The 288,358-nt window shown below is 37.1% G+C and overlaps 1 long non-coding RNA gene across 3 annotated transcripts; it reads left to right on the forward strand.

The window, feature by feature from the left end:
* Positions 1–36,228: 36,228 nt before the first annotated feature.
* Positions 36,229–202,610, forward strand: LOC137478965 (uncharacterized). Of its 3 annotated transcripts, none has more exons than XR_011001905.1 (5): positions 36,229–36,356; positions 37,896–38,055; positions 41,143–41,277; positions 163,016–163,124; positions 202,253–202,610. It is a non-coding gene; the product is annotated as an uncharacterized lncRNA (long non-coding RNA). The 3 variants fall into 3 exon arrangements; XR_011001904.1 differs by lacking the exon at positions 202,253–202,610 and adding an exon at positions 181,719–181,896; XR_011001906.1 differs by lacking the exons at positions 163,016–163,124; positions 202,253–202,610 and adding an exon at positions 59,016–59,097.
* Positions 202,611–288,358: the final 85,748 nt, after the last annotated feature.

A 288,358-nucleotide genomic window follows, 5' to 3' on the forward strand; every position in this document is an offset into this window, starting at 1 on the left:
GTGTTCATTGGTCCCAGGTTATGTAGTTCTTAGTATTTGGTTTCCTGTCGGTCACAGATTTCTTTGCCTCCCATGCTAATTAGGTCCTCATTCTTATCTCTTATCAGTCTTTTCCTGACCAGGTGTCTCTGACCATGTCAGAGGTGCTGTTTGGGGTTGGCAGTCATTATCTTTTGTGTATCTTCTGTGCTACGCCCAGTCTGTTGAGATGCTGAGCACATCACACCTTGTGTGACAAAACAGCCCTTTGAAAAGAAACTTAAAATTCCTTTCCCCGTGGCAAAGGCCAAGGAGTCTGACTAAAGTTACAAAAAATTTAAATTTTGTATCGCTTTGCAGCAGTCTGTAGATCTGGGACTCTGGTGTGGCTGTGGGGAGTCCTGTGGGGACCCGTCCCTGTCCCAAGCTGCCACTGCCAGGCACCCTCAGTCAGGGGCTGCATGGTCACACAGGCAAGTTTGTTAGTGTCATAAACACCAAGAAATGGTGTTTAGAAGCTCAGTTACATAGACTAAAATATCTAGTAACAAATTAGAGGAAGCACTGCATAACCCTGCAAAACTGCTCTTTTCCCAGCCATCTTTTGTCTTCCCTGTTCAACTTGTCAGCCATCTTTTTAGGAGTTAAAACTCAGTTTAGACACAGAGGGGTAAAGGAAACAAAGTGTCTGTGAATAAAACAGAAAGAACTTTGAAGGTTCCAAATATTCCCAAAAAAACCAAGATAAAACCCAAATAAGATTATATGTTGATGCCGAAAAATAGACATATTTTTATTTAATACTAAGAGAGGCAAAGAGAAAAAAATAGAGAAAAGTTAGAAAAACCTATGGTTGCTTTAAAAATCATGGCAGAGGTCATCATCACACCTGCTGCAGGAGGCCTCAGGGTGTCCCGCAGCAGGGGATGGTGGTGGAGGAGGGAAGGTAAAGGTCAGGGATTCTGCCCCTCGCTATCCCCTCCATGTTTTGTACCAGGTTTCAGCTTCCTTTTTTGGGGTCTCAAGGTGGGCTGCTCAAAGTCCATCCTGCACGTGATTTTCAGCTATTCAAAAGTGATTCTGGTAAGCAGACGTAATGGTGAAGAACAGAAAGTACTCCCAGATATCTTAGATATTTTATATACATACATGCATATATATACACATATGTATAATATCCTAACTTATCACACAGTTCTGACTGGAAGGGAACCCTCAATGAGCCCTGATTCCAGCTCTGTAGTAAATGTCCTGTAAAAGGATTGAATCCACAAGCTTGGCATTATTAGCACCATGCTCTCCCCAACTGAGATAATCTGAAAAGCATTTAATAGACTGTCTAAAATCCCTTGTATTTGGGACACCCGAGCACAAGGAATTGTGTGAGAAAAATCCTTTAGTTTATACCATGTTTCTGAAAAGGTAATGTACATTGAGGAAGCCCTACTGGAAAACACTGGTGACTTGAGAAATCAGTAGCCTCTTGTGTTTTCATGTCAGGTGTTTTTGCATGAGTGTATGATCTACTGCCTGCTTTGCAATGCATTCAGTATTATGTCCTATGGCACTAGAAATGACAGTGCAGTTATTTGTCATGAGAATTTGAATCATAAGGAAACAATTTTGCAGTCTTCAGTGTGAACAGTATATGGCAGGCAGATGGGTTTTTTTCGCTCTTCTATTTTATCATGTTTAAAGTGTCTATTTCTATTTAAAAATTGAGTATATGTTTGTGGAATGAATTAATAATGTTTGGGGAACTAGAGTTCCATGTGCAATATCATACTCATTGTATTAGCAAATTCATCTAAATATTTGACTTCTTTTTAGGAAAGAAAGTTCTCTGACTTGTCTGACAAATGTCTAAAGCATCCAAGAAGGCTATGCTGTGGTGCTCTCCTAGCAAAAACAAGCAAACAAACCCCAAAAGAACCCAAATAAGCCAAACCCAGAAACCAAATCACATTTTCCCATTTGACTGCTCTGCAGTGTCTTGCTGGGCTGATGCAGAAGTATTGTGTTTCTGAACAGAACATAAAGTCATTGAGGGGCAAGTCATGAGACTACAGAATCTTCACAGGGGATGAAAATGAGAAACCCACTAAGACATTTTGCAAAATAGCCTTTTATTTTTGCTCATGTTCATATTTGGAGGGAAGGTGAGAGTTAGCATTGGCACACAATGTAAGATTTGTTAAAAGGTTGGGCTAGTATGAATTGTAGATGTTCTTCTAACTTTTCTTAAACACTTTTCTTTAACATGTGAAATTTAATAAGTATTTCCTAGAGAAAGAGATTTTAATTTTCTCGTCTTTACCATGAAAATGGATAGGAATAAATTCTAAACCAGGTTAAGCAGAGAAGAAAACAGCTCAGTTACTACTCGTATCTGCAGTTTCTAAAGTTTCATACTGATGATAATTTTGTTCTGTCCTTCAGTCCTGATTTTGATTAAGACTTTCTGTGGAAATAATAGTAATGCTGACAAGGAGTGTGGTCCTAAATGTTTGGTGTAGTTTCTTAACTACATTGTTATAATCCCTGCCTATGAAGGTGCTTCTGCTATTTTTTTTCTTTGATGTGCTTCATGAGGGCTCATAACTTTAGAATTTGTTGTAAAATCTTCTGAGTGTTATTTTCATCTTGAGTCCAGCATGGGTGATGCATGTGCTGGTGCCAAGCCCAGCAGTGAAACGTGCTGGAAGAAGTGTGCTCTATCTGTGCTGCAGTGTTCAATGGCAATTTTTATGGCTGTCACTGAGCTTGCAGAGAATTAAAATGTTCACAGCTTTCAGGAAAACCCTGTGTAGAAACTTGAATTATAACTTTAAGCTAATATATTAATTTTCCTTGATTCTTCTGTTATTCAGAATGGTTCTATTAATTTTGTGATGCTTTTGTTACTATAGCACAACTCCAGGAAACCCTTTTCTTATTGAGCTCTTTAAGTAACTGACGAAACAAGTAAGCCAAACTGAAATAGTTGTGTATAAATAAATCTAATAGTGACTGTAACATCAGTTATGATTTGATAAAAGAAAGGACGGTAGAATAAAGGCAGACTGATTTGTTTTTTTTTTAAGATATATTTTTAAATTATATCCTGTTACAGTGAGGCAGGGGCAAAAATCAGTTATATCACAAAATGATATTGAGGCATAGAAGCTGATTAAAAGGAAACAAAATATGACTCATAATTCATATTGACAAGAGGTTTCAAGGGATCTATCACAGTGTTCTGAGTAAAGCACGTAGTATTTAAATATCACTATGAGAATAGATTGCAGTATTACATCAACAGTTTCTAAAGGTCTGAGTGACAATGAAATTGAGATGTAAGGCAAAACAAAATGTCAGGTTCAACATACAAAGTAACAAGGAGCAACTATAGCACCCCTGAGAAGCAGGTGGTTCAGTGTCAAATGAATAATCTAACTAGTAGAAAACAAACTGGGGGGAAAATACCTAGAAAGTAACAAATTTCATCTTGCCTCAGCAGGTTTCTCTGTGTATTTCTGTGTGCCATTCCAGTGTCCCCCCACACCCGTCTATGTAACCACCCCTTAAAGAAAATCTGCTTTCCATTGACTATGCCATCTTTACAGGAGGATAAGAAATCCTGTAGTTGTTCAGGTTGGTGGATAACTTCCTCTGAGCCAGTGATCTCTGCAAGGCCAGTTGTCACCAGCCTTGTCTTGCTGTTCCTTTAAGAGCAGAGAATTGCATATAACACACAAAATGCTATATGCTTCCAAAGGGTAGAGGGTGTCCTGTAATGCATTATAGTCAAATACTAAATGAAATATGGAGATTTAATTCAAAGAATGAAAAAAAAAAAATTGCTCTGAAGTGTTTTTTAAGCAGAATATTTTTGTTTCTCTCAGCAGAGTTTATTATCAGACAAAATATTTCAAAGAGAGATTTTTCTACTAGATTGCCTATGAAGGAAAAAAATATTTTTTCTGACTGGCTTAGGAAAATAGTTACAAAAGATTTCTTTATGCAACCCAAAGAGTTTGTTTCATTGTATTTTCTGAGTGCCAGATAGTTTGACCTTCACTGGAGTGCACTTAATCCCTTGAAACTGATAAGTAGGAGAGTCAGAGTGATGCCTAAAAACTCAGTATTTCATAATTTGTGTTGTATTCTCAAGCAAATAGATGCAAATCTCTCTGAAATCAACACTTCACAGCTAGGGTTTTCCTCTGGAGTTGAAATTACCAGCATGGCTGTAAAGTATCGGTAGCTTCCTGATGGCAAGGTGCAGTATGATCTCTGTTTTCCTGGGCTTGTGCCTGCCCAAGTCACAGCACCTTGAGAAGCAATTTCAATGGCTTTGAAGAGACCAAGAAATATTCTATCACCAGATGGTTATGGAAGTGTGAACTACTTCAAGCTGAAGCTCCTTCTAGTTGTCTATTTCCCATCTGAAGGGTACTCTGTTCATTTTATTTTTTTTTGTCCAAAGCTCTTTAAACATATATTTAAGTTTGCATCAGTATATTTTTTAGCACTGGCTCCTCTCTTTGTTATTTATTTCAAAAACCACTTTTGATTTAATTTCTCTCTCCCCTTCCATAATAGCATATTTTTTATCACACAAGGTATGAGAGTAAATTCTCACATCTTCAGCTGTGCTCTGGTATTTATCTTAAGGAAAGCAAGCAGAGAGCTCAGGTAATATATGATCCAGAAAATAAATTTTTGTGGCCGTGTTGAGCTTGGAGGATAGGCCAGGTGGATGGGCATAACTGTGGTTTGCACATAAATGTGTCTGACTGGGCCAAGCACGCTGTACGTGCTTTACAGCATGGTACGAAGTGGGGCTAACAAAGCACATCACTGTGGCCAGCACTCACTCTTCAGAATTGTTGCTAACTTCCTGCTAGCTCCTTGATGGCATTTGGAAGGCAACAAGCTTCTCAGCCAGCAAGTATGTTCCTATCTCAGTGCAAGCTGTGCTACTTGCTGAGAGTACAAGGAGAATATCTGCATGTATGAAAAATAAGGTCCTGAGGATTTTGTGTAGTATTTGATCCATAGAATCCATAGGAAACTTAAAAAAAATAAACTTTGTCATAGGAATCATCTACTGTCAAGAAAATATCAATAACCTAAGATAAAATTGGAATCCATAGTGTTTTCTTTTCATTGTAAATGTACTTTAGTAGTGGCTTGAATTTAATAATAATTTCATTATGTTATTTATGTTGATATATCTTTCATTTTCATGCTGGCAATACATGAGACTATATAATAAATATCTAGGATAGAAATGTAATCCCTTTTTGCTTTGTTTTCATTTAATAGAATAGAGCTACATGATTAGAGATATAATATTTTCAAGAAAATTATCTGCAGGTGATTAATTTTGCTACTAGAGCAATCTCTTACTCCCATTGGAGTTCACCTAATGGGAACAGCTTTTATAATGGATTAGGTGACCAGTTGAGTTAATTCTGTGTCTTTACGTGTTCAGAGTATCACAAATCAGATTAAGAAGCAAAAGTATTAAATATTGTATCTGTAAAACCATTGCAAGCTTTATTAAGATCCTAAATAGAAATTCAAAAGAAGTTATAGGTTCAGAAGATAAAAGTTTAATTTTGGCTTATTCTCTTTGAAAACAATGAATTTTGAAGCAATGTATTGAGCCATAAGGTTTTCAAAAGCTGTTCATATTTGCTCCTGAACAATGTTCTGAACACCAGAAACATGTAAATGCTGCTCCAAATGCCTTAAATTTATAAAGTCTTGTAATTTGTTTATGAAGACAGCTTACCTGCATTGATTTGTTGAATATTCAGCATCAGAAAATCCTTTGCCATTTTGTTTCGCCTGCATAATAATGACTTTTGCTTACCTGGTAGGGGCTTTGAAGTAATTATAAAAGGATAAACCTTTATTGGTAATCTATATCTTTGGCAGAGTTCTGTTGATTTTAACTGAAAAACAGTGACAAAAAGGATATTGGCTTCAGTGAACCAAATATTTGCAATTAAATCGGAGGATTGGGGAAAGGTTTAACACTAATGAGGTGAATAGTATGGATTACAGGATCTACATTTTGTCCAATTAACTTCAGAATCTTTGTATTTAGACAAAATAATGCTTAGGGTAGATAATGGCTAATAATTGTCAATCCTAGGTGAAGTATGTTTTGACAGAATACATCAGTGGAAGGTTCATTGGAGCTGTTGGATAAATTAGGGGCTCACGGTGGGTCCTGCAGCCCAGACCTGTGGGAAGCCTTTACACTGACACTGAGGGGTGGCTGCAGCTCAGTCACAGGAATGTGATTGGAAATAACCTCTGCCAGAGCTCAGCCCAGGTCCCACACCCATCATTTCTAACTCTGGCAGCACAAGGCATGCAAGAAACAGTGAAACTTTGGTCCTTTATTTGTTGGACACCAATCTGCTGCATGAAAAGACTGACCTCTTAATTTGAGTCTAACAGTAACAGCCATATGAGAAAACTATTTGTGACAAACTCTTCTCCTTGATAGGTTTCTCCTTAGAGATGCTGATTCTCTTTTTTCATCCTCTGTGCAAAATAATGCTGTGGGGGTTTTTTTTGTTCATTTTTTTGTTTTCTAAAGGGGTAAATTCTCCCAAGTCCAGTGTTCCTTTTAATAATTCAATCTTCTCAAAGCATTAATTTTTATTGTGCACAATAACATATATCTACCTGCAAGAGAAAACTTCTGCTAAACTTTGTGAAGGCAAAATCTGTTGCTGAAACTACATGCATTTTCTTTATCTGAAAACCCTGAAATTTTGCACACATGCTCTCCTAAAATGCCATATGACTAAAATTAGGGAGTGGTTACAAAGAAGGTGAAGAAATGTAAGTAACTAGAATCTTAACCACGGAAAACATTCTTTCCACACCTTCTGATAGTTATTGTAGACTTGAATAATTAGCCAAATTTTGTTCTCTCTTGAGATGCTTTTAGACATCCTTTAAGAATAGTCTTAATTGAATGTGCATTTATGCTGATGGAGGTGGTATGATATGGTGTTTCTCTTACAGTCTTGAGAATACTAATATAAATGAGTATTTTTTTCAGCTGCAAAACTTATGCTCAACAGAATAATTGTTTAAGCAAACCTTTCCTAAATAATAATAATGAAAAAAAAAAAAAAGGCAAAAAAGCCCCTCTCTTTTCTCTATATCTGGAAGATGCTTGAATATTCTAAAATAATAATAAAATAATTATGCATAAAATTAATTTAGGCAGAATGATAGTGATAGAGGGGCAACCTCACCCAGTATTACCTTCTTTGAAGAGCTCACCTAGTCTGCCCAAGATATGAAAGGAAATTTTGAAAACTGTTCTATCCAGTGGAAATCCCTAATTATTTTATGTATAATTATAACAGAACAGCAATTAACAATTAAATAGACTGACATTTCTGTTACTTTACAGTGTTTGGATTGTAGATTCTTAATTTTTTAGAGGAGGGTGTGTGTTAAAATTTCATGCTTAAGATTGATTTTGTTTATAGAAATTGACTTTGTTAGATTGCAAATGATTGCCTGAAGGAAGCTGGATTTGTTTTCAGCCACACACAGAATATAATAATGAAAATAAACCAAGAGTTAATGAATGTTCAATGTATTAAAGAGATCAAAGCATAGTGTGGTGAAATGAATTTTTCAGATAATGTTTTTTTCTGTTTTCTTGGCTGATTACTTGTGAAGGTAGTTAACACACAAAGGATGACCCATTGCATAATTAATTTATAACTGTAATACTGCACATACTCTAAACAAAACTGTAAAATTAGAATATTAATGTATGCAGTGTTGATTATGTCAAATTATTTTTTGCCCAAACCATGTAATTATTTAATGTACTATTTAGCTGTGACTAACTCTAACTCTGAGTGATTTAAAGTGTTTATAAATACTTGTCTGTGATTTATTTTTTTTATAATTGTATTAAGTTGAGATCATTTTAGGGACCCTGTTTAGGTCTTGGTAAATTCCTTATTATTTATTTTATATCATCCCAATGGTAGCATGCCATGAGAGTAAAAAAAAAAAAAAAAAAGTGAATTGTTTTTTCTGTTAAAAATAATGAATTTCAACTTTTCTAGTTTTACATACATATCTTAGGTAAGCTGCAGCAGTATTGGGCTGGTATGTTTCAGTGGTGCTTTTAATAGTTGTCTCAAAACTCGTGCTAAAAGCACCAAATAGTCATGATATTGCTAAATAAACAAATTTGAATCTATACAAATATTAAGCCAAACAAGACTGTTGTGCTTAGGCAGAACATTTTGAACTGCAGCACCTCAGCAAAGTACATTTTAGTGGCTGCTTTTTTCTCCAGTCCCATAAATAATATCTCAACTTTTAAACTTGCAAAGACTTGTTTTGCCAAGGGGTTTCTGTTATGTTCTTCAGGATCCAATTAACCTCATAAAGGTACCCTGAAAGAGGACTCCCAAACTGCTAAGCAAAATTTGAATTAATTATTAAGGCCTCTCAAATTAGATAGCATCATTTCTATTTTGACTTCTCTTTTCTAATGTTTGCAATGTAAATGTTCCAAATTGCTTTCTATACATCACATCATAAATATTCAGATCATCATTTGAGACCTATTCTCAGTTTATTCTCTTCAAAATGATTGCAAAGTACTGAAATATTTTCCTTATCCTGGCAGAAGACAAAACAAAAAATAGCAGGACTTTTTTCAATAAGGTGTGAAGGAAAAGACTCTGAGGATTTTAAACACCATCTAAATAATTCTAGTGCCTGTAATGCTGCAGAATGCACTATGTAAGACTTTCTTTAGCAAATTAGGTTTTATTTTTGATCTGGAAATTGGATGATGCATACAAATTACATCCAATAGTAATTAATTACTTTGGGATGTTCTTAAAATTTCAATATTAAATTATGAAATACCTCAGAGAATAAGGGAATATTCACCATGCTTTTGACTATAGCTCCAGTCTTGTGAGCTTCATTAAAACTATTGTTCAATGTCTACAATGATCATAAATGTGAATGGCAATGCAAATGATATCCTTTTATTGTGGAAAGGACACTGTTCCTGTTGTCAATGGCTTGAAAGCTGGTTAATCTTCACCTTCCCACCCGTGGGAGAAGGCTGAGCCATCATTCTCCAGCTGAGGCTTTTTATGCTGATGAGCTGAGGAAAGTAATCAGAGGACCATCAAAGATCAGGAGTTTTGTTGTGAAGAGAGAGTCCAGCAAAATTCAGACTAGGAAACAGATGTACTGAGCTCAGTGAAATGGGGTATTTTTAATCAAATCCCATTTACTGGTGGCTTCTCTGCTGTGAGGTTTATCTCTGGTTCCTGCTCTTTTCACACTTAGACAGCATTTTCATCTGTTCAGGATTTTGAGGTACATCAAGCTGCTGTTCCAACTGAGTAAATGGGATAACTTATACAAATAGATATTTGCACACTTAAAAATAAACACTCCACACATGTATATTGGTGTCAGGGAGCTGGAGATTGTTGTGATGGGAGCTTTAGGAAACTGACACATTGGGCAAGTGTGAATTTGTTCAAAATCTTTCTAGTGGTCACTTTTTCATATTAAAAAAGTAAACAGATGAATTTCTTCCTTTTAAATGTTGAGATATTCAACAGGATATAAGCCAGCAAGATGCAGAAAATAAAATGAAGTGATTCTAGAGAGAAAAGTTAACCAAATGAGAACTATTGCTCTTGGGTATGATCAAAGTTAATGTTTCGTCATGGCAATATATAACTGAGAAGGCAGTGGCATCTTCCTAACATATACTAAGCGCTATCATATACTGAAATAATTATTAAAAGGATTCCCGCCCACTTCTGTAGGATCTTTTGAAGGTTTAAGTTTGTAAGCACAGGATGGGTCAGAAGCAGAGACATCCTCTTTGGTTTTCTCTCTCTGAAGGGGAAATGACTTCCTCCCATACATTTAGCAAAGTGAGATTAATCAATAGATCACCTTTTGAAGAAAAGGGGGTGGTAAAATAGACAGCAGTAGTTCTAATATTCAGGTTAGCATTCAAGCATATTATAAATGTATATGCATAATTCTGGAATTTAATGATGTATGCAAGCTCACAAAGTTTGTTTATTCTTTTGTGAGAATAAAGAGTTTGGTATTCAATTTTTTAAAACAAAAAATCATTTGTTGATGATGGTGCTCTGTTACATTTATTCTCAAACAGTTGCTTCCTCTCCCTGAAAGGGCACAGAATGGCTTCTTTAACAATTAAAAACTCATTTACTGAACACTTGCATGATGAAATGTGAACCAATTAATGCATTGTACAGAACCCTATCATAAATGTCTGGTTTCTGTAACATTAAGCAGAAGAGGCACTTCATTCTACCTTAGATTTTGCAATATAGCTCTTTTTTTTTTTTTTTTTTGAGTACAAGAAAACTTTGGTTTCTTTATTAACTTTATAAATCTGATTTTGTCCTTATTCATTGTTTGTATCTCAAGATTTTTTTATTTGATATTTGAAGTGCTCGTTCAGTTTTCATAAAAGTCAAGTGAAAATATGACCTGAATTTCAAGAGGGCTGAGAGTCAACTCTTAAACAAGTAAAGCATTAAGCAAATATGTATTTAAAATGCCATACAAATTCCATCTGTTTTACTATTGTGAAGATTTTTTTTTTCCCTGTGGGTAAATATTATTTTATATAACATTAATTTAAGACAATTAAAATACAACTTGAGTGTTCTAGCAGACTTAAAGCAAGAATTTAGATTTCCATATTAAACTAAATCCTAAGAGGTCACCTCAACACTCAGGATTTTTTTTTTCTGTTTTTCAAGCTGCAGTTTTATTTAGTCATGTCTGCACATGTGCATAAAATTTTGTGATAAGGTGCATGTGTTCTTTCAAAGTTAATTTTTATTTTTCTGCCTCAGCCTATCAGGTCTAAACAAAACATTTTTTCCAGCACTTAGAACAACTTTTCAGATCCTCACAACCCTGAAAAGCTCTCTTCAGTTTATAACAGATTCTGGAAATATTTGAGGGGTTTCTTGGTATTAAAAAAAAAAAAAAAAACCGTTATCCATGTATTCTTCTCCATTGTGTATGTGTCTGAGCCAGGCCAGAGATCAGGGAACTCTGTTTGCAGTAGGATTGTGGTGCAGTTAATCCACCTGCCATTTCCTAGGGCTTCAACACCCACTTTTAATGGAGTATGAACCCTAGCAGGTGAATGATTTTCAGATAGGTAGTTTAGTTAGGTCTGGGGGAAAAACATATGGTAGAGGTTGCTCTGGACCCTTCCCTGATGAGTAACTGTGATTCTCACTATTTTTAGAACTAGTTTCACAGGGTGAGTTTGATTGACACATTGTCAGGTCCTGCATATTTCACAGCTACTGAGGAGGAGAAAAATGAGAAAGTACTTGCAGACCTCAAGAACTCTCACTGTGGTCCTTGGCTAATTTTACAGTTCTAAATACCGTGGTCAGCCAGGGTGGGAAGGTGGATTGATTGCCTGCTCCATGCCTGCACAACAGTACATTTGAAAGAGAGACTTTGGTATCTTCCCAAGTGTGCACCACACAGTGCCCCTGAACCCAGGAACTGCACATGGGAGTGTCTGAGGATTCACATTTTGGGGCACATAAATGCAGGTCTGTCATGGGCCCTACTTCCATGTTCATGTCATCCTCCAGCTCTGCTATCAAACCAATTCCCCGATGATCAGAAATTGCTTCTGTTGTAGCTGGAACTCCTATGCTCATGACCAACTTTGAACAGCTCTAAGAGGAAGATGGCTAAAGCTGAATGCTACTGTCTTTATAATACTGCTGCTGGGCATTTGAAATCCTATGGGTGACTGTAGGAATGATCTTCAGTGAGTGTATTTCCTTCCCTTATTCTTATTTTCAGTTTAGTGCTTAGGCTCTTTCCCAGTTTTGTCCCCACTGCACTATCTCACTGTTGGTTGTTAAATGAGCAGCTCTAATTGCCACTGGTCACTAATTACCATAGGTTTAGTTATAAACAGATTGGAGATTTTTTTTTTCTGAAGTATCTTTACAAGTGCTAAAACTAAAATCTCTCTAACATGCATGTTGTGATCAAGAGAAACCATTTTAATGACCAATAAATCTCCTTTCCTTGTTAATAAAATATCTTCCATTACAACACAATGAACCAAGAGTCATACCTCGAAGATATGATCACGTTGTAAAAAGGTGAAGATTTGCAGTGATAGTTGACAGTAAAAGTAGAAGTAGTATTTTTTCTGGCACTTGTTGACCTGTCTTTATTTGCCCTACTGGGACATGCTCCTTCTGCTTTCTTGCAGAAGGAAAGCTCAGACTGTAGAAAATTTCATTGATTAACTCTCTAAGGAAGGGCTGATCAGATTAGGTCACTCCAGTGGCTGGGTTTGTGTTTTCTGGGTGGGTCTGTGCTGGCATTTCAGTTTACACCCAGTACTGCTCTCTGCAGTGGATTTCTTGACTGTTCCCAGTGTAGGGCGGCCCTGGGGCATTCTGGATTTCTTCCCAATGCCATTAGCCCAGAAGGTGAGAGCAGGGATGTGCCAGCAGAGGCAGCCCCTGTCAGCAGCAGATCTGTGGGAGGTGTTGCTGTGTGGGCTCTGGTTACTCAGCAGCAATAATCTGAATCTCCAGGTCAGCTCCCATTACACAGCACTGCTTGGCAATGCACACATGGCTCCATGAAGTTCTATTTTTTTTCCAAGCTGTTGTCAGCTGCAAATGAAGATAGACTGTAAGTCAATTCTACTATCATGTCAGTGAAGATAACTATGAAATAAAGGCTTCCTGGGGGAAGGAGAAGCCCTAACTGTTACTATTATAGACTTTCGTATTTTTATTTATGTTAAGTATTTTCTTTTTTGGAAATTACATGCAAGGATATTTATATGCATCACATGATGCATCCTCCATGCAACTGTGTGACTTCATTTGTAGTCTCTTCTGCCTCATGAATGGTGTGTACACACCATGTGAAATGGGAAATAGAAGTAACAAATGGGCATTTTTATAGAATAGCAGCATAAATAGGCACATAAAACTTTGCAGTGGTTACGGCTGCCTTTCAGCTGTACTGACTCACTAGGGTGCACTTCCAAAGAGAAATTTGGGGTCCAGAAGTAAGCACACAAAATATTTCTATGCTTATAAAATTACCAAGGCATTGTTGTGTTGTTTTGGTGTGGTATTTTTCATTTGTTTTTGTAGTTTGTTCCTTTGGAATGTTTTTGTTCAGTTTTGTTGAGCTTTCTTTCGGGAATTTTGTTTAACTTGCTTCACTGTGAAAGTTCCTTTTTCCTCTCCAGAATAAAAATATTCTTAATTTGCAGACTCTTATTTTCTACCTAATTTAGAGACCTGAGGTTTTCAGTGCCCTTCTTTTTAAATCTCATATTTAACTGGATGCCATAACTAAACAAAACAACAACAACAAAAAAATATCTGAGTCCAGTGTTTGGCAAAATTTTTAATGAAGCTAGAGGTGTAGAGGAAAAATCTTCATTTTCTATTTTTGCAGATTAAATACTCAATACATACATTACCTCAATTTGCAAAGAAAGGGATAGTGTTAAGCACGTTTTCCTTTGGTTCTAGTCCAAGATTGATAGAGAAGGGAATGTTATTAGCAAGAAATATAATGCACAATGGTTAAAAATATTTGCTTAAGAAATTCAATATCCCAAAATGTCATTGTTGTCTCTGCAAATGAGCATGACTCTTTGGATAAAATCTACTGCTGTGCTCTGGGCATGTCCTATGTGCTGTGTCTCCAGAACCACCTGAAGGCATCTGTACAGATAACTTGATCAGAGGATGGATTGCAGTAGAAAAACTAAATGTAAAAGTTGCAGTAGAAATCACTTGGTATGAAAATGCTAACTACTTCTGGGTGCATCATAAGAAAGACATTTTCCATGCCTTTAAGTGCATGATCCAAAAATATCATTTTAAGGCAGTTCTGCTCTTTATAGTGTCTATCACGTAATCCAGTTAAATATTTGAGCCTTTTGAAGGTCTTTGTTCTGTAGTCTATATATTTATATTATTATATTTATATTAGTCCCTGCCCCTATTTTTGATATTTTTTTTTAGTTTTTGGTTTGCCCTTTTCTTTCTGGGTTCCTCTCTGGCTAGTTGTGCTACTGCTTCTAGAACAAAATCTTCTGTATATGTTTGAGATTTTGTTTCAGTAGAAACAAATGAGAAATTCTGGTTTTTACTTATGTTCTTTGGGCAAAAGCTCCATTCAAACAGGTATGGAGTACCACAGAAAAACAGTAAGTGCAGGGTGTATTTTAAAACACCTGTAGACTGAGAAAAAAAAGAGTCAAAGTTCTGTGAATGTATTCCAACTAAATGCTATATAAGAACTGATTTACTTCTAATAAATTCTACACCTTAAACTCAGAAGAAGGAAAAGTTAGAGTGGGACTGTAGAAGGAACATATTAAAATTGAGTGCACTGTGATGTCTGGTATTTTCCAGGAAAAAAAGAAAGTCACACTTAAATAGGATTGAGAGATAAAAGAGAAAAATATTTGAAAATGGAATGTATAGCTGTTTGTATTTTCACTCATTCACTGTCTGTTTTGTTCACTTGTAAGGGGCATATTGCCCTGATAATACTTGAATACTGTTGCTAGTAAAAACTGTTTGCAGCACAACAACAGCACTGACACTGCTTGACCTGCACGTGCTGAATCTGTGCTGCTTGCTCCAAAGCCAGCCACAAGTAGGGAAATAGATCTGCAAGCAGAAGCTGATGTGGTAAAGATGTAGTGTAAAGCTGGGTGTTAATTGAGAGAAAACCAGCCTCTGCTATGGAAGCATTTTAGGTGATCACTCTGGTGCAGCAAATGCAACAAGTGAATAGGACTCGTGCAGTGGCATTTATGCAGGACTGTACATGGTTTCTCACTTTTAAGAAGGAATTACTATTTGTTTGGTTTAGAAACTTTAATTTTTTTTTTTTTGCTAAATTATTTTTTAAGAGTCTGAGATTAACATTTAATAATGATATTTGAGTTTTGCACAAATACAAAACTCACTTGGCTGTACTTACTGTAGTTTACTTATTAGGGACCTTCAGTGTTGGTCTTTGGAATTTGTTTGTTTTGAGTAATGTGGACTAGAAGAAAAAGTATGCCTTACTTGGTACCAGTGTAGCCCATGATGTCTCATCTCTAAACTTTTTACTTTCTCAAGCCTGATGTGAAATTCTGGCGTTTGATGTTGATGTTCCTTTGAAAGGGTTTAACAGTATTCAAAAAAGAACCTAGCTATCCATAACCCACAGATCTTCTTGTAAGGAAAGATCTTGGGTTTTTGTTTTTTTTTTTTTTTTTTTTTTTTTGCCTATAGGCTTTTTCTTTTAATTGCTTGTGGTAATGAGGCATAATACTTACCATCACATTAAGATGGATTCATTTCTGTCAGTGCTAAAAGATCAGCTTTGTGGAAGTTGTTAAAGCTGGGTGTCTTTTGTTTACAGTTTTTAAATTAATAACTACTTGAATATCATGAGTTTTGCTTAGGTGAGTTGATGACAGGAGAAAGCTGCAGAGTTCTAGTGAAGTGCCAATTATAAACATAATTTGACTTCTCATCAATGACAATATCAAATTGTTTCAGAGTTTCCCTTCTGTTCAGTCATTATTTCTCAACCTTGTTTTGAATTCAGACAAACAAATGTTCTGAAAATTTTTCACCTAAAAACAGTAAACACTTCTTGAGACTAAGCTGCTGCCCAGACAAGACTTTTAATTTAGTCAAGGGCTCTGGGTGCAGTCTGCTCCCCATGAAGCAATTATGTAACTCTCCCCTCACCTCCCATACACATCTTGCTGGGTCTGATTGGGGTGTTTTTTGTGTTTGTGCTTTTTGGTTTTGTTTTCTTTTCCTAACCTACCATTTGCACCCCTGGATAATTATAGGACCTGGGTAACTACCACCAAAGGGTATAACTCAATTTAAAGAAAAAAATATGCTTAGGCTCCTACCTTGCAGATGGTCATGCTGGGCTCCTGAAGGCCTCTGTGGCATTATGTGGGCTATTCTAGAATGGGAGCCAAACATTGTTACTGATTTTAGACCTAAATGATTATTTAAATTTAGACTGAGGAAAAGATTAATTTCGCTTTAAAGTATGCTGTCAAAATTAATGCAGGTTCATTCTTTCCTCTGGTGTGCTTTCTTGTTGGAGGAGACCATCTGCTTGTCTAGGGAAGCCACAAAATAATATTCGATGTGAGATTTGCACTGAAACCCTGACATCTAGCAACTGCAGTTAGGAAAATTATCTAAATGTGTCTAATTCATTTATATTTTAATTCCAATCCATCAGTGTCAGATAAAATAAGTTATTTTTTCTGCTATTCCTGGGTGGCATCTATAATAGCTTAATGTTGTCTGAATAGTAAAATGGTAAGTTTTGAAGTCTTGCTGCAAGCCAGGGGCTTTTGACAAGGGCTGCCCAGATTAAAGCTTTTTTTTGAAATTATTAAACTTCTTTATATTTCTGTAGTTAATGATTATATTTCATTTCTTTAAAATGATTTGCCTATCACAGCTGTTGGAAGCCATATGTGAAGAGAATATGAATTAATGATAAAGCAAAAGCAGGTAAAAAGTTCCGGATGTCAGGACAGTGATGAGACTTGAGAAGAAACAGATTCTTTTGGCTGATCTGATTGAGACAGTTTCCTTTTTATGTTGCAAAATTGGAAAAAATACATGGAAAATTAACAGAGCAGTTATGTGCTGTACCAGGTCTTCTAATTTGACTCATCCCATTAAATTGGTGATTGCACCATTCTTTCAAAAAGTACTTAAGTTACTTCTTTCTTTGCAGAGATTGACTATCAACCTTTAGAAATATGTGGTTCAGATACATGGCTTGTACAGCACCCTGAGACTTTATCTTAAGCACTCAAGGATTTATATAATGAAAGCTTTCTGTGATTTTCAGAAAAGACGCTTTGCTAGTCTCAGGGAGGTGCTTTAAGGATGATCTAAGCGGTCTCTTTGTTTTCTGATATTTGAGTCTTGTTAAAATGTCCTTCACATGTTCCCAAGATTAATAACCAGACAAGTTATGACATCATGCTGTTTCCACAGGGGTTTGTATGATGATTTCTTTTAAATAAATTTATTTTTATTTATTTGGTTTCCTTTCTGGCTTCTGTTCCACTAACCTCAGAGGTTTCATATTTTTAACTCCTTTTAGGTGTGGCATTCCTAAACCCATTGGTCATGTGAGTCTGTTGGCCCTGCCAAACAGCAACATAGACATGTGCTCAAAGGCTGTGAGCTGGGATGAAACTCCTGGGTCCGAGGCCAGGTCTCTAGAAACAACAACCTGCAGGGATTATTTTCCTCTTGAAGTAATATCTTCATATCTTCAAACTAATTTTGCCTTGGATACACCAGAGAATATGCTGTGTGTTTCTTCATAGCCTCCCAGCTAAAAAGTGACAAAAATACAAAGTCCATAGTCCATATATTACAAAAGATCACATTTTAAATGTTTTTTTCATGTAACAAAGTGAAAATTGACCCTTTTGTTGCCACATAAATGGCAAACTATTTCTGGATTGTAACCCTTCTTAAAGCTCCCGTTTGAATTCCATTTATTTTTACTAATCAAGGCTTGCCTCCTTAAAAGGACATTGATGTCATTATCAGCCTAAACATGTATGAAGATGTGGGATAGAGTGATTTTATAATTTTCAAAGATGCTTGAACATATTTGAAACAGCCTCACCATTTTGGGCTAAGGTGGGTTATGATTCAGGCCTTCAGCAGTTTTCAAGGAGTCACGAATGAACAGGAACGAAGTAATAAACAAAGGAAGAAAAGAATTCTGCCTTGTTTCATGTCTGCTTTTGATCTGCTATTGACAGAACAAAGGCATGTATTGTAACTATAACCTTTTTTAGACAGGAAATAAAAATATGTCAGCTACATCACATATTAATTCAAGAGCTTTTAATCAGTGAAATATTTTTATTTCTATTGCCTCAGACTCAGGTGTTTTCTTCATAATGCCAAAGGCTTTACACAAATTTATTTTTATAAAATATTCTGTGACAAATCCTTTAATCTGAAAGTTTCATTTCAATTTTTTTAGAGGAAAGTTTATATCACTTCATTAATTTGCACTAAGCAAACCCAGAGGTTCTGACTTCTGTTTTATAAGAGAAAACTGAAGTATATTTTATCTGTTGGTATGCTAAGCTTCTTTTCTTCCTTTGTCTCTTTACTGAAAGTAATACAGCTATTCTTGCTATAAAATATCTTTGTGTTACTGGGGAGCAAGTGTGGCAAGAGGCTTCTGAGGTTCTGAAAATGAGATTGATTTTCAGTAACTGGCTAATTTGCTAGGAGCATACTAAAGCTCTTCAAATAGATACGATTAACCTAGAAAAATGAATATGATGAATTCTCAGAGTTTTGGTTTTAATTTTATGGCTTTTGTGTGCATAAGCAAAGATTTGTTTTCTGTGAATGTAAGCACAGCTGACAGCAAGATTTGAGAGACAGACTTGTAGGTATTGTGTCGTGCCATGGTCTGCTGGTCATCCTGGTCAATGCAGCTGCCTCTTCTTCCTTCTGTGAAAGAGGAGAGATCTGGTGCTCATTTGGGCCTCCCTCTGAGATGAACTTGTGACTGTGTCAGGACACACAGCTGGTTTGGATTTAGAGGGACCAAAAGTTGACTTTGATTTTGTTTGCTATTCCACCAAGGATTAGCAAAATTTGCAGTTTCTTGAATATTCTGACAGCCGCCTCTCAAATGTTTTTCTACACTGTTGTCTCCATGAATGAAAGGAGCTTTTTATAAAAAGCAAGACAGCTGTTACTCTCCTTTAAGACCGCAAAGAAATTCTACAGTGCCGTAGCAGTCTGACAAACAGCACCAGCAGAAACAGAACTTGATTGCTGAGAGAGTGAGTCTGTAGTGTCCATCAGCCATCAGGACTTTTTCCTAGGCTCCACAGAGTAAAGCCCACCCGCTACTTGAATTCTGTTATTCAGTAATATTCATTCTAGCACAAAATACCAAATTCTTCAGAATTTTCCTTTAAAAAAGTCCACCTAATTTTGTCATCAAATTGGAGAATGCCTGTTGTGTGGTTGAACCTAGAGCTGTGACAAAAACAAAGGTATTTTGGAAAATAGACATAGATTGACTGTTCACTGTACATGAGGGATGCTAAATACATATTTTGTCATCTATTTCCCTCTTAATAATAATTTCAATCAGCTGTCCATTTATAGGGGTCATTTTTGCAAGCTAAAAACTCATTTAAAATTTGTTCATTAGAAAATTGGTTTTATTCTTTTAGGTCAGAAAGAAAATATAATCATCCCTTCCAAAATAAATCGTCCAATCCATTTCTTGATCTGCTTTTTACATACTGTTGGCAAAACAAAAGCATCTGAAATTACTTCTGTTAAATATCAAAACATCAGTCTCAGCTATATCATGCATATAAATTGAAGAATAGCTAATTAATCAGTCTCATCTTTTCTCTCTCTGAAAAGAAATACTGTTATTCATTCCATTACCTGCTGCTTGTTTCTACAGTTTCAAAGCCAAACCTCAGAATATGATGGTTCAATTTAATTAGTCCTAGGTTTGTGTCTGGGCTGTTTCTGGGTGTTTTTTGTTAGTTTTCTCCCATTTCAGTTTATGTTTCTTCTCCTGCACTCCATATTATTATAATAAGTTAAGCAATCCAAATTGTAGTAAATTATTACATTTTAAAAGTCAGTAACCTAAGTGGCTTTATTTATACCCACTAAGCTTCTTTTCTTTGTCTAGTTTTGCCGAGAGAAATACCCATATTGTGTCTAGAAAAGCTTTTCAAATGCTGTGCTATTCACCAGATACTTAGGGGCAGTACATTTGGAACTAGAGTGGATAATGTGTATACTTTTCTATTCCTTCAGTCAGCGGTTAAGGCAGGAAGTAGCTTTGATAGGGGAAACCTGGGTTTTGTAAAATGCTCAAAGATGAAGAAAGAAGAATGACACTTCTTTCCTTGCTGTTTCAGAATCCATTAGCTTTTGTATATACAGCAAGGGAGTGAGTTTCCTAAACTGACAAATGTTTTACTCTAGAAGTGAGGCAGCATGAGAATCTGAACTGGTAGATTCAGCTTGTATTATTTACATTTTTCCTGCACTCAGAGGTAAAATCCTAGACCACCCATTAAAAATTGGATGTCTCAAGGGAAGGGGTGTCTAATATACATATCCTGACAACTCAGGAGAGCTTGTTTGCCTCTGTATCTCACTCTGTAACTCTCAATTTGTTTACACTTTCTTGTATTAACCTTTTGTGAATTTCAGAAAATCTTGGTAGGAAACCATTATATGTCATTAATCTTCTTTTCACTCTACTTTTCTCCCAATATATTCTGCTACATCTTATCTAAAGTGAAGCCTAAATCTAAGCTTTATGACAGAGTGTGAGGTTTATGATACCATCATTTTCACAGCATCACAAAGGGTACAATGTAGGAAAAAGTCTCTGCAGAAGTGGCTATCACTTATGTAGATAAAAGGTGGGGATAGTGATGTGTTAAGCACTGTATTTCTTTGAGATAAAATAAAGCAGCCAAGGCCCTGTTGAAAAATTTGGGGAAAATTACATGAGTCAACCTTGATAGCACAAGCCAGTCTGTTGTTTCTACCACTAAGCCTACATATGTAACTAGAGAACTGAATTTTGTACTTTCTGCCTCTATATCAAGTTTAGTAGAATATTCTGCAATGGGATGTGAACTTTGTTTTCTACAGATGATGATTAAAAAACCAGTGCATGTTGACTCTTTCACCTTTGCCTTGGTATCTCACTCCCACTGAGTGCCTAAATACCACCACTTGTTTCTTGCTCTCTGGGAATCAGTGTGTTGCTAAAGAAGTTTTGTGTACTTTCACAATGTCAGATTATTTTTTCAGTACAAGTCAGAGCTCAGAAAGTATCCTTCTCTTCACTTTCCAGGCTAGTTTTTGTGTCCAGTGATGATAATAGTAGAATCTTTTTATTGTTGGGGTTTATCCAGGTTTGGGGCTTTTTTTTTTTTATTTTTTTAACTTCTATCTAAATTGGCCAAAACTGTCAGGTACGCAGGAAGAACCTGCTGCTAAGCAACAAAGCTGCATTACCTGGAGAATAATATTACACTGCACTGAATACTGACAGAATTGGCAAATGGTCTCAGAGGAAGGAGATCAGTCCCCATTCTGTTACAAACCTGCAAATACAGATGGTAACAGGGATTAGTAGTCTAGAGGTTTTCTGGCTTAATAACTTAGAGATTGTGTCTTTTAAAAACATGCATTTCAACTGAAGTCAAGCTCATCATTGCCTATAATCTATTAAGTGTTATGAAATCTACAGATAAGCAATTTTGAGGAACACGGGTACAATCCATCAGGCTGTGAACATCTAATTTTGTCTTTATAGCATTAGGAAAATTCTTTAGAGAAGCCAAACTTGTAAATGTTGCAATTTCCTAAAAGCTGAATTAAAGTTGTTTTAGTTTAGTATCCAGTAATGTCTAAGTCAAAAGTAAAGACCATTTACAATGATAAAATTATCCAGCTACGGATAGCAGGTTATTATTCTGCAATAGATGGAATATCACTGAAGAGGAAACCTGAAAATGTATTTTTCTGAGATTCATTCTGGTAATAGTCCATTTTATGTATTTCAATATATACTACTTTGTAACACATCATATGCATTTTCATCCTTATATATGAGATTTCTTTAACTTTGATGTTGAACTGGATAAACCTCAAATCCATGTCTTTGCTTTCGAGAGTGCCTGTATGATTCTACCTCGCCTTTCTGCAGCCTGATGTGTTGTATTGGTTAATTGTCTATAATATCCCCAAAATAATGATCATAATCTCTCCCTTAGATGTCTTGCTGTGGTCCAAATCTCTCTTTTTGGCCTTTTCATCAAAGACATAGAGACCAGCTGATTTATTTCCCCCAGGAAGACCCATTTAATATGTTGGTTCAGTCAAGATGTGAAAGGAAGATACAGAAAGTTGAAGTGCAATTGCGCATCACGAAACAACTGAGCTGAATATTAAATAAATTAATAAATACTTATCATTACTTTGCTATGTCATTTCATGCATAGTCAATGCTCAGTGAAGGATGCCTCATTACTGTCATGCTGTGTAAGACACAGAAACAACCAGTTCTATACCTACTTGAAAATATATAGTCTTTTCTTCTGAAAAAATAAGCTTAGTGCCTTGCAACTTAGTTCATTTCACTGCTGCAGAACGATCTGTTGAGGCAGCAGGTCCATCAATCTCTCCTGCATTGGGCAGCACTTCACATCTGGCTGCACGGTCAACACGTGGGAATGGGCTCTGCAAACCTGCAGGGCCCAGGGCCACACTCCTCTCAACGCCACAAGCCACCCTAGCTCTCCAGTGCAATCTGCAGAGGGATTCAGAAAATTATAGTTTTCTTCAAATATAGATGAGTGCTGGGAAGCAGCACCCAGATGTGTTGTGTTTTCCCACATTCCTCACTGTTTTCACAAGGCTGAAATGGAGCTTTGTGCAGAAGGTGTCCTGGAAGCATCAGGCATCAGTCCATGCCTCAGTGGTGGCAGTCAAGCTGTAATTTATCTGACATGGCTTGGTGACTTTCCTCTCAATTCCAAAGTAAATGGCTTTCTCACATCATTCAAATGCACAACCAGGTTATCAGTAGCTGCCACTTTTCAGCCTAGCAGCACAAAAAGGACATAAAATGCCACTTGTCCTGAACATTGTTCTTTATGTGCTTCTCTCAGATGCCCAGCAGTGAGCTTCCTGCCTCCCCCTTGGCCCTCTGGTGAATCAAATTCAGAAGTGTTCTGACTAGCTGAAGAGGAGCTGAGGAGGAATAATATTCATTATAAGCAGGTCATATGGCATTTAAACCTCCTCTGATGATGCAGCCAAATCTATCAGTGTACTAATTCTCCCATAGGAGTGGATGCAAATTCTCCTGGTCTAAATGAACCAGCCTTGAAAGCATTGATTTCAATGAATTTTAATATGAAGCTTTTCCAAACAGAACTGATACTGTTTTAGTAAACAAAGTGGGGATTATTAGTCTTCTCCCAAGTCTTCAAAGCATTCTGTAACACTGGGCTCAGCAGTTCATAGGTCTTTACAGACATTTACTGGTCATCTGAACAAAGAATCCTTTTTTTGTATTGTTGGTCTTGCCGAGCTGTATTTGCTCAATGTCACAGCACCTTTGTTCAGTTTGATTAAGGTAGATTTTGCTCACTCTGCACAGATGTGCTGATAAAGTGTATGTATAAAAGGTGATGTGAAGTAAAGCCTCAGTTTATCTGGTTGCAGCCATTGTAGTTTTATTTAATTGATGTCTTTACCCTCTTGAGTTTAGTCTCCTCTTTAAGCAGGGGTTTAGGTCGCAGTTAACTGTTTTTCCTGTCAGCTATTAAATAAGAGTCATTCCCCACCAAAACCTCATTGTTACCATCTTCTTCATGAAAGCACTTCCGAAACTTGTTTTCCAACCATTTTTGCATGTAGAGCATTCTTTCTGTAGAGCGCTATTGGTATTTGAACCAATTTGTTTTCCTCTGTAAGGATTTTTTGCATTTAGTTTTGATTTTTGACCTTTTTTAGGGATGCTAGCTCATGTTGAGATTATGATTCTGATAGATGGTGACATTTTCTAAGTTGGTGGGGTCACTAAAGGGACGTTTTATTGAAACAAGCACCTTTTTTTTTTATTTTATTGGTCCCACAATACACTCTTCAGATGGGCATTACAGGCAGTTGCTTCCAGGTGTGAAGAAACATTTCAAAACTATGAAAATCATTCTACTTTCAAACAAATTAAAATCTCAGCTTTTCAGTGACAAGTTTCTAAAGATGATCGTGTGAACAGTACTGCATCCGGTGATTAAATCAGGCCCTCCAACTTCATCCTTCTCTGTTTTCACTGTTGATTCAATATTGATGGCATGGACAGCTCTAAGCAATAGGCCATCACATAGAAGAATGTTAGTACCATTGTTCTGAGCCCGAGTGCAAAGTTTTCAGTACATTCAAATGAACACAAAACCTATTCAGGACAGCAGCCTTCTGTATCCTTGGAAACGATTATATATGTACATTTGAGAAACAATCAATTTATTACAGCAGTGTCAAATAGTTTTGAAGAGAAAGTGAATTGCCTTGTTTCATTTGTTAAAATGTATTTGTATGACTCATCTGCTGTTGTTATCACTCAAATTATTATTAATAGTAGTAGTACATTTAATGAACACTTCCTTTTTTTGTAGCACTGGAGAACTTCATTGAACAGTGAAGCTCAAAGTCTTGGGAGATTGTGCTCAAAGGCCTGATGGAGACAGGTAAAGTTGTTACTTGCTAAATAGATACTTTTCTGAGTGCTTTGTTTATAGTCAGTGCATGGGACAACTAAAACAGTTTTGAGAAGGCTCAGACAAGTGACTAAATGTAAAGATAAATTGGGAACTTATTTCCCTTTTTTGTTTCAAAACACAAGTATTAATATTGCACAACATTGATTACACTAGTCTAGAGAGCATGCTTTTAATTTTGAACATGGACATTAAGCTTAGCATTTGTTTAAAATGGATGTATGTGGAAAAACACTGGTCTTTTTGAGGACTGCCCTCATCTTTCAGTGTTACTGGTAGTTATGTATATTCAGCAAGACATGATTATTCTATGATAAAACCCCCCAAACCTTTGGCACTCTTTCTTTCTGATTTAAAACAAGAGTGAAATATGTCTAGAGCTTTCCATAGTTGTAATACATGGTGTGCATCAGAGACGGAATGCCATCACACTGCCTGTTAGCACATGTGGAGTCACACTTTTCTAAAATCCCAGCACTGGGGCCTCTCTGTGCTGTGTGACTTAACCTCCACTTCACAGCTACATATGGCTGCTGGCAAGGCACTCAGCTTTGCAGGGAGCAGCAAAAGCAGCTATGTGGGAAGGCTGGGGTCCTTTAAAATATGTTAAGGTTTATTTTATAGAGGTTTTGCAAAGCAAGTGTGAGTCTGCTGAATGCCAGAAGAATGCAGCTGTCGCTAGAGGTACCTTTGAAATGGCACAGTGGGTTTTGCTGTTGGCTCCTTTAGCATCGTGTTTCAGAAGGGGCATTTTGTGCTGTCTACAGCAAAGACAGAGTCGCACAGTAAGTGTGTCTACAAATGCTTTTGACAAATAACTCATGTTTAATTCTTCTTGCACTTTTATTACAAAGTGTCCCTGACACTATCAGTAAACTTTTCTCAGCTTTTTTGGGGTATGCCAGTTCTTCCACACAACAGCTTTGATTTGATCTTTTTTTCACACTGGACTGAAAATAAAGTATTTTGAATATTTTCTTGCAATAGGATTGTGTCAGAACAGATGCTCTCAATTCAGAAGCCTCGATTTTTCTGCAAAAAGTTTCAAAAGATTTTTTTAAACTTTTGGACTGAAAAACATTGTAGGAAAACAAAATGTTTCCATTATAGTTTTGGCCATTATAGAAAGGCCGTAGAACCATCTTCTATGAATCCTGCAAACCATTGAAAAGCTTTGTCTGGAAATAGAGCTTACTTCTTAGAAAGAATTAAATCTTTATGGCAGAAATAGAAGTTCCTCCACTAAAGATAATGTCAAAATTCATATGGAAATGGAAAAAAAAAACCCTATCTCAACAAGTAACAGTAAAATGAGAATAAGTTATCACAAAGTGAGAAGATGGGGCTAGTGATGGGACGTTTTATTTTATAGCTCAGTGTTGCATCAAATATAGTTATCATTACCTAGGTAAGCATCTTATCCCTCCAAGTTTCTGAATATGAAACAGATTTTAGCACTGGGAGTAATATGTGACTCATGTGGAGGGCTGCTTCTGTAGCCAAGTGGAGCCATTCTTTTTGGACTCACATCTTTCAATAATTGCACTATTCATTCCTAGTGCATGTCATGGTAAATAAATGCTTTAAAGTCCATGTGCTGTGTAGAAGAGACAGCAGGAGATATATTTGAAATCTGCCTTTCCATTTTAGTGTCATATGCAATCATTGAAAAAGGCAACACACATGAACAACTTAAGTACTTAATGTTTTCCCCTTAAAGTTGTAGCTTGATGTTAATATGTCCTGAAATATCTTTAATTTTTCATTATACCTGTAATTATGCAAATATTAAGAATACAATTTTTGTGTATAAATAGTCATCTTTATGTATGAGGTATTAAGGTATGTAGAGGTCAGAATCTGTACTGCAGTGAATCACAGCTGAGAAAAACAACGGCGTAGCTCGATGTGTTTTTAACTGGAAATGGGCAGTGAGAGCTGCCGGGCACCGAAAGGACAGCTGGCGTGGCAGCATTTGGACATCCTGTGTGTAATTGATTTTGAATGCTTGACAGGTTTTTATAATGGTGCAGGGGCACTTAGACCAGCAGGTAACTGTTGGGAATAGATTGAGTGGTGGTGAGCCCATTTTCATGTTACTCTTACTTGAGAATCCTTTAGACACACTTGACATCAAAGATATGTTCCCTTTTAAGTTCAAGTGCTTGTCAACTGTTACACCCCTTTTCATCAAAATTCCAGAAAAGCAGAACAACTTAAACCACTGGTGTGATATTTAATTAAGTGTTCATTGTTAAAGATGAAATTTCAAGTACGGTTTATATATCAAGTAGGATTAGGAAATAAAGTATTGGCTGGGCAAACCAGCCTTTTGTTTTCTTGTCCAAGTTATTTTTGTTGGTAAACCCTGAGCAGAAAATCACTTGTGAAATTGATGTCAGAATTAGATCGACCAGCCCGATAATTACAACCAGAGAAAGACAAGCTTCTTTCTGTCTGTTTGAAGTGATGACTTTTTTTTTATATGTGCTAAGTGGACTGGTCAAAATAATGCAACAAATTTTAGAGAGCTACTGGGTTTGTTTTCCTTTTGCATTGCATGACTGCAAAATGTCAATTTAAAGAAAAAAAAAATCACATCTCTAATTAGATTTGATTTTATCTGGGGTTCACCACCTGACCAGGATCTTAGAAAGGCATTAGTGGAACTGAGTGCCTTCGTTTGGGGATTCTGAATTTACTACGTGGTGAAACAGCTTGCATTACAAACAGAGAAACATAATGTAGTGTCTGAAAATTGGGCTGCCTGGAGTCAAGCATGCAGATACTGAAGATTCAAAAATTCAAGTTGTTGTAAAAATCTAGGTCATACACTTCGAGACTATTGGTCTTCAAACTTGTGGCAAAGTATTTTGTTTTTCAAGGATACTATTTAACTCTGTCATCATTTGCTGCTAAAGGTTTGGTGTTTCGTATCCTGTCCATTAATATTGGAATCTGGGTGGATATTTGTATTTGGGACAATAGAATATCTCACATAATACATGGTAAATATCCAAAACAACTGCTATGTTAATTTCAATAGATGGTGCCAAGCAATGTTCATAATATCTTATTAATGCCTGTGGATAGGATCTAGAAAATTTTACAGTGGTTGGACTGACCATTCATCCAAAAGATATAGGCACTTAATTGTGTCTAAGCAACTGTCAATTTTGTATGCCCTTAAGATGTCCCTTTCTCACTTCAGAGGTTTGGAGCCTCTGAAATGTTCAGACTTAGACCAGAAGGGAAAATTTTGCTTGTGACAAAACTGCAATGGCTTAACCATTATGGTGAATGTCTAAATCTTAAAATATCTCTGAAAAAATATTAAGAGCTACAGTAAAGGACAGAGACAGCTGAAGCAAATTTTCATAGAAATCTAAATATCTTTTTGCAGTGGTTTATATACTTGTAATTTGCTTCAGTAATTAAATGAGTTATTTTGGTATATAGGTACAAAATATTTCCAAACTGAAAGGATGCACATTGCTATGCTCATTAAATTAATTTCACCAGGGATTATATTTTTGAACAAAAACCATGAAAAGATAGCCCCCTGAAGACCACAATTTTCAAAGAAAGAGAGGGTAATGGCCTTAGTATTTTAGTTTACAAAGCTGATAAGAAAATTTCAAATCTGGCTATCCAGATCCCTTTAGTTGTACAAGCTGTCCTTCAGTTCCTGCTGTAAAGATGTGTGGTGTTTTATGACCAAGTAAAGCTACAATGTTGTCTGTTAGTGTAATTTGCAATTATTGGAGCAGAGGAGGTAAGAAAAATTAAATCAAGAGACAAAAACTTCCACCAAAGTCTTGGAGTTCCTACAACAATAATTTTTCATGGCAAAGTTGGTAAGTGCTGTGGCTTAACTAATAATTGTAGCAAATATTATAAATAGCTTGAGCAATTAAACATTTTAACCCTTTCATTAGTTTAGAGCTAATAAACGGCCACTTAAGTAAAGCAGTTAATCTCATCAACTCTACCAGTATCATCTTCCTAAGATGATTTGCATACTAGAGGCTTCTTGACTCATTGGAGGAAGATATTTCATTGCCATTAGGTATTTATTAAAAATGTTTGACAGAAAATTGATTTAATATTTCTTTGTTAAAAGAATAATAATTACCATTTTTTTAAAACAGGCTTTTCCCCCCATTATTTAGAAATTAATTTCTTGGTTATTAGTGTTTCCTAAAAGGGACTCTCAGGTAAAACATTTCTATAAAATCCTGAAATCTGAATGAATTGAAGGATATTTTTTAAAGAAAATAACTATTTGAAATGACCACTAATCTTTTGGCTTAATAATTCCATTTGCACACACAAGAAAGTAGCTGTAGACAGCCTTGTGATTCTAGATGAGAAAGGTGTTGCTCTGGTTAGGTCATGGAGACAGTCCACAGAAGGTTAGGAATAACCCATAGAAAATGATCTTAGATTAGCCTACAATAGCATAAAATAGTATTTGTCACTTAAAATGAATCATTAATAAGACTATGCATTTCAAACATACATGTTACAATAAATGCACATAATATGCAGAAGCACTTGAACTGTGTGATGTTGGCCTCAGTGTTAGTTATGTTATACTCTCTTAAAATATACAGGTTGCTGGAACTAGTTTTTTCCTTCTTTTTTTCTTTTTTTTAAAGCAGGAGTATATATGTATTTTCTTCTGTAGGTTTTTTTTTTACTATTTTTTTTTTTTTGTTAAGGTAAAAGAAGTCTTAATCATAAAACCAAAAACTAGGACCTACTGGTCCCCTGCAGTTAAAAACTGGGGAAATCCTGTGAGTGAAGGCCATGTTTCTTGCATTAAAATGTGACACAGTGAGAATTTAAATTATGAAGAAGGGCCAGTTCCCACTGAATGCTACCTAAGCAGAATTTAGCATACCTGTCATAGCCCATTTCGTTTTCAGGAGCATTATAAATTTACTACCTCCCAAAATATAATCTTGGGAAACCAAATTGTATCAATATTTGACTCACATATTCAAAACTTCTATCCTGTCCTAACCACTCCACAAGCTGATATAAATATGTTGGGTTCTACCAATGTTGCACCAGTGTGTTTTGCATAGTAAAAGTAAAGATGGTCTAAATTCATGGCTGCAAAATTTCTCCGAAGCAAAATGTATCCTTCCTCTGCTATATCCTTCCTGTAGTATTTGCTATCACAAAACAAAAAAGATGAGTTTTGAAGAGCAATCATTTTGCTTCCAAGTAACCTCAGTTTCTGTGCTGCAAGACTGTGCCTGTTGCTGGATACAACAGAAATAATGGATAAGATCTTCCATTCTTTCCCCAGAATCTTTTCAGTAATTAAAAGCTAGAGTTTTTCTTCCATTTTTGCCTTTTCTGCAGTAGTGCCAGGGGAGGAAAAACTTGGTGTGAAATGTTCTATTCCAGATTTTCTCCTCTCATTTATGTCAAACTAAACAAATATTCCAAACACAGGCCAGTAGCATCTGTTAATTTTGCTCTTTATTATCTTGCATAGGTTATTTAATTTTTTTAAATATATAATAGACAGGCATTTCTCAGCCCTACACAGGTTTTAGAATTCATACCGTTTGCATGCAAATAGTATTTTTAGCTGTACCCATGAATACAGTTACTTTTAATTTATGTAAATAGTCTTCTGTGTAACTCTTGGTCTTGGTTGGATTCTTTTGTACTTGTTAAACAGAATTTATTGCAATTGCATCATATATCATGGCAATGGTTTCTTTCCCTCTGAAATCCATTAAATGCTCCTTATTAGAATGGTTTTATGCCACTCAGGTTTCAAAATTATTTACTTCACATGATCACAACACAGTTTGAGGAAATATGAGTTTCTGCCATGCCAAAAGATAATGGACATTGATGGCTTTTTCAGTGAAAGAGATAGGAAGCTTCTGAATTTCATTCCTTCCAAAGTCATTCCTTCCCACTTAACCTTATTCCCACCTGCTAGCAAAGACAGATTTTTCAAAAGTGACTCCCTATCTTGCATCCAAAAAATGGCCGTGTTTTAGCAAAAGTTTTGTATAATGGATAGTTCACCTCTGTTCTGTGTCTAAAGAGTTTTAAAATCTCTCTGAATATGTTTGGGCAAAAGCTATTTCCTGGGGAATTTGCTGTTTTTATCATGACCCAAGGAATTCCTATCTGGCTGGTTTGGGATTTCAGTTGTTGTGAAAGGAGGGACTCACAGGAGGGACTGTGTCAGTGGAACTCGTGTGGCAGCAGCTTGGACAGTGTGATTGGCTAAGATATTGTATTTATCCCAAGTGAACCCGGCCTGTTTCTCGGGATAGTGATACTCTTGGTGCTGATTATCAGACTAAAGGACATCTGACCATCCTTGGTTGCAGATCAATTAATGTAACTTACTACTACAACAATATTTAACCTTGAACTTTTGACTTATTATCATGAGTAATAGTTTAACATAAACATCTGTAGGGACTAATCTATATTTTTTAACAATCCACTGTACCACTGTTGTAGGCAAACTTCAAGTGCAGAGCAGCTGTAGAAGAGTTTCTATAATGTAGTTTTCATTCAGAGGGAACAAACAGATTTCTGTGGCTTCCCAGAACAAACTGCATAGGAAAGTGATGCCTATTGAGGTGATAAATTAGATTCTATATACGATGACAAGTGCTCAAAAATCCAAATGTATTTGTAAAAGTAGCTCTAATAATAAAATCTGACTTTTAGGCACTGAAGTCTTCAAACAGTGCATGAGTTTGATGATTTTCTTTAGTGCCCAAATTTAGCCATGTTTCAGATTTTACCAAATGTGCCAAAATCTCACAGTAAAACAAAATCACATAAAAACAAAAAAACAAAGCCCCAATCCAAAGAGGGAGCAATGGGGATGACAGTTATGAGTTTACAAATCACTGGCTTAACCCTATTCAACACAGTCATCTCACAGCCAGTCTTGTCAGCATTTGTTCTTGTGTATCTTTGTCCACAAGCAAAACACAGGGATTAATATATATCCTCTACATTGTAAGAGTGAGCGTGTAATGATGCTTTAGATAAAGTAAAGCATTTGACCAGTGAGCAATAATACTTGGTTTTTTATCTTGTGATTATTCCATTTATTCTAGTCTTAATTTTTTTACTTATTAATTGTTCATAAGTATTTTTTTCAAATAAAGTTGTTAGTGTAAGAAAGCTGGATGTTAACATTGGTTTTCCTATTATTGCACATTCTGTCACAGGTAATACAGCCAGTCAGTTCAAGGCTGTGCTTAATTCATTGGGATGAGGAATTCACTCGGAATGGGTGAGAGTAGCTGAGCAGGTGGCTGTGGTTCACTCTGCATATCTACCACCAAGTAATCCAAGTGCCTGGAAATTTGTGGAAGAGTTGTCTCTGCAGTGAGCTATTGAATGGGCTTCTTGTAATCATATATGACCATGTTACTTTTATAAAAAGCAATGACTGTATGATCTTACTGTGGTTAAGACCTGACTGACCTGACTTTGGGTTTTGCAGCAGTTTGTGTAAGTCCAACTTTCTGTAATGTTGAGAGTGGATGATTTTATTTTAACGCTGAATACAAAAAGAGAGATGCAGATGGGCTTTCAAAATTCTCCCTGATTTTGTGTGTTATTCTACTCAGCTGCAAAGGTGCTACATATACTCTCTAGAACAGTCTCATAATACAAATTTCTGTTTCTCATAGGAATTGAATTTTAATCAGGAAAGAAAAAATCCACTTGGGAATAAAAACTGCCAACATTCATTAGTCCTTGAATTAGGAAGTTACATAAGCCAGCAGTCTTACAACTTGGTGGGCGTATGGTAGTGTGGGTGGAGCTCTGAACTTAGAAAGGAGTGTCACTGGAGTCAGCTGTAGGATCAGAACAACTTTACGAATGCAATCATTCCCACTCTTAAGGGTAGCCCCTTAAAATTATGTAGGATTTCCTTCCCACGTCTTTCAAGTGGTATTTAAGAAGTAATGAATTCTGTCTCAAAAAAAAAAAAAAAAAAGGAACAAAAGTGGTTGGAATTAATTCTTTTTCTGTAGAGAGTTTTAAGTCATGGTATTGTATGGTTATAAACTGCATTGTAGATCCGTCAGAAATGGCTTCTGTATGTATTCCTTACCCATTGCTAACAGATGGCCAAAGATTTAGAATTTACTTTTAATGAATCCATAGCCACATCTCCCAAACTGATGAATTTGCTATCAAATATAGTACCTACTGTGCCTGTTTTCTGAGTACACTGAACTTTTATCTATTTCTGACCCTAAAAACTGCATTGAACGATCCATTGAATTCAGCCAGCTGTTCGCCAGCCTCCTTTGATACCTAAATGACATTAACTAATTTTCCTCTCTTAACTGTTGAAATCTGAGAGACCACAAATCTCTTAACTGAACATGACTCCCAGTGGCCAATATTTTAAATTGTGACCAGCATGAATACCAGCTCTATTTCTTATTCTGTCGAGAGGAACTAGCACTGGTGCAGTTGGCATGACAGAGAATCCAGGAAGAGTGTTGATTCTTCAGGAACACTTGCAGCTTTACATACATGATTAAATTCTTCAATTTCTCCCAAAAGGAAGTCTCTAATTAATTAATTATCATATATCTAGGAAGACCTCCCAATGCAGTTTCTACAAGAATTCCATCCCACAGTAGTCCATTAAATACTTGCTTTAAAAAGATCTTAAAGGACTTGCAGATATAGAAAAAGATGCTTGACCCCCATTTAAACTGGATGGAAGATCTTGGGATTTTGTGTTGTTTGTGTACAGTATCTACTGTGTTTGGAATAAGAGGCTTCTAGGAGTTTGAATATGAGGATTTCTCTGCTTATTGGGGGGGAACCACTCACGGGACATGAGCAAGGAGCTTTTCAACCATGCCTTTGTGCTCTTTTTTTTTTTTTTTCATTACTAAATTAGGACAATTTTGCTTTCACTGCCGTTTTGACAAAATATTTCTCTGCTTGTTTGTAAACTCCTGTGGTCTCCCTTCCCCATTTGCTTTTGTTTTACCTGTGTAACCCTAATTTTACTCTAGTTTTGTTAAACTTAACATAGCTAACTACTTCTTTATTTTCCCATCATACGTCTCTGTGATATCTGGGCAACTTCAAGTTTTCCAGTTTGTTTGTAATAAAAATAAGTTTCATCTAACCTAGGTTTCTCCCTACTGCTCCTATTTCCTGTCTGGTATCATTTCCTTACAGTGGGAAAGGTAAGTTTAAAAAAAAAGGCAATCAAATTTAGTGACAAAAATTAGGGTCACTGTGCTTGCTGTCAGTGTCTGCAGAGCTATTTCTGTAAAGCTTTGGTCAGAGGTGATGCTCTGTTCACACAGCACTGCTTGTGCTGAATACTTCTCTGTAGAATAAGCTCCTAGTTTTTGTCGCAGCAAGCTTTACAGCTGCATTAATTCTTGAAATAACCTTCCATTTGTGTGGATCCATTTCTCTCCCACCTCCAAGTCTACTAAAATTAATTTCTTCCATTATTACCCTTTGTTGCATCTTTCTTGGTTATTAAAGTGGACAAGTGTTGTAGTTAAGGACTCTCTGTTGAGTCAGTCATCAAATCAGTGCTGTTATACCACTAGTGACTGTACTTTCTTCCCTCTAGATCCTGATATCCTAACCCTAGTAAAGGCTGCCATGGGATAATAAAGTTTCTTAGGTTTATTTTTCTAATCACTAAGATTCAGGTGAAGGTATCTTAGTACCTGATGAGCCTTAGACACCTGGAGAGCTTTGAAGACTCCTAGCATCAAAGAAGATCTAGAATGAAATATTAGTAATATGTATTAAAAAACACTAATGAAAAGTTTTCTGTCATCTTCTACATTAAAATTGGTCTCAAGGGCAATTCTGAAAAATAGAGCATGATTTAAAAAAAATGAAATTACTTTGTCCTAAGAATTTCTACTTTTAGGCACGTAATAAAAGCAGAATAGTGTTGTGTGAAAAAGGTAAAAATATGTAGATTTTTTCATGTCTAGGTCATAGTATTATTTCATAAGAAATTATTATAAGCCTTCAAAATTAATATCCTATCCAGCCATTGAAGGCAAATTAAATGCAAATGAAACTCCTCAAATGAACGCATAATGCTTACTACACTGAGGATTCAAAACACATTTGTGATGCTGAGTAGGAAAAAAATCAAACTTACATTGAATGTACTCTGCAAATGCAAATGTCATCATCCATTTCTTTTTATGCTTTTCTGGTTTGTGCTCTTTGTTTTGCAAATATGGTAATTGTAATGCGGTTGTATTAAAATTGGAAGAAGTTATTGAAATTCACCCAGCAAACACTCTTCTTCCAAAGTTATTTGGTTCAAAAGTGTAAAATGGATTTTGAATTTTATGTCAGCAGTTTTAAAGCTTATCATGTTACATTCATATATTCCTCTATGTCACAAATGAGATCAGAAATATTGAAGTGTTAGTATGAAACTACAAAAACCCCAAAAGGCATGTTTTGATCTATGATTTATTTGTTTTTCTTAAATGAAAGGCCATCTGATGACATTTCTTTTGGCAAGACAAATGTTTTAATTCATATGCTGAGTCCTTTACTTAAACTTTGACTGGTGTATTTTCCTTCCAGTATTTTAATTTCAAGAGTTACCTTAACATGTCAATTTCTCTGTACAAGTCCTGTAGGAAATAACTTTTTAAGCCTAAAAGGATTACCCTTTTCTGCCTTCATGCATTTTATACTTCCATTTACTCATATCCAGTGACAATGGTGGGAAGAGCTCTCTCGTGTTTGCTACACAACTGACCACAGTGCTCTGTGATACAAACTCAAGGAGTTGAAGAATCTTTCTCCAATATATTGTTAAGTTTTCTACACTAACTTTTTTCTTAGCTGTCATTATAGATGACTTCCAGCACTGCTAAATCTCTCAGGTACTGGATACCTTCAACTGCAGTGGTCTGCTTTCCTGGGCAGTTGACAAGATCTTCCTTAAATGAACGTCTTGCCCAGCACAGCAAGGCCATCAGTGCCAGGGTAAAGCACAGAGCCACTGGCTGTGTTAGCCTGTTCCCAAACTTGGCAAAGAAGGAGATAAGCACCTCAGCTGCCAACTCCCTGTCCTGCTACCCAATAACTGCTGTAACTGCAGCATGATTAATGTGAAACTGCCATGGTCTCACCCACACTGGGCACCAAAAAGGGCTGTGGTGGGCTGACCTTGGCTGGATGCTAGGCCCTCACCAAGCTGCTCTAGCATGACTCCTTTTCAGCTGATCAGAGGAGAGAAAATTAGATGGGAGACAACTCATAGGTTGAGATACAGCAGGTTACTGAAGCAAAAGGTTATGTGCACAAAAGCAAAGGAAAATAAAACCTCAAAGATTTAACTTTGTGCTTCTCACTAGCAGGTGTTGTCTGGACAGTTCCCAGGAAGCAAGGCTTCAACTTTCATAGCGGTGGCTCCAGAAGGGAAATGTTGTAAACAAAGAATGTCCCCACTTCCAACTCCTTTTAGCTTTTGTGTCTGAGCTGATGATACATGGTCTGGAAAATCCTACTGGTCAATGTGTGTCACTGTCCTGTTAGTGTCCCCTCCTATGATCTTGCCACCTCCCAGCCTACTGCCTCAGGCCACAGCCTCAGGCTGTGCCAGCCCTGCTGAGCAGCAGCCAAAGCTCTGGGTGTTACCGACACCTTTCCAGCTCCTGGTGCAAAGCACAGCACTGGGAGGGCTGCTTGGGGAACATGCACTCCAGCTCAGACCCAATAGAGCTGTTCATCTGGGATTCAAACCATAGAAAGAAGATTAAGACCATTAAGAGAAGGAAAGCTGAATTGCTGTAAATGACTGACACAGGCTTTATTCTGCTGTGGCTGGTGTGGAAGATGCTGGATCAGAATAGTGATGTGTCAGGTATGTGGCCTGTAGTACTGTGCAAACATCTTAACTTTGTCAAATGCAGAAATAAAAAAAAATGGGGAAAAAACTCAAGCCCCACAGTTCTCACAGGTCATTTTAGTAATGAGGCCTGTAGTGTGCAAAGATTGGATAGAAGACATCAGAAAACTGACCAGCAAGAAAGGTGATTATTACACACCTAAACAAGGAGCACAAGGAAAAAAAGCTTTGTTGCATGCACAATATCTGATGAACAAGAAAGGTGGAACAACTTTATGGAACTGATTGTCAGGGAAAAAAGTTAATGCTAAAGCATTTTATGGGAAATTAAAGTTATACCCTGTGGTGAGAGAGACATGCAGTCAAAGATGAATACCCATGTGTTTTCATTTTGCAGCATAGCAGCAAAATCTGTTTTGATCTCATTTGTCTCGTTAAATGTTTCAACTGACTCTGTATGTATTGTCTTTATATCCTGTAGGATACAGGTTAAGATTCTGCACGCTGTTTGTCAAATTTTAAGATGTAAAGCAATGCTCTTGGAGGCTTAGCATCTTTGTTTAAGCACAGCTGTGTTACAGTATGTGTTTGAGAGTCTGATTGAATATTACAAGGCTACATGCAAAGCAGATCTCCACTGATGTGGCCTTTGATTAGTGGGGAAATGGAAAATAAAAATTTTGGCGCTGCAGTGGTTACATATTAATCATCAGAGACTATTAAGGAAGGGAGATTGTCTCCTTGGTGTACACAGGTACTAGCAGCAAGTTTTGGGAGCCATGCAAGCACTATTTGAGGACCTGGAATCTAACTGATTATTTGGAAAGAAAACCAAAATTTTTGAGTTTATGGGAATCTCTTTTATCATTTGGAGAGGATCTTAGAATTACTACCATTCTTGGCTGGAAGGAGGTATTTCTGTGTGTATGTATATCAGCCAGTGTTCATACCTCAGTATAATAAGAAATATAGTTTTGACACTTTCTTGTGATGTTTTAGTTATCTGCTCCACTTTATTCAAAATTTGCTTCAGATACTGGTAATTCCAGGTACTAAATCTTAATTCCTCAGGTGATTGCTTAAAATAAATCTGTAACTCTGATGACATAGGAACACAAATGCCGTTTAATATCTATGATACTGGGGCACATATGCTTTATAAAAAGTAGCTATAGAACAGAGATATTGAATGCCATAGTTGTTATGAGCAGTTTAATCATATCTGACCATGAAGTAAAATGTGAGCAGATGTGACTGGTCTCTCAACTGATACAAAATAGTGTAGTTATCTGAAACAGTAGAGTTATGCTAGCTTGACCCAGAAGGATTTGAGAGGAAATTTGTAAAAGTTGATGTGACTTTTAATCCATATTGGTTATCTATTAATCTATTAAAAATACTTTAAGAAAATTGTTAATGGAGAAGTAGTTGCCCTGTGACATAGACTACAGCAACCACAGAAAGTGTTTATAATGAGGTGGTTCCAGGTGTTACACAGTGGTGCTTAAAAGCTCACAACTACTTTCATAACAAATTCTGTGATCAAGTGTGCAGCTGGACCAGCATCCATGAGTAAATCACTGACAGGCAGGGCCAGGTGATGACTGCAAACCAGGCAAGAGTTGGGCAAGCTCCATGCCCAAGGAGATGAGGACTTGGCATTGGCAAGGGCAGCGTTTGCATGGCCACAGGCTGATGGTTTTCAGAAATGCAAGTAATTCAATTTTTAGAAATTCAAGTTGGCTGTTTGCTTTTGGTAATCTCTTTGCCTCTTGACTCTAAGTTCCTTAGACTCCTATTTATGTACATGTCTCTTTCTTAATGAGGCTGTGCATGTGAGGCCTTTAAAAATACATTCCAGTTATACGAATTCTGGAAACTAAATACAGCCGACCTTTCAGTGTGTATGGGATGGAATCACTGAAATATATAACTACTGCAGGTAGCAGGGGAAGATTTTCTTTGAGTCACTTTGGTAAATCAATTTTCCAGTGGGGTGGGTCATAATCTGTCAATGATTTGCTGTCTCTTGCGGTATTTTCATTCCATTGGGATATAAACATGAGGGCACTTCAGTGAAAGGTTTACTACAAAGCTTTCCTCTGAATCTTTTTTAATGAGTATATGAAGGACTACAGCTGTTTGGAAATAAATTTGTATATAGAGAGAAATAATGAGATTTTTAAAAAATACAGTATCAACAGTGAAGAGTGAAAACCTTTCAGTTTTGTCTATTCTTAACGTTATCATATTGCTCCAAAATCTGGTTTTAAGAACTAAGTGATATAAAATGTTTTAGGTTAAATAGGTAGATGCAATTAACTTCAAAAATATTCTTTTTAAGATCTACCTAAACCAATAATATGTTTTTTCCAGTTAATCAATACTGTATTAATTTTTACCACCCTAAACCAGAAGGTCCAGTAGCATTTAAGATCCCTAAATAGAAAAAAGTGTGGACCTGGCTTTATTTAGAGGTTTCAAGTCCTGTTTTGCAGATATGTTGACATTTATGAAACTGTCAAGCTTTGATCATATTGGTTAATCCAATTTAAAGATGCTTAGAGTTTTTTTTAACCTTCAGCTTGACATAACTGGTGGTGGTGGTTTCAGAGAGAGGGAGCAATAGCATATTCAGGAGAAATACCACAGGCCAGCATTTGCAACTATTACCATTTAAATAGCCTGTGTCAACCTAAACAATACACAAGGGTTTGGATGACATTTTTTGTGGGAATTTGATTCCAAGGATCTTTACGGTATGATAAGTACGTGATCCAAAATGACATATTATGGAGTTATTCTGGGCTGGGGTGAACACAGATCTAAGCAAAGGATGATAGGCAAAACTGCATCCCAAACTGCATCGAAGGAGCAAGAAATTACAAATAGATGGAAAGCACTCTAAACAATTTCCTTCACCATGTACAGGACTGTATTGTGACATTCATCAGCGGAATCTCATCTTCCCAACCTGCTTCCAATTTTCTGCAGCCTATTTGAATAGGTCCACTTCTATTAGGACCAAATTTAAGGGACAAGGTAGGGTTTTTATTCTAGCTACACCAGGACACTGTGTCAGTACTGCCAGGAGAATATCTCTAAAAATCCTGACTTCCAAGTTCCTTGATCTGTAAATATCATACATTTGTTCACAGGTAAACCCCTAAATAACTCATTAAGGATTGTGTTTAGGAAGAATTTTCAGGATTGAAGATTAGGGAAAATTGTAATTTTTGGCTTCATTTCTTTTATTACTTAGAAATCCTCAGTAGATTTTTATGAGAACCTGCAGAAAAATTCATGTTATAAATAAAGAAAAGCCTGAAAAAAAAATAAGGTCCAGGAGCTCTGAGAGTTATAATCTTGCACTTGAAATGTTAGGCAGGGATGAAGAAGGCTTGCAAGCTGCTCCTGCAGTGCTGGGCTGCTGAGAGCACAGGGCTGGAGGAGTGCCAGTGCCCACCAGAGCCAAGCAGAGGCGAGTCGAAAGGGAGAATGCAACTTTGGGTATCAGAATCTGCTGTCTGGGTTGATTTTTAGAATACCAAGTGTGTGATAAATTTTAACTTAACTCTCAATTGTGTAAGTGTGACACTTTCATAATAAACACAGGCTGCTTGGGTTCATCTGAAAACAATCTTATATGTTTGGTTCATTTTATTCATGGGGACAGTTTCTGTGTCATCTGCTGAGTGGGTTTGGTGCTTTTCCCCCTTTTTTCCCAAAACTAGCTCTGAGTGCTTGCAAGGAAAAAAGAAAACAGACACCAAGAGGAACTGAAGTTGTTCATTGTGGGAAGTGTGCCTACAAAATTTGTTTTAAAGCTTTGAATATTTTATTTTTGTTACAAGATGGATTTCAAAGACTGAGGAACAGATCTTTCAGTCTGTATTCTTTATCTGCAAAGTTTTTTTTTTTTTTTAATTATTTGCTTAAAAATATTTGCTCTCTTTTAATAAATGGACAAAAATTGATTGGTCAATACTAACCTTTAAGATACAGTTTTTGTTAGTGAATAGAAATTGTTACTTAGTGCTGCGGTGATATGAAAGATGATGTAACAGTGACCCTGCTTTTGGGATACCATAGGAGAAATACTGTGCATGGCAATATTGGCAATTATGCTGTGTTATTTTTAATGCCCATGGATGTCCTTTGAAGTGACCTATCCTAAGGAGCCTCTCTGGTTTAGTTTTGTGCCAGTGCTTTGTTTAGCAGGGCTACATATCATTGTTTCACTTGGATATCTGTGTAAATGTTCTTTCTTTAGCTGTCAGTACTGCCTGAAAAGTACTCTCTGGAAAAAGATTCCTTACTTTTGCCTTTTTTTTGTTCAATATTATCTGTGAGAGATATGTATATACATTTGTACAGGAATACACACTGTGTCTGCATTTATGTGGCCCATGAGAGCTGTGGAGATGCTTGTTTCCACTTCAGCTACTTCCTATAAACTGATTACAATTTTAAAAGCTCATTGTAATATCAGTCCTGCTTGTGATCATCTTCCAACTGAAAGCTAGTCTGATGTATACTAATATCTTGCTAATATATGTTGTATGACACATGTTCAAAAAAAGAGGTAACATTTAAAAATGACACTCAATATTACTGACAATGTAAATGATGCAACCCCATCAGTTTTGAATCAATTTGGATTTAATCATCATTTATAATTCATTTGATTTCCTCTTAAACTCTGCCTCAAGCATCTCCTAGGTGTTTAGACTGCAGAAAGATAAAATGCATAGATGTATATTGCTGCCTAATAAATCTCTTTCATGTTTTCCACTTGCAGAGACAGGGTAGCCTGACCTTGGAAAAGGGCTGTAATCCAGTCTCTTTATAGAGATGAGGAAGCAGCTTTGACAAGCAAAAGTTAAACCCTAGATGGTCCAGGACTATCTAGCCATTGCTTAATCTTCTTAATATGGTAAGACAAATCCCATTCTTCATCTTTATATTAACATATTTCAATTTTATTACAGTTTTTAACTCTTAAGAAGAACTGTAGAAGCTTGGATAGAAATGCCAGACAAGCATACACATTCAAAAGAAAAAGGACTCCTCAGCTCAGCAAGCTCACAAGTTTCAAAAAGATTATTTTAAATGGCTGTGAGTGAGGAAAAATTAGGGCATTGAGCAAGCCAACATAACTACTGCAGAGATAATAAAATAAGGACTATAAGGTGAAAATTAATTATTATTAATAATAAAATACATTTGTTCTGGGTAGGGCTTGCTGTCAAGACAGGATTTCCAAGTGGCCACAGGGATTGAAATGGCCTCTTCTGATTGTTACGTGCATCATCAGCTAGTTTCCCATTTTTTGGGAGCAGGATATGATTATCCCCAGTTGTTTAAGGGAAGGAACATCTAATGTCAGCCTTAATCTCTGTGAGGTGGCTGCTTGTTATTGCAGTCTGCACAGAGACTGACCAGAAGGATTCCACTTTGAAAATTGTGTCTGGAAATGAAGCTCTCTTCTTTTTCCACGTCTCTTTTTTATTCTTCTCTCCCAAACTAGTATAATGGATATTATTCTGTATTTGCAGAAATTGTCTGCCACTGAGCAGGTTACACCAGCCATTGAAGCAGCCAAAGAGCTGAATAGTGGTTGAAGTTGGCCAGATTAATTTAAGGTAATATTTTCAGCAGTGCATACTTTTTATTTAAGAATAATTAAATTAATTATTAAATATTTTATGGTGAACTAAAAAAAAAAAACAACTCCGTTTGAAAACATAGGGATAGAGTATGTGATGTCTGCTCTGTGTGTAACTTGGATATTAAAATCTGTGATTTGAACCATAGAGTTGTTCTGGTATGTCAGTGGTTTGGTTGCTATAATTAGATTATATGACATTTTCTAGGAAATTTGTTCACTTATGAGTTAATTTATTATAAAATATATTTTTATTTCATAAAAAAACAACAAAATTACTAATAACAAGAAAAATTCAGTATTTGCAAAGATGTTTAAAAATTCACAAAATTAGTAATAAATCATAAACAGCTCAAATCCAAATTGATTCAGCTGGAGTGAGTTGTTCTGAAAACATTTCCCATGTTTCACTAGGTCTCACATTTAAAATCCCATGAAGAATAAAATCTCTAGAAAGTGTGAAACATTTGCAGTCCCAGTCAAGACACCCTAAACCAAGCTTTGTACCTTTGCTGTAAGGGTGTTGCTGATATTTAGAAATCTGAATTTTGAAGAGAGAATAAAAAATCTGGCTTCTCAGATGCTGGTTGTATTCAGCAGGCTTGTAAATAACCTTGGAAAGGGCTGATTAGGTATGAGATACAGGCTGTAGGTTGATTAAATTTGTTTGAATTCTCAAAAGCAAAGCTGATTCTAAACAGGTAAAACATGGTATTTATGAAACTGAATGGCAGATGAAATTCAATTTTGGTAAATGGAAAGGAACTAATGTATTTAAGTATGCATTTTGATTCAGTAGTTACTATTCAGGAGGGAGATATTGGCATTATTGTGATTAGTTCAATAAAACTGTCACCTCAGCACCAGCTAAAGAGGAAAATACAGTTCTATAAAACATCCTGGGAAAAAATAAGATAAAATAATGAATGCAATCCTTTTGAAATCTAGGTTTCATTCTTATCTTGAATATTGAGACAAGAGTGGTAAAAGTTCCCAGAGGAACTAGAAGGGCTACAAAGAACAATAGTAGAGAAGGGTTTCTGTTTGAGGACCAATTAAAGTGCTCTGTAATTTCTCCTTGGAAAGAGAAGACTGGGGTTGTGGTAATGGTCTAGTAACTGACAAATAGTGTAGGAAAGGTAGCATTTTTATTTGTTCTTGTAATGTAAGGATGATGGTGTACTGAAGAAAGCCATGCAACAGTTTTAAAATCAACAAATAGAAATATTTTCTTCACAAATAGGTAAATTGTGGAATTCCCTGTTAGAGGATATAATGGAGCTATGAAATGGGAATAGGCTCAAATAGGATTTGATTACTTTGTGCTGTAATGAATAGGTGTGATTTTGTGTATTTTAAAGAAAATGCAGTCTTCAGATATAATTCCTCCCTCTGCTTTTAGACGATGTGTCCTGCTGAAGGGATATGCCATTCTGTATTTTTCTGGTTTCTTATAGTATTCTCCAATTGTGGATCTTTGTCTAAGCAAAATATATGTCTGTTCTTATGATCTTCAGGTATTTGAAAGCAGGATTAATTTTACCAGTACTGACAGTTTCTCTATGAAGTGATATTAAATGCTTGCATATGTTTACACCTTAATCTTGTGAAGCACACCTGCAAGACATCCCCACTGAAATGTGCTGTGCTTGAACAGAGCTCTCCCACAGCCCCGCTTGCCCAGGGGGCTCCTGCACAGGAGCTCTGCTGCAGTCGTGGGTGATGGTAAGGACAAAAGTGCAGGTGCAAATTTAGGTATATGTGACATTCACATTCTCTGGACAGAGAGACATAATTCTGTCTCTCAGGATTTCTTGGAGAAGCACAGAGAGAAGAGAAAACAATCTTTATCTCTGCTCCTTTGTTTACCCATGTGGAATGTGGTGTGGAGATTGTTTACCTGCAGTGATTGCTGGGTTGGATTCTGGTGAAGGCTGTTTGGGTTCAGTGACCAACTGGATCCAGCTGTGGCTTGGATGCTCAGCAGAGAGTCACGAGCTTGGGTTGGTTAGTTAGGTAAGTAAGAAGTAAGATGTAGAATAGTATAGTATCTCTTTAAATACTATATTAATGTAATATAATATAGTTTAATAAAGCTATCCTTCAGCCTTCTGATCTGGAGCCAGCCATCATCATTTCTTCCCTGGAACCAAGGTCACTGCATTATTACTATAGGGATGGGGATTTCCTGCTCTGTGGCTGCTGTTGGGTTTGGTCAGAAGGTTTATTTCTGATAATAGAGCTGCATCAGCTGGTGTCTTGAACTTAGGGCTAACAATTTTATCTGTATGGTAATCAAACTCAAAGAGACAGGTGCATGGGCCTTCTCTCTTCCTGTTTGGGGTCTTGTACCCTTTTCTGCATTCTGTTACTAAGTCCTCAAACAGGCACTGAAATGAGCCTTTTGTGTTCACCCATGTTTTTTCCTTCCTTTCCTGTGAAGAATCAATGTAAATGAGTCTGCAATACATTTGCTGCTAGCAATTTTGATGTGGTGTGAAACCTGTTTCATACTTTTGCTTATCAATTTCATGACCAAATGATTATTATAAAGTTTTTATTTATCATTCTTTGCTTTTGTGATCCATAATAGAAGTTCTATTTATTTATGGTAAATGATACAACTTTGTGGATGTGTGTCAGGTTTCTCTGTTTGTAGGATTCCTTTTTGTATCAAAAAGTGTCTCAGGGAATGGAAGAAAATGGGCTAAGTAAGAAATAAGGTTAAAAAAAACCACAAATAGAAGGAGGGAAAAAAAATCAAAATTTGAAATGTGAGAAAAGGTATTGTCAGCAAATTCTAGAAAGTTTTTTTGGGTACAGAATGAGCAAGAAATATATTTCAGAAATACAGGTTGCACTCTAATTCCCTTAAGCCTCTCCTTTCTACTTTGGCCTAAATTTGACATTGCTGGCATGTCTTCTTTGCAGCACAGTTCATGGAAAGCCAGAATGGTGCAGCTGGTTCCTGGCTTGTTTGTTGCTAAGGGGAAATCTTAATTAAAGCCTCCTTTGTTATGTGCTACCATGTCCTTGGAAGGGGTGTGATGTTGTGGAGGATATTCCATGTCAGGGACAGCTTCAGAGAACACTGGTCAGGGAATACAAGTTCTTTGGAGAATGAAGTGTTTTTAAAATAGATAATGATATGCAGAGATAAAATTTGGAAAATTTGGCCTTTGCTTTGGGTTTGCAATGCTTTGGGCATTCTGCCTGTAACTATACACACGTATATTCTGGAATTTCTGCCAGTCACCTGCCACTTGGTGTGACATGTAGCATCCAGACATGTTTCTTGCCAAGTCCCACAGGACTCCTCGTTGCTCTGTGCTCAAAGATTTAAACCAGATTAAAAAGAAACCATGTGAACCAGAGCACAAAAAGAGCCCTGAAATATCTGTGAAGCATCACTGGCCTTTCACAGCCATCAGCACTCCTTGTCACCATACCAATGGTCCAGGTGCCAGTGGGTATCAGCAGAGAGCGAGAACAGGATGGTGAGCTGAGCTTCTGGAGGACACTCCAGCTCTGTTGATGTCTTAAACAAAATGCTGCATTCACTCAAAAATACTATTTTGCAATATTGTAATTGCAGTATTTCAAGCTGGGCTAATTCTGCTTGAAATTTAGATACAACTTTAATTTTCCCCATGGGGGGAAAAAAAGTGTTGACTGAACCATTCCCTCCCATAGAATCCTGAAACTGCATTTTTTAGTAATTTGTTTAACAGAAAAATGCTCAACTTAGTATCTGCGAATTTGGGATTAATATCCTTAGCTAAAATTGTCTCTTTATCCAAGCAAAAATTTGACTCTTTAAACATTGACTTAGATATGCCGACATAAATGAAGAAACAGTGCTTTGAGGCCTCTGAATTCACAAGTGATAAAAGAGCAAGAGAACACCCTTTTCGTAACAAAATGATGGAGGTGAAGAGCTTTCAATAAAATCTTTCATATTTTGTTAGAGAAGCCTTAAAAATTATTCACTCCTGAATAGATTTAACTTACAGGATTTGTAGAAGAACAAATGTTTGGCTCATCCATTTCCTTTAGTGGATACATAGCAAACCTACAAAGTCCAGTTATTTCTTTTAATGGAGAACTAGGTGAAGAGATAATTTCATTGTGTACAAAGTCCAGTTATTTCCTGTGAAGGACAATTAGGTGAAGAGATAATTTCATTGTGTACATATATTTTTCCAGAAACAGTTGCCTTATGCTGAGGAACAAGTGAGTATAGCCAAATACGTAAACCAACGATGCTTTTTGTGTGGTGTTTGTTAATGGTACCTGCTGGAATATTTTACTTCTATTTTACAAATAAGAAACGTGCAGTAATTCTCAGAAATATTCCAGTAGCTGTTCTGTAGCTCAGTGAAATGAGACCTGCAGTGGTTTAATCTGTTTTTTAATTAATATGTCTATATCTCCGTAAAAACAAATCCAGTGGGATCTTGCTGACACTGTTAACTCTTATGAGATTATGCTACATATCAGCAAACTCCAACAGAATTGAAAGGAGATAATAGCCAAATTTTTAATTTACTCAGATAATTTTGAATTCTCAAAATTATTTTTTTCAGTTTAGCCATGCATTAAAATAGCTTTCCCTTTTCCTCTTGAAAATATTTGAAAATGTGTGTTTGTTAAGATAACAGTACTCTTGGCTGCATTTAGCTTCTTCTCAGTGTTTCCAAGGTCAGACCAACAGCAACATTCAAGGGCTCAATAATCACATTCTAATTTGGGCCTCAGCAGTGTAAACCTATGCAAAGATATAACATTTCAGTGGTTTCACTTTGATGGTATTTTTGAGAGCAGAATGTGACTTTAATTATTACACAGAACACAGCTTTGTATGTCAAAAAACCCAGAGAAAAATTGACAAGCTCAACCTACTTTAGAACCATCATGTAAGCCAAAATTTATTAAAATGGTATTCCACAGAAGACATCCTATTGGCATTTCAGGTTCAGACAGTAACTGAAAAATGCTTTTATATACAGATTCATACCAACAGCTTTCTGTCCAGCAGGTGACTTTCTGCATTAAAAGGTTTCTAGAAGTGGAGATTTTAATAGGATGAGAAACCTTGATAAAACACTTTGATTCTTATATTTGAAATTTTTTTCCCCATTACATTTGCTTTAGCTGGTGCTGCTGCAGTTAAGGGGATCTCAATGCTCCTATTGTAAACTCCTTTCATGAGGTTTTATGACTTCATGGTAAAAAATAGCTTTTGTCTGAAATACAGCAGATTTTTTTTTACCAATTCTTTTTTCAGTTAAACAGCGAATGTTAACTTGAAAAAAACACATTTGTTGTAAATGAAAGGGCAATCTTCAGCTCAGTAATATCACCTCAGATTAATAAAAATGACAGTATTTTAAAAATCCAATTTTGTTTTCACAGTTAAGGTTGTTTGTTTGATTACCTTTTTTGCATTGCACTTTGTTTAGACAGGGAAATGGATGAAGTTAGTTTCAGTGGGCTTGTAATCATTCTCGCTCTCAGGTCGTTAGTACCACAATATTTAAGATGCAATAGCTGCAAGGTAAGTTTGATGAAAACAACTACACATATTGGAATTTTCCAAAAAGTTCTAATGTTACATCCATCCATTTTTGGTTGCATTTATGTGTCACAACCCAGCAGCATTCACCTGCTCAGCTCTGATTTCTGCCCTTTTGTCTGTCAGTCAGGCTGCAAAGACCCTGGCTGTTGAAGATGCGGTCTGCAGCTCCTCCTTTCCCCTGATTCTGAGAGCACCTTTTCACAAACAGGAGCTGGAAGATGAATGAGCCAGTGCTCAGAGGGCTGAGCTCCCTTCTCTGCCCTCCTTGTCTCATTTCCTTGCAAGGGCCCAGGCTTTGCCCTTCCTTGTTTCTTGACTTGTGACAATGCACCTGACCTGTTTGTTGAGTTCTCCTGGCTTTTGGGTTTATGTTCTAAGCAGTGTCTTTGCTGTCGTGTAGCTTAGCAGAAATATGTTGTAGTGGCAGTATCAGTCAGTCCTGCCATCGTGGTCTTGGTGCTGTAACAAATAACCCCCTGGGCAGAGGGAGTTTTCGTGTTAATGGGTTTTATTTGGGGAGCTACCAGAGAGTGGTGGTGCTTCCTTTTAAATCTTGGTGTTTGGAAAGTGCCTTTGTTTGTGCATGGAGGGCTGCCAGGCTCGCAAGGGTTTTTCTTTTGCACCTGCTGTAAGAACTCAGGACTCAGGAAAAGACAAGTCAGGGGAGCAGAAGCAGCTGGGAGCTCAGTGGGCAGTCAATGCAGTTCTCAGGTGAACATTTGGAGGAGTTTGCACTTCCAGGGAGTGCTGGGACCCTGGTGCATTTTCCCTCCTTCATGAGAATATGGCAGAATCAAGGTCTCTGTTTACTCTTGCTTTAGTACCCTGCAGCTCAGATCTTCAGTGTCCTGTGAGCTCATCATTTGTCATTATTTCCTGGTTTACACGAGGTCCATACTATGAGATACAGGAATGAGCAGCTAAATGCTTAGTGATTGGTACACTTAGTAAAATGCTATGTATCACGCTGTTTTCTCTATGTTTACAATAGAGAATTAACTCCTATATAACCATTATACTCATTGACCTAGAATGGTTACAGTAGATTTTGCAAATACCTTTCTCTGTTGGAGAAGGCCCTATTAAAGGGTAGCAGTGACAACATGAGGAGCAGCCTTCAAGAATTTGCAGAGACAGAATGGATTGTGTCACTGCTATGTTTGGTGAACAGGAGCCATTAGATTTGATTATGAAGTGCTTTTAAACAGGAAAATTTTTAAAGAGATTTTCAAAATGCCTATCTCAGTTCATTGACCACTACCTTAATTTGAGATTTGTAGACTGAATATATTGGTTTTTTAATTCAGAACACAAGGGAAATTTGTTTTGCTTGTCTTAGAAAATATTAGAACAAATCAAAAGTGATATGAAAGCTTTAATTAGAAAATATTTAGATTTGTGATGCAAATGAGTTTATGAAAATGATCCACTTGCGGTAGAGGAATAATGGAGCCAAATTATTGGAAAGTAAAGATAACAGCATATCTGGGGTCTCATTGTTCAAGAACTGCCTATAAATATAGTGCATTATTACTCAAGCATTACCAGGTTATCTCAACATTGCTCAAATTTATGCAAAACACTTTTCTGTATCTTTGGAAAAATGATGTGAGAGTATCTGGCTATTTAAATTTTGGTTGGTCACTGTTGCCACATACAATGCAGACAGAAAAAAAATCAGAGCTGCATTGCTAGAGTCAAGCAACATTATTATCTAAAAATGAGCTTGAGACAGGAATTCTTTGTTTTTCATTCCTTGCAAGTATTCTGTAATTAATCAGAAAATTCAATTCAACTGTGAAATGAAATAAGTAAAGAGACAAATCTCCTTCGTCAATCCCCAACACCTTGCTGACCTCTTGTTATTGCTAAAGTGAAATCTGTTCTGTATTTAGAAACCACACTCCTTCCAGCAGCACTTGGAAGGAAAGGTTGAAGTGTGTAGGCCCTACATGCCAAGCACACTCAGGAGGGGTTGTGACAGTAGCCAGGAGTGAGTGTCTCAAAGCAAGGGTTGTCCCTCTTCCTCCAATTAAAAAGAAGCAGCAGGGACACTATCCCTCTTCCAATGGCTGTTTGAAAAACATTAATTTATAGAGGAGACTGAGGTGCTCAAACATGCATGACTACTCAAAATCCATGACTACCTTCCTTTGCTGTAGTCTATGTCTTAAATTTCTCTGTTGTGCCAGTGGGATGACAGCGGTACAACTGTCTCCTTCAGCACAGAAAGTGTATTTTAATTTTCTATACTCATCTGCATGGTCATTTTCTCTATAGAAGTATTGAGTATTGTATGCTCAATAAACTTTTGTCTCAGCTGTCTGGGCTATTTTTGTTTGTTTTGGTTTTTTGTTTGAAGCTTCTGTTTGTTTGTGTTTTTAAAGAATAGTGTAAGTTTTGCTTATCTTTTTGGAGAGAGTCTGTTTTAAGACAGGGTGCTGCAAATGAAGCCTCTCCTCATCCATCAGTGCAGATTGGCTAGCAGCCAGGTGGTTCCAGCCTTTTCCAGGTTTCCCATGTCTGCTGCAGGCAGCTCTGCTCACTATGCTGCACTGTGCATTCGTGCTTGGTGTGGGCCACTGTCACAGGCTAGGTTTGGGTTTAATGATGGGAGATGGCACTTACCAGTTAAGTCACAGAGTTTATTTTTATGTTTTTCTGTTCTTTTTCAGTACAGCATTATATGGCAAGGACACTTATTCTTTGCAGATATGATTAGGTGACTTCTTCATCTTTTGTGAGGCTGAAACTGCAGATATTTTGGGCTATGTGTATTCTTTAGGGAATAAAATATAGGAATCTCTAAAAACTCCAGCTAACGAGCAGTAAATTCATCGGCAAGTTATTGTCCTTTCCCCTTGGTTTATTCTTAGTCTACAAAACTTAGTTTAGAGTACAAAAGGAAAAGAACAGATTCCCTTGACTCTCTTGCCCCCTCTCCCTACTTTTCTGTGATACAGAAGGTGTAGCTCTGAATACAGTTGTCCATCAAAATAAATTATCATCTACTTTGTCAGCAGGGAAAGCATCATAGATTGTGAGTTTCTTTTGATAATTTTGCTGTAGCCTCTGTGAGAAGAGGGGTTTTTAGATGAGTTGGTGTTCCCCGGTTTCTGAAGGCTTAGTTGTGTCAGCCATCAGTAGTATCAACACCTATTGCTACTCTAGTGATGCTTCACTTTCTAGTCTTGTTTCTGGTTTTCCGGGTCTTAATCATCCTGAAACAATTTGAAGAAGTTGGAGTTTTCTTTTTCAGCCATGAAGAGAATACACAATAAAGGTACTCTATTAGAGCGAGAGAATGCTATAGCAGTGAGGACTTCATGCAATGGAAGGGGAATGTGGCATCATCCTCCTGCTTGATTACCTGTGCCTGACCTCCAACTGACTCTGTTTAAATTATTATCTCCTCACCTTTACAAATATATAGGTTTTTCTGCAGTGTATCAATTGTAGGTTGTATAACCTATACTTGAGGTTATTTTATCTATAGAAGCAGTGTAACAGAGAGTTGAGCAACTCATGGGTATGAAAATACTGGTTTCTCAATCCATTTTAGTTTTAGCTTTCCTCCTCAGGCTGTGTACTCTGTGTACTAGCATGCTATTGTAATGCTGGTGGGTTTGTTTGTTTGTTTTTTTTTTGTCTTGGTGCCATTATTGTTGCATTGTTGTTTGTTTTGAGTCAGGTTTTTTGAACCTATTGCTATGCTGCCCTACATGCTGCACATCGTGACTCACAGGCCATCTGATAATGAGGGCTGACATAAATCCACTTTCAAGTGAACATTCCAGAAAACAAAAAAGCTCACAAAGTTGAGGAGTTCTGTTTATAGTTGCTCTTTTCTTTTGCTCATGAACAATAACAATTTTACACTAAGTAGGTTTTTAGACTCTATTTTTAATAGGAGAGGGCAAAGTTTGGGTTTTGGTTGTGGTTTTTTTTTCTTTTTTTTTTTTTTTTTTCTTTTTTGGTTGGTTGTTTTTTTTTTCCTATGTGATAATCTCTTTCTAGCTATGCTGCTTCAGTCAGCACCTCTATTCAGTGTGTTGTCCTATCTCTAAACCATAAGGCTGAGTTGTATGGCCCAGATAACCCAGGAGAGAACTGTAATTGTAAATTCAGGAAGAAGCCAGAATGTCACTGCCCCAGAATGCATTCCGTGTACTGAACAGTTTCACCTAATTGTTCATTTCTCCCTCTCTTCATCTAAGACTTACTGTAAAATGCTTTCATGACTTGAGAGTTTTCAGAGGAGTTAAGACATGTCAAAGCATGGTGTGCTATGTGCTGAAATGGCTTTCTTACAGTTTTGGTGACCTAGCTGAAGTGCTGTGAATATCTATTCCTAACTACTATGTCTCAACCCCATTCTTGTCTCAACATTATAGAACATAAAATGCCCAGAACCAGTGAACCTGATTGTTCACCAAGTGCTGTAATACATAAATGTTTTACATTCGATCTCACATTTTTAATATATAGCCATAAAAAGTTAATTTCAGTGCTAGAAATATCCATACTCTTAACTGTTATTAAAATAAAATTTAAAAAATATAAACATATGAAAAAAATAATGGTGTCAATTTGCCAGATATTTAGAATCATTAGTTTCATTTATTTCCATGCTTATCTTTTACTAAATATTTTTTCTGTATCTAATGCAGTTGGAGGTTGTCTCTTATAGCCCAGCTTTGTATTTTAGTGATATTTTTAATATATAACACATACTTGGTTAAATCATAGCCCGTTCTTTCTATCTGTGTGTTTTAAGACAGAAAGCCTTGTTGGGTTACTGTGTGATTAAATGCTGATTTTCCTGTCCCACAGATGTGTTTAAGACTGTAGGTTTATTAAAATATTTAATGTAGATTAAAACATCATCATATATTAAACTGCAGTTACCATCTTCTTGGAATATTAGAGTACATGCAGAAAAATGACACATTATCTGGGTGTATGTGTAGAGAAAAATTAATTTCAGCCATTTTCACCACCAGCTGTAAAAGGAGGAAAATGCCTTATGGTACTTTAGATAATGCAGTTCTGAAACAGACCTTGTTGCCTCACTTCAGGCATAATCCATGTAATGGCTGTATTGCAGTGAGGATAAGATCATCTTATAAGTACCGTAAATGCACAGTCTGCCATGTTTACCCAGTTTTTCCTTTTACAGTTCCTTTTTTAAATCATACTTAAATAGATTCCCAGCAGTAGTTTATCTGTGATGCATCAGAAGAGAGATATTTTGGGTTTGGGAGAACAAAAAGCCCTATAGGTAGTAATTGCTGTTCTCTCACGAATTGTTAGCAAAGAGCATCCCATTCCACCAGAGGAAAAAAAAGGAGAGGTTATTTTCAGGCACCCCTGCAAGCAGAAATCATCCTAAGCTATGTGTTTTAATAGGGAAAATCCTGGCATAAGTAATTAGAAAGGCATTTACCTCAGAGATAAAAGAGTTTTGCTATAATGTTAAAACCACTAGTGTTGACAGGGACAGCTATAGAAAACAAGTAATGTTCCATTTTAATATCAATTGTGACATTTATTAATATTTTAGAAAGCAGGGAGCATGTCTGTAACAATCAAATGCTCTGGGAAAGCAGCAGTTTACCAAGTGCTTCTTAAAACAGATATATTGTCAAGCTATGTATGGTGTGGCTGTGTCATTTACTTGAAACATGTACACAATGTATTTGTTATCAGCACGTCTGGTTGCACTTAAATGAGCAGTAATGTAGGAAAAGTGCTTTTCAAGGCACTGAGGAAGCCATTGGAAGCTCCATTTTGCATGTGCTTCTTAAGAGAATGATTTTGATGAGGGTATATAGAGCTTTCCATAGGTGTGAGTCACCCTCATAAACAAGGGTGACTTATCCAACATTTCCCAGGTGCTCTTTTCCTTCCTCCCTGAACTTCTGCAGAAACTTGTGGGTTAGTGATATGTGTTGCATTGCGTTTTTCTTCTAAGGACCAGCATGTTTTTTCCAATTCAGGCAAGCAGGAAAGCTGGTTTTGGAAAGTTATTTACTGCTGTTGCCTTTGACAAGCAGCAGTGAGAAGGTGAGTAGGAAGGAAGACTTTGAGCCAGATGTGGGAACATTATTTACTTGCACTACTCTCTGCTAACCCAGGGTTCTTCTGGAGCCATTTATTCAAATTAAGTACTTGTAATATTGCTTATTCCATTTTTAAAGATGTAAGATTTCACAAATTTTAAAAATTCTTTGGTTGCAGACTGTTGTATTTTACAGCAGACAATAAAACTGTTAACAACTATGTAACTCTTTTCATCTATTGAATTGTCTACAGACCTGAGATGTTAAAAAAAAAAAACTTATTTCAAACTGTAGTTAGGAAAAACAGAACCAGAAAAGAGCAGGAAGTCTTTCCAAGAGGAAAATATTGCATTGTAAACTTTGATATCCAATTAATTTAGTTTGAATGAAAGAAGCTCATTGAACAGAATTGCCTTCTGTTATTACAAGGTAGTGTTATATTGCATTCTGAATATCAGACAGCAAAAGAATTTTCACATACTGAGAAGCATACATAGGAGCACACTCCCCAAGTAGGAATGCCATGGATACCATTTTTATTCTCATTGTTCTTGATGTTTTCTTTAGGTGATTGTTAGTTAATGTTAGAGAAATGTGATTGCTTCACACTGTGTGGACCTGTGATGGTTTGAAGGCAGTTTCAGAGAGATGAATGCATGTGAAATTTTTGCACAAAATTAAAATTTAGGTGTTTCATTTCTGTAGTCCCAGAGAACCACTGGCATACCTGTCCAGCAATTTGTGGAAAAGCCATCTTTCCAAGTAATTCTGAAAAGGTATCTGCTGTGGCAAAAAAAAAAAAAAAAAAAAAAAAAAAAAAAAAAAAAAAAAAAAAAACCAAAGTAAAGGCAACTTCTCAAATTTCTTCACCAGTTAACAGTGGCTGAAGCTCAGAAGAAGATTGTGCTGAGTGTTACACACTTCTCTAATTACTTGTGACTAAGTTCTAGTTTATTTCACTGATTACTTATCTGTGCATTAGGGCCAAACACTTTTTAAACATTCCCCAGCTATTGCCTTAATTTTCACAGATGTTTTTCAGTTCTACTAGATATTGTCCTTCTCCCTTATTCTATTAAGGATTTTATTAGGTCATGCTATTTCCACGCTGAATCTTTTCCCAGCAATCAGTAAGATGGGGTATGTGGGATAGGCATGTTTTGCTCAGATCTGAATTCTGTCCAGAACCTCAACATAACAAAATAATTGACTCCAAATCAGCTTGGACCAATGACTCTGAAAAATACAATTCCCCATCTGTGACTCTGCTTCTATTTTTGTTCTCTTCCAGCTAAAATGTATTCTGAGAAGAAGAATTGTAAGGAAGCTATTACCTCTCATAGATCATCTCCTCTGTTGTGTACTTAATGCCAAATCCACCATCATAAAAAGGTAAATAAACATGGAATATCTGTATTTCTTTTCTTGGTTTGTTAAACCAAGTAATTGGATTTTGCATAAGGACACTTTAAAATTTTCATGAATACAGTGAGGTGCCTTCTTGCTTTTAATTATTTTAAATTTCCACTGTTTCTAATAGGATCCTTATCTTTAGAGTATTCTTTCTTGAAGGGACAATCAAACAGTAAGTGAATTCTTGGCCCACTGGAGTAAAAAAAAAGCTGTTTGCTTCAAAGCATCTCTCACTATTCTGCTCTATTTCTTGAGCTGACAGCCAACCCTCAGAAATAAGTGACATTCCGTACTGCACATTTCTTATCTTCTTGTCACTGTCCCTGCTTTGGCTTGAGAAGTGAAAACCCAACCCTACTGAAATAGGGATGGGGGGAGATGGGGAAATAAACAGGCACTGGGCCAGAAATTCTTTATATTGGAGATATTTGTTGATACTGGGAATGAAAATACTTATGTTGGGGAAAGGCATCTGAAGTTCTTTCCTTGTTTTTTCTTTTTCTAGTAACTCAGATTTCTGAGGGACATACTTCTGCTGACATGAAACATCCCATATCCTTCTAGCAGCCTGTAGTATTATGAACATTTTGGAATCAAACAATATCTCCTGAACTGCTCTGTTGGAAAGGATCTTTTAGCATCTCTTGAACTGTAACCTCTTTAGTTATGTAGGGAGGGGAAAAAAAAAAAAAAGAGATCTGCTGAAATTGTGACCTCTCACTGCTGAAGGGATTGGAAAGTCTTGGGCTCACAGTCAGTTTCCACATGTTCTGTCTTTACTGCTACTGGTGAACCACATTACAGTGTGAGACTGCTGTCTGAGGAGCTGTGCAGGCGCACACAGCACAGCTTCTGCTTCAAGGGACTTGGAATAAACTATTTTGTTGATTGAAAAGTGCACAGATGATATTACTTGCTCCAGGGTATTCATCTGGTCAATGAAGAAGCTGTGTAACTGTTCTGCCCAACTGTTAATAATTTTGTTCCCTTACAAAATGGAATGTGATAAAAATAAAACCTTTACTTGATCTTTTCCCCTTAATTACAAGTTCCCAGATTGGTGATGAAGACATAGCTTGGTCTATCTCAAATCCTTCATCCACCAGATTTTTTAACTCATTCTTTCCTCACCATGACACTTACAGGCTGTAAGTTGTGAGTAATAATAAGCTTTATTTGTTGATGTTACTTGTTTTGTCTTATTACTGTTTCTGAGACCTCTTCTAGTTCCAAAGAAACTGTTTGCCATCTTGTTTACATAATTCTGTTTTAATCTTTCCCTTCGGTTAATAGTCTCTTCCTTGATAGAGCTCTATATTGCCTAAAGGATTTCTGTCCACAAAGGTGAATCAAGTCAGTAGGTTAATGAAGATTTTCACTCAGCGATCCCCTCCCTCATAGCCTGGATTTTTACCCCAATTTAAACAGTGTGAACCACCAATTTTACTCCCTACAATTTCAAAAGAAGAAGAAAGCATCTTTTTCATTTCTTTTTTTTTTTTTTTTTGCATTAGACAAATTTACTTTGCAAGAGCAGATTTTTGTTTCTTGAAGGGCATCATGAGCTTTACAGGATATTGAGAAATCCCAGCTCCAGCCATGTGAAGGATAAACCTATTGGTGCCTCAGGCAATGCAAGTAAAGGACTTGCCAAACTCAAATGTTTATTCCTTTGGGAAAATATCCTAAGCACTGTAATTTCACAAGATGATTCAGTTGCCCCATGGCTTATTTATAAAACTTTAATGTGTTAAATACAATTAGTGTAAGCATCCTAATCTCTCTAGAGACTCTTGTCTTATAGTATTGCTTGGAGCTTTTGTAAAATAGTCTGGAATATTTAATCTTTTTTGGTTTTGATTGTTTTTATTTTCTGAGCCTGAATAGAAAAGGAAATTTCAAAGATAAAGTATTTTCTTCTTCTTTCAGGCTACTACACTCTGCTGGTGAAGCTGAGGTAAACTGGTTCTGTCCTGGAGCAATGATGCAGTTTGGGTAGTTCTGGTTGTATGCAATGATTTTTAATTTTTTTTTAAATCCCTGTATGATGAGAACATTGTAATTTGGCCTGGATGGGACTTATTTCCTGTTATCAGATGGAAAAGGAAAGTGCCAGTTTCTTTTTAAGTGGTTGGTGATTCTGGGAGAATGTAAAACTAGAGATCTCTGCTGCAGTAGTGACTGTGTCTGCTTATCAAGACTGAGAAAATAAGGTGAGGTGTTTGGTTTTTTAAGACTTAAATATTTTGGCACCTTTTTCTGAATGAAAGGAAGAGTAGTTGCAATGTGCTTTGCCATGTCATCAAATGTACATAAAGTAATGATGAATTTGGATTTTAGGTCTACTTATGTGGGCTTTGTCTAATGCTAAATATCTGGACTGTGTTTAATACTTATTAGTCTTTAAAATAATTTCATTTTCCCACAATGCTCTCACCACTAATGGCTAGCAGAAGAGGGCTGTCTTTCTAATTGAGACTTTTTAGGCTGCTGGTAGTAATTCACACATTGACTCTTACATGCCTAATTGTGTGAAAAGGGTAATTTTAATTGATAGACACTAAAAAGAATTTCAGCCTCTCATCGTGGGGAAGGAGTCTCAACTTATGGATTCGGTGTAAATTAGTTAGTTTATTTTTATCTGTTAGGAAAGTTTGGACATGTGGATGGGACACTGGAATTTGTTGTCAGAATTTCAAAGTAAACAATACACGTAAAAAAATGTCACTTCCATAAAATCTCAGAGAGCTTGTGAGCCTATCAAAAACATGGTGCAGATTCAAGTCACTTCAGACACTGTGTGGGAGCAAGGCCCAGTTAAACAGAGATTGATGTAAAGGTGATTTGACAATATTCAAAATTTCTCAGTCATTAGTGAGTTTTGGGCCCACCTTTTTCTATTATTGCTGTGTTCAACAGAAAAAGCAATCAAACCTTGAACAATCTTAAAAGTTCAAGGAAATATTTCTCACTAGTTTTATTGAATGAAAAGGGAGTTTGACTGCCAAGGTCACGTGTGAACAGGAAAGAATACAAATACAACAGAACGACACCATGATGACAGACCTAAAGGAAATCTTTATCTGAGTAATTATCACAAATAACTGTTTATGGATGGTAGCAATGTGTGCTGGAAAGGTTTTCTGTTTCTGAGCTTCATGGAGGAAATTTTTAAGTAAGGATTTATATGAAAAGTGGGACAACAGGCAGTAAGTGGTGATGGATGTAAGAAACCAAGGAGAAAGAAGAAATAGGGAAAATGGGAGTAGAGGAAGTGAAATAAGAGCAGAGACAAGTTTGTCCTTTAGCTGCTTCTCAGTATAGTTTTTGGTACTGATCCTTTCAGCCTCAGAGCATTTATTAAGGGGAAGAAGTGCACTAAGTCCTCAGCTGGTCACACTGCACTGATGGGGCAATAACATCTGTTTAGTGGCCATGCAGGACACAACTTCAACACATTGTTGAAGTATAGTTTGATCTTTTGTGTTATCACTTTCCCAGAAAATGGTGATTTCATTCTGCTGTCACTGATTTCAACAGCAATGATTATCCATATAATTTGTGACTGATACTATGGACACAGTTAATTGCACCTAAAATTCCTTCCATTTGTTTAGCTTGGGATTCTGCTGCTGTGATTTATCTTTCAGCTTTTATTCTCCCATCCACAACAAAAATATGTGTTTGAAACAAAGACTTATATAAAATGGCTTTGCCTATGACAATAAGCAGGTTGTAAATGAGATGTGACAAGGCAGAGGATGGTTATTCTGGTTTAATAACTACAGTTAATCAGTTGATCAATCACTCTATGTCCCTAGGGAAAATTATGCATTACATGGATGCAGACGATCTGTTGCATTGCCCTTGGGGAAGTTTAGGTTCTTCTATGTGATAATCATCTGCTCAGAAGTGACAGTGAATTTAAAATACCACCTTTACAATCTCTCTAGATTGGTGGATCCTCAGATTGGATGATATAATCAGGAGTCAGTGCAGGTGATCTATAACTCTGTTCTACTCAAAGAGGGTATGAGAAATTTTGTTGAGTTTTTCCAAGCATTGGCTGTAATAAAGCAAGATAGAAATTAGTCCTTTATGATTACATAAACTTACATGAACTGGTGAATACAGATAGAGAAATAAGCCAGATGATTAAATGGTAAATCTATCCAGATGTATCTTTTGCAGAAATCCTGTTTTAGTCTGAATTATAGGTATGGTTACATTTTGTTCTCAGTGTTAAACATGGCCTTAAATCTAATTAATTTTTCTTTGAACTTGAGAAGTGATTTCTTGCCATGAAATCTTGAGACCCTTCAGGATAAACTGAAATATTAGAGTTTTTTTCCCAGGACAGTGAGAGTCTGACCCTTTGTCACTAACTCTAAATGCCCAGATGTTTTAACATACACAGATACTCTTTTGTTTGCATGAGCCTTGTAGAAAACAGTGTGATTAAACAATTCTGTCTGTATGTATTACCTGCAGTCTATTTTCTTCTAGTTTGTTTTTTTGCCCCTTATTACAGCTTATCTATCCCTGCAGTTTTTTTCCCCTCCCCTGGAGTAATAATTGTCTATTTGCAGCACTGTCAGCATCCTCACAGTAACCAGCTGTGATCTCACAGGCAGCAGTGGATCATGATTTCTATTAAAGAATATATAAACTTTTAAACCCAGCAGATTTTCACGACCCAATGTACATTTTAATGAGAAACTAGTTTTTTTGTTCATCTAGATAACAAAAGTAAAATCAGTGGCTTTGAATGTCATGGTACACTTCCCATTGTGTGAGCAACGTGTTGTTGACAAGACTGTATTCTCACTTACTCCAATGAGGAATAACTATTCTTTTGCTATAATTAGGCTCTGATTTTAATAGATATAGAAGGTGGATAACAAAGATACAGAATAAGAAATTGTATTGCTTCAAAGAAGAGAAGATAATGTAGAATATGGAAAAACTAATTGTGAACTGTTCCAATTTTTCAGTAGTTTGTTTTCAGTAACTCCAGTGAGTGTTGTCAACGCAACGTGCAGTTGTCTGCCCTAGAGTTAGGAGCACAGTTCTGTTTTTTTAAGAACTTATTTTCTGATATCTTTCAGAAAGATTATAGTGTGATTTGAAACCTTAACCCATTCTGAATGAGTGAATTGGAAAACAAAGAACGGTAATAATTGGGGAGTAAATAAAAGTAAAAAAACAGGCCAAAGTTGGGTTTACTTTTCTGAAGCCTTCTTAAACTTGTATATTTACTGCCCAAAAAGTGATCTGCTTCCTGAGTCACACTCCATGGGAGATGGCCTGGCAGATTTGGTGCCAAATACTGTTTCTCTAGAATAAGTACAATTGCTTCAATTGATGAGCAATCAAAGACATTTTGGCCATGTTTTTCTTTATGGTAATTTTTAGTTTGCTTTAGGGTAACTATTGGATTTAATGGAGAACTACAAAAACATGTATGATATGCCAGTTAAAAAATTTATAGACCAGGTCAGGTAATCACAATAAAACATCTTCAATAATTTGAAGTAAAACCAATATTTTTGAAATACCTACAAAGTCCAATAGTTTGTGTTGGACATTGAGAACAGGTTATTTTGGTCTGCAAAAAGGATGTGGTTTGGTCCAGGAGATCAGAGAATAAACTAGAATAAATGGCAAAATGATTTTGTTAATTAAGGAGACATTCCAGGGAAATGTTGGTAAGAACGATGCCTGTTGTGTAGACAATCTGCCAGTGAAGATGTGAGGGGTGGGTTCATCATTTCCATGCACAGAACACACCAGCTTGTGGCATATGAGAAAGACTTAACTGCTGTCTCAAGAATGAAAACTCACTATTTGGGAGCAGCAATCAATTTCTCTAACTCACAAAACACCTTACCTGTGTTACCATGGGATTTGCAGATATGAGAAAAATACCTGGACAGAGGGGATAATTTGCAGAAAACAAGTTGGTTATTTTATCCCTTGGTTTTATTTGCTTTATGAGTTGAATATGTCACTTCAAAGGCATGAAATTCTCTCTCTGGAATTTCATTTCTAGATATTCAGGGATAATTTGTAGTTGTGGTCCATATCTTCTTAGGTACAGTTGCTTGGATACGCTGTGGGATCCTGTTTCTTCTCCTCCTTGAGTATGCAAATGCTATAGGCTATGCAACTATTTTTGGTCATGAGCTTTTGATAATAGGATACTGAAATTCTCCTTCTGTAGACATTCCAGAAGAAAACCTTAATTGTATTAATGTTGTCAGGAAGTATCAGCAAAGCTGTTTAAAGACAACGAGTGAATTGCAGTGGGTATTGACACTCTTTTGTGAGTGGAATGATTGATTGTGTTTCAGAGTGAACAGCTACCAGATATTTTGACTGGCAGATTTTTCAGGGCATAGGGTTTCCCTCCTTTAAAAGTACAGTTTTCTCTTCTTTCTGAAATAAACTTAAAAAATGTGCAATTCTTTCTCCCTTGAAGGATTTAGGTAAAAGTACATTAGAAAACCTTATTTTTTTCTCTCTCTACCCCAAAAAAACTTGCCTTCTACTAAGAAATATCAAGTCCATAATGAGAATTTAGGAGCCTTGGCTGTCTAAAGCCTAATTCTAAAATTTATTCTTTTTTGTAAGTAGGAAATGATTTTTTCGCAAACAGCTTGTTCAGAAGAATCAAAACATGAAGTAGCTTCAGTAAGATATTTGCACGTTTGGAGACAAGAAGGTGTCTGAATCTGACAGACTTTTTTGTGGTCCTGAGTATTTCAGTAGTGTATTAATTTCTCTGTCGTAAGTCTCTCTTATGCTGGCTGAATGCTAAATACTTGCTTTAGTTGCAAAGGCAATAAAAGCTTCATGTTTGTACAGGGTTCTTTTCTTAGATGAGTTACTGCAGTTTCATTGTTTTTATTTTTATAACCCAAAATAATTACTTTTGTTGCATGTATTGAACTGAAAATGTCCTTCAACATAAAACCTCAGAAGAGAATTTCCACTGCCTCAATCCTTTGCTTGGCTTATGGCACGTGTTTTGTAGCAGCATTCTTTCATACTCCATATATATGTGTTGTATTTCATGCAGTATCACTGTAACCAGTCCATTTCTTTGGTACAAAAATAACCATTGTCTGTGCCCATCCAGAATGTTCTGTGTACATAAGAAAATCCTGGATTTACTTATTATGAGAATGGGGTCACCTACTGGTCATAACAAAAGTTTCATTATTTTAAGCTGTCTGTCATTTACATTAACTGGGATATGCCTAAGAACCTTTCTTAATGACTTTGTGTTGTTTCAATTAAGTTGTTCTTGGATCAAATCAAATAATGGTAGGATTTGTTGATCTGCAAAACTGCCTTCCCTATGTGGATGGGTAAGAGATTATCCCACCAGGGGTTTAGAAATCCAGGAAATTAAAAAAAATATATCTGAATGACTAAATGTTTTCAAAAGGAGGAAACATCTATGATAATGAAACTGAGTCTATTTTAAAATGCGAGGGATCCTCTTGAAAGCCAATACTAAGCACAGTCAAAGAAAACATTGTGCACTAACCACTGTGCATTATGATTATAAAACTAGGTCTCATTTAATCCATCAATATTTTGGTATGTTTAATATTTAAAGAGTGTTTTTAAACCATTATTCAGAAAACACTAGGACAAAAATTACTTTACAAATAACAAAGCATACAAGAATGGAAGTTAATTTGACCTTTATCACTGTATTGTCATTAGGAAAAGAAATTCAATTGCAGCAGTAGTCTACATATATATGTAATCTGTATCTTTTCAAAACAGGAGAATACATCAGAGCATTTTCCATAATTTTGAGACTTTTACAAATCAGTTGCGTAATAAAATATGAAACTGTAATAAATGCAGTTATGCATGCCAAATATATGCCAAATGCTTTATCTTATTCAATAGAAGGAAAAGCAGATGGTTGAAGGAAATTTGTTTTCCCTGCAATCAGTAGAACCAATTTCAAAAAGTACTTAGAGAAGGTGACAGTGAGTCATCACCTTTGTTTCATCATAATATAGGAAACATTCCCTTATCATCCCAAGTGACCTGAATATATGTTTTTGTATTTAAAACTTAGTTCATAAATTAAAAATTATTAGAGGAAAAATATAAGGTTTTAATAAAGTATTAGATGATTTGAAACCACACCTTTCCGTAAGAGCTTGCCTGGGATTTCATTTCCCGTGGATTGTCACTTATGATTAGGATTGTTACACTGGGTGCCATGCATCCCAAAAGGCATTCAGGGACTACTGATAAACTGATTAATAGTCCAAAGTGAATTTCATGTGCCATAGACAAACTGCTACTGGCTTGTTCAAATGCTGTGAATCCTCTATGACACATTGGTGCCACCCTGTGATAACAGGGTACAGGTACTCTCTGTACCTTAATTCTCCACTAGAGTTAAGGGAACACAACTTTACATCCTGATGGTAAATTAATTGGTAGCTATTGATCATACACATTGTACAGCAGAAAACTTCACAGAAAAAACTTATGAAGAATTAAAAATGGGGTAGAATGGCATGTTTTTGAGGTGACATTAAAGACCTGAGGCATCACATTGAAAAATGGAGATAAAATGAAATGAAATACTCTTTTGTTCACTGAACTTCATCCATCTTATTCACCAAACAGTTTGGAGTCCAAGGGAAATCCTAATATATGAATCCATGATTGCAGAAGGAGTGCTGTGAAATCTGCTCTTGCAATGGCTTAGAAAGTTGTCTGAATTTCTGCTGTTCAGTTTTCTCTTCAGCTGAAACCCAGTAATCCTCCACAATGCTTCTAGTCCAAGATAGACCATGAGGTTGCTTACAATCCCTTTGGTGACAATTAAAACTAAGGGCTTCTTCCTCTTGTGAAAAGTCTCTATGTTTCAGGGGATGTGATGGTAGCCCCTCAGACAGCTCAGATCCAGGAGCAGAAACAAGTCTGTCTGTGCCCTACTCAGCAGTGTTGTCAGCCTTGTGTACTCTGAGCTCTGGTCCTCTCAGGAGTAAGAGCTTGGTAGAGCTGTCAATACCAGGCAAAACAATGTCTGATTTTATGAATTATTTTCTTTCAGCTCACCACTAAAAATTATTGCAATGAATTTAATTTATATATTTGCAAATGATGTAACCTGAAACATACTACAGCTGACAATCTGAATTGCTCATGCTGTCAACTGTTTGGAAGAGCTCTCAGCCTACAGTTTGACATGTGCTTCCTCAGAGGAGAACAAGGTGAGTTGTTTTGCCAAACTTGCTGTTTATCCAGCAAGTAATTTGTAGGGATATTTCTTTCACTGACATTCTTTCAACATTAAACTTTAATGAGTTCCCCTTTGAAGCTTTACTTTGCAGTTTCTTTTCTAGACCCTGAAAACTATTTTGTCCACTTTGTAACCTTAAGGCTGTGGTTGGTGTCTCCCAGGCCTCTTAATGTTCATGATGGTGCATATTTGCTTTTCATTAGCAGCAACACAAGGGGAAATAATAAAAATTAAGCCTGCATACAAGTTGTTTAATATGAGGCTTTTTCCTTCTGCCCAGCCCTACACACTCTGTTGAAGGTAGTCCCTCCTGCCTTGCGCTGGGCTACTGGGACAAAAGACAAATGTTTCAGTGTGGAAGGATAGGGAAGAAGTCAGAATTTGTACACTGAGATCTGTGGCACGGAGTCTTTGTAGTGCCCAAAGACCTGAAGGTAGGAGAGTGTTCCTTGGCTGTCTGGGTCTCTCTGGGCCTTATTACACAGCTCAGGCCCTGGGCTGTTCGCTTCGGCAGTGGCACATGGCTGTGAAGAGCTGCACCTGCAGCTGAACAGGGGCATGGGAGTCCTGAACTAGAGCCAGATAAATGCAAAGGAGTTAGTCACACAGTGTGAGATACAAAAGGCTTAATGAGCATGAATATCTAGGAGAAACTTAAGAGAAACTGAGCCAATTGTCTGTACACTGCTAAAGAAAATAAAGAGTAAATGGATTTAAACATGTTCAGGTTCTAAGTTCAGATGCATACTTTTACAAATAGTAACATGAATAGTGTATATTCATGCAAGGTTTACTCAGTATTTCCTTTGCAAAAAAGAGGGAAAAAAGTGATATTAAAACACTTTGTATATTACAAAAGACCTTTTTTTCTGCTTGACTGTTCAACATTTGGAGCTGAGTATTTGTAGAGTTAAAACCTTGCATTTTAGAGTCACTATTTATTTTCAATGTTAATAAATAAATAAGTGCAGGAAGCAAGAATGGAAGATTTGTTTGCAGAAAGTGGATATTGTTTTAAACATTTGTCAAAGTGAAAATGAGCTAACTATGAAAAGAAATCCTTTTTGTCCCTTTTTACTTTAAATTATCTGTTCTGTAGCATATCAATGAGTAATAATATAACTCATAGTTAATCAAAACAATCTGGTCTTGGAAGCAAGACAATTTATAAGTGTGTGATATATATCCATGACTCAGTAATCTGCCATAGTTTGACAATGGTGCATTTGTTGCAAAATACTCAAGAGCTTACGTAAGAGGCTAATACTGATCTCTGACATTTGGAGCCTGGCTCTGTGTGTTTATATAACACTTCTTAACGACTTAGGTTTTCCTGGCAAGTGCTGCTTTCATTGCAGCCTCTGTAAGATCTCTTTGCAAAATCAGTAAAAGATGCAAACTGTGAATGAAATGTTTATACTGGAAGGTTGGAGAGCCACATGTTGACTAGCAAATTTTTAAAGTCTGCTTCCATCAATGGGAATGTGGCAGGGTCTTGGCAGCTCTTGTGCCTTTGTAAGCTGTGGTATATTGCTAACAAAGCCCAATCAGGGCTTTTCTGTCAAGACTGTTAATTACTTGGATCCTGTTTCCGTCAGTGCTTGTAATGCCAGTTTGGAGGCAAGTGGATTCGTTGACCTGAAGCATGTATGAATTCTTCTCAAATGTCATTGATATTCTTTCTGAACAACCAAGAAAGAGGAGAAAATGTGTTTTATTTTCTCACTAGGTCACTGGAGATGGTGACCATTTGAAGCAGCATAATGCTGCCAAATGATTACCAGGGCAGACTATTTCATTGACAGCAGGTGCTCCAATGTAATACTCAACACTAGCAGTGGTTAACACACTAAGAGGGTGAGTGAGTGGTGTTATTTTCTGGCATTGTGGGACCAAGTAGGTAGTGTCTGGGTGATCCTGTGCTTTGTTTATCATATAACAATGAAAACCTGTGTTTCTGCAGCTTGCTGCCACAGGTTTTGACACAGAACTCTGTAATTTTATCCCTTTGTGAAGGGAAGTGACACAGACAAAAGGCTGGCTTTCTGAGGCCATGTCCTGGTGTGTGAAGATGTCTATGTGGGATTCCTCTGGAATTGCTAAGGGGAGGGAGAGCAGTGCCAGTGCTGGGCCCACCCATGCCAAGGCGAAGGGGCAGCTCTGTAATTGCAGGAGGACTCAGAAAACTGCGGTCTCTGCAGCATGGGAAACTCACTGCTCAGGCCATGTATAGTTTATAGGTAGATATTTCCACATTGCAGACAAGAGAGGGTACCTTTGTGCCATCAAACAGTGAGGTTACTTGGATTTTTATAAATATCTGGCCACAAGTAGGCCAAAATTGGCAAGTAACATATACTTCATCAGAAAATGCAGGTGTGTGTAAGATTTAGTGGTCACTGACTGAATCCACATTTCTCTCAAACTTTGTAAATATAACAAGAATTCATGCCTTTGGCTATAAATGGATTTGATGCTCATTGAATATCCTGTGTAAATCAGCTGCTGGTCTTTTTGTTCTGTGATATGGATATCTATAAACTAGGTCATACCAACCCCTACTAGCTGTTTCACTGGCTGACAGCCTGGCAGGAGAGAACAAGGTTAGGATGAAGACAGAAAATGAATTTCTGTTTTATCCCTGCAAGAAGGTCGCCCCTGCCAGATCTGGGTTTAGCTGTGTGGCTGGTCAGTGGCAGGAGTTTATGCTTTCTAATGCTGATTGTACTGAGCTCATTCTGGGAACAAAAGTTTTTGGTTTCTGCTGATGTCAATATGACTCCTTTACAGAAGCACTAAATTCAATCAATCAAAAAAAAAAAAAACCAACCAAACTTTGTGGCATGCTTTACTTTAATCTTTACCTTTATGATGTAGTGATTTTTCCCCTTATTTTTTTTAATAGTTTGATTATTCATTATTTCCTTTGATTGAATTTGACTTGATCACCTTTATGTCGCATCAAAAAGTGTGTCAGACCTGAGGACAGCTTGACTTCTCCAAATTCTTCCTTTTAACTTCCAACTCTAGATTTTAATGAGCATCTGATTCTACTCAAGCGGCAGCAGGCTATTATGTCTGCTGTGATACGGATTTAATTGTGTGCCTCTGTTACTATGCTGAGATTCCTGGAATCTCTGTAACCACTTTGATGTAGTGTATGTTTAAAAATGGTGTGAGTTATATTTTTTTCCCTCAGAGGTAAGGAAAATGTTTTGTAATTCAGGCTGAAATTATAGAAGGGAAAAGGAACATGGGAGGCAGTGAACATTTGTGGCCTTTCTGATCCATTGGTGGTAAGAATTTCAGCTGCAGTATTGCAGAGACCTGCTCGTGGTAACGTGTCGAAGGATTTGTCCTCATCGGCATTTTTGAGGTTGAATTTTATTAGGTGTTTTTAACCTCTCCCCTTTGATTTATTTTAATTATCATAATCTCTTTTGACAATCAACATTATTGCAGCATTTTTGCTGCTGGAAGTGCTATGATTTACATTGCTGAAAACCACATAGCTTTGCTAAAGAGGAATTGCTCTTTTATTGACAAGAAATCAAAAAACATCATAAAAATTCTCTGAAACAAATCTCAGCAGTTGATTTTGGCTGTATGGAGAAAGAGTTCCTGTTACTGCTGAAATCACTTCTGCTGTTCTATTACAACAAAGTCTTCCTTTGATTTCCATTTATATTAATTTCCTTTTACATATCTGTGGTGTGTGTTTTGTTGAGGTTTCTTTCCCATGAAGTTATTAAAGGCTTCAAATCAATGTTTGCATTATGAAGAAATAATTTATGAGATAAAAGTGGTCATAGGCATAGTAGAGCTAAAGCAACAGTATATATGGGAGTTTTCTGATAGCCTAGTTAAAATTATTTTCTATTGTTCTTGGGAAATAATAGGAAGCTGCTATGTAGCACAAATTAAAATACCTTTCAATATAGAAAAATCCCTCAAATTTCTATTTTTGTTTTAGTAAAATTTTGAGCCTTTCTTTTAGAAGAGGAGATAACATTTTGGAAAATCAAAATATCATTATGAAAAATGTTTGCATTTATCACAAAAAAAATCTGGAAAATGCAGGGGTATTCATTTGAAACAGGAATGTCATTGAATAAAGAATGGTGGAAAAAGATTTGATTATTTTTATGGGGATATTTAATTCCTTCAAAGAAGTAATGAAATCGCTTTTCTATTTGAAGTATCTTTGTCACTTTCTATGTAGCCAGCATATGATGTTAACTATTTCTTTGATATATTTTTGCAGCTAAGTAGTTCTAATCCCTTCGAATCTCACAGTACTAATTTTGTTTTATACAGTGATTTAAACACAGCACTCTTTCAGAAATATCTGGTTCCCCTCATTTAATATTTATATCTGAGAATCATAATTTGTTTTTTTCTTTTCCTGAGGATGATGTACAATTTCATTTGACATTTATCTTGATTCAAGGACAGTGTTAATTCATTTCTGCTTGGCCTTGTAATGTCTGTTATTCAGTGGAAAGGATTGTCTGCACCTCTGTGCAAAACTCACTTGTTGACTTGCAATATAATGCTCCTTTAAATTGAAGGATTTTCAATTTTCCTTTACACATACACAACACTATGTTGTTAATAATTTTACTTCAGATTCTGGGTTATGCACTGGTGGTTTATTAGCGGGCAAGTTGAAACGTTGGCTTTGTTTACAAAAAAATTGTGAGGTATGTTTTCTCCGTTCACTTTCTAATGATCTAAAATTCAAGTTTTCTATTTCAGCTAAGTCTAGGTTTTAGTATGTAGAAGTGTAGACATACTTTTTGTCAGGGAAAAGTACTTTTATATGTTTATTTCTGTCTATGCTTATGATGATTCTTAAACCTTTCAAGTCCTTTGCTGGAAGGCCATGATATTGACAATTTCTCTTTTGAATTTAGGTACACAATTGAAGTTAGTTTTACATGATCACTAGCACAGTCTATTTGCTTGCTTTTTCTCCTTTTTTCTGCAGTTCCTTATGAAATCTCTTGGTCCCAGAGTATTTTGGGTTTACACGCGTGCAAAGGGAGAAATTAATTGGGTTATGTGCAAAGTATCAGCATAATCTGAACTTTTCTTAATAGGAAGGTTGCTGTGTGGCCAGGAAATGACTCCAGCTTGGTAACAAAGACAAATTGCACCACTTAAAGTTCATGATAACGCTTAACTCTATCTGTTATTCGATCATAAACTCAGTCCTAATGTGGCCCCTCTGTATGCATCATGCACAAAAGGCATGCAGAGAACAGAGGCTTCAGTGGGTTCATGGGGCTGCCTGAAATATTTTCATTGTTTGTGCTCAAGTGCAGTCTCTCCTTAACCTTTTTCACAAGTGCAACAATTACAAGTTAATCTCCAACTTCGTACAGTCCTCAACCATGGAGTGTGTGCTTGTGTTAAATGCATTTTTATTTCTAAAGTCAAAGTTGCAGATTCATTCTACGTTACCTTTTAAAGGTGGAAATTAATTTGGGACTACCTCTCAAAATCTTCCAGTTGCTAACACATATCAGTTCACACCTTGCACTCAAATGCAGAAAGAAAGTGTTCTGCTTTTAAAATATTTCATGTTGCTTTTTCTCTAAAGCTTTTTCTTGGGTTTCTAGTTTGTTTTCTTATCAATTTAATGGTTTATCCACTTATATTTATTTTCAATTTATGCATCTTAATTTTAGATTATTTCAATTGGAGAGATATAAAAAGACCTGGAATTGTGCTTCTTACCTATAATTTATACATTTAGACATGCTGTATTACAGAGATAAATATGGATTTCATTTTAGTCACTTTTTAAATATGGCCAGAAAATATGGCAACTTCTTGTGAGTTTCTTTCAATTTTTTTTAATGAACTGTATAGATCTGCTGAATGATATGCTTGTTGCTGGTGCTTATAATTGCATATCGATCTATTTATTTTTCAGTGTGACTTTATAATAGACGATGCTGAGGAATACTGTGATGATGCTCAGCAACCTCATGTTGACAACTCCAAGGAAATTGTAATTAAATTGGTAGACATGACTAGTAAGTAACACAAGATAGAATATTCTCAATTTGTGTTTAAATGTAGAAGATAAGAGAATTTTTGGTATTAGAATTACCTGAAATTGTTGCAGTTATAGTTCTTTATGCTGAATCCTCTTCCAATGTTATGCTTTTGTTGCCATGTAAGTAACTGCAAATTACGGTTAATAGCACAGGAACAAAGGATCAGTTTAGACAACTCATTGTAGAAACCATGTAAGTGAAGAATTCAACTCCTGCTTATTGTGGATCAACAATAAATAGGACATATTGGGACATGAATACAACAATTGTGCGAAGAGAGGTTACATTTTATATATCGTCTGAGATTATGGTGGATATATGACACATACAATGTGAACACCTGTATTTGTGTGTTATTGTTGGAATACTTTTTATTGCAGGTATTTTTAGAGTTTCAAAATGTTGCATACCTCAAGGGTGTGGATATTGCAGTTTTAAGCATTCCTTCCAAAGATAAAAACAAGCAAACAGACAAAAATCCCCCAAACCATAAATAAAAACCCTGTTTGTCCCAGGCTGGTGTACTGTACCAATAAAATATGATCTCCATTATAATAACCTACTTTATGAAGATTAAATGGTTTTGCAATTCAAACAAGGTAAAATTGGTTTAAAGCAAAATCAAACACTAGTTTGCTAGTTTAGGATTTGAATAGTGGAATGAGAAATCTTTTTTTATATTGCTATTGTGCACTGGTCAGCTAAGAAGTAATTGCTTTTTATAAGGCAAATTTGCTTTTACTTTTCCAAGGTAATGAAATGAACCTGAAACATTTCCTTTGAAATCAAAGTCACTATCACTCAAATGTCACCAGCAGAATTCCATCATATGGTTTCAGCAAACACTTAATGAGAAAGTAGTGCTTGGAAGTGATTGACAGGATTCAATTAAAAAGCTTTACTACACATTCATCCCTAATTATCTGTGTTGTAAATCAATAGTGATTTTGGGTTTTTTTTTTTGATATTCACATGTTACTAACATGTGCAGACAGAGACATCTGGATCCTATTTGGAGAATAGCTTGAAGAACTAAGTTGGAAACTGCAAATGCATTGAGGGAAAAGGCTCTGAATTTTCTTGTTTTTAATACCTAATGAAATTCTGTGCAAGCAAAGTATGCTCATTGACAAAACAGTCTTAAAATATAATATGCAAAATTGTTCAAAGAAGGAAATCATCTAAGATTGAATAAAATCTTTAAACAGATATGTAAAGGTCTAACAAAGAAATTGTTCCCAAGAGTAAAGATATTCCATTGCGTAAAATCAAAGCTTCTTAAGGAAAAAATTATGTCAAATATAGTTTAGCTCCTTTCCAGCCTAATCATCAGTTCAGAAGAGGAGATTTTCTTTGTGGTTGGAGAAATGCTTTTTGGGGGCAAAAGGACAAGGGATGTAAATTCAGTCTCAGTGAGAGGGCAGCATACTTTGAACAAAATAGATATCAGAAGAAATGCTGGAGTAGGGCCACAGAGACTATCCCAATGATTCTGACATATTCCTTCCTGTAAACAAGACTAGAGTGAGGGCTGTAAAGTTAAAAAGTGAATTAAACAAATATGGTTCATGCAATAAACAGCTTCTATGACATTATCACAGGAGACTGTATTTAGAGGGTGTTCTAAAAGTTGCTCAGCAGCCTTGGACAAAAATCAATAAATACAACAAATATCAGTAGGGCAACAATGAAGCCATTGACATGACTCTCATGACTCAATATTTAGCATATTGGGGAAGACTTATGTGGTAGAGGGGGAGGAAAACAATACTTCATGCTAAATACAGTACAAAACTAGAGCAATTAGAAAGTAAGAGTTAATAATTACAGTAAGCAAGATGATGGAAAAGAAAAAGATGTTGAAAATATCTAAGACTTGGAGGTTTTGGTTAAATGCGTATAGTTTGATAAGAGTATTGAGTTGAATTAATCTACTTGAAATAGCTAACATGATCTGTTACATAGAAGTGGCACCTTGTGGTGGTGCTTGTTTGGGGCTGTGTGTAATCCTTTGGGTCAGTGATAGGCTGTTGATGCGCTTGCATTTTGCGTAACTAAGGTGTGACCCATGCGGCACTGAAGAGCTGGAGAAAATAGATGCTGAAAATGAAGCATGTTGCTCCTTTCCTAGGTTTGTTTACTAAATCTAGTAGCTAAAAGTGCTCAGAAAAGGCCTTTAAGCTGGCATTTGTGAAACAGCTTTTTGAAGTGAAGGAAGCGTGCAGGAAGGATTCCTTACGTTGCTACACTTCATCAAGTGGTTCACTTACAGTTTAGTCAGCTTGGATAGTTTAGAAGGTATTCAAGCCATGCTCAGTGTGATGCTCCATCTGTATATAAATAGACTGGATTTAAAGGATGCTTTATTTTGTTTTGATCTTACAGAAAACTGCAGTGCAGGTAATAATACAAAAATGTCCAAAGATACCGTGAAGGTGACTGGAACAATTTTTTTCTGCTAAAACTAGTCCATTAATCACAAAATAGGTCAGGATTTTAGTACAATAAAACCCTTCCTCAGAAGAAACAGAGGAATGTGTTTTGCAACTCAATATGTTCTTTCTGCTAAGGAATAATGCAGCACAAGGCAGCAAAGATTGGCACCTACACCTTTCTTTTCGTTTTGCAGCCTTTCAGTTACAAATGAAAGAAACAAGCAGCAGGGTGATGCAGTTGTAGGCATTAGGAAGTTTGAACCTACTTTATGTAGTTTGATTCCTCCATAACATTTTATGAGTTGTATGTAACATATTGTTTTCTGTGATGTTAATTAATCTTTACAGTTTTCTAGCTTGTGGGGATGCTATGATATTTGCATGCTGTTGGAGGAACAACCAGAGTATTATTTTACAGGTAACACTTGTATGGTCCTTTTACTGTTAATGAAAGATATTATTGACTTCTAGAGCCATATAAGTTTGTTTTGTATCTCATACATATTCCTATCAAATTAATTTTGATATATATTTTAGGCTGAATACTGTATTTTTGTCCTTGTAAGCAGAAATGGCTAGTGGCACTTCTTATCTATAGTATGCTGTCTTATCCTGAAGTTGCCCTGTCAAGGGATAGCTCTTGATTTCAGACTGTGGTGGTAGTATGAGTCTTATCTTTCTATTTCTAGTCTCAAAAAGAGCAGAACAAGAAACAAGGTTTTTCTGCAAGCATTGCAAAGAAGAAATAAAGAGTAGTTACTGTGAAAGCAGTTATCTGCTGTAGGTGAAACACTGTGTGAAATAATTGTACAAGATGCCAGCAGAAATTAGGAACGCCCTCTACGCCACTCTCCTGAGACCCCAGTGGAGCTCTTGGCTCAGACAGGACATTGACCTGTTGGAGTAAGTCCGGAGGAGGGCATTATCTTAGCTGGAGCACTTTTCCTATGGGGAAAGGCTGAGAGAGCTGGGCTTGTTCAGTCTGGAGAAGAGATGGCTCTGGGGTCACTTCCAGTATGGCATCCTTCCAGTGTCTGAAGGGAGCCTACAAGAAAGATGGAGAGACACTTTTTATAAGAGAATGTAGTGAGAGGATAAGGGGGAGTGGCTTCAAATTGAAAGAGAGTAGATTTAAATTAGATATTAAGAAGAAATTCTTTACTATGGGGATGGTGAGGCCCTGGACCAGGTTGTCCAGAAAACTGGTAAATCCCCCATTCCTGGAAGTGTTTGAGACAGGGATGGATGGGGCTTGGAGCAACCTGGTCAAGTGGAAGATATCCCTACCCATGGCAGGGGGTTTGGAGCCTGATGATCTTTAAGGTCTCTTTGAACCCAAACCATTCTATTCTAAGTTGCCTCATGCTGCCATCAGAAGGATCTCATTTCCTGGAGCTATCCATCATGTTGATTTACAAGTGCTGCTACTGTCTGTATCATGCTAATAGGAAGCTCATGGCATCTGTCTTTGTGCTGAAAGCTAGCCAGCAGCAAAAACCACATTACTAGATGGCATACAATCAGTGGATAAGGGGAAGTTTGGGCAAGATTCTGGGCAACTTCTGGATCTTAGTCAATGAACTAGAATTACTTGATTCTCTTGTTAAATAAAAAAAAACCTTTATCTCCTGATTAAGACTCTGTAGTTCCTTTACGTTCAGATTGATAAAATTGTATTGCATGTTCTTGATCATATCCCAAATGAGCAGAAAAAATTTAATTCTTTCCCACTGTTATGTATGTGTCTGCTTTCTTCATAAGCCAAAACTGCCATAGTTACCCCTATCCCTTCACTAATCACTCTGGAGAGGGATGAGTATATGTGTACAACTTCCCCTTCGAATCCCATTTTATTCTACTTCCTACTGCTTTGGTGAATGAAGAACTTGATTATTGAACTGAGGAATTTTGACATCCCAAAAGCAAATTGTTTTCAAATTCTTTTCCTTTCTCTCCCCCTGTGGATGCCTTTCTCCTCCTAAATTCAAGACCTTGGTATCTTTTATGTGAATGCCATGCAGCATTTTACCTCTGTTTGGCTTCTGTTATTTCTCCACCCTTTTCTCTACAAAAATCAACTATGTCTACATTTACAAAAAGAAATCAGAATTGTGTGCTACCTTTTTTGTGAGTTGGAAGATGCAAGAGCTCTGTACTTCAGCAGTGTCTGGATAAGTGCAAGGCCTTTAAGAATTGTTCAGTATTCTAATGACCACTCAGCCAAGAAAGCTCCTGTTCTAGGCACTGCTTGTGTGGACAGGCATACTTTGGACCTGAATTTTGGTGTGATTGCCAGTGCCAGCACCTGATTTCCATAGTTTAAATGATGTGTTTTGTGTAGTCTTTGATTGTTTTGATGCAATTCAATAATTTTAAACATCAGTTTCTCCCAGTAGGATTTCACAAGGGAGGGTTTTAAGGAGGTCTGTTGTGTTAGTAGAATTTACAGCTTCTCACTGTTCCTAGGGGCAGTAGTTAGGTTTGCTTTTCCCAAATGGTTAGAGTTTGAAATCTCCTCCCCACATAGTGCTTGTAATCAGCAAGAAATTATGCAAGGAAGACAACATCTGGCAGAAACAATGGCAAAAAGCCTGAGATAAATGTACCTGATTGTATGCCATGGCTGTGCTGTGTTCTGTTAAAAGTTAAGCAACTGCATGTAGTTGACAGCTTGTTTAATCTAGATTCCCTTTTTCTATGAATTAATTTGTGTGGTCTCATGATGAGGGAAATGTCTTGTTTTGCAAAGACCAGTCTGCTCCAAATATCTGCTACTTCTATAGCAACAGGAAGGAAACTTCAGGAGATGAGTTCTTTTCAATTTCAACAAATTGGATTTACTCATTGAAGTTACAGGTGTTATGTTCTGTAACAAAATCTGCTCCTTGGATTTCTGTCCAACAGCCAAGGAATACTTAACTCTTTGCAATATAAACAAGTAATCCTAGAGACAGAAAAATTTCTTGGGAAAGTAGATGTTTCTTGGGAAAGAAAGAATTTAATCTCTCCTGTTATTCAACTTCCTTGAGAACTTTTGGATCAGTTTATTTTATGGTAGGAATCAGTTAAAGCATTCTTAAAGTTTATTCTTCATGTAGTATTTTGAAAACATGGCTGGAAATAGTACAATTAAAATCAAACTCAGGAGCTCAGTTCATTATATTTTGGGAAGTACTTTTAGTAAACTGCTAGAGGTGTTTTCACACTGTAACTACGTAACTCACTTCCCTAATGAAGCTAAGAAATGCCAAGCTGCAAGTAAAGATTGGAGTTAAAGCATTGGGACATTTGTTGTTTGTTTTATATTTTATTCTTTGATCATATATATTTTTACATTTGATTTTATTTTTAGGTCCCTCTATAATATTAATATTGAAATAATTTATTTTATTGTAATTAATTATTCTCATTCTTATTATATCATCGACTAATTATACCTTTTTAGACAGTATTAGATCTGCAATCTTCAATGTACCAAAAATATATAAAAATATGTATGAATATATCAGCCTGCTTACTTTTATCACTCTTAGATTTTGATTTGTGTCTGCCATTACTGCAGTTTTTTAGAAGTCAGAACAATCAAAAAATCTACCCTGATGATTGCAGATCTACTTTGTCTGAATGCCTGTGCTCTGCTATTTTCTGTGCACTTAAACAAACAATTCCACCTCTTCTACATCTTTTCTACAAGCCATATTCTGATACTAAATGGTAATTTTTGAAGAGCTTTACCAAAGAAAAAGTAAACTTGGTCAGTTTGGGGCTTTTTTCTTTCCAATTTAAATGAAAGACATATTTGGCAAGGTAGATATTTGCTATACTTAAGTAAAAAATTGTACAAACCATTTTATGTAGTTTTCAAAGGTGTCTTATAGGTACTGGGTATTTAGAGCCATATTTTTAAAATTGTGGGGCAACAGGTTTATATATTGGCATCCTGATAATTACTGAAATCCTGATAATTACTGAAAACCCCAAGCAAAAGTTCAGACTACTGAATTATATCAAGTATAATGCTGATGGCATAAGTATCATTACTTGTGTCATCACTCAGTGCAGGATTTGGACTTTTCATGAGAGAGAATGTGGGAAGTATTTTGCTGGAGGTACATATATTTTACACAATAGGTATTCACATAATAGTAACAACAGATTTGTAATATAGGAAATCTTGTGTTCTGAAGGAAAAGCCCTTGTTTCAAGAGCACAGAGTTGAAACTTTTTGGGATTTTTTAATTTGGCATACAAAAGGGCATGTGAAGACAGGAGAATCCATAAATAAGGCTGAGGTTCTAGGCAGCCTGCCATTCTGACAGCATATTTTATAAACAACCATAAATAATGCTTACTGCAGCATATCAGAGACAATTATCCCATGCCATCAGCACCATTGCTCTGATTTACTGAGGTCTTTGAAGAAAAGAAATACTTACCTGTCATGCCAAACTGCAGAGCTCTAATATGGTTGATATTTTTTCTCTGACTTCATTATGTTTGGCTCTTGTTTTCAGAGAATCTCTCTTGTTTTGTGTTTCAAAATACAGTCAAGAATGAAGTTAGATAAGGGGTTTGGAATAAAAATGTCTGAATGGCTTCAACAGAGTGTAGGTGAAAATCTTTTGTACTGCTAAATAAGATTAAGGCTCTTATGAAAAGTGTTTTTCTTCTGTGTCTTTGAACAAAATCCTTCTGTTTCAAGAACAGAAGACACAGAATCAAAATAATACAGTATTGGAAGGGCAATGGAAGTGGTGATGCGTGAGATTGACTGGGAAGTTCTTCTAATGCCAAATAGCTTAATTGGCAAAGGGGTGACCCTAGGAAAGTTTTATGATGAGGGCTAGATTATATGAGGCACAGACTCCTGTCACCCTGATTTCTTAGGATTTTCTAAAGCCTTCTGAATTTACATTCTTGTAGAGAACTTTCTCACGCAACTTTCTGTAAACAACCTATTGTTTTGCATTCTTTCATAGAGGCGGAGAAATTTGCTCGACTGGTAGTTTGTCCAGTGTCATTGGAGAGGTGGCACATTCACCTTCCAATCCACTGGCCCCTTTTGAGAACTATAAATGATTGGAGTAAAAAAAAAAATAAATTAGTCTCTTCATTGTGACCATAGCTGTGGTGCGTCGTTTTTCCTTGTGTCCTCTGGTGACAGGCTCCTATTGGAAATGAGCAGAAATGAGATCAAACAACAGACTTGGGAACCTCAATATTTTAAACCATAAGTACAAGTGTCTAGCTCATTACCTTGGATGTCTAGTACATTGGGACCCACTAACCCTGGGTAATTTTTTAAAGGAAAAAAGGGTCAGAAATTCTGAGGAATCGTCCTAGGTGAAGAGGCCAAACAAAAGTTCAGAAGTTATACATGATGTGGTGCTCTGACAGGTGATATCCACGCTCTCATTTGCTGCAGTGTCAGGGACCTGCAGGCTGGATTTGATGGGTTGTGTCTGCTTTGCTGTCTGCATGAAGCTTGCCTAGGGAATACGTCCACTATGGAGCAAGGTGGTGTGCATGCTGCAACAACATTTCCTTGACAGCCTTGGCCTGAGCCTGTGGCTGCCTGCACAGGGCTTTGGTTTGCTGTGTGCTAAAGGCCATCCAGCCTGGTGGTGTGTGCTGGTTAAATGGTTATATGGTTTGTTTAGGGGTGGGAGATTTGTGCTTTCCTTTTTTTTTTTTTATTTTTTGTGTGTGTGTTTGTTGCTGCTGTTGTTGCATGGTTTTGGTGGTTTGTTGGCTTATTTGTTTGTCCCTTTTGTTTGGCTGGGTTTTCTGGGAAATTGCATTGTCCTGTCTAGGTGAATCATAACTATAGCCTTGGAAATTTAAGAGTTCAGGTCCTTAACACACTTGCTTATAAGGCATCTTACAGCACTTCTTAACAAGAGAAATCTTGACGTGATAGTTTGGCCAAAACACAAGTTAAACAACTTCTTTTTTCTCCTTCCAGTCCTACAGCCTGATGTAGTCTTTGGCCAGTGTTTTGAAAAGCTCTTTAACATCATACATAACTTAAAAGCTGTATTTCTCAGGTGAATCAATTGTATTCCATAGTTCGTGAAAAAGGCTTTTGGGAAACAGAAGATTATTATTAAATGTCATTGTATATCAAAACTAGTGCTATTCTTCTGTAATAGATAAAAAAATAAATACCATTATTTAGCTAACCCAGAGCACATAAAACTTAGAAAGTAGAGTGTAATGATGGATGGACACTTGACAAAACAAGATGATCTTCTGTCTTGCAGGAAGTAAGTGCCAGTAAGGAGTATAATTCTTCAAATTAATGCAAATAGATAGTTATTAGATCGTAGCCATCTGGAGTTGAACCAATATTGCATGGAAAGTTTCATGAGATTAATTTTGTGTGTAATGAATGAAAGATCACTAGGAATGTCTGGTTTGTACATAAGTGCCTGTATTTTCTGAAGTTTGAGCATTCTTGTATATATAAAACTGGACTTTGTAAATCAATATTCATAAAATATTTCCTTGCAAATGCAGTTTACTTCATCAGTTGTTGTTTTCTTCCTAATTCTTTATATTACTACACACATTTCAGATTTTTCAAGTCCCAGTGAAATATTTGGGGTATAGGCTGATTAGAACAAAGTGTTGCTAAAAGAACCATTTGAAATGTGATGCTACTGGAGTTTAGTTTATCTAGTTAAATGGATGGATTGATATAAACTTGATAAAGGGGAATCCTAGGTAATTACTGAGGTGCACTTTGAGCTTTTCCTTTTGAATTTGTTTCTGATTACAAAAGAAATCCATGAGTTCTTGTGATAAGTAAAAAGCTTGGCTGTTTCTTGGCTTCACAGACTGTTTACAAAACAGACCAATATAAATTGACAATATGCATGATTTCTATTGAAAACTCACAGGGTTTATGATTAAAGAGCTTGTGCCATGATTTCTTTTTTTCATTCTGCATACTGCTGTGGGCACTAGAATGCTAACTTCCAATTGTGCAAGATATTCTCACAAGATTTTTCTGGTATACTCAGGGTTTAATCTTTCATAGGACTCTTCCAGCAGATGGTTTCTACATTGTGCATACTCATGGCAATTTCTATGGACACAAACGTTTAATGACTTATCTCTGAAACAAATACAGGGTTCCATACCAGTTTCCATTGAAGCTTCTAAGGAGGCATTTCACAACTTCCCAAACGGCCATCTTTCGAAGTCCAGGAGCTGACCTTTGGTTGAAGCAAAATCACAACCTAGTTAATTTCATTTTCAAATGAAACCTAGTTATCATAAGTAACTGAATAGAATCCAGAGCCCACTGGATTCACTGTTTCACTGAACCATATCCAGGTAAACTACTTCACGTTGGAGAGGCACAGATTCACAAGGTCAAAAATTATTTTAAAAAGATTATGCAGACAGTTGAACCTCTCTGGAACCATACTGCTAAGAAAAAAATTAATAAATACTATAATTAATAGTAGAAAATGTTAGGAGAAAGACTTGATGTTTGAATAGATACAGAAAAGTGAATCTTTTTAAATCTCCTCCTAATATCTTTTCTTTTTCCCTTTCCCTGATTATGGCATACAATTCCGGGAAAAATTATTCTAAAAACAATCTCCTTTTGTTGTACTGATGTGAATGATGTTCTAGTGAAAATTATGTGTTAAGGTTTGGTGTTGCCTAGCAAAAATGTCAGAACTGCCTGTGGGAAGTGCAAATTATTGAAGAAATTTATTGTAATTTTTTTGACAGATGAATTCCAAAGAAGAGAAGAAATGTTAAAGAGGGAAAAAGGAGAATCTAGTATCTGTCATTGTATAGCAGTGTATTCTGGCTCAGGCATTTCCTCAGAACCAAGGTTAGCTGACTGAAGTCTAATTGAGTGTTTAAAACCACTAGGTTGCAATTTCAAATCAATGTCCGTGTACAGCAATGCCTTGAAATTACTAATTGCCTTCATCCCATGATTAAAAATATACAGAGAGCTCTTTGACCTTTGTTTGGTGTCTCATCTGCTTGTGGTAAGCACCAAACCTCTTCTGTGGCAGGGAGACAGGTACAAAACACCAGGCAAGCGCTGGGCAGTGCCTGGGGCAGCACAGATGTGGTATCCAGACACAGGAGCTCAGATCCAAGAGCAGAGAAGCTGTGTCTGAGTGGACAATTTTGGCAGGTTGCTGCAGCTGGCAGCAGCTCAGGTACTCCTTTGTTTATTTTCATCATGTAATGTAGACATGCATCAGAGTTAGGTCTTTGCTCATAGCTCATTTTGTAATGATTTAGACTTGTCATTGTCTTTGAATCACAGGAACATCCACGTACCCAGAACAACCTCCACTCTGAACCATGAACCCTATACTGGCTGCTGCCAGTACAGAAATTTGCTTTTGTTTCTTTCAGAGACTTGCTATTTAATTCTTGTGTTCAGTCGTTCTTCAACACTTTAACTGAGAGTCTGGGTCACTTGAGTGACTCTAAAGGAGAAGTGTAGTTCAGTATGTTTTTAATTTGAGAGAAAAGAAACCCACTATCCTGAAAGTTACTCAGGATAGTTACACTATCCTGAAAATTGTTGGTTGGTAGCTATTATTTACTGACAATAGAAAATTGTAGGGACACAGTTTGTGGTGATTGGGAGTGGGGCTGCAGCCCAGCCTCATCCCCAGTGGGCACAGCTGTGAGAAGCAGGTGAGCAGCACTGACAGCAATGAGCCATGGAGTGCCCAGGTGCACTGAGCAACCACCAAAGGGACCAGAGGGCACACAGGTGCAACGTGTGAACATGAGGGGATAAAAGGCTGGGCTAAAGAACGAGAAGGGCAGAGCTTGCAGTCCTCTGAAGTGATAGGATGTCACTCTGTATGGGCAAAGCCTGAAGCCTTCTGATGAGGTAAGGTTTTCTCTGTGTGGGGTGAAGCTTTCTGAAGTTGTATGGTGACACTCTGTATATGGTGGCCATCTCAACTGTGACAGATGCTGGGACAGACAATAATAATGTTGTTCATGACTGAAAATACTTTGAAGCCCATATAGGCAATCAATCACCTGTAGTTAAAGACAGATAAACCACAAGTACAACATACTATGCACCTGGGTAGTAGAATCCATGGGTACCTGTGAAGTCTGGTGGTAAGATATGTGTAAATGAAAGTTGTGTGATTATTTTTTTTTAATTCCTCCCTCACATTTCAGCCTTAATGTTTTAAATTTATCAGAATTGTGTTTTTAGGACTGTACTGATGTCTGCGATATACTACCATCTCAGAATGAGTTTTGGGTAGGCTTGAGTGCAGTTAAGGTTAGATAAATAAATAAACCATACTTAGAAATATTTAAATGTAGTATTTTGTAATGTTAATATTCATATACTGATTATTAAGTAGAAGATAGAGCGTTGGTTATTACAAGCATGTGCATTACTGACAATATTATTAGAACCATTAAACTCTGTTGGTAAAGTGGAATAAATTAAATTAAAGTGTTTGTTCAATTTTCCTTGTGTGCTCAAACTCCAAATTTAGCATGTTTTAAAGCCTTTTAAAATTTTGTTGCTCTTAATATTACTGAAGTCTAAGATGTGTAAATGTCAAATTATACTCATTTACCCTTGTTAATAGAACATAAAAGTATATACACTATGGTAGGGATGCAATAACTGTACAGTCTAGTAGCAGTTTTTTCATACTAATTCTGGGGTTATAAGGATTCAAGACAGTCTTGCCACAGATGTTGTTGTTCAGCATATTTTATTCGTGATGGATCTTTCCTCTATTTAAAATGAGAAGCAGATTTCTGAAAAATATTATTTCATCACAATAAATAGGATAAGAAAAGTTTGGGGGAAAAAAAGAACCACAAACCTATGGTTTTGAAAGCCAAAATGCTTAGTACACCACTAGAATTACAGTACTTATAGAATAATATTTAATACCAGGCTTTTCAAAGCTTATTTCACCTTTTCAGCTACTTTTGCTCAATAATAGTATGCACAGTTTGATATTTCGCTAATTTTTCAAGAATCACATATATACAAGACAAGTGTATCAAGCTTTTTTTTTCCAATTTTGTTTTAGTGACTTCAGCAGGATCATGAAATAGAGGGTAGAAAAGGAGCTGTGTAATCTTATTCAGAGCATCATGGGCTGACTTCTTTATTTTTACTAAGGTATGTCAGAGTATCATATTTTTCAGAAAAATCTTGGAAAAGAGTCTGGAAAGTTTGGCAGGAGAAAACAGATATTAGTGGCTAAAATATACATGCAGTAGACAAAATTTAAAAAGATATTTTAAAATGAAATCTCACTTATGGAAATATCAAAACTCTACATATGCATATCATGTTTAATAATTTTTAGTATGATAAAACCAGTTATTTTTGATTACTAAAGGTCTGATTTGATAATTTTGGAACTGTTATAATGTTTCTGAGATGTCTCTTTATGAGAAAGAGCTACTCTCCAAAGTGTCTTTAGATAACCTTCCAGCAAACAGCAGCTTAATGTATGTATGATTTATGTGAAGATATTGGTTTTCAAGCTTCATTTATGGAATTGGTATTTTCTAATCAACCTGTAATCATGTATGTGGAAACTAGTTATATTTGTGTATTTACTCAGTGCTTAGAAATTATTATAAACTTATTATGACCTGCCCCACAATATGCCCTTGTGTTAAAAGCTATGATTTTATATTGTGCCCTGAAATGCAATACTAGGGTCTGAACACTTGCAAGAATTTTGAGCTTAACTTTATAGCGTTTAGTTTTAGGTTTTACCATCATAGTGTCTGATTGTGAAAATTGCATTGGCTGCAAAAATCAATCACCAGGTGAAGTGATGGCCATGCATGACAGAAAGGAAATGTGAGTCGAAGCCTCACTAGAAACTATTCAGGTTGTCATGAGACAAGACTAGACAGAAAAAAAACAAGCACACTGGTAAGATATTTTTAACTTTTTTTGGTGCAGAATCCTGAGGGGTTGTGGAGTTTGTGATGCCTTTGCTGTGCTTCTGAGTGAGCCTGTGGCTTGGTGACTGAGCAGAGGGGATTTAAAGCCTAGAATTTTTGCTGTTTCCAGTAGCAGGCATTGCTTGACTTGGCAGGCCAGCTGTAGCTCTGGCTCTGCAAGTGCCAGAACTGGGAAAGGGCTGGCAGCCTGGGGTGTTGGTGCATCTCAGACCCAGGGGCAGTGGGTGCAGAAGGGAACACCCTTCCTCTCCTCCCTGACCCTGGCTCCATGGGCCTGCCCAGCAGCCAGGCACCACAGCCCAGCCCTGACCAGCACAACTGATATTGGTGTTTGTGTAGACACAAAATGGGATATGGGGGAAGAGTTCATTTTGCCATGAGATTCCCTCAGTTACCATTTGAATATCAGCAGCTCTGTTAAAGTCAAACATGGATTATCAGTTAGCTGTAAATTTAGTGAAGCCTAAAAATATTTTCACTCACGGGCTTGTGAACATACAACAAATATGCTAACTAGGGCCCTGCATGCTGGGAGTGTGTTTTAAAGGGATTAATTAACGTGAGGATAGTGCTCTTCCTGGCGGAGGAAAACCTGATTTATGGCTTCAGGACCCAGAGCCAGCTGAGGAATACATTATCTGTTTGCAGATCAGCAAAGCGTGTTATGCTGGCAGGTCAGGAGTGGTCAACTGTATTCCCACCCAGTACTGAACACCTTAATTAGAGGAACCTTCCAGAAACTTTTGGCATCCTGAAATTTGCTGTAGCATGGTATGAATTTGCAGCATCCTAAATGAAGTAAGTTCCAGGGTTCTGGTTTCCTGGACATACAATAAATTTCTCAAAGCAGTGAATCACAATTAATGAACAGCCACGTGTCAGTTATTGACATTCCCTTCAGATTATGCTGCACAGCAGCAGGATACTTTCTTCTTCTAATAAGGCCTAACATGACATAAGGTTCTATCTGAAGGACCTTCTTGCTTTATTAATCTCATTATGACCACTTGAATTGCTACATCCTCTGTAATGACTAAAACATTTGACTCCCAAGTGTGACTTTATAATGAGGATGGAGTTCACAGAATAAGGCATTGTATCATTCTCAAACTCCTCAGTGTCATTTCTTTACTGTTTCCATGGAAAAACAAGCTAAAAAATTTCACATACTTATATATGCAGATTTAAAAAAAAACCCTAAGTAATCTCTTATAGAGATATATTTTTTATATCTTAAAAAGTATAGATGTCTTGAGCACCAATTCTAAAAGGAGTATGGTTTACTTATGTAAAGTGCTAAGATAAAATTGACCACATGTAATATAGTATGCCCTCCTCTTCCCACCATGTGTATATTTTTAGGAAGGACTGGAACTGACTAGCCAAAATCTAGTTTGACAAATGATATATTTTTTTTTTGCTCTTTGCACTTCTTAGCTTGAAAATTTTTAAACTGTTCTTCATTTTCTTGAATGTACCATAGCTCTGTGGGAGTATATGATTATATACATATTGAGAAACATGCTTTCATTTTAAAAATCTTCATCTCTTATCCCAAAACTAAAAACTTCTGTGTAAAATTTGAAATAAATCTTGTTTCTAAGTAATAAAGCTAAATAAAAGAAAGATAGGAAATAAAATTTTATTCTGACATTTTTTTCTCCTGCAGGAATCTTGAGGGAGATAAATTTGGACATTTTTCAGCATGATGATTTGGAATAAAAAGGCATAACACATGTTGCTGAAGCAATCCTTAGCTATGAGATGAATTAGTAACAGAAACTGAGAATAATAAGACTTCAGGTCTTTCTTGTTTGTTTTTTTCAGCTGTGTGGAGGGGGTTGTGTTTATTCTGATAGAACGAGCTAATCCAGCATTTTTCTGGTTCAAGAGAAATTTCCGTGGGTACAACTGTTACCTTAGAAGCCTTCAGCCTTGGCTCTAATTGTAATTTTCTGCCAGCAGTTTGTGTGTCCCAGCATCAAGACCCCACTGACTTCAATTATCTGCATGTTCACTTTGGTTTTTTATACTCTTTCTTTTGGTCTAATTACTTAACTAATGGATACACCTAATTCCCCAAGTTATGTGTTGTTTCCTAATCTTGGTGAAAGTAGGAAGATAACAGAATAATGTATTATTAAGGGAAATGTTAAGATTTGAATGCAACTTGAAAAAATATGGAGGAATTCCTGCTTTTGTAACCTCCTGGGAAATATTCCCCAGGTAGTCGGGGAACTTGGGATATATTTGTTTGGGGTAAAATTGATCCACAAGGGGCTAGAAACCTGCTGACCTTTCAGAAAAACTTATTTCCAAATTATGTTTTTACTGCTATTTTGACTTTGAAAAGTCAAATTTTGCTCAGACTCAATAGCCTCTTTGCTATTTGACAAAATTTCTGCTGTTCAAAACCATTAAAGGGTAGCAACAAATAGAATAGATAGTTGGATTCTAATTATCAATGAGGTAGAGAGCCATCCATCATCTTGGGTTTAGTCTTGTGAGAATGTAAAAAAATCCCATTAGGACATCATTCTCTGCATTCCTGAACATTTCATATTGTATGTATTAGAGAAAAAAAAAGTAAAAGACACTCTCCTTTCTCCCCTGACCCTGATGATTGAAGTAAAAACACAGAACCAAAAGGATGGACTATAAACTATAGATAAACTATTGTAAGAAAGCTAGGAAAAATACTGTGTTATACTGGGAGATTTTTTCTGAGCATCATTTTTACTATTATTTGTTTTATAATGTCGCTTTCCTATGATGCTATTTGAGACTGTCTTATGCATGGAACTAAAAATAATTTCCTTTATTTATTGCATGGAAGGGATTGTGAGCTTTTGGAAGCTGTATGGTTTGCTAATTATATCATTGTCATTCAGTTGTCAAGTTAACTGAATTTTCCACTTGGTCTAGGATTGGGTAGAATTTGTTCTCATTAGTCTTAATAGGAGAGAGACAACAATTGCACCAGAAGGGATCATATTCTCCTTAATGTTCTTTGAAAACATAACTGCTTCGGGTCATTACAGCACATGTGTGCATGATAAATATTTTATCACTGTAAATTGGGCTAAGGCTGGGTGGTTTGATTTGGGATGTTGACTCAAATGTCAACAGTGAACCTGACTTCCATATTTCTGCATAGTTTTCATGTTCCATTTTAAATTCATCCCTATATTAAAAGGAAGTTTTGTTTTATCCTGTGGAACAGAAATTAATACGTGACATATAAGGCAGCTGCAGTTTTGTCAAGAAGACAAGAAAGCTGACATTTGGGTACTAGGCGAGAGTTTTCAGAAGGAAAATGTGGATGGAATAAGGAATTCTAAGCTTTGTTTTCCTGTTCTCATTTCTTAGTAGCTTGTTCAACCTAAAGTTGTAACTGCACTGATGCAAAGCTGGGGTGGTGACTCTTCTCATATCTTAAGGAGCTTGAAAAAAGGAGGGATTCTAAGCTCAAATTCCTTTGTTGCTGTAGAGGATTTTTTTTTACTCAAGAGACCAATAGGTGATGACTATTTGACATATGTCCTGGAAGCTGCTAATATACCTAGTCAGCCACCAAAATCAGATAAATCTCAGCAATCCAAGGTTTGCTGATATGGTGGTATGAAAGTGGATATATTTTGGTAATATTTTATTGTGATTATTCTATATAAAACTGAAGTGATCAGCCATTGTAGATAAAAGAATTTTAATGTATTATCTCAGGAAAACAAATAGGTGAAATGGAGAAAGGAAATTATTCCATGCATTAGTTGTGAATGGTGAGCGAGATCTTACATAGTGCTATTTTTACTGTATTCATACAGTAAGAACTCACTTCAAGAGGTTTCAGTTGTGTCATTGCAAGTAGTTGGTTTTTATTTGTGCCAAAAGTTGTTACAAGCCTTCATCTGTTATAGACTCTTTTCTATCATACTTTAATTAGCTATGATTTTTTTCCAAATAATGTAGGCTGATTCTTTATCAGTAGAGCCCTGTTTTTAGCTTGTTACTGTCTTTGCTATTTAAAATTGTTAAATCCTTACTGAAATACTGGAATTATTAAAAAGACAAACACGCTTGGAAGTGGACAGAGTACCTTGGGAATATCAGAGTATAATGTATATACACAGTGTAGTTTTTGTGCCTGTAATGAAATGTATCAGAAGTGTTGGTACAGTGCCATTGCAAGGCAGTTCCAGATACCAGAGGCACACAGCCTGATTTGCTATTTAGCTAATCCTGGAAGATAGGTACTTTGGGCTTGCAGCAATATCCCACTGACAGTGCTGTAACTCCTCCAAGGCTGGAAAGCACAACTACTGCACCTTAATTAGCTAGAACTACAAAACTCCCACTTGAAAATCTTTTTCCAAAAGCTGCTTGGGTTTTGGGTCTTTTTTTTTTTTTTTTTTTGGGTGGGGGGAGGGCATAATTTATTAACTCCTATTTCTCAGTATCACTGTGTTTAAGATGATTTAGGAATTGAAATGACAGGAATAGCAAAGCTCATGCTGAGAAAAGAGTGAAGTCCATGTGTTTTGTTTGTATATACATGAAACTCATATACAGATGGAGTGTTTGTCAAACTGTAATCCCTTAAAAATGGATGTCAAAGGCTTCTTCAAATAAAGATTAAAAACCCCAAAAAAAGAAACAAACAACCAAAATCCCTACCAGGCATCAGGTCCTCTCTGACAATACTGCAAACATCTATAACAGTGTAGATGATAAGACTTTAATTGTCCGAGGATACCATATTTACCATTACAGGTATATTCCTGCTGGTTTAGGGCAGAGTTTCTGTGAGTGCTGTCAATGGTGGGAGGAGCACATGGGTGGAACAGATTATTTTCTGTTACTTGGCTGAGGATTGTTTTAGTTTGCTGTAACACTCTGCTGTTTATATGATCATGAAAATAGATGTACTTTTAACAAGGAAACAGAATGTGATAGTTCAGTGTGTTGTCATTTTTGGAGAAACACTTGCTTCCAACAAGAGCTCCACTCTTACAGGCCGCTTCCTCTGTCTGTGAGGCTGACTGGAGACCAGCTGTTTCCCCATTGCAGTTCTTAGCAGACCTCCTTGGATTCTGTGTTAAGGAACAGTCTCTGCCCTGTCTCATTCCTTACTCTCCTGTCCTGATGTATTTTTGTCCAAGATGTAATGGGACTGAGATTCCATGGCACCTGAAAGAGTTACAAGCACATCATGACAAAAGCTCATCTCTCATGTTGTAATTGCTCCTCAGCATCTGCACAGCAGTTTTTCACTAAATTTAGGTGTTCACATTCCAGCTCTGTTAATATATCTGCCAGGTAGGTTGAGTTCTGCTTTACTTGAAACTACCTCTGAGTTCCAGGGACTGAGGAGGACAGGCTTGAACTGTTAATGTAATTTGTAGTCTCTTTGGGACAATGAACAGGCTTTTTCAGTGAACTCCACCTGTTTTCACTTCTATATCCTTGTGATTGCTCTGAAGGAGAGGAGAGCAAGACAGGGTAAAAACCATCATAATTTTTGTTCCTAATAAGCTTTTTCTGTAGTTTTATTCTTCATTCTTATCTTATATAAATAGCCACTAAGAGGTCTATTAAAAAGTTCTTTGATCAGGGTCAAAGAATTATCAAAGCCAGCAAACTAAAAGTTGAATTGGCAACCAGATGCTTGGAAGAAATGAGCACCATTTGGCTCTGAACTACCTTAAACCAAGATTTAATTACAATATTCATTACTTCAGAGACTAGGAAAACTCAATATGACAATCTTAAGGGACCAATAGTAATAAAATAATGAATGAAAAATTCTAAAATATAAGCCAAGTGAGAGAGTATATCTGTATCAGTTTAAAAAAATGTAATTAAAACAGTCATTTAATTTCAAACCCAATTGTTTTGTGTAGTCTTTAGAGAAAAAGGATAAAAAGGATAAAAAGAGAAACCACTGAAAAAACCACTGAAATATGTCTGCTTGTGCTCCTGCTGGATGCTGAAAATAGTTATGCTGTTAGTCATGAGAGCTTTCTGTAAATTTGGGTCACTCATACATATATCTTGCAATCACTATTGTGCTTCTTTATTCCTTATTGGCCCAGTTCCTTTGCCATCACACCACTGTTTAATCCCAACCCATCTGGTAACTGAGAGAAGAGCCCAAGAGTCAAGGGGCTTCTTTTGCAAAATTTATCTGATGCCTAATCATAATGTCCCTCCTAGCAAATTGCAGAAAGTTATTACATGATTTTGTTTTAAACCAGATAATTTCCATTACAGCCACTCAGATTGTGTGGCAGAAGAATATTTTGAGTTTTAATTCAAACATAATATCTGCGGAATTGGTTTAATCTTTGATTTGAATCTTTGCATTTTAATAAACTGTGCATCTGCTCTGGACACCTGATATAAATTGTAAAACTAACTTGGGAGTTCAAGTGTCAAGTAGTTTATTTTTCTTATGTCAGCAATTTCTGAAACTGCATTTATCCTGGCATTAATATTTTCACTTGCACTATGCTGTCAGATAGTGGCATTAATCTGTTACTGTGTATTAAAGCCACATATTTTGTAGATGATATCAAATTGCCACTAAGTGGTTGCAGGTGCTGGTTCCTGCTGTTATTTTTGTCAAACTCCTGAAATTGTCATAATGTGTAAAAGGCTTGGGCCTTTCTGAACTATTCCCATTAATCTCAGTAAGATTTATAGTAACCCTTGGAGGAGAACAAAGGATACTTTTTAAGACAATACTTGGGGTACCATTTTTTACCCCATCTGCTTTTTCTATTGTACAGATTTCTTTTTTTGTTACATCACAATCACATATTTTGATGGTTGAAATGCATATTTAAAACCACATTTTCTTCCCACTTAAAAGATTTTTTTTTTGTTGTCATTTCTGAAATGAAAACTTTTCAGCTGACATTGTTTTATCAGTTTATCTATTGAGGTTGTAATTTACTATTCATACTGCACAAGGCATTTCCTTTTCTGTATGTTATATACATATGCATCTAAAAATAATGTAGTTTTTTGATGGCTGTTATCTCTTTCATTCATCATTAAGTATTTCATTTACTGCCATATGTCCCTAAGGACCCAGGCTGCTTAGTTTCATTTGATTGGATTTTAAAATCTATTTGATGAATTAGGTCCACCGAGGCACACCTCTGATGAGACATGAGCTCTACAAAAATTATTTGAAATGCAAAGAAATGTACTCAATTGTTTTCAAAGTATTTTCCTAAAAATGCAGCAGATGTAATCCAAACCAGTGAAGAAGCACAAAAACTGTATATTGTTCCCAGCATGTTTTCACCAACAATTGCTTATATTTTTTTTTAAAGTCAAGCCCATGCTTTTGTGCTCCTTCATAAATCTGCCCTAGTCAAAGAAGGAAGGGATTTGGGCAGAATATGAAGAGGTGGTAAACCTAAGTAATTTTTAATAAACAGCCATAAGATTGTTTTGCTTTGAAGAAAATATATGCAATGAAAATTCCTGTAGTCATATGCTTGGGCTCTTTGTGGTCAATAGCACTTTGCCTGTCAAAGACTATAAAATGTCTGCATTTTCCCCACATGCAAATACCAATCTAGATTCTAAATAACACAAAAGCAAAATTTGTACCCAAATATGGATTCAAAAATATCTGAGGAGGGGTTTTCTGTAAAAGGGAGACCTTGGATTAGACTTGGCAACTGGACTAAGGCTTTTCTGGACCTCTCTGGAGAGAGCCTAAAGGATCTGATTGTTTTTGCAAATGTGTTTCATCAAAGATGTACATTACCTTGTTTACATCTGCTAAGGTGTGGGAGTTTAGTTGTTTTCATCCACCTTCAAGACATATCAGCATATAGTTGAGGGACATTTGCAGCTGCTGTTGTTTTGACAGATAAGGAATGTGATGTATTTAGCAAGTTACAATACTACCTGGGAAAAAAAAATGGTATTTATTTCCATTAATGTATGAGAAATATTGCTCCAATGTGCTGGCCATCACTACACTGGAAAAAAAATAGAAGTGATGGCATAAAGAAAGTGCTTTGAAAAAAATGCAGGATGGCTGTGAGTAGCACTGTTTTAGGAGCTAAAAACTATGAAAGGAAATATTTAAAATATATTCACAGGATTGGAGGAATTTATCACCTTAAACTACATCACAAAATTTATGCCCTCCCTCTATTGACAAAGGAACAACCAAAATTGAGTAGATTTTGAAATTTTGTGAGATAGTCATGTCTGCTTGATGGGAAGAGTCTGGACTTTATGAGGCAGTATAGCCCTCTCTCTCTGGGCCAGATACTACCTACTTATTTCCCAGTTTGTATTGTGTACTAGTGTGCAGAACCCAAAGCTTTTCTTCTGTCTGAGCATTTCTTATTCCCTGTGTTTGCATTATTCATCTCCTTTCCTTATATGCCCCCAGATCAAATATTCTTTGTAAAAATCATCCTTTAAGCCAGAATCTACAGTATTCAAAATATAGCCTTTTCTCTGTCTAAAGAGCAGAGAATGCTTCAAATTTATGACTCTAACGCAGCAGAACTAAAAACATAGAATAAATAATGAAATTATAGCAACAACTGGTACATAGGACAAAATTAATTATTGTAGAAATATTTTCAGTATATTTCTTTAGAGCTCTTTGTACACTGTGTTTTCCTCTACCTCTTCTGAGAATGATTTCTCTTTCCTGTCAACAAGATTATAAATTCTGTGTAATGTAAATAGTTTCTTTTGCCACAGGTGATGCATGTCACATGGTTTATTACCAAGCCAACTTCGTTGTAAATGATTTTCATCATTTTCCAATGTGATAGTATTTTCATTCCATAGTGGAGTGATTTTGTGTGAGGCATCCTCAGTTGCACAGTTTAGCACATCTCAGAAGGTAACCAACTGGAATTTCTGTATACTGAGTTGAATCTCTGATCTGTCATTGTCTTGGCTATGTTAAAATTTTTCACACTTTCTGTTGAAGAGGTTTAGGAATTGATATTAAAATATTTGGAATGCTTGCCCCAGATCTTGTAGCATCTGGATTTTGCTACTTACAGCAACATTTGTAGGTAGATTCTGGAGTTATTATCATCACTATTATTCTTATCACTTGTACTTTGCAGTTGACAGTACCAATGACACTTGTTTCATTCAATCCAGATATCCATCTGTGAAACATGACCTGTTTATTCCCTGAGTGTGCTGCCTTCCATGGCACATTAACACAGCAAAGCCATATCCACTGGGAAAGGAGGATGGTTGTTCTGCCAGTGCTTTCTAGGAAGGGGAGGGCTGATGCTCTGAGATCAGATGAAAACCTGTCTTATTTAGGCTGGGAGAAGTGCTAATGCTGATATGATTGCATTCTAGAAATAGATTTGTATTAGGAGAGAGGGAGGGAAAAAAAGGGGCTTTGTGTGAAACGTGAAAGTCCGGTGTGCATTGTAAGGATGAAGTAATTTATTTTAAAATATTCATATCTAGGTTGGGAACTACAAGAAGCCTATATTTGTTACCATGCTAACACAGGGATATGTTCAATACTCCTCTGAGAGGTAGAGGAAGGATTACATTGCAAGGCTGTTACTGGTAGTTAAGTGCTCATGGCCTCTAACACAGACTTATAAAATATGAACTTTGTGTTTATGGGGTCAGGTGGGTTGTGGTGGTGGTGGATTTTTCTTTTTAATACCACTATTGTCTTCAAGAAATAAGATTGTTCCTTCCTTTTGTGTATAATGGGTTTCCAGTGCTGCTGATCTGTGCTTAGGGAAGGTTGTTTAGTTTGCTGTTTTGACCCATTAAATTTGTTATTGCATTTTGGTAATGTAAAATGTAAATTATTGACCTATCCCTGATTTTTTTGTCCTACTTAAGTCTTGAATACCCTCATATTTTGAAATTCCAAAGGTTTTTTAAAAACCCTCACTGTTCTTAAATTGCTGTCACTCACTGTCTGGAGGTGTTTTTGTATTGTTGTGATCTGTGGAAATAGTATAAAATGTGTCTTTACTCCCAGAATATCTGTGGTGGTTACATCACTGAGAACATCAGAAATCTCTTGACTCTTGTATAAAAGCTGAGTAAAGAGTACTTCTCCAATATTTCCAGCTCTTCTTCTAACAATCTGTTTCATAGGGTAAATTATAATGGTTTGAGAGTTCTACAGATTAGCTGGATGTTATTCACTCTAACACTACTGGAGAATACAAATTACATCATTTGAAGTGACTGTTTCCATTTTCTGCTTTCAAGGTCAATGGGTATTTTGGGCCCACTTGATACCACTTACTGAAATTTTTTTGAGTCTATCTTGCCATAGAGAGAGAAGATTTGAAAAGCTGAACAGAAATGAGCACTTTGCAGAGATTCTATATTAAATTCGGCAAGTGGGTTCCCATTAAATAAAAGAGTATATTTAAGCACAAAATTGGGAATTTACAACTCTTCATTCACTACGTGATCATACTTGAGATCACCACCTTGCATTGAATTCTATGTGTGGACATGCACCTTCATAAATACCTAGAGAAAACAATGGAAATGCCACTTATCTGGATATGCAGAGTTATTTTTAGCTTATAAAATTATGCTGAATAACCCTTATAATAAATAGAGATGAAACAAAGTATTCATAATGACATTGCTTTCCTTCCAATATGTGTTGAATATATTGTGTTTTCAGGCAGGAAGCCTCCAACTCCCCTGCCATGGGTGTGGATTCCACCTGCTAGTTCAGGTTGTTCAGGGCCCCATCCAACCTGGCCTATGGTTTGAAGTTCATTTGGCATCTAGCTGTGGTCTCATTACAAAGCCAAAATGCCAAGTACAGATTCATCCTTTTGAAGATTGAGTTTCAATCAAGTTTTGAGTTTTGTATGGGAGCTTGTTGAAGCATGAAAACTGGTGTGAAATTTGGTAGGATGAACACACAAAGTGTATTACTTCTTTATTAACATTCATGGCATCAGATTATGTTAAATTTAAATTACTTGGAAAGTTTATTATCTTAATCAGTAAAAAGACACTCTTTTCTGGACTAGAAGTAGTTTCATGTGTAAATAAGTTGCAGCAGGAAATGCATAAGGAAATATGTAAATAAGCTCACTTTACTTTTTGAATCAGTATTGGTGCAGGCATTTTATCAGGTTTTGCTTTGAAGACTGTCTTTGAAGCTATCTTTGGGTTTACCAGAAGTCTACCACCACATTCCTGTATTTGATCATTTATTCGGTTAGTAGTTACGCCAAAAGTGCTTTTGTCTTTTTAATGGTAATGTTAGCTCAATGAATAGCTTCATTAATTTGTACTTGAAAAATGCCCCATTTTGATCCAAACTAGGGATTTGGCTGGTTCTGGCTGGGTTTTGCTGTATAGATGTATTAATCTGATATATTGCAATTCCCACTTCAACCCACTACAGACACAGGTAAAACTGGCAAATGGGACAAGCAGAAGAGCATAAAAAGTGAGGACTACCAATTGTTTAGCAAAATTTTAACCTGAAAATCATCAAGAATATAAATGGTCTTGTTGCTGGTCCATTGCTTTGAGTTTCTTCTGCCTGAACAGTTCAGTGACTCTGTGGTGCTGTGCTGCCCTGCTCCACTTAAGCAATAACCACAAGTGGTGCACACCACCAAGGATGTGTGCATCCAGCTTCAGCTGGACTTCAGGGAGCCAACGGCAACACAGCAGCCCAGGGCTGTCCTGCACCTCGCAGGTACGAGACACGATTCTAACTCAATCACCTTACTCCGTGAGGAGTGGACGGCCCACAGCCCCTTGAGCTCTCCTGCCCAGCAGTGGGCTGCACACCAGCATCTTCTCTGGAGCAGGAATGAAATGCCTCTCAAGATTTCTACCTCTCAAATTTGGGAGAATACTTATCAGTTACTCAGTAAAGAAGCAGGAATAACCGTACCGAAACTCTGAAATCTTGGCTAACAGATAGAAAGGATTGGTTGTGTGTTTATGAACCTTTTGACGTAAAGACATAGACATTGACCTTTGGGACTGTCTGCATCCATCTGCTTGTAGACAGATCTCTGAGAAGGTGTTTAGAGCACAAGGAGGTCCTTTCTGAACCTCATGGCTCAAAGGCAGGGTCTTCCTGACAGTTTTGTCTGACTGTCTTTTATACAATAAATTCTTGTATACCTTGCCACCAAATCTTGTTAAGCCAGGGTTGCCTTTACCATTGAAGGTTGTTAACTCACTGTCATATATCAATCAAATATACCAATTTTTCTGTCTTGTGAGTGAAGTGCATCACTCATTATACAATTCTCTGCAGAAATATGGACTAGGAAATGTAAGGAGGTGTTTTTGGTAGAAAGAGAGAAAGGAAAGGAGGTTTAATGATTTAATGTACTCCTAAAATGTGGATAGGTATTTCTTTGGAGAAAAATCAAAACCGGTAGAATTTTGATTGAAAAAAATAATTATGGAGCTTAAGAAGTGCCTGATATATGCCTGTGTATGGAGGTCATTCAGGCACAGTACAGAAACGGGAGTAGGAATTCAATGAGGGCACAGATTTGTGACAGAATGTCATGACCCTTTCATGCCTAGTAGAGTAGAGGATAATGACTTTCTCGTGGTGAGAGGCACTGTGCCCAGTGGAATAGGTAGTGGTGTGCTGCCCCACCGTGCCTTTTGTAATACTTGTTGTGGTTTCATTGAAGGCAGCTGCTTTACATTCCCTGTAAATGTGAGTACTGCTTCAAAGGATAAAAGTGCAAGGGTTTCATCTCCAGTCCAGTGGAATAGGAGAGTGTAGGAACCAGTCAGTCTACAAGCAGTTGATTGATATAAAAACCAGATGTGTGTAATAAATAAAAAGTAGTCTTAATATCCATCTCTTGTAACAAGTCTGTGCTGTTCTTTTCCTCCATTTGACTCTGTACTGGTTTATTTTTTCAGTACTTAATCTCTTTTTCAGTCAGATTTTTATCATAATTATGGACACAGATTTTTTTAGTCTTTGGTTTGAAAACAGGTGAAAAGGCAAATTTAATTTGGCCATGAAATATTAGAAGATGTTTAGTTAAATTTTGTTGCATTTGTCAGTAAGCTTATATATTGTCTTGATCTGAGAAGTATTGTGCAACTGTAGAATAGTAGAATAGATGTGTGAGTTAAGTAAAATTGCTATGTTCTGGATTTTAGAATATTCAAAATTGGTCCAGGCAGAATTTAAAATAAAAATGACATCACAGAATATTCTGAGTTGGAAGGGGTTCACAAGGACCATGGAGAGCAACTCTTAAGTGAATGACCCACATGGGGCTCAAACCCACAACCTTGGTGTTATTGCTCCAACCAACCGAGATCATCTCAGAGGTAAAAGTAATTAAAATTCTGGTATATGTATGCAGAATAATTCCTGTTACCATGACAAATCTATGTGGTATATGTTTATTACAGATCGAAATAAATTCCTTGCCTAAGAATTCCTTCAATAAGGATGGTAATAATGTTTAGTCTTTGATCATATGTAGATTTTTCAAAACAAGAATTCCAATATTTCACCAAAGTCTAATTTCATATTACCAGATCAGCTGAGTAACTCATTTTCAGCCTTCTCCAAGTTGAGTTTTGTGCAAGTTTTAACCTGCTTGCATTTTTGATACATGTGGAAATTGACTTTCATTTCCTGCATGTCTAAAATAATTCCGTGTCTTGTTAGATTAATGCCATACATCATATTTACCTTAATAAGTTAAGAAAATGTCTTCAAAAATGTCTCCCTTAGAGCTAAAACTGGAATTGTGTCTTAAAGATTAATCAGCAGGCAACTTGTGTTACATAAGGTGGAAGTACAGGCTGGAAATAATAATGTTTAAAACAGCATAGTTATCCTTTATATGATGTATTTTCATATGTTAATAATTATTTTTTATTTCAAACCTGAATAATTGCCACTGAGACCAGCATATGATGTCTATTTTTGGTTTCTTCAGAAAATATTGAATTTAAACCCAATTAAAGAACTCTCAATTAAAAGTCTGTCACTTTTTTATTATTTCCTGATCTGGCCTGCAATTGTGTTAAATAACATGAATGCCAGTGGCACAGACCAGGTGACTGTTTTCCCCAAATACTATATACAGTATTTTTAAATAGCTTTGGGGTGGTTTTTTTTTTTTGGGTTTTTGTTTTGTTTTGTTTTCTTTTGTGTTTTTTTTCCCTCTAGTTGCAAATATGGGTATGTAATGAAATGGTATCCTCTCAGCTTACTTCATGATTCTTATGGGGAGCAGTAAAGGAAAATGCCTATTTTTTTCAGTGAAAGACACCACAGGATGGACACATGGAACTGAAAACGGAAGTTAAAATTTTGAACATTTAATGTGTGTTATTTTATCAGAAACAACAAACTTGAAAGCATGAGCTCAAATTAAATACATGATAGGAGTGCACAGAAGACAGAGGTGTTGGTGAATTTCATCCTTTCATTAATTAATTGTGGTTAAGAACCATAATTGCCCTGTGAGCTAAAGTTTAAACACAGCCTAGCTCCCAGTTGAAATGAAGAGCTGATAATTTATGGTTTCAATTCACACCAATAAAGGCTCATAGATTCAATGTATTTTGTTGAACCTTTGCCTTAGTTCCAGTTCAGATCTGCAGCAGAGAAACTCCTACTGAAAGGTGTTCTGCCTGATTATTGGTACAGGAGGTGACACCACCATGCTTTTATTAAAGGTTCACCTGAATTCATCCTGTAGGATTCACACTGCCTGGCCAGTAGGAAAAAAAATGAGTAAAAATTTTCAGCACCTCTATTAATTCTCTACTGTCAAAAACCATAATCAGCATTTTGCAATTAGGCACGTGGAATACAGTGTTGAGCACGCTTAGCTGCAAGCACTGTTGGAATGCTTGCATGTGTTTAGGTGTGAGATGTCCCCTTCTGTATCTTCACATCCAGGTTTCCACTGCATGAATGGAAACTATTCAGGGAAACTAAGGTCACAAGGAAAAGCTGTATCCTTGCAAGGAAACTCCTTGTGTATTTTGAGATTAGAGATTAAATTCTGGTAATTTAGATACTAACTGAGGAAAATATTTGGGATGGGAGTTAGGTGTTGAATCTCACCTTTATAATCATCTGCTTGTCTTTATCCACATGTGAGGAGCTTGCATGATTACTGTACTGTTCTATTACTGAACTAGTTTGTGTTAATAACCTTGCCTAAAATGTATCTGTCTGATGCTGTGCTCACATTTGCAGACTTGATGGTATTCATTTTACTGTGGTGATTTTCTGACATATGTTTTCTTGTCCACTGCATGCTTATGACGCTATCAGTGAGATAAATTTAACTTCCCTTGCAAAACTAGTGCACATGGGGGATGCTCTCCATCAGACCTGGATTTTATCTACAAGTTGAAAAGAATAAGAATATCACACTTAAAAGCACTGTTTGCCTTCTCAAAAGGCTGCAGGAAGCCTCTGTTGAAATTGTAAAGCTTTTCAAACAGCGTTTCAAAGGTTTTGTGTGAAAGAGGACTTTGTCCTCCTGTTTCCTTTATGTAAAAAGCAGGCTGTGTAAAACAGGGAAAAATACTTTAAAAGTTTTACTGCAATATATTTCTTTGCCTAGGAGGATGGAAGACTTTATGCTTTTTTTGTTTTGCCCCTTTATCTTTCACAATATGTTCCCTGGTCCTTGGGCTGTGTCAGAGGGAGTGGTGACGTTCTTGAGATGCATCCTGCCAGTGCTGGGTCAGATGGCTAATAGCCTCAGATTGGGGAAACCATGCTGCCTGTTTCTCATACCTGTTTTGCATTTTTATGAGCCATTGTTCTGTGTGGTTGAAAGAAGAGCCCCAGCTGAAAAATACCTCACTTGCAAAGCATTCAAGCAGTTTTAAACAAGCATTTGGCTGGTTTTCAGACTGTTTCCTGCTGTAATTTCTGCCCTTCAGGGAAGGTAGAAGGTTCTCCTGTACAATTATAGCTGTCATTTTGCAGCAATCCAAGGATAACTATAGGGGGGAGAAATCTTTTCTACAGAATACATATAAAAGGAAATGTATATTGAAACAGATATGTGTAGATGCTATTTTTTGCTTTGAACTTTCTGAAGGAATACCAATATAATTTGGAAAATATTTCATGAAATTAGGATAATATGATGTGTATTCATACAGTGTTTCCTAAGAGATCCCTGCCAAATTATATTGTGCAATTACAGGTTTATTCATTCAAGAACAAAACTTTAGAATTGCTAATCTACCAGTCTTGATTAGAAATTGGTGATATATTTTGTTTATTTTCTGATTACATATGACAAATATTTTGCAAGTACAGCTTGATTTCCAATTATTCACAACCCTGAACAGATGAAGGAGTTGTAGACTGTTAAAAGCCATGGAATGAAGAGCTTCTGGCAGGGAAAGACATATTTTTCTGAAGATAAGATTTATCAGTGATAAAAAAAGATTCTGTGCCCTGCATTTAGAAGTTGAGAGCAGTTTATAGTGGTAAATACTTTTACCAGTCCAGGAACTGACGTGGGTCTAAACTGGGAGCATTCTATCTGTCATTAATCACCTGGTTTGTTAACTAGCAATTGTGACATCAAAAAGGAATTCCCACCTTCCCCACTCTCCACCCCAGGATATAAGAAAGCAACCTTTGATTTCAATGTATTGCTTTGCTGTGATCATCAGTTCAAAGTGGTTTTGTGATCAGCTAAGGTTTCTTAACCATCTGTGGACTACAGTTGATTCATCTTGTCATGAGCCTTACCCTACTTACTTGTAGTTGTAAAAAATATGTAGGAAATGGCTTTCAGTAGTAGCAGTCAATAGCATTCTGATATGGTTTGAGTACCTGTCAGATTAAGTATCATCATAGGCCGTGGGGAAGGAAGAAGGCCTTCCTTCAAAAATTGGCTCAAAACACTTATATTTCTATTTGAAACATACCTTGGAGAGATGATCTTTGGCAGAATTAACTAGTCTCCTAATCAAGCAGCATCAGAACCCTTTGATAGCTTGTAGAAATTATTTCAAAACCAGAAAAAGTTTAGGGGGGACAGAAGTTATTGGGCAGAAGTTAGGCTTGCAGATTGCTTGACAGGAACATCTCAGTCTTTGTGCCAAAACTGTCATTGAATTTGGGTTTTTTTTCAATTAATCTTCATGTCACTAGTGAAATGTATGTTTCATTAACTGGTGCAATGAGCAACAGTTTAACTATTTTCAGCATGCAGTGTATATATGAAATTCCCTGGAGTTGTCTCCAAGGAGAATGATTGGGCATGATTTTGAGATGTTGCGGGGAGTGAAGCTGAAAATCATGAGGAGGGATCATGGCTATAGCGGATATAAGAATGACAACTTCAGCAGGACCATCTCAGATTTCCATAAAAAAAAATTTAAAAGTACAAGAGTCAGTATAAGACTAAAGATGGAGAATCATGTCAGTTTTCCTTTAAGTTTTTTGATTCTTTTCTGCAAGTGCGTGTTCATGCTGTCCCAGGAATTTGGGTGAGCCCTTTTAAGCAATCACCAACACACAGGTGGACCTTTAACTGAGTCATGATGAGTTTCATCCTATCTTTGTTGCAGATACCAGGCAGCTCTGTCTTCACAGCAGCAGCTTCTGAGGAGAGAAACAATCCTGTTTGCTTGGTATAACAGAGTGGCCCACTAACTTAGAAATTTCTCTGAGGTAAGAGAAGGGAGTGGTGGGCTGTGAGTACAGAGCTGTTATAATCACTAATCTCCTTAGGATAAACAGGTATGAGTAAAGATAATGTACAGACAGAGAACAATGCTTTGAGAATAGGGTTCCAGGCTCACCTCCAAAATGTTTCACATCAAGATGCAGCTTTATGGTCAGTTTTTGCCTATGTTCATTTGGTTCACAGAATTTAAATTTGATATCATGCTGGCTACTGTCTCTCCCTAAGGGTGCAGTGGAAGAACAGATAACTGACTTTAAATAATGCTACCAGTGTGTTGATGCAATTTCCTACAGCAGTGTAGTATGGGCCTGGAATATTCACTGAAAAACTGTTTTGCATTATTAGAATATCAATATGCTTGCATAATACAACTTTTAAAAATAATTAGTTGTAGTTCCATGCAGACTTTTATAAAATGAGTTATTTGGAGGAAACTTCAAATAAGCTTAACATATTTGTAAAATATGTGTTCCATATATTTTAAACTTTATTTGATCACATAAAGATCACTTTATGTGATCTTTTCCATTTGTCATATTCTTCCCCTGCTTTCTAGGAAGCTGTTGAATTCATAGCAAAGGTGTTAATTGATGGCAACCCAAAGGTTGAGTTTATATTCCAATAACTTTATTTGGTCTTGAAAGGAGTAACACTATGTTCTCAGGCTCTAAGAGGTCAGGATTTCCTTTCTTCTCAAATATGGTTTGAACAAATACAGTGAAGAATGGTAGGATCCTGATTATAATCTGAATATTCTTTAATATTTTATCAAACTCATACTTTTTTCATCTCTGTTTTGGCCTAGGAGGAAATTATTTTAGACTTCATTAGAGAAGTTTGGGGAAGCAAAGAATTGGATATGATGTTTCATTGAGAGAATGTTTGTATAGAGCACTTCAAAGGAATATAATTTGTTGGCTGGGTACTCCCTTTGGGAGAGGAAGCTGTTGGCAAGTACTTTTCCTCAGGGATCCATTTTGTGATTGTTGTTCTAGAGAATGACATCATAACTTTACATGAAGTGACAATCTGTATATTTTCAGGCCACCTAGCAAAGTACCATGTCATGTATTGCTTTTGATTTTTGAACTGCAAGGCATGTTGGTAGTAAGTTTTTAAAATTGTTTTATATATATATATATATATTTATATATATATATTTATTTATTTAATTTTTGGTAGAGCAGCTTGTAACAGGTACATGTTCACTGTCTTTTGTATGGTACTGTAATACAGTGGGATTGTGATACAATCTACAATTTGGTCTTTTTTCCTCCTTATTTCTCTTTTGTGTCATGTCTTGCTGTATTTTTTCTATAATTTTTTTCTCTTTCGCACTGCTCTTAATCCTTGTACAAGTCTTTGCTTCCAGTTCTCTCTCAGAGCCTGCACCAGGACCACTGAAGATGATGGAGATGTTTTCACTGAATTCAGTGAATACAATTCAAAACTGAAGTCATGACTGTACAAAGGGATGCACCATGGGACAACACCCAGTTCATGGCATCTCCTCCCTGAAACCCAAATCTTGTTGAGGTACTGTTTTGTAGGCAGTTATTAATAGTCCCTCTAGGTGTTTTGGCCAAACAAAAGCAACTGCAAGGGAATAACAGTTTCTGTGCCTTTTTAAAATTGCCCTCAGGCTCCTGGTACCTAATCTCTATTACACCTGCATGAAGACATGTAGTTGACAAAGAATCCTGCACCTATAAACAAAATTTCAAATAAAACACTGAAGCTGATATCAAAGTTTATTTTTCCTGTAATATTTCTAAGTGGTAAGAGGTTAAGTGCCATTGAAAAATGTTGCAAATTTCAGAATGCAGTCATGTTGGATTTATAGCTAGTGGGAATCAATGAAGTTTCACTGATTCCACTAGGGATAGAATATTTTTGACCACTGAAATTTTGTGATAAGATCAGCGTTTATGTAACAGCTTATGAGTGCTTGGTTTGCACAGAAGAAAACCAGTCAGCTTCATCCTCTGTTTAACTAGAGTTCCCATAGTATAAATCATCAAATGGTTTAAAAATACAGTAATAAATACAGTATTTTTATACAAAATACAATAATTTAAGAGTTATTAGTAACTTTTGAAAGAGTTAATAAGTGTAATTCCTGAGATGTCCTGAAATAAATAGCTTTTATAAAAACAGGAAAAAAAACCCAAACTACCCCTCTACCATAATGACCATAGTTTTATTGCTGTTAGATGTGTGTGATTTCATAGATTGGTTGACTATCAATTGTTGGTGTTTTTGTTATGGAATTCCTCTGTTGCCACTTCCCTTCTTTTTTTCCTCTGTGTGTTTTTTTTTTTTTTTCCTCTTCTGTGAAGGAGGAAATAAAAGAACCATAATGTTTGAGGCAATTAAGTAAACCATCTACAACTAGTATAGACAATGTTCAGAAGTTAGCCACAAAATGAGAGGGAACTTGCTCAAAAAATGGAGGTTAAATCTCCCTGTGTATGAGAAGAGAGCTGGGTGAGGTCACAGATCACAGATATATAGGACAAAGCTGTGTTTAATTCAGAAAAAGAAAAAAAAAGGTTTGAAATATGTTTGAGTCCAAATCTGGAAAACTATTTTTACCATTTATCTTTCAGTGTGTTTCTCCTCTGTTCCTTTCCCCTTGTACCATGCTAGTTTGGCAACCCAGAGTGTACTTGAAATGCCTTCCCTTACTGTCTGAAATGATAGCTTTTATTTCAGGACTTGGCTTATTATTTGATCCTTTATCCCCCTAAGGCCAGTATTAGCAGTTGGTGTCAGGAAATCCCAATTCCCAGCGCCGAGGGGTTAATTGCTTTTTACCGTTTGATCTTTTTCTGCCCACTTTTTATTCTATCTGACCCTTTTACCAGCTATAGGAGGTACACGTACTTTTCTTTGTTGGCCTACTTCCTCAGTCTCCCCATAGTTTTCCTCACTGCTGCCTTGCCAATTTCACATTACATATTTCTCAATGAAAAAATTGAAGTTGACCTGATTTTTTCCTTCTTATGCTATCCAATTTTCCTGGCAGAAAAGGTGCAGCATGCTGTTATTGTATTTCTAGGAACTGAGATAGATAGGATGGGCACGTGATATATTACAAAGAAAAAAAATTGAATATATGTATAGACTTATGATATTGGACCGCTGATGTGTTAAATCTGGAGAGCTTTGTTGGATAAAAATAATTGGTATGACATTTTAAACAAAAAAGCTAAACTATGGGGGGATGGGGAGGAAGAAACCTTTAAAACTAAATAAAGGCATCTCAGATTTTATTGCTACACTAAGTAATCTTATAATCAAGCAAAACACAATCAAATTTGTCAGAAACATTTCCCATGTCAGGGCTAACCCTACATTCATTGAAAGTTTTGTTTTGTTACCAGATTACAGGCATAATACACTAATTTCTTTAAGGCTTCGTTTTAAAATAGTAATTTTATTCATGTTTTCGTCATAATCTACAAAGTTAGCAGTCAAGCTGATATTATGCGATAGTAGTTTGTGAAGTCTTTACAGTTGTCAGCAACTGATTTTTTTGTGACATTAATTTCCTTTAGAAAGTGAGAAAATATTCAAAATAACAGAGAAAATTTAAAAAAAATCTATCACCATAGATTTTAATGGCTATAATTCTGAGAAACACTTATCTTCTGTATTTTTACTGTCTCTGAAAATGTAATGTGCCACTCCAACTTTCAGATTTTTTAAATAACTCTATCACTAGTAAGGTAAGCCAACATAGATAGAGGGAAAACTTGAATAGAGTATCCATATTGGCTGGTCAATGTCAGGTCTTTAGTATGGAAAAAAAGAAAACAGTTTAGATGGGGAAAAATAGTCCTATCAGCACTAAAAGTTACACACATTCCAGTGTAGCTGTATCTCGTGATAAAATAGTGTCAATTTTCAATTTTTCCTCGAGCTTGTGATTTTAGTCAATATTTTCTGTGATGTTTATCTGGTCTGACAAAATGAGAACTCATACATCAAGATTTTCCCACTAGCAGGGTGCTTAGGCCTAGTCACCAGTCTTTTAGGCCATCTGTTATTCACAACAGCAGTAGAACCTTGGTTCTCTCAAAAACCTGAGTTATAGTCAGCTTTGATAAAAATGTGTTGCCAAGCTAGTAAATGATTTTTTTAAAATGGAAGTCAAAGGCAGAGAAAGAAGCGTGTGTAAACCTAGTGCAGTCAGGTGAAATTTATTGACTTCAGAAAATAGATTAAAATTAAGGGTAAAGTTTTAGCTTTTATGGATCCTGATGTGTTTAAAAGCTTGGCTGGACTGTGCTAGCTCTTTGAAACATATTCAGTAAGACCCTGCAGGTGTTTCAACATGTAACTTGAAGCAAAGTTTACATGTTTTTGAATTTTAGTAAGAAGGTAAAAACCTGCAAAGGTAATTTGAAAATCCACGCAGGAGTTACAAATTCACGCACCTTTTTTGCTGGTGAATTTTGTCTATTTGAAGATCATTTATTTCCTACTTAGCTAAAATTTCCTTCCTCTGCAGGAAAGGAGCTTATGCTTTATCACCTCTGAAGAGGCTGTTTCCATGCTGGCATTTGTCTCCAAGAGGCCGCAGGGCTGGAGCCTCTTTCAGTGATGGCACTGCCTGTCCTCTCCCCAGGGCTGACCTTCCTTCCAGCTTGTGCTCCCTGCTCAGAGCACACAGATTCTTATCCCTGTATTCAGGTGTGCTAGATCCTTCTAATTCTGGGACTGAGTGTTTTGTTAAAGACCATATGGCCCTTAGAGGGATTTGGGATTTTTATGAAGTTTGCATAATGTCTACAGCACTTTGCCACTTTTAGAGATGAAATACTACACAGCAGGGACCTTTTCACTGTGTCTGCTTCAGAGTATGAGTTGGAAGGAAGAAAAGAGATCTTAATGTGGGTGGGATGGCCTGGTCCTGCCAATCCTTGTTTTTACTGTCTCTAGGATGTTGCATGAGAAAAGTCAGAACTGGATCCTCACTAATGAAAAATGAATAATGAAAATAAAGTATGGCATTATGTTTGCTATTTTCTGTAGAAGTTTATCATAGTGTCTGGAAGTAGACTCCTTTGATGTGAAAGCAAGAAAACAATAAGCCCCATCTAACAGCCATTTCTGACAGCCCACAGAAAAATAGTGCCCCATGAATTTATTTATATTTCTGACATTATAATCCCCAGCTTAAAAATGTTTTCAGTTTGAATGCCGTAGCAATGGGTCAGGGATCAGGCTTGTACTACCTTTGTCATTCATTATCCAGACTTTTATCTTGCTAGACAATATTAATTAGCTTAATTCCCCTTAGGCTCCTACAAGTTTTGCTGTTAGGAAAGTGCAATTGCTGTATCTTCAGATCCTTTTTTGATGACAGAATGCTTTTCCCTCAAAATGCAAAGAGAAGTACAACCATTAAAAAATATGAGGAAAGTAGAAATGTTTCACTTCTTGATGCCATATTTCATATTTCATGTTGACTTAACTCAGCAAAATTCTTTATAGAATTTCTTTTCCAATGAGCAGACTTAAAATAGCATTTTTCAGAAATTATTGTAAACCTGTCTGAAATGTTGCAACAAAAGTTATAGTGAAGACTTATTTTGGTCTGACAAAGCCCAAACATAGAAAGTACAGTAATGAGTGAGTTTGCCAGAAATGCCCAAGTTGTTTTTCCAGTGGCTTGGAGATTTAGCTTTTAAGAAAGGGTTATCAGAGGTGGATATCCGTGACACTGGGTGGCTGCTAAACCACAGCTGCAAATGGTGAACTATTCTCTGAAGAAGTGGCAACAATTCTGAGCCACTGAATTATCTAGTTTGCTCATCTCTTCAGCCTTCGTTGGAGTAAACAATAAAGAAATCACTGGTGGTTTGAGGAAAAGGGCAGGTGAGATGCACTACTCCTCCTCTGCATGTTTAATCTGCTCTTCTGACTACTTCCTTGAACCTTGCTGAAAAAGGAATTTGATTAATTATTTATTTCTGTCACAGCAGCAGATTGCAAATTAGAAGATCAAGGTACTTATCAAACTCTCTGAGTTTCGGTGTGCTTGAAAGCCAAGGACAAACCTACATGATTTCCACGGACTACAAACCTCTCTATTGTGTGCCACATTTACACTGTCAAGCTATTACCTGAAGTGTCTTGTAGCTATTCCACATTTAAACTTGACTTTGACCTTTTATTGTTTTCATTCCCATGACCTCTTTTCCCCTCTAGTCCAATTTTAAGGACATCATATCTGTCTGGCACCAAATTGTGCCAGTACTTGGGAGCCTGAGTAAATGTTACAAAATAAGAGCAGCTAATTAAAAATCTGTAGTGTTGACATCTGTTTAATATATGCAATACTTCCAGAATTTGATAGCTACCTTACAGAAGCAAGGGTCTAAGTCAGACTGTTTAAATAAAGTAATAATGAAGTATAGAGATATGGTTGTAAACTTGGAACTGTTCCAAATGGGGTAATAAAGTGTGCTAATTGGTTCTGAGAATTGGAATGCTGTAAAAGGCAAATTTTACCACAGTGACTATTATACAATGGAATTAACTTGGCTACTCTAGAGGTTTAAAATATACCTAGCCATTAAGAGACAAAGTCACAAGATTATAGGGATTTGACTCAACTAACAGAGACTGACAAGTCAGTTTTCATTTCTGAAGATTAAAATAACAAGAACATCCTAATTAACTTATTTAGGTAAAGGAGGGGTCTGTACAATGGTATTTGTTTCAAAAAATTAGTATTACCGACAGGATTCATTAGGTAACATGCTGGAACACTACCTAAAACTTAAGCAGTCATTTGAGTCACGTGAAATGTAGGTAATTTTTTGTTCTACCATTATTCAATCAAAGTTATAGAGCAACTTCAATTCATTAAATTCATTAAGTTACTAAGAAGTACAGAGGTTACAGCTTTGATATTTAAGCCTATAAAACACAAGCAAAATAATTTAGTACCAAAGTGGTGGTCTCAATGAAATGCATCACAAACGTCATAGCTATTTAATTTATTTCTGTAAATTTTAAACCAAAAGGAGCTGCTGAGGGGTTTCTACTTCAGAGTCTGCTGTTATTGAGGCGCTCCATTTTCTGTGGCAAAAACCTCTCAATCCATTCAAAACATTTTTTCCTCTAAAGTTTGGGGTTTTTCTTAAATATTGCTGGGGACAATATGATATGTTATTGTAACTCAATGAAAATGTCACCATTTATGTGATGTTCTCTGGATCTTAAAGGCAATTATTATTGGCATCTGAATATGAACCAACAAGTGAGTAAGTCATGGTTGTGGCAATCCAGTGTGTCATTCCTTGCAGATCCCACCACTGCCTGCCCCTCTTTTCTGACAGTGAGGGATACAGACGCAGAAGGAAAATTCAAAATACCTTTTACTGGATAATTATACTTAAAGTGGTACACTGGCAGAGGCACAAAGGGAGCATTTGGTTCCTCCCATTATTCTCTGAGTCTATTCTAGTCTGAACTGATTCTCTAACATGAATGCAATGTTAGTTTAAATAAACCCAACTGTGTTCTGCCCAGTCTTTCCTGGTGGGTAGCTCAATGGTATGTGTTGGAACAGAAATTTCTTGGACTTTACAGGATCTGTAGGATCCTGGACTTTATAGGACTGTTGGACTTTTTAGGATCCTGCAGAGGCATCTGCTACTAATAACCACCTTCTGAATATGAAGAACCTGTCAGGTACATAGAAAATACCTGCTGGAGAAGGATAGGAAGGAGTAGGTGCAAGCAAGAAGATATTTTGTTTTGAATCTGTGAAGTCTCCATATCTGAAGTAACACAATTTAGAAGAATAGAATTTAAAAGATGAGGCATAAAAGTTAAAAAGAGACAGACATTGTAGGCAGATTTCTTCTTCACTTGTACTGAAGCAAATGAAAAGATAACTGCAATGGAAAATTGCCATTAATAATTCAATTGGAAACAGGTGCAACAGTATTTAAACTGTACAAAGATTATGTTAGTTTAGTATCAATCAACAGCTGTGGAGTAATTGCCCTTTAAAAATGAAGTTATGAAATTGTTGGCAACAATAACAGTAACCCAACTCTACGACAATTTTGCTAATTTGATACTTGGATCACCATCAGATGCTCAGATGATTAGGTTTTCCATTGATAACTGGATTTGTGGGGAGCTTTGTAGCAAACAAATTATTGCAGAAATGATCACCTAATAAATATATTGATTTAGTCTGTTAAATTTAGAAAATACTTATCTTTTTAATGTACTCAGCTGTCAGTACAATATGATGCAAGAGGAAATCTTGTGCTTGAGCCATTTATTTTTAAAAGAACATATTTACATTTAAACTTTGCAGAGCTAAATATAGGTGTTGTAAGAGAAATTTGATTCATATAATCTACTATAAAGAAAAGCTTATATGATGATAATATCATTCTTAAAATGTGCCTAAGGGAGGGCTCTTTTTACTTTTTGCATGAATGAAAATTTACACAGGTCTAAAATCTGTTGGTTATTTTCAAACTTTTAACTAAATAACTCATATTTAGACTTATTTTTCAGTAGCTTTATTTCAGATAATTGTCCTGCAAAATAAACTAGTTTTGAAGAAAAGGTTGGTGGGAATACACCTTTGTTGCAAAGAAGTGAAGCCTTTTCTCTTCTTTCTGATCTCTTAATTTTCTATCCCCCACTTTTGTTTTCATTTTCCTCTCAGGCTATAGATAGGGTGCAGAATAGTGATGAGGCAAAATTCAGCATAAATCCAGACAGTCATTTGCAGATAACTGCTTTGGTCTCTAATCAGCCGAAGTGTGCCTATTTTCAGGAGATGAAATTGACTTTATTCCATCCTCCACAGCTTCCATATGAGCCAATATCTGTTCTCTCTTTTTTTATTTTTTTGTAAAGCACCTCTTGGTGTTACATCCTCAAGAGTATAGCATCTCTTGTTGCTAGCTCATTTCTGTTTAAGATATTTAAGTTTATGAAAGTTTAAGGATTCAGGGCAGCTGCTACAACTGCAAATATCATGCATATACCCTGCACTTCAACCAATATTTCACGAAGATAAAATAGTTCAGATTATGAAGAGGTATTAAGATGGGGATCTCTGCTCTTATCTGTTATGTACCACAAGCCAGTTTGGAAAAGTTGGTTGTAGCACCAAAGTGCTTCCATCAAGATAACTCCAGAAAGCATTTTGATGATGAGATTTTTTTTGTCTAAATAATCTCGTCAGATCTATTATAAATGCCAGTTATTTTCTTACTTCTGTGCTGCAGTCTCCAGTGCTGTATGACAGTGGATTAATCACATCACCTCACCTTTAAATCAATTTTCCTTCTGAAATACTATTTTTGATAGCCTTATGGAGAATAGCTGGCACACACTTGAACAGGATTTGACCAGAAGTGCATTAAAAATCCATTAGTAGCCATGTGTGCTGAAATAAGTAAGAAAACCCACTCAGTTACTTTCACCAGTGCCTCATGAAGAATTTCATGAATGTCATGATGGGCTTCTACCACTATTAGCCCTCATGTGTAATCCGTTTGACCGGGTCAGATTAAGTTACACAAGTGCTCTTTGTGTGCATGTGCTGTGTGATGCTGTTGGTTTTGCTGTACACAGAAAGCAGTTCAGATGAGGATGTTGTACTTACCGTTAGACCTTCTAATGTGGACAGGCTTATATTTTTTAAATACCATGAACCTCTTGGTCATAAGAACACGAATCAGATAAAAAATAGTAATAAACAAAAAGGCTTCTGAAATATAACTTCTGCTGAGGAAGTACGACTTCCCCTGGGACACCGTAATTGGAAACCACAAGCTTTGTCACAGTTCCCAAGATGTGCTCTGGCTGCACACAGTATAGGATTGGTACCATTCATTTTCCTGCTATTAATGAATCCTCTTCCTTTTTTATTACAGCATTCTAATAGTTGAAAATGCAGCCTGACTCAGGACTGACCTGACTGATCTTACAGTAAGATAGCATGTTAGGAACTCAGCTCTGCTAATCTGGGAATTAAATTCTTTAGGCTACAAAAATACCTTAGGACTGGACCAAATAGCATCATTCCTCTTTTCAGGCTTACAGCTGCTACATAGCGAGTAGGGATCTAGTATGTGGAAGCAGCTGGAGAGGTTAAGAGGGAATCAGAAGAAACAAATAAGCCACTTTTTTTCCCTTCATTTCTCAGGCCCTACTGTAGAGAAAATACCCTGCCTAGTCTACTTCTCTACCTGCCTAGAGGCCTTTGCTGCCCCCTGATGTTTCCTTTACTTTTTTATACGTATCAAAACAAGGTGGAAGCTAATTTTTTAACTGGTCTTTTCTATGCATTTCTACAGTGTCAAGGTCAGCAGAACTCCTGTCTCAGTTAAGGTCTGTGTGTTAATGTCATCTGTAAATTTTAAATCAGCTTCTAAATGAATCACTACTTAGAAAAACCTCTCTGTCCTCTAATTCAGTTAAAAATAGGGATAATATGTTGATACATTTTCATAATATTTTTCCAGGATGTATGTTTTCATGTAAGTGCTGTAAGACACTATAAAGTTACACATTTCTGCCTAATTCCTGAATTTCACTCAAAACCCCCACCAAACAGACCCTCTTTCATAAGATAATTCAGTCTGTCACCACAAAAAAAACCCAGAATTTGTAGTCTGCTGCCCTTAATCTTTTTATGCTAAACAGCAGGACAGACACAGTAACTGCAGTTGACAGATGCTCAGCTGTTAAGGTAGTTTGATGAAGTAAATAAAAACAACAGTTTTTGCAGTCAATATTTCACTCTACAGGCTTTGGGTGCTCTGCAGGTAATTACATCTACCTGTCAGCAAGAGTGTGACGTGACCAAACGCTTCATTTGCAGAAGGGGTTTTGTGAGTTCCTTCAGAAGCTTTCAAGAATGAAAGTGCAGAAAGAAAAAACTGTTCTGCACAAAACCAGATGTTGAGTGTTGTTTCCCATTCCTCTTTGGGTAGTTTGCAGACCAGTTTGGAGAGATCACTGCTACTGTGCAGTTGTTAGCACTGAAATGGGTACATTTCTGAATGAGAGGTCACAAACAGCTGGAAGTTCATTTTCATGGGCTTTCTAGTTGTATAGTTGATGAAAAAAAAAGCACCTGGATAGGATTTACAAGTACCTTAAAATTTGCATGTGGAAAAATCCTACTTACTTGCAGCTCTGATTTTCAACGACTCTGGTTTTTGAGCAAATACACATGATATTGCTGTAAAGGAAGCATAGCTACAAATAGTAATGTTTATTGTCTCCTATTCTGAGCAAATGCTCAAAGGATAAAGCACCAGAAGGAAAAAATATTTTATGTTAAATTATTATATTTTATATGAAAACACATTTTTATGCGTACATCACAATCCAATTTCAATAATATGTTAACTAATATACGTGATCATTAAATTGATTACCTAGGTTTTCTTTTTTTTTTTAATTTTAGTTGAGTCCTGTGGAATGAAAGAAGGAAATGTAATAATTGGGACAAGAAAAATTTTTTTCTTTTCCTGCCCTTGTATGAAATTCTTTTTGTCCTCTTACTCTCTGAGCTTGCTTGCTTACTCTGTGAGCACAGAATGAAAAGGTAAATTGAACTTCAAACTACTTACCTTTCTTTCTTGGCTAAATTTTCTTTCCAGAACCTGTCATCTAAAGTGTTTCATCAGGTCATCTTGATACCTTCATGCAAGACAGTTGTCTCTGCCCCTTACTTCCAAAAGGTATTTCCTCTTTTGGACCCAGTAAACCTAGTTCCTTATCCATTTTCTCAGATTAATTTTCTACTATCTGATGCAAATGTTTCCATACTGTTTGGTCAGTATTCTTACCAAACTTCAATAACCTTGCAATTACACTGGGAGCATGTAATTGTTGCTTGGTTGTTTTTTTTTCCCCTTATCTTTAACCTCAAATTTGTTGGAATTCTAAACACTCTGGTGTTATGATGTTGTTGTGATGTATCATTACACCCCGTTTTGGTTTTTTTTTTTTTTTTTTTTTTTTTTTTTTTTACCAAGAAATTCTGTGCAGTTTTATATGTAGCTCTTAATAGGCAATTAACTGTGGTTATGTATCAGTTGACTGAAGTGATTCCTTCAGGAATTAAACATTATTATGGTGTGTTCAATTTGAAGTTCTCCACTCTGTTTTGTGTAGCTCCTGTGCAGAGGGATGCAGCTTGGACAGCAAGAAGTGAGGTTTTATTAAGCTCATGTGATCATTCTGGCTTTATGGGTGCTATGGACACACTTATGGGGTCTCCTGTGATAAGCAGTAAGGATGACTTTAAAATGCACGTAGGAATCTGTAGAGACACTGTGACAGACATTGAAAAATTCTAAGCTGCATTTAAGCTTTTCTTTTGAGCCAAAAGGTCTTAATCTCCCAAATTCATATCCCAGACATGCTGAAGCTCTGAACAGAGAATCACAGAATAGCCCAGGTTTGAAAGATCACTTGGTGCAGTTTTTGGTGGAAAAGGAGCCCAGGTGACATTGTCTAATGTCAGTCCAGTTCTATCTTGAAAACTTCCAGTGATGGGAATTCTACCATGTACCTGGGAAGGTTGTTCCAGTCACTGGTTGCTCTCACTGTAAAAAAAATTCTTTCTTATATCAAGGTGAAATGTCTCATGGTGCAACTTGTACAGATTGCTCCTTGTTCTCTCCGTGTGGCTCCCTGTGAGGAGAGACCTTCCTTTCATGTTGTAGCTGCCCTTTAAGCACTGGAAAACTGTGCTGTTGTTACCACTTGAGCCTTCTGTTCTCTGGGATGGAACTATCTATCTAAGTCCTCGAAGTGCAGGATTCTCAGCCCTTTGGGAAGCTTTGTGACCCTCCTTCGGACCCTCTATCCAGTCTTTTTTAATTGAAGGGAGCAGAAAGAGATGAAGTAGACCAGACAGATAAAGTCTGGCCAGTGCTGAGCAGAGGAGTCAGCTGGCTCTGTTTCTGTTGTTGACTTGCTGAGGTAGATTGTGTTGTTGGAATGTTTCTGTGGTGAGATGTGAGTGATAAATATGCTTATAATTACCTGTTATGGGAAAAAACTTTATAACCCTAATTCCCAATGTGAGTCTATCTAACTTGGCTTCCAAGACCAGGGTTTTTTTCAGCTATGAAATACATATTCTGCACTATAACTAGGTCATACATGCGTGTGAGAAAGAAATAATGTGGTAAGATTAAAAATAAATTTATAGCACCTAGATTGTGTAGTGACTGCTGCTCCATAAATATCTTCAACAAAAATTAAGATGTTCCAGGTGTAAGTGGAAGTATACCTAAAAAGGAAGGCAGGTGACCAAAAATTAAGTGGAGGAGCCTGTCGAATAAGAAAATATCTGATAAGAAAATAGTGAAGAAACTAAAAACTGCATGGCTTCACAGTCCCACATCCCAGCACTGTTAGAAAAGTAAATAAAATTAGAGAGAAGTTTTCACAAGGGTCAACATTAATCTTTGTTAAAAGTCTCATTTCTAGTGGCATGGAATGGTTTTGTATTCCAGCAACACTTGGACAACCAGCAGCATTCCTGATAAATCAGATCAGGCTACAGGGTTAGTCTCCATTGTGATGAAGTCTGTTTGCACCTGAAGAAGCAAATGTCCCAAACTTTATTTTTTTTACAAAGTCATACTTTGTTGCTGAATCAAGCACTGACTTTGGAGTTATTATTTGAGTGGGATTGTCTGAATTCTTTCCAGATTTTCCTCAGAAACATATGGAACATAAGATGCAAGCAATGGATTTCTGATACATAAGGATGTTTTTATAGGCTTATAAAAAAACAAAATTGCCCTAAAAGTAGTTCCCTGGGCTTTCACCAGTTATGACTTTGTTAATGTTTAGCACAAATAGAGAAAAGGAACACAGGTAAAGAGAGAAAATGAGAGCTGAGAGAGAGAGATAAAAAGATAGGGTTGTTTTTAGTTGATAAAAAGAAAATAAAATCATTCTCAAAACTTAATTTTGGAATAAATTTTGGGGATGTGTTGCACTATCATTTAAAGAATCTAAACTTTGCCACCATATAGAATTTTTTAGCAAGATGTATGATTAACTTTATGTTGTGTTATTGCTGTGTACTTTGGATAGTATCACATCATCAGGTTTTCTTGCAATATGCATGCAAAAAGAATCTTTAAGTGAATCCTCTGTATTTTAGTTTTTAGCTAATTTTTTCAGTGTAGTGAGTAGTAACTTATAAGTCCAAGATGAAACATGCTTCTTTATGGGAGTTGATATTTTTTTCTTTCATTGGGATTTTTTCTTTCCCTTTTTTCCCTTAAAGGAGAGAGGTGACATTTGGGGCTGACTCATATGATGTTGATATTATTATGAATGCTGCTGCACGGTTTTGGACACCACGTCAGTGGTCTATTTAATACCTCTGTGTATACATGTGGGCTGCTTTTCTAGAAGATATTGCTTTTGTATTGGCTAGCTAAAAACCTTTTTTGTAAAATGTGTTTTCCCTTCATTTTCAGACACACCTAATACTCTAGGTCACACATAGACCTCATTTGCTGTTTTATAAATTTGCCTGATTGATATATTCAATACTATTTAGCAAGTCAGTGAGCAGATCTCTTTTTTTTTCTTTATTCGTCCTCAAAACAAATACTTCACTGACAGAAGCTTAGTAATTGATCTGAAATTGGATGGACAGAATCATCCATACTCAAACACTGGCTCTTTAGTTCCTGTCAGCTTCTGGTCTTTGTTTAATCAATATATTCAGCAGTCATGCAAGATGAAGTAGCCAGGTCTGCAATGGCCAGTCTACAGCAGTTCCACATATGGCGTTTGTAAAATTGAGAATTGATTTTGCCCTACCATGGAATGTTTAAAATAAATTAATTAAAAGCTTGATCTCCATTGTGGAAAATCCTGATTTAGATACTCTTGCCCAGATTCAGACCAGGTTTTCTTCCCAGATTGTAATGAAAAAGTAAAACTTAACAAGGACAGCTTTGACTTTAGAGAATTTTCCAGATGGTGATGGGGAGAGTTATTTTTGTAATCTTTGTTTTTTTCAGTCATTTTCATGTGGCTGAAAATATCCTGCCTGGATGCAACAATGATTTTTAATTTTGGACATCAGGAGTAGTAATGCATGTTTGAAAAGTGTATTGCTTTGCAATATATTGGTCCACACATACAAGTGAGAAGAGAGTTACAGAATGTCAGGAATCTTCTATGACTGTCCCCTTTGTGGAATCAATTTTTTTTTTTTTTTACAAATTTGCATTTGCATGTAGATAGCTCAAATAACAGAAGTTTTTGCAATTTTTTAAACTTACAAGTTGTCTGTAATAGGCTTTTGTTTGCTGCCTGCTTCTCCACTGTCTGATACATGCTTTTTCATCAAATTCTTGGTAAAATATTTAAGTGTAACACAGAAGAACAACTCTCCCCATTAACTTGTATATAATTCTGGTTTTCACATAAAAACTTTCAAATATTAGTTCAGTAAATTTGTGTCCTGCAACAAATGGGAAAAACAAGTATCTTGCAGCACAGTGCTCAGGCTGAGAACATTAAAAATATTTGTTCAGAGTGCAGGGCTCAGTTAAGCTGCACCATCTCTTAAGGTCAGGAATTGGAATATGTAATTTCAGTTAACCCATAGGAAGGTGTTAACATAGCAAAATTGAAAAGCATGACATAACCCAGAAGTTTGGCGTTCGGGTGTTGGGTTTGTGTTTTGCTCTTGGTTTTCAGGTGGTGGTGGTGATATTTTCCTTCAGTTTGTGGTGTTGTAGATTTTTCATTCCCAACTCTCCCCCCTTTTTCTTTTTCCTTTTTTCTTTTTTCAAGTGAACAACTAAAGGTCACTGTAGCAATAAATTTTGTTTCTATGGAACAATTTAAACAGCTAACTCCTTACCTCTCGCCTTTCATTCTGTGCATTCCAGTTACTCCTACACTACTTCAGCACAGCCAGGAGTCAAACAAAAAGGTCACTGCCTGGGTTACTTGTGTTTTGGTCCACCATCCAGTCAGTCTGCCTGCTGCATTACATTGTCAAAGTTAGCCCTTCTATTGACAAGTCTATTGATTTCCTGATTAATGTACCTCTGTTTTATTGGCGTTTACTACAGGAGACATAATTTTAATGTTTGGATGATCAATAGGCCCATCAACACCAAGAATTCCTGCTGTTAGCTTGCACAGCTCTAACTATGGGGAGTTGTATATTTCTTGAAAAATACTACAGGGAAGCTGTAAACATTAGAAAAGCAAAGAGAATTGATGTTCTCTGTGGATTCCAATTGTATTTCAGCCCTAGGAGAGAATGCTAAAACTTTCAAGTAATTCTGTGTAGGAAAGGCAACCAACAGGTAGTTGATCTGTGGGCTGGAATATAAATGTATGGGAAGTAATTACTTTCAGCATTTCCATTGTGTAATCACTTTATCTCAAATGTGTAAATACCCACAAGAGAAATTATGGCTTTTATTCAGTTTTAGATTAAGAAATTACATTTTAAATGCCCTTAGTTAACTTCATAATAGGAAGGGAATTCTGTGGTTGTCTTATATGCTTCTAAACTTGTATCTCTACAAAAATTACACAAGGTACCTTAAGGCATCTATTTAAAATGTAGCAATTTTTTTCTTGGAATTGTAACAGACTACACAGTCTTCATTTGTTACCAGTTTCTTTTCTTCCTTTTGCCTTCCCACCTGCCCTGTTTCAGACTTTTCAAACCTTCACAGAATGAAGAGACTGATTTTTCTTTCCACTCAGATAAAGCAATAAACTTAAATTTATGTTTTTTTAAAGCTTTGAAATCAGCTAATGGGAAAATGACAATAAGTTGTGCCATTTACCAGAAATTTTACCTAAATATTTTTCAGATTAGATTCCTTCATTTCATTAAAGTTTTTATTTCCTGGTGGCTGGCAGACTTCCTGTGTGATCTAAAGGAGATATTTCAATGGCTTTTCTAAGGGTCTGAATATTCTCCCAAAGAGCACAATTTTGTGTGAATGCCCTGGTTCAGTCAGTGCTGGTTTAGCCTTACAGACAGGGAGATGATGGCTATTTATCAGGTAATTTATGCATTATCTTAAAGCTGGTTCTTTCAGTCAAGGATCAGGACAAAGGCTCTGTATCTTGAGAGACAGTGTACTCACCATTAATTATTAATTAAGAAAACAGAAGGATGAAGTGAAAGCTATTGCAAATTTCCCATCTCCCAATAAGCAGGAACTCTCCCCTTAATTTTTTGCCAATAAGGACCGAAATAGTTGCAAAAACATCCAGCAGTTTTCAAGCACACAATTTGAGGGTTTTGATCCTTTGGTACAAATTTCAGATGCTGGAGTGTTTATCACTTTCTTGCAGCATTGACATATCCCAGTGAATGAAATTCTAAAACAAAAAGAATCTTAGTGTGATGATTAAATCCACTAAAATTAGAGCTGTGAAGATCACTGAGGATGGGGCTAGTGACATGCAGCTAAATCCTCTGGTATATGGAACTGAAAAGAAATGAGGTCAGTAATGAAGGTTTAGTTAGGCGTTAGTTTCCCATATTTGTCCATGGAACTACCTTCAAATATACCTGTATTCCTGAAATAATTCACCAACCTCATGTTGTAGAGATCTAGAAATATCTCTGTCTCTGAAAGTTCAGAGCAGTAGCAAATGTTGGACTAAAAAAATAATAAAGTATTATAAATAGGTGCTATCCCTGATATCTGTCTCTGTGATTGATTTTACTAGAATCTTAATTATTGCACTTGCAGCAAGCCAGCTAGTTTGAGTCATAGCTTTCAAGTGATTGTTTTAACTCTTGGAAACTCTTTAAGGCCACAGGGTTCCCTGAGGGGATGCTGATGCTGCCTTTTATGCTGTGCTGCCTTTTGGGACTTTGGGTCCCAACTTGTGTTTCTATTCCCTCTTTTGTCGAGTAGGGACTTGCTGTTCTGAGGTTTTGCTGATTTGTTTTGAACACTGTGGGACTCTCAATTCTTCCTAAGGGTCTGTCAGAGAAAGGCTCTTGCCTTTCTCCTGGGCTGTGGTGGGGCAAAGGGCTTGGCAGTGGAAGGAGTGCTGTGTAGGTGCTGTATGCACCCTGACTCCAGTGCAGGTCGGGCTCTTCAGCTTCACTGAGGGAAAGTGTGACAATTTAGGCTTTAGATTTTAAGGCTTATATGCTTACTTTGATTAGATATTTGGTTCTAATTTTGTGTTCTTTCTATAAACTGTGTGTGAGTGTATTAACATTCATTACCTAAGGAAGTGTGTGAGTCTTTGTACATCCACATTTTTGTTAAGGACTTTAATATATAAATCTTTACCTGAAACAGTAGAATGATTGAGTTCAGGTTTCAGGAAGTAATGGCCCTTTTTAGCCTTAAGCATCTTATTTAACTTCCCTGTGATTCATATAATTTTGTGTTACATAAAGATAATTTTAACTCCATTTGATCCTGAAACAAAAATCTTGGGTAAGTACTAAATTAATATACAAATTTTTTTTTCACCATTTCACTTTACCCCTCTTGTGTGATATCACTTTAACACAGGTGCCAATCAGAAAGATTTAATAGAAGAAACAAATTGCCTTTATTTCATAAAGGAGAATATACTCCCTTACAAACAGTTCCAGCAGAATTCAGGAAAAATTATACTTAAATTTCATTTTCAGGATTGGTAATTTATCCATCTTTTAGCCTCAGGGTTCTCCACAATTCAGCTTTCACTTTTTTCTCTTTTTTTAAGCAATCACTATAGCAACCTAGTGTTATCTGATGAGCAGTGCACACAGAGGGCAGATAGCCATACAGGCAGCATAAGATTAGGATCAAAAAAAGAGAGAGCCAGGTAGAACAGTGAGGTGCTATATTAGCCCGTCACACAGACGATCTGAGCCCAAGCTGCACTTTTGAAGTTTGTTAGCAGGGACAAATTTTTTGAGATGTCATCCCTCTTAGTAGAAATTTGAGCTTGATTGGTGGTTTCTCCCATGAAGTGGTCTCTGGCTGAAATAGCAATGTAGCTGATGGATTCTATCATTGCATAAGAGCTGTATGAAAAATTGGCCAGCTTTTAAACATTGTTTATTTACTTTTATTTGTAAGCACTGCACTGGCCCAGGTATTGTAGGGGTAAAACCCTGCATTCCTTTTGCATTCCTGATTCCCTCAGGCTGTGTTTAGCCAAGGAAAGATGTGTGGGGACAATATGAAATGAGAAAAGGTAGGCTTTAGAAAAATTTAGGTAAAGGTCTGGATTTGAACCTAATTAATAAACTTCACAGGATCTGACAGATTGTGTCAACCTTTGAAACCTGTAGTACCACAATATGTGAATTCCAATGAGTCAGTTCTTCAATCTTTATTCTTGTTGATTAGTTCTTAACTAATATTAATTGTGACAAAGGATTGCATTGGAATGGAGTAGCATCCAAGGGGCAAAGCAGTGCTGTACATCTCAGCCCCAGATCTGCAGAGTTAATGAGCCAGCAGCAGGCTGCTCTATGGATAGATCACTTTAAGAAAAGGTGTACCCAAATTCACCCACTGGGTATGCCTGTGGTTCTGTCTCTGTTCAGGAGGAATGTATTATTTCAGCTGCATGCTTTTCCTCCCCTCTTCCTCCTCCTGCTGGATGGTAGAGGACTTTCTATCCCTGTACATCTCAGGTTTGTTCTTACAGCTCTGTGCTGATGAGCCTACTTACTTTTCTCTGTGGCTGTGCCATTGAGAGCAGCACTAGGAGCAGGGAGAGGTCAGTGCTCTACACTTTCCCTTCAATGCATAATTTTTCATAGTCAAGGATTCTGGTTTCACCTGTTATATTAGTTGCAAAAGAAATACCTTCTATAAAGAAAGAAACTTCTATATAATGTGTGAAAAGAAAGAGGAATTTTAATGTGCTTCATGTGCTGTTCTAGACCAGTAAGGACCCCTGTGTCTCCATGGTGCTAATTCTCTGTGCCGCTGGAAAAGTGAAAAGAGCACATTTTCATTTGTGGCTGTGAAAGAGGGGATATGTTTTAAATAGTGCTTTTCAAGAAATGCCTTTGACTTGCTTTGATCATGGGTGCCAGAGCTCTGCCTGTACACATGCCTCGATTGCAAAGCAAGGTTAATTGCACCACATTCTGCACCTTCTGAATAGACATTATTTTGCATCAATTGATATACTGCTATTTTTACCAAGGGAGGTCACTGTATTCTTCAGCTCAGCAGTTGTCAATTTGCTCTTTATAGCCTCACTCCAGGCTCTACATGAAGAAGTGCACTCAGTGAAATTCTCTCACAATTTTCTGGAGGGGCATGACATACAGTGCCTGTATTGGATCTCATTTGGAGGGGAATGTCCAATTTGGGTATTCATGGTCCATGAGGTGGGTGTGTGAGTCCGAGTTAAGCCATCCAGAGGATCTGGAGGAGAAGCTCTGCTTTTCTGAGTGTGTGAGCTCTGCCAGGTGCTCTCCCCAGCACACAAATGTGATGTCTCCTACTCCAGGTGTCCTGCATGGGTGATTGGCATGTGGATCAGGAAGAGAAGACAGCGGGCATCTCACTATGAATGCTTTAGCTGGTAGCAGTGTGGAAGAGGAGACTGACAGGCAGTGTGACAGGGAGACAGAGAAGAGAGAATTGAAAGGTCTGTTCTTGACAAGTTAACCACTGATTTTCTTCTTACCTTGAGCCTTAACTCTGTGCTCTCCTGCCACATAGCTGAGCTCTCAAGACTCATGACTTGCTCAAACCCTGAGCTTTGTTTCCTAGTTTTGTCCTGCAGACCTGTAAGGAGAGAGGTTATGTTAATCTAGTGGAATTTCTCATTCCTGAGCTCTTGTGATAAAAGCTGTAGAGTGAGAAGCAATTGTGGAACACCACTTGCAGGGTGTGGGGGGATGTTAGGATTGCCTTGGCTTTAGGAGGAAAAAAAGTAGTTCTTTACACAAAAAAGACTACTTTTTTCCTTGTACTTCAGAGGAGGCAAATGTCATGGTGAAGAGGATAAATTCAGGTAAGGGGTATGACTGTATCAGCTCATGTTTTGCAGAGAGATAGATACTCGATTGAGCAAAGCCATCAGTTTGCAGTAGTATGAAGAAGCTTTGTTCAGAACTCTTAGCTGTCAGTGTTTATACTATACAGAGTTTAAGAGGAAAGTCTAAAACCAGGTCTGTAACGAGTAGAAAATTAAGATAAAAATTTGGCAATTGCATTGCAGGTAAGATCTTTCTATTTAAAACCTTTATAACCTAAGGTAGAAACGAATGGGTTATCAAAATATACCCAAGCATTTAGGTAGCAGGCTTACAGACCTCCACCCCTCACCCTACAGCAAAATCTGTACACTGCAAAGCCCATCTTACCAGTAAAATGAAATTTTTTCAAGCCTAGGCAACTGAGTAAGACTTAATGTTTTTCTGACACTTCTTGATCTTAAGTATAGGGGGAATTTGAACTGCTGAGAGTAGCTTGATATATATATAAAAGGAGATTTATTCTTCTCTATTTAAAAACAACAAGCTTCTCAATATCTGCTTTCAGCACAGTTACCTTATGCTTTTAATTGATCATAAATCAATATCAATTTAGCAGAGATCTAAGAATCTATGACTTGAGCAGTAGGTATCTGATGTGAACAGTAGGCATTTTATGAACAGCCTTTTAAGGCTAGATACTCAAAGATCAGATGTTTTAAAACAGAATGTAACAAGCTGTAAATGCATTTTTGAAAGGTGGAGATAGAAAGGGGTGCTGGTTCAGTGGTGGGGTCAGTTTTAGATTGCTTTTTCTGCTGAACTTTAGTCCTCAATCTTTTAACATTGCCACTGAAATTGCTGTGGATACCTATAAGGATAAACAATATTGAAACTTTCAAGCATGATTTAGTGTTACTAAGGTAACCAATTGTAATTAATTTTAAGCACCAGCTGGCTTGTGATGAGCATGAAACCTGACAAAGGCTCTCAGAAGGACTGCTTCTCATTTTCTTAGCCACAGTAATAAGACTATGAGCACTTTATTTTAAAAAAGCATCTGCAGTAACAAATTAAGCCACAGCTTTGATATTGGTTAGTTAAAAGAGACCAACCCCCACCTGGCTACACCCTCCTCCCAGGTGGTTGTGGAGAGTGATGAGGTCTACCCTAAGCCTCCTTTTCTTGGCTAAACACCCCCAGCTCCCCCAGCTGCTCCTGATCAGACCTGTGCTCCAAACCCTTCCCCAGCTCTGCTGCCCTTCCGCTGACTCACTCCAGCCCCTCAGGGTCTTTCCTGTAGTGAGGAGCCCAGAACTGAGCACAGCACTCACTGTAGCCTCACCAGTGCTAATGGGCCAGGGAGGCTGGTTAACAAAATATGATCCTCTAGGATCATATTTTCAATTGTGTCTTTTCGGCCCATAACACTAGAATTGCTTACTTTCATGGCTAGTTTTTTTTTTTTTTTTTTTGAATCAATGTTATGGTTATTGTATAATTCCTGGACTCCATCATCTTAACATTTTAGACAATCATATTTAGAAATATGAAGTTCTCTTTGAAATGGTAAAGCAGAAAAAGAATGAGGACAGGTTTCATAGTCTTTGTTTCCAATTAAAAACACAGAAGAAAGCAGAATACCCAAATATTTAGAAACTGAGCTAAGTTACTCATGTGACTTGATCATTTGGCTTTCTAAATGTCAGCATGGGTCTGGAGAGCTTGAATTATTCTATGTGATGGGGTAATATAACATCAAAGTAATCACAAGTGGAGTGCTTTTCCCCTCATTTTTAAAAGGGAAGGTATTCAGAGCCAAAAAATTGCCTATACTTTATGTGAAAATAAATATCCTGTCTTAAATTAAGAAGTTATTAAACTCAAGGAAGTAAAATTGCTCTGTTTTTCATTTGGTTTTGATGCTGATCTCCTTAATCACAACTGAAAGCTTAAGATTAGTGAAAGCTAAAGCATTACTTCTGCTCAAAAGGAACGTCTTTGAAAAAGAATTTAATTTCCCAATCCTACAAATGCAAGTACTCTATTGTGTGTACATATATCCAAGTCAAAGTGTAGAGTTTCAAGTAACTCAAAGGGAATCAGCATGGTTACTACCATAGGCCTGTGCAAGGCATGTTATACTCTGTTTGGATGACACTGAATCTAACCTTGGTTATGCTGGAATACAATCACCAGAAACTAATGAATGATTCTAGGACTGTGGAAAACAGTGAAATTACAGCTGAATCATTCCATAATAACCGAGATAAAAATCTGCCCTGGTTATTGTTTCACATGGCACAGTATGTTCTTAATGAGCCACATTTAATTTTGCTGGTAGGACTTTAGTTGTGAAGGTTACTTTGCACAAAATGGTGACTTTTTTAGATTTGAGGCAATTGGAAATTCTCATTCCACAGGCAAGCTGACAGCCAGAACTATATATAGTCCTAGATACAAGACTAGAGGCAGAGCTTTTGTTTGTTTCTCAGCTGCTGCAGAGCATCCCCTTAGGTGAGTGCTGTGCCATGCAGTGGATCCAGGCCAGGATGGGATGTCTCAGGCAGAGTGTGGATGGTGGCAGTTCTGCACAGGCCCTCCTTTATCTGCTGTCTTTAGCCACTTTCATGTCTGGCTGCATTCAAACTTCAAGGGAGGCATTTTACTGAGATATTTTCTTCCTTCTTTTGTGTATTTCTTCTTACTATTGTGAGAAGGGGATGCACCCTATTTAAAATATTTTATCCTTATTGCCTTGAAGTGAGGGGGAAATGTAATATTTTTATATATATCTCAGTTATCCTTTGTTGTTGGTAGCCTTTCAGAGTAGCAGCCTGGAAGTGATACAATTCTTAAGGGTTTTACTGCTCTCAGAGTTCTGAATGGCAATAATAAGACAGACCCATGTTAGTAGATTCATTCTGCTCTTATATTGAAATGTAGAAGCACTAGTTATTAATCTGCACTATTAGAGATCTTTCTCCAAACCTGTATAGTGAACAGTACTGAGGGGTTTAAATCCTTGAAGTTGGGGAAGTTTCTGTTGGTGCAGGTCAGCAGAATGAGTCCACCCTGTGTCATGACAACCCATAATTCAGAAACATAGTGTGCAGTAGAAAGAAAATGTGCCTGTTATTTGCTTGCTTAATTTTGCATGTAAGGTTTTTGGTTAGTTGTTTGTAGTAGCTTTTTGTGCTGTTTTCCAGCTACAAATGAAGCGTGCTTTCAAAGCATGCTTCTAAATATAAGTATTTAATATCTGTTAGCTAATGATGCTTTTAGAACACAAAAGCTTTGAAAATCATATATTTATTTTGAAGATTATTGTTTTTGTCAATAGCTGACTTGTCTTATAACTAATTCCTTCTGCAACTCTCGTGCTATATTTTTGCTCTGAATTTAGAGAAATAACTGCTCTGTGCAAATAAAATTGTGTCTGTACAGGCAGCAAATAAAATTGGGTCTGTACCTGTTCCCAGAATACTGGTGGACTCTGATTTGCCCTTAATATCAAGTAGCTCTTATGTCAAAAGTATCTGACATTTCCTGACTTTCGTGAAAGTTGTGTTAATTTTCCTTACTTTTCTCTAAGCATCTAAGGAGAATGCAGAAATATAATCAAGTGGCACCCTACTATAAGCTCTTAATTGGTTTGTCCACAATTATAAACTGACATGGGATAAATCAGTGTTGAGTATCTTTTTTTGAAGTCAAGTGATTATGCACTCATTGTGAAAGTGGCCTTTAATCCCCATAAGCAAAATGCACACCTCTGATTTGACAATGAGATGAAGTACATATGTTGTATTTTCTGTATTGAATTATTTATAAAGGCAGAGGGATTCATAATTATTTTCAGTGTTAGCTTGTATGAAACTTGTGTTTGAGACTCCATGTGATAGCTAAACAAAGAACTGAGAAACTTCTAAAAACTTTGAAGGATAACATTTGAGGCCTGGGAGCATTTGTAGCCTCAGGCTATGCCATGAAACAGCCACTGCATTAGTCTGCCTCAAAATCCACAGCAGAGTTTTAAAGAATTGTTATGGGAGTATTCAGGGGAGTAGAGGGGAAGGCTTAGAAGTGTTTGACTTCTGGTATTTCTGCATACATATAGGATAAAAGGCATTCAATCATTACCATATCTAAACCGGTTTCATTTTTCTTTTACAAAATCTCTTTGGATTTTTATAAAAGAAATAGGGATGAAAAGATAGAGACTGGGATGGTGGGTGAAAAGAACACTTCCATTTTAATACTAGAACATTTTAAGAGTCGGACTTAAAAAGAGTTTAGAAATGATTTAGAGTTCAGGAATGTGTCCATATGTCATAAGAGTCTCTAATAGGTTACTCACAAGTTTCACGACACATGCTTGTTAAAATCACACACACGTAAATCAGAATATTAAAGATTTTATTTCTGGCTCATCCATCCATTCCATTGAGTTACATTTTCTTCATATTTGTGTCTGTTCAGTTTTAAACTGAATCATAGAAACACAGGCTCTGTCACCCATGAGGCTTACTCAGAATGATTATTTCTTAATAGCCCTCACATTGAAGTTGTTTACTGCCAGCAGTTGAAATTAAAGGTAGTGCATCAGCCCAAGAGGAACAAAACTTCCAAATTAGATGCTCAGCACTTTTCATTTCTCAGGCAGCCTTTACATCAAATGTTCTCAGAAAGCCAATAGGCATTTTAGCAATTTAAGTCTTGGTAAATGATTTTAAGTTATTTGTTTATTAAATCAGTTTAGTGGTAAAATGCTGCTTAAAATCAGCTAGCATTGTGATGCGGATCTGGAATAAGAGCATGAATGTGAAACCATGCTGTGCAAAGCTGCCCCAGTGGTTTTTTTTTTTTTTTTGCTATGCTTGGCTCTGCCCTACGGCATCACTGCAGCATCTGAAACAGGTCTGTGCTTCTGTACCAGAAAGTTCCATATTTCAGACCAAGGTGTACACTGAATAAATTATTTCTTAGGTTGTACCTAATGTTGGATATTTTTTCTAGCTGAAAGCTAAGCTCCAAATGAGACAGGTTGGTTTTTTTTGGTTTTTTTTTTTTTTTTTTTTTTTTTTTGTTTTTTTTTGGGATGGAGAACAAAGCTGTTGGCAGGTTTTGCTTGCATGGGCTAAGATAGAGACACAGGGACAGAGTTTTTCACTTTGCAGATCAGTGAATTGCCTGTTTCTGTGCTATGGACAGCATGACTGCTTCACAAAGTGTTTCCAGTGAAAGCCTGGGCTTTAGCAAGGGAAGTGCCAGTATGGAAACAAACCCTCAGAGAGCCAGGCTGATTCCAGCCCTTGGGGTCTGGTGTGATAAAGGAACATTTTCTTCAGCAAAGCCCTCCTGCAAGTGTTCCTATTTCACTTGGGGCAGAGGTGGCAGCTTCAGAGGCAGTGTTATTCCTGCCTATATGGACTTCCTAGGAAAGGTTCTTGTTGGCTTGGAAATCTTTGTGGTTGCCTTATTTGACTGCAGCTTGGAGTTTGGTGGTAGTGACAGAAGTGGGCCTGCCTGTAATGTTTTCTATAAATTCTGATGGAAACATTTTTATTGTGGAAAGCTCCAAGGTCTGTATTTGTTACAGAATCAAGGGAGGGCAATTTAACAGTGACATATGGATGTATATATGGACTCTGTTGAGGGGGATGAGCTTCAGGGTGGGTGGGTGCAGTGTGTGTGTGTGGCATTTAAAATACTGTCTAATAGTACATGCATAAATGCAGAGTGGAATGGGCTGGGAGAGGGAGAGGTATGAGCACTGAGGACAGAGGAACTGTGAATAGAAGTACAAGAGGAGGCTAAGAGTTAATTAAATAGTGACAGGAAACAGGGATGGGAGAACAGAAAATTTCTTTTTAGCATCTATTTTTTTCCCTGAAATAATCAGGTGATGTAACCATTAAAAACACATTCAGTTATACTTCTGGGATTATTGCTGAGTGCTAATATCTGTGCATGATGTTGCTAATCTTTCTCCAACATCTTCCTTTTTGTAGAGCAAGAACTGTAATTCATTCAGTAAGTCATTGTTTTACTGTATTTACTTGACACTTTGGAATATACTATAGATAATGGATTGTGAATAAGGAATGCTCAGTATGTAAAAGACTATGAAATTTTAGGTCAGCAACTCTCATCAGGAAAAGTTTTATTTTATATTTCCCATGACTTTTTCTTGCTGTAGATAGATTCTAAAAAATGTCTAAAAGTAGTCTCAAAATAATGAGGAACTGATAATGCTGAAAATATGCAGCCAATTCAAAGGGTTTTTGTCTGAACAATGTGTTTTCCTCCTGTGTCATGACAAGCTTTTTCCCTGAGGTCACTGTTATGGACAGAAAGATTGACCTCTACCGTAGAAGGCAGGTTTTAAATGTAAATCAGCTACATCTGCTGCTTTCTGATTTCTAGGTGTAAAAAAAGTTACTCATCTTTCATAAAATGGTGTAAGTTGATGGAGGTAAGGATCTTTCCAAACCGGAGAGAACTTTTAATGTCAAGTTTTGTTCCTCTACACTGCTAATACCTTGTCATATAATTCCTTTCATTAATTTAGTGAGCTTTATGTTTAAAGCAGTCAGGAAAATTGTGAAAGACGCCATTGATCTAATGGTTTGGATTTTTCTCATTTTTAGTCTACATTTACTCACAGCAAGGCATTGCCTGGTTTTTTGGGTTGGTTTTGTTGTGGTTTTTGTTATGTTAACCTTATCCTTTAACATCGAAGTAGTTCTTCAGAGCTTTGGCTCTACTTGTTGCAATTCTATTGTTTAGTTATTTAGATTTAACACCAACCCCAAACCCCCTTTACTTTCAGCTTATTGTTTTCCTGTTCAATCTGAGGATCTCATTCTGTGCCAATTCTAGTTTAAATAGCTCTTTCTTGAAGACAGTTGATGAGTGTATTATGCATCGATCCAGAGAAAGTCTTGTAGAATTCTATTCTTTTTCTTACTTGGTGTGTCCTAAGGTGATAATATGATCTCTTGGGTCTGTATCACAGTTCTATGATCATCTTTCCTTTCCTTCATGTGCTTTCTTCAGGTGCTTTCTGGGCCCCAATTCCAAGTTAGCCAAGAAAATTACTTTCTTTTTATGCAATTGAATTTTGATGCTTCTCCTACTGCAGTCCTCAAGATTTCCATCTTTCTGATAACTTTATTAAAGATAATGTTACTTTCTCACTCCTATTTGTGTCCATGCCATTGATAAGAATACTGAATGAAATACTTAATGAGAGTAACCCTGGGGAAATTTGAAATTACCTGTTTCTGACCAGATGTTTCCCCTTTCACTGCTTTCATTTTCCTTTCTTTCCTTAATTCCTTGTATGTTTTAAATTCAGCTGCTAATCCTGGCTTTCTGACTTTAATGCAAGCTCTAATGTGACACCATCTGTAATGTGTTCCTGGAATCCTGTTAGATAAGATTTTTTTTGTACCTCACTTGAGTTGTATTGAAAACTAATTGAAGAAAAGCTGTCAGGTTAGTCTAGTGTGATCCATAGATGGGAAAATCACATTGAGCTACATCTTGTTTTCCAGGTTCATCTAAGTCTTTAATTAGAGTGTTGCATGCTCTTGAAGACAATCTGTTGCACAGTGTATGCTTGGGGGTTTTGTTGTTTATTTGGGGTTTTTTTTGGACGATGGTGGTTGTGTTTATGTTTGAGTGTGTACTTTCAAAGGGGCAGTAGAATTAGTGAAAATTAGCTCCAGGGATAAAGGCATTGCCAACTGCAAGGCTCCTGAGTGTCAAAATTAATTTGTGTTGGAAATTAGATTTTTCTAATCACGATGCTAAGCCATTTAAGTATATCTAAATAAACCTGGGATTTACTCATATTAAATATTGCTGGACAAGAATTTTTTTTCCTGTGTGTAGTACTAGTGACTCAAATGAAATTCAACACATATAACTGAAAAGGCAGAATTTCATCTATTTAAATTTCATGTGAGCCTTAGGATACTACAGGGAGAGCACTTCTGGAGAATTTAAAATTTTGCCAAAGGTCAAGGAGCTTTTTTGCATCCCTGGAACACTTCCACTCAATGTAGGGAAAGTTGTCATAGTAACACTAAGAAAACCCAGAAGTCACACTTTTTTTTTTAATCCTTGCAGTTGAAAATAATGTTCAGATTATTGCTGTAAGTTTGCTTCATGCCATCCCATGCCATCCTATTCCAGTTTTCTTTACATACTGTGCCATTGCATTTGTTGTTCAATGCAAATATTTCTACATTAAGTAAGGGAGTATTTAATTGCAGAAAGTTTGATTCTATGTAAGCATTAATTTAGTAAATCAAGGCAGCTGTATATGATATTAAGTAAAACACTGAGTAGGAATTATTGATGGAAAGTTGATTTTAATCATATTCTTTAACTTTGTGGAAAAGTTCTTATGCAATGAACCAATGTGAACCCTGTGATTGTGGGATGCTCATGAAAGGTTTGCTGAGTACTCCATTATACATTATACATCTATGAGATGGAATTTAGGAAGGGAAACAACTGTGACCACATCACTTGCATCTCTTTGTATTTGAACAAATAATTGTCATTGAACAGACACTCACTTCCATAGGGAATGTGCACATACAATGAAAGACCAATGCAATCTGCTGGAGGTCAAAAAATCAACAGGCTTCATTATGCCCATCTCTACTTAGTATTCTATTTAGCATCCCTCTCATGGACTTGTGAACAATTATACAGACTTTTGAATTCTATGAGGTTTTTAATTCATTAAAAAAGGCTGGAACTGAAACCAATTATTTTGTCATTTTTTCCCCGAGTTAGAAACAAGAAATGACATCTTTAAAACTGCAGTTGTAATGACTGTTGTATAAGCATTTTTACAGCTTCTATATAGGTGACTTGCTTTTGGTTTGGTGTTCTAATAGGTACATTAGCAAATAGGATTTCAATTTGTACTTGTTATGCTGTCCCTGTTTATGTTGCAATTGCCCTGCCACCCAGTGTACTGCAAACTGATCCCATTGAAAAGGTGGGATACCTGCAAAATTAATCGGTATCATTCTAAGATTCTGTTAAGTGAAACAGCTATTTCCTGACCTAAATCCATGTGTTCAGATTTAATTGAAATTATGCAATCTGCTGTTTTTTCTTATTATCTTGAACCTAATCAAAGTTCAATGGGCTTTCTGGAGGAGAAACAGACACAGTGTTCAAACAAAACCAAAACAAAGCAAGCAAAAATGCCATGTGATGTTATAAATATAGGCTGGTTTTTATTTGAGGACACGCATTTCTGGCATGATGAATAAATTTCCACGTTTGTCACATTTATATGTAAATGTTAAAAGGAATATGTTTCCAATTCATTGCTTATATAAAAGAATTTTAAATCTCTAATCATCAAATTTGTTCAAATGGAAAGTTTGGGACTTGATGTTTTGTTGTTTTGGGTCTTTTGTTTAGTTTTTTTTTTTTTTAATAACTTAATTCAGACACTTTAAAATAGTTTACTAATGTATAAAAAAAATTAATGACTTCTTTCAAAGAAGCATTGCAATTGGTTTTGCTTTGGTATTTAATTGCCTCAATCTGCCTCTTGTTTTGAGTTTCTATATTTCTTCCTTTCACTATTCATAGTGAAAGTGATTTTAGAAAGTCATTTTCTCCTCCTTTGTGAGCCAAAATGGAAGACTTAAATGTTGTAATGGCTGTGACATCCAACTTAGCTGGAAACACCAGGAGCAGAAAATGTTTATCATGAGCTCTTCTGGACTGTAGGGATTACTTTGAACTTCCATTCTAGTGATGTGCTCGAGCAAGTTGGTGCTGGTTGAAATCTTCAGGTTTACTGTCTTTTGGTGAAACGTTGTTTATTTATACATCTGGTGTTGGACTGGAGGAAAATCTGTACAAAACCTGTCACCTCCCTCTCAGTGTGGTCAGTCCCACAGTGTCTTGGTCAAGGAAAAGTAGGAGCTTTTCTCAGATCCCATGAATGGATCAGTGTGACAGTGTGAAGGGAGATAAAGGAAAGACCTTTCAATCTATGCCATTGAAACTCACATACCAGTCCACTGAAAACAAAAGATTCAGAACATACAGCTGCCAGACTCTACAAAGAATAGCTGTAAACTTGAAGTTTGTATGATGAAGTTAAATTTATCTGCTAAATAACCTGGCCTTCATTCATGCTGATTCAGAAACACAAGAAAATGTAATTTACTTTTATAAACGTAATTAGACTTATTGCCTGTAGTTTTGTTTTTCTAGAAAAGTTCAGCCAAAAAAACATTATTAAAATTGTTTCAGTTATTATTTCTACCCAAACAAATAAATCTAGGCAAAATGAACAACTTAGAATCTTTATAAATTAGGAATGTTGGTTACTTTATTTGTAATAAATAGCTTTCCAAAGATGATGTTTGCAATGCCGATGCAAAAAACTTGGAAAAATATAACTATTAAAAAAATGGAGTTTAGAAGCCTATCTTGTTGTAAGGCCATATTTTTTCACCTTGCATTGAAATTTCAGACACTTTATCTGGTGGAACTTAGTTTTTCTTCTTATAAAAGCCACTGTAAACCAAGATAAATGTAGATTTCTATGCCACCCTGGTATGAATAATTATTTTTCTGCTGAATAATGAGAATCCTGCCTGGATTCTTGAAGAACCATTCTTGCCCTAACTTTACTATACTTTGAAATGTTTGCCAGGATGTGCCTTTGCTTTGTCTTCTCAAAGAACTGTCAAGCATTCCTAAAAAAAACCCAAAACATAAAATCCCACCACTTTCCCTAAAATACTTTGTTAAATCTGAATGTGTGTGACATTATCTTTTTTTTTTGACAATTTTCTTTTCAGTAATTCAGTACCTGGTAGAAAGGATATGATATTTGCAGATAAATAGTCCTTAGAGAAATGCTAAAAGTGTGCCTGAAATGAAGAGGTAGAAAGTTTGAAAACTCTCTCTCCCTTGGGGCATTCAGGTTCTGGCTAAAAGTCAGCAGGTACTACAACTACAGGAGAAATAAGGAGAAAAAGAGAAGAGATATTAACTAGAAAATCCTGTACTGCAATCACATTCTGGACTTGACTTCAAAGAGACTGTTCTAATGGAATTACCAGCAGTTACACTCTTCTGAAGAAAAGTGTCATTACTTCTTGATATGCCTTTTACGTGCAAGACATCTCATTTTCTGATGTAGACTTGCATTTATATATATGTATATAAGATTCAAGGGTAGGTAGTGATGAGTAAAAAAGTGCTATCTAGACTTGCATGAAGTTGGAGGCCAGTCTCTCTGGGAAGCAGCTCAGACCTGAGCTTTTTGTTTAGGAATTTAGGAACAAACATTCTCCCTGTTTTTTCCTTATGCTTCTCTTAGCAATACCTTCCCAAAGTCACATGATTTTACATTCCAATACTAGTTCATATCTAAATGACTGAAATAGTATTAGTTTCTTTTTTCTGTAACTAAGCTAAAACGCGGCTACAGTTATGGAACTAGAAACATGTCTAGGTTGAGCATTGTCTTTTTTCTGCCAGTTACTGAGGTACAAAAATTTTGCAGGAACACATCTATAAGGGCTTGGGAAAAACAAACAGTAGGAGGATGATATGAGAATCTCTGTGTTTTCAGCAAGTTTCTGAAATGGGCCCAGGTGGCTACCGAGCAAATCTGTCCTGGAGAATTGTTCCTCAGAGCAGGGGGGTGCCCTGGGTAATCATATGGAGAAGTCACCTTCCTAGAGTGACTTGGGGGCAAATTTTAAATGGCTTGTTGACATAATCTTTACCCCTATTATTTATCTAATAATTTGGGTAATACTTTGCACTTGTGCAACATGGGTCCCTGTTTCCTGTGGAGTTCAGAATTCAGCAGGGCCCAAGCATTGTGCCAGTGGTTCCCAGGGAGTTGTGACTGGCACGTTTATCCTCCAGCTGCAACATTTCTCAACTTTCTTGGATGCCTTCTGCATTAATTTTCAAGGTTTTTTAACAGGTGGTTTATTTAGTGTGGAGTGGCAGTATTCAGATAATGACTCAGTTCACTAACTTTAGCTCGCTAGGTGAGGGCCAAGAGGGACAGAATCTCCTTCAAAGGAAGCACACTCTTTCAAAGGAAATGTATTTTTATTGTATTTTGGCAAAGAGGAAAGGGAAGATTGAAGTATAAGATACACCAGAGTTAGTAGTCCTGCTGAAACACGGTAAGTAGAACCAGTAAGAAAAAGCTGTTTTCTTGTCTCCTCTCTGTTCTCAAAGTTATTCACCCCAGTACATTTTCATTGCAGATAAAATTATGCAAACTTATTGCTGGAAACATTATTTTAAGCATGAATGCTACTTATTGATTTTTCTCCTCAGGCTTGTCTGAAATCAGGATTAACACATCAGGGTATCAGGAGAGTGAATGGTGCCACCTGTTGCAAGGACATTTACAAGTTATCCTGTGACTAGTGGGTCAGGAAGTTTTCAGAGGTGTGTACAGCTTAATCACAGCTGGTGTTCTTTAACTGACTGTTTTGTTAGACTGACCACATTGTCACTGACAGATGTACTGCCTAAAGCAGCATGAAAATTGCATCATGACAATATTAATTGAAGTCACTGTAAAAATCAAGCCCAGATGTTGAAGGGTTTCAGTCACATGGTTGAGATGCTACTAGTTTTTTGTTTTTTTTTTTTAATTCTTGTATGTAAGTGTTTGTGGAAGTAATTCTGAGAAGACTAATAGGAACACAAAATTTGGCATGAGACTTTATCATCAGAGAAAGAATTCTATTTTCCTGTGCATTGCCAGAGTTCCTATAATTTTTGGCTCTGTGAGATGCTCAGAGCTTTGGCTTTCTCTGTGTACATGCAGTATGTGCACATGCCCACCTGTGGTATGAGTGCACATATAAGTATCCATGCATACTTTGCATGTAAATTCCAAATGCCCAAGGGAATTAGGTAATCATAACTTTGGGGACCTTCTTGGCTATAAGGTACTCACCCAGATCCAAGAAGCAGAAAGCAGAACTGAGTGAGCAGAGACTGGCACTACCCAAAAGTGAATTGGAATGAAACCTGCACAAAAGTTCTGCAGATCAGCCACCTGGGATTTGCATAACTTGAGCCTTTTATGAATACAGCACAAACCTGGACTTCAGACTGCAGAACTATTAAACCATTATTTTCCTGTCTGTTATGAAATGTTTCTGGGTTTCCTGAGCACAAGGTGCAGCCTGTGCTGCTTTGAGCTCACCTGTGCTCCTGTGTGTGCAGCTCCTGAGCAACTCCTCAGGAGGTGTGGGAACACCCCACCCCGGGGCTGGCAATTTGGTGATAAGGTTGGCTGGGCAATTTTTTGCCTTTGTTTCTCTCAGGCTTTGGGAAGATCATAGTCACTGTCTTCTCTTCTTACTGAAAAGTGGGTTTGAAGTTGCAAAGTGTAGGGATAGGCATGGGGTTTAATCATTCCTTCTCTGTGTCCACCTAATTGTTATGGCATGCAAAGAGCATTTACCATTGGATTGGATTAACTAGCTATAAAAGATAGTCCTCTCAACATCTGCTGGATTTGGTGCAAAATTTTTCAAACTGTATTTTCAAAATTAGCAACTCCTATCTGTATTTTACTCAGTCTTTTTAGAGATTTTTGTTTAAATTAGTTTTAGGGGGATTACATTGGGTAAAAGGGAAATTGCACTGAATTTTTGTACTGCATACAGCTATAATTACACCTCAATAGTTCTCACATATTGATTTAGGATGTAGCAGACTGTGGTCCTCTTTCCAATAATGTATCTCTGATGCCAAAATAACTCCTGAAGAGAGTTAGGAACTGTTTTCATAGATAATTTTAGCAGAGATGTTTACAAATCTTATCTTGCTGAGTGGCAAGTCAAAGATGAAAGCACCCCTTCAGCCTTAAATATATTGCTCTCTAATACTTTTATTACTTACACTTGTACGTATGCTAAGTATAGTTGACTTGTTAGTGTCAAAGAGGAGTTGTAAACTGACACAGAGTGTGTAATTCTTTTATTGGAATGACAAGAAAGTGTTCTGCTCCCTGATAGATGAGGATGGTAAATCTGCAGTGTGTAATCCAACTACTGCCTTGACAGACTCAGTAGTGGATGCACAGCTTGCTGAGGCCTGAACGAATAAATATCTGAAAAAGAAATTATGTTTGTATTTTCTCATTTATTTTGCCCTATAGATGACAATTATAAGAATAAGCCTTCATATCAAGGCAGTTATAGCACATAGGCAGTTATATAGCTCAAACAGGCAAGGAAGCTTTAATGGGAAATTGTAGGGGTTTGAGAGGATGGTCAGGTGGCACCATTCTTAGCCTGTCTCTAATGTAAGAAATCTGTACAGAATGTACTTTAAAAGTAGAATGAGTAGAATGACCATTTCTGAACATCCTGCTGTTACAAACTATCCAGTTTATCTGTGGAATGTGGCTAACAACATTCGGTTACTTATAAAGAAAAGGATATATTGTTACACTTTAGAAGATTTTTATTAGTTCAGATTTCTGATTTCTTTAGATTTCTTTAAAGGTGTCATGTTGCAGGGTGGGGATGCAATTCAACCACTGGAACTGGTGAAATGTCACATTCAGTATAGTTTGCTTTTGATTATTCTGTGTTTACTGAACAACAGCTTGATCTTTCCATTTGACCCTTTCTTGTAGGATTCCTCTCTGTGTGTGTGCTATGTGACCTGTTCTTTCACTCAACTTCCCTACATGCTTTACCTTGGAGATACGGAGAAGTGTTTGCTGAGTATTTTCAACACGCCACTCCACTCCTGGTTTACATTTTTTATGTCTTTTACACCTGGGGGCTGCAGTTGTATCCTGAACTTTGATGTTAAAATTTGGTTTGTATTGTAGGTTTTGCACCACCATTGATGTTGCAGAGATCCTAGTGTGTGTGAGGGTTATTCTAATCAGTGTCTACCTATTTTGATTATGTAATAGTAGTCCTGTGTTTGATGTTTTAGTTGCAGTGGACAAGATATAGGTTACTAAACACTTGATCCAAAGCTGAGAGAAGTCAGGGAAACACTGTTGAGTCTGAAGAAATCTAGGAAAAAACTGCTAGGCATAAACATTTTGTGAAACATCTCAAAACAAAACAAAAAAGTCCTTTTGCTCAAATTCATACTAGTGACTGATGTAGATTGGCCATTACAAAAAAATAGTGTATTTTGGGGTGATCTTAGATCATATTGCAGGCTTGGCAAACAGGGTGAAATTCAGATTTGATGATAATAGTTTTGATTCTGACATGACCAGGGCTAGGATTGGTCTTTGGAAATTTAATTATGTTAACTTTTCAGGTTATCCTGCTCTAAATTCTTTGTTGTCATTAGGATTTTGTCCTAGTGATTCCTTATATAATAACAATGAATTAAAACAAAGGCTCTGGGGAGACCTTACCTCAGCCTTCCAATGCTTAATGGGGACTTATCGGAATGATGGAGACAGACTTCAGCACAGGACCTGTTATAATAAGACAAAGAGTAATAGTTTTAAACTAGAAAAAGATAGATTTAGACTAGGTTACAATACCTAGTCTACAATACCTATACTTTTTTGTGATGAGGGTGGTGAATTACTGGCACAGGTTGCCCAGGGAGATGGTGGATGCCTCATCCCTGGAAACATTCAAGGCCAGGTTGGACAGGGCTCTGAGCACCCCAGTCTAGCTGAAGATGCTTTGGCTCATTGCAGAGGTAGGTTTGTGTGATAATTGATCTTTAGAAGTCCCTTCCAGCCCAAAATTTTCTATATTCTAATGAAAAATTTCTGAGATTCCAGCTTATCAGTACTTCTTTTAAAAAAGCAAGAAACCTTTTAGGACTGATTGTTACACATGCTAGGCTCTGAGAGGAGAAATGTTATGAAAGATAATAAATACACTGCTCCACTTTATGTTTAGCTAACATCTTTATCTGGAGGATTTTTTTTTTTAGTTTAAGCATGCATAGCCTTGATTTCTCCTTTCTAGAAAACACATATGTTTCATATGTATTTAATTTCTTAGTAAAGTAATTGGTGGCACTATTGTATTGCAGTGTCAATGCCATATTGTGTTAAAACATTGACTGAAAATTTTACATATCTGGTATTTCTAAATGTTCAAGTAATTATCTTTATTGCTCCAGAAATAAATATGGAAATTATCTGAGGCAGTTCAATTTTGCAATTTTCTCTTTAATGATTAGGTGTACTGGAATTATTTTCATATACTAGGCAGTTGAAAGAGTATGCTTTTCATTAATTTCAGATGTTGAATAGGAAATCTAAATGGATCAATAATTGATTATCCAAAATCCTGAGAATGCAGTTAGAGGAAGCAAAAATATTTCTATCAGTAATTTATAATGGCATCTCACAAATTGCAATTAAGGTACTCTGAAACTCTCTAAGAACTTGCTGGAGAAAAAAAAAATAAACAACCTTGAAAGCACTATTTTATTTTGCTGCATGTGCAAGGTCACAAGATTCAACTGGGAAAGATCACAGTGGTGGAAATGTTTGGGTTTATTTTTTCTGGGCTCTACAGCATGCTTGAGGGAAAATCCTAGCTTGCATTTACCAAGTTTGCTTTTTTGCTGTAAACTTTGCTCAGTAGAAATTGCATGGCTTTGCTGAACTTAGAACTTCTCAGGTAGTATGGAAAGGAAGGAATTCCTGTAACTTCATGAAGTTTTAATAACATTTGAGGTAGGACTGGCCATTCAGCTTGTTTTGTTTAGTTTCCTTTCTCTGCTACATGAGTCAGATAAATTATCAGTTTAACCCAGCCTGTGCCTGCAGCAACAGCTGATGATACTTTGGGAGAGCACAACAGCTGGGCCACTTTCTGCTGTCCCATCTCCTTCTACTCTGCTCTTTACCTACCTCCAGCTATAAATGATCGTGTCAGAGGTGTTGTGGGCCATGCAGTGAAGATGAAACAGTAGAAATAACAGATGAAGCTGTCTGGAGTTTATTTAAAACTTTTCCTGCTTTGTTGTGCAAAAAAAATATTAGTTTTTTAAATAAAGGTGATGTAAAGCAATATTTCAGTTGACCCTCACAACCTCTATTACCTCTCACTTATCCACATTTCCTTTTAGCTAAAAGTTGCTCTTACTTTTATGGAGAATAAATAAAAAGAAAAATAAGCAAGCCCTTTTCATCTTTTCATTAATACTTGCAGGAAACATTCCTCTAAAACAGCTTGGGCAAAAGCAATGCAAGAAGAGAAGGACAACATTTAAGTAGTTCAATTTTATGCAAAAAAAAAAAAAAAAAAAAAAAAAAAAAAAGCAAGCATGTGCCAGACTTTGAAGGTTGCCATATTTGTGCCAGGAAAGTTCTGGAAACCTGGATTTTTGCCTTTGACCATGACCCCAGTCCTCCTTGACAGGCTGGGCAGTCAGCTTCTGAAGTGCCCTGGGACCCTGTCCGGAGTCACTGGTAGTGATGAGAAGGCTTCCCTTGAGGTGGGCTCTGGGCACAGCCAGGGAAGCTGGCTGCCTCCTGTCAGAAGCCTGACTGCTCAGAGTACACACCAGGACAGCCTGGCAGGAGAGGAGAGCAGGGCCCTTGGCCACATCGTTAGAGCACTGCATCTGCTTTGGCTTCAGAAGATGTTTGGAGATCATGTCCCTATTGGAAATCAGTGGCAAGTTCCCAGGACTTCACAAAGTTGTGCCCTAACTAGTGCCAACCAAAGAAAAACGACAAACACGGAGTAGCCCAAAATAGGAAAGCGCAGTAGAATATTCTATTTTGTTCAGTTTGTTAATTTTATATAAACCGTAATATTTCCATATATTTCCTGCTTATATAATATTAAATAAGCATTGAAATGTGACTGAAGGGTGTCTCAATCCCATTACTGAAGTGTTACTGAATTTAGGAGATGCTTCTATCCCCTGATCATCAAGCAAGGAGAATTTCTCCAGGAAGAGTGTGTTTTAGAGAACACATCTGCATCCTTATACAGAAACGGGTATCAGCTAAGGCCTAAACTGAGCATTACAGTTACTCTTGGTGAAGTGATAATGAGTCTTTGCTAACAGTGTTTAATCCTTAGTTAACCAGCTTAAATTACATTTTCTTTTCTGAAGCAGATTATGCACTAAACAGAGATCCAGGATTTGTCCTCTCACTCTCTCAGTGGTAAGTAGAAATCAACGGTGTTCCTCTCTCAAGGCATGTCAGGGGTTGATGAAAAAGCTGGCATTAGGATGACACCTCCCCATCTGGTGCTTGTTTTTCTATATTTATACACAAATTGTTCTATCAAGTGTACAAAAAAAAAAAAAGCCCATATTTCAGGCCTTGTTCCTTTGGCCCAAAGTATGTTTCTTTAGTCTGACTAAGGTGGATGTTGACTCTCCACTGCTTATTTTGTGCATGCTTAGTAATCTCATGCTCACTTGATATGTGAAACTCATGGGTCGTATTTGCTTATCTCATTTGATAAAATTTTTAGCAAATTCTGCCTTCTGACAGATGCTCTGTCACAGTGTTTTAAGGGGAAAAATGCAGCAGATAAATTTCAACTTCAGGGCCTCCTCTAGCATCTTCGACAGGTCTGTAAAAACAAACTGATGGATGATGTCACAGGAGCCCTGAAGGAGTTGCACAGTAATGACCACGATCATCAGGCAGAATGCTTTCTCATCAATCTCAACCAGGAGAGAAAGGACTGTTATTTTAATGCAGTAGAAACATTTTTTAATGGGGTGTTTAATGGGGTTCTACACATATCTTATTTACTGGTAATATATTGAAACATATCAAGGGAATAATTTCCCTTAATGATATTTTTAAAGGTTCCAGTCTAGAGCTCATTTGTTTAGATATGCATTTTTTCAATTATTTTGAGCTTTTTCATTCTTCAGGTTTTGTCCTAAACAGGACCTGTAACCAATAGCTAATTTTCTTCTCACACAAAGTTTACACTGGTCTAGTTCTAAATAAACAGTTTTGTGCCTTTGAAATTTGTTAGCAAATTTCCTGAGAGGTGGTACATTACCTGATCTGCAAGCATAGCAAAAATAGTGTGGAAATTTCAGACAGTGATTATTATATAGGGTAAAGAAACAAACAATTTTAGAAGACAGAGCCCTTTTGCCCTTTTCCATTGCTATTGTCTGTGTTGCTTTTATGTAAATTAAAAATATTTTACTTTTCAAATTGATCCAACTAGTTCTGTATGTGCTGCATGGAAATAATAGGAAACATTTTTTGTTGTGGAAATCATCTGCTTGGCTTTTCAAGCAGTGCTATTTATCTGTGTCTTGTTGCACATCCCCTGCAGAGGGGTGGAACTGAAATGCTGATTTAGCTCTGTACTCCTTACACAGGGCAGCTGGGCCTGCAGTTACATGTGTGTCCACTGTGCCCTCGTGGTGCCCCTGGCTGTACCTGGAATATTGCTGACTCTCTTCTGCAAGGCTGTGCAATTTCTGAAAGCTCAACTAGTAAGAGAAGATAATTTTTCTCCTAAAATAAATGTTTATTTTAGTCAGTGAGCATTCATGTGTATTACCTTCCAAACCAAAGGGGAAAAGCTGTCAGCTGCTCTAAACTTGCATCTAATCACAATTTCCAGATCCAGCACTCCCCGTGTACCAGGAACATGGACATACAGGGAACCTTTTATTGTTCCCTTAGGCTGCACAAAGATCAGCTGTGCTGAAGCCCTGTGCTATCAGCATCAGCTCTATCTCCAGAAAACATTACACTCCAAAAGAGGCAAAGGGAGATAACTCTTCTCTTTGTGAATGAAAACACTGGTATGCCTCTTTCAGTGTCATTGCTTTGGAATCTGTCATCTTACAGAGGCATGGATGGCTTTTTGTTTAATTTTTTTTTTTTAATTCAATGCATTTAAAGTAGCCTACCTTGGTTTTTGCAGACCTTAGTTATAAGTAAACTTGCTTCTTGAAGCGTGCACTTGCAGGAGTGAATATACTATATCTTGGAATTTGAAGTTGCTGTGTGATGTCTGGCTGCTGCAAAGTTTAATCTTCTCTATGAGCTAATTTTTAGAGGAACTGGGGCTTTTTATCCTGACTGAGACTGTAGTCAGTGGCTAGAGGTTTGCAAAAAGGGTTTATTAATTTCTCTGTTATCTAGAATTTGCCTGTGCATGCAATCAAACAGATGAGTAAAATAGAGATGTGGAGAATATAGATTATGAATGGATATTTTGTTCTGACCAGTAATCTAATGGCAGACTGTCATTTGCCTCTGCTGAATCTATGTACAACTGCCTGTAATTGAGACAGAAAATATTGCTCAATTAGATAAAAAAAAGAATTTTTAATTAATTATTCAGTGCTGTCTTGCAGAGCTGGAACGTGTCCAATGGAACCTGGAAGTGCTCCCCTCATCATATGATACCATGAGTTGAATGAATTCAGCAGTTGCATCCAAGGAGGATGTGGTATATATCCATTTTCCTCCAAAAGCTATATTGTTGACAGCCTGCTGTTCTCTGTATTCTTCCTGTGCACTGGACTGCGATTTTTTCATTTCATGCATCATCATTCGCAGCTTGCTGGAGTAACTCCATGAAGTCAGTACATATCCCTCATACACACAAACAGAAGAGGGAACAATATATTTTTGCTGTTGTTTTTGAAAGCTGTGCACATTTGCATAGATTTAATTTTCCTTTTCGCCTGCTAGTGAAGTCTATTGGGCAGGAAGGAAGAATAACCTCTAGTTATTTTCAGCTCTTTGTAAACTTGAAGTCCATTGCTAATTTGTTACAGAGTTTGGTTTTCTTTGTTTTTTATCACTTCAGTTCATATGAAAAACAACCTTGATTTAAAAGAAGAGGTATTGTGTAGCCTAGCTGAAATCACCTTGATAGTGCTTCATCCCTAAGAGTTAAGACATTAAATTAAAACTTGTAAGTGTCCTCTTGGCTTTGATCTAGGTGTGCATATGGACTTAAAGTTCCATATTCTGCTATGTAGCCTCTTCTGCTGATTCATGAGGATCAGCAAGAAACAGGTTCATTGCTTTAAGAGTTTCCTAGTGTGGGGAGTCCTCAGCTGGTGAGGAGGGAGAATCAGGGATGTGAGGCAGGAAACTGCTGTTCTGAGGACTTGACCTTAGCATGGCTTTTGCTACCTGGTATAGTTTAAAACATCAAAATTACCTAAAACTGTAAGAATGAACTACTATCAAGCTGGCTTTTTGTATATCTCTGTGGTGGGAAGTGCAATGTCTTTTTCCTTTAGTCAAGGTATGCAGCATGCTGCTTATGCTGCTCATGCTGCAGGCTGTAGCTGGGAACCTGTGGCAGCAGTGTCAAACTGAGGATCTCCCACTGCTGGTTCTCCTCTCTGTCCCTTCCCTGATCTCTGACTGCTGGCTCATGTCTTTGTGATATCCCTTCAGTTGTGGAGTCACTGAGAGCAGGGCATGAATGAAGAAATAGCATCCCCTGGTAGGGATGGCAGATGGAAAAAGTGACTCCTTGAACTGCCCCTGTCACTGCATGCTTCTGAAACAGCAGCACTGGTTGGAAAGATGTGGAAATATAATGACCAGAGTACCATCAGCAGAGAAGGGGCATGGATATGTGGATTGCTCTCATGTGCTATGTGAGCACAGGGATACCCATCCATTGCCATGAAAGATAGCTGACAACTCTCATGAATCTTGTCCAGAACACCAAGTGTGAGGGTTGAACTGAGGCTGAACTGCAGGGTCTGGAGACTGATAAAATAAACATGTGGTTTAGGTGCTGATTAAAGATGTATGTGTTTAGGAGGGAAAACAGCAGGGAGTTCTGAGAGGCTGCTAGAGCAATGGGGAATTAACAGCATCAGTGCCATGTTTCAAAGCAAGATGGAAAAGAAGGGGGCTGTTTTGAGGCTATTGCTGACTCTCAGAGACACAGTACTAGGAAAAATCTTGCTGGTTTGAGGTTTTTTTTTTTTTTTTTTTGTTTAAGGAAAATTGCCTCATATATTCTTTATTATTAAAGAATTACATTTATTACATATTATCACATATTATTAAAGAATCACATAAATCAAATTTATGTGAGATTGGTCTTTCTGATTGGTCAAGTGCAAAAAAAGGTTGTGTTTGGATTTTGATTTTGGTTTCTTCTTTTTTTGGAAGTTGGGTGTTATTTTTTAGAAGCAATGTTTAAAATATTTATATTTTCAGGGTAAACTTGATTCAACACTTAATATTGCTAATTTAGGATAGGCCTGATTTCCTATGGCAACTGAGTCCTGGTTTCTAGAAGTCATTTTTTTTCCCGTAGAATTGCTTTTTAGTTGGTTAATTGATTTTCAAATCACTGATTCATGGCTTTGAAACTGCATCCTAAAGCATAATATATGAAATAAAGTAAGCTATGTTATTTCACATTTATATCTCCATAGATTTCGAGGGAATGATTAATAAGTGTAATACTATCTTAAGATCATCTAATAATGCATAATTAACATCTTAATATGATATTTTTAGTAATACCTCCTAGGCTGAGTAAACATTTGCTGCATGTGCATCCATGTGCTCAGAGGATGTCTAAATCCTTGGATGGTAAGGTTATTTAAAGGCCACATGGCAGCTCACAATGCTACAAACTTCTGATAGAGCTTCTAAGCCAAGATTAAATTCTGCTTTGCACTGTGTGAAAGGAACAGGCCCTGCTAGAAACTGCTCTTTGAGAATCAGCCTCAGTCCGAGCGTGCTGCGCGGTGGCCAGGGCGATGTGCACTCACAGCGGTACCTGTGCAGGTGTGACCTTTGCATGACCTTTGTCTTCCACATCACAGGGAAAGTCATCACTGTAATCAAGGCACTTTTGTGTGCTTCAGGCTTTTAGAAGTAATATATATTTATCTCTATTGATATCCTGACAGCAAAGAGAATTTCTAGGTTTTTAACTGAGCAAGTTTTGTTTCAACCTTTTTTCTAAACTCAGTTTAAAGGGAAATGTGCGTACATATTCTTGTTGATGTTTCTGACTGTATCTATATTGTGTACTTTCCTTTATCTAAGGAAAGAAATTAAATCCTCTTCCAGTTTCAGCTATATTGCTTGAATAATGTGCTTGGTAGAGATTGGACTCTGCTCCCTTCAGCAGTTCAGCACTGCAAGCCATGATCAGGTACTGTTTGAATGCTTTGTAAGTAGCTCAGTGTTTCCTGATATACTGAATAGTTTGATAAAGTCTTAAAGAGAACCAAGAGTAGGGACCAAAAATATCCCAGGGATTGCAGGCTTAGCCTTTCCTCAGCACTAACAATTCCCTCCCCAGCTTCCCTGCTGAAAACAAGCTCCAGCCTCTGGCAGTGTGTCAGTAACATGTATGACGGTGTGTGTGGCAGGGTACTCCCAGCCGAGGGGCTCCCTGCTGAGGCAGGGTTGTGGGGGAGAGGCAGGAGAGTGTGCCCATTGAAATCACCAACGCAGCAAGGTAAGAGAGAGCCTGAACACGCCTCACAATTTTGCAGCACCTGCTAGTTTGCATATGTGGCCAATACTGAGAGAATTTAAACCTCAGGTGTTAGTTCTTCCCTTCTTTTTACTCTTTCTTAAGGAAATTCAATCTCTGCTGTGGACAGTTTGAGGCCAAGTGAAAATGTGGGACCTGGGATCTTGCTCAGGAAACCAAGCTGCAGTGCTGCCCCTGGGTATCTGTGAGCAGTCTCCCAGACCCTCATTTTCCAGCCTTGGGCTGGATCCTGATTTCTGAGACATGAAACCAACAACAAAACTGCCCAGGAAGTCATGACAGCTACTTTCCTAAAGGTTGCAAGTGGATAGAAGTGTTGCTTACTGTCTTTATTTTTATCTAAGCCACCATATTTTAGGTCAGAAGTACTTGCCAGAGACTTGCAACATTGTGAAATGAAATATGCATTGCTTCTGCTTCCTCAGAAGATGAGCTTTTTACTTCCATAAAAATCCCAACTCATGGTTGGAAACGATTTAAACTTATCGTATAGCAGAAAGATCTTTTTCTTAGTGATAGCTGAAAGCTTATAAAATTACACTGATGTGATTTTAAAAGCTTGATCTTGCATTTGACAAATTCAAACTAGCATGCCAAATTAGTGTATAACACTGAATCTTATTTTGTTTTCTAAGTTTCAATTCACTAAAAAGTCATGACATAATTTTATTTTTATTTTCAATGGGAAAAGAAAGAGAGTGAAATATTTGCGTAACATTTTTAAACATTGAAAAGATGCCATTAGTTCTACTTTCAAGGATTCTTAGTTTGTGTTAATAGGGATAGGATTGAGCTCAAGGAAATGAAACCAAGTACCTTACAGTGAGAAATTACACCTCTCTAAATGCTCCTTCTCTTTTTTTGGACAGTTCTTTCCAAATATGAGTAAGGAAAAATATTCAATCATTGTTTAATATTTTTAGAGGAATGCAGCACAGTAAAAATCTGTACCTAAAATGCAAGCATTTTAAGCAGTGCTTTATAATAGAAATAATTTAGTAGCAGTTTGTTCTCAGTTATAATGAGACATGCACACAAACCAAGGTAGATTAAAACTCAAAGTCCAAATTCTGATCTTAATGCCAGTGTAAATCTACAGTAAATTCACTGAACACAATATTACAGCAGGATCACTGAAAATATAATGAGGTGTCAATGTACCACAAAATACTGGGCTCTTCTCTCTCATTTAACACCACTCCATTTGTATAATAATGTAACGCTAATTATCCAACCCTAAGTTAGCACATTATAATGGTTTGTAGCTCTTAATTAACAGACCAGGCTTTTGAGTAATTTGGAAGTACACTGTATTTTAAGTTCACAAGGAATTTAAGATGTATTAAATTAAAGATAACATCGCACATAAGTCATTAGAGCGACAACTTAATTTCATATCCTAAATACTTGATTTAGCAGCACAGTTCATCGTTACCAACTACATAAGCAGCTCTCATACATGAAGAGACAGCTACAACACTTCTTCCCCCTGGCTGCAAGGGCAGCTCCTTCAGGAAGGGCCTGGAGGCTGCCTGGACCATTGCCAGCCAAGCCACTCTGGAATAAAATATAGAAACTTATCTCCTCTGTCCTACCTCTCCAAAGGTAGCTTGTGCTCTCAGATTAAAATCTGACAAATCATTAATGTGTCAGAAGAAGTTGCAGGAATGTAGAATAATTATTATTTGTAAAATTCAGTTGGCATATTTTATGGTTAAGGCCATCTCACAATGAACTGTCTTTGCAGAGTTATAGCAGTGCAGCTTTCAAAAGCTTAGTAAGACAGTTCAATCTGGATGAAAATTCCTTGTTTAAAGCTTTACTACAGTGTTACCAGAGTTTTTCAACACTCAGTGGTAATAAGGCACCTTGTTATCAAAATGAGAGAAATGCCATTGTGTTCAGAGTATGTGATAAATATGATTGTCACATCTTATGAAAAAGAAGACTTTTGCGTCATTTTAACCTACCATTAGGATACAAGAAATTGCTCTGTCAGATATACCTTAGCACCTGATGCAGTGATGAGAAGACAGCTGTTCTGCATGGCACTCCTTGCATTGAAAGGGTGAACTCCTGCCCCAAAGTCCAGGCAACACCAGCTCTGACCAGTCTTTTGTCAATTTGAACAGCATCTCTCTCAAGCCACTATAGTATTTTACTACAGAAACTTTCAAAATACCTACTTAGAAGTTTGAAGTTGCTCTAGTGTGTTAGGAAGGAGGCTGACCCATTTCAACAAAAATGTTGGGGGCAATAGGGAATATAAGTTTTCCTCTGCAGTAAGTTTTCAGTGGAAACCAAGTTGATGCAAAGGCATTTTGTAAATCTTCCCCTCACTTCTTGTAGTTCATGTTCTTGAACAGAAAACAGAATCTGAACACAGATCTGACACTTAAACTGAAACTTACCTCTTTTCCTCCTTTCTGTTCCCAGGAGACATGGGAAAACTAAAACAATAATGTCTTAACTCACTTTCACTGGTTTCCCTATACAAAAATGTACATTTCAAAAGGATTAGTCTGTTAAAAATGCATAATGTACCTTGGGAAGGGTGGAGATATCTTTCAGTCATGGCTATGTGGTTTTCCATATTTTTATCACTATCTGCCTTCCCAATGGATCCCAGGCTGAGCTGGCAATGGGCTGTGGGTTGTCACTCAGTACCCATAGCTGCCTCCCAGCTCAGGCACTGACAGAGCCAAAGCTACAGCCAGGGAGGCTGTGGGCACAGGGCCACCAGAGATGGGGCAAGTTCCAGTCAGCTGTGGCCAGCACAAGCCCAGAGAGCTCCTGGGGCTCTGCTCTTCAGGTCAGTGCAAACTTCCTATTGGCAATGGCAGAGGTCATATGAACAGGACCACCCCAAACATATTTATGCTGCCTATGAGAGAACTATTGGCATCAGCATGGACACACTGAAAATTAAACAGAAACTGTCCTGTCTGGCAGCTTAAGTGTGGGAACCTGGGTGCTTCCTTCAACCACTTATACCTCAGATCCAGTATTAAGGAACTAAATATAATGTACTTTGTTTGAATGTGTTCCTTTCAGACCACTCAGCTTCAGAGAAGACTCAATATGGTTTTTGGCTAAAGCAGGAGACTCTCAGTAGGTAATTTTTCATGCTTGCTGTGGCAGAGGCTCTGTAGAAAAAGGCATTAATGTATTTTGTCCTTCTCCTACTTTTCTATAATCACCCAGGCAATATTACAAGAACAAATCAACCTTGCATATGAGAATGAATGCATTTCAGGATATGAAAACAATTTTACATTTACTTGTCATCTGCTTTTCAGTTCAACAGAAAAAACTGAATCTCCCTCACACAAGCTTGCTAGATGACAGGAAGTTATTTGCTACTGTATTTTCTTAGAAAAACAGAGGAAATGAGTCCTCATGCTTCTATTTCCTGCATGGGTGTTCTAACTATTAGATTTGATACTGTCACCTGGAAAGAGACAAACTGAAGGTTTGTCAGAAAAGGCAGACTGAACTTCCTTCAGTTTTTAAAAGACGAGAAGCAAGTGGACACCTTGTGTTAGAGGAAATGTGGACATGAAGAACTAAGAGATGTTCTTCTTCAGGGGCAGGACACTTGGCATCACTCTGTCTTTATTTGCTGCTTGTTGAAGAAAATACAGTGTTTAGGCAGCTCAGCATCTGCAGGGCAATCCAAAGTGAAGTTTGCCATATTCTTACATTGCTCTCTGCTGAGAGCCTCAGCACCATGTTCAAGGCTCCAAATTTTGTTTACATATCTTTATTTAATTCTTTGTTTTATAGGCACTTTTATTACACCTAATGCATAACTTCTCTATCCCTTCCTGAAATCAGGGGACAAAAGTGCATTTGTACTATAGAGGATATATGCATCTGATGTAAAGCATTCAGATAGTTTGATACAAATATAGTTGTGGAAGAAGATGAATGTATCTTAGAAATATTAATCTGAACCTGATCTCATGGAACAGTTAGAACTAAAAATATTGGTTTTGAAAAGGTGTGTTGGTGTTCAGAAATCCAGTTTGAACTGAGAAAGATAAGAAAATTGTTCTGCAAATGTGATGGATACAGAAAGGCATGGTGTTTTCTGGCTGAGATAATCCTGAAGGAACTTCATCCTGCAGTGCTGGTAGCACTGGCACTTGGTATGCCACAGCTGCAGCAACATGCCCAGAAAATTTAAATTCAGTGTGACAGTTCTTAAGGTGGCTTTAAATAGAAATTTGCAATTTGTAAAAGTGTTTTCCAGAATTTTATCAAAGGAGTAGAAGATGCATAGGACAATAACTCAAGTTTCAGGATTTGTGTTCCAATTAGACTTTTGGAAATATGATTGTTTTGATTAATGTGGGAATTGCTAATAAGAACTACTGGAGCAAGAGGCTCACTAAATCTGAAACCGAGGTATTGTTTTTCTCTCCAAGTATTCGGTACAGTAAATTTACTCTTCTAGTAGGATCATATTGTAACTTTTGAAAATGACCTTCCAAGAATGTGGTCTCTTACCATTACATAAAAATAACATTTTTGCTTCATGAAGGAATATAAGGATCTGCAGAAACAGGGGATTTTAATGTGCTAATTAACTTTCTTTTTCACTTTTAACAGATAGATGGATTTAAAAAAATCATTCTAGTCATATCCCTGAAACTTAAATGATGTAATTTTGCTTGTAATATAAGTTTTATATTAAAATTTATGTTGTTTTTAAGTAGAACAGAAATAGAATAGAAATTATAAAAAAGTCTAATGAGGTACTAATTTTTCTGTTTATTCAGTCCCTGCTTCTCTTTGTCATTTCTAGTGTGCTAATGCTTGTGTTCCCTTTTGTGGATTTTTTTTTTTTTTGTTAACCTTTATTAACACTCAATCATTTTTAGATGAGTTCTGTGAAGGTTAACAACATTTGACATCTATTTGTAAAATGAAGAGGGGGAAAAAGGTGGGTATTTTTGTTTTATTTCACTTTTTTTTTTATTTTAAGAAAAATTAAAGTTCTAGAAATACCTTTTTTCCCCTGTAGTTCATTATTATATCAAATGATGTCATCTCAAATAGATATTTACTTAGTATGTTCTAGCCTTACATAAAGAGAAGAATTAATCAAAGTACATTTTCGGCCATTGTTCCTTAGGAAACATGTTTTCAATCACTAAATATTTTTTAATATGCAAACCCTTCATAGCCCTTGTTCCGAGCCATATTGTGTTTCCTGGCAAACAATGATATTGAAAGAACTGGCAAGGTATTTTGGAGGACACTGAAAGCTTTTAGTATCACCTCAACGAGAAGGTTTTACTCTCTTTTCCTTTGCTGCAGACACACAAACAGGGAAATTACTCTATTTGCCCTTCTGGATCATTTTAGACACTCATGTGCAGAGTGATTGTTTAAAGAAACCCCTAATTTGTTGGGTTTTTTTGCATAAGGCACCATTATGAGTACATATCCGTGGTCCCTCCTTCAGAGTCCCCTGCAGCAGTTATTTATCCTGTGCCCTGGGGACAGCTGGGAGTTCACTCTTGTCTCCAGCTGGTCTATTCCTACCTGTGTAGGTGACTACTGGGGAGTTTCTGGACCATCAGGGAACTGAGTAGGCACCCAAGCACTGCTCTATCATCCAGTTATGCAACTATAACAAAAGGACTTACAAATTCCATAACTCTTGCTCCAGAAGGAAAATTATTCTCATTTGTCATAGTTAAACACATAACTCATTTGTCAGAGTTAAATAAGCACAGGTGCAAAATCAGTTGCTTGCTTAAGTCCATGAATATACTTTTGCAGTAACAGAGGATGGATAAATGAGAAGAGATTGTTTTCCCATTATTTCAAGGTGAGGTTTTAACTGAAGTTTTGAAGGTTCTTCAGAATGAAAGGTTCTGTGGTGATTTGCTTCTACTTTGAAAAGATGCACATTGGTAGTTGATGTGCTAGTCAAGTACTTGCAGTTCTTAACTTCTGCCATCTGTGATCAAGATGACCTTGGTTCTTGCCCTTTCCAAATAAAATGTATGGCTCTTTTACTGCGATTTCTCACGGTAAAATGTGTGACCATAAAGTAGCTCAGCATTTTTGCTGAATGATAATCTGCTTGGAAACAGAAGAGAGCTGAGGGACATTGAGTCCTCAAGTGTTATCCTTGTGTGCAAGAGGCGAGAATCCAAGGCTGAATTTCTTCTTTCAGTGTCTTGACTTTACAATTACAGGCACCCTCAAATGAACTGCTGCTTGTTTTATAAGTAAGAGTAATTATTGCACTTATAAGTAAATTTGTGATATGTCACTCTTTACTTAAGTGCTAACATTTTTGATGACATTAATTTAATTAAATTAAATTACATGCAAATTGCTTGTATTACAGTATTTAATGTAACTTTCTGACTTCGGGTGTTCTCAAGTAATTACAAGGACAACTAATTAATTTTCATTAATTTTTAATATTTTTGTAGCCATTTTCCATTTAGAATTTAAATGGAAAGGGGGTATGAATTTAAATAGAGGAAAAAAAAAAACCCTTAAAATACTTCAGAGATAAGTTAGAAAAATCTCAAATCTTACCTGCTCTTCAAGATCTATACAGTCCTATAAAGTTCTATAATCTGTGAAGTCCTATCTTGAGAAAGATATCATAAAAAATTAAAAAAAAGTCAAAACAAGTTAGAGATAGTAATAAAATTATCTTATTTATTGCTTTAAGCAGTTAGTGAAACTTCTTGAAAAGTCTTTAAAAGTAAATCAATAAAATAATAATAATTTTTCAAGTCCCTTATATCTCTTAATATTAAAGCATTTCTTATAAGAACAAGCATCTAAATGATAGGCACAGCCCCTAATGGCCAGATCCAGAAGAAAATAATCCTGTATCTAAATTCAGCTTATTTTATTGCAGAGTTTAAGAAAAGTTGCAATCTGCTTTATGTGCATTTGTGAAAATGGGCTAATGCTGTTAAGGGCATTGTCTCCCTAACCACTGCATAATAGCTGACTTAATGCTAAATACTGTAATAATATCTTTGTATCTTCTGATGCAACTGATTCATCCATGTTAGTAACTACACTTTCTCTGCATGTCAGGGAATTAAGAGATGCATCAAACTGTACCAAATGGAGAAAGAGTGACAACCATTTTTTTTTTGGTAAAAGCTGGGTTTGCAATATTTGCTAGAATGCTGACCTAGATTGTCCTAAATTGTTTATGCTTTAAAGTCAAAATTTTTTAAAATAAATTTTCTCTAATGGTAAATTTTAAAAGAGAGACTCAAAGACATGCAGGTTCTTTGTGTTGAGTTTTTAGAATGCTGTGTTGGGTATTTGAGGACTGCCATGGTATTGGAAGTGGAAAGGCTCTCATCAGATGAGCTGCAATGATCTCTTCCAGAGTCCTAACACAGACCAATGGTTTAAATCATGGGAAATAAAGCTAATAAGTATTTTATTAGTTGTAATAAAACTGCCAATGCAGTTTAGGCATAGTCTGGTCCCAGCAGCAGCACTTTTTATAGCTGGGTTGCCAGACCCTGCCTTGGCTGATCCTCCTTGCTGGGCTCTGAGTGTAGCTCAGAGAGAGCTCATTCCAGAGTGTCACTGGTGCATTCACAGTGACACTGGTCACTCTCTCTGTACTGAAACCTGCCAGCATTGCCAAGCCAGACCTCTCAGCATGGCACGGGTAAGAAAGACATTCAGGAGATGATTTCCAGTTTAATCTAAAAATTTACTTAGAGTTACATGAAGTGCAGCTAACTGAAAGCTTAGCTAGTTAGTTGATGGCTCCTATGTCTAGGGCATACAGGACATGTCATAGGACATCCTTTTTTCAACGTGTTAATAATTGTTAAGATATAATTTATCTTCAGCATTAACTGCAGTTTTTTAAAGAATAATAACAAACATGTTCTGAACACAACTAAAAATCTTTGTCTTAATATAGACCTAGAATAAGCTCTTCATGAATAATTTTGAATAGTTTGCCATATAAAAATTAATTGGTCAAAGATGTTTCTAAAAAAGAATACATTCCACTTTCTTTTTCTTATTTCTCAATCACTGCAGCTCAGTAGCTTCATCTCCAAGTCAGGTTGCCTCCTCAGCTCCATCCTTTAAAAAGTACTGGATTCTTCCACTAGGAGAAAAAGATCAATAAAATGATGACATGTTGTGGCAGTGTTTCTAAGTTGATATTTTGGGGTTTTGGCTGTAATGTTTTGGCATACACTCTTCGGTTGAAAATCTGGTGCCTGAATAAAAAAAACACAGCAGAAAACATTTGAATCCAGGTTTTGAAATGTTGTTACACCTTCACAGAAACACCTGGGAATATTTTAAACTCCATTTAGTACATTTTAACTGAACTATTTGAAAATAAGCATGAATGTAACTGTGCCTGCTGTCTCCTGCATAGTTCTCTTCCAACGCTTGTTTCATGCTTTTTTCTTTTTTTTTTTTTTTTTTTATTATTCTTAGTGGGAGAAAAAGGCTGCTGGAACCTGTAAAAATGTACAAAAGCTGCTCATTGAGAAAACAGACCTTTGGCTACCCTTGGCAAAAGCATGGGATTATGGATTAGGAATGGCAGCAACTGTCAAGTGTAAAATACATGTTGGGTTGGTGAGTACAGGTGCATACAAAATGGCTAAGAAATAGCTACACAGTGCCCCTGATAGGGACAGGACTATACTGAATATTTCTTTCATACAAGAGGTAGAGCAATTGAATTAGTTTGCAAAAGCTTGTTTCAGTTCTGAAATCTACTCCTTGCGAAATGTAAAGGCAAAAACTTTATCAGTTACTTCAAAGGGAAGGTGTTTGAAATTATTGTGTTTTTTAAATTCCATTTTATTTAGTCAATGTTCTTCAGGATCTTTATCTATTTATTAAAAAATCAGTATTTTTTAGTCCTTTTATACCAGGTTTATAGAGAGAAGATAACCATGAGCCCATTCTGTTCCAGCCAACTTACTTTTACAGGGGAGAAGCAGCAAGTGTCCCTGCTGAGCCATGATTTACAAGGTAAATAGCAAATGCCAAAGATTAAGTGGTGGTTTTCCCTTGTTTGGTGCTTAAGGGAAGAAATAGGGTTACTTCTCTGTTTAATTTGGGCTAAGTAATGCCACTCTTACAGTGTATCATTCTGTGCAAGTGCTTCAGTTCCTCAAGATGGGCATCTCGGGAACTGAACATGTCAGGAATTAGTGTTTTAAACATGATGCCCTTTTTAGCTGAGGGAAATAACTTTTTCCTGTCCTTTTCTTACTCCAGATTTTAGATTTTAGAAGTCCTCAACAACAACAACAACAAAAAAAAAAAAACCCAAAAAACAACAACAACAAAAAAACAACTTGAGAGGTGAGGGAATGTTCCCACTGAAAATCTTTTCAGCTTGCCTGTGACCAGCCTGGATGACCATTTAAAACAGAAATTCTTCTTAGATGTTGATTGCTGCAATAGCTAAATGAACATAATAATATGAACATAATAATACTGAATTTTATCTGTGGGTAAATTATGCAGACACCAAAACCAGCAGAATTCCTGAAGTAAAATTCCTTAAATCGTTAAGTTTGCTCTGTAAAGAAAGCTACTGACATGAAACTCAGAAAACCAGAATAATTCTAGGCACATTCCATGTGCAGAAAAAACCCAATATGCTGAGCCAGGCTGCGTGTTTTTGTTGTTGTCCTTTGGATAACACCAAGCACTGCTTCACCAGCTCGGAGTAGTATACGTATAGGATTATTACTTTAGGAACATTTCACTGTCATATGCTAAGGGAATTAGAATCTACTGTGAAGTTTCAGCAGCAGCAAGAGACAGAAATTGAGGACTGAGGGCTTTAATCTGGGGGGCTGGAGACCCAGCCCACAGATGAAGTGTGGTTTAAAAGGAAAGCAGAAGGCATGGTTAGGGCTATGGCAGCCCTGGAATTATGAAATCAGAATAGATACCATGTCCCTGAGCATTCTGTTGGACAACTTCAGGGCACTTGAGAAAGTCAGGACAGATGAGAAAGTGGGTTGTGCTGTAAGACATGGAGAGAGCAGGTGATAATCTTGTTGAGAGCTTGTAGGAAGAGTCATAGAATAGTGTGGGCTGGAATGGACCTTAAAGCCCCCCATCATGGGCTGGGATGCAATCACCTAGATCAGCATGCTCAGGTCAACATCCAACCTGTCCCTTCACACTTCTGGGGGTGAACTTCTCTGGGAAACCTGCTCTAGCCCCCTTTAAGTACTGTAAGACTGCCATGAGGTCTCCCCAGAGCCTTCCCTTCTCCAGGCTGAACAACCCCAGTTCTTTCAGCCTGTCTTTGCAGGAGATGGTGCTTCAGCCCTGCCTGGCTTTGTGACCTCCGCTAGACCAGCTCCAACAGGTCCAGGTCCTTCTTGTGCTGAGGACTCCAGACCTGGACACAGTGTTCCAGGTGGGCTCTCACAAGAGCTAAGCTGAGCAGAGGGGGAGAATCCCATCCCATGACCTGCTGACTGCCCCTGTGTGGATGCAGCCCAGGATGCTGTTGGCAGTCTGGGCTGAGAGCACACACTGTTGGCTCATGCCCAGTTCCTCGTCCACGAGGGTGGCAATTATAAATCAGGAAAAGATTTGTAACAAAATATTCCTTCAAATTAAAGACAAGCATTTTTCAGGTATTAGTGTCATACTGTTTCAGGTAATAGTGTCATACTGACTTGTTTCTGAACAAAGTGGAGCATGTTGCCTTACTTTTTGAGACTTATTGACTCTTGTGACTTGCATGTGTTTGTTACCACCTAGTGGGAATCGAATCTCCAGGTGCTGTACCATCTGTTTGGGAAAAAGTGCTCTGTACCTGACTTTCAATTTTGTAAATGAAAAGCAGTACTTAGTATTTGGGGGATCATTTAGGAAAGCGAACATGTCTGTAAATACCAATGAATATTTGTCCTCTCTAGTAAGGAGGAGTTTTAATTTTTTAAATTTTAAAATTACATTGGAATGTCAAAGATTTTCAGTTCCTTTTCCCTACTGAAGAAAAAAGAAGTCTAAATTTTTCCAGGAAACAATAATTGTGAGGGCTCTGGTAAAATTAGTTTGGACCTAACATTTCACAAGTTATATTACTGTCTTTGTTAACAAATACAATTTCTTGTTCAAACTACCTAATAGAATCATTAATATATGCTAGTGCCTAACTCTGCATATTCTCTGCTGTGGCTGGGCACTGGAGTTGTTAGAAAAGGTAGTATTTTGTTTATGCAGGGTGGTTAGAAATTGCTGGTATAGGTTTTTATCTTGTATCTTCTGTACTTCAGCATCTTTTCCCCCTGAACCCTTTAATTTTGTATCTATTAAAAGAGTACACAGCCTCTCAACAAAAATTAGAAGTTTTATTATATTAAGTACCTCCCATCCATACAGTAATAGATTATACTATTCTCACCTGGAGGTACAAGACAGGCAAGTCTGCTATTTAGGTAAGGATTTTATCCCCATTCAAATTAGAGACAAAGTCTCTCTGTTCTGCATTTTTATCTATAGAGGTCTTTTAATGAGGCTCAAGAATTGTTGCATAATTTGTGAGGAAACAGTTTAACAGGGCAGTGCCAAAATTTGGACCTGAATCCATTGGTTTAGGATTACAGTGAAGGTTTGTGGACAAGCTCAGCTATGAATCATAACTGGCTCAGTTTTTGGCCAGAAATTTGAATTTCAAGGTTATCTTTCTTTTGCCCTTAAGTCTGTGGTGCTGTTTTGCTCTGGGAGGTGATAAGGTGCCAGCTCACTCTGCCAGAGCAGCTCCTTGTGTCCTGGGATGTTTCTCAGTGTACATGTGGTTCTACAGGTCTGAAAGGGGGGACCACAGAGGTTTAATGGATGAGTAGATTTCTTTCTTCAGTTAGTATTGTCTTCAGTCATTTCTGAGAGCAGCTGGAAAAGCTGCAATGGAATTTTTTCCGTGGATAAGGTACTGTATAAAGGTAGTATATAAATATTACATAATTATGTGTAATATGTAACCTTTGGATGCAATAGTTGGTCCCCATATAATAAGGACTGAACTATGGGATACAGGGATGGATTATTGGTGCTCACTCTATGCTTTTCCATGACAAAGCTCATGAAGGCTAAAGGCTTAAGGCAGTATTCTTGAGCTGTTGAGCTATCAATGGGCCTCCATGCAAATTGAGTCAGTTCTGATGGAACCAGTAAATCAGTTTCAGAAATACTAACACCAAAGAACAGCTTATTGTGATCACATTGCTGTCGAGCACTTCTCTACTCCCAGGCTTCTAGAAATATTTGAAAGGCAGTATGGTGCACTAGTGAAAAAAAATCATTTAAACCATGAATTTCTGTAGCATTTAGTCATTGCTGCTATTTGTAAGGCTTAATCTCTCATTAATGAATATGCCTTACTCAATGTTTTTTTCTGAATTACTTCTTTACCATCTGAGTCGGATCATATACTAGGCTAACCTTGATTTTTTGACCATGTTTATTTTGCTAATAATAATTAAAAGTTTGTCCAAATGAAACCAGAGTGAAAGTCTCAAGGTATGTTTTATACAGAAGAGATAAACCAAGAACCAGCCCACATGACGAACATACGTTTCACAATGGTTTATGTTCAGTGAAATGTGATTTTGGCCTTGGCCTTCTTGATTCATTTGCAAATTAAACTACTTAGAACTCCAGAGGACCCACAATACAGCTGGGCATACAAGTTTCTGAGAATTTTTAAGAGATCTTTCCAATTGTGTCAACAGTCCGATGCCAGCTTCAGATTATTAATTGTACAAAATGTGTTCTGTTCCTACAGTTGTTTTTATTCATTGTCACCAAGAACAGGGAAAGTTAATTTTCTTTTTATAAACATAATGTATGGATCTTATTAAAGACAAATACAATCTAGTGAACACTGAACTGATAAATGCATTTTTACAAGACTGTTAAAGGTCCATCTAAATTTTAAAAATTGATGAGTAGAATGAAACAATGTTCTCAATATGAACACCTAAATGTTTTCTTTCTGGAACTATAGCCTTTATTTCTACTTTGCTAGATTTATACTACACAAGAGCACTGGAACTATTAAAGCCAGACGTGATTAGTTTCCAGCTTTTTCCACCTAGAAGTATGATAACATGTTTTATTTTCTTTAATTATGGCACAATTATTTGCTACTCACACTCTTTGTATTGTAAAGCTGCTCAGCCTTTTCTTTACTAGTCTGCCTTTTGCCTCCCAAAGTGTGCTTTCCAAAGTCTGAAATACCTAGAATTTATCCACACTATTATTTTTGCAGATCTGTAAATGAAATATGGCATGGAAACACCATTAGCAATACAGACATTTAGCTAAACACTTTTAGCCAGTACAAGCTTATGATAAAGTGTCAGGTGCTCTGCTTCATTAAATAGCACAAATTGAACAGATCAATTCAGTAAGCCATTAACAGCATTTTGCAGAGATATCTTTAGACACTGCAGCTATGCTTCATCAAAATGTGTGTACCATCTTCTTCCTCTCTCTGTTTGAATTCCTTCACTGCACTATGCATTTTGGTGATACTATAAACTTTCAAACCTAAAACCAGCAGAGGGGATTTATTGTAAACACAAATGCAGCTCTATGAATTTGGCTTAGCAGGCAGGACCCCTTGAAGTTTCACCTTTCAAAGTACTTTTGTCCTTTTTTCTAATTTATTCCCATTGCAGGCAAAAGTTTAATGGACCAATTAATAATTCATAAAATACTTGGCACAATAAAAGGATTTACTTCCATGTCAGGTAATATGAGGCATCCTAGTACTGATTTTTGAGACAGTTCAAAAGCTACAGTATCAGATCATTTTTACATTTTCTTGGAGGGATTGTGAAAGGCTAGACTGCACCCAAAAGGCTTCTAGTGAGGTGTGTCACTGAAGGGGACAAGTAGATAAGCAAGATGGGTTCATTTTTTTGTCACAGAATGCAGTGATTTGAGCACAACATTAATAAAAAATACCCATTTGAATCAAAGGACAAGATGGTTGAACATAATTTTGGGTTAAATGGTATATATATGCCCAAGGATTTATTTTCTCACTAGTCTATGAAGTGATGCAAAAAGAGAGGAAAACAAAAGGATGTGATCTAATAGTCAAGGGGTAAGCCTCCTGTTTATTCATGGTTAGTGGTAGTTCTCCAAGAACATTAGTAACAACCTTTCAAAAGTCCTGATTATAGAGAGAGATGCTGTGCATATTAACAGCTGGTCTTTGCCCGAGAGAATCTACAACCAGACTGACAAAAGCAAAAAAAAAAAAAAGGCAGCAAGTCAAGGGAAAAAAACAAGGCAACTACATTTGAGTAGAATGATAAAGATGCACTTGAACTAAACCAAGTTAAATAGATGACATCACAGTGGAAGAAGAGTTTTTTAGAGTGCCTCTCACTTAACAGATTATTTTGATAATCTTGAAAAAGGGAAAAGTGGGAAGCTAGTAAGTTATGCTTTGTAGAGATCTGCATAGTAAAAGATATCTGAATTTTATCTCGTTGTTTTAGGGAATACGTACAAGATTTGTTCTCTGGTTGCTTTCTTCCAGAATCTAGACACTCACCAACCCAGCTTGCTTCAATAAGAAGCAAAGCTACTTTTCTTATTCAGAAATTAATGTAGAAATTTCTATAGCTCTGATTCAAACTATTTTTTTCCTAATTAAAAGGTAACCAGAAAAGTACTTTTTTAAAGGCTTAGAAATGTTTTACTTTACTTAAAGAAACAGCATTGCATTACAGTGCCTGATCTGCTTTGGCATGAAATAAGATATAGGCTTTCCTAATAAAAACCTTTTATCATTACTCACAACAAAAAATACTAAGTGTGGAAATTAAACTATGTTTGAAAACTGTGGCACTAAATTGCAGTGCAGGAAATATTTAAATTGGGCATTTAGTTATCCATACTTTTGGTTTATAAATTGTGTCTGCTGCGAGAAGATTTTGGATATTAATCAGTATAAACAGAGTTATGCAAAAAAGAAATCCAAAAATATTATGGGGCAAGACTAATAATATCTTTGAAAGAATATAATATATAAATATATTATATAAAATTTAATATATTTATATATAAATATATATTAAATCCTTGAAATAATATAATTTCATTTAATTAGGGGGTTGGCCTTGTTTTGTAACAATATGAGCATGGGTCTTGTGTCTGAAGAAATATTTGTGACCCAGCTCCCCTCAGTCCCCACTATTCCAGAGCTGTTAAATCCATATAGTTTTGGTGGTGTCAGCTTGTATGGCCTTCATTTCTGTGGATGCTGAAAGTGCTCCAGGGTAACTGACCTGATGTTCCCAGCCCTGGAATGAGACTGGCAGAAGCTGTAACCTTTCCTGTGTAAGGGAGCAGCAGTGTCCTCCTTTGTGTGGCCAAGGCAGGGCAGGTGGCTGGAGGAGGAGGACTGTGTCCTCACAGAGAGCTCTTGTGGTCCTGCCAACACTCTCATCTGAGAGTCTGTAAAAGGTATAATATGTAAGGATACAATAATTGTGGTGCACACAGCTCTCATTTGGGTTTGCATATGTAAGTGACCATCACATGCCTTCAAGGATATCTTCAAGAACCCTTAGTCTTTTCCCTTCCTGTGGTTGAACCTGAAGTTCCCATAAAGACATAAGAAAGGTAACCAGTACCGTGGGAGTGGTATTTCTAAATTCTTTCAGCCAGATCTTGCATCAGCCCTATGTGTGCAGAAAGGACAAGCGTGCCCCATATTTCACAGTGTGGTGTACTATTTATTTAGAGAAGAAATCAAAACAGATCAAAAAATATTCATGCACATCTCCAGTGCAGTGGGAAGAGGATGATTAGGATGCTATGGATATTTCTCACTCTTATGCTTTTCAATTTTCAATCTTTGCTTTTAACCTCAAAGCAAATTTTATTTACATACCTCAAAGAACACACTGGCAGTTGCTTTTCTTGGGGTGGAAGTCCTTTCTGTTTATTTCTGCAGATAGAATTGCAGCCAAAAGCCTTTCCTTCAGCACAGTTCTGCTTGTTACTGTTGCACATCTTGACATTGCTGGAATAAATAATTATAAACTAGGGGAAAACAGACAGGGCAGTCATTTAAATTTTTGAATTATAAGTTCCAGGTCATACTAATTATTCTGAAAACCATTCAACAGCTTAATAAGACAAGGGTTTGACCGTAAGTATTATTTTCATTTGTTTGTGTTATTTGAGACTGTTGTAACTGGCTGCTTAATGGTCTGTGTCATGTAGGTGTATTATTATCTCTCATTGGCACATTTTACTCAGTTATCATTAATGGCACAGAATGTCTTTTCCATAATTTTCTCTTGGAATCCCAGGTAAGGGAGCAAGATCAGTGGCAGTTTTATCAGTGAGTTACATTAAGCTGCTCTTTGCCACTTCATCTCAGACTGGTCCCTGCTCTACATAATGTCAGTGCCACTCCACTCTCTCATTTGCCAAATGAATAGCAGAGCTCTCATTAAATTAATGCTATGATTTTTTGCACTGGATTACTGGCAATATGTTCAGTTTGCTCTTTTGATTTTACTGAAAAATGACTCTCAAGTACCAAAGAATAAATAACCACAGTTATATAAGAGCTAAAGAAAATAAAATGGTGTTTGAGTTATAAAATCAGTCATGGTTCTTGACTGAAAGTTCAGCAGTAATTGGGGAGATTAGAGGCAGTGAAACACATTAGTTCAGCTTGCAGACATACCGTGTGGTCACTTGTCTTTTTATTTGTGCTAAGTAATACAGCAGGTAGAATAGAATAAAGAACAGCTTTTTAGTCACTCCTGTCTGGATAAGTCTGCACCTGACAGACTTATAGTCAGAAAATCTTACATATCCATGAGCTTTAAAGGAATGAAGTCTTCATTTTCTGACTAAAGGAATTCTAAGCACCCAAGTATTTAACCCCCAGAGAAACAACAGTCCTGCTACAATCAGGAGAAAATGTTGTGTGCTCTTCTTTTATCTTAGATATGGAGGAGGGTAAGCCGGAGGAGAAGCAACCAGTTTGCAATATTGTAGTCATGGAAATTGGCTGGAAAACCAGGAAATTCAACCACATAGCCATTCCTTCAGTCTGGTAAGCCCTTTCTGGTTTGAAAGCAGTTCTGTGTCAGTGTTTGTTGATTGTTGGCCAAATGTGAGCATTATTGCCAAGGGAATGAGCTAAAGGCTCTTGAAAAACCAGTGTAAAATAAAGTAAGAATATTAAACTCTTGAAGAAGAGACAGGGGAAAAGAGTGAGAATGTTCATGTGGGCTTTGGCAGTGAATTTGCATTACCAAGAGCACAGAAGCAGTTAGAAGATCACAGAATCACTAGGTTGGAGAGACCTTCAAGATCATCAAGTCCAACCCATGCCCTAAGACCTCAACTAAACCTTGGCACCGAGTGCCACATCCAGTCTTTTTTTAAACACATCCATGGATGGTGACTCTACCACCTCCCCGGGCAGACCATTCCAGAATTTATCACTCTGGAGATAAGTAAAGAAAGGTGAGCTTGTAAAAAGCATATGGTATGACATGAAGGTGAGAGAGTTAGAAGGCTAAGTGTGAGAGATGACTCAGAACGGCAAAGAATTCTGAGATCTAGTGATTTCCTGAGTCACAAATTCACCGCTAATTTAATTTAGATTGAAAGGAGAATATGAGCTGTAAAAATGCAGAACCAGGTTTCTAGAGTTATTGCAGGTTTGGGGTTTGTTTCAATCAGGCACATGACCATGTTCATTGGTCATGATCTGAAGACTCATGACCTGAGCATCCCTTTGAGGTATCATGTTGTTTCATTCTGACCCCTCACCAAAACACTTCTGTGTGTACAAGGATGCCATGGCTGGCACTGCTAAACAGGGAAGAGCTAGTGCTGGAAAACTTAAAAAACCCTAAAAACCCAGATTAATAGTACAAGCATGTCCACTGTACAGGATATATCCTGTCTGGGGGAGCTGCTGCCTTGCAGTATTTCATAGACTCATATAATGGTTAGGACTGGAGGGGGTTGGAAGAGACCTGAAAGATCATACAAATTAACATTGGATGGTTTTAAGAATTATCAACTGGAATTGATAAAAGAAGTAGGAAACAGGAGTATATGCTCTCTCTGGGAAAATTCAGCATTTGTTATGACTTATTCAGAAGTATTTGTGACTAGCCAGTCGGATAGATGCTCTGCTATTCTAATCAAGATTGGAATTTCATTAACTAGTACATGTTGTAGTTCACCAATGAACCCACCATTTCAAAAATAAAATTAGGCTGAAGGTAAAAGGAAGAAATTCTAAACAAAATTTGGAAAGCAGTGATTAGTTTTGGACAATTCAAAAGAAATAAAAATTTTAGATATATTCTCACTTTCAAAAAACAAATCACCGTACATCAAATGCCTTCCTTTAATTTTAAGGGCTACTAATCTCCTTATGCCAGAGTCTCCTAAGGGCAGGACATGAGGCCATTTTCTTACCCTTCTCTGTAGCAACCAGGAAAAATATACATCTGCTTCCTCTTCAAGATGCTTTACTCTGCAGGGGATGAGACACCCACTGTTCTGCCCAGGCTGGTTGGTGTCATTGTCAGCTTCCAACTTTTTGCCCTGCCCCTGTTTAGGGACTTACCTCTTTAGTGTCCTTATGTTTTTTGAATTGAGCAGGATAATTCACAGGGGGAGAGTTCTAAGAGAACCCAGAGTATGAAAACTGGTTTGGCATCTGGGAATGTGGTTATTGAAGGAACATTTCAATTTGTGTGCTGACCACATTATTGGGAGCAATATCTCACAGCAGACTTATATGTGTTACTAGGTCACTGTCAGAAAAATTGTTTGTATTACCGTCCTAAACTTTGGTCATCAGAGAAACTTTCAATCAGATAAAGATGGGAGGCTTTTTTAGTCTTTGCAAATAGTCAGCTGTCTGTTTGCTGAGTCTTTTTCCAGTGTCTGTCAAACCAAATAAACCAAATTCCTTGCAGTGCAGTATCTGACATTTGAGGCAAGTAAAAGGCACGGTAAAGATCAGTGTAGGCCACTGATATAATAGCATGTTGACATGAAATTAATAAACATGGGTGTTGTGATGTATATTTTATACTTAAGCTTTTCACATTTATCGATGATGTCATGATAGCTTTTATCACCACCTTTTAAATTTTCTTTTCCAGTAGTGCTGGAAAATTTTAAAATGCATAGGTAGAAATAAAGGAAAATTATTGGAAATTAAAATTTTTTTAACTGTAAGGTAAGATGCCAATTAGGTCATGCTCTGGAACATGCCCAGAGAGAATGTGGAAACTCCAACCCTGCAGTTATAAAAATCTTGCCTGAGCAAAGCCTTGAGTAACCTTGATCATACTTTGAAGCTGGACTTTGCAGGCCTTCAGAAGTTCCTTCCAACTCAAACTCTTCCACTGATTTGAAGCATCAAATCTGGCTTAAATATTCTGAGCAATGCTTCCTTTCTGAGTTTCTCATTTGCTGAGGTCTTTGTAGAAGCATCTGAGAAATGGGGCTGTGTTTAAGCTGTTGTTGCACAGGTGGCAGTTAAACAGATGGCTGACAAGCACCATGATCAAAGGATGCTTGTTTCTCTGTGTATTGATAGGGATTTAGAAAACTATGTGGAAAATCTTTATGGTAAGCCTGTATTACATGTAAAATAATACTTTCTTTTTTTTTTTTCCCTGCCAGGCATATATTAGCTTGATTTACATGTAAAAGGAAGGAATATAAACTTTTCTCTTATTTTATTTTGATGATAAAGTATTTTTTAGGAGACATCTTGTAGTCCACAGTTTGTTGCAGAACGATCTGAACTGCACTTTTTAATTCAAAAATCATTATCCTTCCTAGAAAGGAATGTGCAAAAGTAATCAGTTTCTTTTACTAGGAAGATGGAATTTTATTTCTCATTTTATTCATTGCTAATTGGCTTCAAATTATCAATAATAACATAAACCATATAAAAATTAATTTTAAACATAGCATATCAAATGCTTGCTCTGGAATTTTCTCTGGTATTTCAAGAACACTGATAGTTGGATCACTTCTTTAAACATATTTTTGGAGACTTCATATAATTCATTTTGTAATTCTGTAACTGTATTTTGTCACATCAGCCTTCTTGTTGGAAATAATATTCTCTTGCTTAATAGAACAAGAAATTACCCTTGAGATATTTATTTTGCTATAAATTTTCCTGGTCAGTAATAATATGCTGACATTTCTGCTGAGAGAACTTGATGAAATCTTGTGGGTTTGACCTATCCTTGAGAATCACTCCTGGGAAAAGTGCACACTACAGCAGAAAATGTTGGAGTTCTGGTGTGATGATGTCATGTTAAATTCATTAGAAGTACACAGAAACAGAAATTTTGTGAGTCTCAGAAGATGATGAAGTATGAACCTGTGTAGTAGAGGGGAAAGAGATGAGTGGAAGAGAAAGAGAAAAATGGTTTGTTCTTGCCTGTTTTCTGACCTGCTTGACCTTATGCTGTCAATACAGGTGGAGAAGACCAGTGAGCTTTCTTTCTTTCCTGCTGTCATCCACTTTGGATTGATCTGAATCTTCTTGCGCTTTAGTTTCTAGCAAGTATTTTGTTGGGGTTTAACTTCGGATATTTACCATTTGTTTGTCTCTTGATTTTCAATTTTAGTAATCTCAATAATTAGAATGAGAGTCACAGAGTTACAGCAAAACAAAACAAAACTTCTTCATTCAAATTGTATCTTAGGTGGCCTTCTGTACCTTAGTTCTGTATTCCCAAAATCTCAGGTTTATTTGGGTGAGCAAGGTAGGATCCATCAGTCTAAGCAAAGGCATCTGTACATCAACACATTTGGGTTTTAGTCTTCCACGCAGATTATCCATTTTATTCAAAATTAAAGTCTGACACAGATCAGCTGCACAGTGTCTCCATGAGCTGCCAGGGAATGATGGCACAGGTGGCAGTGCTCAGAAGTCAGGTAAGGTAGATCCTTCTCCTGCCCCTTACAGATAGGGAACTAAGAGAATGCTCATATAAATAACTTATCTGGATAAGCAAAAACCTGACTCTAAGCTAAAATGTTTTGTAAATATCGACTTGGGGTTAAAACAGGATCCCAAGACACGACAAATTATTTTACATGCTCAGACTCCATTTGGGAGCCCTGAGCCCGTGTAGGTCTTGTTTCTGTCTGTCTTAGTTGAACAGTGCTGTGACACAAACTCTGCCCCAGTGACCCAGACAACAAACTGGTTTTTCATTACAGAATGTTCTAGCATTATTCCCAGCAACTTCTAAGGTACTGATGGTATTTCAGCTGGTCTTGATAAAGGGAAAATAACTTCTGAAGGCAGAATGAAAGATGAAGGACTCTCTTTCAGAGGCAAGGCTTCATCCGGAGCTGTTGTTGAGACTTGTTACATGAACACTCGAATTCTGAGGAAAGCAAGACCTCAGCACCTTTCCAGGGCTCTTGGCAGATGAGTTGCAAACTGTCCAGAATATGCTCTCACTTGCAGCTCCTATATAAGAAACTTTCTTGTTGGTTCTCCAGGGTTTTTTTAAAGAATTTTTATTATCAACAAAAAAGTTGGTAGTACTGTTTCAGAACACACAATGGAAAAGCATTCAAGTTTTCAACAAGATTGAAAACTGGGTTAATTGCTGGTTATTACATTACTTGACATGTTTTCTTTTTTTCATTCTTCAAGGTTTCCAGAGTTTTTTTATTCCTTTTTAATGCAGTTAGCACAACTCATGAGGAAAAGTAGATACCATGTATAAGTCTGTTATTCTTTAGCAAATAGTTCGCTTAAGTGTCTTGAAATACTGCTATTGAGGAGAAATTAATTGAGTGTTGCCGACATAGAGTGATTATCTTTTCCTTTAAACTTGTGATTGGAAATAGATTTTACTTTTGCTTGAGGCAGTGTCACTGCATTTTATATGAAACACTAATTTTCTTTTTTTAAATGCTGTATTCTGTGACTCAAAAATTTTTCTTTATTAAGATTATATTTAATTAGGACTGAGTGAGAGAGACACACATACTAATATCCAGATTTGGGGCTTTTTTCTTCTTTGTGCAGTGTGAGGCTGCCCATTTTATTTGTTGGCAGCTAGGCTTTGATTCAGTGTGAGCAGTGGCTTTGCAACAAGTGTGGTTTTGGTTAGATCCTGAGAGGTCTCATGGTTTAAGCCCAGCTGGCAGCTAAATGCCCCACAGCTGCTCACTCCCTCCCCTGCCAGTGGGGTGGGGAGGAGAGTCAGAAAGGGAAAAGTGAGAAAACCCATGTGTTGGAATAAAGATGGCTTAATAGGGAAAGCAAAAGCCATGCACACAAGCAAAGCAAATATAAGTAAGATTTCCCATGTTAAATAATTTGCTTTCCTTGAGCCCTCTGTGTTTTCCTTCCCCCCTCCTTTCTAGGTTTTTGTTTCACTCTCTTGTCAATATTTCATTATATTTTCTAGCAGTCTCTTTTAAAAGAAAGAGAGACAAGAGGAAATGGGAAAGAGAACCACAGTTCAAATAGTATTTCTTTGCTGTGAAGTAAAAACACCTTAAGAATTAAGACCAAGTAATTTCTTGCAAGTGTGATTATCAGTCCCTGTAAAAATCAGTGTGATAACCTTCAGATTACATCTACCCAATGCTGCCCCACTGGAGGAGTCAGAAGTTTCATGAGCATTTAATCAAACTAAACTAAATATAAGAAAATAGAGGATTTGGTTGAACTGATTTCTTCTGTGCAGCTACTTGGGTTCAACTAGTATATAAACAAAATACTTCATTATTGCATGTCAGAGGCATAGGCTCAGCTATTAGAATGCTTCCAGTAACCTTGTTAGAGAAGCTGTGAACCAAAATGAAAGAAAAGGTTAAACATATTTTTAGGTTTTTGTTTTGTTTTGTTTTTGTTTTGTTTTTTTTTTTTTTTACTGGGCACACAGCAAAATCAGAAATTTTCAATAAAAGTTGTGAATGCCATTAGGGAAAGATAAAGTTTAATTGTTCTTCATTCTTGATGAAAAACCTAAGACCAGGTTTGAAATTATTAATAAAAAAGTAATTGTTGAGTTTTGAAGCTTGCAATAATGTGATAGTTGCCCTTTCTGAGACGTAGTCTATTGTGCCTTGGCTATCTCCAAGGAGATATGGGCATGGTTGTGTGTATGTGTCTTCTTTTTCCTCTATAAAGTGTTGTATTTATTAGTTCTCAAGTGTAAATGGGTGAAAATTGCCTATTATAAGATTTTGAATACTTTTTCAGCTATAAGACAAAAAAAGTATCTGGGGAGAAACCCAGGATTGCTGAAATCTTTTAAGATTTGCACCAGTTCTGCCATTGTGAATAGTGCTTTTAAAAAGCAAACTATGAAACTGTTACAATACATTTCTCACTGTGTTACTTGTCATTCCATTTATTAGGTAAGAAATAACCAGCATCTGAATTTCATATCATGGCTGCTCTTTGCCCTCCATCTTTTAATTCCTTGTTATTGCTTGTAGAGCATTTTAATTTATATGTTAATAAAACTTGCTTTTGACTTTAAAGTACTTCAGATTCTTAGGTTTTTCCAGTGCACAGTAGTACTTCTCAGAGTCTATATTCCAGTTACAAAACACTCCCAATTCTAGTCTCGGGTGCACTTGAAGATAAAAGGGGGAAAGCATCTTGTGTAGGAAAAAAAGCCCCAAACAGCTTTTTGATACTGAACAAATATTTCGGTAAGTTGCCTGCTATGACAGGCAGCACAGCATTTTGGTGATGAGAGATTGAGTACCTCTGTTGTACCAAAATACTAAGGTCAGTCTGTCTTCAAACAATAAGCAGGAAACTATTGCAGTAAAAAAATATGATCTTACAACCAAACTTTACACCTTGCAGCATGATCCTTAACTGAAAGGGCCTGTGTTCCAGGTGAGAGAATTAGTATTTGATTTGGTCTTATTGCAATTAGGTTTGTTTTGAGTTCTTGTGCTTACTTACATGCTATTTTGAAATATCAACACTGCTTTTATCATATATTTCATTGGCATCCCACTAGCAAGAAAAGATACTCTGAAGAAACATCTTTCTGTATGTGTAAGTATTCCTAATTATCTGCCATATCCTTGTGAACTGCTGACTGCTGCTGTTTGGTAGCTGTGGCCTGATAAATTAAGCTACATAGATGTGTTTATGTGAAAAATCAAATGTTAGTCCCATTAATATCAATCTGTATGTGAAAATCTATATGCCCTATGAAAGACTCTTGGAAGCAGTAGTTTAGTTCCATGGTTGCAGGACATATTTGTGAATATGATCTAATATGTCAGGAACTGAAAAAAATCACCGTCAGGCAAGGATCACTGCCACCAATGATTAGAATCAGATATTCAGAAGCACTTCTGACAGTTTGTTATACACAAAGCTTTTAGTTATGCAGCTCCTCTCTCCTTTTAAGCTGTCTAGAACTTTGCCAAACAATAATTTCTTCCTTGAAGTTGTATTTTTTGGGTATGGAAAACCTTTTGACATTGGGGATAAGTAGAACTTTGCTTTGATGGTGAACTTGCTTCTTCTTGCCTGAGAATGTCCACAGAACAACTTGCCAAGAAGTTTATTGGGATTAGGAAGTTCAGGAAAAAGAGAGGCATGCAATTTTACCTTTAGGAAATATTTCTTCAAAGACACTTCCTTTCGTCTCTCTGTGTTTTTCCTGTCCTTCATGGTGTGACACTTGGTGCCAGGGGGATGTGAGTCTTTTTCAGGCAGGTATTTTTGAAAACTGAATTTGACAACAGAGTTTTGTTTAGAGAAGGAGCTGTGCAGGCACCATTTGACATAGTTATACATGTAGGTATACTGTTAATGAGGAAATGAAAATAGTTATTAGCTGGACAAATAATATACTCAAACCTGGAATGCCTGTTCTTATCCTGTCACAGCACAGGCATGCTATGATGATTTAAAGGTTTGGAATTGGGTACCAAGATGCTGTGATGGGATGTAAGTTTACACTGTTATGTGTATGTTATTCATCCATAACTCCTCAGGACGTTAGACCTACAGATTTCTTTGCTCTGTCTTATTCAGAGCTATTGTTACTTTTGAGGGTTTGGTAAAATTATTTTATACTTTCTACTTATGCTGGAAAGTAAGGCTTTCCTGATTTAATGAAGTTACTTGTTTTAGATAGCAACAAAAAATCAAGAATCAAGTCGAACCGACCTCAGGACTGAAGTCTTAGTTGGAATAAAAAGTTTTAAGCAAGGCAAAATGATTGTTAGAATTACATATGGCTAAGCAGAGGCTAAGAGCAGTGGTTCAGAAATATGTTGGGTGGATTTTAAGATGATTACAGTCTCTACTTCACTGCCCCATTAATGACATTAAAAGTGACATGTTTCTACATAGAGAAATAGCAGTGCTTGCTTCATCTTCTTTGCCTTGGGAAGTTTTCAGAGACCAAGCTTTTTGTGTGGGTTGGTTGTTTGTTTGGGGTTTTATTTGTTTGGTTTTTTTGTCTGTTAGTGGCATAATGTTATATGTAAGGAGTCCAGAGTGGAAAAGAGACTGGTGCCCATTGGACTTCACAAAGTAAAGGTTTTGATTCTTTTTTCTTTAGCTGTTTTCTGACATGCTGACATTTCCTGTGAATACTCCACCTGATCTAGGCAGGGCTGAGGGCAAGAGGCAGTGTTACACACCTGCTCCCTGTCACAAGGCATGCATGGACAGCTGTGGGACCGGCCAGCGAGGAAAGGGACACACACAGGGATTTCCAGGAGAAGGTTGTTGTGTGCTGCAGTGTGCAGCAGCCTTTTTTCTATGTTATTTGCTGTTCCTGGCTACAATCAAGAGCTCAAGCTGAGGGAGCAGAACAGGAGTCCTGCCACAGGGGTGCAACACTCTAGTTGCAACCTTCCTCCTGGTACCCTCCTTGCCCTGCCTGGTCAGCAGGATGGGGTGGGGTTCAGTCATTTAATTTTAACACAGGGAAGTTAGGTGTGGTCCAGGGAGATATTTAGAGGAAGTTTAGGTGAAAGAAGAGTAATCATTGCCCAGAGCCATGATGGTCCATGTTTTTGTGAATAAAAACTGAGAAAAAGGAATCAGTTAAATGATACCTTACTAAGGACCCCCTCCAGCACGCACTGCATCATTACGACAGAACTGCACCCTATTCTGCTACCATCAAAATGGGTTCAAATGCACTCTAGCTCCATCCTCTCTCCTATAGTTCCTACTGGAGAAATAATAGCACCAAGCAAGTCTTGTTTGCTTAATGGTTGTTGTCATTATATCTGATAACTATCACAAAGAGAAGAAATTATTTGTTTTGCATATTGTAGGCTGTTAACATCCTCTACTTGTCAAATTCCATGATACTACAGACAGGACTGTCACTCTGTATTAATTTACCCCTCAGCAAAACAAAGGTACATGCTGTACTCAGTGTAAACCTGAAGTGACAGAGTCCTTTATTCAAGTAAAATAAATACATCCTTGTCACTTTGAAATCAGCAGCGTTCCCTGGCATTATTTTACAGGTGCTAGGGGAGGTTAAAGGAGGAATTGAGAGGGAGCAAACTTATTGACTTTCCTTGCATATATATGTATCTATACTGATTTTAACCTTGCCCATAAAAGGTCAAGCATAAAGTTATTTCCTCAGAGCAGCTGTCTTCAGGGGGTTGAGTTAACACAGATGGAGAGTGCCATAGAAAAAAAAGTTCATTTTACCCTAATTGGATTAAGATCAGTCTCACGCGTACTGCAAGGGTGAGGTTTCACTCAAGTACAAACTGCTGGGTTGACAGAAAAGGATTAATTTATGTGCCTCTTCTCAGGTTGTTGACTAATAAGGTATTGATTGTATCTGTAAGATATGCAGAGTGTCTGTCAGAAAGGAAGACTCTTTCGAATTGAAAATTGCCAGCATATCTGACATGATCAAAGCTAGATTAATACCATTAAGCAGCATTAAGTAGGGTGCAGCATGTATCAGATTCAGCGTTTTATGTCACGTTTTAGAGCAGGACACCATAACCAGGCATAATTCCCAACTTCAGCAATGAGTGACTGATTTGTGTAGTTTCTGACATTTTTTTTCTGCTTTTCTTTTATGTGTTCCTGCAGACATATTGAACTACCACAGTTTAATCCCAGAAGAGCCTGCAGGTGGTATTGTCCTTGCATTGCAGAGTTATTAAATTCTTAAGGTCACCATAAAAAAGGTTCCATTAAATTGAGTTAATAAAAACATTGGGCAAAGGTTTGGTAAGAGTGCAGGTATCAAAGCCCTGGGAATTGGACTGTCTATTATAATATCAAGCTAAAAGAATATTTTAGCATAGCAAAATGAAGATGCCAGAAATGCTGCTTCTGTGAAGTTTTGGCGTGGGTGGGATGGAATGGAACACTTGTGCCTTGCAGAAGGAAATGTCCTGTTTAATATTCAGGTATTTTTCAGAAGGAATGGGCTCTAGCAATTCTCACTGAAGAAAACTTTAAACCTTCTACAAAGGAATACTCTTCTGTTGTTGGCCTCACATATTTCTGCATAAAGAGACACAAAGATAAATAGGTATACATAAAAATGCAGATTAGAGATATGGATCCATGGGTCACCTGTTGTTAACCCCTGTTTTGTATTTATCAAGGGCGACTGTGCCTGGTGTTTTTCCAGTAATACTAAGGTATTCTGAATGTTTTCAGTCACGGTAGCTCCTGAAGAAGAGCAGGATTTAAAACCATTTAAAGCCAGTTTCCTCAACCAACTCTGGTATGAAACATCTGATGAGAAAAATATTGATAAATTGTACTTATCTTTTTAATATGTCTTTTTTATGACTGATGGTTTCTTTTCTTTGAATGTTAGTATGAGATTTCAGCTCCACTGAGGTAAATAGTGAATCCTTCATTTGCTTCAGTACAACCTAGATTTCAGCACAAGAAAAAGCATGTAGTTTTGCTGAAATATATTATCGTGGCTTTAAAATTAATAGCTAATGCTATTTTGAACTCCAAAATATCAAGAGGTGATGAATTAAAAACTGTGTTTCTTGCATTTATTGGCAATGAAGTAAAAGGAAATAGCTATATTAGCAATTAATTTAGGACCAGTCTCTCTCAGGTTTTAGTTTTGGATGACAGGACTTGCAGTAAATTACATGTTTAATTATATAAAACAATAAAGCTCTTTCATGTGGTGAATGAGTTGCATAGGGTTGTTTTAAATAATCAACTTCTTCCTCCATAAGGGTGCTAGAGTTCTTTTATTTGCAATGTAACTCCTTTTCTTCTTTTTATTATTAACTAGAGAATTTTAGCATATATAAAATGTAGGGATCTTTTTTGTAAAAGTCTGCTTTTAAGCTATATTAATTTTTTATGTTTGCCGATTAGAGTTTCAGATATTTTAAAAATCAGGTACCAAATTGATAGAAATTCTGCTCACAAATAGTATCAATTTCCATGTATTTGTGTATAGCTTGTTACAACAAGTAAATGTCAAGCATAGCTAACACTTTATTGTTTAATGAGTGAATACTGGAGGACTTCATGCATGGCATGTTAATAATGAAAATGGATATAAATAAAATAGTAATAAACAAAACACAACTGAGAAATGCATTACAGGTGGAATGCAACCCAGTCAGGCAGACTTGATCTGAAAATCCCCTTGACTGCTAAACTCAGAAGAGTTTCCCTAATTTTTCATATGTTTTCCAAAGGATAATTTTTCATTGGATATTTGCTTTTCCATAAAAATACATCAATTTAGCCTTAGTCCATAGGTCTAAGCTCATATTAAATCAGACTGCATAAGAATGAACTAACATTTTGGCATTCTTTCCCCATTTCCAGTCACAAGTGCATATATCTCAGAAGATTCACAAGTTAATAAATTCCCTTTCTGTATTCAGAAAGCAAAAGTAGCAATTATTAGGAGAACATATGGCAGGTGCTTTAAAACTCCAGGGTGACAGTAAAGCATATGACTTCAACTCATTATAAGTATTCTCTATGTTGTTAATTGCTCTAGTAATTAATATTCACCTGAAACTGTGCAAAAGCCAAACAAATAATACATTCCTAATGCATGTATTGCATTTAATAAAATATATGTATTTTGTTAATTTTCAATTCAGCTACTTAGTCATCTGTGTTGTTACAGGGATTTATTTATTCTCACTCTATTTTATCAGCTTTTTGCCCTTTTTTTTAATTAAGAAATTATATGTTTGAACATTCAGGTAAAATGTAAATAAAACTAATTTAGCTGAGGCTGTCACTAGAAGTAAGACTAGCATGTGCAATAAATGACAGATTATATCTATGGAAGCAATGTGATTAGTTATCAGTAATGAGAATTTCACCTGTGGTCAATGAACAATATTAAAAAGTTCTGATAAAAGACTTAGAAATGATCTTAAAAGACTTTGGGAGGTCTTAATCAATCTGATATTTCATCAAAGTGCCTGATGTTAAAAAATAACTTCACAGAGAGTGAGGAATATATGTTAGAGGCAGAGTTTGAGCAGGTTTGACTGAGATGGGAAGACTGGGTTTGTGGTAAACAGGGTAATTTTTGCATATGAAATTGGATTCTTAAATGCAAACCTTTAAATGTTTAGAGGTATTAGAGGTTAGGTAATACCCTTGAGGAAACAGTTATTTTAAAAAAATAATCTAAAATGCACGGCAGCAGGGCCATTGAAAATTGCCTTTCAAGAGAATGTTTAGTTATTATGTGTTTAATCAATCCTAGCTGTAAGCAAATTAAGGGAATAGAGTAAACAGAAGAAAACTCAGCTCTTTCTTAAAGGCAAGAAGAGAGATTTACAAATAACTGAGCTTTTAGGAGGTTTAAAGAAAGTTCTTTTTCAAGAGTTGAGAGGGAAGCAGGAAGAAGTGATTTATGGGCAATATTTTTTTACAGCCAAAAAGACCTCCAGCCCTTTAATTGAATAGAAAAATGGAAAATTACATTATGAAGCATAGCACTCCATCTAGAATGACTGTCCATGTAGCCTAGGTGGTGTTTGCTGGGCATCCAGAATATGAAGAGACTGTAATTATTAATTAGGAGAGGAAAAATGGCCTAAGTGTCACCTCTGCTTTGTAAAATTCTGTAACTATATTTTTTGGTACTATTTAGGGTACTGTGGGCATAAAACTGCAATTTCAGTTTCTAATTTACTGCATAATTTGTAAAGTTGTGAATGAACTTTCCCCTGCACCTTTTCTTTACACTATTAAGTATTATTAAGCCTCACCAGAGCAAAAAAAGGCTCCCTGGGAAGGAACCTAGTGATTAGGGTCAAACCCAGCTTTTTAGACACCTCTGTAGAGCAGTGGATGTTCTCCTGTGTGCTCCTTTAATGTCTTCTGAATTTATTACTCATGTGGCATTCCTCCCATGCCTGTATATGCTGTTGTCTCTCTGCAGTCATTTGGACTCTGATTTTATGCTTCTTCCTTTAAACCTTTTGTAGCAGACCTTTAACTGATCTGCCACCACTCTCTGTAAGAGAGAGAGGCTTGTAATATCTTCTATACTAAATTATCCTCCTGTAAGAAATGACCCAAGTCCCTGTGAAATACCCACCCTGCCTGCTGAAATGAGGGAGTGGAACTGGGGAATTTAGGGACAGCCTTGGAAAGCCTATGTGGTCAGGGGTGAGGGAAGGCAGTAGGGCTGGCTATTGCTGCGATGTCTCAGGCCTGAGGATGCACAGCTCAGAGCTGTGCTGTGCAGCTGTGAGTTAAAGGGTGGTACAAAGAATGTGGTAAAACCACCTTTCATAAACTGGTGAGGTGGGGCTTTTTCAGTTTTTTTTTTCTTTTTTTTAGAAATGATGATTATTTAGAGACTTTTTTTACTTGATCATTCAGTCAGACTTGCAATAAAACACCTGTTTTATATTTAGTTTAGCAGCTGGACTAAATCTCTCATGCATTCAGCTGCTTTTGGGTAGGGAATTCCTGTTGAGCAAGTCTAGAACTGATTGTTCACAGCTGTTGAAAGAAAAGAAAAAAGGAAGAAAGGTTGTCCACTTGCAAGAATGCATCTTCCTGCTTGCTTTGTTCGGCACATGCCAGAATCTCAGCCAAGGTGCCCATTTTCTCCATGAGCATCCTGTCTGTGCTTGCACTGCATGGAATGGCCCTGCTGTGGTTACCAATTCAAGCAGGAAAACCCTGTCTGCCTGCAGGTGGGTGCTACTGGAATGGCATTTCCTAATGGATGTTTGAAAGAGTGCTATGGATCTGAGCGGGGTGCAAGTACAAACAGAAATCTGAGGTCAGAGGTGTTTCGTACTTAATTTACATCAGTGTGGCACTGAGAAACAGTACAGAACTTGTTGAATACTTTAATGTTCATTACTTTAATTTCAGTGTCACTTCCATTAGAGTTTTCTTTGAAAGTAGCTCACCAAAAGGGAGAATACCACTTGATGAAATGTTTTTGCTTCACAGAGAATCAGATAGAATTCAACAATTGTGCTCCAGCTCAGTGAGCAAAGTGCGGGAGATTTTCAGTGACACCTAGGTTTACGTACGAGTTTGGGTTTGGCCACTCTTCACTACCTTAAATCTACTTCAGGGTTAGAGGATTGAATTGATTTGCTATCAGGAAAGAATGCAGGTCTGACTTTGAGTGGTGACTGGGACTGTTAGGTTACCTAAAAGTATGTTGTCCCTTGCAGGACTTTGCTTAATGAGTGTATGAGCTTAAAGTACCTAGGGATTTGCAAAGATATTAAAAGACAGTAATAATGGCAGAGAAGTAGAGAGATATGATTTAGGGTCCTGGAGAGAGTACTGCTTTATCTAAGTCTGAGTAGACATCTTCATTGCTGATTTTGTTGCAGTTTTTAACAGTTAAGTTTATATGAAAGTTTCTGTATCCTGCTGATGTTGATATATCTCAGCCACTGTTCACAAGAAAACCCTTATAGTTATAGTTATTCTTATTTACATAAATGCTTGGTAATGGGGCAGTTAGTGCTTGAACGTTCAGGGAAGCTAGTTTTTATATATATATATATATATTTTTTTTTTTTTTTTCTCCCCAAGATTTGGTCTATTATGAGCCAGACCATTCAGGTCTAATTCCACGTTTTCCTGAAGTTGCTACTTTGCATTATTAGAACTTTTATTACAAGGCTCCATGGGCTTCAGGGCTTTAACACTGCTTTTGGCAGTTTCATCCATAGGACTTACATTCAGCAGCTAACAATTTATTTGTGCATATATAAGTAATATATAAAGGTACACTGAAAGTAAGACATTTCAATCCTTTATCTTGTAATTAATTAAGTAGTCAATTAAATAGTCTTAGAAAATATTCTTCTGGCATTGAACTTTTTATTATACGGCTAACTTTGTCCATTAATATTTGAATAATTTGTCCTAATGAGTTGATAAGATGAGTTAATAAGATGAAATGTGGGGTTTCTGTCTGGATCCTTCTACCTATGAGAAGTTGCTGTGTTGGTTTTTTTTATTATAATTCAAATAAATTAAAATAAACTGGCTAAGTTTCAGCAAGTATTAATGTCTATGAACTTTATTTTGCTTTGAGGTATTGTGAAGAATGCTGCAGTTTTCAATTAATATAGATTGCCATGGTAGCTTGGAGATCTTTGGAGAATACTGATTTTCTTTTCCCCTCAGAAATAATTTAAAAAATCTACCCCTGTGATTCTTGATTTACTTTTGTAGAAAGGGAAATGGTAATCTGATAGCCAATAATATTGGCATTTTAGGGCAGGTGATTAATTAATGCAGGTTTTTATTTCAGATTTAGTAATAATTTTTATTTTGTTTCTCAATAGCATTGTAAAATCCCACAAGACTTTTGCTGCAACAGGAACGTAAAAAGTTAGCAGGTGTTATTAAGAGAACATGTCTGTTGCTTTTGCAAAATGCCAGAAATTGATTGCAGACCAACTAGGGAAGACCTATGAGATCCTTCCAGTGTGCACAAAAGGAATGAACCTATAATTAAATTACAGTTAAACACAGATGGTTATTTTACAGCAGGTGCTCAACTTTGAAAGTGTATCTCTGGACTATTTTTGTTCCAACATGGTGTTTGGTCCCTGTTGGGTTTCTGGCATCATTTTATGGTTAGATAAAAATATTCCTTTGTATACATTTTTTTCCTTTCCCCAGGATACAAAGCTATCAAATGCTGCAGTGTTTTAAAGGAAAAATAGAAGAAAAACAGGAAACAGAGATTAAACATAGCACAGGGAAAAAAATATTAGAATAATAATATCTTCATACTATTTTTGAGGTCTAGAGGACTAACATGTGCAATTAAATTAAGAGCTCAGAATTTGCAGTTATCCAAGGTGAAATAATTGCAATACAAATATTGTAACTGAATGTATTTTAATTTTAATGCCAAAATGTATAACACTAGAAGGTGAAATCCTTGTGAGGTATAGTTGTATGATTTATATAACCTATGACATAGGTTGATACTGGATGAAGTCTTAGTGAAATTTGTGACTGTCTTATTACTAAAACATTGTATATTGAACTAGATTTTAGAAGTTTGGTTTGTCAAGATGACTCAGGTTAATAGTTCAGCTTGGGTATATTGATGAATGTCCAGAGGACATTTACTTGCTGTAACCAATTGGGTCAGCCCCTATAAATAAACCATGAATAGAGATATGGGAGTTACAGAACAGTTTTAAGAGCAGCTTAGGTGAGCTTTCCAGGTCTCTTATTGTTCAGCTTAGGTTTTTAATGTGCACCTCCACATTCAAGCACTGAGTTAGTTTCTGCAGCCCTGAGGCTGGAGAAATCTCATGAGATGTCCAAAGAGTGAGAGGAATTTTGATGCTTTACCAGCACTGAACAAAAGAACTCCACATTTACTTGGGCAGTAAAATGGCTCCTTCTGTAGCTGATGAGTTTACTATTTCTGGATGTCTAAATTTTGGTTTCTTGTAGGAAGAGCAGTCTGTCTAAATATCTTATTTTGTAACCTATAGAAATTCACAGAAGGATGTCTTCTGGTAATATCCCCTTTGAATTATTTGCTTAACTATGAAGATGCAAGTAAAGAAAAAGCAATTTTTCTATAGTGGACAGGTCATAAGTTATAAATGGCCAGCCTGTCTGCTGTTTCAAGAAAAAGCCAGGACTGCTGTGCATACATGGTGAAAAGCAATCCTCCTCCTGGAGAGTCTGAAATGCCTGATTAACAAATCAAACAAAGCCTGTCCACTGCTGCCCTGCTTTTCTCCTCTTATTCTCTTATATATGCATGACACGTTCAGAAACATCTAATTTTCCAAAGAGAGTACCTCCCAGAAGCATTTTAGTGTTTGTCATTTAATTTTTTTCCCTTTAACCAGTTTCTGGGATGACTAGTGCTGTTATCACAGTTACAACTTGGACAGTTTCTCTTATCATCCCGTTAGAAGATGACATTTCTAATAAAATCCAGTATCTTTACAATTTAAATTGGTAGCTTTCCAAGACATTCCTTATTGAGCTTTAATGCGTAGAAGGGGTGTTTTAGCATTTTAAAAAATATAATAATCCAGAGGTGCATTACATGTTAAGGGATCATTTTGTTTGGCATGTTTTTACTATATCAACACTTTGTATTCACTTTTTTCAGGACACAGTCTTAATTTTTTTTTTTAGCTGATCTGTAATATTGCAACACTGAGATTGAAGATTTTGTTTTTACACATGAAATATGACAATTTGCTTGAACATTAGTCACATTAAATTCAGTGCTTATTTTTGAGATTTAAGATGAAGTACAGCATTTTTTCTGTGAGAGTTATGTGAAAAGACTACAGTGTTCTGAATATTATACAATGTTGACTAGCTTTGCATTGTTTCTAGTTGAGATTCACTTTTAAAGATTTTAAATTAAAATGCTTAACCTTATTGAGGCAAGCATTATAGTTTTATTATAGGTCAATACAATAAAATGGAGAATGTAATGGTAGCATGGAAGAAAAAATATTTACAGCATAATGGATACAAAGCTCTTTTTTATTCTTTTAAAAGATCAATTCACAATCTTTGCTAATATTTAATCAGTCATACTGACACAGTGATTTACTTGGCATTACCTCTGATGCATTCCACTGAGACTTTGATTCTTAAATTATTTGTCTTTGAACTCACCATGACCTATATTCAGTCTTCTGTGGCTGATGAAAATTACTCCTTTACCTTTCACTGCTGATGACTAAACCACCAAGACAAGAAATATGCTTTGACATTCTTAATAGCCACATTAAGTTAGTCTTAAAGTATTAATATATGAGAACTTTTTCACCTTGTGTATGTCTTGTTGCTATAGTGAAGAGGAGCAGTCCGGGTCTCACAGGTCTGCAGGACTTTTGGGTGCTGGAAGCCCTGCCATGTGCATTTCAGCACTGGTAGCAGGGAGAATAGAGATGCTGGAGTTTGCAAAAGTGATCTCATCTAACAACAGTCTCTGTGGGAAACTGTCAGAACAAAGAGAGCAAACCAAGTGTGTCACAACAGCAGTATGATAGACACAATCCAATTACTGTAATATTATGCAAGATAAATTGAACTGTTAACACTAATTTGGATTCTTGAACTTTCTAGTCTGTTATTTCCCCTTTGTCATCTTGGTTTTTTTTTTCTATTTAGCTAATGGACATTCTTTCTATTACACAGGAGGATTTTTTTCCTCTCCCTACTCTCTTTTGCTGCCAACTGCTGCATCTCATATCTGGGAAAGAACAGGTGTGTGAAATACTGGATTTGGCAAATATTCATTTCAATCCCACATTTGTATAATTTTTAATTGATTACCATATTTCCTGGGATCTCAGGCAGATATTATCCACAGATTAAAAAAAAAAAGCCTAAATGAACAGAATTAAGACTCTATTTATAATCTGGAGATGCTTTCCTCAGCTGCTGTTATTGCCATGATCAATGTCATAGTGGCAGTGATGGGGGTAATGTTGGATGAGCTTTTTGATGTGGTTATGTGTCTTACGCACAGAAGGTGTAAATGCCTGTAGTGAGAGATAAAAGGCATCATAAGGCATTATAAAAAGAATTATGGACACTCTGTTTACCTTCTTACTATTTACAGTGTAAAACTTTACTCTTGTAGAAATTCTAGTTCTTGAAAGAGATCTCCTCACTCTAAGTCTTGGCTCTGCCACTATGAGTGTTTCCAAGCCCACAGTCAGGCTCTGTGGGTTTGTGCTGCTCCTACATGTGCCAGTCTCTATGTTCCCCACCCAAAGTGCACTAGAAAATCCTCTGTCCTGCTGACACAGGGTCACAGATGATGCTGGACCCACTCTGAGTCCTTGCTCACCAGACATGGAAGGGCTAAAAAAAATCTCTGATCAGTGAGATAACGTGTCTTGGAAGAAGACACTAAATTACCCCTTCCCTATGAAAAGTAGGGAGTTCTCTTTCTGCCTCCAAGACCAATAGACAGAGGGGGAGATTTGTACAACAGAGTGATCAGGAGAGGAATATAGAGAATCTGGTAAAAATAAATCAGTCTATTGTGGTAGCATTCTCAAGACATTGAAACAAACTGTCTGAAAGCTCTGCATGGAGTGCCCACATGGAGAGGGAGGTAGGAAAGGTAACTGCATGGCAGGAAAATGCACTGCCTGCTTACTTGTGAGAAAGCCCGTGGTACAATCACCTTCTTGTTTGTTTTATTTCAAATCACTGTACTGTTGATGGCTGCATCTCAGAACTAGGCTGCCCTTCCCTGTAAATTGCCCTAGCCTAAGTTGTCTGTTGTCCTTTGAACCTGTCTTGTTACTCTTTTTTGCACATTTCACTTTGCCAAGCCTCCCACTCAGAAACTCAGCAACATGGCAGGGAACTGGCTTCCTGAGTAATTTTTAAAGGAACAGTGTACACAGCCCAGTGTCTTTCAGCAGTAGTTAAAGAATGTACATATTACTATGTATAATATACTTTCTTTAACTACAACAAAGCTGTAAAGATAGAGTATATACATTAAAGACCAAGCACCTTCCCTTAAAATCTTTTCTGGCTGGCATTGCTCAAACTTCAGAAGGTCTCAGTAGACAGATGTTACTGAGAAATTTCTCATATAGGTAGACTCTGTCTTACCTCTAATACTTATCTACATATAGGATGCATCTCATGCTCTTTTTAGCTGTAAAAACATTGTTTTTGTCTCCTTTTCCTCTCTCTCTAAATACAGATTGAGACTGTAAAGGCACCTTACAAGCTGGGTCTTCAGCATGAACTCCTGGGACTGCTACTCTCTTTTGTTAAATGTAAAATGGTTTCAGTGCTGTTATCAATGAGATGCTCAACAATCTATTCCTTTGTATCTGACTCTCATGAAATGTTATGCTCACTTCATTATTATATTTTTTCCATTGTTGCCTTTAATTAAATTGTAAAGCTGTCGTCTTTGTGTACTTGGCTCCCAAAGGGAGAATTATAACTAGACAAAGTATTACTGACAATATTGTCTGAAGAGAGATGTGGAGATATTATGTTCATGGTAATAAGAGAAAAGGAATTCCCAAAGCTGGCTTCTAACGTGTATGCCATTCCCATTCAGAAAGCAGGAATCAGAGCTCAATTCTTCTTTTGGATAAAGAGAATCCAGTAGGTGTTAATTTCATCTGATTTCTTAGTGGCACCAAACCTTCTCTAAATCAGCTCTGTGGAAAGCACAGGTGCAACCTTCACTCTGGCCATGGGGGCCAATATTATATGCTGAGTAGGTACATCAACACTGCTCATTACCAGAAACAGCACACATTTTTCTAAAGGGAAGAGAGAAAAAATTATATTTAAAGTGAGCTTTTCCACTGAAAGCAAAACAAATATTTAGAAACCTTACTCCTTGATTGCATCCCTAGATTTAGGAAAATTAGACCTAACTTTTCTGTAGTTCAGCTTGTCTACTGGAAATAGGAGTGGTATTTTAGGAGGCATCAGGGAGCTGAATAACCACTGCCTGATTAGGATGCTTGTAGGAAGCAGTCTGTCTGGGTATAATGAGCACTCTGAGGAAGCGGTGATTTCCAAATGGATTCTGGGAACATATGGACTTATTTATATGCAGCATAGTGAAATTTAGTACATGAAAATGGGACAGGACAAATATCCTTTCCACATCTATATATTCCTAAGCTCAAAAATTTGTTTTGTGGAAGAAGGGGAATGCATCAAGTATACAAAGCCCAGAATTTATTGTTAGTTTAATTAGGAGTAGGATCAAAATACAATGGTGATTACTGGTATGGTACTCCTATTTACAGCATTGTAGTTAGACAGTTTATCTGCATTTAAAAATTAATAGAACTCTTGAATGTTGAACCTTTCTGCTTTTTGGTATTATGCTCAACCTGTTGCTGCCCTTCCAGGTGCAGAGGTCATCTTGGGATTGCAGTGCATTGCCAGCAGCTTGCAGGGGTCCTGAAGGAATTCCATGTTGCTGATAGAGGTTTCTTTGTCTCCTTTGCTGGGAAAATCATGATGATGTTTATGGTCTTCTCCAAAGGCTTGGTCATTGCTGTGTTTTATGAAGCTTTTTACACCTTGCTCTTCATGGGGCTGCAGCTTCACCTTTGAGCTGCTTTGGGATATATTTTGTGTGTGCTCAGTAGCTGTTCCATGTCCTTTCTCTTGCCCCTCTAACTGGTCTGAGTAATTTTCATCTGTCACTGCTGATAGTTCTGGGCCTGGAGATGAGATTCAAGGGAATGCTCCTGCCTGGGGAAAGCCGTGATCTGAACATGTGGGATTCTCTTTCCAACCACACTGCATACAGCAGTCTGCAGAGCTGCATGGCAGCAACTGGGAAACACCTAAATTTTTAAAACAAAAATAAAATAAAAATTGAACATAGCTTGTAGTATACTTTGTGTCATATTATCAAATAAGAAATTTCTGAATTCTTCACATTGTTTGTGAGGAGAAAGAAGTGTGAGTTAAAAGCTTATTTTTTGAGCCAAATTTGTAGTTGTTTATTTGAGTCTCAAGAGGGTATTCATGTTTTCATTGATGTTGAAATAGTAATTCCTAGCAAAGTTGGGGATAGTGCTGTAAACATAATTAGAAATTAATTCCAGAAGAATGTTCAGACAAAATAATAGAAAGCTCAGATTGTGTTAGCATAAGTAAGTGTCCTATTGCTTTTAACCAGAGTATATTTATGTTCTTGAGTGTTTTGATGAAAAGAAAGAAAACACACTGCTCTCTTTCTTTTGAAATATATCCTGAAAGACATTCACCAGCAGCTGGTGTGTTTTCAAATTAATGTCTGCATAGATAATTCAAGTTAAATTTTGAGGGTATGAAAATAGAATTACACTTAATTGTTAATTTTCATATGTAAAGAAAAGTAATTCACAGATAAGAGCTGGCATGCTGTATTTCCAAACAATTCCTTCTAAATCTAAACAAAGCACCTCAATTAATGCATGAATGATTATTTAGAAGCCAGACCTGTATTTCATCATTTTATTGACTGTGTAAAAAGCAGGGGTTATGGAAGGTGTGATTTTGTATAATATAGTACATTGAATTAATCTGCTTTAATCTAGTATAGTAAATCACTCCTTTTCTTTGTAAGTTAAGTTACAAGCTTAAATTAATATTAGACACTTTTTAAATACATTTACATCAGTGGTAGTATTTTAGCAATAATATAACTTGCAGCAGCTTTTACCTACTGTGCTTGGGGATGTGTTTCTCTGAATAAAATCGGTCTCTACAATATCCATAGTAAGTTGTTTGATACTTGGACTGTTGGTTGAATCACTGATGAGGGGTATAACATGTTCTCTAAGGTAATTGGTTGATGAATCTGCAGTCTAAATTTATACAATTTGATTAGTTCCACTGGCAGATAATTGGTAATTAGATGGTACACAAAATGTCATTTTCTTCCATGCTTCATCTTTCAATCTTAGTTCCCAAATAACATTTGTTGGAATATAAAATTATAGGCTAACATGAAAACAGTTTTATATCCTAGATAATGCAATGGAATAGAGAATTTGGATTGATTCATTGATATGATTTTCTATACTGATGGTAACAATTAATTTATTCTTTTAAAAGAAAATGTGATTTAGGTTTCTTTTTCACCCTAACATTTTAAAGACAGATGATCTAAAATGCAAACCCTTTAAGCTTTCAGGAATAAAGCATGAAATGTCGCCGCCCATGTTGTTTGTCATGTTCAATTTTTTTTTTAATTAAAATCTGTTCTCTCTTTATGGTTTTTACAATGGATTATTTTGACATATATGAAAATCTTACTGAAAGTTTGTGATATCTATTATTGGCTAGTTATAAGACAAATAACTGTAAAATTTGACTAGTAGCTTAGCAGAGCAGTGGTGCATGTCCCATTATTTCAACAGGATAAGGCAGCAGTTTTATTAATTCAGATACCAACAGGAGCTAGACAAGACAAAAGTTGTCTTCAGACTGTTTGGCTTCTTGATTCCTTACTGAGTGCTCTTCTAAGATGAGATTTGCTGTGAAGGCCGAAAACCAAGGAAGGGCACCATTTTTTGCTAAGGGAGACAAAACTGCTTAGATTCTGAACCTGTCTTCAGAAATGTTTTAGCAAGAAATTAATTCTGTGGGGGAGTGGGGAAATAGAATTGCAAACTAAATAGAGAATAATCTGACAGAGAAAAGAGCAAAGTGAAATGAGTGTGGGGAAAGTTGCATGATTTGGGCTGTACCCAAATTTAAAAAGCAATAAAGTCTAAACACATGGAAAGTTATACTAAGTTGTTGAATCCCCCAGTGTTTCTTTGGCAATGTACACTTGACTGGGTTTATTTAAACTCTTTGCTTCCCCTTCACTCATTATTAAATAACAACAAAGGGAAACAAAGAGTTTGAATCTGCAAGTTCTTGCACTACACACATTCACCTGTGTGCTAACACTTCATAAATCATAACCCCATGAGGATGGTAGTATTCTGAACTCATTTGGAGCAGACATAAATTATTTTCAATGTTAAATCCAGTAGAGAACCAGGTCATATGAAGCTTTTATCATTTTTCTGGTTTAATTGATGTTTTTAAAGTTCAAACCTGGAATAGCTGAGGAAAAACTCCAGTAAGGATTTGCACATCTTTATATTGATTGTGTACAAACCTGCTTATGAAGGGTAGTTATTGCCATGGAGATCACTGTGCAGCCTGATCTTCTTCCATGGCTTTTGCTGGGACAGATCAGATGTAGGTCTGAGATGGTGTGAGGAAGAGCAGCTTTTACTGGGCCTTTCCTTGTTGCAATGGAGAAGGGCAGAGCAAAGCCTTGCTGCCGGTTAATGTCTGAATACAGGGAACCTTGGCTCCACAGGTCCCTCTGCAAAGCCTGAAAGTGCAGTTTGCTCTCTTTTGCCTGCTGGTGCTTCCCCTTCTCCGTGTCTGGTAGTCCCAGGTGGCACCAGAGGCTCCAGCTTGGTTCCCTGCTTTGCACCACCTCCAGCCCCTGGAGCTGCAGTGCTTTGGTGTAAAACTCAGGGGAGCACACTGCTGGTTTGGGAAACCTTTGTGCATGGGGATACAAAGGCTCAGCTGCACCAAATCTGAAAGTGCAGGATATGTTAATGATCTCAAATGTTTTTAATAGTGGTTGGATTGGGTTTTTGGCTTTTAGTTGGGTTTTTTTTTTGCAGAATTTTTTTATTTGTTTGGCTTGGTTTTGTGGTTTTGTTATTGTTTGTTTTGTAGAATTGTAATAAAAATACCTTCAGTTCTAGTGGATACATTCACCAGTCATGCATCCAGTCATTCACCATGCATCCAGTCTTGCAGCCTTCTGAGGCTTCTTGGTCTAATAAAACTCAATTAATGCAGTGCTCTTTTAGTTCTTAGAGTTTCAAGAAAAGAATGACTCTTGCTCAATTGTACAACAGACTATAAATCTCTATTGTATGCCTAATTACTTTCTTGATTATGCATTGAGTCTTCAGGTTGGCATTGTCTTGCCTTTGGTTTAAATATTATGTCACAACATTAACATATCTGTTTCTCATATACAGAAGTGTATAGTAATACTTGAATGTTCAGTTGTCTACTAACTGTCCCTTAAAAGCAGTTTTATGTAGTAAACTGGATTATTTTAAATCATCAGATCTAATAATGTATTACAGCAGTGATGTGGAATTTGATTTTTAATAATTCACTTGACCTTTTTCTTTGATGGTAGCTTGCTTTATCTTTCCCTTCTCTGAAGTAATTTTAGGTTCTCATTGGTTACAGCTTCCCAATACATAAATTTTCAATAGATATTTGCAGAAAACAGAAGTTGTTTTCCTATTCAGGAGGCTGCAATACTATAGTTTTCATCTTTTAAAGCAGTTTTGTATTTATATATGTCTTAATTTCCTGCTGTTTGGTGTTTGTGGAAATCTTCTTTAATTACCCTTTTATTGGTATTTGAATGGAAATTAAGATGGAATTATATAATTTTTTTGCTTTTTTTTTATTAGTTAAACAAGTCTAGATGTGCATATAGAGGTGAGTTTAATGAAATTTAACACATTTATGCCAAAACTGATTTGTTTTGCAGGAGTTTTATGGCAGTGTTTAAGCTACTCAGATCAGAGCTATAGAACTGTTAGATCTCATCCCCTGAACGTTTCTTTTTAAATTCTATAATTAGAAATGAGAAAATAAAGTTGTTTTTTATTAATTCCTTTTTAATTTTTTGCCCCCTTGGGTAATTGAATCAACTGAACCTTCTTTACCTTCAGGAGGGACAGTGTTTTTAATCAAAACTTTCTAACTTGGAAGTGTTTGAAAATCCCCAGTTTTCACTACTGGTGAATTTACTTGGTTTTGAATGACAGGACATGATTGTAAAAAAAAGACATCAGTTTTCTGTGCCATGTGAATACATTTATACATAAAAATATTGTCTAGAAAAAAACGAGAATTCTCTATATACTCAGAAATCAGAGGTTTCTCTTCATGCTTATAAACAAAAAGAAGTCTAGATGGTGGTGCTTGTGAAAAGTCACTGGTTTATATATGCTTCCAGTTTTAGGGAGCCTGGTTTTTGTTTGTTTTTATCACGCTTCATGTTGGTAGAACTGTGCTGTACCAAGTCTGGAAAGAGGTACTTGCAGTATGTGCAGGGGTTTGGCAGCAGCTGAACGATTCTGTACTGACCAAAAGAAAGGGGGAAGAGGAAAGAGCATCTGTTCTTGTAGACAGATGAGTCTGGTCCCTGTCCCTGCTTTCCACTTTTCTGTCCTGTCTCCTGTTAACAAAACTAGTACAAGTGGAACAGTTTCAGAGGTATTTTGACTCTTTATATAAGGCACTGAAGTTTTCATGGGAGAAAAGCAGAATCAGTATGGATAGATGTAATATGGTTGTTCACTTTACAGTAGATTATGTATTTTCTCCTTTTGGGAGCTACATGGAATTTAGAAAGTGTATTTATGTATGTTCTAACTCTGCTGTGGTGTATGTTGTTTGTAGCAAGTTCATTTTAGAAAGATTCAGCTTATGTTTGCAAAACAGATATTCTTGCCTAATATTTCTGTACTAGGAGATGGTGTTCCTTGAATAGGCTAAGGGTTGCGCGTTCTTATATGCAGCTAATCATGAGCTTCTAATTTGTTTCTCTCAGCTTTTGGCATTCTTACTGTAAGTTTTTTGAGGAGGGGTCTGGTTTGTTTAAGTCTCAACAGTTAAAAGGGGTTTTTTGCTTCAGAAGGCAGGTTTTCTGTACATGCAGGAATCATGATAATGTGTTTGTAAATATATTTATCCAGTTCTTTTAACAACAAGCAATTTTCTGTGCCATAGCTAAGCCCCTGGACAGCAATTTTAAAAATAGCAACATTGCTTATTTCATTCCCTGCAATTAACATCTCTCATTGCCAAGAAATGGCACAAGGCAGGAGTTATGAAACTTAGAAGTTAAAACTTATCTAAACAAATGTTGCAGAGCATGTGGTTTCAACAAAAGTTTACAGAAGCTTCTTAAATGCCGTGTGTGATGTAGTATCTGCAAGAAACTGGGACAGAAGTGACTCAGGAGATCTCAGTTGATGTTCAAATGTGCATCAGATTTTCATTTTTAGGATAGGGATGTGTGCCTCTAGTACAAGAAGTAGATTATTTCCTTTCCTTCTCTCAGTCAGCCACCTGGTTTCATTCAATTTTTCTTGTTTTTGGTCCTACTAAGGGAGGAGTAGCAAGGCTTGCCATTTTTTTGCTCATGGATTAAACCAGTCCTGCAAGGTGGCCAAGTTCTTACATTCATGGTGCTGACAGTTTTCAAGTGTATATGATTCATAGATAAAAGTGTTTTTGTAAACACAAAACCATCAGAAACACACTTGTATATCCACACTGTGGATTCATGGGTTAATGCAGGTGCTTTGCAACAGAAACAGTAGGCAGTCCATTTTTAGAATATCATCCCAGTCCTGATCTGCTTCATTGTGATTGTAAAGCGTGGAAAACATCTTTTCTTCTGAATTTATGTGAGAGGACCAGTCTGTTTCTTCTTTTTGCCAGTTAGGTTTATTGTCAAGCTCTTTTACCTTAAGCATCATAATATCATCCTTATCTTCAGAAATTTGTTTGTTTCCTGAGCAATAGATTTTCTTGTAATCTCTATAATGTTTCTCTTCACTGCAATTTTTGCTACTTAATAAATGCATGTCTCTGAGTTGCCTTCTGCCTTTCTTGGCTTAACCCACTCCAGGGGATAAAATCCCGAATGAAGTGATACATTATGAATGCACTCTGGGAATAAGCTGTATTTTGAAAAGCAACCCTTTCTAGGTGCTTTAATGTGCCTTAAAATGAACCACAGCTAAGCAGGTTACTTAACAAACCACTATCTTCACAAGCCCAGATCCCTTTTTTGTTGGTTGAGTTTTTTTGCTGCAATGGGGCCACTCAAGCATAAAGTGTTTGATTATGCAAAATAGATAATGTCATACTGTCGGTGCCATAAATAGAAAAGGGAGGAGAAGCAGCAATGTCTGTGACTTTTGCTATTCTTCATACAGAAAACTGGGGTTTGATTCAGCAGACAGATTCATCTTTTCAGAGACAACACAGAACCAGTGGCCTTACCCAATTTTGTGTTTCAAATGGCAAAGGTGTTGTGGCACGGACTGCATGGAGCAACTGCAGATCCCAGTTAATTGTGTTTGCTTGGGATGCAAGGGAAGGTGAATGGCAGGGATGGAAGGAGGCAGCTCAAAATCCCATCTGACATTGCAAAACCAGGCAAACTTCCCCAGACTGAGGCCTGTTGATGCTCTGTGACTTCCTGTGGGAATCATGACTGGCTTGATTTCATTACTCATCGGGGCCTTACAGAAAGGTTCTCTTGGGTTATGTCCTAAAGCCTGGTGATTGCCTGTGAAGAAGGGCAAAGTTTTTTTTTTTGTTTTGTTTTTTTTTTGGTGGTTTTTTTTTTTTTTTGGTTGGAATCTACCAGCTGGTAGATTCTATCCCAGGTAGAGGAAGTTTTTTTAAAAAACTGAGCTTGGAGTACCTCTGAAAGACAGACTAAGGGTAGCAGCCAGTAGAACATTACAAAGGTTGCAATCAACATATTCATGTCCTGAATCAGATTAGTGATGTTAGCCAGAATACTGAAGGAAAATGTCTTTTAAAAAGCCACTTTTATCATTACTGTAGTTTTGTAATAGACAATTAGAGACTATATATTTTTTAATAGGTTTTGCCTCTCATCCTTTTGATCTTTTACATATTTGTGCATGTAAAATTTGTGTAGCCTTCAGCCAAACTGTAATGACTTTTGTTGGAGGTGAATCCTTGATCCTGTAGATTTTAGACAAATTGTGAACTCTAAATTCCTTTTGCTTAGCCTGTCTTGTCAGGGGTCACACCAGAAACACGAGTTATTTGAGCCCGCACCACATGTTCACAATGTTCTGTTTCAAAACTATGAATTTGTTTTTATTAAGCCAAAGGAAATTAGGTTCCAGTAGAATTTCTCTTTCCAACAGTTTGAAAAGTTTAATTTCAGAAAGCCTCTCGGAAATTACCTATCCTGATCTAGAAAGTGAAGTTCTTGTGTCATTTCATAATCTAAGGTACAGATTTTCTTTCCCTCTCTTTAGAGCAATAAAATAAGGAGTATGGCTACAGTCCTGAATGAATAGCCAGGTTGTAAAAGGGAAATCTGAGTCCCACAATGAAGCTGAGCTGTTGAGCTCACTCCTACATCACATTCTTCTCCTAAGTGTACACCAGGTGTAGTTCACTTTGAGTCATACACTTGTACAAGTCTCTCCCTTTTTGAAGGGAAATTGAGAAGACTTTGGAACAAAGCTACATCTATGCATTACAAGACCTGCCTTGTAGCTGAAGATACAATTTGTGCCATCCTGTTTTAAAATTAGTTTTCAGTTTAAAGTGAAAGCATCTTGTTTGATTTCAAATGCAGAAAGTTCAGGTGAGCAAGTTCCTTTCAAACTATGTAGGGGAGTGAGCTGATGCAGGGCAGATATCATTTATGTAGAGGTGTTTCAGCACTGTCTCCTTGTGAAAGCACTATTTTAGGCAGTAGCTTTAAAATTTTAGCAGTGGGTGTTGACTGCATTTCTTGCATTTTTAAAAATGGCTACCAACCAGCAAATGACATGACAGGGAAAAGGCAGCTGCTCAAGGCCTCATGCTGTTTCAGCAGTCCAGGATACTGGGACTGATTTTCTAGGACAATTTTCAGATGGACACCCCAGGACATTGTCTCTGTAACAATTTCTCTTATTGTTTTAGTGCTTCAGAAAGTGAGAAAATGATAGGGTTTCTTCCCCCACTCTACAGTAAATGTCAGGAACAAATCTTCCCAGCTGAGGGGTGTCTTGGGTACAGCATGGTCACTGGCATTTCTGACTGTGACTCTTGTCTTTATGCAGACTATGGTAGAGCTGTGCCATAGTGGGCAGTGAGGGCCATCAGTACAGAAACACAAAGCTAGAATTCTGCTAAGTAAGAAAACCTTGATTCTGTTAGATTAGGGAATGTTCTGTCACTGTGGGAGTTTCAGTTCTCTCATCAGATAGGTAGAGATAGATGATATAGATAGAAAAAGGATTGTTATCCCACAGATATTCCAAGAGCTTTTTATAGATGCCTTTCAAGGCACAGGGGATCATTTGCTACGTTTCCAGATGGTACCAAGCTGGAAGGGGATCCATGCACTTTGTAGGACAGAATTGCAATTCAAAACATTTGGAAGAATTGAAAAACTTGGTCTAATGTGAAAAGCTATAGTTGATTAAGGAGAGTTCAAAGTACTACTCTTAAGGACGCAAATGTGTGTATAAAAGTTAGAGACTGGTCCATTCGATAGCAGTGGCTTGGTCACAAGTCTAGTGATTTAGAAGTGCCCCTTTGCAAATCATAAACTGAACATGAATCAAGATTGTTTTTCTATTGTGGAAACAGGCAGGCAGCCCTCATTCTGGGATAAGAAAGTGTGGGTATATTCAAAAATAGGAAATAATCATTCTGCTCCACTCAGTGTGAATAAAGCCTCTGTTGGAGTCTTTTTTCTATTTTTTGACATAAACTTCAAGAAATGTGAGGACAAATTGGGGAGGATAAAGTGGTGTAGAGAAGGAAGGATCCAGAGTGTAGCAAATGTAACTTCTAAAAAAGAAATAGGCTATTGTTGGTATTAAGAATGGAGACGACAGGACTTGAGGCATGGCAGGTCTTCAAATGGTTTAAAGAAAACTGAAGAAAAATGTAAGCTATCCCAACCTCCAAGGAAGTTGAGCTTCTGTTGCAGAAAGTGAGATTTATATATAGCCTTAATAAAACCTTCCCAAAGTAAGGACAGTGGGAGATATTCTCTCACATAAGTTTCACAGAATAAAATGAAATCTCCATCACCAACGGATTTTATGAACAGGATGTACAACCATCTGCCAAATATAGGTTAAGTATTTTTAATCCTTTTTTGTGGTAGGAGTCTGAGAGTAGAGGACTGCTTGACGTCGCTTCTAACTATTTTTTTTTAATATTTTCCACATGCATTATCCATATATTCAAAAAAAAAAAAACAAACCAGGACTAAGCATTTTTTCTCTGAAAAGTTATAGATTTCTTTTTTATAAACTTACAATAATAAAAATACATGGGTTCTACTTTTAAATTTGACATACATTTTGCAAAAGTACATGTACCTTGCTGAAGAACAATTTAATTTAGACTTCTACCATAAACATGCTTTTTTAAATTTTCTCTTTAGTGATATATATTAAAAACTATGCAAAGTAAATAAGTTTAAACATTATTCATAGAACATTTTCCCAAGGGAAAGCACACTATTACATGTTCCCAAGCTATGAGTATTATCCTTGAGCTGAGAAGAGGAGCAATAAATAGGTTGAAATGTTTTATAATGCAGAGTGGAAGAAATACCTTAGTGTCTGAACTGATTTAAATACTTCTGAAAGTAGCAATTCTGATGCTTTAAAAATATGCACCTCTATAAATCTGCAGCTTCTGTTAAGACAGCAAATTCTTGAGCATCTGTGTTAGTTGCAGGATTTACATCTTCCCATCTAAGCTGGGAGGAGGGCTAAAAGCAGTGCCCAGGGGCTGAAATTCAGTGCAAGTGTAGACTTCAACAATGCTGTAACATGTACTAACTGGGGGTAGCATTAAAGCCTGGGTTACAACTGTTAACATTCATGGCATGGCAGATCACTCTGCCTGACATTCCTCCAAATTACATGCACTGGGCACCAATACATGATGCTACAATCCTGCTTTTCCACTGCAAACCATTTAAAAGTTTGATGAAAGCAGAAGGCCACACGGACATTATTACCAAATATTCTATCCATCCCCTCCAGCTGTTTACTGGGGTCCAAAGGAAGCTCTCCAGCTGGAAAATATGCCCTCCAAATTACCAAATATGAGATTTTCTGTTCAGTCATTGTTTTAATGTTTATCACAAAGTCTGTGGAAAAACATGATCTCTCTTTTTAATAGTCTGCTGTTATTTCTGTGGGTTTCTGACATAAAATTTGGAATATATTTTCAGACAAGCCTGCATATATGTGTGTCAATATGCATATAGAGAGGGATAAGAGCCTGTTGGGCACAATGATTGCTACAAAGCATTTACCTGAATCTTCAACAGTTATAGCATTTTGTTCATTGAGCTGTTTCCAGTTGGCAGAGGTTATTCTTGAGGGAAAAATCTGAGCACCAACAAAATGTTTCTGGTTAGATGTACAACCTTGGTGGAGTTGATCAGCTGGCAGTCTTCCAGACCAGAACCTGACATGCACCTGCTCATTTATTTGTTTTATGCAGCTTCTCATTTAACAAACTGTAAATGAGAAGGGGAAAGAAATTAGGTTCTATGAGCAAATTGGTAATGTTTTCTTTATTTAGTTCAAGAAACTGCACACTGTAATGTAAGGCTGCTCAGGGATTCTCTCCAGAGGATTGGAAAATAATTAGAAATATACTAGTTATTTACAACAAAATTTCTCTAAACCAGAAGTCTGCAGGCACTGATGTTTTGGTGACTAAAATTGCTCTAGGGATAGATGTCTTAAAATACAGCAGATTTGAGATATTAAAGACAAACAGCCCTACTACAACTTCAGTTTGAGCTTTCATGTTATTCATATGGATAGATATTAAAAAAACAAGCACTAAAATATGCAGAGAATGTAGGTTTAAATAAGTTGTGTAGACCAGCTTGAGACACATCCTCTTTATCTGACTTTTTTCCTAAAATCTTTTATCAGATTCTGTTCTGCCTACAGATAATCATGTTCCTGCCTACAGATAATCCAGAAGTCATTCAAGTCATTCTGTATTTGAACCCATTAGTGTGTATGTTGCTGTTGAAATTACTTGAATCAACAGACTGTTAGTAAATAAAATAAACACATACCCAGAGAAACAATCTAAGGTATATCATTAAAGAAAATAATCAAACAACAGAATTTTGTAGGAAGGATAATGAATTTATTTCTACTCTTTGAGTCTACTCAGACTTCTCAAATTAACCTGTTAGTAAAGGAAGCAGAAATCATGGTTCAATTCCAGTTCCCTTACTAATGGGGGTTTTACCTAGCACCTTTTATGTATGTAGGCAGGTAGATGTAATCTACATAAAAGTACTTACCTGTCTATCATGTCCCTAATTATTATGAAAATCTGGGTATACTGCTGAAGATATAATTTCCTTATATTTGTGGTTTTACAAGTTAGATTTAATAATTGCCAAAAAAAATTTCTGTGCTGTTTCAAATTCTGGTTGATTGTCCTTTCTAATTAACCTTTGCTCCTTTCTTCATACACATACTTTTTAATTGTTTAATTACTTGTAAAGAAGGGGCACTTTTGACTTAGCATTCAACCATTTCCCAAAGTACATTGTTGAGCTTGGAGCTCAGGGGGGGAATTCAGAAGTGCTTTCGTGTGCAGCACTGTTTGAACTGCAGCTGCCTGCCTGCTGACAGGTAGCGAAGTCACTGTCAACAAGATTTAAAGTTGCTGTCATGTTTACACAGCTGCATAGAAAAGGTTGAGAGAGTATCGTGATTTTATTGAAATTAAGTACCAGCAGTTACTGGGCCATAGCGGTGTGCATTGGTTATGATTAATGTTTGACATCTGCATCTTCTTGAGATATTTTAGCTACTTTTCTTGTCAGATGAGAAGTGCACTATGATATGTTTCCAGTCATGAGGGGAAGGTTCAGTGTGCTGAGGTTTCCAGGGTTTAAACTGTACTATTAAAGTCATGTAAGTTCTTAGTTCTGAACCCTTGTAAGGATTTTCAATAAATCTGAGCAGTTGGGAATTCTGTACTTCAGTGTTAAAAATCCCACTAGACTAAACAAATTTTTAAGCTATTAAACACTCTCCCTTGGTGCTCTCTGTGTTTTCTACTTGGATCTCCTGGTAACTGGTGATGAGCAGTACCAATATAGATCTGCTAAATGAATTGTTTCCCGCTGCATATGAAAATTTCTACCAAAACTGAGAAATGGTTTAGAGACACAAAGGTTTTGTCATGGTTATTTTCAATTCAGACTTGTATTGAGGTATTAGGAATGAAGTTTCAACAGTTAAATACAATTTTCGACAGAGTTTACATATATTTTATTAAAAGCTCAGGGTAGCCCAGCAATGCTGTTCTGCTCTCCAAAACACTGTGTAGACACAGATGTTGAAGAAATCAGCTTACACCAGGCTTCTTGATTTCTGTCTCAAATGAGCAAACATTGCAGTAATATTTTTGAGTGGTTCTGATAGATGCTGTGGATGCTGTCCATGTGGTAATTTGTTGGAGAAAAAATGGGGTGTGTGCATGTAATTGGATCATAGAATGATTTGGGACCTTAAAATGGTGTGGTTGCAATCCCCAGTGCCAGGGACAGGGACACCTTCCACTAGGCCAGGCTGATCAGAGCCTCATCCAGCCTGGCCTTGAACACTGCCAGGGATGGGACAGCCACAACCTCTCCGGGCCATCCAAGAGTGTTTTCAGCATTCATTGAGCTGACTCTAAATCAAAATTCATGTATCTCAGTCCCTCTGATGTTTGAACTAGTTTGAAATCCAAGTCCATATTTTGCAATTCTGAGTTTTGATCCTGAATATGTATTTTTTCAAAAGCTATATTTTGGTATGTACTTGATATATAGAATTTGGATATAAGATGAACTTGCCGCTCTTGCAGGACCATCCTGTTACTTCCATGTGGGTTTTCTCCTATGGGAAAAACTCAGGACAAAATTGATACTATGCCAGAACGTGCTCTGTATACATTCCCTTGTTCTCATTTTAATATAGCATCTTAATATGAGCAGTTTTCTGCTGGATTTCTGATGAGCTCCCATAAATATTCTATTTTAGTCACCTAGAAAATTTGAAACCTTCCTCTTTGCCTTACTAGGTGTCATAATCAGTTACCAGGCTAATCATCTGTAGTGACATCACTGCCAATGAGTAATACTTCCAGGTTTTATATCTGGAGCCGATGACCTTGCAGCCAAGGTGTACTCAGGAGATGCATTCTGAAAGGGTGAAAATTTGTCTCCTTTACTGTTTTTGTGATTTGGTGCTGCTGTGTCTACTTTGCATTAATACTGATTTATATTTCACTCCTCTGTATGTGATATGATGCTGATGTTGGCTTTCACTCTAGGTCATAAAGCAATCTCTTTTAAATTATTAGAAAAATATAAATTATTTATAATTATTATTTTTACAGTGAAGTAATTATAACCCATCCCTCGTTTATGTGCCAATGAAAACAATGCACATTAGTTACAACAGGATTAACACTGCATTGTTTACATGTTTGGTTTTTCCTGCACTGTGATTTCTGTATGTGTGATGCTGAGGGAGATGTAATCTGTAGCTGTGTGCTTTGCATATTAATTTTATGCAAAGCATGAAAAATTAAATTAATAATGTGTTTCAGCATTATTTTTCATAAGCCTGTGACAAAGACAAAAAAAGTCTTAGCAGGCAAAAGAATTAGAAGGGGCCAGAGGATGCACAAACAGGTAAAATGTGACAACTGATAAAATAGTTGGGAAGCAGCCATGTGTCTTGTGATACAGACATCAGGGAGAAATGTTAAGCACTTCGTCATTCCTGCCCTCCAGTGTCTGATGCTTCTGATTTCTTCTTTATTGATTTCAACTAAAGAAAATATAGAGTATAGAGGTGACCCATTTTGTTGACAGATACACATGTTAGTCTTGTACTCCCAGCAAATAGTTTAGACATCAGGAATAATGGCTTATAGGTAAGAGATAAACACAATTTCCTGTGGTTTCTAAACCAAGTGAATCAGCAGACACAGCCTGCTTTCAGAGTCTCACTTGTTTATCTTTGATTCAACAGAGTGAATATTTAAAAGGACACTGGAAATTCTTGAAAAAAACCCAATAAACCCCCTAAAAAACCCCTGACCAACTGACTAACTAAAACCTCATTAACAAACAATTACTGCAATTACTGAAGTAATTATTTCATTACTTCTGGAACAGAAGTTATCCACTGTTAACAAAACCAGTGACAGACTACCCCTCTTCAACCTTTTGTGATTTCATAAGCCTGATCATTTCATAGGTTGCAAGTAACTGATGTCCTGCAGTACATGTGATAACGCTATAAAAATGAAAATGTGGCAGAAATTGTTACTATTGAGGTATGAATTCCAGCCAAGGGCGCTAGTAAAGGATTTTCCAGTCATATTCCATATAGAGTCAGTATCACACCTTCCCACACTATGAAGTGGCTATGAAATGTCAATGGCAGTTGTTTGGAGTCTGTGTGCAGTATTGACCATCAGGGAAACAATTCTTACATTTGTTTCACATGGTAAAAACATATTCCAAAGCAATGAAGCAAAAATTCAGTATCTGAAATAGTGACAAACTTTTGCACAGCGATACTATTATCATTCATTTTGATACATAAACTAGTCATGTCCTACTTTCACATGGCTTCCTTTGCTTATTTAGAAAAATGCTCTTTTCAGTTTAAGTTATAGCTTTAGAAACACATGAAACCTCTTTCTCTTATGCTCGGCTAGTCAGTTTTCCAAACTATTTACTAAGGAGATATGAGTTGTGGAGCAAAAAGGAATATCCATCTTTTTTCAGAAAAAAAATCCTGTACTCTCCTCTCCAGGAGGGAGTGTGTCCTGGATGTTCAACATATTTCAGTGTGACATCGTTCCAGGGCACAAAAGATGTCTTATTGTATTTCATTGCACATTAGAAGAGATTGTGAATGAGAGATCCAGGTGTTTACAGCAGGGATTTATGCAGCAGTGTTGGAATTAGAATGTCTTTGGAAGGGAGATTGTGCCTGGTCCATAATGAACCCAGCAGCTCCTGCACACCCCTTCACAGCCTGAGAATTTCCCATTCTGATCCTTGGACATCAGATGCTGTTGATACAGGAACATGTGCAGGAGTTGAGGAAAGTGGGGCTCTTGGCATTAAAAAAAAAAGCTGTCAATATGGTGCAGTTCCTAAATGATATGAATGAACTGTTTTTTCATGTCTACTTTCAGTTCATGTCCCACCCTTGTGTTTTCAGGTGGTTTTACTTGCTGTTTGTAGTGTCTACCAGAGGATATGTTGTGCAACTATGAAACTTATGTGTCCTGCCTTCCACTACCCTTTTTTAATTCCCTTAGCAGAATACTTAACAAAAACATTTGGTGTAGTTTTTCCCTGATGCAGATTGCTTATAACACAGAAAACAATTTTTACTGATGTAGCATTGTTAATTGTTTTCATGTAACTGTCTCTTGCCCTTTGGTTTGCCTGTGTCAGAGTAAACCAAAAATTGGAAATGGATTCATTATCTGTAAGAGTCTGTATATTCTAATCCTTGTAAATTTCTATTACTCATTGTTATTGAGACTGGAATGAAAAATTATTACATTCAGGGATCTAAATCTAGAACTATAATTATCTATGTAGTAATTAAAGGAGAAAAGACCATTAGAAAATGTTGTCGTTTTTTCCTATGGTTGCAAGCACAGTGTTAGACTGGGTATTTCTAATTCAATGTTACTAAATTAAAACAAAAAAAAAAGGGAAAGGAAAAAGTATTATTAAAAAGTCAAAAATAGTGGAAAAGTGAGTTAACAAAATAAGCTTAATGGGGATCCAAATCCCCTATGATTCTTTGACTGACATTTTTCTTGTGAGATAAAGATTTTTAGATATACAGATATATGGACTTTATTTTTCTTTTAATTAAGACCAAACATTTTTCATATTATTATTTTCAAAATGAAAAGAAGAAAAGGTCAGATTTGTTACATCTAAATAAGTCTGGTAATAATCTTTATTTTATGTGGATGTGTTATTTGATTGCAACACATTCTAAAAAAAGGCTGTAATCCTACATTAAAATAGTGAATAAAGACATAGGTTAAAATTATGTTTATTTCTATAAGTCTTTAAATAACACTGCAGGAAGCCAAACACCTTCTGTTGCTCTTGAGCTGACATATGTGGGTGCAGGGTGATGACAGAATATTTTTAAATAAGACATTAGTCTTTAGTTAACCTTAGTGAACCAGTTAATGAGTGAACACGTTAACAAACTAATTAAAATCCCGGGAAAATCTACATTGAGCTAAAAAAAAAAAAAAAAAAAAGAAAAAAAAAAAAAAGAAAAAACCAAAACAACTTACAGGACCTGTAAAAATGGTTTCTTTAAGCTTTCTAAGCAGGGGTAAAAGGTCCCTGCTCAGTCCCACATAGCTCAGGAATAGATTACGTTTTGCCCTTAGTTTCTCAATTTCTGGTGACAAATTCTCATTTATAAACCTAATCATGGTGTAGTTCATAAGGTAAATAGGAAAATAATTTGAAGAAATACTAATTATTTGTGGAATTATTTGTGGATATAATACTAATTTGTGAATAATCTGAAAACCATGACAATTAACAAGAATGGTGTTCCAAAACCTTTATATGACAATCCTACCATCAAACTTGAGTGGGATTTTTTCCCAGTGTATGACTGTTTCTCCTGAACCAAAACACTTTTCATGAGAGAGATTTCAATTGCTTTAGAAATTGTCTTTAGAAAGAAGCCAAAGATGCATTAGTTTAGACATCTACCCTCAATGTGGTCTTGAGACTGTGCACAGCAAAGCTGGATTAAATGATTAACAATTATACCAGACTTAAATATCCATAATGGTATTTATATAATTATAATTATAATTATTAATATGACTTATGTTATTTAGTTTAATTAGATCTGAGAGCAGAAACATAAATACGTGACCCATTTGACTCATTAAAGTGTGATAGAATATTCACAGTAAATAGCTGTACTTGCAATGGAACCACATTGAGAAGTGATTTGCAGTTAAATCTCCATGTGAGAACCCAGTTAGGAACCAGCTCTTCCTTAAAACCAGTAGCTCCCCAGGAAAGGGATGTAATTGAGAGAGGAGCAAAAGTGAGCTTTTGTGTTTAACTGGGCTTTCAAATAACATTAGAAACCACAAAGTGTATGACTAAATTACTTCAGTAAAGCTGAGAATTAGCTTTTTGTTCTTAATATCTTGTGCATTCCTTGCCTGAGTTATTTTTATTTTTTCCAGGTTTGGTTTTGTTTTCTCACATGCATTAATTGACTCTGTACACTGATTTTGTGCTTTATCTTTTCTCACAGGTACCTTTTCACTCTCATCCTTTTTCTCGTATATAGAGTAGCTGCTCTGAAAATATTTCTTTATACTTCCAAGATAAGCCCACAAGGTCTGTACATAGGGTTTTGCACTTAGGTCAATTATAAGAGACAAAAAGCTGTAGGAAGGAAAAGTATGAAATAACATATATCACAGAATAGTTTGTAATTCATGGACTATTCACCAGTTTCTTATAGAGTGAAATATATTAGGTTTTGAAGATTTAAGGACAGAACTCTACTGAAAACTTTTGCCTCTCCTGTTGACTGTAGATCAGTTGTATTGCCTAAAATCAGGTGAATAATGATAAATATTTTATAGCTTCAATAACATGAAGAAACAGTAGACAACTTTTTTCTTTCAACATGTATTTCTCTGGTGACCCTTCTTTTTCAAATTATGTTCAAATTATTCATGTGCAGGACACAACTTGCTTTTTGTACCCTTGTTCTGGGGCCAGGAGCGCTTACCCTGCTAAGTGGTGGTTATGACAAAAATGCACTTACTGAAATCTTCATGGGATGGATCACAAGTGACTGGGAAAGGGGTCCCGTGTTGCTGCACATTTGCTCTTCTATTTGTGTACTGGAACAAATATGTTGGCAATATTGGTATAGCCTGAATCCATGGCTCCACCTTTCAGCCCCTTCTAGACCTAGAGTTAAATTTGATCAGAGACTGGGCTTCATTAATGATAAATTGACGGAGGTTGCAAAAATAAGAACTACAGGAGTACTGAAGTCACAGTACTCTCAAGAACTCCACGTGAGTCAGTCCTATACAGTGCTATACTTTAAGCAGCTCTGCAAAAAAGCTAACATTTAAAGACTTTAGAGAGTAAAGTGGATTACTTTCTTGTGATCATTTGCATTAAAGAGTTTGTTTCTAAATATCTCTGATGAAGGTGTTTCTCATAATTGGTGCATGCAAAGCATAACACACCAGAAGGGTCACAGGAGTAATATCCTTGCCACAGCTGGTGCAAGTTCTGCATAGTGAATACAATATTCTGATTCTTTTAATGACTCTTTTCTCTTTGTTTTTTTTTTTTTTTTTTTTTAGTGGTTATTTCTGGAATTAATATGATTGCTGTTCTTTGAGTGCTGTCAGCATTCTGCTGGAAAATATACACATGTTCCCTCAATAAGTGGTACTTAGTAATACATCTCTGTGTTCAGACACTGTTTATTCTGTATTTTATATACATTTGTAATTTTATCTTTGAAATCTGATGAATGTTTCTCATTGTAGTTTGAGTGCCACTGAGTATCAAATAGCTCCTATATGAACAGGCTTTTAATTTGTCAGTGAAAGACTGTTGACAATGAACAGAAGGATGACTTAATTTTTTTGAGAGAGTTGTGAATATTTTAATCCAGAAGCTATCAAATTATGACTTATGAAAATATTAAAGGCTTTTTCCTCTATTTTTTCTTTACATGCTTTACAAGTTCTCCTTACCCATCTACTAGATTTCAGCATATGTCTAGCTATATCTTGAGAGTAAGATAAATTTTGAAAGTGAGTGCTCACCTTTACCAGTGATTATTTCCCCTCACAGACTCTTTAAGAACTCCTAAGCAGTGTTGGGGTTTTTTTGTTTGTTTGTTTGTTCAGCTGATGGTCCTACTCAGGTATCAAATTTTACTTATCCTAAGTTTTTACTTCAATTTATTAAAACCCTTAGTTTGAAAAGGTAATCTGGAATTCTACCATATACTTGCAGTCCTCAACCTCATGTCATCCCCAGCTCTGTAAAACACATACTGATTATCTAAGTCATTGACAGTCTTAATGAAAATTATAGATGGATCCAAACCTAGGAAGGTTTCTGCCTGGGAGCTCTCCTTTGCTTTTGGTAACAAACGATGAAAAACTAGGTTTGGAATATGGTTTTTCAGCCAGGTGTTGCACCTGTTTTTTTTGCTTTTTACTTGGCCGATGTGCTTGTCAAGTGCTGATGGGAATGTCAAGTGAGATGCTACCTTACTTTTCTTAAATCAGGATGCAAGAGAGTTTATTTCCCATCTCTTCAACACAGAAGGTCCTCTAGCCTGTTGAAAAAGAAAATTTGGTGCTGACCCATCTATACAGTTTGCAATGTTTCCTGTGCTGCCTTCCAGACGGTTACAAGGAGATGGAGAAGTTATTGCAAAAATTTGGGAGAACTGAAGGTAACAATCTGGCCTGTAATTTTTCCTTTCTCTCTTTCTTATTTTTTTTTAACACAGATATTTTGTTGTCCCATCTCCCATCTTCTGACAAGGTTGTGTGTTAATTATAAAGAACTCAGAAATAATTTTGGCCATTGCTTTAAGTATCCTAGATAAAACTAAGAACATCCAATAGCCTGGAAACAAGCTGCCTTGTAGGCAGCTTTCTATACTATGCTTCAAGTTTCACTTCAGGTGACTTTGTAGTAAACAATGCCAAAAAAACGATATTTGCTAATATTGTGAAAGTCTGCAATATTTGTTGGTGAATTTAGTGTTACAGCTACATTTTTATGAACATTAAAACAACCCATTAGAAGGAAGCAATAAGAAGGAAGACATAAAGCATTTTCACTCAAAAACTGAAGAGAAAAAGAAACTAATAAGTCAGCACTGCATTTTATATGGCTGAAGGGAATTATTTTAAATAGGCAAATTTATACTCTGCCTGTAGTTTCTTTATTGATTATTGGTTTTATTTAGTATTTAAACAGCATCCTGCTCTTTATAAGGTTTATCTGGCCATTGATGCTTATTTCTTTGACATCTGCAGGACACTTTAAAGGAAAATATCATTGATGCAACTCTTTCCTCAAGGTGTAAAATCTAGACAAGAGAGAAAATAATTAGTCACAGTGATAGAATGAACGTTTGGGAATCACTTTTTTCTGTGCATATCATTAAAAAATCAATAAGATGAATATATGGAAGTCAATAGTATTTACTACAGAAGAACAAGGGAAAACAGAGCAGCCATGCTTTGCATTACTAAGATTTTGGTCTGTGATCAGGTCCTCTTGTGGGATGAAACTTTGAGGGGCTGTAATAAAGGTCACCTTTGCTGTGCAGTGTTTGTTCTCTTCATAGCACTTCAAGGAGAGTGACAGTCAGAAGGTTTAGTTCGAAAATCCTAAATTTACCCTCTCAAATTGTATTCAGAAAATTAATCCCATGGCTTCTTTTCTAGCCTGGCTTTTGCATCTCCAAACTGTGTTTATTGTACTTTGGATGATTTTGAGAATATAATTTTCCTGTTCAGCATTGTGTGTGACTTATTGATAAATATGAAAAAATATAACTCTAAAATCTATTAACTCTTCATCCTGTGCTGTTTATGGAAGATTATAATTCTGTATTTCTCCCCAAAGGAGAGGCTATTAGGTAATGTGATATACCTGTGGCTAGTGATGTGCTTAAGTAAAACAGACATATTGCAAAGCTGAGGAGTTTAAATATACCCACTTCTCTCTCTGTGTTTCTGCCCTGTGACCAGTGCTTCCAGTGCAACCAGCTGGCCTCGTGCTCAGGGAAACACCAGGGCCTGCATGTGAAATGTGCCTGTGTGGGTGTCTGCACAGCATCTTCAGTCTGCACACACATGTGCACACAGTCAGTTTGAGCCAATGTCTTGTTTTAGTAGCCCTGGATGTAAGATCCCTAATAACACTGGTTAGTCCTATCAACCAACTGTGCTAACATTTTAGGCTAAAATGTCATTAATAATGCTTTCTTTGAGGTAAGTCCTTTGTTTGGCACCGGAATACAGACACTGATATTTGCACTGTCACAGGTAATGACAGTGCATTGAATGGTTGTGTGAGAAAACAGCTGATGAACATGGTAGGAGTAGAACACAGTAAAAGAGAATCAGCAAAGCTGGGGTTTCAATCTGGCTTAAATGGTGGAGATTGTTTCTGACCAAGAGTAATCAAGGGTTTTCACAACATGGATCTGTAATATTTCTCAGAATTTTGATGCTGTCTGACAAGATATTTTATCCTTTGGTAAAGTGGATACATGCTATGATACAATGTGCTGAGATCTATTGATATTCTCATTAGTCCATTATGACTTCAAAGCCATGTCCATAACTACTACAGATGCTGTCGGAATAGACTCAAGTTAATTAATAAGTCTTATTTTTCTATCAGATTTAATATGTACATTAATTGCTTACTCTGTAAATCCCATTTTCATCTCTCTTCAGAATGTTAATTTAATGGGTTTGGGTTGTTGGTTTTTCCCCTATCCTGCAGTATTCTTTGCTACAGCAATATGGGAAGAAAGCTCTTTCAAGCTCTTCTCTGTCCCAAGTGAGGAGATGAACAACAAATGGATTTTAAAGGCATGAAGTGTTCAGCACTGCTCTGAGTACTGATCTATCTGATAACTTCTGCTTCTGTGTACATTAGAGGCTGAAATATGATATTTAAAAAAGGCAGGCTGGGAACAGGACGAGCTTAGTGTTGAGTACTGGAGCTCAGCTCAATATTAAATTTAGCAGTAGCAACTTCTCCGTGTCTGCAGCAGAGATTGACAAACTCTTTTGGCAGGTCTGAGCACTGGCTGTGCCCCTGGCACTGCTGCTAGGTTTTAATATTTGAAATGGCAGCTTCTAGCTCTGTGAGAGATCATGCAGCATTTTTCAGTGTCCTGCAAAACAGTGTCTGTGACAAGATGCTCTCCTGTCCTACAGAATCAGTGCCATCAAGATTATGGATTAATTTCCAGCCCTCTCACAACCTCAGAGCACTGACAAGGTAAAAGGAAGGTGCCTATGGAGATTTGCAGCTCCCAGCAATGAATGCCCTCCTGAAATAGATGTGTTTCAGGCATGGAGCTGTGGGCACTGGCTTCCTTTTCCTCAAAAAATGCTAACTTTCCTTTGTGGTTCTGGATCAGCAATAGAACAGCAGTGATGTACAGATGAGAAATAATTTATGGTCCAAGTGCCTGGAAATAAATACTTACATGATCTTTAGGAAATAAAATTATATTTGTGAAGCCATCACAAATATAATTTTATATTTAATTATATTTATTTTTTATTTTATATTTATAAGCAGAAACCAATAAGGAATGACAGCTTTTCAAACGTACACAGCCAGAAAACCTCCTTGAAATCACAAAAAAGCCTTGTAAAAGTGTCACAGGTTCAGACCAAATTCCAATACCATCATAAAAGAAATGTAAAACTTTAAAAGTCTAGATTTCTTTTTTGTCTCTAATGAGAGTTCTTCTCATTAAAAATTAACACCTTTCTATTATACCTAATTTACTTATAAATCTTATTGCAAACCATTATCAACTCTCACAGACATCTCAATCAACCTTAAGATTAAATCTGTTTTATTCAAGCTATTCTTTTTCCACCGATTTTAATTCTATCTTAATGACTTTCCTTTTTTTTTTTTTTTGAAAATTCATTCAACTTTGGAGACTTTGTCATTGTTTCATGTGTCACTATTTTCATACCTTGGAACTTGACTATTTTTGTAGCTTCCAGCTACAAAAGACTTTATTAAAGGTATGCTTGGTTTGTTGAGGAAAAAAAATCTCCTAGCTGTATAAACACTTCAACATCCATGAATGGGTTTTTGTAAAAGGCTTTTTACTTACCTCTTCAAGAATTTAACACTAATAATTAAAATAGCGTTTTACACTTCATGTCCATGTTTTTGCTAAGTATATGGGGGGTTTAGTTGTGACTGAGTAACCACTGAGTGCCAGCCCTGTCCTGTGACAAGGTGTTAAATGTGATAATCCTGACCAGGTGAAATGGCCAGAGGCAAGAAAGAGAATCAGCCTATTTCCTTGTGCTTTGGTGTGTCAGACAATTATTATCAGCGCATGCTACAATGTCTCCTGTAGCATCTGAAAATGAAGTTATTTTTCCTGATTATCTCCTGCTCTCTGACACATCATATCCACTATGAACTTAGAATAAACTATAGAAGAAGTAAGAAGGCAGAGGTTTTTAATAAATGTTAAGACATTTTGGAAGTAGAATTCATTCTTAGTCTACAAGGGTCCATATGGCACATTGTGTCTGGAATTCCTAGGATGAGTTCCTTCTCATTGTCAGGGACATGAATTAGTGGATGCTTCCTCTGTCCTGTTTACATGTTCCTACTATGTCATCTTCTTCAAAGTGTGAATTTCATCCTAATTACAGTGAGTCAGGCATTCTTTGTTCCAAAATAAATTATTGTGCTGACTATTCCTCTTTATTGCAGTGGTATAAAACAGGTTGTCTCAGTATATTTGAGTATTTGAGTGCATTTCTTTCTGTTGAATCTGCAATTCTTCCAGTTCAATGTGGAATTAGTCCCACTGAGTGTACTCACAGGAATGTGGAGCACTCTTACAGCTGACAAGACAAAATCTCAGTAAAGATAAACATCTTGAGGGTTTTCATAGATGTGTGTTCTAAGAACTGAATGTCTGTTGATCCTCTAAGAGCTACAACAAAAATAAGCATAGTGAGGATGGTATTTTTGAAAGGGTTAAGGAAATAAGAGCAAAATGTGTTGCTCTTAATTCACTTCAACATGTGTGTGCTCAAGATTTTTTTGTCTAAATTTTCCATAGGTTGGTTTAATCTTAGAATCACTTTAGGTAACTATTTTAAGAATAAGCAAGCATTTAACATATTTGTTTAAGCATTCTCCAGAACACCTGAAATTTGAAACCCTTAATTGTTGTCACTCATGACAAATGGTAGTTACTTGTTTGCCTAATTTCATTCTGTTTTTGTTTGTACAGCAGAGAACAGACTATAGAGATCTATTTTAAGAGGAAATGCTGTAATATTCTGTCATTCACTCACTGCTCACATGGCATGATATTGTTGTTTGTGCTCTGTTGTTGTTAGTCTGCCAGCTTGGATGTGATAATAATCATAACATGAGATTTCAGCAAAAAGCCTACAAACCCTGAAGTCCCCATTGTATGTTATTTGGAGAAGCAGTTTTGATATTTGTGTCTCAGCTTGCATGAGCAATATCACATTACTCGAAATTGTGTTTTCCTACAATGACTCCCACAGGTAAGGACTTTCTGCAGCATCAAGATTATTTTGTACAACTTGGCACAGGTAGGTGTTGCTGCAGAAGCTTGTTAAACATGAAATAACGCAAAGTTTCTGGTCTTGAATCCAAATGTTTCCTCAATTCTGACTCTCCAGATCCTGATATACTGCTTCTGACCTTTTCAGGCAGAGCATGGCTGAGATCTGAGCATATGGATCCCCTGTTTGAATAAAAGTAAGATATCTTTGCTACTTATGTGACATGAAAGGATACATATTACCATTTTTACTTAGAAATGAATTAATGTTAAATCTTTGAATTTAAGAAACATCCCTACTTAAAATAATTATAATTTCTTGACCTGTGGGTCATTACTGTCTAGACTGCTTCAGGTTGCTGCTGCTATTTAATTTATAGAGCTTTTGAAAAGTTTCCTCTCTCATTTTACAAATAAAGGAATTTTGTTATTCATTGATAGGAAGTGGAGATGTTAGTTTTAACCCTCTGGTTTTAGACAAATTATTTCTACTTAATAATTCCATTTCTTTTTGACTGTGTGCTTCATTCAAATATGGCTCTAGGAAAAGATCCTGACAGATTTATTGAGAAGTATTTTCCTCTAATGAAAATAAAATAAAAATTTTAAAAATAAGTAGAACTTCCACCATTTTGTTTTCAAGGGGATTAGTCTCTTTTATAGTGTATTTTGGGGTTATGCAAGAGAAAACTTCTGCAGGAAAACTCCAAAAACCTGCTCATTCAGGACCATTATGGTTACACCTGTGGTATCTCCCTGTAGTCAGGAGTACCAGTGGTATCTGCCAACAAAACTAAAGAAACCCTTCAGCCTCTGTGCTGGGATGTATTGAGGGAGTGGAGACAACACAAATTCAAAAGTTACACAAGCTCAGTTACAAGAAACTGAAGCATTTTAGAAATGGTTTCTAGTTTTCTAACAAAACATATAATGCTATATTTGCACACCATATTCTACTGAGATTGCACATTAAAATATATTTAAAATACTGCTCAAATAGAGATTTTTGGAGAAAAATGAATAGTTATAATTTAAGCATCTTATCCTTAGGCAATTGTGTGATTTTTAATTTCCTATCGCCATATTGTATATACAGTATGTCTAGCAGTTGCAAAAAAGAAAAAAGAAAACTTACTTTTGTTCAGAAAGCGATGACAGTGATAAGTAAGTTGTAATCATCTAATTGGCATTTATTCAGAAATATAATTCTCTTGAGATGGCTTGATTGCATTCATTATCACTAGTTAGAGATGACTTAATGTTTTTATCAGCCTGATTCAAAAATTGGAGTACAGATGTCAGAATTTGCTCCTAAATCACCCTGCAGGGAATTTTTTTTTGGTTTGTTTGTTTGTTTGGTTTTTTTTGTTTGTTTGTTTGTTTGTTTTTGCTGTTGTTGCTGCTTTTGTGTGTGTGTGTGTTTTAAACATTTCTGAACTTAATTTCTGTCTTGAAGCTTGTTTTGAAAACCTGTGTGTCAGCAAAACTATACAAGCTTATTTATAGAATTAAAATAAACCAATCTGAAACTAGTTTTTTTAAAATCACTGTCATTCTCAAATAATTTCATTTTGGTTTGACTGTGAATTGCTTTACTGCTGTGCACGTCCTGGGATAGTGACTATCTCTGGATTTAGCACTTCAGGAATTGGCTAATGACTTCTCAGGCCTTTGTAACAACCTCACTGGAGGAACTGTAAATTAAAGGTTAGTAGGGAACAAAAAAGTGGCAGTAAATACCACTCAGTATTCATGCAAGGGAGAGTGAAAATGAATCCTTTACTACAGACTGGGAAAAACTGCCCAATACATTTGCTGGTATTCTTCCAGCCAGAGCATCTCTATAATGCCAGCTAAATTTCTGTTTACCCTTTGAACTAAATAATCATTTACCCTTTGAGACATCCTTGACAAACACCAGCTACTTTGTAACACTGCAGAATGACATTTATCAAGCAGTTATAGATGATTAGCTGTGCTTCTTTTGACTGGAAAAGGAATACTTTTGCCTGGAAAAGGAATAATGGTGTAGTTCCTCTCTGGTCATGCTAAGGTTTTGAAAGCTTCCAGAATTGTTTCAGAGAAAGCAATAATACATTCATAAAAAACATAATGGATGACCTCAGATAAACCAGGAGTTGATCTTGGTGAACCCTAGCTTAATTCAATCAGCAGAAAGTATGGGAATCCTTTATTCCTTACTGAATATGAGTTGCTAGTATAGCTAAACATCAAAATACATACAAGGTACCTTTGAGGCTCAGTTCTTCACCAGAAGATATCCCAGCATTATTATCTCATTCCTCTGCTGACTATTTCCTTTCCTGCTTATATAGAAAAAATCTAGAATTGATTAAATTTATTCTGATGCATATTTTTGGTGAACTGAGGTAGAATTAAGCAGAAAAGGTGGTGTACCTTTTGAAGAGGATGCTTTTGCTGCATCCCATTGCATGTTTGCATGAGTTTCTCTGTGGCAGGGATTACTCTCTGTTACTGACTTCTATTAGTAGCTTTCTGTTACTCTGGGCTGGTAATATTGCATACTGGCAAGATTCTGGCTGAGGTTCTGTGGAAATGGAAAAGAGAGATAATAAATTATATAATTTAAGAAGAACTCTCAGTAAGTGCACTGTTAGTGCCATTACATCTCCTGCCTGTTGAGGATTGTGTGGGATCTGAGCTCCAAATCTGCAAACACCGGGATTTGTTTTCCTCAGTATCACTGATCGCATCAGGGTGGTGGAGAGACGGAACAGGACTGGGAATGGGGAGGGGAAGAAGAAAGGAAGACTGGGAGTCAGCACTTAAGGGGAAACTGGGACTGCATATATCTAATTTCTGATAGTTTAACCCTGTAACCTTATTAATAATCTTTTAATTACAGATCAATGTGATGTGGGCCAATATGTATATGGAGGTAATTTCTGGAAGTAATATTGCAAAACAAATGAACTGGTAAACAACATTGTTCTCTCAAAAGATAATTTATGTATCTAGTGATTCTCTTATAGAATCTCTGTCTGGAGATAAACCCCAAGGGTTTAACATATTAATTAATTTTAAGTATTTGACTCCATATTTAATTAGAGAGTAACCTGGTACATGTTTCCTATTCATGCCTGAGCTTGGGTATTATTCTTGATTAAGGTCTGTCATTTAGAAATCATTCCTGTGTGTAAAGTTGCTATGTTAGAGCGGGGGGTGTTTTGAGACTTGGTGTATTCAGAGCTATCCAGGTATGTCTCAATATACACCACCTCATTGCACCACCTTTTCAGGAGTGCTTCTGAGAAAATCAGCTGAGTTTTGAGTGCTGACATCCAACGAGCTGCAGTATCAGTGTAAGGTCATTTTCCAGGCTTGCTTGTGGAGATATTGTGGTGAAGTCACTGGGTGAAATCATGGCTGTATTGGGGTCAATAAGAATTTTAGCAGGAATTGGATTTCACTTTGTAGGTAAACTCTCAGGGCCAGGACCTGTGAGCTTTTCTGCAGAGGACATAAATAAGCAAGTGGGTTTTGCCTTTTGAGGAGCTGGGAAAAAGACAAACACATAGAGGCTGAGCTCAGGCATCTGTTACCATCTGCCATAAGCCTGCATGCTGCTGTGTTTGGAAATACATTTAGAATCCATGGATTTTAATATCCCATGAAAAACTTTTGAGTATAGAGATTTTGGAGCTGGATTCTTGTATGATAAACTTGTCTTTGCTAAAACTTCCCATATGAAACGTGATAATATCTGTGCTACAGATTTATTTCTGTACAAGAGATGTAAAATAATCGTAATCTGTCTAAGGTGTTACAGCCTTAAGCTAATGGAGATAAAGTGCAGTGCATAAAAGAAGCCAGGAGATAACACACAGGAGATATTTTCAGACTCCTCTCTAGTAAAGAACTTAATTGTGGACTTAAATGCAACTAACTTCCATTAGTGCATCCAAAATGTTTGGGAGTTTTTAAATTTCGTTGCTATTTCTTTTGCCTTAAAATGTGTACATTGGGAAATTAAAGTAAGATTATTTTAGATTAAATACCCAAATAAACAGCCAGTAACCCGGTAGAAATGAGTACCCCATGCACATAATTTTTATTCTGCCACTGACACATATTGAGAAAGTCTCCACTAAAGTATATGAAAAGAAATAGAATATATCAGATATAAACTTTGTATCATTTTGTCCAAAATACATGCCACCATCTCAATAAAGCATGGGAAAGGAATTCCCAATCTGTGCAAGTTGAAAGCAAAAATTTTGCTGAATTCATCTACATGTGGAATTAATTTGGACCAGTACCTGTGTGGTGAAGCCATGGCCACACTGTACCAGCTGCATGGGAGGTACTTCATACTCCACCCACTGCTGTCTGTTAAGAGAGAATTGTTCCCTGGACCACATCTGGCTAAGCTTCAAGTGGAAGGAGAATCTATTTCATTTCTGTTTCCTCCATACTCTGTGATGCAAAAGCAACTTTATGATGTGAGGATAACTAAGCAGTCCCTTCCAAAAGTACAGTCTTGCTCTGTACTAAAATACTTTTCTAATCTTTTCTGCTTTTGAGTAGAGTCTGTCTGTGGAAGGATTATGCACCTTATTGTTGTTGCCAGTTAGAGTGCCTTTTTCTATCTTTATTTTTCAAAGGGGAAGGAAATGTGAAACTGTAAAATATTAAAAGAGCAGCTGATATTTTTCTGTTCAGAAAAAATGTTGCTATTTTCTGTGCATTATGTGTTTCTTTTGGGGTTTGGTGTCTTTTTTTAATTCCTAAAATTGTTTAGAAGCATCTTTAAATCTTAAATATTTAGTTTGAGTCCTCATCCCTCTTTTTTTTTAGGAGAGAAGGTCTTAGATATTTGTCTCAGACAAACGACTCGTCACTGAACTGCAGCTACTGATATAATGCAAAATATCAGAAGCAATAACTTTTTTATTCTTTCTTTCTTTCTCTTTCTTTCTTTCTTTCTTTCTTTCTTTCTTTCTTTCTTTCTTTCTTTCTTCTTTCTTTCTTTCTTTCTTTCTTTCTTTCTTTCTCTTTTCTTTCTTTCTTTTCTTTCTTTCTTTTCTTCCTTTCTTTTCTTCCTTTCTTCCTTTCTTCCTTTCTTCCTTTCTTCCTTTCTTCCTTTCTTCCTTTCTTCCTTTCTTTCTTCCTTCCTTTCTTCCTTCCTTCCTTCCTTCCTTCCTTCCTTCCTTCCTTCCTTCCTTCCTTCCTTCCTTCCTTCCTTCCTTCCTTCCTTCCTTCCTTCCTTCCTTTCCTTCCTTTCCTTCCTTTCCTTCCTTTCCTTCCTTTCCTTCCTTTCCTTCCTTTCCTTCCTTTCCTTCCTTTCCTTCCTTTCCTTCCTTTCCTTCCTTTCCTTCCTTTCCTTCCTTTCCTTCCTTTCCTTCCTTTCCTTCCTTTCCTTTCCTTCCTTCCTTCCTTCCTTCCTTCCTTCTTTTCTTTCTTTTCTTTCTTTTCTTTCTTTTCTTTCTTTTCTTTCTTTTCTTTCTTTTCTTTCTTTTCTTTCTTTCTTTTCTTTCTTTTCTTTCTTTTCTTTCTTTTCTTTCTTTTCTTTCTTTTCTTTCTTCTTTTCTTTCTTTCTTTCTTTCTTTCTTTCTTTCTTTCTTTCTTTCTTTCTTTCTTTCTTTCTTTCTTTCTCTTTTCTTTCTTTCTTTTCTTCCTTTCTTTTCTTCCTTTCTTCCTTTCTTCCTTTCTTTCTTTCTTTCTTTCTTTCTTCCTTCCTTTCTTTCTTCCTTCCTTTCTTTCTTCCTTCCTTCCTTCCTTTCTTTCTTCCTTCCTTCCTTCCTTCCTTCCTTCCTTCCTTCCTTCCTTCCTTCCTTCCTTCCTTCCTTCCTTCCTTCCTTCCTTCCTTCCTTCCTTCCTTCCTTCCTTCCTTCCTTCCTTTCTTCCTTCCTTCCTTCCTTCCTTCCTTCCTTCCTTCCTTCCTTCCTTCCTTCCTTCCTTCCTTCCTTTCTTCCTTTCTTCCTTTCTTCCTTTCTTCCTTTCTTCCTTTCTTCCTTTCTTCCTTTCTTCCTTCCTTTCTTTCCTTTCTTTCCTTTCTTTCTTTCTTCCTTCCTTCCTTTCCTTCCTTTCCTTCCTTTCCTTTCTTTCTTTCTTTCTTTCTTTCCTTCCTTCCTTCCTTCCTTCCTTCCTTCCTTCCTTCCTTCCTTCCTTCCTTCCTTCCTTCCTTCCTTCCTTCCTTCCTTCCTTCCTTCCTTCCTTCCTTCCTTCCTTCCTTCCTTCCTTCCTTCCTTCCTTCCTTCCTTCCTTCCTTCCTTCCTTCCTTCCTTCCTTCCTTCCTTCCTTCCTTCCTTCCTTCCTTTTCTCTTGTTTCGAATTCTTATGATTACAGATTTTCAAGACTTTCTTTGAACGTGATTCACGTCTGATTGCTAGAGTGCATTTTATAAAAATCAAAGAGAAAAGCCTACAATGGTTTTCAGTGAAATCCTAAGGCTTATTTCACAGCCTGACTTTATAAGCCATAGCTGCAAGGTGGGGGTTGTAGTTCAGATTTTATGTTATTTAGGAACATTCTGCTCCAGATTTAAAAAAGAAACAAATTATATGCCTTGCTAGTAAAATATGGTATAAGAGAACATTCAGTTAAAAGGAATACAAATATCCAAAATAAGCATATGAATTCACCCTTTTATTTTTGAAATTGTGATTATGTCCTCACTGGGGGCTCATTCATCAAAACAGTAATAGCCATTATTTACTCTCTTTCCACACTGAGAGCAAAGTGACCACGCAAAAACAGAACCACCAATGTGATAATCCAGCTCTTTCTTGCTGCTTTTACCTTGAGCTTTATGAAATTCATAGCTGCATTAAGCAGTATGAAAATGTTTATAAAGATAGCATTGCAGCTGGGGAATAGAAGGAAGCATGGGTAAAACCGTACATGAATTACTTTGTAGGGGCAGGCGAAATGAGAGAGTCCTATTAAATAAGAGTGTCTTTTGAGAAGGTTTTAGCATAGTTAAAAAAGCAAAAAACACCATGTTCTTTGTTTGCCACTGCTGGTGCATATTTCTGTGCTGGCCCAGCCCTGGCCAGGGCCCTTGGGCTGTTTGGGCTTGTGTTGGCCTGGGTTTCTGGAGCTCGTTTTCCTGAGTCCAGCAGCCTCCTGTCCGTGGCCTCCCCAGCTGGGACAGGACTGGCAGCACCAGGGCTCAATGCATCACGTGTGAACGAAAACCAGCTCAGAGAGAATTAAACCAAGGCAGATTTAGAGCTAGAATGAAAGGGACTGAACAGTTAGGGCAGAGGATTGATAGGAGAAAGGCTAATGGATTAAATGGGAGACAAGCAACATTACTACATGAAGTGACACTCAGATTTTTCCCCAAAACAGCTAACTTGTGACTTAAACTCAGTTCAGAAATTGGAGGAACTATTGCCTGTTCAGAAAATTGAAGTCCTTCCTCAGGGAGGAGTTGAGGTAGCAGTGTGGAACCTGAAGTTCCAGGAAGTCAGAGGGACTGAACTGCCTGGTTATGGAACATTCTGGTGCCCAAGCTGGGGCAGGGCTGTAGCTGAGAGTTTGCTGTATGGGGCTACAGCTAAGAGGAAAATGGGGCAGATCATTGGCCCTACAGAAAACATCCTAATTCCAAGAAGTTTTCATTTTCACAGACAAGAAATGTAGCCTATTAATATAAAAGTTAAATACTGCAGAGGGAAGAACCCTCCACAGAATCTGTATTGTGGAAAATGACTTTCTTTTAGTTTATATTATTTGCATTGCTTCAATCTATCCCCCAGGGTGCCTGTAGGAGCACCTCTGATTCTTGAGTTAACATTTCTGCTCATAAGCAGCAGTGGCTGGGCAATGTGCAGAGTACCCTGTGATTTCTGGGCTTTTACAAAACCAGCTTCCTGGTTAATCTTTATATACTGTGTGCTGTGTGTAAAAAAAAAAAAATGTTGGTCTTTTTAAATTTAAGCTGTTATTTTTCTAACTATCTGACAACCCACATAAATTCAAAACCGCTTTTATGGTGCTTTTCCGTTATTTTTTTTGTTGCTTGCTAATTACTTTTCTTGCCCGATTTCATTTGCAGTTTGAATAAATAAACTGTTTGGTTCTGCCTTCAGGTTATTGTAGGAATAGTCAATATGCAGCTATAATAAAATCATAAATTTCTTCGAACAGGCAATTTCTAACATATACTTCCACAGAGTTTTAAAGTTCTATTATTGTAGAAGCAACTTGCTTAGGAGCTGCAAAATTGCAATGCTAATTTCTGAAGTTGGGAAGACATTTAAATCATGCATAGCTCTATACATTGTGCAAGTAGTTTAAATATTTGAGTGGCAACTTTGGTAAAAATGATTCTGTTGTGTACTGGAATGCAGAACCCTGAATAATTTTATTCCCTTTTTATCTAAATGTAGGGAAGTTTTGGGCCTTGATCTAGGCCTTGCTGGGAGGAATCAGACCACTGCATAATGGATCATTTTTACCCCAGGTAAAATTTTACAAGTTAACTACTTCCTTTTCCATGATACTACTTTTTTTAATTGCTACTCTAGTTGATCATATGGAACATCATTATTCCTATTTCCCTCAATCTCTTTCAAACCACCTGAGATTATCTTTATCACTCTGATGGAATTGTCTCCAGGCATGCTTAAAAATCTGTGCAGAACAGAAGAATCACTAACTTGGAGTAAAAAAATCTCAGTAACTGCCTGTTACCATTAAGGACAGGTGGTTTCATTAGAAATAAGACTCATGATCTCCCTTCTGTCAGTGTGGCAGCAAAGTTAGGTCCTGCTGGGCCTGGGTGCAGCCAAAGGAGTAGAGTCTTGGCACACAAACTTTGCTTTCTTACTTATTCTGTTAACAGTGCATAAAATAGCTGTTTCCTACACAGTTTCATTCACATGGCAGTTACACTGCTCTCCTGTGATGCTTTTTTTCATTTGTATTTAGATATTTATTATTATTCCTACACATTCTGCTGACTGTTAACCTGTGTTCAGCCTGGTGGGCTTTGCTCCCGCAGCCCGCTGAGCTCATGACTACCCTTGGAGCATGTATATCCCATTTCCTCAAATACTTGGTTTCCTCTCTGTATCCCTCTAGGCTTTGTAATTAGATCATAGAAAAGAAAATGACAGTTCCAAGTAGCTTTGCATGTATAAGCTTGAAAATAATAAGGCATTAATTTAATTTTGTCTAGTATTTATATCAATGCAAACACATTTGCATTTGTAACACAAAGCAGTGGGCATAGATTAGCCATGATTTGGGATATCAAAGCACCAAGAGGGATCATTACCAACACTATAAATGCTAAAAATTACTTAGGTATATCTAAATAGTCACAGAGATAATTGGTTTTTAGCTGCCACACAGCTATTTAATATTCTTTAGAGGTCAGTTTCCCAAGCCTAATGTATTACTGCATTGTTCAAGGGCAGTTTGTAGGGGCTGTAAATGACAGAAATACATGAAAGAGTTTATAATATATAATAGCTAATGGGCCACTGTGGCTACTGCCTCAAGAATATGAATTAGAAGACTAATACACATCTGGCTGATGTTCTGTGGATGTAACATGACCTTGATCTCTGGACTAGAAAAAAGATCATGGTGGCAAAGGAATTAATTCTGTTTGGTAAACTCATATTAGTGGCAATGGATGAGGCAGTTTGTCAGGCTGCAGGTGAGTTCACTGACTAAGATTTCCTTTCTTCCTCCTCTTCTCTCAAAATAACAGAGGGCTAGTAAGCTGTTGCATCTAGAGGGGATTTATAATCATAGCTGTGTGCTGTGTATTTAACATATAAATGCTGGGACTAGTCTAGGTCTTTCAAACCCGCCCTAAGTAAAATATTTTGGCAAACACTAAATTAATGGATGTTTAATCAGCCTGGGGGGAGTTTTTGAGGTCAAGGTCACAGGTACATTTTGTATTCAGTCAGAAAATTTGTTTTTTATCTCTTTGTGTTAAGGCAAACACTTAAATGTGTGTTTCTGTTACTCAAGCATAAACGTCAAAATAACCAGCCTGGTACAATACAATGAGTCTAATCTCTTTAAAGGTTGGATAATTGAACTTGTTGTGAACCCAGAAAATTCTGCTGGGGTCTGCAGTGTCATACAAGTCCTAGACCTGAGAATACTGAGGTTTTCTATGCTCTTACCTCATGTGTGATGAAAGGATGTAAAATGTATATCAACCTTTTAAACCTCATGGGGTTAGAGAGGGAAGCAGGGAGATGAATAGCCCACAGAATGCTTGTAAATTTTATACATATATGACTTCTCTGTTAACTATTACATCCCACATCTGAGGCTAGAAATCCTTGTGGTAGTCCATGTGATCACAAAACACAGCATTTATCCAAGCTGGCTTGTGTCAGTTTGTACCATGGCTGGTTTTCCACAGAGGAAATGCCTGGGCATTGGAGGATGCAGCGAGATTTCTGCCTTCATTTTCTCTGTTACATTGTGCAGTTGTGATTGACTGCAAAAGCTGCAGTACTGTGCTTGAGAATCATGACCTAGAGCATATTCCAGGTCCCCAAATAGCATATTTCTTCCCCTCTCTCCAGATAGTGATTTTAAAAGAAAGTAACAAGAGCAAACTGAAATAACAGGCAAAGAAGTGGCCACGTTTTGTTCCCTGCTAACGTGAATCATGCAGCTGGTCCACTGGTGTTAGAAAGGGTCCAAAGAGCAGACAAAGGATGCAAAATGGAAAGAATGTGACAGAAGGACAAGATTTCCAGAATGGCACTTAAAACAGGTAGGTCACTCTGGTTGCCCAAAAGCTCTAAGCAAACAAGCTCTGGTAGATCTGGCTGGGCAGATAAAGTTACAGCATTCACCAGATCTTTTTCCCCCTTAGATCCTATACATACCTAAATATAGTGGTGAAACTGGAAAAGAAAGACTGAAGCCATTGGCTGGTACAGATTTGTTTTTTATAGGTCATGATGTGGGGGACAATCTTTATTCAGTGAAATGTTCAAACACAGACAGAGATATAACTTTTACTAGGTCACCAAGTTCTTGCTGAGATGTAAGCAGCCTCATAGATTTTATGATTATGTAACATATGTTTATGTTTATTTTTTTATATATTGTGCTTGCAGTACTTCTAGACCCAAGTCTTCAGGGGTATATACAGAAAATATAAACAAATAAAACCCCCTGCACATGCTAAGCAGCAGAATACAGCTCATTTGATCATCTATAGCTTGGGATGGTAGGAGCCTGACACTGAGCAAAGGCAGGAAACAGCAATCCTCCCTTGGCCCCCACAGCAGGGAGGCAGATATCCAGAGGAGCTCCAGAGGCTGTCTGACTTTCACAGTTTGCATCCTCATCTCAAATGCAGCTTGTGTGACTCTTCCTTACTGACATTGCCTCTTGGCTCAGCCACAGCAAACTGGCATGAACTTACTGAGATTCATCTTGCCAACTAGCACCAGTTAGAATTTAAAAATAGTAGTCAGTATTTGGTCAAATTTTCATTTAGTAACATCAGTTGTGATATTTCTCAGTATTACATTGCTATGTGAAATATGATGCTCCACTATGTATTAGAGATACTATTTTCCATTGAGAAAGACTTAATAGATATGAAATATCTAACCTTTTAAATGCAATAATGTTTATTATATGTAGTGTAAGCAGTACAATCAAACAATGTAGCTAATCTAGACCATTAGAATGTAATTATATAATGAAGACAGTAAGTTATATTCCAAAATTTACTGCAGATTCTGTAGTGAAACTACCCATTATAAAGATAAAATTACTTAATTCTGTGATTAGAGTTACATCGCTGGTTCAATTTGTGAAGAAATGAAGAACAGTAGATTTTTGGATGAAAATAGGTAAAAAAAATTGTCATAAACTCTAGGGGAAAAAAAGTTCACTCCAGTGACATTGCACTGCTTAACTTAAATCATTTTCCATCAGGATCTCTCTTCATAGGTTCATACATCCTTGAGAGACCATGAGTGGCTCTTTTAAAATATTAAATTGTTTTAAACCCCCTAGTATGAGTCATAAGGATAACATGCTATATTTAAAATAAATCATCATTTCACTCCATATGAAGAAACCTATTCAGTTTATTATTTATTTTTTAATTAACATCAGTATACTTTGCAAAAATTTTTGCTTGCTTCTAATTGCCTCTCAAAAGCATTTATTCATACTCTTATCTTTGCCTGTATGATCAATCCCATCATTATGGCTGAAAACCAAACACTGGAACTAAGCATTTATTTTATCAATAGACCCAGATTTAGTTTTTTCTGAACATGAAGGTTTTATTCATGTCATGGTTTCCTTAATGCATGAGTTGATTCACCTTTCCAGAGGAACATTTTCATTACTGATAGACTTTGACATTTAAAGTTTAAATCCTCAAGCAACAGCATAGGACAAAAACTCTAGGAGACAGGATTTAAAAAAAAATATTAAAAGGAGATGTCACTGAAAGTATAAAATGGTAAAATTGCTCCTGCTTGTGAACTGTGACTAACCCAAGTGGAGGCAGTTTTTCCAATAGTTGGACTTGAAAATTATTTTGTAATTTAACACTCTAAGGTGTCACTGTTAGATAAAGAATCCTATTCAGCATGCTATAGCATGTCCCTGGCCAGTGTGAAAACCTGAGCCTGATGTAATTCTGATAGGTTAAAGTTCCAGCACAGAAGTACGAATCTATTTTTTTTTTCCTTTTGGCTACAAGGCTTAGTAATTATTTTAGATTTTATGTCTTCTACCTTAAAGGCACATACATTTAAAAATACAGAAGTCAGGTATGAAGTCATTCATAAGTAAAAGTTAAAACCCTCTTGGTTGTGAGAGAAGTTATTTTCTCCAAAGCAATGTAGCTGTCAATACGAAAATATGGGATATGTTTTAAAGATTTCTGAAATTACTGTCTACTTTTAAAGTAAGGGTAAGAAGCCTGATTATATCCTTTTGCTTCCTGGAGAAGCCCATTATATCTAGGCTGACTGACAGAAGACCTTGGAAACTTTTGGCAGATATAAGCTGCCTTCACGCTACCCTGGCAGGAGCTGGCATGTGTCCTGGGAGGGCGTGCAGGACTTGAGCGTGATCAAGAATCAGTGCATTGCACCCTCCTGTTTTGCTGAGATATCACCAGAAGCCCCTGCTCACTCACACTGTAAGGGGAGAGGGTGACATTCACATTCTCTGGACAGAGAGACATAATTCTGTCTCTCAGGAGAAGCACAGAGAGAAGAGAAAATCTTTATCTCTGCTCCTTTGATTTCCCCATGTGGAATGTGGTATGGAGATTGTTTACCTGCAGTGATTGCTGGATTGGATTCTGGTGAAGGTTGTTTGGGTTCAATGACCAATTGGATCCAGCTGTGTCTCAGACTCTCAGCAGAGAGTCACGAGTTTGGGTTAGTCAGTTAGATGGGTAAGTAAGAACCTTCTGATCTGGAGCCAGACATCATAGTTTCTTCCCACATCTGGTCCCACTCACTGCATTTTTACTATAGGGGGGTACAAGGTAGAAGAACTGAGGAAACTGCAGAAATCCAAGGCAGCACTGCAGTGTCCCCAGTGCCACCGTCCTGTCCCAGCGCTGGCGGTGCCCCAGCACGGAGCCTCCCGGGTGATGGCGGTACCCAGAGAGGAGCTGTGCTCACAGAGCTCAGCATCAGCATTTTCTCTTCTGAGGGGCTGAGGGACCAATGCCACAGCTGCATCTGCTCAAGGGCCAGCACAACAGGCTCATGTTTTATTGAAAGTGCCTAAATCCACCATGACAATGAGAGATGGCAAAATTTGGACTGAAGCTAACCCTCCATAAAACAAAAGAGTTATAATGGCTCCCTGTGTCTATAAGGTTTTTTTCTTTTCATCTGCTTTCCTTTCTATTCCTTTTTTATGCCTTTTAGTCAATCTTTTATACTAGACATATTTTCTTTCAGACTGTCCTTTCTGTAATTTGCAATCTTCCTTAATTGTTTCCAATTTTTCCTCTCTAAAACAGTCTGAATCTTTCAAAGCATTTTCAAATTCCTAATTCAGCTTTTCTGTACCAATTAATCAATTTACTATCTTGTAGGCATGCCCTTTACTTGGACGTTCAAGTGCCATTCTTCAGGATTGAGCATAAAATCCTCTCCTGACAAGAAAGGTTTTTAAATTATTTAACTTTATTATAACTATTATTTAGGCAAATATATAAGAAGAGGCTAGTGCTGTGGTCATAATGATTATTTCAGGAAACCTAAATTAGTTTTGAATTTTGAATTAACTTCCTAACACTTTACTTAACCTTTTGTATTTAACAAGTAGGCAAACTTCTGTGTTTCTGTAGGATTCCATAGAAAGAAAATCATTCCTTCTACATCAGGGACTTCTCAGAATGGCAGATCAAAAGGTAACTCTATCCTTTATTTCTGTCTTCAGTGTGTATTTGTTCATTCCCTTCTGTCTGCTTTTGTTTTACCTTTCCTCTTATCATTTTATTGACATGCAATCTGAAATTTTACTCTTCACATTGCTGATACTTCACTGGGTAGGAAAATGAAAATAAAAAACAATTCTAGTTTTATACCATCATACCTAAAATGGGCTTAGTCATCTGTGTCTTTCTTGATGGGAAAAAATCTAGGAAACTAAAGTAAATGTTAAAAATTAAAGTTTTCTGTGATTGTTTATGTTGATTGTCTATGCTCACTAAATATGAGGGAAATTGTAAAAAATATTTTTTCACATGCAAAGCTCTCATCTGCTTAGACTATGGAAAAGTAAACCAAAACTCTGCAAAAAATACAGGTAATTTAAATTGCTACTGGAGGCCAAACACAGCACATATCACATATACAAATATATTGTAAATCATAGACCCTGGATTTGCAAATCATGGATTTGCAAGCTAAAAGGAGGTGAGACAGATGAGAGGAATAGAAAGACAAATCAGTGCTGGGAAAGGAATATATTCAGTCTTTGGTCATCCAGCAGCACCAGTCATACTTCCCTTCTTGGTGAATCAGATTCTTGTTTGCAATATGGAAGAGATGAGAACATCAGGAGAGAGGATAAAATGGATTTTGTAAATCTAAAACCATGAGGTAGGAAAGGATTTTGAAGGTATTCCTCAAAGCAGTAGAAAATCCCAGAGCACGCATGTTTAGCATCACTGCATTAAGAGTTGCTCTGGAATCAGTGCAAGATCAGCCTTGAGAGGCCTTGTGACAGGGACCAGGAAACCTTTTCTCATGCAGGGGAAAACAAAGATTGAGGGTATGTAAACTGTGCAATCTGGTACAAGAAGCAAGGAAGATGGTGATCTTTAGTGTCTGCAGCACACTTTAAGGATGAGGTTTCAGATATGATGACCACAGACAAGGAGATAGCAATGATTCCAGTTTAAGGAGTTAATAGTCTGGGGAGGGCAGAAAGGTTAATTCCAGAGGGATTTACAGGAAGAAGCCTTATGACTTCTCTTCAGTCTGTGCAGATGAGCAAAAAGCAACAAAAGGTTAAAGTTGAAAAGAAAATTAGAACTAAAAGCAGCAGAAAGACCTGATGGTGATGTTGACTATAATAATTCACCAGGGGAGCTGAAAGGACATAGAGAAATATTTGACAGAAAAAAAAAAATCAGTGAACATAAGGCAAGAGTATTCTAAATGCTAAGCAACAGCTATGTTTATGTATATAACTGTAATTGAACCATACTCTGATGACAGAGTAGCATTCAAATAAAATTAGCCAGCAGTTGTAGTGATAGACTAGACTAGAACTTGCAATGTTGATATGTTCCTTGTCATAATATTTATTCAGAAAACATAGAGGTAATGCAGATATAGTGATATAAATATTTCATTTATATCAAAATTTTAAGTGTAATTTTATATTTATGCTTCTAAAAATCTCTTTCTGCTGTGGTCAAATTTAATTTCTTTCATTTCTCCCTTTTCTATAACATATGGAAGTAATATTAAGGGATCTGTGCATGATAAAGTTTTCAGTATGGAATGCTAATGGCTCTCTGTGCCTAAGCTCAGATTTTCCTCATTTTGCCTTCTTTTTCTCTTTGCTGCTTGTCAGCTTTTTCTAGATTAATTTAAATGTGAACAGATAGAAGTTCTAAACTAATATCAAACCACTGCTCCAGGGGAATTACTACAAAACTGAGTCCCAGTCCCAGCTCCTGGCAGTATAAGCTTGTACCTTTGCTCATCTTCACAGGCCTCCCTCCCATCACTCACAGGGCCTTTCATCAAACCCTCCAGTCTAACCATGAAAGTTTCAAATCATCAAATTTTATGAAATACACTATAAAATAGTGGGAACATAGTTGAGCATACTGCACATGATTCTTTATCATAAACCCAAACAGATTTATTCTGCTTGAAGCAGCATCGCAGTGCCACATTACAGCAGGAATGTATTCCCTGGGTGCAGCAGCTCCTGTGCACTGAAGGCCTAGAGCACGGTGTCCAACATGATGCAGTTCATCACTAAACACAGAGAGATCTGGGATCAAACTGTCAGAACACCATTGGAGAAAAAGGATTGAAAGAGCTGATAAAAGCCAAGAGACTCCAGCCTGTCCACTTGTCCCAGCCAAGAGGGATTTCTGTGTTGCCCAGGGCAGCTGGTTTGGGTGTCATTTACCTGCTCCTCTTCGGAGAGTGTTCACAGCAACGGAATTATTTCTCCTCAAGTGTCACTTTGTCCAGGAATACAGGTAAAATTTGTAAACCTGTAAGTTCATGCAAAAAGGACTTGCCAGCTGTGTAAACCTGTATATAGGTATGTAGTACTTGCATGAGTTGTTGGACAGAAGCGTGAATGAGTGGAAAATTAAATGGAAAATTCTTTCCTGAAAGTCTATCACATGAATGCAAAAAGGAATGAGGAGGAGCCTATGCACAATTAAATTTGCTACTTATTATCATTTAAAATGCCACAAAATCACTACTTTTAAAAAGTTCCTGGAGTTTTATGGTAAGCAGCCACTTAGCAAGGAAAAGATTAGTATTGCTGGCAGTTTACTCTTTCACTGTTGCTTTATGTTCCTGTCCCTCCTCTTTCTCCTTCCATCACTTTTATGGACTCAGGTGTTTTTTACCCTGACATAGCTCAGCTTTACCACTGTGTGTGAATCTCATGATACTCAGAAAAGTAAATAGTGCTGGTTTGTACCAAACATCTGTAGCCAATGACATTTCTGATAAGACAAGTTCTTCACCAATTTTGCTTCAATTTTCTGTCCCTGATATAGTGAAAGAATACAATACATCAAGAAACAAGTGGGAGATGAGAAAATAAAAGGAAAGGGAAAATTGGTGGAGAGCAGTAGCAGAAGTTTTACACACTTGTGCAGTTGTAGAAGAGAAAAAGAAATATTACCAAGCAGCGAGAATGACACAGGATGAGTTTTCCATGGGGATGTTGCATAGCAGAACACATAATAATTTACCTCATCAAGGCTCATTTCTTTAGTGAGAACTTGCAGAAGTTTCTTGAGCAGAAGAAAATAGAGGCAAATGTGACTCATGGCCCCCAGGCATGACTCCATTCCACCATTTATATATGGGGTTAAAGGAAGCAGTGTACATTCTCTTAATTATCAATCTGGGAGCAAGGGCTCATAATGAGGCTGTCAACAGTCTGCAGAATCTTACACTCTACTCCAGGCATATGGCCAGCAGAGTGGACCCACTCACTGGGAAAGCAAATTTCTTTCTGTCCAAAGGTTTTCACTGTTTTCATGAATTGATACATCCTGCTCACATTGTCTTCTGTCAAAATACGTGTTGGAAATGTTCTGTGACCCCTTTATCATCATTTCCAGACCCTTTGGAATTCTCAGCAGTTCATGTAAATGAACGAGTAAAAATCCAACAGGTCGCATCACCTGTAGTGGTGTTAGGGCTATTTGAGTGGGTTTTGATTTTGCTGGGCAGGAAGGAGACAAAGTGTATGATTGTTTTCTGAAGAGATTTTCCATCTAGAGGTGAGTGAGAAGTCATGGACAAGTGTTAGGAAAGTTTATGCTGAAATTTTCTGTTTTATATGAACGTTCTTCTTATTTCTTCTGCTGTAGGCACCTCTGTTCTTCAGGATTACAGAAAACTGGGCTGGCTGGACTAAAGCAGTGTTCCAAAAGGTCACCTGGGCAGGAGTTGCACTGTCCCCTGACTTTTCATGTTGCTCTGTACCTTTGCAAATGAGGACTATATCTTTTCCACTGTCTTCTAACTTCTCAGGTATGGCCTTCCTCTGCATGTGCAAACTGCAGCTATCTGTGAAATACAGGAACAACTTTTACCCACTGAAGCCCCCTGTCTCAGTCTCTCACACATGTCATTTCTATATCAGCAGCATGAAGGCTCAGAGGCAGCCTTCCACAAGCAGGAAGTGTGGTTCATCAAAGCTTGAAAAGCTGCAGCTCTTTGACCCTGTGTGTCAGATACTGGACACTGACATAGTCTGGGCCTCATAATCTAGGGAAATTAGAGATGAGTGTTCACGTGATTCCTTCTTTGAAACTGGTGTTCCACAACGTGGCCTGGAAGTACAACTCTATCCCTTAGCACCTCATGACTAGAGATGCATCTTTAAATGCTGCCTGTTGTTTGGATCTGGGTCTGCATGGCTGGTTCTAGTGTGTTAAGATATAAGTCTGTCGAAGGACAGGAAGGGAAGTAATTTCAGTGATTTATTTAGGGCTGGTGTCAGGCACTGACACTGTTTATAGTGACACCTACAGCAATTGCGTTGTCAGACTTCGGCTTCTTCAGCTGAGATCATTTAAAAATCTGTAGAACTGATGTAATCTCTGGTATTAAACAGTAGTTCCTCTTAACGCACTGGAAGGTATGCTCATACTTTGGAAAGGAAACGTTTATCTTCTGAGAACTTGTCAATAAGGCAGTGTGTGGAAAGAGCACAACATGCAACCTGCTTCATTAAAAGCTGAAGCAAAGACTGTGAGGACAGATCAAGAGTTCAGTCAAACTGTCTCTGATAGACTTATTTCTCCAGCAATCTCTGGCTAATGGAGTTGCTAAGATAGACTCGGGTGTTTAGTAGCATTTGGTGATTTTTTTCTTCAAATAGTGCTATTCAAAAAACCCCCACCAAACTAAACTAATTCCTTCTTTGTTACTCAAGAATATTGTACAGCAGGGAACAATTTGCTTATGTGTTCTGTGTGATAAGTACTTTCAGTAGTTTTATATTTGTTTCTTAGCTATATAATTGTATGTTCCCTATTATTTTGTTGTAAAAGTAAAATAGTTGTCTATCATTGTTCTGCTCAAATAATTTTTTTAATTGTTTTTATCATATTTTACTTGGGGCATCTCTTTTACAAATTAAAATATCATGTCTTATTTAATCTCTTTCTTCACAGAAGATGATCTATTAGATCTAATTATAATTTTCAATCTTCATTAATTCTTCTTAATTCTGCTGTATCTTTTTTTTAAGGTGAAAAAAACAAGCATGCATGCAATATTCAAGGTACAGGTAAACCAAGGGATGATGCAGTGACACCAGTGGTAATTTCTGACAAGCTCTTTGATTCTATTTTATCAATTCATAATCATCTTCTTCATCATCCCTTTTTTAAAGATAAACTTTTTATTGTCTGCCCACAAAAACATTAAGATTTCTTTTCTGAGTACTGGCTAATTTAGATGCCATTGGTGTATCCATGTGGTTAAAATTGGTTTTCTTCTAGACACATCACTTTGAATTTTTTGATGCTGAATTTTATCTGCCACTCTTATCTTTCAGTCACTCTGTATCATAAGATCCTTTTGAGCCTTTTGCAGATATTGTCTTTAGTACATTGAATAATTTGATCACATCAGCAAATTTCATCCTGTCACTGCAGAGGCTCTTTTTGGATCATTAATAAATAACTTGAGGCACACCATTTCTCTTGCAGATACTTGTAGATCTCCACAGCTAACCCCCTCCAACCACTGTGAAAAGTGATTTTCATTTTCAGTTACATATTATTTTGAGAATTTTTCCTTTTACCATAGGAGAATTTATGGTTCTCCAATGGTAAAAAGATATTTTGAGATATTGATCTATCTCAAAAATTCCTACTAAAATTCCTGCCTGGCATCACACTTTGGTATCAGTGGTGCTGGTTCTGCTGAGAGCACAGATGATCCATAAATGCATATTTAGGACCCTGTAGACAGTTTGTTCTACACTGCCTAGGTGCATGTTTGTGTTCATTTGTTCAACACCTGGAACTTATTATGTGATAAATATAAATATTGCACCACAGGCTGGAGACAGTACATATTTTAGGTGAAACCTGACAATGGTTACTTTGTGAAATCTATCTGCCCTCATTGAAAGCAGTATACTGGAAGTTACAGATTATTTTAGAGATGATAAAGATGAAACAAAAGTACAAAGGTCACAAAATGAATATCACTGTTCATTTTACAGCCTTTTTTTGATACTTGATGAAAATGTACTCTCTGAGTGTGGCATATCCAGTCCAGTCCTGTTGACCCAGCACACCTGAGGAAATAACAAACACAAACAACCCATGACTTTTCCTCAGTTCACTCGAAGGACCACAGTGTAATCCTAAAAGGCAGCATTAACCAAGAAACACAGGACAGCTCTGAGCTCAGGAAACATACTAAATCATTCTTCTTCCAAAAACTACATCTAGTACTGTCTAAGTCTCTTTGCAATTATTTTATTTTAAATTGCATCATATCTTTTGGTAACTGTTACTTTGCGGTGAGTCTCATTCTGTAGACATAAAAGGATGCAGTTGATAGGGATGCATAAAAATTGTTGAAATCAGATGGGTTTATTCAGAATATATACTCATGCACACTCAGATATTCTGCTGGCATACGTTTATGCTAGCAGAAATAAAATGAACTACAAATGTTTCCAAAGCACAAAAAGTTTAAGTGATAAAATGAAATGTGACTGTAATTTGGTAATAAATAACTCTAATATCACTGTAAAATATAAGAAGTAAAACTATCAAATAGCCTGTAGACTTTATCTATAAAACAGAAAGCTGAGTATATTGTCTTATTTATTTTCATCTTCTAACCTGTCAGGAGAGCATGATGGCCTTTCAAAGATGTAGTTCTTGAATAAGAGTCAATATAAACCAAACTGTGTGGGATTATATATTTTTAGCTAAATGGATGCAATATGACACAGATCATTAACTCTAAACACCTCATCCATTCATCTTTACAGCATATTGAGGTTGCTGGATGAGAAATGCTATTGAAGGCACAGACCATTTTTAACATTGATAGAATAGTCAAATAAGTAAAAAATATTAAGTCCTTGTGGATTTGCATGATTTTTTAGTTTAAATAACATTTGCTACATATACCCCTTCTCACAAATGTTTACTGTATATCACCCTGAAATGTAAAATGGGGATTCATTTACTTTGAAGTGATGAAAAAAACAGAGTGGAGTGTTGTTTTATTTTACTGGTGTGTTATACATTACATTGTTCTTTTTTATCCTTCCACAAAGATGACTCCTGTAATACAAGGAAACAGTTCTCTAGATGTAACTATCTTCACCTAATCATGGTAAGTTACAGTGTGTCATTGCTGTTACCTACAATTCATATTTAGATAAATCTCACAACCTTCCAAGGCAAGGAAAGCCCATATTTATAGGCTTCTGAGGCCATATTTCTATTTCACAGATAAAAAATTATTTGGTAGCAGAAAACATCCCAGAACTTTAAAATATAGATTTGCAACATGGTATATTGTTAAAATTTAGTGCAGCTTTTACACGTAAGTACTTCATGGCTGTATTTTATAATGAAAAGCAGAATCTACATTTACACATTACCCTGTGGACTTTATACTCTCTGTACCAATTTATTCAGATTTCTTGTCTGGACTATAAAAGCATTTTTTCCTCTCTGACTAAGGTTAAATAAATGAAAGGTTAGATTCTGCTATTAAGGTCAAGGAAATAATACAAAATTTGACTAAATGAAAACAAGGAGAAAAGCTGTAAGTTGTGTTCTTTTTTACTAATAACCCACTAGGATGCAGTCTCACAAAGAGATCACAGTCAAAAATGATTCATGGAGAAAAAATAGCAGCTGTTATGTCTGGAGTTTATTGGAAAACTAACAGCTGGATTTGAAATCAATGTTATTATTATTGAGGTTACATTATAAGGATCATTTCCAGCAATGGAACTGACAGTTCCCCAGCACTACTGCAGAGAACAACAATTGATCCAAAATATGTACAATTATTGGCTCTCCAATTGTTCCCAATAAAATACTTCTTATAACCAGGTGGAGATTTCCTTTGAAACCCTTTGAATACTAGCAGTTATTGTCTACAGTTATTTCTGGATGCATGCTTTGTAGTCCAAACATTGGTATAACTATTTCAAATATCAATGATATCTGGGAATGCTAGTTGAATGTTAATGATTCATAATAAATTAAATTTGTTACTGTAATATATTTGTGCTAATATTTTCTTTTTTCAAGGCAAAGATTGAAAACCCAACTCCTCTTGGTATGGAATTTAGGTGTAGAATCTGTCTCTATTTACCCAATACCATTGCCACTTGACAAATCTTGACCTATTAGTATCAGATTTAGCTCCTTGGCCTTTGTTCCCCTTCTCTTCCCTCAGCATGACACCGGCATTTATGTTTTTGGTGAGAAGCTTTTCTGCTCTTTATTTTTCTATGATTTGTGCTAAAAACTTGTGGGAACTTATTTCCTGTATTTCTTCTCTTTATGCTTCCTCACAGCTAACACTGAACTACCTGAATGATAGGAGAGGGCTTGGTTGATAGACCTAACAGACCAGGCCCATCTTCTGTCTGTAGGTAATGTCAGCAATGTGTTAAAGGGTGGGAAGAATGCCAGGAGTAAGAGATGGAAGATGGTATGAGGAATAGAATAGGAGAGCAAGAAGATCTTTGTTTGTTTAAAATCCACAAAATTTCAGTGTCTTGCAGACAGATCAGTTTATCCAAAAGGACAGTAAGTACTGACAGATTAGTAGGAGCAAGTTTTCCTAGATGTAGTACTTTAGGCTGTCACCCAATGCACCTTGAACATCTAGCTCATCATGCCGTACAGAACAAGAATCCATGAAATTCAGTTGTGTGTGAAGAAGGCATGATGCATAGAAACTGAAATTAGAACCTGTTGTAAAATTATGGATGCCTGTATAAACCTGCTTCATTTCTCTTCAAGCTGCATGTAACTTCAGTTATCTTTTACACCATTAGCATTCTTTTACATTATTATCTTTTACACTATAAAACACTGTTTAAAAGAGCAAGCAATACATATGTGTTAAACTCCAATGCAAATGTTCAAACATCCAAAATGGCAGAATTAGACTTTCTGGGTTTTGTCCAGGTGCTTGGATGTTCCTTTGTCCATCATTTGTTGTTCATATTAGACAACATTAAGTCTTATCAGAGCAGACTTTGCTATGCTTTGCATAATCAAGGATGCTTTTAAGTTTGTATCCCTGAAACAGAAGAACCCCAAGTACATCTCATTTGTACAAAACCTCTAAAAGCTAAATACAATTTAAATCTGGGACAGCAATAATTAAAATAACTGCATGAGGCTTTTTCAGAGTTGGTTTGTGATTTTTGTATTACCTTTTGTCTCTCATGTTTACAGGCTGTATATTTGCAAGTGAAATTCCTCTTTAATTTGGTCTTTGCTTTTCAAAGAACCTATTGGATTTCCCTTCTGTAAGGATTTAATAATAACAGTAAGAGTGAAGGTTAGGATTACAAAAATGCCTTTTCTGCCCTCAAAGAATCTTTTCCCAATGGCAGATGAGGAAATAATCATTGCACCTAATGGCAGAGAACAGGTAAATCTTCAAACCCTGTGGCTCTATTGTATTCCTTCATATCATCCCCTACTAATATTTAATCCTTTCAAAAATCCTTTGGCTGGCTCTTTCTTCTCCTCTGAGCTTCATTTTCCTAAATCTTCCCATGCCTTTTGATACAGTTAAGAAGATTAGACAGACTTAAGAGGAAAATTTCTTTCTTTCTTTCTTTCTCTTTTTTCTAAACACATGAAGACTTCAGGGTGTCTCTTAAAAACAAGCTATTTTGTGAATTACAGTGATTGTGTCAGCAGTCTGTACAGCCATGTGGCACTTAACCCCTAATGCAGTGTCCCTTTATCTGAAGAAGAGATTCCCTTGAGCTCGTGGCTTGGGACCAGGCCCTTTCCATCCATCACTCCCCACATTTCCTCATTTCTTAATTAACTGAAAGAGAAATGGTCCAAGCACCAGTGCCATGAAATGCTGACTTTCCACCAAAGATACATAAAAAAAAAATCTGTTCAATTCTCCATCCCATCTGAGGTGAACACTACCAACGGTGGTGTTTGTAGCACATCAAAAAATGTGCTGTCTTTTTCACAGAGGGTGACCATGAGGCTCTGGGGCTGGCCTAAGCTTGTGACACACCAAGATCTTCTCCCAAGAGAGCTGCTGGCTACCTCTTCATCATATGCAGAAAACTGTCTGGGCAACAACTACAAGAAAGAAGAGGAGCTTAAAACGCCTAATTCCCTTGATTTTGCCTCTGGGCTACAGCAGCTTGAGCAATGAATGCAGCCATCCTCGGTGGCTGCATTTGGCACTGGGCTAGGCTGGGAGGAGCTGCAGCAGGCTCTCTCTAGAAGCCTTTCAATTACAGCTTCTGAAAACTGCTGTTCCCCACGTGTGCTGCATGTTTTGCTGAGTTTTCCCATGCCCTGTATATTTCTGTGACACAAGAAACCGAGGCAATTATAACTTCAGAAAAAAATCTGTTTTACAGCACAGAATGGTGGAAGAAAAACTGGTAGGAGGCAAAGGCATGTCATTTAAATATTGCAGTTTGCAGTTCAGCCCAAATTTCAGTCTGACCTTGGCCAAACCCACTTACTTTACTTTTTGTCTTCAGAGAAGAATAGAATGTCCCAAAGGTAATCTGCAGATGAAATCTATTAAGGACTATGAGACATTCTTATGCAAATAAAAGCCCTAAAAGTGTTTAGCTAGGCAATGTGGTTCCAGTAAATATTAATGGAAAAGATTTCCCTAAGTTTTTATTATGCTTTACCCATAATCAGACTCCAAAGTATAGAGAAAGCAGATGTTTGCCTGTTCACAAATTTTTTATTCTTGTGGTTTCCAATATCCCACAGAAAGTCTGAGTTAATGTTTATGTATAACTGGTTCTATAGGATAGTAATGCTTAGCAAATTTTCTTGTATTCTCATATTAATCCTGATAATGTAACTGTAAGCCTGTTGCCAGAAATTTCTAAGTGGTGCGGGCAGCCTAGCTCCCCAAAATTAAATAAATTAAATTTGTTACTGTAGTATATTTGTGGCGATATTAAATTGATGTGATTTAAACCCATTAAAAAAGGTTGGATTTTCAGTATGTGTAGCACCCACGGCTGCCACTAAATTAAACTTCATTAACTTATCAAAAGACACAGTGGGAATATCAGCACCAGCAGTAGAACTAGAGGATTCCTGCCAGCCAATACAGCATTCACACTGTCCAGCTCTATTATAGAGAAGCCTGTTAGCAGGAAATGTTCTGCATACAGTGAAGATCTTCAGCATAAATAATGAAGAGAAAAATGGGATTTTGGGTTGGCTGAAGTCAGTAGCTACGTTGATCACAATTCAGCTAGGCCTTTGTTTAACCCTTTAGGATTGGTTCCCCTGTGCAGTAAGCATTTACCTGCCCCTTATCAGTAAATAGTCTGTACAGGGACTATTTAAATTGCTAGAAAAAGATTCTTAAATAGCTAAAATGACATGAAATAACCTTAGAATGGAATCAGGCCCTTTAAAGATGATTTGAGGGAATAAAGCAAAGATAGTGTTGCTCCCTATGGAAAGTTATTGGTTAAAGTATTTATATGCTTACTACAGGAGAGCATTCCTGCAATTTCCAGAAGCAAAGATGTAGTAGCAGTAAAATTTAAAAAGGAAGGATACTAAGCAATAATGTACAGTAGTAACAGGAAAAGATATCTCTAAAATGCCACAGGATGATGGTAATCAAAAAGTTTAAAAAAAATAAGTGGAAGCATTTTTATTTTTTCAGTGTGTAAAGAGTGAGAAATTAATTTAGGATGACCTGAACATATTTTGCAAAAGCCAGTCCTGTTGGAGTGGAATACAGATGATTCAAGACTGCTACTCATATTTGTAATATTCAAGCTGATGAGAAGTTGTCAACAGTGTACACACTATTGGAATATCTTTAATGAGGGTCCAATATTCTAAGATTAAATTTAAAGAAGGTTCAGACATTGTGGTTTTGTTTTAATAATGCTAATCACAGATCTTTTGAACAAATGTGATTAGTTAGACTACATGTTACATGTTTAAATCACCACAACTCCTCTATTTCACAGTAACTAAGAGCTCTGGGCAATAATAAAACATGAGTAATGACTCTTTCTAGAGCAAGAGGTAGAAATGCTCAGTGTTTATGAGCAAATTGTGACTGGGGAAGTGAAAAAGCAGTAATTGTTCTGCATTAAGTAAACAAAGGAAACTATCATATACTAATGCACTCTCCATTTTATTACATCTTAGTCAGAAATTCTAATCAGCTGTGACACGAACTGAATGAATTGGCAGCACCCAAAGGTGCTGCTTATTAATTTATCGTAACAAATAGTGATGGTGTGTCAAAGAAAGTTATGTCACTTCATGTGTTCTCTTTGTTTTATAATACCAGCAGTGAAAATGGGTTGTTCACATTTTCTTTTCAAAGTTAGAAATGTTAAGCTCTCCATGTGCTATCTGGTTTTATGTTTCCCTCCCTTTTCACTATAATTTGGATTAATCACAGGGCAACCATGACGGCAGACAAAAGTAGACACCCAGAAACCCTGGGAAATTCTGTTTCCATACCCTTTGCTTCTGCACTGAGATAGTTAAACTCTGATTTATATAACATTAGTGCTTGGAATCCACACCAGGGTTTGCTTTTCAAGGGGAGATTGCATATATGTATGTCGATGATCGTTTAATATGTATTGTGTGTACAAATGCATGTCTATACATCCACACATGCATAAGGTAAGAAACTATTCTGACAGCTAAGGAAACACCATTTATAAGGATAAAAAGAAAGGAATCCTCTGTCTTCATCCCTGAGGACTAAAACATGAAATCTTAAGTAAGTTGTCCAGAGCCTGAAAGTAATGTAGTGTCCCCAACAGGAATGTAACTTGGATCTCATTCACTCCTAGCCTCAACTGTTTCAGCCTAATTTTCCTCTCCAGTAATATTTCTAATCTGTACCTCCAGCCTCATGTGTCAGTGGTACCTTAACTTTTGATAAAAGTCCCTTTGAAGTCAAATATCCAAATTCAGAGTTGAGAGAAGGAAAAGCAATTTTACTGGGTTTGACTGTATTGAACTGATACTGGTTCGCTGATTAAAAGTTACACAACTGAATGACCACTTTAGTGTCTATTTTTGACACTTTTCAAGTGTAAACTTTGAATCACTGCATTTTTATTAAATGGCAATGAAATTTCATCCTGAATAGATGAGATCTTTCTGACAAAGATGAAATACAGGGAAAAAATATGCACATGTGTATAATGTGAATATCATTGCCTTGAATTTTCCAAACAAAATCCAATTTGCTGCCACATGCAAAAATTAATTTGTAATACTGTCCACATAACGAGTCAGAGAAAGCATTATATTAGCTGGATTGCCATTTTCAGAGATTGTCACAGGACATTTCTGCAATGAACACAATTCAAAAAGTAGTTGGGAAAGATATGTGTGAATATCCGCTTTTTTCATGATATAAACTCATTGATGTTATTATATGGTGTCCAATGTTCATTATAACAGCAGCTAAGGATTTGAAAATAACCACAATACTCAACAATGTATACAAGCATGCACAATCTACTGATTTGCAAAAGCAAGTTCCAGGGGATTGCATCTGTGAGCCTGCAGAATGTTCACATTGGCACCAAAATCCTTCCACAGACCCTGAATTAAGAGCCAGAACCTCTCTGTTTTCCTAAATTGAGCTTCTGCTTCCTGCTCTATCAACAGTGGGAAGCAGTGGTATCCCTGGGCAGTGATGCTTCATCAGACATCTTCTTTTCAGGTCAACCTTCTATAACTTCAGTTGAAAGTAAGAAGGATTTTCCCAGTCAAACCAAAGTGAGTCTCTACTGACAGGTTATATCACAAAATCACAGAATATGTTGAGTTGGAAGAGACCCACAAGAATCATTGAGACCATCTCCTGGTCCCGCACAGGACCATCCCCAAGGATCACACCATTTTCCTGAGAGTGTTGTTCAAATGCTTCTTGAACTCTGTTGGGCTGGTGCTGTGACCACTGCCCTGGGGAGCCTGTTCCAGTGCCCAGCCACCCTCTGGGTGAACAGCCTGTTCCTGACATTTAACCTAAGCCTGCCCTGATACAAATTCAGGCCATTCCCTCGGGTCCTGCCAGTGTCACCCCAGAGAAGTGCCTGCCCCTCCTCTTCCCCTCACAGGGAAGCTGTAACTGCAGCGAGGCCTCCCCTCAGCCTTGGCTGAGCAGACCAAGTGCCCCGAGCCACTCCTCATGGCTTCCCCTCAGGGCCCTCCACCATCCTCGCGCCTCCTTTGGGCGCTCTCTGCCAGCTCAAAGTCTGTTTTATATTACAGTGCCCAAAGCTGCCCCGAGCAGCACTCGAGGCGAGGCTGTCCCAGTGCAGAGCAGAGCAGGACAATCCCCTCCCTTGCCCGGCTGTGCTGGCCCCGATGTCCCCAGGACAGGGATGTCCCTCCTGGCTGCCAGGGCACTGCTGGCTCGTGTCCAGCTTGCCACTGACCAGGACCCCCAGGGCCCTTTCCGTGGCACTGCTCTCCAGCCTCTCGTTCCCCAGTCTGTCTGTACGTCCAGGGTTGCTCCATTCCAGGTGCAGGACCTGGCACTTGCCCTTGTTGAATTCCATGCAGTTGGTTATTGTCCACCTCTTTAATTTGTTGAGGTCTCTGTGTAGGGGCTCCCTGGGTATCAGTGTGCCACTATACAAAGGCATTATCAGGAAAACTAATCCAGTGAATGACAAGGAAGTATTTGTTCCCAGAACACCTAGGTACTTCTGAAAATTCTATGCTTAATATGCAAATGGCTACATATATATTATTTAAAAAACTGTTGATACACCCTTATAGCAAAATCCTAAAACTAGCATAAATGAGCTCATTTTATAGTTACTTTGCATTTGTACCTGATTTATGCATTCCTTTATTAGAATTTCTATTCTGTCAGTAAAAGAGAACATGAATGCTTCAGAATAAAATGGAACACACGTTTAGTTACCTTAGCCTTGTTTTGTAGAATGATTAGAATATTTTTTAAACCCACAATAGCACAGGCAAAACTGTTAACTCAGTCTTTATTAACTCACCTAAAAGGGCAGTAACTCCAAGTAGCCCTGTATGTCCAGAGCTACCCAGCTTGAAAGTTCCCATTAATTTCTTTACATTTTAGGATTAAGAATATGAATACAGTCTGTCTGAGATAAATTAATCTGGTGTGAGGAAAGAGAACATTCTTTAATTGCAATTTAATTAATTGCATTTATGCTTTTAGACATGGAAATTATTGATGCTTAAGATGAAATCTGAGAATTAATAAGACCTGAAGTATTTTGCTGTATTTATTATTTCTGACAATTCATCATTTTTTCAACTATGAAAACTTAAATTTGCTTCCATGAATCTTCATCTATCTAATTAGATCATAAATCTTTCAAGGTGTATATACTTGAGCTGTAGATCTCGGTCACCCTGGAAATATATTTTATTTTTGTGGATAGTTTATATTCATGGAAAGTCACAAAATTCATATTTTATATGATCTTACATAGATTTTGCATCCACAAAATAAAGTGGTTTTTTGGGGGGTTTTTATCCTGCTTAGTGTGACAATGGTAGCTCATGCTACAGTTTCCCTGTGACAGTTTGACTGTACAGCTGTTATTAATGTGGAGTGTGTTTAAACTGGGTGTCTTACTAATTTAAGGTTTAAGATTGAATTAAACCTTAAATTAAATTCTTTAGAAAATTGTCAGCATCTAAATATAAATAAGAATATATAAGCTCCAAAGAAATTGGTGCCATTAATATCTCTTATTTATATTAAAATAGATATGCATGGATGTGTTCAGAGCTTTCTTGGTATTGTTTCAATCTTTAGCTCTTGTACCTTCAGATGCATTTTTAGGTCAAAAAACTGCACCGTTTTTCCAAGAAAACTTGATCAGATTCCTCGAGTTTAACAGGAAAGATTGGGATAAATAAAACAGGGGGGAAAACTTTTAGCAAATATACCTATGGCTACTGGCATTTGTGCCTCTTAATGGCATGTTTTGAAGCAGCTGCTTGTTTATTTTTTATATGCTCACATACCTACACACACAGAGGTTTGTAGCTTTAACAAAAATAAGATTGTTAGTACAGCAAGTGTTCAGAGTTGCAGCAAAAAATGGGTAACTGAATTGGGAATTAGGGAAAAGAGAAAGCAAGGTTTGAGAAGGAGGTGAATGCAGTGTCAGCAACTGATGTGAGAGCTGTTCTGTTTTAATGTTATGAGACAGCATGACTGTATTAGGAATTAGATGACTGATTCTGTATTTCAATTTTAATTGAGTTTTCAATATATTAATTCTGTGGACATGTGTCTGAGTTTAATAACCTTCAAATACATGTTCAGATTGAATGACCAAGTCAATTATTCATCAGAAATGCTTATTAGGATCATGTTGGAAGCATACAAATAGCAAAGGAAACAAACTCATGAATATGCCACTTGTTTCCAAATTAATTTCTCTCAACCTTGGCAGCATGGTTTTTGTTAAATAATTATTCCTATATTTGAGGCATTCTTGTAGTACTACAATAAATGAAAGTTGCAGCGTACCATGCATTTGCTGAATAAATGAGCTTACAATTGTAATGCCATTTGAGTCAGTGCTGTGTTCTCAAATGTGGCAAATGTTGCTTATTTGGACAGTGAACAGTGGAACCTTCCTGCAATTGTGTTAAAGTGGCTCAGTATGTTGTGCTTTCTCCCAGGCAGTATTTATCAGAATTAGCTAGGTAATTCTGGTAAATAGGAGAAACCATCTATATATTGTTGGACAGCCATTGTCAAAAGACCAAGTTTTTTTTTTCCTGGAACAACTTGAAAACTCAAGTAACATCTAGATCCTTTTTTTTTTTTTTTTTTTAGGTATTGAGCAGACATGGTTCCTTTTGCACTAAACCTTGAAATGCACTACTTCTTAAATAGTTTGCTTTGTTATCTTTCACCTCTTTAATGAGCAACAAGGTAAGACATTTTGTGGACAGAAAAGAAAGCAAAAGCAAGTTTCCCTTTTTTGTGCATGTGCCTTTGTCAGCCACATGAAAGCAAACTGTGCAACATTCAGAAGCATAAATTTTTGCAATGGGTTATTTAGCAAATGCTGTCATTGAGAAAGAAATATTTTGATCTTAATGTGTTTCTTTAATGCACTTAATCTGCATGTCATGAGAACACTTTGGCCTTCACCCCTTCCCTCTACCTTATTAATCTTCTAGCCTTTTTATCTCATCCCTCTCACTGAATAATGCCATCAACTCAAAAACCAAAGGATGACACCAAAGAGAAACAAAGAACCATTATTGAATAAGATTAATGTAGTGCCACTTCTGCTAATTCTAATTTACTTAGAGTTTAGTGAGGATTATTCTGTCACATCATCCATCACAGACAGACGTTAGGGTGGGAGTGAAGTAAGCAATTAAAAACATGTTCTCCATTTCAGGTGTTTTGTGAATTCTTATTCAGTTAGGTTCCATTGACTGTTCTCTTTTTCTGACAAGTATAAAATCATTTGTCAAATTTTGAGGTTAAAATTAGTGTCCCTGAAAGGGCTTGCATTGACAGCCACTGAGGATGGAGTATAAATATATTTTACTTGTAGGACAAGTGCTGCATTACAATGACTGTTGAAGTTTCCCCAGGCTGCCCCATCATCACAGGCTTCCACCTTGGCCCATGGTGTAAACTCTTACAGATAAAATCAAATATTTTGACATTTGGGTTGGTGGGCTCTCACATAGCACAGTCCACCTGCAGCACTCCTGCCTGAGGGAGCTATCAAGTGCTGTACAGGATCTCTAACAGGACTGAAATACTTTATATGCAGTAAGGACAGTCAGAGTTATGCAAGCTAAGATAATAAGTGTAATCAAATTTCATACTCCAAGGAATACACTGATTGCCTCAGGGATCAGAAAAAATTTAGCTCCATATCTTCAGCTTTTGTGCTGCTTCATGCAAGCAGAGCAGCTGTCACAGGACAGAAAGTCCTCTAAGGCACCAGATATTGTCCACTTTTTCAGGCAGGGTACCAAAATGTATAGAACAGTAGTTCAACAAACTAAAACCTATAGAAGAGAATCTTTGATACTATTCAAAAAATGACTATTCAGGGTGAGAGGTTTTCCACACAAGAGAAGTTTAAATTTGAGAATAATTTACTTCAGATTCTAGTTTGTCTTTGATTTGTATCATGTCATAATCCTAAATACTTCAATTCCAATCTCCTTGTTAATATTTCTGCATGGAAATATGTGTGTTAAGTTGTTGGCATCAATCTGTGCCAAGTCCTGTGTCATGCAAACCCTGCAGCACACTACCTAAATTGGGGAGCTTAAGTGCTTTACACCAGCTTAACATTTTCTCCTTAATTATTGAATTCCTTTGTTTCTCAATTTGTGAGATAGAAGAATTCTGTGGGTACTTTTAAGGAGGCTCTAGACTCAAGTGTGGCCTGAGGCCTCTTCGAATGATGAGGGGCAGTAATTTCCCTGGGGGAGGGTGGGGGTTTAGGTCTGCATCTGCCTGATTGGGTTTTGGGGCTGTGCTGGTCTGTTTTATGTTGATATCCTGAAGCATGAAATTTTCTGAAAGGCTTTGCAGTTGCTTCCTAATATGCTTTTTCTCTTAAAAAAAAGCCCTAGCCTAGCTTCATTTGTTTGTCTGTAAAAGCATTTGGGTTTAAGTGGTGAGCTCTAGAGATGAGATGCAGTATTAGCTGGGGATTTTGGCCTACAAGATAACTTGGTTAAGTCAGTGACATTGTACCAGCATATAGGTAGTTATTGTCATGTCATGTCTTGTGCAACAACAGTGTTTTGCATTTTTACTTAATTTAAATATCGGTCTTTGCTTTGTTAATTCTAAAAGAAGATGCACACACTAGTAAGAGCATTTGTAGAGGTGCAGGTAAAGTCCTTGAAAGATGGGCAGGTGGAAAGCTCGCTCTGGGAGATGATATTCAGGGCTCAGGGAAACTGGGGCAGCCTGTGGACAGATGAGGGACGAGAGGATTGTCATTGCTGCCTGGTAGCTGTTGGCAGAAGTGAGGATGGAAGTGTTGCAACTGTGTGCTTGGTGTGACTGTCACAGCAGCTTCAGTCAGGAAAGGTGTCCTGGTAATGGAAATAAATTGTGTGCTGTGGATTTGCAGAGGAAAACGGTGGTAGAAGGACAGAGAATAAGATGTTAACTGCACTGGACTGGGAACTGTAACTTAGATATTGAGCTGAAGTGAAAAAGGCAGAAGTAAAATTAGCTGACTTACAAAAGGAAATGTAGAGTACTGAAAGTGAAAAGCAAGGAGACTGCCTGTCTATAGAATACGGTAACTTAATGGAAATGCAGCTTTCCTGGCTGTGGCCCTGTAGCTACCCATCTGAATATCTAAAGAGCAATACATCAGGAGAAAAAAGGCAGCTCTTCCCTGTTCTTTGCTAGGAGAGCTGTATCCTGCAGGTCTGAAAACATTCTCCAAAAGATAAATAAGACTGGACTAATTTTAAGTATTAATATTAATAATGCTGTCTTGGACTTCAAGGGTAGCTTTGTCACTGATTTTATTATCACAGTACAAAATGGCAGCATGCAGAAAGATTGCTTCCAGTGCTTTTTGTCAGAGCTCCCTGTGCCTTTCATGAGTCACTTGACAGGTCTGGGATGTTAGCTGCCACAATTACATTTGTTGTTTAGACTATTCAGGTGTGACTGGGGAAACAGAAGAGTTTGCTGGCACAGCTTCTTTCATGGTGGTTGCACCTTATGCTGGTTGGACTGCCTTAGATCTGCTGTTAAAATCAGCATCTTCTGCTTTGTACTTCACAGCTTCTGTGCTGAGAATCAAATCACCTGGATGGCTGCTGCTGGTTTAAGAGCATAATTGAGTAGTCTTAGCAGCATCTTAGCAGCTGCTCCAAGAGGCTTTAACCTCCGTGTATACACATTTCCCGGGATTTTGTTTTACAAAGAGAGGGATTATTGTCATATTCATTGTAATCACTCTTAAGTACTGTAGGCCTGATTCCTGGCTGCCTTGTACCTTCTGCAGTCATTTACAGCTGTGTAAAAGGACTATAATATGTGATGCCACTAGAATGGCTGTGGTACTATTACATTTGCAGAGATTGATTGTACATTGCATATAGCAATGAAGAACCAGGGCATGTGCAGAATGAGTAGAAAGTCTGTGTATTAAGGTATTTCTGAGGTGTAAGTGAATGCATGACAGAGAAATGCTGTAGAAAGAGAAAAGAAGACAGTGGAGACTTTATATTGTAATTCTGAATGAGGTTTCTATTCAAATCTATCTTTGTGTGCTTGGACATGCTGGGAGTTGTACTGATCTTCAAGGCAACCCTTACTCTAGACAGTGCTCTGTGCTGGGGTGTTTATTTTTAGCTGGGTTATTTTCCAGATCTTCCTCATCTCTCTGCAGTCTGCCATGCCAGGAGTGGGCCAGGTGTTTGAAACTGCTTATAGGCAGCAATGATTTTAGGCAAACATAAAGGCATATCTGATACTGGTATATGCCACCAAAATGCCTTGTCAGTTCACTTCAAAAAACCCAAAGAAAACCAAGAGGATATAGTAAACAGACTTCTGCTTGCTGTACTAAATCTTGGATTAAGTTTGCAGAACCCCAAAATGTGAGGTGGTAATGGCTGCAGTGTTTTAGAGGTAAAGTTTGGCTGCCAGGATTTCTTTGCCCTGAGAGCCAGCTTGCTCCAGACAGAGCAGAGACCAAAAAGCAGAGACACCTGGAGGTTTGGGCTGGCACCTGAACCTAAGCTGACAGGAGAGTCCTTGCCTTGTGATGGAGACAAATCTCCTTTTGCTTATGTATATCTGGCTCAGCCTGACTGTTCTAATTGTATTTCCACTCAAGCTGTAAATAGTTAGATAATTTTACAAGTGGTAGGGAAAAAAAAAGTTGCTTCATCTCTTAGGGGCAGCTTATATGTCACTGTCTGTGATTCTGATAGCACAAAATGTCTCAGTCATGAAATGTCAAATCTTAAGGATGACAAATAATCCTAAATTATATTAACATTTAATAAAGGGAAGGTGGAGAATGTATTTCAGAGCTTTAGTAGGAGTTCTACTAAATTTCCATATGAAGAAATCATTCCACTATTATTGTTGTTTGGAAGTGCCATATTTTGAAGGTTATGTTGTTGTCAAGGCAAAAGGTTCTGTATTGCATTTTCAACCAAGCCTGACTGATTAAGGGTGTTGGGAAGAATGAGTTTTCTTTCCGGAATCTTAATTAGGTTGACTTTAACTCACAACAGGAGATTCTGCCAGCTGTCAGCTACTGCTTGGATGTCCTACTAATTAAAACTCTGAGGAAGCCTATTAAAGGTGTTCAAAAAGCCAAATATCCCTTTAAAATATCTCTGGCACAGCAAAAAAAAAAGTGTATGACAGTGATATTGCAGCACAGATAACTTGTCTTTTGCTTTTCATGTTGACAAGATGCAGCTTATATTACGTGGCTGAATAGGCTCTTCATTCCAAGCCCTTATCTGTCACCTTCCTGTGAGTGGACTGAAAGGAATTTAAGGTGAAGTTTTGCTGGTTTTCAGTTTAGACATGTCTGACATTCAGATTTTCTCATGAGATGAGTATGGCTGATAGTGAAACATGTCTCTTGAGGTTTAATTTCTGAGGCAACAACTTCCTGCAGTTTGTAAATATTTTCAGTATTGGAACAGATTATGATATAATTTCTAATTACCATCATTTTTGTGCTGCAGTTCTTGTTCTTAATTAGATGCTGCAACTGGGATATATCTGTACCTGTTCCAGTGTACCTGTTTCAGAAGTGTTTAAAAAAATCCTTCTTACGTACTTCATCAATTTTCTAGACAAACAAATATCCTAAACTAGTGCCAAAAAAATTGTTTTGGTGGTATCTCTTACTCCACTGGGCACCTGGCAAAATATCTTTGAACTTTTGTAGACTGTTTGTAAAGGCAAAATGTTGTAATTATACCTGCATTTTTGTGGGAGGTTGGATTGTAAGAGAATAGAGAGAGTGCTGAAGGCAGTCTCACCCCTGAGGAGTTGCAGCTGTACTAATTACCAGAGAGCAGGAACAGCCCTGCCCTTAACAGGGCACAGCTGGGTCCAATAAGGATGGGTGCTATAAAGAGTGGGTCAGCTGGTCAAGAGGAGAGCTGGAGTTGGTGGGTGCTGCTGCGAGGAGCAAGGGTCGGGTGGCTGTGCTAGGGGCAGTAAGGGTTAGTGTGTCTGCAAGGGACAGGTGGGAGCCAGCCAGCCATACAGAAGAAAGAGAAAAGGAGTCTGTGCTGCGAGGAGCTGCCCGTGAGAACTCACAGAGAGAAGGTATGAAAGTTTTACAGTAAGATAACAAACTAATGGTGACATTTCCCATCCACTGCTGACTAGTGCCAAGCACCGATGCCAACAATTGGTGACCTGTATGGGGATGGATCCTGACACATTTTATCTTCTCAGGTGTAGATAGATAAAAATCTAGGAAGATTTTGCAGAAAGAAAGGAATTAGTACAACAGCAGGAGATTTCAGATAGCAGGGACATTGAATGGAGGGGAAAAAATATTGTTTTCTATAAGGTGATTGAGCTTCTCTTAGATTGTTGTAATTTTGTCCAGGCTTGGATTTCTAAGACAGTTGGTGGCTTCTTGCTAAGGAATTTAGGAGCTAAGAGAAAAAAATTTGTGACAGATGAGAATAACTTCAGATGAGAGGCTTTCTCAGTAGATACCTGCTAATAAAATTAACCAGCCATAATAAGTTTTGGAAGGTGGTGTGTGGGATTTCTGATTTGTGGAATAAAAAGCTTAGAGCTGCTGTCAAGATTTAAGGGAATTTGGGATTACTCAGAAGTGTGAAATGTGGGATTTCTCCAGAAAAGATGGTGCAGTTCCTTTGAACTCCAGTATGACCTTTCCCTGCTCCCTCAATCCTGCATGATGGCAGGTGCTGCTGTTCCTGTCATCCTGGCTCCTCGCAAAAGTTTAAGAGTTCTCTATTTTTCCTCTAGGCATTTAGCCCTGTGCCAGGTGTGATTTGATTGATGCTCAGGCTCTGGTTATGAACCTTACTGGTGCTCCTTTTTGCCAGCAGGGTATGTCTGGTAGCACCTGTCCAGGGGGGTGGATGTAGGGTGGGTGCATCTGGCTCAACAGGGCAGTAGCTGAAGCCATAGTCATACACTGCTTTCTTCTTGGGAGCTATCAATTCCTGCTCCTATGACACCCTTGAAAAATATGGTTTTTTTTGTAAATAATTGCCTAATGTTCATGCTCTGGTCCTCTTCAGATGTAGATACTTATTTGGGAAAAATTCTTACCTGCAATGCTGCCTTTCTTCATTTACTTATTCCATGACAGACCTGGAGTCAGTATTGTATTGACCATATTTTTCCACTGTTTGTTCAATTAATCATGATGTCATGCCAATGGTACTTATTATCTATTACGTAGCTGAAGCTTTTATATGGTGCTAAAGCAATTCTTCAAGCATTTAACAACTTAATAGGTTAATTAAAGGGTAGGTTTTATTAGTTGAATTTCAGACAGCAAGTTCCATCATATTCTTTGGGAAAAGATAACATGATTATTGAAACCTTAGTACCTAATATGCTTGAATGTGCCCATTACTGGAAAAAAGAAGGAAAGTTTTGGGGAAAAGAAAGAAATAAAACCTTCAACAAGCTTATTTGAACACTCCCAAAGGGATAGATTAATGTCAGAGCTTTCTAGGCAATATTTCAGGTTTATGCAATTCCATTCCTTGATTTAATAATAGAAGCACATTCAAGAATGAGATTATAGTTATTTTTGTTTGGTTTGGAACAAAATCTTCTTGGTGTGAGTTTCTGTATGTTTACACAGCTACATTTTTTTACTTTGAACTTCTTCCTTTTCTCTGAAAGAAATATAGCTTCTCTTGCTGCTACTATGATGAATTTCCTATTTTTTTTCTGGATTGAAAATGCACATTTATTTAATAGGCAGCTGGTTCATCTGGGCACATTTGTGCCTCGGTTGTTAAAGTTGATTAGAAAGCTATTTCTTTCTTAATCAAACTCCACAAAAAGAAAGAGTGAAATTTTTTATTTACAAAAACTTCACTCAAGAGGCAATAGATCCTTATTCATGAATTAATTGATTCTTGTCATCTGGGGATACTAAACTATTCTAACACTGTAATATGGCTTCCTGAGTCTTAGTGGTGCAGAGTTATTTTGAGGTATTGCCATATGGGTATCTGGTAACATTTCATTGTCTAAGAAGCAAAATTGATCATAAAATTATCAGTGCATCTATACAAAGTTCACATGGCAAGTGAACACCTTTGGAGTACTAAGTGTGACATTTGGTAACTCGATCCATATGCTTAGTAGGCAGCATTTTGATAAAATTAAAACTTTTTGATTAGAAATTCAAAATAATGGTTGTTATCATTGAGTGCTGTGTCATTCCTTACATCTGCCATTTTGCAGTCCTGTTTACATATTTTTATATATAAATATGCTCACACAAAATTTGTGGGTTTACATGGGTTGGTGTGAAATCTGAAGCTGTCGGATTTTTTTCCCACTTTCTGGTAGAGCTGTGTGCCACTCCAGTCCCTTTTAGCAGCATATTTCCCAGTTTTCATGTCAGCATAGGCTCCAATTTATCTCATCAGATGGGTTGCAGCAAGGAGACTTTACCTTTTGACCTGTGACAGTAATAAAAGGTGCTATTTAAAAAAAAAAGACAAATTGTAAAATTCACCAAGGTGCTCAGATAAGATATAAACTCCTATTTTTCCCCAAGTAATGTGAAGACAAACAAAATCAAAATACAGAAGGTATGGATCTCTTCTATAGGTAAAATGTTTTAAGTGATTTAAGCTCTAGACTTAATCTCTGTGTTTTACATGTTTGATCTGTGGGGTTGCCACTTTGAAGTAACAGCAGGCTCAGAATGTTACTAGGGTGTCAGCTCAAAGCTCTACTCTAAAATACATCAACTGTATTTTAAACTGGGAGTGTGCTGTCCAGCAGAAGGGTAGCTCTGGTTTTCGTGCCTGTGCGAAGCCCTGGTGCCTCAGGCTGGTGCCTGCCCCTGGGAAGGGGCCAGGAGTGTGTGGGTCAGCAACTGCAGCAGCACAGAGACTCTCCTTGTCCCAAGACTGACTCTCCTGGCCATCCTGGTTGCTCCTGGCCTGTCCCATGGCACTTTTGTCTTGGCCCCATGTGATCTCTTCTATGATGCCCTTTCCTCACTGCCAGCTGAGAATACCTGCTGATTTCCAGCAAGAAAACTTTTGTGAAAGTGACACTTGAGTCATTGGGAACAAGCAGCAGCATCCTTATGTCGAATTATATCCACTTGAACTTGCAGTTCCTTTTTCTGTTTTAGGATCTCCAATGAGAAATTATTATCCCTCCTATTTTGCACAGTCTGGCAGCTGAAAGTTTGTTCATAGATTCTGTGCAAGACTGATTTTCTGGCTGCCAAGCTCGTTTGCCTTATTGTACATCTAAGGCACAATAATGTGCCAGTGAAGGGGACCATGGTAGCATTCAGACAGTGGTTAATTTCTTAAACAACAATTAACTACTCCAAATATAGAGATACTTAAGTGTATAATTCATCTTGATTCATCTCTTCAGATACAACCAATCCTTCAGGTAGTTCACTTCATTGCATCAGAAAACCTACTACTAGTTGTGTTGCTTTCTTGAAAATAAAAAATTCTTTACAGGTGATATATAACTAATAAAAACCAGACAGTATCATGCAGCGTTTTTACACTGGATACACTTGTATTCTAACAAACTGTGCCCATAAGAGCATTATGTGCCAGTTTTATAGAAATAACTGTGGAAAGTTTACCACTTAGATCTTTCGAGTAACATTTTCAGTTTTAGTGAAATTATGGGGGGAAAAAGTGGAGTCCTTTTGTTTCCTTCATAATGCCTTCCTTGCCTCCTCTTGACTGCACAGTTTAAATTTGTGCACAGATGCCTTTGAAAGCTGTTAAGGGATACAAAGTGTAAACAGTTTACCTTTTTTTCTCTCCTCACTGGTTCATATTCAGCAGTAGGACAGAATGGCTTCTCTGAAGTTTGCAGCTTTTTCAGAATGTTCTAGGGCTAAACCAAATTTCCATAAGTATCTCTGAAAATAGGGTTACTACAAAATTACCAGGACACACAAACAAGTTTGTGGAGTCCAAGGGATGTGCATATCTGATTCATATCAGGAGGAAAATTTTTCTCTGTTCAAGATGTTTCAGGGAAGTTCTGCACAGACAACACAACAGGGAAGTAAATTGTGTCTACAGTGTTTGAAGGCATGCTTCTAATTAACCTCCACAGTTACTGTTATTCTGTTAGCATAATTGTTGATGTTATTGAAGAGGTAACAAAGTGGTTTGATGTTATAGAAGCTGTAATAAACATTGTTGTACTATTGAATTATTGCCCAGATGCATCATCCTTTTTCTTTCATTTTGAACAGCTGTGCCATTGGAAGAAAGAAAATATAGTTAATATATGATAAAATTTTCAAGTGTAAACTTATTTTACTTTAACTGTGACTACAGAATTTTTTTTTCCCAGCTTGTATTTAGTGCAACTAATTATTTTTATGCAAGAACTTCAGGTTCTGGAAGACCTAAAACTACAGAATTAGTTTATTTTTTGGCAGTTAAGTTGCAAAATGGGAAAAGTTGATACTCCTGCCTATAAATGAATTGATGAAGAGTTAGGTTGCTGCTGAGAACTTGGCTGCCTATACAAGCAGGGTACCCAATTGTTACCATCCATTCTCATTGAAAGAGATCTGTGAGTTGCAAAGGTGAAAAAGACAAAGTAGTTTATTTTGTAGTCTGTTGAGATGTTGCATAAAACTTCACATGGTACTTCCAATGCTATTTCCATTTTGGTAAGCATCCTATGCCAATGTCCATGGGAACCTGTGGCAGCAGCGCTCTGGCCACAGAGAGAAACAGGCACAGACTTTCCCAGGCACTGTCTTGGGGAAGGCTGTGAGAAGATCAGGGAAAAGAATGAGAAACAGTTCTTATCTGCACTTGCTGCACCTGCTGTTGTGCACATGTGGAATGTGTCCTGGAGGTTTGTTTACCAAAGGGTGATTTCTTAATTGGCCAGTGGTGATGGTGTTTTGGATTCAAGGAGCAATTAGGTTAAAACTGCATCAGACTGTCTGTAGGGGCAATGGGTTTCTTAGGAAGTATAGGGTAATAAAGTGATTGATCAGCCTGCTGGAATCATGGAGTGAATGCTGATTATTACCCAGAGGGGACGTGTGCTATGATAGGAACCTGCTGTGTTTTACATGTTGGAGGTAGGAATAAAATATATCATATTTTGCACAGTTTCCCTGTTTGGTTACCCCCTATACCTTTCTTTGGTCAAGGACCTGTTAAGTACTTTCATTAAGCTAGAAATGTAGGTTTTTTCCTAAAACTGTTTTTACTCTTTTATTAAAAACAAAGGATCAAAAATACTTGTAAGAAAATCCTCAATTTTGATGAAATGGTATGTAGTTGACAAAGTCACTCATGTTTTATTTGGAGTGAACATAGACAATCAGGCATAGATAATACATGTTTCTCTGTTGCTTGTATTTTGAGAAGCCACATGACGCAGTTCACAAGGGGTGCATTTAGTTTTGCAGATATCTGGAGTTACAGCCAAGTGTTTTGGGGGACATACACAGACCTGTGTGATTTCTGCCATATCCTTTATTCCCAATCCTCCCTGTTGACTTTTTAGCTGTCTAGCACCTGTGCAGTTAAATAAACATCGCTGCTAGCAATTTTAGCCTCTCTATAAGGATTTACACCCCTAATTGCCAACGTTCTAGCATCCCCAGTTCTCTCTCTGATTTTGCCAGGAGAGGATATATTGAACATGATATTGAAGTGCAGAATCACTTTCCAAACTGGGAGTGAGTGAAATAATCTTAGATTTTTTTTTTTGTCAGATAGAGGGATAGTGCCTATAAATCATAGCTCTTGAAGTTTAAGTCACTTCTGGCAAAGGGAGAAGATTTGGACTTCCTAATTTAAAATCTTGCAAATTCTTCTGTTTATCAGCAAAGAGAAGGGGATAGAGAACCTCAGTGCACTGACCTGTGCTCTACAACTTGTGTAAGATATTCCTCATATCATAAAATAGATACACCCTGAGAGGTTAGAAAAGTTTTGAATAGCCACTATGATATTAAGGTGCTGTTGTGTTTTCATGTTGGAATCCTCTACACCATTAAAATTGTTAACAATGGAAAGACAAGTTAGAAGCTTGTGTTCAGGCAGAATCACCTGCCAGGAATCATTTAACTCACAGGGGGTATGTGCATGTGATGATCCTACTATTCAAGCAGCCAGAGCTAGGCCAGTGGGTGCTTTTAAAACAGGTTTAAGCTGACAGAGAAAAGTTGATATGTAGCCCATGATAATTTTTAGAAAAGCATAGGGGATTGGGAACTGATTCTAAAAATTTGACGCAAAATTCCTGTCTGAATGGGGAATTCTTCTAACAGAATTTTACTTGCATTTACCAGCTGCAAGTATGCCAAGGCTCTCTTTTCATTGCCATGAGCAGTATTTAGAGCAGAGTACATGAATGTTGTGGTCTGGAATGTAGCTTTAGGTCTGGGACTGATAATTGTGCTCACCTTTATCTTCTATAAAGCTGTAGGTAAAGTAAGGGTGTACTTGAGCCTGTTAGAGTCTGCATAATTTAAATGGTATCTGTATAATATATACTTGGGCTGAAATTCTTATTGTTCAGAGAGTGAATACTCAAGTTTGATATTAGCAGCAGCTGAACAGTCTTTATGTTGACCCTTTGCACAGGGATGAACTTTGCCTAAGGAGGAAGGGTAGTAAAATGTCACAGGAGTGTTGCTTATTCTGCCTATGTTAATTTTATGTGGAATATAGAATCAGAATTTGTTCACTCTGTTCTCTGAGGAGAAGGAAAGAAAAAGGGGCCGAAGGAGTGAAATGAGCTTATCAGTGCTAAGTGGAAATGTGACCCTTATTCTTTTTGCTAAAGATGTGTGTAAATGCTAAGCAGCAAACAGGTTTAAAGTGCTTAGTTCTATCATGTTCAAGCATAATATTTGAAAATTAAAGTGCAGTGAAAGCAAAATGGGTGTTGGACATCAAACAGACTTGATAAAACCTAGTGTTCATACCCAGATGTGGGACATCCAGCCCCTTAAGCCAGACAGTAAATAGATTTTATCTTCTATATGTGACACTTCCTATTGCCCTGAACATGTGGAGTTTGGTATTTGCAAGTTGATTTGTCTTAAATTACAACATGCCCCCCAACTTCTATCCTATCCCTACTATCCATATAAAACTCATCCGTGTCCATATTTAGAAAACTTAATTTTCAATTTGGTGCCTTGATTATTCGCTCCGTATTACCATAACTTGTTGTAATTGTATTGTTGGCATGAAAAAAGACCTATTCGACCAGGAATACCCAAGTTGTCATAAAAGCTACACAAACTCATTAATCCTTTTAGTTATTTTTAAAGCAAGCGCCAGAATGAACTGCAATTGATTGCAAAGGTCAGTTCCCATTAAAAATATTCCAATGAGCTTAAAAATTCAGGCATTTATCTATTATACAGTTATTGCTGGTGATATAGGATAGAACTTCACACAGTAATTTGCATGAGCAGCTTGCAGTGCTTCTCTGGTATTGATAGGATGTTCAGGATGCAGAATTTATTAGATGATTACCAACAGAATGTAAAAAATAGGGGTATTGCAGTTCTCATTAATACACCTCTAATGTATGGAACTATTGAAATAAACCTCTGCAGTTCAATCCCATTACTGTTCACTAGAGACATCTTTGTGATGCAATGTCAGGGTATAAATAATAAAGATGATGTGAACAGATAGCATGATTAGACATGGGAAAGTTGCTGTCAAGTGCTATTGGGCTTCAGCAGCATGAAAAATCTGTTTTGTCTTAAGAAATATAAGCAAAGGGTATCCTTTCACATCTGACTTTTCTTTCTTTCTTTAACTTGCCTCCTTTCCCTGAAGTTACAATACAAATGACATGGTTTTGCAGCTGTAGCTAAATACAGCAGAAGTTTTCAGGAAGGTGGAGAGAGCAAATTAAAACTGTGATTTAATCATCTATTTAAAAACTGAGCCAGAGCTTGCACTTTGTTTGATGTGCACTTGTGCTCAGTGCCATTTCAGTTATGCATTGCAGGTGCAGAGCCCAGGCCCATCCATTCATTGCTGTGCATAAGGGCAGCAGCATCAGTGCTCAGACCCATACATTTGGGGTAGAAAGGCTATAAGCTTCTATCACTCATGCTTAAAAGTAATTGTTTACCAGTAGCAATCCCAGGGGTAGCGGGATTTAGTATTCCAAGCCTTTGAGGGAAGAGTAGTTAGTACTTGAAGTTTGGATTGGTATAAAATTTCATCAAAGAGATTACTTTCTCCAGGTAATGCTTGTATTTAGTTTTTCAAAATGTTCATAAATGTGTGACCTATGACTTCCTCTCTTGTACGTGTGTTTCAGAAAAATGATTAACTAAACTCTCTGATATTTTGAATTGTTAAGCTTCAAGAATTGGAGTTTTTTGTATAAATATAAATTAGATGTTGAATGTGGTTGTCTCCAGAATAATGGGTTTTTATTATCAAAACTTCAGTGCAATCAGGAATGTCTAACAACTGGAGAGCTAGGTTCCTTCAAAGTAACTTACAGGTAAAAACAGGTAAATTATAAGTGGGTTTTGGCTTTTTCTATTTTATCTGTGCTTAAGAGGTGAAAATAATTTATTTATTATGCACTTGGACTGGTGCTTGATCTACCGTTCACTTTTTGCTTGATATCATTAGATAAAATATTTAAAACAAATTTTCCCAATGTCAAGCAGTAAGACCTTGGTTACACAGCTGGTTCACTGCCAGGAAAGGTGTGGGATTTCTTACCTCAGGGTAGCTATCACATGTTAGTTATTCTTAGTAAAAGCTCAGACAGGCTTTGGCATGTTCCTTGCACTGCCACATAAATAGATAAAGTCATGTCCAGGTGTGGAGCAGAGTGAAGACAAGGTCTGTAACACGTTTTATTGACCAGAGGCAGTGAGGCAGGCACAGTGAGGACAATGCACCAAAGTGCAAGGAGCTGAAGGAGGGGAAAACAAAGCAAGGGAGATGGCTATCAGTGTGCCTCAGGGGGGCAGATGAGTGAGAATGATGAGACACAGGACTTCAATTCATGCTAATTAGCTATGCACAGTGGGGGAAAAGATGGGAAATAATGCACCTCTTCAAATGGTGTATGGGCTGATCAGCCCCCCACAGCTGCCAAAGGGAGAGGCTGCAGTGCACACCTCACACCTCAGGAAGTGCTGAGATCTTCCTCTTGGGGCAGGGACAGACAGCAGGAAAAAGAAATCTTCATGGTCTTTAAATTGACTGCAGGACTGTAGGGAGTGTGGATGGTAATTCAGGGTTTTCACATACCTGCAGTTGGAGGTTGCATTCTTGCACAAAAGGTGATGTTAATTGCTTTTATTTAAAGTCTCTGATGGTGGTTCATTTAAAGATGTTCAGCTGAGACTATTTCCTTGAGCATGTTAATCTTTGGTCCTAATATCTGTAAGCAGAAACATAGAATAAAGCAGCAGTATAGACTTGTACAATATGCCAGCATCAGACTTTTTAAATTCAGCTTTGTGAGCTCTTCTCATGTCCCTGGTGTGTCCCTATTGTGTCCCTATTGTCCCAGATACTAGCTTTTCTTGAGGGAAAACCAACCATACTTTAACCTCAGGAACAACTTTTAATTGTTTTTTTTCTCTTCATCTTTGGCAGAAGATTTCAAGCAAAGCTCAGAGATCCCTTTCAGAATGTTGCTTTTAAAGAACCTGTTAGGTTTGCTTGTTTCCTAATTTCCATAAATTCAGCATTTGCAAATAGTGCAATTCATTGACTCTTGTCGAAAGAAAGAAAAGGATTGGAGAATTCATTAGAAGAACAGGTTTTTGCTGACCTAAGTACAGAAGCTGTCCTGAGGCCAGTTCAATGCTTAGATCCTACAGCCCACAGACTCTGAAAACATTAAATAGTGGTAAAATTTTAGCTTTCCTTTGAAACATATAAATCCCTTGTCTTTACTCCTGGTTGTTGAGGAAACTTATAAATATCACTTAACTGTGCAGTGCTGAAATCTCTTTGGGTTTTTAAGGCAACATGACCATAAAGGAGTTGCTGGGAAGTCTGAATTGCTTCATGCATCTGTGACTGCAGGCCACAGAGCCCTGTGCTCAGCTGAACTTCTGTAGCAGTGAGATGTTAGATGTGTATTAGTCTCTGCTTCAATTAAATCTGCTGCTTCAATAACTATATGCAATGCAAGTGTGATTTGATGTGCCTACTACTTCACTTGGCTTTAGTCCTAGCTCAGTTTTGTTTCTGACATGAAGTGCAAGCCATGGTGCAGACTACAATTGCATGCTGTGAAAAGTAGACAGCAGTGTGGTCCTGTTGTCTTACAAAGCCTACAAAGGCTCTGTTCCAAGAATCAGGGTGTGTTAACTTGGAAATGGGGTTAGAGAGACAGCATCCTAACACAGTTGTCTCTTTTCCCTGCTATTAAAGCTGTGTTTTAGTACCTTTTCATGACAGTGTGTCCACAGCATTTTATCTATTTGACATGATCATTTAAAAGCTGCTTTTCTTTCAGGCCTGTTCTTCTGGCCAAGACATTGTGAGATTGATATACAGCTCATCCTTTTTAGCCTGTACTGCTTGCTGCATGCCCTGCACAGATGAATGATTGGATTTGCCAATCTCAGGGGTGCTTTTTTCTTCTCTATCCTATAAAATCTACACAGTGAAAGGCACATACTCAGCTCTGCCAGACTTTTGGGCAGCTTCTGTGGAGTTTAACAGTAGAAAATGCCTACCTAACTATGGGGATTAGAGAGAAATCAGTATCTGAAGAAATTTATTCATTCTTACTATGAGAGGTAGTGTTTTTGCAACCAGAAGTGCCTTGCTTTGACATCAGAGAAATTCTCAACAACTGGGTTAGGTTGGGCATCTTGCTCTAAATGGCTAAATTTAAATGAATTGTGCATTGCCTTGGGTGCCAGGCTTATTGCAGTTCTGGGTAGACACTTGCCAATGCCAGATTTGGAAAGGAAGACCCAGACTTTGGCGAAATAATCTTGAAATAATTTTTCTCAGTTGTTAATATTAAACACAGATCATTCTAAATTGACCTTCTGAACCCACTCCCAAAGAGCACTACAGAGCTACTTCTAATTTTTTTGTTCCTACAGCATTTTGTTATTTCTTCTCTCATAGGGCTTATATTATGCAAGTTTGTGTTGCACGTTGTCCTGGTTCTGCAAGGGAATGGGATTTACACAGATGCTGTTTACTGCCTCCTAGAGCACTCACACACACCTATGTTTGAAAACTAATAGGTAAAGTTTCTGTGGTTCAGTGCATGTGATCTTAAACTTGTTGGCAAATTATCTTCATAGAGTGGGGTAAAAAGCAATTGAAATTTTTCTTTCACAAACCCTTTTCTGTGTCACATATCTTACTTAACTGGTAAGCATTTAACCAGGATGACTGTTTTATTGGGACATCTCCCAGGAAACCAATTTAGCCTAATGATAGTGAATGACAATGACTGCTGTTTAATTGGGACATTATTAGCTGAAATTCAGCTTCTATGAAAAGTAGTTGGCTAGTGCAGTGAGGTTAAGTAGTGTTTAACCAGGTGTTAAATAGACCTACAGGTCTAAGCTCTCCTCTCTGAAGAGCAAGTAGCTTGATTTTTTTTTTTTTTAATCTATTACAAAACTTGGAGTGGTGTTAGTTCTGCTGGTTATGCTGTTAGTATGGGACTGCACAATGCACATGCTCTTTTCTAAAAAACAGATTTGAAGTCAGCCAAGAGCAAATCTACAGGAGGACCTGCAGCCTGAAAGTGGCATGTATTGTGCAGCAGCTTTGAGTGATTGGTGCTTTTTGACTTTCCCTCAGTGTCTCTGGGCTTCATGGAAGGGAGGACAGATTTTGACACATTTGTACCCTGGGGAAGGTGTGCTTGAGCACTGGTAGCAAGCAGTGTTGTCCTAGCATGGCTGAATAAAAACCCAGGTTCTGGACTTACAGCAGGGACACATGGGTTAAGAGAGTTGCAGACTGCAGTTGGGTGGTTCAAACAGTGGCACTGTCCAAAACAGGTATTGGGAGGTCACAACCGGGACACCAATTTAGTTTGGGATTTTGTTGGAATCCTGGATGCTGAGAATTTTAAACTTTCTGTGCTAAAAAGCACAGACTCACAAAAGAACACTACCTTTAACTTAAAACTGTAGAAAAGACTTCCAAAATGAATTAATAACACTAAGATTACGAGTGTGTAGTTAGTTAGAAGTGTGTAATATCACAGAGTGAAAAGCTTAAAGTTTAGAATTTTAAAATATAGAAATAAATACAAACAAGATAAAAGGTTTAGAGCAGAAGCAAGTTGTTCTTCACATTCTTCTTCCTTCTTCATGATTTTGAGTGATATTTTATAATTAGACAAAAAAGTCACATTACAGGTTTTAAGAGATCAGTTAAGTTAAAAAGGAAAATAATCTAAGTGTCATTTCTTAATTAGATAGTTTAGTTTTAAAAGACCTTATAACAAGAGATAGCTGTTTTGTACCTTACTGATAAAAAACTACAAAACTCACAGCTGTGAGGCTATTTCACTAATAAAAAATAATACCCAAGTCTGAACATAAAACACCATCTCAAGTACCTTCAATCCCACCCTCAACAAAAATTTAAAAAAAACCAAAGAACCCACAGGATTTAGAAGTTATTAGTGATAAATTCAGAAGATATAAATTAAGTGTGCTGGTTTTTGGTTGAATATATTCCATATTAGTTTAATTGTGTAAAACAGAGGGGAGGCCTTTGCCTTATCTCCAGTGGTTGTATCACATAAAAGACTTGGCCCTGTGCTTGAAGATCCTTCACATCTACCTCTATTAATGTCAGCTTAACCATCTTTCTCCCAGATTTTCAACCATAATTTTCTAACACCACAGTTCTCACCTTTCACTTCCTTTTCCACTTGAATTCCTATGCTATCCCCACAATGGAGCAGTAAAGGCACATTCCTTTTGCTTCATTTATATTTGGGCCCTGAGGTCATTAATTCTTAAATTTGGTTTCAGAAGAAGTTCTTATTTAAGCATTAACATTGGATCATACTAACATTTCTGCCCCATTAAATCAAGCAGTTTTAATAAGAAAATGGTGTAATTAGTGGAGCATTTACTTCCTTCCCTCTGCTGCTGCTGCTGCCTGGAATATAGGGACCCTTTCCTCAGCTGTGTCACTGTGGTTTGAGTTTGCTGTCCACTTACACACTTCAAATCTGTTCCCCTGGGGAAGGTTACTTCTGATGCTTTCAAAAACTGAATCTTGGAGACAGGTTTAGTCTAATTGACTTAATGCATGCATTTTTAAGAATATGTAGGAGGGTATAGTTAACAGAGAAAGATATTCCAATACCCAGTTCTGTGGTTCGTGGAAGATTTCTTAGTGTAAAATTTATTTTTGATGTAGGTCTCCCAAGGAGACTATGAAATGGTGACACAGCATAATTTCTTTTTAATAGCAAACCCATAAAGTTTCAAGCCAAAAAGTCTTTTCTGGTGTTTGTTTAAAAACAAAAAAGATCAAAAATAAAATTAAGAAAAGAAAATAAAAACCAACAAAGTAGAACACTTGCACAAAGCTAATTTACAATGTCTGGAAAGTAAAAAAAACTCAATCTGTGTAAACTTTCATAACAGCTGACAACTTGCTTCTAACAAAAAGCCAGATGAAGCCCTTGTTTTCAGATATTCAAGAAAGAAACCTTAATTACAGCATTCCTACAAGGTGCTCATACAGAGTTTAGCTTAGTGCTTTCTAACTTGTACTGTTTTCTAATCGAGATTATAATTTGGCCCTGCTTTGTATATTGGCCAGTTAGGACAGTTGTTTTGTAATTAGGATTACAATTACAATGCTTTTATTTTTTTGGTAAATGAATCAAAAACTTATCAGGCTGACAGATGTAGCTGTTCAAGGCCTTTCCTGAGCAGTTGGGGAGATGAGTATTGCTTGTGTGGATGTGTCCAGTGCAAAGGTGGATGACAATACCACAAATGAAGAACCAGATTAACTTGAGAACTGTAATAATGGCAATAAAATTGTAATTCAGTTATATAAAATGCAAATTCATGCCCTTTGAAAGTAACAGTAGGGATTTCTGCACTAAGTGTGAAGCTCATCAGGTAGAAATGACTGAGGGAGGAAAGGACTTTGTGTACTCTTTCACAGAATCAGCCACTAATGAGACAGAGACATAGGAAAGATAAATGTGATCCTTCAGGATGCATTAAAATATGTGGAATTTCTTCTCAAGGGAGAAAAGGAAATGTTAATGTTGTTGAGCAAAGTAATGTAGTGACACTCAAAAAAGCTGACTGCAATTCTGGTTACCCAGAATTGTTTCAGAAGATGAGTTCAAATGGGAACAGATAAAGCAAAGATCTAGTCATGTGAATGGATTACTTGCCATGAAAAAGGAAAAGGTGCCACTGTTAGACCTCTGCACTTGTAGAAAGTGTTTGCTTCTTCAGCTTTTGTTTTCCTGTGCTGGGAGGAGTAAAAGCTATTTAAATTCAGAACAAATGTGTATTCTGGTAAAGGATATTTGGCTGAGAAGTAACTTCAGAGGTTCTCCAGCAGCCTTTCAGTAATTGCAGTGGGGATCTAAACACTATGGTGTTAAAAGTTCTGCTGGATCAGTTTGTGAGTATAGTAAGGTGAGGTGGCTGTTGTCATGAAGACACTGCTACTACAGCCACTGGGTGCTTAAGCAGGAATGGATGTTTGACAAGTCCCAGTGTCCTCAAGACTGATAACTCCATAGGGAAAAGGACCTGGGTGTCCACACACTCCTGTTCCCCTGCAGTTGGGCACCTCAGCACAGCAGAGGCATCCTGAGAAAAGCAACCCCACTCCTGTTCTCCAGCTGTTCCACTGCAGCTTCTGTAGAGGCTCGTGCAGTCCCAGAATAATTTGTGGGAGAATAATTTCCTCCATTTAGGGTGTTAAAGTGGAAGATGGGTGATCCTGTAAAAGATTCTCTGCATGGATGATTGACATACAGGGATCCTCTCAGAAAGGAGAGAGCTGTTGGTGGTGCAGAGGGTGCAGTTACAGCATGTGGTGAAGAGAGAGACAGACTCAAGCCACTAGGCCAAAAGTGTGTTTTCAGCAGAAAAGATGTGTTAATTGCATTGTACAAGGTTGTTAGGAAAATAGTGAGCTGAAGTACCTCTACCTATTTCCACTCACTCCCACCGCTTTTCCCATTCACACATTTTTCTTCTAATAGTAGTAACTGAAGCTCAAAGGATTGAGCTCAAAGCTGTTAATGCTGGCCCAGGAGAGAAACATGGTTTATCACATGCTTCTGCCATTAGTGTGTGTTTGTCGCTCTGACACTCACAGCAGGTGGCCACAGTGAATCTGACCTGGAGCATTCTTTACAAAGATTAAATTTTAACCAGTTCTGATTATTTTTAAGTATTGTAGAGTGATGTTTTTGGTATCTCACCTATTACATTAAATTTAGGTTGTTTATCTGCAACTGTGATCACACCAAGTGAAGTACTAGGTTAGATTTTATGGATTCTGAAACACAGTATTTACTGGTTGAGCAGAAGTGCCACTGATGTAACTTACAAGAACAGCAATAAGGAAATCTTTCAAAACATTGCCATGTATTAGGAAATGTGTGCCAGGTTCTGAGCAAGAGTTAGAATAAGTGTAAGCTGTGGAGTTGACCATAAAAGACATTGAATTCCTACTGAGAGACAATCATTTGGCAAATCTCTGGAGAATATTGGTAACTTATGGGAGTGTAGTTTGAGACAAGGAGAGGAATAAAAACATAATTTGGTGGTCAATGATAATGGTGTCTATTCATAATTTCAGGAAGATCTAGAAATGAGCAGAGTGGGAAAATGAACAGAGAAGCAGGCTAAATGGAAGGAACTAATCCAGTAACTATTTATTGAGCTATGAGCATGACAAATTAAGGGCTTGGAAAAGCTCAAATTCGTTTGGCTCCAGTCTAGTGTTATACAATGGTTTAGGTTTAATTTAACAACTATTCTCAAATACATTTTTTTTTATCTTGTCTCTTGGAAAGTCCTTTTTATCCCAAATGTGTTTAGATGTATAACAAATATGTATATCCAATCTATATATTGATATAAAACCACATCTGGAAATGATGTAATAGCAAGAGAGCTGCATCCTTATGGGCATAGCTGTACATGCTGGTGTCTGCTTCAGACTTGAGGGCACTGACAGAAATCTCCCTCAGGCTGTTGCCCTGACTCCAGTAGCCTACAGGTGCTGCTTTCTTGCCAAGCCTCCACATTTCCCCTGCTGTGGGACCCATGGGAAAGTGTCTCTAGCTAACACAGGGTCCTGATGCCTTCTCCACAGCTTTCAGCTGCATTCCAGCAAGACTTCCTGGTGCAGACCTGAAACATGAGTGATGGAAGGTGTTGAGGGGCGTGGGTAAGGATCTGCAGACAGTTTTTGCTTGAGGAGAGCCTGGGGCCACTGTGAGCAATGCTGTGGCAAAGAGCCACAGTCTCTGCAGCCCTTTCCTGTGCTCTCACCTCTGTTCCCTGGAAAGCAGAGGCTCAGGAACAGTTAAAAAACAGGTCTGCAGTGTCAAAGTACACATCTGAATCACTTCAAACTGAGGCCTTTAGGAGACAAGTTATGAACTGGGATCAAGCACTAGATGGACACATGCACATGGAGACTACAGAGCTGTGGTATAATTCTTCCAAACTGCTCCAGTAAGACTTACATAATGTTTTACTGGTCATAGCAAAGAGCCACACAAAAATCAACAAAATTATAGGCCAAAATGCACTAGTTCTTTTCTACTGAATATAAAGTTGAGGGAATTAGTGATATATTTATTGTGCAGTGATAAGTACTGTCAAATTTATTGGGCTTTTATTAAGTCAAATATAAGAAAAAACCTAAGGCAGATAACTAATGCATTGTTGCTTTGGTAAATTTTCCTTTTTTCCTTTTAGTAATGGAAGTGCTGGGGGTGGGTGGTTTTTTTCAGAGGCAGAAACGTGGTCAGGTTTATTTACAATCCAATTAACAGCATGGTGTAAAGTAGAGTTTTAACCATAGCTGGTAGCTACATGCCACTCAGTTGCTCCCTCTCCCCCCACATCAGGAAAGGGAAGGAATCTAAAGGGTTAAAGTGAAAATCCTGGGATGAGATAAAAGATGGTTTAATGGGTAAAAGAAAGGTGTTGCATGAAGCAAAGCAAAACAGAATTAATAGAGATGTTTTTATCCATGACTGTATTGACATGCTCCAGCTGGAAGTCATCTCTCCAATACCCTGGCTCCTTCATACCTAGTGTTTTGAGCACTACACTGGATGAGGTGGAATTTCTGTGAAATGCATCTTCTTGCATTGTGTGATGCAGATTTATCCTTTCTACTGGACAGAGTAACTTCTTTTTTTTTCTCCTTGCCTTTGACAGCCTGAGTTTTGAGAAGTGTCATCTTGTCTCTTAAATGATTTTGTTTCAAGCTAAATAATTCAGTATAGCAGCCATCTTCACCTAGAAGAGAAGTCACTATTGAAATCAGAGTTGCATTGGTTTGCCAACTACCTCAAACATCCCAAAATGGATATTATTTGAAGTGAGAAAGGTTATAATGTCTGATGTTGCTAAGATGTAAAGATGGGTGGCTACATAAGGATGCAAATGGGAAGATACAGCTCCCTCCCGTAAAGGAGAAATTAGGAGAGAGCAAAAGATATTTTTTAAATGTATCCATCATCTACAATAAATAAATAGCAATAAAGTTTACCTTTAAAAATGAAGATTACCAAGGGAGAGTGATTTTTCTGAATATGTTGATTAGGGAGCTTGGAAAAAATAATGGAAAGAGGGAAATAAAAAATTTGAATTACCTTTAAAAAGAAGAAACTGATTAATTAAAGGCTTTGAGATGAAAATTGAGAATTGAAATGGAGCTACTGAATCTAACATCTAACGGTGTCTCATTTTAATAAAGTAATAGAAATAGAATTACAAAACCTGCAAATTCTGATAGCAGGTATGTCTATCTACTGGTTTAGAGTGCTGAGAAACCCTACTTTCCCCCCACACCCCCTGAACTCTCTAATTTTATGGTGGAAGAATAAGACTTATCCTTCTATGAGTCTCCTTTTGTGAATGTTTCCAACCTGGAGCCCTTCCTGGTGAAAGGCCATGTTAAGTTTTGATGAAGAACTTTTGTGTACACCTGCCCACCTTTCTCTTTTTGAAGATTTTGTAATCACTGAAATTATTTCTCACATAAGTTTTCTTTCTGTCACTGTAACATATTTGCTTTAATAATTCTGGATTTCCCCTGTTTTGTATAGCTATCATTCTCCACTTACTTGAGGGAGGTGCATATCTCTTGAGGGAATAATACCTTTTTTTTTTTTTTTTAAGAGGTATTTCTTATGTTTCAGTTAGTACACTTTTTTATTGTTTGCAGTGGATCTTTATATGGCTTCTTCTATAGTATATTGAAAATTATTATAATTTATACAAAAACATTTTGTGAATTCAAAGGCAGGTGCACAGTTTATGCAAAGCAATCACATAATTTCTTTGAAATATGGCACCTGAACAAGGCATTATGAGTGAGATTGACAGTGGTAGACGGAGTTTGAAGGCGTTCATTGTGTTTCAAAGTGAAGCTGCTTATGTGTTTCATTATGGGAAATGATGAAATTACATATTAAGATTTCTGGTCTTAGCAACTGCAATTAAAAAAAAAAAGTATTTTTCATTGCTGAGCCATGAGGGGACCCATGAATTTAAACCCACTTACAGAGGAGATTATGTTCATGTATCCTGCTCTCCAGCTGCACAGAAATTCCGCATACACTCAGCTTGTGCTGGCATGGATCTTTGCTTTCTAGGAATTATTTCAACCATTGCCCCAAAGTATCAGGGAACTTGCCAAGGAGAACTGAATGTAGAGCAAAGTAGATAGTGTTGGTAAATTGGTTTGCCCATGAAACTTAGTGCTGTCCACGTGTAATACCTGTTGTAAAAATGGGTAATAAATGCAACAAACCTTCTAATGGCAAAGAAATGCATTAGGGAAAAAAACAAACAAACAAAAAAGACAACCAAGATAACAAGAAACGATCCCTGCAGATACTACTAATAATGAACAACCTTTGAAAAATCCCAGGTTTTAGCTCGCTGGTGTCACAAATGGGTCTTCTTGTTTAGCCCCCGTTCCCCACCTCACCCTCAAGAACAAAAGCCTGGGGAATGACTTTCCCGTCGGGACAGTGTGATAAGATACTGCCATCTACAGGTGACACATCTCTTGGACTTGTACTGTGTGCAAAAATGTCTTTGGAGCTGCTGCTGATTATAACCCCAGTATTCCAGACCCTTTCTTCTGAATTCGAAGTATGCTTGTTAAAGAGAGTCCATGGGGAGCACATGTAGCTGCAGGGTATGTAGCAAAATTCCTGTTCTGCTTGCACAGTGTCTGGATACAGGTATTTTGGCAGGCTCTGAGAATTTAAGCTATATCTGAAATATTTATGCATGTGAAAATCTTTGTGCCCTGAAAAAAATCCCTCTGAATTCTTGAGGGTTGTCACAAGCAGAAAAGGTAATTGTGTTTTTGGTGTCTGTTCATTGAGGCATGAGGTTGGTACAGATTCCTCTGATCACAACTTCCCTCTCTTGCCCCCTCTCTGTGTTAAGCTCTTAGGACAAAAACACAGTGTTATGTTGTGTTGTTTGACTACTAAGCTTTGAATATGACTAATGAGCTTTAATAATAGATTAAAATTAACCATCATAGTGCTTCTTCCATGATTTTTCATCAATTCATAGGATGAGCAAAATATTAGGATGCTAGAAGAGAAGTACTGCTCAAGTTAGCATTAGCATAAAGATTTTTAAATAGTTTTAGTGTTATCATTTCTATGGCTTTTCAAATGTAGCCAGTTTTAAGGTACTGGTTTGCTCAAAGGATTTGAGGAAAGATTTGAAGCCACTAATTCTATATCAGACTTTGTTTCAGGCTTAATTGATTGTTAAGGGATATTACAGAATAGTCATGCTTTAGGGAGTAATGTGCTAGAAATAATCCTCCCTGAAGAATTGTATGGTTTGATGTATACTGCTGAAGCAGGAAATTGTGACCTTTTATTAAAAAGATAAGCCTGGAAAATAAGTTTAACTTGTATGGTTTCATTTTGGAAATGGAAACAAGAATCAGCACAAACTGTTTGTGAACTTGTATGTCAAGTGTGGAACAACTTGTTGACATGGTGGTGTTGCATAAATCAGAGGGGGAGGCCTATAAACTATGTGAGTAGTGAAAGAGGTGAGATATTTAAGGGTCTGGGTGTCCCAGCTCAAGAAAGCTTTCGAATTCTTACCACCAAGTAGGTCCTTGGCTTTACCAAAATGTGTTTCTGAACCGCAGCCTGTGTGGAAACTACCCTTCACTTTGTGTGTAAAGCTGCTGGAGCAGTATGGAGATCACTGTAAACATATGGCAAAGAATGTCTTATTGAATTGTATTATCTTGCCTTTCAGGAGGCTGTATGTCATAGAAATGTCACCATTAAAAGATAATAAAAAAGCTTAAACAGCTTTTACCTCTGATTTTCACATATCTTTAATCTTCAAAACTGTGCTACCTTGTGATTTTGAATAGAGCATTTCAAGGGAAGATAGCTAAAATCTGCAGGTAAAAACATTTTAAGATTCAAAGAATCCATTGTATATTTGGATGTCAGACACTACTAGAATTTTGTTACCTGGTAATCTATCTTGAAAATAATTGGTGGGTTTAGGGGTGTCAAATGCCTGCTTCCAGCCTTAGTGGCTCATGACGTGTAATTTTTAAACACTTGCTTCTCAAAGGAGGCCTCCCCACCTGATACATGCTGTGAAATTGCACAGTTGAGATCGATAAAGGGGTTTTCCTTTTCAGTTATTTTCAGATAAGTTATATCTTAGGGGTCTGAGCAGGGACTGTGTATTGGAGAAAGGAGCAGCAAAGTTAGAATGCTGATCTTTCCAGTCTTCCCTCTGGCTCCTCACTCACTTTTGTTCCCTGTTACATTTGTAGGTGTGGACACTTTTTCCCTTTAAAAATGCTCATCTTTATTTTCATTTTCCACTTCATCTCTCCTCTCTTTAACCAGGGAAAGAGAGGATTTATTCATTATAATGGTCAGGTTTTCCATGCCTTTTCATTATGAATAGCTTCTTGAAAAAGTTATCAGGGGTTTTATTGACCAGACTCCTTGACCAGAAACAATGCTGTGTTTTGTCCCATTAGATATATTTATTTTTTCATCCCCAGTTACTTGAATTTTGGACCTTGCTGCACACAGGGCTGTGGAAAGAAGCTCTTTGTGATTTCAGCATCCTTCATGTCCAGTGGAAATACAGAATCATATAACCAGTTATGGTTTACATTTTGCCAGCAGCTCACCTTGTGGACTTTTTGATGCTTTTCCAGATTTATTAAATGATCAGAATTAATTGCTGTGGCAAGTCCAGTGCTTGTAATCAGAATTTGAAGGTGGCCATGTCCTGACACCGTGAGCTCTGCTGAAGAACTCTTGTCCCCAAGCAGCAAGGGGAGTGTGGCTGACAGGGGGCACCAAAGCCAACCCAAGGCAAGGGGGGACAGGGAAGGGTGAGGCCCTATGGCAGTACTGAAAAGTGGGGAACTGCTGTTTATGGCAGTAGGAGAGGCCAGAAGGAGAAGAAAATTAACCTGATATGTTGGTAAGCGGACAAGGGAGAGGGAGTCTGGAAAGGCAGACAAGGGAGCTGCAGAAATGAGGATCTGAGAAGGGGTACAAGGAGGGATAGGCATGTCTGAGGGAGTAGGTGATGTCTCCTGGGCAGAGGTCTCAGTAAAATGGATTCCTGAGCGCTGATCCAGCATGTTACACATGCTCTTAACTTCAAACCTATGAAGTCAATGCACTTAGAGTAAGTGCATTTTAAGTATCTTACTGAGTCAGGTGAAATGTGCAGCTCCATGTTTAATTTAGCCCTTACATACATTTAACTCTTCAGTGAGATTTCTGTGAGCTTTACCCTTTAAAAGGTTTGCAAGAACATACATGTTTTCATATGACAGAGAATTCATCCAGAGTAACTTCTCTGGTCGCACAAGCATCTGGCATGTTTGTTCGTAGAGTTGTGCATTTATTTTTGGTTATTTGACTTAGAGTGCAGCAATTGAGTGATTAAGCTTTCTCCAGAATACGTGCTCTGTTTTGTTTTGCACTGATGCAGGGTCTGGTCCAAAGCCTTCTGAAGCTGGAGGAAAGACTCATTACTTTCAGAGCTTTTAATCAGATCTCTGAGGTACCCAGAGGCCCAAACGAAAACCAAGAGCTTTTGAATACCTTCAGCCAGAGAGGCACAATGCTGCTTTAGCAGTGGAGCATCAAAAAACTCCAAGAACCTGCTTTTTGCTTTTCTTTTTTTTTTTTTTTAAATCAGAGCCGGTTTTATTGCAACTATAGATTTGTAAAAATGGAATTGTTCTTTCCACTCTTAAAAGGAGAGGCTAAGACTTTGAGGTTAAGATCACTATGCTAATTATTCATTTTGTTATTTCTGTGCATAACCATTTTATTTCCATTGCTACTGTTGTCTCCAGGGTAATTTTTACTTATCCACTCTACAGATGTGTTATTAATGTGTATGAACCAGGCCCATTCTGACAATATATTATGCTAGAGGGTAGAATTGAGTTTCTTCCCCAATGACTATGGTCTTAAATGACTATGCTTCTTAAATTACATTTTCAGATCATTACTATCAAAAATAAAACAAGACTTTCCAAGATAGATTTGGGCTACATTCTCAAGTCCAGAAAATTTCAAGAATTTACATCATTAGGGTTACATACATGATTCTAGTCCTTGTTGGAGGGTTTAGCAGCACTGGACACAGAGCTGGGAACTGGGAATTGTCAGTATGTCGGACTTGTTGGAATTGTCAGTATTTTCAAGGAACTTAAGAACATGGACAACCTGGGAGGCTTGAAACTGCTCTACAATGTGAGTAAGGAGCTTCAGAAATCAGTAGGTTGATTTCCAGAAATGCTGAGCATAGTACAATTCCCATATTCATCATGGAAGAAAAGCTATCTTATAAACACACTCAAGATTTGGAGCAGTGCTCTGCAGAGGTAAAACTAAAGGTGCAGGAGAAGGATATAGGGAGCTGTACAGGACCCTTCCAATGCCACTGTGAGGAGTAGCTCTGTAATAGTTTGACACCAAACCTAGTTTGTGTCATGCTTTTAGCTGTGAAGACAAGCTTTCCTAATTTTTTTTTTTTTACCTGGGCTCCCTCAATCCAATGCCTAGTATAAAGGCTAAAAAGTCCAGCAGACTACTTGAATATTCTATTTTTTTTAGTATATTTTAGCAAAGAAAAAAACCTGACCTTTGGGATGGGCACAAAGTTTTCAGGCCAGTTTCTGTGGGTTATCAGTGTTTTGTGATCTTAGGTCTGTAGCAACTTTGTTGTGATTTAAAGGTGGTTTGGGAAAAAAAACCCAACCCTTTGACTCTCCTTATGACCCCACATAAGCTTTCATTTATTTATATGTATATAGGCCTCAAAAATTGGAGCTACATCTACTTCCCTTCACCCTTTTCTTTTATAACAGCCTCAACATGTGTAAAGCAGCTTTTTCAAAAGCCTGGCATTGCTCATTTTTCTTTTCTGGTGATAGGTGCTGGAGTTTTAAGAGAGCACGACCTGTGTGCTCTGAACACCCCCCTTGGTGGGACAGAGCTCCAGGTGTGGGATTTCCAGCTCCATCCCTGCCCCTGCCCAGCTCCAGCATCAGCTGGGACTCTTCTGCTCCTCACCACTTGGAGCTGCTCCAGCAGCTGCAGTTTATATTCCAGAGGTGCCACTTTGCCTCTATAGGCAAGGTCTGGAGGGAGCTGCTGTGGGAATCTGGGGGTGATTCAGCCATTCTCAGCCAGTTATTTTGCTTATTTCCTGTAATTGCAGAATAATTTTCGAAGTGTATCAGACAAATGCATGGAGTTTGTGTCTCAAGTGCTGCACTGGAAGGAATGGATTCAGGCTTGTTCCTTGACACCAGTCAGACTGTGCAGGTTTTTGTTACAGGCGTCTTTGAGGGAAGGTTTCTCTTTGTCATATTCAGAAAATGCCTCTCTGAAGTCTATTACTGTCATTTTTTCTTTGATTCCTGGTTTCTCTGTTTTTCTCTTCTGTTGTAAACATTTCAGTGTTTCCTGTCAAAATAGCAATTTACTTTGAGACAGACTGTGTTCAGAGATTTCCATCCTAGAGAGCTGGTGGCTGCTCTGTGCAGTTCAGTATTACCCAGTAACAGAGCTAACCTTTGTTGTAGAGTCAGAATACCTATATTTGTAAACCAGCTACAACGGGCAGCCCTGATAGACTCTCCCTAATAAGATTTCATCATGTTTTTATGAGCAGCTGAAATAAATTGCTTTTAAAAAAGTGCCATACTACATTAAATGGGGTTATGTGCAGTTTATCCTCTGTCATGTGAAATAATTCACAGTCTCACAAAATGCAAGCTGGAAAGCCACCCCCAGGCATTTGGAACTTTTTTTTCCCTTTCCTTCCTAACCTTGGATATAGCAATTTAAACAGAATCCATAGCCATGTACAAGAGTAGTCTGATACAGATTCATTCCTTCTTTAAGCCTGATCCTGCAGTCTTCATTAATATCAGAAAAACATGCTAACTTGCAAGAAATTTAGCCAATTTTTTTATAAGCTGGTTTTTATGAGGATGTCTTAATGTTTTGTGGCTTATAAAAGGTTTTGTGTGTGGTATAAAATATATTTTGAAGAGAAACTTTGGTAGAATCCTCTAGCAAATATCAGGAGTGAGCTGTTGAATTAATATTATTGACAAGGGTAGTTTATAGGCACACAAGATTAGTATAGTAAGTCTCAATTTATTATGGTCTGTTATGTATTATTTTATAGCTGTCTCATTTAATTGCCAATACTGTGTTCAACAGCAGATTAAATAGAGATTATTTTTGTCTTAGAAAAATTAAAGTAGAAAAAAAATGCGTGTAACTGAATTTTCTTGATCTGTAGAACCACAGGGAAAAAATTCTAGAATGAAGGGTATATTTTCCTGCCATCTCCAAAAGGACAGGTTTTTGACCTAGTGACTTGATGCCTGTTTTTGAAAGAACAGCAGTCAAGTTTAAATTTCTGTTCCAAAGAGTAAGACATTGCTAGTTTTGAAGACTGCCATCCTATAATATTTTAAAAATTATAATTATGTTTTAGAAATAGCTGGTATGAGAACTCTTTTTAATGAAATAAAATCCTGTATCACATTTCAACATGCAACATGACCATATATTATTTGTTACTGATCTCGGGAAAAGTCTAGGTCAGAATTGTCACTTTTGAAATACCTAAAGAAAATTATCTTTGAATACATTGGTCTAGAAGAGTTACACTAGTAAGTCTGCTTATGCCAGAAATACTGTCCCCTTTGCTGTCCCTGCATGGAGCCCTGGGGAGGCCAGAGAGGCACCAGAGGCTTTTGGCAGCCCCTGGTGCTGCTGGCTTCAAGCAATCTAATTGGCCTGTAAGCAATTCATGGGTCATAAAATAGAATATAATATAATGCAATGAATGTTCTGATTAGTTCTGTGCAGTTCTTGGAAATGTCAGCAGTTGAAAACATTGCTAAACAGTCTCTGGGTAACCTGAGCATAAACTGCTTGAATGTGCTGTAAAAGGTTTTGTGCTTCAGTTGCTGCTAAATATGAGAAGGGGCAGCAAACTCCGGTACATGTAAGTTAGGGTGCGTGCAAAAGTATATTTTGTTAGACAGATATAGTTCTGGCACAGTATTATCTAGATGGTCATTTTCAAACCTATTTCTCTGTGATTTCTCTGTGTACACAGTATATGTCTATCTTAAAGAATATATGCAGCCACTGTGGTTTTAAAACTGTGCACACTAGTGTGTATATGTTTTTCTCTTCCCAATATTTTTGTAGCTGCTTAGTTTGGATACTAAGACTCACATCCCAAATGTCTCTCGATTGGAATAGGTCTAAAGCCACTTAATCCATTAGTTACAGTAAGAGTCTTTAAAGGCTTAAAAATGCAAGAAAAGCATACACATAAATTAACAGGTGTAGAAAGCTAAGAACTCTATTTTTTCACCTGGCTGACCCACTGCGAAATACCAACAAAGTGTTTGGAGATACAGAGTGCTGCAATACCTTTAAAGAAAAGAGAACCATGAAAAGTGATTTCAAATAAAGCTTTTCAAATGAGGATAAACCACTCTGGGTACATGTGGCTTAATAGAATGTAATTGTTTTAATCAGTGTTTGACATACACCGTCATTAACTGTAGAGATTATGTCTACCTTGTTTAATAGGATATTAATTCCACAGCTATGCAGCAGTATGTGGAAACTGCATGGTATCCCAAGAGTGGTATGATTTTTTTTTTTCTCTTTTTCCCCAAAGCCTTATTATGGAGAGAGAATTCTTGGATAGTTACCGGTGTAAGAAGTTTCTTTGATTTTGTGTGTAGGAGTTTAAGCTGGTGTATAACAGCACTTCAGCAGTGGTCACATTTGCAAAAACAGACTGTCCTTCAGACATCTGAGGCCTATTTCAGAAGCACTTTTCTTTGCCGTTTCACTAACAGAAATCACTGAAGGACACAAATCTATCTCTTTCCCTTGTACACAGAAAAAGCCTCCCAGGCAATGGTTTCAGTTCAGCACATTCATTACCTTTTAATTGCTTCTAAATTGCATTGTGACCTGCTGCATCAATAGCCAAATCTAACAGAAAGTAGCACGAGCTGAGCATTTGGTGTTAGAAACTTAACTGGCAGTTGTTTTGCTGCTGGACTGCAGAAAGGACACCACATGAAGGACGATGGCATTTTGGGAACTTTTTTCAATACAGTATCATTAGCATTGTTTGGAAGTAGCTGTAACTATCAGCTTGTTTATATGCCAGAAATGTTTCCTTTGGGCAATGAGAAGCCCAGAACCTTGTTGGATCACTAGCAGATGTGGATATATGTATTAAGTTTTTACTTGTTACTGACTAAATGTAAAACTTTCAATGTCAGGTGTGGCATGTAAGAGCTTCCATGGAAAACATACTTGCATGCAAAGTCAAAACTGAATAAAGAATTTTATTTAAAATTCTAAGCCATGGTGTAAGAATTACCCTTGGAGGAAAGATAAGCTTGAATATGTTTTAGGCTGAGCCACAGCAGGCCCGATGCTGTAAAAGATAAGCTATCACACCAACCACTGTGGAAGCTGAGGTATAAAAATCACTGCTCCCCTGGAAGGCTTATTCAAAGCTATTTTGCAATCACTTATAGGAGGTAACCACACCATCTTACCTACTGACAATTTCAGCCACCTAGCATGAGTGTTTTAGTCTTTGCTTTACTCCTCCCCACCACCCAGAGCAGGTACAATAATTGTGAGCTGAAGTGTGGTGTTCACTGTATTGCAAGTGCTTGTTTCCTTTTCTTTAGTCTTTATATTTAGCAAACCATGTCTATAGAATTAGTGCTGCTGTTGTTCCTTTACAATTTTTGGAGGATATTCTTTGTGTGTGTGTATATATATATATTTTTTTTTTTTTTTTGTGGGAACAGTATTTGGTTAATAGTGAAGAACAGCAGTATAGTGAAAAGCAGCAGTATTTTTAAATTATATTTCCTTTGAAAATGCCCTACTTTAGGGATTATATCTACTATTATGGCTTAACACTGCTGGCTTTTGTCCACTACAGAGACTGCTGTGGTTTCTTTTTGTAAGGCATTTTCCACTTTAGAGCCAGGCATCATTTTGGATTGTTTCACAGGCTGCACCAGTCTTTGCAACTGGGGACACTGGTGAGAGATTCAAGAGAAAATGGTCTGTGTGTATTGGTCTCTTGACTAATATACACAATTACAAATATTTAGACCATTCTTATGCTGTTTTCAAGTTTTGAGGTCACTATCTATTGAGCACTTTCATCCAAAAAGGCTTTTCCCAAGCGTGCTGGGAGCATTAGAAATCCTAGATATCCTTGAACTGCAATAGCATCACCCAGCTCCTCTCAGGTTACTCCTTATTATCTCCTCTTTTATGGTATGAGAGAGACCCCTGGAGGCAACAAAGCACTGGAAGTGGCACGTGGTGTAAACTAGCAATGCTGAAAATTAGGAGAAATACAATAAGTTTCTGTGCAGTGATCCTGAACTAGCAGAGACTGTAGAGAGGGACTTCATTAAGTTTTTACTGTAGGACACATCAATACCACATCCAGATCGAGGTCAAGTCTTCAGTTTGTAGTCCAGTTTAACAGAACTATGTTCAGGCTGTGGTTGTCATGCAGTCATCTGAGTGGAAATGTCTGGCAGAGCACTGGGAGGGAAGCATGAAGGGTGTTGCAAAATGAGTTTTCATTCTGGACTACATCTATCTCAGCTATGGCTGAACCCCAGAGGTTTGCAAATCCTTTAGGAAATGCTGCAGACTGAAATGTTTGGCTGGAAATAATATAGAAGACAATTATTGCTTTATATTTTTTCCTAGTTAGAGGAATTAATGACATTATTAAGCTAATTAGATTTCCATTACATATAAGGAAAAATGCTGACTGAAAATCTGTAGCCACAGTAATGGAAGTAATCAGACTACATGGTTACACTCTTCAATTCTGACCTTAAAAGCTAACTATCAAGTATATGAAGTATTTTCTCAAAGCTACTTTCAAATTTGTCATAAGGATGAATAAATAAATTCACAAGCACTAGCCTGGTTAAAGCAAAGTATATTAGAAATATTAACCATATATTTGTCAACTCCTCTTTGAAAAGCATTTTTCTGTTGCTGTCTATTAGCTGTTCTATTGTGATCTTAAAAAAAGGAAAGAATTAAAAAAAAAAAAAAAAGCAGCCACATTTCTGCTCTGTGCCCTAGAAAGCTCTCCTGGAACAAAAGATCTCTTAGACTAATGCATTTCAATAGAGTTCAAGAGAGTATTTCAATGAAAGGTCTATCCCTATTTTTCTCCTCATATGGTAGCTTTCAAATGTTGACAGATGTGATCTACTGCCACGCTCCAGAACTGTCTGATGGAAATCAAAGATATGTTTGCTCTCCTTGAGGTGAGCAAAAGTTGACTGACCCCACTAAATAGAAAGCTAAATTTAGAAGGTTAAAAAAAAAAAAAAATGCTAATGTCCTAATTTCTAAAGTTGGATGAGTCACTCGAGGCTCAGGCTTTCACAGGGATTAGTCATTGCACTGTGGGTCTCTGCTGCTCTCAATAAACACCATATGAGGTTTGGGGCAAGGACGCAGTGTGAGCTCGCTGTCATACTCTGGCTCTACCTGCAGGAAACTGACTGGGTGCAAATGAGCTTGGACTTGAAGCCACATCTCTTTGCCTGGCATAGCAGAAGGAATATCTGTCTCAATCTGTTTGTTTATGTATGCTCTTGGACCTATTGGTTTTTCCAGTGATCCGTGGGTTACAAAGCAGAGCTTAGGCACAGCACTTCTGCCAAACACTCGATAGCTGTACAGTATGATAAGCACCACATAGATTATAATTCACATGATATCAAAGTACTTCAGGAAAAAAGGTTTCAGACCTTCTGCTTTCTAAACATTTTTCATATGCAGGAGAGACTGTTTCCTCTAAGTTTTCCAATACTTTTTCTCCTACAGACCTAAGGTGCTCTGGCTTTGTTATGACTGTCACTGCATGAATTGACCAAGTGACTCAGAACACATTGGATGGAGGTTGGCATTGCAGCTCACCTGGTAAATGCCCTGCACCACTCCTGCAGTGCTAAAAAGTGTGAGCTTGCCCAGCAGACAATGCCACTGAAGGGATGCTGATGTGCAGCTGACTTGTAGCTAAGCCAAGTATCTTTTGTCCCACTTCTTGGCAAAGGGGCAGGAAGGAGAAGCATTATTGCAGCGAGAGGATGTGAAGTGGTGTCAGGTCCCCTCAGGCAAGGACTGATCTTGGAGGCCTTGCTAACAGCTCTATGTTGCACCAGGACAAATGTAATAGAGCTGCCTTGCTGACACTTTAAGTTTGTTCAGACTGAGGCTCAAAGGTGCTTTCATCAATGTGAGTTAGGCTTTGCCTTTTTTTACCTTCTGACATTAGAGTTGACATTTACTTTCCCAAGGTCACACAAGAAAGGGACCCTGAGAAGAGACCCCAGGTATTATCCTGGCTGTCATTCTTATACATTAGTCTCAAAACATCTTGTCCTCTTTTGCTCCTACAGATTTATCTCTTTTGCTTCCACGCTGCTTGTGGGGTTTTGCTGCAGTGTACACGCTGCCAAGCTTTGAAAACACAGTGTTGTACGTAATGAATGGTATCAATTTTCTTGCAAGTACTGTGTTTTTGTAGTATAACCCTATTAACACTGGCAAGCTAGCTTTTATGATTGCTGAATAAATCCTGAAGGCTAGGTCCTAAGTAAAGTTAATATCTGCCACATAGATATTACCCAAGGGAATATGCCACTCTTTGAAGTAGTTTTAGTCTTTGCAGGACTGTGAAAGTTTAATGCAACTCATAATCTGTTATCAGAAAATATTCATGGGAAAGCTCAAATGTGAAAACACACTGAAATCTCCTATAATTTTCTTCCTAAGATAGTGAGTTGTTGGTGTCTTTTTAAAATCTGAAATGGAAATGATGACACTATGTAGTCAAGTACTGCATAATGAAATAAGCATGCACCAATAAAATAACTTCACTGTGGAATCCTTCAATCCTGAAATTTATGTAAAATAGTTGTCATTTAATTAATTTATTGCTGATAATCAATGAAAATATAATACAGTTTGAGAACTAAGTTCTCTATTGTCAATGGAGTTTAATGGGAAAAGTCTAAGAAATTACCCTATATTTGAAGTGAAAAAGAAATACCATTGCCAAAACAGAGCATAAAGAAAATTCTGAATTATGACCACCAGTAAATCAACATTGCTTCATAAAGTTCATGTGTTACAGTAGATAATAAACACTGTTGAATGTTCTGAGCCTACAAAAAAGTGCTCTATAAATCCACCTTGGATGATTTTCTGTCTAGCAGTGGCAAGGTGAAGTTGAATACATGTGGGTATCAGAAGTAAACCCTGTAATTCTGGGGACAGCCAGAGTCAAGATGGGTCCCCCTCCTAATTACAATAGCCTCTATGCTGCTCCATTTTAAGCTCAGCTGCCAGTGCTTTCCAGAGTCCACTTGGAAAGGTTGGAAAGGGAGGTTTTCTAGGAGACAGCAAAGCATCATTGCACCTGTGAAGGAAATGGGAGTGGTATATGCAGCAGTATTATGTTACCTGGAGACTACCTCATCCTGGGGACATTCTTGGGGGATTGCTAGGTTTGGTAGGACTGAAGGATGAGATTCATCATTCTGTGTCAATTTTGAAAGTTAAAATAGCCAGCTTCACAACCCCACATAAGAAAACAAAGAAAGCTGAGAAACTCAAATGACTTGTAACTGTGGAGGATATTTTAGACAGTTCTAATACCTGAACAAGGATATAAAAGTCAAGCAATATACACTTACCTATTTGGGAGTGAGACAGGGGCTTTTCAACAAGAAATATCTCTTTGTCTGTAGCTATTGATAAGGTATTGACAGAACTGTATTAGCTTTCCCAAGTTCTGTGTATCCTTATCTGTCAAGATTCTCTGTCTCTTTGGAGTTATCTCCCAGCTTCAAACATGTTTATTTACTCTTTTTTCCACTTCTAAACTAACCTACATAGTCTTTGGACCCATTACTTGTGCTTCCTTTATCCCAGAAACAGGGTGAGCAAAGGACTGCAGATGGGAGGCCAGGAGCTAGGCAGCACTGGCTGGATGTTGCAGCTGGACAGAGCTAGGTACCTCCAGCAGCTCGAGTCCAAATCCAGCTTTGCCTGCCCTCCTATGCAGCACCAATCCTAATGCATCATAACATACATTTGCTAATTGGTTTTATAGCTTATTCACTTACTGCCTATACCAATCATTTTTCTTGCTGTGCTCCAGGCTGTGTTCCCTGAGTTTGCATGTCTTGCTGTGTGACCTTGGAAAGGCATGAACATTGTGAATTTTGAAATTAGATTTGAAATTAACTTTCTTTGTGGGCTTTTTTCCCCCATGTTATAGTCGTGTGAGAGAATCACCTTTAGGCTTTTGCTGAAATAGTTTGGCTTCCAAAGTATTGAGTAATAAACTGTACATTCTAATGTTATTTCTTCATGGCTTCTACAAAATTCTTTGTAAATAGATGAATAATTTTCTCGTGACCTGTTTAAAGTTAAAAGTTTGAAAATCAGTTTGACTGGCACAGCAAATCACCAGCACAGTTTGATTTTCTTATCCACTTAAAATCCCCGAGTTCTACTTGAGTACATATTTTCAAGACAGAGGTGGTTGGCGACATTGTGGGTTGAGGGAAAATGTGGGTGGAGGCGATTCCTGGACACTGTATCTGTTCTCCTCTTCTGTAGATTTTTAGATTATTAGTCTCACTTAATCTGAGAGCCTTCTAGATTTGTGTGTGGGCAGTTGACATCCAACAGGTTACCAGATAAGGGAGATTATCTATTGTCTGAGGATGTGGATTAACTGTTTGCTTTAGCTTAAGTAGTAGCTGAGGTGAAACCCATTCCAGGAAACAAAGTTTGTGTCTGAGGAGGAACTTCTAGATGACTTGAGAGAAATATTGATGGAACAAGAATATGCTAAATTACTTAAAAAAAAAAAAGTCAGTCTTTCCTCTCAATATAAAACTCTTAGGAAAAGTAAAGAAGCAAAATCCTGTCTGGAGCATTAGTGAAAACAAATGCTTGAAACAGTGACATAATTAGTGTAAATCAATCTCTAAGTGATTTTTAAAGAAATTGGAGATTTCATAGCTCAAATGCTCACAGTGAGGCTGGACAAAGTGTTCTTTGTCTTCAGCAGATTTGCAAGACTTGCACTGCCACCTGGATTGAGATGTAGCTTCCAATTCTCCTCAGCCATTAGAATATTCCTTTTTTTTTTGCTTAAATTAGTGTCTTAAAAAAATAAAAATAAAAAGCAGCCCTGTGTGTCCAGAAAAATGAAGCATAGAAAAGATATCTGTTGGTCCTCATTGTTTTATTAACGTTATAACTTAAAATTTTCACTGACAAGATACTGCTTTATATTTAGGCAGTTAAACATTTCAATTTTAGAATTGTTACAGAATTTTATTGTTATAAAGCTTTGTTTAGCTGCATATTTGCTGAGAGTTAAAATACAAGTAGAAAAAGGTCACCAAAACTTAAGTAATTCAAGGCTATCATCTTGTGCTTATAACCCCATAACACCTCAGAAAAGAAACTCATTATTGATTGTGCCTAAGGCTTAGGATAAAGTATGTCTCTGTATAGTTAATTGTACCCCACGGTACTGCATCATTTCTGCTGTGGCAAGCTCAATTTAGTTTTGTGGAAGTATTTCCCAGTAAGATTTGCAGATGGGGCTGATAGACATCCATTAATTAGGTGACCACAGGAAATGTGGAACTGTCCAGTTGGGAAATGGGACTCTGTAATGAATTATGTCTGGATGTGCCTGTATTAATGGCATCTCAACATTTGTTGATATGTACCAAGGAAAGTAAATCAAAGAAGGGTTCAGCTGAACTTGTGTTTTGCAATGCAGATGGGTTGCAAGTGCTTACTGCTGGATCAGATCCTAATCTGTTTCAAGTCATTGCAACATTAAGGTCACAGGAAGTCTGAGACTGAATCTGGGTTATTTATGTCCAGACATGTACCAGAGGTAGAAAGAAGACTAAAAACAGGGTTTGAAAATAGCAAAGGCTTATCAGTCTGTATCTTTGTTATTGCAACAATAAACTCATTAACTCAGTCCTCTGAGTGAGCTGGGCCCCTGTGCTCTTGGAAAGAGGCAGAGAGCACTGAGTTTTGTGGGAGTATCTCAGCTTCCAGTCTGACAGAACTTAGTTATCACAGGAATTGTTACCTTTAAGAACCATTTTAGCAACAAATTCACATTTCATCTGTTCTCACTGTGAGGCAGCTTGAAATGAAATGCGGTGTATTGCACACCGAAGCTGTGTTAAAGTAGTGCTGTGACTTCTGAAGGATATGGCCTCCAAGGAGTTGCCAAAAATCTCCTTATATTTTAGAGTAAGACCCTTAAAACCTTAATGTACCACTTGATTACAATGTACTGTGTGATACTCTTACATAGTGCTATTAAATGTGATTTTGCTTTTCTAAATGTATCACTTTTCTCCAAATACTTCTTGCTTGTGAGTTATGGTTTTCAGCAGAATTTACAGTCTAATCGTAGAAAAAATGTAGTATCAGTTTCTGTGATCGTATTTTTCTTGATGTGTTTTGCCTTGACACTAGAAAACAGCTCAAACCTAAAGGGCTCATGCCCCCCGACAATATTTTTACTGTGCTTTTGGCCTCCTGTGAGTCAAGTGTCTTTTTAAAAATGAATGTGGAAAAACAAGGACTACTTTGAACAAAGGACTTCATTTGTTGTTTTTTAAGCATAATTACAATTATCAAAATTAAAATAGAATCAATGTCTGTAGTAAGCATCTAAATTCTTAGAAATAAATAATCTGTTTTTCCTCTCTCTTTATGGAACAGAAAACTGATACACTGGAGGTGTTTAACATTTTAGAACACTTTAGAAATGTTTCTTGTCAGTTTTCAAGTGTTATGTGGGAATGTAAATTACTGTCTCTTGGTTTGCTCAAAATAAGTTATACAACAACAGACATTGCCAAGAAAATGGTTGCAATTGTAGCAAATGATTTTTGGTGTTACACCAAGTCTTCTGAAGCAAGTTAAATTATTTTTTGGACTCTCAGACTAATTAGTGCCATATCAAGTTATTTGGAAAAAAGTAAAAAAGTGAACTGGGTAAAATTTACAGAGCTATGTTTTTGCTCAGTGGGTGGTTTCCATGGAAAGCCCACACTACTGCAGAAAATTCTTTTGTGTATGTGGCAGCAAGTGAAGAAAAATAAGACCATGTGAAAAAAATTCTCAGAATTATAGATTAAAAAAAAGTCTAACTTTGCAAGTATCAGTTAAAAGCTCACAGTTTTAATTCATCTAGCACACATAGGTGGAAAAACAATCTTTGACTGGAGCCAGATATTATATTTGTCCAGGGCAACACCTACAGCTCATATATCATTTCACTGAACCGAGTGATTCATGGCCTGCGTATTATTTTCCAGGATGATTAAGTAATAAGACAAGGACATGAAATAAGGAATGAAATAAATTGGCAGTGTTTCTATAGCTACAATTATTATGGCTTAATTGTTTAATGGAAATGTGGTGAGGTTCATACATTCCTAATTGCAGGAAACTATGAGCTGATAAGATAATGTAGTGCTTCAGCTGGCTGACTGATTGCTATGTTCAGTCCATGTGTACAAAATTTTAAATTAGCCTATTGATTATCTAGTTGAAATGCCTACCATGTGGAACACTAAATTTGCCCAAAAAAAAAGGAACACAAACTTCAAAAGGTGTGATAAAACTCTCACACAATTATGTACTCTCTGACACAGGGCATTCATTTTTTTCAGGTGTACTTGGTTTAATGAGCCTGCTGCTGCACATTTAATTTTTACTGTCTTTAACTTTCATTCTTCACTATTTCTGCATTTAAAAAAATGCACCCACACTTGCAGACTAGGTAGATGTTAGAGATGAGTTTTTCAATGAAGCAAGAAGTAAGCAGATCTAAGAAAAAGAATGATTTATAACCTGTTTGTAACAACTTTGAAATTGGATTTTATTAAAGTATTGCTTATTATTCTAAATATAGTTGGAAAACACTTTCTGAGACAACAGTGACATAAAATGTGAACATTGCCTAAGTAGTCCCTAAAATAAAAGATAGAGTGTGATGGGTTGCAGAGAATAATGAGGGCAAGTACATATTCACCTTTATCTAGTGATCATCTAGTGACCACCAGTGTTGAAAGCTGCTGCTGTCTCATGAGTTCAGCGACATGTGCCTGAAATCAGTTAAATGTTTGTCAGCTCATTGGGTTGTTCCCAAAAACTATTACACAACCAGCTGTTCTTTCATAGGCCAAAGGGGTGTTGTGCTTCCTGTAGTATCCTGAGAGCTGAAATCAGCTCTCGCTCTTCCTGTCATGATGTTTTTATCTGTGCAGGAGCTAGGGGCCCATCTGCTCCACGTGCTATGGAGTGTAGAACAGAGCAGCTTATCCCTCCCATGCACCATCCATGCAGCAATTGCAAGAGATTCTGTAGGAAAATACAGAAATGAAAGCAATGGAAGACTTTGATAACTGGAAGTTTATAAATGAAATCTTTAATTTCAGCAACTTCTTTTTATTTTAATGTAGCAAAGTGGATTGGAGCAGACCAGGCTCATCATTTATAAAAGCAACTTGCAAGGCAAACTGATTTTTCTTCATGCACTTAAAAGCACTTGAACAAGATCTCTGTTTTGGGGAAAGGAGTTATGAAAATATATTTAAAATTAAACTCACTAGAGCATAGGCATCTTTGAAATGGGAATGCAAACAGCTTTCTAGAGAATCCATTTAATTCACAATTAAAATAGATACCTATTGATCACAATCTCCCTATTGCAGAAATTCCTGTTGATTTCTGGAGGTTGCTTTAGCTGCAGTCCCATATGTACCTGGGATTTTCTCCAGAATTTCTTTCTAGGGCATAAAATCCAACAGGAAATGCATCTGCTTAGGGAAAGGGTGACAATTGTAAATAAGAACATGGCTATTGTTCAGGATCTCTACAACTCTAGTAGTATTCTCTCATACTCAGATAGAAGTGTAAAATATTAATTGAAAGTCAGCAGCAAGGGATCCAATTAAGAAATTGATTTTGATTTTTTTTTTAATTAAGCAGAATCACCAAATACATAGTGTAAATTATGCATTTTGTTAACTAACAGGCTTGTGGCACCTTCAGCAATCGCACCTACGTGAGAGGTGTCTGGTTGCAATGATGCCTCAGGGGACAGAAGGAGACATTTTAAAATTTCTGTGAGAAAACAAAATACTCAGAGGGGAGTGGGAGGAACAACATTGTCCCAGAACACTCATTGGTGGTGGCATGCTTTATGCTAGCCCTTTTCTGGTTCCACTTTATGAAATAAATGACTCAGCATTAAAGACATAATTCTATTAAAAAAGCCAACCTTTAGCTGTGTCAGAGAGCATTTACAGTTGCAGATCTTTTAACTGAAGCTGTTAGGTAAAATATGTTAAATAAATGAATTAATGCTTGTTTTTGAAAATGCAGATCAAATGAGAGGTAATATATTTAAAATATATTATGGAGTTTTTTGACAAAAAGTCATAAAATAAATATGTATTGTGCTCAGTGAAGCTTCTGAATTCTGGAAATTTAATTACGCATTCATTCTTACAGTCACCCCATCTCTTCTACAGATCTGTGAAACAGAAAAAACTTAAACCCATGCACCAGCATGTTTGTCTCCCTCCAAAAGTATAAAATAATATATTTTGTGGTGACTTCAATCCACAGGTTCCCTTCAATCATATATTCCTTTAGGCTTTGTATATTGGACACTTCAATGTCACTCGCTGTAGCTCACAGCAAATGTTTGCAGGCTTCAGAATGAATTCTGCTTCATAACTGAGGGTTTAACTACCAGCTTGCTCTCAGTGTCAAGTTCCATTGCACTGGTGCTGTGCCAAAACAGTGGGTCAGATACAGGTTTTGCCAAGTGATGGTTGAGGCACATGCTGAAGCCATGGAAAAATGTGGCCTACACCAAAACCCTGGAGATATGACATGGCTGGTCTCCTTATATCATTAACTCAGGATCCTCGTTCTTGTAGCTTCAGTATCATTCTTTCTGCCTTATAGATTCCATGGGGTGTCACAAATAGTACTGTACATGGAACCTGAATGACTTCTTTGGCTGTTGGCAGAATTCAGGCTACATGATGTGTACAGAAAAAAAGCATTAATTGTATAGATACGATTTAATAACATTCAGTGAGGCTTAGACTAAACCCAAGAGGCTTTTTCTGCACTCAACATAATGTAACTACAACAGAAATAATTTTAGCAAACCATTTGAAAGCAATTATTTTTATAACTCTGCTTTGTCCCATAGGAAAAAAAGAAATCAATTATGCAGCTCCCATCTGAGTTCTTTTAATATTTAGTCAACAGTTGGATATATAGCTATGAACAGATGATACATGGGGTTTTTCCATATATCTAAATCTTGTATTTAATTTCTTTCTACAAAATTCAAATTCTAATAGGAAATTTTGCCCTAGGAAATAAATACACATCCAGCACAGTAGGTGATGGCACAAAGTTTAGGATATTTTCCCCCAGATTTATGGGTTGATATCTTAATGTTGGGTCATAATATGCCTTGTGAAATCTTTCAGCTGCGCAAAAGGTCTGTTTCCTACCTTGCCACCAGTACATGCAAATTCAGTAATCTGGAAGATGACAAATTGGCAATATTATATGCTCTTTGAACCTGCTGACCTGTAGTCATAATACATATAGAAATAGCAGGTGCTCTTTCCCTTTAATGTATTGTGAAAAGCCAGAGGAGGAAATAGTGTATTTCATAGAAAAACAATAATTCTAGTGGGGCACATTATCAGTAGATTGACTGTATTTTGGGAACACTAAGAAATGGTTCCCTTCACAATTTAGAGTTTGAGGTGCATGTTCTTAAGTATTTCTCCACTAGCCCTTGGATGGGCAACTGCATTGGTAATTCAGTTGTGATTTCTTACACAAGTATGGTGTAGTTCACTGATTCCCCTCCTGCCCTCAGATAAAGAGCCATACCTCTTGTATCAAAGTGCTACCTTAGAACAGCAGTGCCACAGAGAAGAACAAAATTAAGGAAGGCAGAAACCTATTTGACCCACTGACACACAGCCATGTTCACAGAGAATATTATGACAGACATAATAATTATGTCATTACCAATGGGAGTAGAGCTTTTGTGGCAGATAGGATCCTGTTGTAATCCTTCCTTATTTTTTATACATATCCAAATAATTTTCAGTGAGAGTTCTGGTAAGTTAAAGTAGGAAGCAATTAAACATCTCCTTTTCCTTTCAGCTTAGACTGCAGTATTTTATTTCTCAGGTGGTACTTTACGATAGAGAAATATGATTAACTCACTACCTCTCTCTCTATATATATATATATATACACACACATTCCTTGTAAATATTGCAGTAACAGTAATGGAGGGTTTCCTGATTCTGTCACTAAGGTTACCAGCTTTGTCTGGAGTAAATTACAGTGAATTTACATTGCTCCTGTTAATAGGTCTGGTTGCAATTCTGTGATATGGTCTCCTGAGCTGTGACCTTGCTGCTTCACAATACATTTCCCTGCTGAAGAAGGAGAATAACCTGACTGGTTTCATTTGAGCTGGACTCACTAGAGCACAGTGTTCTTAAGTATCATAAAGGCACTTGGTATTTCAGGTGGGGAGCAACAAATTCCAGAGTGGAAGACCTGCTGGAGGTGCTTTGGTTCTGTTTAAGTACTGAATTACAGAATGCTGCAAGAAAACTTCAGTAGAGGCCTCTCTGAGTAGTATGTGATTTGGCTTCAAATTTCAAATTCATCAAGCTTTCAAATCCCTAAATAATATTCCTTTCAAAACTGGGACCTTACTAAATTTGCAGAAACAAATTTAGGAGCTAAGCTGTAATTGCATCTGTGCAGCCCACGGCCAGAAAAAGAATTTTAAGGAGTGCCTTGTATGAGAAGCCTATTAAAGGGGAGCCTAAGCAGTTTATCTGATTGTGTTTAATGCAGAATAAACAAGCGAAGGTGTTGAAAGTGCTGCTGTGCCTGAATGCAAGGAAGAAAAGAACCTTATACCGATTCATGTGCAACTATGTATGCTTTGTTATTCACAGCTGGCTGAAAAATAGAAGGAATTTGAAATAGACTTGATGCAATTTTCGTGCTGCTATATGATACCTTTTTAGACAGCAGAGAGGGGACGGTTGGAATGTATTTTCAGTTTCTGATGGCACAGCTTCTGCAGGCAGTCAACAGCTGGCTTCTTATTTCTGTAAGCACCTGTGCACAGATGAAGGGTCAGCACTTTCCAGCCAAGACGGTGCACATCTGCATTACAAGTGATTGTAGAGATGGAAATATTATAATCTAAGGAAATGGAAACAAAAAAGGTGTTTGAATGTGTGATTCTTGAGTGAGGTATTGCTGAGTAAGGCAGCACTGTTGGGGAGGAAGTTGCTTGATGAGTACAGTTGGAAAGGGTGGATAAGAACGCCTGATTTCCATATGTGTCATGGGGTGCAGGGCTGGGATCTGCAGCTGCTGCCAGCCATAAATAACATATAATAAATTCAGAGCACCATCCTCCCCTTCCCTAGCATCAGCCATGGCTGGCTGTTGTCAGTACTTGGGAAATGCAGGTTTGGGAATCCCTGAAACAATGGATATCTAATTCTGTGTGTTTTCTGTTTGGAAAAAAACAAACAAAAGCAACTAGCACTACCAGATTTTTTCCCATAGTTCATGCTTTTTAATGTTTTTTGTTGTGTTGGAGCTTTCTCCTTGAATTCCTGGGTTTTTTTTTCCTGATGCTTTCAGTTAAAACACCCATGTGCCCACTCCTGTGTATGGAGTTAACTGCTTGGGAAGCCATGCTTTTCTCTCTCCCAGTTAGCTCCTGCTCTGGTATTGCCACGTAGCTCTATCTTTAATGGTAACATCTATTATTTTCTTTATCTCATTCCATAAAGAAGCTTAATTGTTTTGTTTCAGGCTTTTTATTTAGCCTGACTGATGAGCATACTAAGTACACTGCAGTCTCAAGGCCTGTGCTTGCCCAGAGATGAAAGACACTTTGGATACCACTAGCACTTTTCAGAGGAGTTTGTTTAGTTGGCTGCACCCTGCTGCTTAGCAGGGAGGTGTGGAGCACATCTGCAAGATGAGGGGCTTGGCAGACCCCCTCCTTGTTCTCCAAACCAGTGTTTGTGAGGGATATTCCACTGCATCAGCCAGCCTGGCTTCCAGTGGGTAGGAAAACCCAAAATTGTCTTTGGGTGCTCATGTTCTGTGCTGGTCTGACAGATAAACAGGGATGGCTGTTGCATCCCATCATATAACCTGTCAAAATCACAATAGAAACAATATTCTACACTTTTTATAACTGGAAATAAACTGTATTGCAGATAAATTATGTTGCTTTTTCTGAGGAGTATTGTCCATAAGGTATTTTGCATGTGACTTCTGTGAGCATTTCCAGTACTTTAGATGTAGGAACATGGATGTGGCAGCAGCGCTCTGGCCACAGAGAGAAACAGGCACAGACTTTCCCAGGCACTGTCTTGGGGAAGGCTGTGAGAAGATCAGGGAAAAGAATGAGAAACAGTTCTTATCTGCACTTGCTGCACCTGCTGTTGTGCACATGTGGAATGTGTCATGGAGGTTTGTTTACCAAAGGGTGATTTCTTAATTGGCCAGTGGTGATGGTGTTTTGGATTCAAGGACCAATTAGGTTAAAACTGCATCAGACTGTCTGTAGGGGCAATGGGTTTCTTAGGAAGTATAGGGTAATAAAGTGATTGATCAGCCTGCTGGAATCATGGAGTGAATGCTGATTATTACCCAGAGGGGATGTGTGCTACGACACATGGATCTAGGTAACCTTTAATTTGGACAAAAATAGTAGGGGCATGTCCTACTAGGAAAAGAAAAAAATGTATCACATTTCTAGTTAAGATCTTCTGGTGGGGCTAAAACAAATTGGGGAGCTCTACCAAAATTAAAACATATTTGTGTAGCTCTAAATTCAGTGGTGCTGTCTAGAAATTGTTTGGGGTTTTAACAAAACCTAACCAAACAACAAGCAAAAACCTCAGCCAAACATGGGGAGAAAAAATTAAAACAAACCTGCCTGTAAAAACTCTGAGCAGCATTGTTGGAAAGAGGCTGAAAACAGTGAGGCATTATCTTAGCCTCTGAACTTGTAACTCAGTTTAGACGTTTCAGTAAAGTTATTTGTGAAAACTGGTAATTTTTTTTCCTTGAAAGAAATTGATTTTTAATCTGGCAAGAGCTTTTTCTATGTGGTAGTGATTTAAAATGGATAATAATGCCAGGAATAAGGGGAAAAAAGATTGCAAATAGCTCAAAAAAGTCAAATGTATCAAAAAGCCCCATTCACTTATTTTCCTGCCAGATACATGAGGAGCATTAATGTGGCAAATCTTTTTTCTTTTTTTTAACTGGATATATTAAAAAGTCTTAAGTTGG

Source organism: Anomalospiza imberbis, chromosome 9 (genome assembly GCF_031753505.1).
Source record: "Anomalospiza imberbis isolate Cuckoo-Finch-1a 21T00152 chromosome 9, ASM3175350v1, whole genome shotgun sequence".
Classification (NCBI taxonomy): domain Eukaryota; kingdom Metazoa; phylum Chordata; class Aves; order Passeriformes; family Viduidae; genus Anomalospiza; species Anomalospiza imberbis.